We start from the raw sequence: 288358 nt of genomic DNA on the forward strand, positions 1-288358 counted from the left end.
ATGACATGTCTCCTCAGATAGGGACTAAATTGAACCATTTATAACTGTATAAACATGGGGTGGAGGGGGTGAATATAACATATTTTGTTTTCCATAAAATCACACCTCCTATGGGAATTAATGCAGAGAAGGGCATAGGAATAATCTTTAGCACATGTTCTCATTGTCTAGTTTTCTATTTCTAGATATTATAGATAGGGGTTGAAGAGACCAAAGGAGATAAGGTAACACTGATGTGCCTATGGTATAGAGCTTTGATTAATGCTTTCACATACAGGATCTCAATTAATTCTCACCTTTCTTAGGGATGCTGGTTTTTTATTATCCTCATTTTGAGGACAAGTCTGATACTTGGCCTGTGTTATGGTCCCCCAGCTAATGACTAGAGATCCTGGAGTTAAAATCTAGGTTTCCTGGCTCTTGAATACTCACTATGCTTTTCCTTTAATCTCCAAGTTCCCTTCTCAGATTCCAGGCATTCACGTTCCACCTCTGGTAGGAACTGCTGGGCCTGTCTTTTATCCACTCCCTGTCCCACAGCCAGCTGGATGGAAAGGTTTTAGTTTTCAGTTACGCAGTTCTATGTGATCGCAATTAATCTGTAGAAAGAGTGAACACAGGCCCAGGTACTTCTTCGTAAATATAAAGATGTTAAACGTCATTTGAAAGGTTTTTGTGCAAGAATGTGAGAGTGTGAGCTGTTTAAATCTGGACTGTGTGAACTAAGATGAAGCAGAGAAGACAGCTGTCCTGCACACTGCATGATGAGAATATTGGCCAACTGGCCCACGTAATAGTTAACTAAATATGGTAGTTGTAACGTCCTAAATGCATGTTGGGTAATAGCTTTATCAGAGTTCTCTAGAGAAACAGAATCAAAGAGATTTATTTCAAGGGACTGGCTTACATACTTGTAGGGGCTGGCAAGTCTGAAATCTGTAGGGTAGGCCAGCAGGCTGAAAACTCATATAAGACTTGAGGCTGTAGAGGGTTTTGTTTTTTTTTTTTTTGGTTTGTTTTTCTTTTTGTTGAGACAGGGTTTCGTTCTATCACCCTGGCTGAAGTGCAGTGGCACCATCATGGTTCACTGCAGCTTGAATATCCTGGGCTCCAGTAATCCTCCCACCTTAGCCTCCCGAGTAGCTGGGACTACAGGTTCATGCCACCATGCCAGACTAATTTCTGACTGTAGAGATGCGGTCTCACCATGTTGCACAGGCCAGTCTCGAACTCCTGGGCTCAACCAATCCTCCTGCCTTGGCCTCCCAAAGTACTGAGATTACAGGCATGAGCCATCATGCCTGGCTGATGCTACAGTCTTGAAGCAGAATTTCTTTCTTTTCAGGGGTTTGCTCTTAAAGACCTTCAACTACCTGGATGGGGCCCCAATCATATTATCTAGCATCATCTCCTTTACTTAAAGTCAACTGATTGTAGATGTTATCTATGAAATACCTCTGCAGCAACACCTAGCTTAATATTTCATTAAGTAACTGGGTACTAGAACCTCGCCAAGTTGACATAGGAAACTAGCCATCACATCAGCCAATGAGGAAAAGTTGATATTTTGATCAGTTCCTTAAAATTGGCACTAATAATTTTATATACAAAGTTTTGAGAAGTACCTTCTTACAATTTGAAGAGAAAGAAGTAGATTTTTCCACCATCACCACATTCTTGGGAGCTGTCTTACTCTTGGGGTCATCTCGCTCTGTCACTGAAACAAATTTTTTCCCCAAGACACCAAAGACCATCATAAAATGCTTACCTTAGGACACATTTTCTACAGCAATTCACTCAATTCTGAAGAGAATGTTGTTTCTGCCACTTTGCCCTGATTTATACAGCCAGCCAGCCTGAGGGCAGGCTTGAAGATGACAGATTAAGAAAATGTTCCAGGAAAATAGTATCCACTTCCTTTTGAGTAATTTGTTGGGGGTCCTTCATTTTCTTTTTCCCAGTAAAAATACTTCCCACCCAGATTAAATTCAGACTGATAGAAACATGCCACTCCCCTCTGGTTCCCAACCTAAATGAAAACTTACAGAGAAGATTTTCCCTAAAGAGCTTTCACCACTTTTGCCCGAAAAGCTGACCACTGTGTTTCCCGGCTCTTGGCAAACCTATATAAGGTACCTGAGAATGAAAACAGTTCAAGGTGTACTTGGCTTCACTTTGCTGTAGGTAGAGGAAATAATTATATCTTGCAGTTGGAAGTGGGGTAATTTGGCAGAGGATAGAAACATTTACAGATAATTGAAGAACCACCTCACCAACAAAGATGAGAAAGACCCAAACAAATCTTGGCAGGGCTGCCCATTCAGGGAAAGCCATTTGAATTATGTATGTATGAAGATAAAGGCGGAGCCAGGGGGTGGGAGTGGGGGTGGGGGGGTGTTGCCTGTGTGCATTTGCTAAAGAGCTTCTTTGATTACTTGAGACTCCCTGAATTTCCACTCTGAAGGTTAGGGTTTATATGACTCCATCATTAGAAAGAGAAATAATAAAATTAACTTTCATTTACCTGCATTACGCACAATGAAGTATGGTCATAATAAACAACCCAAAACATCAAGAACCAGATAATTATTCAAATTTAGTTTATTAATTAAAAGACTTTCTGCTACATAATTTGTTTAATTGGGGATATTTTTGGCTTGGCAAGAGTCTAGGGCTTACATGTTGCTGGAAGGGGAAGTGAGTTACTCCTTTCCCAATGTATCATTGAATCTTGGAAGCTGCCCGATAGAGCAGGGCAATATGTTTTCTCCACATTTTGTTTAGCATCCATAAATTTACAAGTGGCAGAAATACCTCCTGGGAGGAAAAGGACTAGGACTGCAACTCCTTCTCTCAGGTTCAAGGGGAGAAAAATGAGTTAAGATGGGCTGGGATGACACTGACCAAGACCAGGTGGCATGAAAAGATAATAAAAGCTCAAGAGGAAATCTACTATAAAAGAGGGGGAGTCTGGACCCCTGACAAGTACTATACCAGTGTCCAGATTGTTGATGAAGAGCATTGGTTCTGATAGAGTATGACCAGTGGCGGAACCTCTTCTGATATGGTTGTCCCCACCCAAATCTCATGTTCAGTTGTAATCCCCAACGTTGGAGATGTGGCCTGGTGGGAGGTGATTGGATCATGGAGGAGGTTTCTGGTGGTTTAGCACCATCCCCTTAGTGCTATCTTCATGACAGAGTTCTTATGGGATCTGATTGTTTAAAAGTGTGTGGCACCTTCCCCCTGTCTCTTCCTCCCGCTCTGGCCATACGAAGGGCCAGTTTTCCCTTTGCCTTCCACCATGGTTGATGCCAAGCAGATGCTGCCGTGCTTTCTGTACAGCCTGTGGAACCATGAGCCAATTAAACCTCTTTTATTTATAAATTACCCAGTCTCAGGTATTTCTTAATAGCAGTGCGAGAATGAACTAATACACCTTCCTACTGAGTCAACTTGACATTATGATTGTGCTTTGGTGAAAATGGTATGGTTCTCTGAGTGAAATATTTTATCGCTAAAAAGCTGTACTTTCTGGGAACCTAAACTTTTTGCTTTGGGATGTTCATGACTAATATTTCAGAGAAGTGTTTTTCCTGGTATATTGAAAACCCCTTTGGGTGAATCAGCAGGTGACAAATATGGGAATTGGCAGCGATGGCAAATAAAACAGCCAGATTCAACTTACAGGCAATGGTTGCCTAGTTAGGCCCCGACACAGCGCAGTAAGGCAGGAAGCATATCTGATACAGCTCAGTGAGTTTCATCTAGCCTTGAGGGAGTAAGGTAAAATCCCTGCACTCCTGGGTGTATTATAGTTCTTGGATGAGTTTATCCTTAGAAGTCCTTAGGAATATTTAGGAATAAAAAATGCAGGAGTTATCCATTGCACTATAAGAAATTACCATAAAATTTAGTAGCTTAAACCAATAAACATTTATCTAATATTCTCTATGAGCCAGGAATCCAGGAGTGGCTTAGCTGGGAGGTTCTGGCTCAGCATCTCTCATGAGGTTGCAAGCAAGCTGTTGGCTAGAGCTGCAATCCTCTGCAGACTGGAGGAAGGCGGTCTTCCAAGCACGCTCATGTGGTTGTAGGCAGGCCTCGAGTTCCTCAAAGGTTGTTCACTGGAGATCCTTAGCACTGGTTGTTCCTTAGCACAATGAACTCTCTCAAGTCTTAATCAGTTCAGTTCAGGATGCCATAATAGAATACTGCAGACTAGGTAGTTTGTAAACAACAGAAATTTATTTCTCATGGCTCTGGAGACTGGAAGTCTGAGATGAGGACGTCAGCATCGTCAGGTTCTGGTGAGGGCACACTTCTGGGTTGCAGACTGCTGACTTCTCGTATTCTCACATGCTGAAAGACAGCCAGTTAGCTCTCTGGCCTTTCTTATGAGGGTGCTTTTGGTGCTAATCTCATTTATGAGAGCTGCACCCCCATGACCTAATTACCTCCCAAAGGCCCCACCTCCAAAATCATCACACTGAGATTAGGGTTTCAACATATGAATTTGTGGGGGAATATATTCAGTCTGCTGCACTGGCTGAGTGTCCTCATAGCATGGCAGATGACTTCCTTCGGAATGAATGATCCAAGAGAAAAGTAGTGAGAAAGATCAAGACAGAAGCCATAGTATCTTTTAGAACAATCTCTGGAGTGGCATACCATTAATTCTGCCATATTATTTTGGTTACATAAATCACCCTGGTGCAGTGTGAGAAGGAACTACACGAGGTATGAATAGCAGGAAGTGGAGATCGTTGAGGACCATCTGAGAGGCTGGCCATACAAAGACTGAGTGTCCTAATAATTTATCTGTTGGGAATTAAGGACCAACAGGAAAGTAGAGATTTTTGTCTGTTTGGTTGATAGTACCTTAAAAAAACAAAAAGAAAAAACTGGCACACAGTAGATGTCCAATTAATATTAAATAATGAATTAATTTTAATATTAAAGAAACTGTGGACTTGTCCTGCAGGAACCGTCTGATAAGATCTGGGTGTTGGGTTCCATTTGTCGTCTTTATTATATTTTGCTCAAGATTCAACTGATTTGCATATGGTCACTGACCATAAGAGAATCTTTTCTTTTAGTGAAAAAGAAAATTAAATTGAGAGTATAACATTTGCTAGATAAAAATCCACTTCTTCAGTTCAAATATCACACTTTGTTTTGCCTAGTTCTTTTTTTTTTTTTTTTTTTTAGTTTAGGAGCAGAAGTTTAATGGGCAAAAGAAAGAGAAAGGAGAGCAGCCGTCTTTCTCTCATGAGAGAGAGGGGTGTCTGAAAGGGAAAAGCCCACCTGGTTCCTTAGAATCATCAATAAGTGGATATTCAAGAAGTGGATAATTCTTCAGAAAAGTGGAAAAGTCAGCCGGGTGCGGTGGTTCACACCTGTAATCCCAGCACTTTGGGAGGCTGAGGCGCGCGGATCACGAGGTCAGGAGATCGAGACCATCCTGGCTAATATGGTGGAACCCCGTCTCTACTAAAAATACAAAAAATTAGCTGGGCGTGGTGGCGGGCGCCTGTAGTCCCAGCTACTTGGGAGGCTGAGGCAGGAGAATGGCTTGAACCTGGGAGGCAGGGCTTGCAGTGAGCCGAGATTGCGCCACTGCACTCCAGCCTGGGTGACAGAGCAAGACTCTGTCTCAAAAAAAAAACAAAAAGGAAAGTGGAAAAGTCAAAAACAGTCCATTTCTAGGGCTATTCTGAAGCAAAATAGTAAGTAAACAGGCATAGATCGTTAGTATGACTGGACACTTGACTGAAGTAACAAATGCTTAACTGCTAGACTTGGTCACTTCTTCTGCAATATGATAAAACCTTCAGATTTACTTCGCCTTGACACTGGACTAACGGAACACATCAGATGAAGAACTAAGACTGACTCTTCAGTGGGGACAAGTCATTCAGAATCCATGAAACCAGGATTCTCATTCAATGTTGTATTAGTCAGGGTTCTCCAGTGAAACAGAACCAATAGGATAGATTTATAGAGACATAGGTAGATAGGTAGATAGACAGATAATTGGATAGATAGATACAATGAGATTTATTATGAGGAATTGAATGCATTACGATTATGGTGGTTGAGAAGTCCCGCAATCTGCCATTCACCAACTGGAGACCCAGGAAAGCCAGTGATGTAAATCAGTTTGAGTTAAAAGGCGTAAGAACCAGAGAAGCCAATGTAGTAAATCCCAGTCCAGGGGCAGAAGAAGGTGAAATGAGATGAGCTATCCAAGCTCAAGCAGTGAAGCAGAAAAAAGGAGCAAATTCCTCCTTCCTTGGCCTTTTGTTTGATTCAAGCCTTCAGTGGATTGGGTGATGCTCATCTGCATTGGGAAGGCAATCCACTTACTGAGTCCAACAATTCAAATACTAATGTCATCCAGAAACACCCTCGCAGATACACCCAGAAGTAATGTTTAATCTGGGCATCCTGTGGCCCAATCAAGTTGACATATAGAATTAACCTCATCAATATTAATAATAATAATTGATACTATGACTTAAGCATCTAATTAGAGCCACAGCTTTACATGCTTTTCCTTAATTTTAACATGAAACAGTCATGGGATACCTACCTAGCTCACCTCAATTTCCTTTTCCTGAGAACCATCCTTACCCAGAAATAGGTCCCATAACCATGTTGCTACTACAAGGCTCCATCTCCCTGGCCACAGTTGATTGAATTAGAGAGTGATACTTGACAAAAAGGAGCGAAACAGATTCTATTCCCACTATACTTTGAAATGGGGATGAAAGATTAGTATATCAGTCACTTGAATGGAAGAGTTATGAAGAGCTATAGAGTGGGCATCTTCCTCATGTGCGAGAAAGATGAGAGAGGGACAGAGAGTATCTGTTGGGTGCTTGCTTGTCACATTGTTCAGATCCTATTGAGACTAATCTCCCCTTGGCATCCATTTGATAACTCAGTGTACTTTCCCCAAAATTCTTTTTTGTTGCACAAAGATGGTTCAAAATATATTTGCTTCCTGCTTCCTGTCTCAAATCTGTTTTATATCTGAGAATGTTGAAAAGTTGAGTAACTTGCACAGGGCTACTGGGTTACAAAGAGGCAGCAGAGCTGAGATTAAATCAATATCATATTAACCCTTGAGCCTACCATTTATCTCCTATGCCATTAGAAGAGAGTGTTTCCTTTTCTCAGCTATCTTAGGAGGCTCAGACTCGCGTAAAATTAATTATAGTCATGTGACTTGCTTTGGTGAAAGAAACATACACAGAGGTGACATGATTCATTCTTAGTGGAGATATTGATTGCCACTGCTTAACTCTCCATGCTGTTCCTTTTCCAGCAACCCCGAAAGCACATCACAGTATGGAGGAAACATAAGATCAAAGAAGCATGCAACACTGAGCTATCACGTGGAGAACACCTGTCTGGGAAGCCACCGAAACTGACAGTGGACTTCTCAAGAGAAAGAAATAAACTTTCTTATTTTAGGACACTGAGATTTTGGAGGTGTCTGTGCAGCATAATCTATCTTATCCTACTATATTCAACTAACAACCCCTTATGTTCCAGGACTACTTTTGTCTTTGATTTCATATTAAATTAATTCCAACTTCCTCTTCTTTTACAGCTACAATTTCAGTTATATATGGCTGCATAACAAACCACTCCAAAGCTTAAAACAACAATAAATTATTATTTCTCATAATTCTGTATAACAATAACAAGCAAAGTAAAGTCACCCCTATTTTACAAAGGAGACTGGAGCTCAGAAATCTGGACACCTCAAATAACACACCTAGTAAATGGGAGAAGTGAAACTGGAACTCATATCTTACTACTGCAGGCCCTGTGGTTTTTTTTCTTTTTTTTCTTTTTGTTTTTTACTATTAATGTATCACAGTTACTTTGGCTGACACACCCTGTGTTATCTAACAATGATTTCCATGTTTGATCTTTCCAGGTTTTGAAAATTTCTTGACAAATGAATAAGAAAATAATCCATTGAAAATATTTTTTCTAGAGCGCATATTATTTATTGATTGTTTTAATTTGGAGGGATGTACCTGATTCTCAAAGATCTTGATAATGATCTTATAACAGAGCTATTAGCAATGTTTACTTATTGTAAAGCAATCCCCAACTAAGCCAGGATGGTTGTTGGAAGTACACACCTATGTCAAACCCTGAAAGGGGATTTATTTAGACTTCGTGGTGCCCAAATTTTCTTCTGAGGAATAGAGCTTCTTTACTGTACCCTCATCCCATGACAGAGGATTTCAGCCAAAAACTCCCAGTCCCAAAGTTCCTTAAGGCCTTTATGCTACTATGCAAATATCAGTACTCATTGTACTTGTATCACTGGGGTGGAGTCGAGGTGGGGTGGCTTGCATATAAAAATTATTCTGAGAAAGTGTCAAAAATTACTCTCATTATTGCTTGTAATTCCTGGATGCTTGAGACTAAGTTACACGGAGATTAGGATCAGATCTGGCTCAGAAGTGCTACCTCTGGTGGTGTTGCCATGGTAATCAATGGCCAAGGAACAGAGATCCAGGGAAACTATAGTCTTTGCTGCCATCATGAGCTAGAATCTGCCACCAGACCTTCCCTGGATGAGGTACTTCACTGAGAAATGGCTTCTGCTGTGTCCTGTTGTATGGTTCCATACTCTCGGTCCCCAGCCTCCAAGTGACACTTTTCATTAGGAACCTCAGCTGCCTGGGTCTTTGATCCATTCCCTTCACATTCGTTGTCACTTTTCTGTTTTGGAGAGAAATAAGGAAATGTTTAACTGTACAAACAAAGACCTCTGAACTCCCCCTCTTGTATATAATGCCCATGTAAGAAGCTTCTACTTTAAGCAATCTCAGGCTTCACACCCAACTACCTTCTTCTACAACACAGCTCATGGCATCCTAACTTCGCAGGAGTGAGGCAAATATGAAGAAGTGTCCTGGGGCAAGGAGAACAAGAAAAATAAGTCAGTCTGACTATGGGAGCTTGGTGAAACTGTAATGCGTGATGACCAGGTGGGAAAAATACTTTTCTATACTGGCCTAAAGTTGGAGCAATCAATATTCCCATCTCAGGCCCCTTGCCTCCATCAGAGTGTCACATACCTTGTTTTGTATCCTATAGTACTCATTTAACACATACTGATATTTGGGTTGAGTAAGACCGAAGAAGACAGCAAATCTTCCACCAAGGAATTCACATGCTAAAAGAAAGAACAAGCACTTGCGTAAACTGAATTACTAACTAAAGCTTCGCATCAGTTGAGATGCCCAGAGTTTAAACTACTCTGCAAATGACCTATTACTATACCTAACTTCAAGGCCGACAAAACATTTCAATTGCCTTGGCCTTTCAAAGATTCTAGGATTCAAAGGAAATTTGTCAAATCTTCTATCTTTATATGGGATCATATAAAAACTATTTTTTCCAGATGTATATATCAGGAGAGATTTTCAATATACTTTCACAACAGGTGTAGCATGGGTCCTGAGCAATCAGAACAGGTACTGCTCATTATCCCCATGCATACCAGCTAAACATCCGCTCCAAGTATATTTCAAATTAAACCCAAACTCAATCCAGTGTTACCAAGACCCACATCAGTAATTCTTCCATGCATCCAGACAGACTTCTCAGAAGACGTTTAAGGCCTTCCTTGTCTGCCTTCAGTGGCAAGGTGGCCTGCAGGCTCAGCACTGGGATTGTTAGAGTCAGGGATAAAGACGTAGCATGAATAATGAGTGGTTTCCTAAAGATGTCTCCTAGAAAAGTTTTCCTTTACGATTACAGGATTTCCAACAGGATTTCCAACAGCCTTCTCTTACCACCCCCCCCCCCCCCATTTATAGGACTTTCTGATTCCTCTGACTCATTCTGCCTCTTGGGATATTGCTCATATAGGGCATCAAAATGATGCTATTTTAAAATATGTCTTATCTTTTCATTAATATGCTATCTCTTTGTTCTGTTTATCTGCAGTGTCTAGTACATGTGTAGAAGATAGGGTTTTTTTAATATTAAAATAAATCTTAGGAAGCTTTCCTGTTTACGACCTACTAGAATTTTAAATTGAAAAAGTTAATTACTAGTGTCATCTGGGTTCTAGCTCCATTCAGACAAAATATCTGTGTAGAGAGACCACAGCACTGACTGCTAGCATTTTTATGCCTCCACTACAATCTTGAAGCCCCAGTTAGGAGCGTTTTACCACTGCAGTTCTGTTTGGAACTTACAAGGAAGCTAGGCTCACCATGCATCCTATCCCTGCAATCTTAAATCAAAACCCAACATGCAAATCACTCTGCTTCTCCATACTCTCAATCCCATATTGAGTTTTGCTTCTTTTACCCAGCCTAATCTTCTCTGATTCCCTCCCTCTAAAACATCTTTTCAAACCCTTTTGCCTTAACCTAAGTGTAGAGAGCTCTTGGAAGACAGCATTTTTTTTTTTCTGTTAACATATTATGGTCAGGGTAGGGTTAGTATTCACTGGGATTTTCAATGTAACTTCCAAATCACTAACCCTCTGCGCTTGTGTAAAAGCACTTATTTCTTGAAGGTTCATACTATCTGCCTAAATCACCCCACCTTTACTTTTTACTGTAATCTAAAGACTCTTTGGTCACTTTCATGGTCCTCAAGCTAGCCTTAGCCAGTCACACTTCCATAGCTCTCTTAAAGTGCCTCCTCCATATGTCAGCATGCCCGAGTCTTCCAGGTCAGAGTCCCTATGCACTTCCTACCCTGGCAATTGTGACAACAAATTATAATTGCGAGCATGTTTGCTGGTCTATACGATTCACTGAATATTGAGTCCCTTGAAAGCAGAGACTGTCATTCATCTTTATGTCCCAGAGTCCAGCACAGTGCTGAGCATATAGTAGACACTTACTAATGTTTTTTAAATGAATGAATGAAGATCAGTTTCTAAGAGCTATTAATACAACTTCTATTTTCTCAGACTCTTAGTTTGCCTTCCTATCATATTCACAAGATGTGCAAGTTAGAAGGAAATGAGTAATTAGATGTTGTCAACTATGTCTTAAAAAATTGGTGAAAGTCAAGCAAAATAAGATTTAGTATTTTAGTTGTTATAAATATTCACTTAGCCCATTCATTATGCCCCTAAGAGGGATCAATAAAGTTCATGTTTATAATAAAGCAGTTATGTTTAGGGAAGTTAGAAGTTTAGAACTGTGTCATACAACAATAATTGTTTTTTAACTTGGAAGTTTATTTAGGTGAAGAGTCAACCCAGGGAGGACTGATTATTGCCCTCAAATATGGGAAACTTTGTCCTATGAAAGACGCATCTAGACCAGTTTTGTATGGTTCTAAGAAAGATAAGTAGGAACTTTAGAAGTAGATAACATTTGGGCCGAGATAAGAATTTCCTGATGAGAGTTGGTAAAAGATGAAGGGTCTGCCTGAGGATGCGAGGTTCTGTGCCTTTGGGAATGAAAGCTTAGCCCAGATCTCACTTATTCAGGACGCGATGGAGTGGCTTACACAATTGGAAGTCCCACATAACTCTGAGGGCCTATCGATATATATATATATTTGTTTAGGATAGAAAAAACATAACCTTAGCACTACTTACTAGAAAATGAGGTGCTTGCTATCCGTCCTGCCCAAAATCGCAGGTAGGGTCCCCAAGAAAGTTTAGACTGAAAAAAGGAGAAATTGAGATAGAGTAATTAATAAGAGGAATGGTGACTGCAGATTTGTTTTAATGTAGAGATTTCAAAATGCTCTACATAATATGTTCCATTTTCTCTGTCACAGATGAAGAGACTAAGATGATTAAAACTCTAAGTTGCCTGCACATGGATCTAGAAAGCAAAAAAGGAGACCAAGGACTTAGCTTAAAGCTATTCTTTCTATACACCTTATCTGGCTCAATCTCTTGTTCATTCACCGCCTCCCTCACCATGTTCCCTAATATTGATATACTAAGCTTACAGGGTCAAGTGTTGAATTTGTGCTCTGTTCCTCTTTTTCCTCTTCCTCCTCCTCCTCTGTGCTATATTCTTCCATGATGTCTCCGTCAACAAAATGGATAATCCTTTTAGGAGTAGTCTTTTTGGAAGGTACACTCTTCTCTAGGTCTAACTGCTGGAAACCGTCTATCTCCATAATGAAACAAAACAACTAGAAAATTAAAAACAGGGCACCTTAGGGCAAGTTACCCAGAGCTGAGAGTTATCTAGTTATTTTCAATGGATAGTAAAGACAGAATTCAGAGGTAATCACAGTTGTGACCTCATCAATTCTTCAAATCCAAAAAAGGATTGTTCTGTTCTGTACCAAAATGGAAGAGATTTGATAAGTAGTGAAAATGTGAACTTTCAGTCTTCAAACAAAAGTGTCAACAGGGTTTTCTTACCTTTTGTTAACGTTAAAACCCATAATTGCTGGAAGGAAGGGGTCACTGCCCTGCAGAAGTTTCTTGATTATTTCAATAAATATTGAGAAGCAATGTAGGAAATGGTTAAGAGTACAGACTTCACACAGACAGGAGAAAACATGTGCAAAGTATATATTTGGTAAAGGACTTATTTTCAGAACATGTAAAGAATGATTACAATTCAATAGGTAAAAGGCAAATAACTCAATTAAAATATGGGCAAAATATTTGAGTAGAGATTTAATAAAGATATACAGACGATGAATGTCATTAGTCATTTGGGAAATGCAAATTAAAATCATAATGAGATATCATAACATACCCATTGTAATGGCTAATTTTTTTTTTTGTTTTTTTGAAGCAGACTTTTGTTCTTGTTGCCCAGGCTGGAGTGCAATGGGATGATCTCGGTTCACTGCAACCTCTGCCTCCTGAGTTCAAGCGATTCTCCTGCCTCAGCCTCCTGAGTAGCTGGGATTACAGGCACTCACCACCATGCCTGGATAATTTTTTGTATTTTTAGTAGAGACAGGGTTTCACCATGTTGGTCAGGCGGTCTCAAACTCCTGATGTCAAGTAATCCACCCATCTCGGCCTTCCAAAGTGCTGGGATTACAAGCATGAGCCACCGTGCCTGGCCTAAATTTTTTGGGGGGAGGTGCAGAGACAGAGTCTTGCTCTGTCGCCCAGGCTGGAGTGCAGTGGTGCAATCATGTCTCACTGCAGCGTTGACCTCCCGGGCTTAAGCGATCTTCCTGCCTCAACCTTTTGAGTAGCTGGGACCACAGGTGTGTGCCACCAAGCCTGGCTAATTAAAAAAAATATTTTTTTATAGAGATGGGGTCTCACTATGTTACCCAGGCTGGTCTGGAACTCCGGAACTCAAAAGGTCCTCCCATCTTGGCCTCCCAAAGTGCTGAGATTACAGATGTGAGCCACTACGCCTGGGCTGTTAAAAGTTAAACATAAAATCTTGTAATTTCACATCTAGATATTTATCCAAGAGAAATGAAAACATATATCTCCCTAAAGATTTGTATGGAAATATTCGTAGCAGTTTTATTTGTGAACGCCCCAAACTGGAGTCAACTCAATGTCCATCAATTGATGATGGATAAACAAAATGTGGTCCATATATTTAATGGAATACTCTTCACCAATTAAAAGTAATAAATAATGAATATTTGCAACACTGTAAGTGACTCTCAAATGTATTATGCTAAGCAAAAGAAGCCAGACACTGCATAGTATATAATTCTATGTATGTAGAAATTTAGAAAAGGCAAAATTATAGTAGAAAACAGATCACTGTTTGCTAGGGGAGAGTGGGTAGGGGGTTAAGATTAACTATAAAGTGACAGAGGGAGCTTTTTGGGGTGATGGAAATGTTCTAATAGATATCATGATCATAATGTTGGTTACTTGACTGTATAATGTGTCAAAATGATTCAAATTCTACACTTAAAATTAGTTCATTTTATTATATTTAAGGTATAACTTAATATAGCTGGAAAGCTTTGGAGACAGACTTCCTGGATTTAAAATCCCATTATTTAATATCCCAGTGTCTTGGTTTTCTCATCTATAAAATAATAGTATGAAATGATACAGTGCAACCTTATAAAATTGTTATGAAGAGTAAATGAGTAAAGATAAATAAAGAAGTTAGAACAATTCTTAGCAAATGGTAACTGGTTAATAAAAGCTGGCTATTATTAAGTACCTATAATTTACTTAGCAGTGTATATGTCAGGCAGTATTCCAGTGTTGTAAGCATATGTACACATGTATTGTTGCTTTTTTTTTTTTTTGAAACGAAGTTTCACTCTTGTTGCCCAGGCTGGAGTGCAATGGCACGGTCTTGGCTCACTGCAACCTCTGCCTTCCAGGTTCAAGTGATTCTCCTGCCTCAGCCTCCTGAATAGGTGGGACTACAGGCACCCACCACCACCCCTGGCTAATTTTTTGTATATTTAGTAGAGACGGGGTTTCACCATGTTGGCCAGGCTGATCTCAAACTCCTGACCTCAGGTGATCCACCCTCCTCGGCCTCCTGTATCCCTCGGCTGGGATTACAGGCGTGAGCCACTACGCCTGGTCTCATATTGTTTTAATTAATATTTAAGATATTTTAAGATTATATCAACAAATATGGCTGAACTGATGTAGAATAATTCTTCCTATTCCAAACACGCAGAAATGCTGGATGAAATTAAATGAAAACGTTAAATCAAAAGTACACCAAGGAAGTAGAAAAAAGAGATAGCCCTAGGGATAGAGATGAGAGAGAGAGGGGCAGGGGGTTGAAAGCAAGTCAGCCAGTCTAGATGTCAGAATAAGAGAAAGAACAAAACTGTAAGTATGAGCTGAAGCCAAGATGGTTGTTGAGGTGTTTGGAACCAGATATAGGCCTTGGGGCTGGAGTTTTAATACCCATAGAGAGAGGAAAGTCCAAATCTCAGATCCCATGAGTGTGGAGAGCTGAAATGAAGCCACCTGCATAAAACTAAGATAATAAAATACTATCTTATCTATAAAATATGGACAGGAAAATCTATCCCCTGGCTTGCAAAAGTAGCAAAGTATTTGCTATCTCCTAGCAACAAGGGTAGAAATAGTCACCTAAAAAAATTGGAAACCCCCGCCAGTACCACATGCTGGTGTGTGGCCCAAATTCATAGTCCTCATATGCTGTGAAAACCTAAGATAAACCTGAGTGAACTAAAGGCAGTGTAATCCACTGAACTCTGTCAGATGCCAAGTACAAAGTCATCTTGGAGGAATAATTCAACAAGACACGGTATACTTAATCTCCACTAAAAACAATTCCTGGCTGGGCAAGGTGGCTCACGCCTGTAATCCCAGCACTTTGGGAGGGCAAGGCGGGTGGATCGCATGAGGTAACGAGTTCCAGACCAGCCTGGCCAACATGGTGAAACCCCACCTCCACAAAAAATAAAAAATTAGCCAGGCATGGTGGCAGGAGCCTATAATTCCAGCTAATCGGGAGGCTGAGGCACTAGAATTGCTTGATCCCAGGAGGCGGAGGTTGCAGTGAACCGAGATCATGCCATTGCATTCCATCCTAGGCGATAGAATGCGACTCTGTATCAAAAAACAAAAACAAAATCAAACAAAACCCCCAGCAAATGCCTGCTGAGGATGTGCTTACTGTAAAAACTTACAAACTACATGAGGAAACTAAGCATCTGGAGGAAGGTTCAGCTGATGAGAAAACTGGAAATCCTCACCTGAGAATTAGGAATGATAGGACAACAGGAAGCTTTAAAATTAGTGTGCTTAATATTAGGTTGGTGCAAAAGGAATTCCATTTTTTGCCATTAAAAGTCATGGATAAACCACAATTACTTTTGCACCAACCTAATATATTCAAAAACATAAAAGAGGCAAAATATAAAATCCCAAAAGAAGGTTGACTTGAAAAAGTCAGAAAAACTGCAGAAAAAAATTGCATAAAAAAAATATTGTCACATAGTGGTAAGTTGGATATTGATTAAGCATATGAAAAAATCTGAGAAAAGCTCTCACAATATAGTATAATTTATGTTGGAGTGTGGGGTGAGAGAAAAAGAGATACATATTTAATGTGAAAGAAACGTTAGGTGATAAAAAGAATAGATGAGAAAGTTCAGTACATCTAATAGAAGTTTCAGAAGTGAATTCAGGCTGGGTGCTGTGGCTCACACTTATAATCCCAGCACTTTCGGAGGTTGAGGCAAGAGACTCACTTGAGGCCATGAGTTTGAGACCAGTCTGGGCAACATTGTGAGACCTTGTCTCTACGAGAGAGAGAGAGAGAGAGAGAGAGAGAGAGAGAGACAGAGAGAGAGAGAGAGAGAGAGAGAGAAGACAGAGAGAGAGAGAGAAGGAGAGAGAGGAAGGAAGGAAGGAAGGAAGGAAGGAAGGAAGGAAGGAAGGAAGGAAGGAAGGAAGGAAGGAAGGAAGGGAGGGGAGTGAAGGAGGGAAGAAAGAGAAAGAGTTGAGCAAGGTGGTGCATGCCTGTTGTTCCAGCTGCTTGGGAGACTGAGGTGAGAGATTTGCTTGAGTCTGGGAGTGTGAGGTGAGGTTGTAGTGAGCAGCGATTGTGCCACTGCACTCTAGCCTGGGAGACAGAAGATACCATCTCAAAAAAAAAAAAAAAGAGTTCAATATCCAGCTAAACAGTAAGTGGGAGTAACGTAATAATATATTCAGACCTACAAAAACTGAGCATTAACCATTCTGGCATCTTTATTGAAAGATTAATAATAGGAAATTCTATGTCAAGAAGAAGAAAACTAAACCCAGAGGTAAGAAAAAGTAAGATGTCCCAAGCATGGTGGCTCATGCCTATCATCCCAGCACTTTGGGAGGGCAAGGCTGGGCCAGGAGTTCAATATCATCCTGGCCAACATGCTGAAAACCCGTCTGTACTAAAAAAAACACAAAAATATTAGCCGGACTTGGGAGCATGTGCCTGTAGTCCCAGATAATCAGGAGTCTGAGGTGGGAGGATTGCTTGAACCCAGGAGGCGGAGGTTGCAGTGAGTTGAGATTGCACCACTTCACTCCAGCCTGGGTGACAGAGCAAGACTCTGTCTCAAAAAAAAAAAAAAAAAAAAAGTAAGATGCAATAAATATAAGTAAGAAATTAGTAAACAGGATAACAAACCCAGGTGCGGTGGCTCACGCCTGTAATCCCAGCACTTTGGGAGGCCAAGGTGGGTGGATCACGAGGCCAGGAGATGGAGACCATCCTGGCTAACATGGTGAAACCCCATCTCTACTGAAAATACAGAAAATTAGCCAGGCGTGGTGGCGGGTGCCTGTCCCAGCTACTCGGGAGGCTGAGGCAGGAGAATCGCTTGAACCCAGGAGGCGGAGCTTGCAGTGAGCCGAGATGGTGCCACTGCACGCTAGCCTGGGTGACAGAGTGAGACTCCGTCTCAAAAACAAAACAAAAAACAAAAACCAAAAACGCTATTTTGGTGGGGACAGTATAAAGACAAAACAGTATTAAGTATTAGATAATAACAAAAAATGTGAACTGACTTCTAAGTATTGTTTTGGGATAGGCTGGATAAGATATGTTGTTAAGTATGCATATTAACAGTTGAAAGGTAAATAGACAAATAATGGAATTAGAATGTATAGCTCCAAAGCCAGCAGAAGAAAATAAAAAAGAAAAGAAACACTCTGAAAGAAGGCAAGAAAGAAGAAACAGTAAAGAAAAATCATGATTAAAAGAAACACTAAATAAATTATTAGCATTAATTCCAAGTAAGTCAATAATCATAATAAATGCAAATGGATTGCCAGCCATCCATTAAAATGAAGACTAGCAGATCAAATTTTAAAAATATTTTACGGGCAATGCAAACATGATTGAATACACACACATATATATTCATACATGCATACTCTTATATATATATGTACAAATAAATCACCAAATCTTATTGCTACAATGCTGAGTTTAATGCCTTTGTCAAAGGTCAGAGTTGCAAAAGATCTGCCAAAGGTTACATCTGTCATCCACAGCAAGATGATGTGATATCTGCCCTGTCTGGGGACCTCTGAATGGTACACATGGTTTCCCCTGACTTAGTGATGGTGTATCATAGAAAAGCCGCAGTAAGAAGTAGGAAGAGGTGTTATCATTTAGTTTCTGATGCTGAAGAGCAGCAAAAAATACCCATTTTAATTTGGTATGTAAGATCAACAATATGTTAAGCATAATACTATTGCACAAATAAATACTATCAGTGCCATAAGAAACAAAACACATTCTGCAACAAACAAAAGAAAATAAAACATTTTCAAAAAGTAACTTACATGATTCCTCTGTATTTTTCATTAATTAGTGATGTTGAAAGTAGTACAAATTTTGATGTTATAAATTGTTCAATAGATGATAAAGTTAAGAGTTAAGGGTTCTGTAGGCTGAGGCCATACAGTGCGTTTGGATATGCTGACGTGGAAGTGTTCTCTTGCGTGTCTTACAGGGTGGAACATGTTTGAGTTGTGGGAAGGTCAATATTTACACATCCAATATTAGCTAAGCCCAGTGGTTCTCAAAATTATTTTGTTATGAGAATCATCTGGGGGTCTTTTAAATAATTTCAAAGACAGGCCACACCTCAGACCACTTAAATCACAATCTCTGTGGGTGGAACTCAGGCCCTAGTATTTTTTGAAGCTGTCAGGTCATCCCAATGTTCAGGCAAGTTTGGGGACCAGTGCCCTAAAGAGAGTGAGAAAAGAAAAAACTTTGAAACTGAAACAGAAAGAGACTTGTGATTTAGGGATTCAGTGTATTACAGAAAGCTTAAACATCAGGCTAGTTGTAAGACATCTTGTCTATTTTTTTTCCAAGAGGCTTTCTTGCTTTTGACTTTCTGAACACTTCTTCACCCTGCCCCAAGCTAAAAAACTTAAATAACAAACGTTTAAAAATAAGGCCTAAGAGTCTCATTATAGTCAATTTACTCCTCTTAAGACTGTCCAAATTCATACATTTCCAAACCAAATGAAACACACACACCCTCATCCCCTGTACACCTGGTTTGCCTCTATTAGCTTACAGACTGATGATATCTGTTGGCTCTCTGAAGAAAATACCAGTCTTCGTTCTTCATGATTATGGTGTTGTGCATTAATAGCCATACACATCTTTAAGTTCAGAGGACTCTTTGGGAGGTTGGAGGGGAGTGGAGAGAGACTGTGAATGAGCACAAGAGTGAACACTAGCTAGCTCACAGCTGGTTTACTGAATGTTTTTCTGCCACCTAATGGGCATTTTAGAATATGCTATGCAAAATTCATCTTTGTAATCAGTGCATGTCACACAGAGGGGCCTCAATAGTGAACAGCTTGGAACTCAACTTACTTACAAAAACCTTGGGAGAACTGCTAGCTTCACACCTAGACGTGGATGTTTTGTAAGTGATCTTCTTTGGGCTTCAGTTTAATTTTTTTCTTTTTTTTGAGACACGGTCTTGCTTTTGCCCAGGCTGGAGTGCAGTGGTGCAACCTCAACCTCCCACAGGTATGTGCCACAAGCCCAGCCTTTCTTTTCTTTTCTTTTTTTTTTTGGAGTTTTTGTAGAGATGAAGTCTTCCTATATTGCCCAGGCTGGTCTTGAACTTCTGGACTCAATCCTCCTGACTCAGCCTCCCAAAGTGCTGGGATTACAGGCATGAGCCACCGCACCCGGCTCAGTTTAATTCTTGGGAGCACTTCTACATTTTGTTTCTTAAAAACCCCAAATATAGATTATGAAGGATAGTTCCTAAGTATGTAATGTAATTAACAGGCCATATAATCTCTCTGACCTTTTAAATATTGTATTACTCCAGGGCTCAATGATTGGACTTCTTCTCTTTTCTATCTGCTTTCTTGATGATCTCCTTTGGCCCTATGGTTTTCAATACTATCCACACACAGATGATTCTAACATTTATATTCTCCAGGTCAGTCTTTTTCCCTGAATCTCACAGATCCAACTACCTGCTTGACATCTCTTCTTAGTTATCTAATGGACATCTCAATCCTAATTTGTCTAAATCTTTGCTCACGCTGTCAGTGCAACTCTCCCTCCATTCCCCCAACATGCACATACTCACACATTTACCTCTACTCTTCTAGCAGCCTTCTCATCTCAATAAATGGCAACTTCCAGTTGATTAGGTCAACTACACTAAAGTCATTCTTGGCTCTTCTTTAATCACACCTCACATCAAATCTGCCAGGAAATCCTCTTGGATATTTCTGGAATCATACTTTTCATTACTCCACTGCCACCACCCCGGTCTATCATCTCTCACCCTTGCTATCGTCTCTCACCTAGTTATTGCAGCGGCCTCCTAATTGGCCCCCTCCAGTCTATGCTCGAAAAGGAGCCAGAATTGTTAAATCCTAAGTGAGATCATGTCATTTATTTGCTTAAAACTCTCTAGTGGGTTCCCGTCTCACCTAGAATGAAAGCCAAAGTCCTCACAATGGCCTAAAAGGCTGTATATTTAACCCTTATGAGTTTTCTGATGCCATCTTGTACTACTCTCCCTCCACTGACATCACTCGAACCACACGGGCCTTCTTACTGCAATTCCTTGACCACACAGGTCCGCCTTCTCTCTCTGCAGAGAGCTCTGTGCTGACTGCTCTATTAGTCTTTCTTTCCTTAGACTGTTTCCTTGCTCATTTCCAGTCTTTAACTCAAATGGAGACTATGCTGAGTTCCACTTTCAAGGCAACCTCCCATTGCCTTCACCACCACCTTCTGCATCTTACCTCCTGTTTCATTTTTTCTCCTTAGCACTTACCAACGCTGAACACTTCATATTCCACGTATCTCTGTCTTCGCTCTCCTCCCTGTCCCGCTCCTTGGCAGAAGGGGAGGGTTTTACCTGTTATGTTCACTGCTGTATCTTCTGCCCCTACAATGCCTTACACATAGCTGGAACTCAGTATTTGTTTAACAAATGAATCATACATGTAGTTAATGTTAATGGGTGGGAGGAAGTATATAACAGATTGGAAAAATAAGAGCAGACTTGTAACTGTCTTTCTTTTCTGCTTTAGAAATGACTATCTTCATTTAAGATTTTTCTGATTACATCTATGTACGAATCATTTCATTTTAATTAGCTCCTTCACTGAAACACAGCATTGTAATCTGTATCAAGAAAATAACACACTAGTTCTACATCTTGGCATTTAGTTTCAATAAGCAAATATACTATTTTAAGTATATAACACTTAAACATTTTTCTAGAGTTCTTGGCCATTTTCATTGATCTAGAAAATGTTTTCAAATGGACTATGCTAACATTCAGCTGAGAACTGACGTTGCATCATTACACTGGAGCTAATGAGCGTTGCTTGCCCAGAGCTGCCGGTCCCCCTTCCTGCTTCCACCTTTCCTTCTTCCTGAGGTGGCTGAAGGTCAAACCCCTGGTGACAGGAGAGCCAAAGCCCCACTGTGCACCTCAGGATGCAGTTTCACAGCACAGTATTCACTGACATTTCTCTAGGCCCCTTTGCCTGAGGGAACTGCCCTGCTCCAATCAGTGACTTGCAGTGTGTGTGTCAGGGGCAAGGGCAGAGTGAGGAAAAATGTGAAATAAATCACTGCTGTTCCTTGAGAATTACAGAGCATCACCTGGCAGGATTTTTGTATCCTTATTTTCAGTATTAAACCACACACATGCACCCCACTGCCTGCATGCCTGTCCCTCTGTAGTGTTTCCCAACATTTTTTACATCATGGCACATAGAGAAAATTGTTTGGAATTCTGGAGGCGACCAGCCTGGGAGCTCCAGCCACCTTAAGTGCTGCCCAGCTAGCCACCCAGAAGGCCTCGAGACAAACCACTTGAGAAGCTCTGCATTAGAGAAGCAAATTCAAGTCTGACATCTCAGGGGAGTGCTCTGAAAGTGACTATGTAAGCTTCTACCAACCTCAAGAAAATCACAAGCATTAGATACATTAAATTGCTGATATGATAGCTCTGGCTTTTTGAATATGCACAAATATAGTTTTATGTTTTATAATTTGTCAACTCCCCTTCCAGATTAACTATTTTGATCCCTTTATTACAACACTCCTAAATAAAAATTTAAATTTTAAACAAATTATTCAAATGTCAAATAAAATCTTTAGATACAAACTTATGGTAACCCAAAGTGACATTCCAAGTTTATTTTACACACATTAAGAGATAAGAAAGGCAGTATTTTCTAAAGCATGATTACTCTAATTCTAAAAGAATTCTGCATATGGTTTTATTTCTGCATGCATTTATACAACGCTAAAAGTGCTGCCTCAAGTTTGCAAGGAATAAAGTTTTCTACAGATTATTGTACAATGATAAACTCTTTAGCTTAGCATACCATAGTACAAATACTGCATCATGTTGGATTTTACTAAGCATGAGACATAAACAGGCCAATCAAAATCCTTTGAGGTTAAGAAGTGATAGGTACCAATAAACATAAGTAGAAACTGAACAAGTCAAGGAGTGTTGAATATTTAATGAACCCATGAAGCATAAAACAATTGATGCAAATGTATCTGTCATTTTATTTTTTTTGAGGCAGGGCCTCACTCTGTCGCCCAGGCTGGAGTGCAGTGGCATGACTATGGTTCACTGCACGTACCACCACACTCAGCGAATTTTTTATTTTTTGCAGAGACAGGGTTTCACCACGTTGTCCAGGCTGGTCTCAACTCCTGGGCTCAAGCAATCCTCCTGCCCCAGCCTCCTGAAGTGCTGGCATTATAGGCGTGAGCCACCATGCCTAGTTATCTGTCATTTTAGAACATTACTGTGAAGAATAATTTTGCACTGTTTTAACTGTTACTGGCTTAGTAAGTATAAAAATATTTGTCGAAAATGAAAGATCTCAATGAAATTGTAAGTAAAATTACTTTTATTTTCATAAATAAAAAGATAACCCATTATACACTTTTAGCTGAAGTAACGTTAGTTGTCACTGCCAAGTATGAAATCCATGTAATAGTTAACAAATAGTTACATCTCTCTATAACCTTCATGCAACTTCTAGATATGTGATAATTTCCCAAAATTTCGAACATTTCAAAAAACATTATATATAATGGGATATTTTAGTCACAAAGTGTTACTTTTGCTGAGTCAACAAAATATTTATCTGCTCACGTAAAAGATGCCTACTGATGTAAAGTAATACTAGTATTGCTGTATTTTACAGAAGTACTAAGCATATTACATTTTCCATTTCAGATATGGTAGTATCATTCCCAAAACTGTCAATGTGAAAATTTAGTAAGTAGATTAATAAGCACAAGTACCTAAGAGAAATAGGTCCCACAGCCAGAGAGTAAAGAGCTGGCATCAAGTACTGTTTAAAGTTTTGTCAGTAAGTGGCACACAACAAATAGACAAGTGATTCTGTAATAAAGACAACATAAAATAGAGTGAGATGTAATGAAGTATTTTTTCCATAGATACTGAAATAAAATTAAATGCCTGTTTAGTTATTACTCCACTTATTCCGGAAACTACAGCTTCAAATATTAATATTATGTTGCAAGCAGTATTTAGTATTTCTATATGTTAAGAAAAAAACCTCACTGAATTTATGTACCTTTTTTTAAGGAGTGTAAACTATGATATATGATTTAAGTAATCACTTATTTGAATGCTATATTGATTCAGATTGGCATAATTACTCATTTTTCATAATGAAATGCATATTCCTATTTCAACACTTTATGCAGATTTTATTTATTTCTCACAGGGCTGCTTTGTGGATTCAATAGCTTATCTATGTAAGTGTCCAGCACAGTATCTGGCACACAGTAAGCTTTTAGTGTATGCTACTTGTATTATTTATATTAAGTGAATCAATCTGTCACTTATAATAGAAAAATTATCTAATGACCCAGGAGAATAATCAAAAGATAAACCTACAGATGTGTGACTTCTGTTAAAAGTATTATGCATCCACTATTTCCCAAATTACTAAACTAATTGTTTAAAATGTTACAATCTATTTTTAAGATCATATTGTATCTATATTTGTTCTCTGTTTTTGCTATGGCCTTTGGCCTAAACCAATACAATTCTGACAGGACATTATCAGAAAACCACATAAAAACAATGTACACTGAAATCAGGTAACAAAGGCATCTTACTATAACTTCTTTAATAAAGAAGTAGAGTTACCAGTGTAATTCAGGACAACCTACTCATTTAAGTTTAAAGTTTTTTCTTTACAACATGCAATATTTGACTTCAAAAAACATTTTCCATTCTGTCTTCTCTTATATATAAACATTAAGAGCTATTACAAAGTTCTGTCCTCTAAGTAAAAAACCCACTAGAAAAGATATTTGTAAAAATCATTGCAGGGTTACTGATACTGAACGAAGCACAGGGCTACTGGAACAGGGATAAGTTCTTGGATAAGGTCCCAACATACCTATAAAAACTGATTTTTTAGTAAATTATTGATTCTAACATATGTAAAGGATCTGGTGTGATAATTTTCTCATCTTTAAGTGACTTTTTATCCCCCACCAGAAAAGATAAATGACTGAGGATGTAAGTCTGTGCTCTGATTAACACAATGGAGAAATGGAAAAACTATCTCTGTTAAAAACTGATTCCTGTCATTATTCTGATATCAAGTAAGAGGAAGGAAAATAAATTTTTTTGTGTGTAGACAGAAAAACATATCTGAGGCCAGGTGCAGTGGCTCACGTCTGTAATCCCAGCACTTTGGGAGGCCAAGGTGGGCAGATCAGTTGAGGTCAGGAGTTCGAGACTAGCCTGACAACATGGTGAAATGACATCTCTACTAAAAATACAAAAACTATCTGGGTGTGGTGGTACATGCCTGTAATCCCAGCTACTAGGGAGGCTGAGGCAGGAGAATCACTTGAATCCAGGAGGCGAGGGTTGCAGTGAGCCACGATCGTGCCCCTGCACTCCAGCCTGGGCAACAGAGGGAGACTCCGCCTCAAAAAAACAAAAAAAAAGAAAAAGAAAAACATACCTGAAACCACATGATTTGGGCCTATATTGACCTGAAACTTATTACTATCCAGAGTTTAATAAAAAGACCCAACCCCCAAATATACCCTTTAGAGGCACAATAAAATCTTTCAAATGTTGTCCTGATTAAAAAGGAGAGGCTGAAAACAAAGCAAGAAACATCTCCACTGTATTAAAAATCAAAAACAAGTAAGCTGAAGGCAGATAACCCTCTGAATGTAATAGTTATTCTACAAGCTTCAGAGAAATCATTTTGAGAAATAAGAACGGAAATTCTGTGGTTTATCTTATCTCCTGTTAGAGAAATTCTAAGTGCAAACTGTATTTCAGGAATATTTTAGGAGATGTAGCACCCAGTGTCCTTTTGAGGTTTGATATCTGGTTCTTTCACGGGTTTCACTTCTTCTTCTGGTTTGGGTTTAGTCTAGGGAGAAAAAAACCACAGTTTACTAAGATTGAGAAAACAAACACCAAATCTTTTCCACTTCAGACTTTTAAAAGATGCTATATTAAATTATATAACATGGATACTGACAAAGCTATTTCCAGAAACTATAGACCAATTCATTTTAAGATATAATCAGAAAACAACATTTCAGTAGAGATGAAAACCTAGTTAGGTAGGCAAAAATCAAAATACTGGTACTCCTACTCCATGCTCTTTTCTAAGTGAACTATCTATACATGTAGAACCCTAAAGCTTAGACATAACTTATGACAGTAATAGGCTGTCTCTTAGGGCATTATTTTATAGCTGAACATAATATAGTTATTTTAAGGAATAAATTTTAATATGGAAAGGAAATTATATAAATACAACTCAATCTCAAGAAAAGAGCAATGGCTATAAAATATTTCCTGTTCATTTGTCACAGATCCCTAGTCTTTTGGTAGTTAGACCTCAAAATTTCCACTTAATTTACCATTTGATTTAGAACACCAAGATGTACTTAGATACCAATAAATAAAAGCATTCTTATTTTGCCCCTGGATTCACAGAATACTGAAATTAGGCCAAATCTTCAAACACTCTGCAATTTGCTAAAACAGAGTATTGCCATAGCAATACAAACATGGATGATCTTTTCTCCCACATTCTTCTTAAAGGAGGTACTGACAAGTTGTAAAGAGGCAAGATAATGTGTTGAAAAGAATGTCATTATGTAGAAAATCAGAAGACATTTAAGGCTTAGAGGTCTTATCTCTGAGAGTGTTCTACCACAGATTACACTAAGCACCATAACTAGCTAACTTAACATTTAGACAAAGATATGTATCTATTTAGAGAAAAATATCAAAATGCGAACTCTGAAATTTCCTTTCAACTTCTGTGAATGAGAGAGAGAAAAAAAAATCTCATACACTGTCGTCCTTGGGTCTTTTGGTGAGATCAAATGCAGCCAATGTTTCTGGTGTCCACTGAGCGCTTGTAGGAGGAAATTCGAAAGGTACAGGCTCTACGAGACCATAATTTGCTTTGAGTTCCAGCTGTGGGGCTTCTGTTGGAATTTTTTGAAAGTAACTGCAAAAAGTAATTTAAATAGCAATTCATTCATTTGTTCATTATTTGAGTGCCTAGTATGTTCAAGGTTATGTTTGGGACAATGACAATTTAATGATGGATAAGAGGTTGTTCTGCCTCATGTAGGAAAGCGAAAAAGTCAAGAAATTTTGTCAATTACAATGCAATGCAACTGGAGCTACCATGGATGTAGAGTGCCATGAGAATGCAGACAAGGGGAATTAACCCAGAATTAAGTTCAGTTACTTCCAAAGGAAGTGATTAAAGATGAACTAGGCATGTTTAAGGAAGTGAAAAGCTCAGTATGACTAGATGAAGAATATAAGGGGAAGAGTGTAAGGAGATAAAAGCGGGAATGAGATTGAGTCTACCCACCTACACAGATGATGATCTACAGTTTGAACAGCACTGATTTAATAATGGAAAACCTCTTGAAAAAAAAAACAAGAAAAACTGGAGAGAAAATTTATTTTCCTTCTTTATAGGTAGCTGAAACCAGAGTGAGATGAATATGCAAAGGAAGTTGAGAAGATATATTTAAAACATATGGAGGACGAACGGCAGGGAAACAGAGTTAAGAGAAAATCAGGATACTGTGAGTGTCCTAATGAAGTGAACTCTATGTTAACAACTCATGTTTTAATTTCAAAGTCTGCTTTTATATATTATCATCCTAAGTAGAATAAAAGGCCCTACACAATTGAACTTTATCACCAATTTAAAGAGAAAATTAATGTGAAATGTAAACACTATATATATTTGAGACAGTGCCTCACTCTTGCCCAGGCAGGAGTGACATGACTCAATAATGGCTCAGTGCAGCCTTGACTTCCCAGCCTCAGATGATTCTCCCACCTCATCCTCCTGAGTAGCTTGGATTACAGACGTGTGCCACCATGCCCAGCTAATTTATATTTTCTGTAAAGACAGGTTTTGCCAAGTTGCCCAGGCTGGTCTCAAACTTCTGGGCTCAAGGGATTCACCCACCTTGGCCTCCCAGAGTGCTGGGATTACAGTTGTGAGCCACCACACCTAGCCCATAAGTGCTATTCAGCATAAAACTTTTGGGAATAGAGACTAACAAAAATGGTATTACTAAAATATTAGTATTTTAATTATAAATCAATATCAATAATATTAATATTACCAAAATAATATTAAGCTGTACTCACATAAATCCATTTTCTCTCTGACATTTTTCTAAGGTGTTCTTCACAAGGTTTCCAAGTTTCCGAAAGAATAGATGTCCTGAAGGTTTGACTGTTGGTCCAGGTCCTTTGGTTTCTCCATATTCTTTACACAGTGCTTCTGCCTTTGCATACACTGCATGTGAAAGAGATATAAAGTCTTTTGATTATAATTAACATGGCCCATTTATCCCTATAAGGCTTTAAATTGGAGGTGGTAAGACATTTACTGCTCTTTACCTAACATAACAGCAATACCAATAATAATACTGTAAGTAGAAGGTGTGGATTTTCTACGGTTCTAGGTCTTTGAAACATTTTTTTCTTTTCTCCAATTACGTCACCCATTTCCATTTCCCTTTCATGAACTCAGCCAAAATCTCTTTAAGCACATATTCCCTTTTGTGATAAAGTCATTTGTTTTTTAAAGGGGAGTTAATCTTCTGGCAGGAATACTCACATTTTTCTGCTTCTTGGAGAGACCTGATTGCTTCACCGCACTTATCACTAGCCAATAAGGTCTCACCATGGTAACAGTAAGCCTGATGAAATAAACAAATTTTTATTCATTCTCTCCCTTCAAGATGCTTTCCCCTATTATTGTTTTACGTATCTATCAGATAAATTAGTACCTTCACACACTGAAGTATCAATGCAATCCCTTACATTTCTTTACTTGAGTAAGCTCTTCTCCAACCTTTGTTCATAGAAAAGGTGGAAATATGTCAAGTCTTGAGCCAAAACAGCCTTCTAACCATGTACTGAGCAAAAGTTATCTGACGAAATCTGTATTTAAAATTAGGAAATAGTAGATAAAGGAGGAAACTGTGCTAATGCAGAGGAAGAAGGAGGCATAAGAAATATTATCTACTCAGACCTGAAAAAGGTTTTCGATGATCTCTCATATGATATTCTAATTAATAAAACAATTAAGTTTGGTGGGTATAACAGACTGATACGTAACTTCCAAAATGATGTTTATTGATGGTTCTTCACTAAGCTAGGTGATATATTGTGTGGTATGCCTTCATATTAGAATTAGTAAATATGTTTCTCAATGCATAGAATGAAACAATTGAAAGAATTTCATTAAGTATGCTGAAAGTGGGTTTTGAATCAAACAATAATTCTATTGCTATAATCCACTTCTACAATCCTACATCATCTCTTTCCACCCACTTTAGTTCACAATGGTTGCACTGACTCTCAGTGAACATTTACTGAGAGTTAGCTGTCCATTATTTGTAAAATGCTAATGAAAGACTCTGGTGAGAAGAGAGACCTGGCACTCCAAGGACTGGAGAAACAATAATTTACATTGTTTTTAGCATTATGAATACTTACATAAGCTGTGTAGAAACACATCTTCAAGTGAAGATATTTTCTCCATTTGGCAGAATATGCAGGCTCCAAACTGGATAAAGTATGATCTAAAGTTACATTTTAAAAAGCAAAATATAATTTCATCCTGATTCACTAGAAGACTTTTAGTTCATGTGTTCTGATGATAAAAGCAGAAAGAATGCCATTCAAGTCTAAAACTCAATAATTTAATTTTTTTTTAAAAAAACACCTTTACTTGATTTTCCCAAACCTATACTTTCAGTTACACATGATTGGTTAAATACTATAGCAGCTCTTTGATTTGATGGTTAATATGACTTTAAGTTAAAGATAATGATAAAAACAGATTGTGACCAAGAACTTCCAAGTGAATACTGTTTATACCATTGTATTAGCTAATTTAAAAAACGTATATAATATAGCAAAGCAAATAGTAGACTAGTCACTCAAGTCAGAAATAGGATACTCTCCTCTCCACCCCCATCACTGAATTTTATATAACACACACACATATTCACTCACATATCCTTCTACCAAATATCTCTCAAATCTATTTTTTCCTATTTGCTACTTTGCTGTATTTGCCAAAGCTTTCATCATTTCCTTCACAAACTTGAAGAATTTCTTAAGTGCTAAGTTGTTAGCCTATTACTCCTTCATGAAGCAAGCCTATCTCTAATACTGCAACTATAGGGACCTTCCTTAAATTCAAATCCAATCAAGTCAGCCTTTTAGTATTCTAACAGATCCCAAGTGTCTACAGAATGAAAGGTCAAAGGCTTACAAACCAATGTTTGATTCCCAAGCAAGCATACTTTTTCAAACTTTTCTCCTACCACTCATCTTGTGTTTCAGGTAAGAGCAACTGTCTGAAGTTTCCAGAATGTGCTAAGTTCTTTCTTATGTCTGTACTTACTATAGAATTCTGCACCCAAACTCTAAAGCTTCCTAGGGAACATAAGATTTTTATTTACACTTCACAATAAGACTAAAGCATCTTCTTCTAGAGTCCTTCTCTAGCATGCCCAGTTTGTTAAAGTTCCTAATTCACTGCTGTGGTGTCTTACTTCAGGATTTAATAATGGGGTGACATGTTCTTCTTCCCTAAACTGCAAATCTTTTCTATTTACCTCTCCTTAGCAACAAAAACAGTAACTATCCCATAAATAAAAATACATGCATGTTTCCTAAATAAGTAAATGAAGAGTAATAGGCTTATCACAGTAGCTGTGTTCTATGCCCAATCTCCCACTTTCTAGCAGTTAAATTACAGGTCAGTTAACTCTCTGGATTTCGGATTCTTGTCTAAAGCATAGTAACTATAAGATTGCTATAAAGACCAAAAAAAAAATTTTAAGCCAAAAATGCTGTATAATTTTATTAAACATCACTAGTTTTCCCTTCCATTATAAGTTATGCAGCATACTAAACATGAACAGTTCTATTTTAAATGCGATAAAGTATTACTCCAGTTTTGCAAATAATGACAGAATCTGAGAAACCTTTTGTTTTGTTCCCTATTAATTCAAGATCAAATAAATCTGAAAAGCTAAAGACTAAAAAATGTAACAACAGAATTAGAAGCTTACCAGCTTTTTGATAGAAATTGGCTGTTTCATACGCCAGTGCAGCAATTAGTCCAGGAGCATGTTTTAGTTCAATTGCTCGAGCAATTGTTACTGTAACCAAACACAATAAAGTGAATCTATAATTAAGTTCACTCTATTCATCCTAAATTCAATTATAATAGCAAAAGACAGTCTGACAATCTCTCTGGGATTTTAATACAGTTTGTTAAACGTTTTAACATGCAAAGTTATAGAAAATGCAAACATTAACAAACAAAAAACACTGAGCTTGTTGGTTCTGATGCCATTTCTTTAAATAAATCATCAGTGAATTACTAGCTAATCATAGAGAATCACTACTACAAAACAGCATGACCTAACAGCAAATTCTTTTTTTCAAGACAGGGTCTTGCTGTCACCCAAGTTGGAGCGCAGTGGCTTGATCAAGGCTTACTGCAGCCTCAACCTCTTGGGCTCAAGTGATCCTTCTGCCTCAGTCTTCCAAGTGGCTGAGATTACAGGTACATGCCATGGCACCTGGCTAATTTCTTTTTCTTTTTTTTTGAGATGGACTTTTACTCTTGTTGACCAGACTAGAGTGCAATGGCGTGATCTCGGCTCACCGCAACCTCCATCCCCCAGGTTCAAGTGATTCTCCTGCCTCAGCCTCCCGTGTAGCTGGGACTGCAGGCATACGCCACCATGCCCAGCTAATTTTGTATTTTTTAGTAGAGACAGGGTTTCTCCATGTTGGTCAGGCTGGTCTCGAACTACCAACCTCAGGTGATCCGCCTGCCTAGGCCACCCAAAACACTGAGATTACAGGCGTGAGCCACCACCATGCCCAGCCAACTGGCTAATTTTTTAAACAACTTTTTGTAGAGATGGAGGTCTTGCCATACTGCCCAGGCTGGTCTCAAACTCCTGGGCTCAAGCAATTCTCCTGCCTCGGCCTCCCAAACTGCTGGGATTACAGGCGTGAGCCACCAGCCCAGCCATCTTCAGAGGAACACTAGAGTTTGAAATAAAGAAAAACAAAAGCCTACAAAGTTTCTTAACTGTTTCACGCTGAGTGTCATTATTACTTGCCATTGAAAGGTGAAGACTTTAAGGTAAGCCAAAGAGTGAAAGAGAAAAAAGAATGAGCACAGGAGAGAGAGAAAAGACGAATTAAAGAATTAATGTTGTACTGTCAGAAATAACGTGAAATCAAAATCCTCTTAAAAAGAGCCATTAAACTGTAGGGCCTTTTCCTGCTAACTAAGAGTGAAGGCAAATGGTAAAGGTAAACTTATTCCTCATTCAAAAATTTCTCAAAATCTAAAACCTGATTCCAGTTAATTCTGATTTTTATTTATTAATTAATTTTTTTGAAACAGGGTCTCACACTGTTGCCCAGGGTGAAGTGCAGTGGCATGGTCTTCCCTTACTACAGCTTTGACCTCCCAGGCTCAAGCCATCCTTCCCATCTCAGCCTCATGGGAAGCTGGGACTACATGCATGTGCCACGATGCCCAGCTAATTTTTGTATTTTCTGTAGAGCTGGGGTTTTGCCACATTGCCTAGGCTGGTCTTGAACTCCTGGGCTCAAGTGATCTGCCCACCTTGACCTCCCAAAGTGCTGGGACTACATGCATAAGCCACAGTGCCCAACGTCTGATTTTTAAAGAGGAATTAAATGACAATACAGACTTTCATTTTAAAAAATCTTACAATATTTAGGATACCTTCTTGAGCTTCAGCCTGACATTGAATAACGTATGCTTCTATGAGTCGTGACTCTAAATCTCTTCCTTTTTCTGCAGGTGTAATGAGTTTTGGGGTATGACTTTCCTGAGAACAATGACAAAAAAGACATAAAATAAAGCAGCCAGATTTTACTTTAATCCAGTTGTTAGAGATGAAGAAAATGAAAGTTACAAGACATTCAATTTGGATGCTTAGCAGAAATTCGGGGTATAAACAAAAACTATAAAAACTTAACAACAGTGAGCTTATAAAGAATAAAAGTTCCTGTGTACTAAAACAGCTTTTATAAGAACAAGAAATTCAAGAGCAAAATTTAAGTCATGATAGATTGCTGAGATACCCAAGTCACACTATCATCTTGAAAAACGTTAACGGAAATAGTAACCAAAATTCCTTTTGCGGGATAGCCTGAAATGTTCATTCACATTAATAATTAAAGATATAAAGAGGCTGGGTGCGGTGGCTCATGCCTGTAATCTCAGCACTTTGGGAGGCTGAGGTGGGCAAATCACAAGGTCAGGAGTTTGAGACCAGCCTGGCCAACATGGTGAAATCCTGTCTCTACTAAAAAATACAAAAACTTAGCTAGGCGTGGTGGCGGGCACCTATAATCCCAACTACTCGGGAGGCTGAGGCAAGAGAATTGCTTGAACCAGGAGGCAGAGATTGCACTGAACCAAGATCGCGTCACTGCACTCCAGCCCGGGCAACAGTGTAAGACTCTGTCTCAAAGAGAAAAAAAAAAACCCACTACAATTCTACATCTAACTCAGGATCAGAGTTTTCTAATCACTATAAAAAGCATCTTATTTTAACATGAAAAAACTCAACACTGGCCTCCAGGAGGCCTTCAATAAAGTGATTTAATTAGAATGAACTGGGGGGACATTGCTTAAAAGACACGATATTCTTTCTCCTAATTCTCATCACATCTCCCAGCAATTTAATATAATTAGAGTCCACTGATTGTCCCTCTAATGTTTTTGGTGAGATACAGAGAATACAATCAGAAGTTCAGTTCTGCAGAATCAGGACTAATCCTGGTAACTTCTGTGGAGAGTAATGAGGTAGGTAAGAACCATCAATACTTCTGCTTTCTTTTCTTCTATGTTTTCAAGGACACAGAAAAATAAGCAGAGCACTAAAACTTTAGTTTTCTAATTATAAAAGTCACTGGTGATTTTAAAACAAAAATGGAGATATTTAATATTTAGTAACTGGCTGCACTCATCAGTAACATACTTAACATAAGGTAAACAGAACACATAGTACTTTTTTTAATATAATGAAACAGTTCTTTCCCCATATCCCCCAAAAAGAAAAATTACTCAAGAACTAAAGCATTAAGAACAAATAATGGTTTGTGTTTGTTTGTTTTACCTTTAAATGTTTAAAAATCCCAGCTGCAATCTTTAGGCTTCGATGAACTTCTTTTGCTTCATCTTCTGTTATACTTAAAGATAGGGGTTACATTAGTTAGAGGATGAATTCCATTTCTGGTATTAAAACACAACAACCAATACATTATTATATATCCAAAGTAGTCATTTATGTTTCTCACTGCTAATTTTCTTCCTTTTAAAAAAATCTGATTTTGAGGCCAGGCAGGATGGCTCACGCCTGTAATCCTAGCACTTTGGGATGCTGAGACGGGCAGACTGCTTGAGGCCAGAAGTTTGAGACCATTCTGGCCAACATGGCAAAACCCTGTCTCTACTAAAAATACCAAAATTAGCTGGGTATGGTGGCAGGCACCTATAATCCCAGCTACTTGGGAGGCTGAGGCACGAGAATCACTTGAACCCAGGAGGCGGCAGTTGCAGTGAGCCGAGATCGTGCCACTGCACTCCAGCCTGGTCTGGCGACAGAGCAACACTCCATCCACCCCCCACCAAAAAAAAATTAATTTTGACACCTAGAAAAGGAACAAATGCACATGAAATGTACATTTATAGAAAACTCGTAACAACTGTAAAGGATTTTGAATGCCAAGCCAATCGGTATTCCACAAAAAGGTCTTGAAAACAAGTATATGACATAAAGGTAACATTAAGATGGCAAAGTCTATCAATATGTCTCCAAAAAGAAGACACTACAAACGAAAAACAAGTATACGACATAAAGGTAACATTAAGATGGCAAAAGTCTATCAGTATGTCTCCAAAAAGAAAACACTACAAATGAAAAAAGAGAGACGCTAACTAGAGGTAAAATCTGCAGGCAGGCATGGTGGATCATGCCTGTAATCCCAGTACTTTGGGAAGCCAAGGCAGAAGAATCACCTGAAGCCAGGAGTTTGAGACCAGCCCAGGAAACATAGTGAGACCTAACCTCTACAAAAAAAAACAAAACAAAATAAAATCCGGACAAAGCCTTCTTCTTTTTCCTTACAGACATTTGTACATAAATAAGACAAAATATTACATACTTAACGCATATATATGCTTAAGAAACACACAGATATACAATGGTAGCTATAATCATTACTCTGCTCTTATTTTAATCACCTACTTTACTTTAGAGATAATTTTACAACAGCACATACAATTTGACATCATTTTCAAGTGGTTGCATATTGTTTCCACGTATGGATGAACCATAAATTGACAGTTTCCTATTGCTGTATCAAGTATTGCTATTATAAAAATTGTATCACCTTTTATAATTCTTTAATCCTTCAGAACATCTTTTCACATACTATTAGCCTTCTGTATTTGTTTTCTGTGAATTGCCTGTTCATGTCCTTTGCTTTTCAATTGATTTGACGGTCTTTCCTTTGCTGATTTATAAGAGTATACGTTATAAAAACAATGTATCATATGAATTGCAATGTTTTTGACCAATCTTGACATTTTTTTTTAACTTTGTTTATGGTCCTTTGATGTAGTTAAATAGTCATGCTTTTACTTTATGGTTTCTAGATTTGGGGTCTTAGCAAGACCTTCCATATGACAAGACTATTAAAATTTATTTTACCTCTTAACACTAGGTGCCATAATTCTGACACTCAAAATACTAACATTACAAGGCAATCCTTCACATGTCCAAAGTGGTACTTTTTAAAATAGATTTTTAAAATAATTAAGCACCATATACTTGAAAAATAACACAGATGTACACAATTCTCTCCTTTTAACTTACTTTTCTTTTCCAGCCAGTCTTGAAGCATATTTGGTATACCATAAAGCTACATTAAATCCCATGGAAATTAATTCAAAAACAGCATCCTGCTGGGCACTGGAATTATAAACACGGATCATTAGGTTCTGTCAATTATCAAGACATCACACCATGAAGCCTATTGGACAAACGACTCAAAAGTACAAAGAAGTATATGCTAACTGGTATGTATGAGGAAAATGGCTGTGTTTCATACAGATGGGGAGATAAGACATACAGGTAATTAACTACAAATGCCTAAGTATAATGGTCCAGAAGGTACTATGTACTTAATAATAAGCATGGGAATAGGAGTTCCCAAAGTTTACTGTACATAGAGTAGCTTTTTAAAATACAGATTTCTGGGCCTTATCAGAAAGCCTGAGATGGGGCTTAGAATCTGTATTTTTAACAAGTACTCAGTCAATTCTCAAAGGTGTGGCTCTTATACAACATTTTAGAAAAATCAAATTCAGAAGATTATTTCAGGCTAGAATAATTAAGAAGGTTTAATGGTATATATAAAATCTGAACTGTCCCTGGAAAGATGACTAGAAGGGAAGCAAAAGGACATCCCAGCTAAGGAAACAATGCCATCAAAGCACAAGAGGAGTATAAAAATTTTTCAGATAGAAGTGACCCAATGAGCTTGATTGAAGCAGATGGTATGTAAACAAGAAATGAAGGAAAAGAAGGGCAAAAAGAAAGCTGAAGGCAAACTGTGTAAGATTCTGAATGCTTAGCCAATCAGCATTCCAGAAAAAGGTCCTGAACACAAGTATATTTTATACCTTGTTTGTTTGCTTCAGATTCTAAGTATGAAATAAAGATGGCAAAAGCATATCAAGCAAATAAGATATTCGTAACAATATATATTCACTACTGTTCTTAGAAAAACCTGAAAATTTTTTACACATGATCTCATTTATCTCAACTGATGAAGAAAGCAGAATATTCTTATTTTACACATGTAATACTAAGATACAGAAAAGCTGCCCAAAAAGAAGAAGAAACCAGAATTATCGCTCTAGTTTTTATTTTTTAGTTACTTGTTGCCCCTGTCTTAAGAGAAATGGAGATATGGCAACTTTTTAAATGAAAAAAAAAAAAAGTGTTATATGTGGTAACTAAAATATAATGTCCAAACTATCGTTTAGTATAGATTATAACATCCAAAAATGACAGTTATGAACAAACTTCTCAAAACAGTTTTATCCTCCTGAAAAAAATTTAACACATAGTGTAATAGTTTATTCTTTTCTGCATGGAAACTATCAAATGAATTACATCTGGAGATCTAGTGGACATGTCTAATTTATAACTTTACCTTTAAATAATATAACTGTTTGGCTAATTTATGTGAAGTCTCATAAATAACTCTCTTCCTTTATAATCCTTCATTTATGTCAACATGCCTTGTTTCCAAACACTCCATTTCTATGACACCACATAAAAGTAGTAGTCATAGCATCTATAATGGAAAAAATATTTTTCAGAACAGATAAACTCACAATATGATTTCTACTGAGTAAGTAGCAATCAAGAATAAAGTAATTTAGAAGTCTCACTTGTGCAGAATATTTAGTATTAAAGTCTTCATCACATAATTCTTCACGATCTCATAACACTGCTGAAAAAAGGTTAAATAGTAGTTCACTTTTTTCTTTCTTTCTTTCTCTCTTTTTTTTTGAGATGGATTCTCACTGTGTTGCCCAGGCTGGAGTGCAGTGGCAGTGGCGTCATCTCAGCTCACTGCAACCTTGGCCTCCCGGGTTCAAGCGATTCTCCTGTCTCAACCTCCCAAGTAGCTGGGATTATAGGCACCTTCTACCACGCACAGCTAGTTTTTGTATTTTTTAGTAGATACGGTGTTTTACCACGTTGGCCAGGTTGGTCTCGAACTCCTGAACTCAAGTGATCTGCCTGCCACGGCCTCCCAAAGTGTTGGGATTACAGGCATGAGCCACTGTACTTGACTTTAGCTCACTACTACACGGAAGCAAAATGTGGCATGCTTGGAAAAGCGTCAAATTCATGAAATGCACACATTATAGAATCTGTCAAAATAATGACAGAGGTTTGATTGTTTAAAAAAGTCTTAATTCAAAAAAATTCCTTAATTTTGGATTAAAAACAAATGGGTCACATTAAAAAACAGAAAACAAGGTCTTAGAAAATCTGAGTATCCCAGAATATTATGAATTCTACATAAAATATTCCCAAGGAAGGAAGGAAATGAACATTTAATGAATGTCTTATAAGCCTAGTACTGTTATCAGTCACTTAACAAAAATTTTATTTTGCTTCTCACAAAATACTGTATCTGTAGCCCCAAGATACAGTTGAAGAAGCAGATGTTCATGCAGTAGAAAACCTGGACTTGCATCTAAATATGTACAAACCCAGTGTTCATACTCTTTCCACTGTAATGTATAGCCTGCTCTGGTCTTTCAGCAACCTCCACTCCTTCCTTTCTGTTTTTATAAAATAGTAATTCTAAAGCAAATTGAGATTAAAATATATGGGCATTTAAACAACAAAATGGTGTTGAAAAACAGTAGGTAAGTAAAAAATTAACATCTTTATGATCTATTTCCTGTTATAATTAAACCTATTAGAAGTAGTTTCAAGTGAGTGATAAGCTCTGAAGAGAAGTTTTTAAAAAGAGTAGAAATAGGGAAGAGAGATAAGGAAGAAAACACATACTGTGAATCAAGAGTACAGAGTTGGAGAGAAAGAATGAGACAGAGAAAGACTAATGGAAGATACATGATGTATCCATCAGCAAAAGAAAAGGAAGGGAAAAACTTAAATTCTGCTCAGCTTGAATGTAGGCACATACTGTTTGGGTCCAAATCCTCAAATCATCCTTTGTGTGTTATTAAAGGTCAAGGCTGTTCAACTATAGTTGACATTTGTATTGATTACCTCAAAAATAGATTTGTTTGGGAGAAATAAATTATATTTTTACTTACTATGTACTAGGATTGAGCTCAAATTCTTTTAATTAATTTCCTGGTAAGAGAAAATGCAGATCTGTATTTTTCTTCTCCAAATACAGAGACTATGAGTTAACCACTGGCTACAGAGTTACAAAAACTGGCTCCAATTTAGTACTACCTTAGTGTTGCTTACCTTGGAACCTGTCCTTGTAACGTATCAGTCCACTTGAAATTTTGAATATATCGTAACTTGCTTTCTTGGGTAGATTCATCCAAAGAATTTATGAAACCTACAGAAAGTACAAGATATTTTAGTTTTAGAAGAAATATTGAGTGTTCTGTTTGGAAAAATTTTCAGATTACTTTCCCAGGTGTCTGAATGAAACTTCTTGCCCTTTTCCAAAGAATATAGTCTGGAAGAATAAACTAATCAAATTTGAAAAGTCAAAGAATTAAATGTAAACTTCTAGACAGTTTTTTAAAAAACCTCAAGTTCATATAAATAACTAACCTTGTAAAAGTGAAAAATATGAATCTGCTGCATTCTTCATCATTTCTGGATTACAGCTCAAATCAGTGAACAGTTCAAGGAGTCGTGCCCTGGATGACCTCAAGTCACTTATAAGAGATAGAAAAAGACAGTAAAGTTAGCTGTACTGCAATCAATCTCACATAAAACTGGTTTCCAGGTTTCAGTGTAAAAGCTTTAAAACACACACACACCAGGTTTCAACGTAAAAGCTTTAAAACACACACACGCATGCACATGCCCACCTCCTCTAAGGATTACCAAATACACAGAAATGAATTTAATTAGAACTAAATCTAGAGAAAAAATTTCTAATAACTGCTTTAAAAGTTGTACTAAAATAAACTCAGACCAATTAAAGAGGCAAATACTAAATTCAATTACATGATAAAAACGTGTAGCAAGTTTTCATTAAAAAACAAACAAATGCATGCATTTAAGATGTGGGGAAAGAAGAATGAATAAAAAACTAAGCAGTTCACAATAAGTTTCCTGAAAAATGAAAATTTATCTGTATATCATTTTAATATCTCCTTAAAGTTTCTAAATCTGACATAAAACACAAACATGTGAAAATATACTGCATAAAAATATTTAAAAAATAAAATTACATTATATATAATTACATATTCTTGACGTATAATTCAATATATACATCAAGAATATGCAAAACATGTGGCCATTAGTTGTTTTAAAACTGCTCCCTAATATATATTCTCCTTTACTTCTCTACAGCAATAAATGTTGTAGATCCACTTTTTCCTTCTTGAAATTATTTCTCCTCTGATTCCAATAACACCAAATTTTCCAGGTGCTCCCCTTATCATTTTAAAGTTCCTTTTATATTTTTTTCTGTGTCTCCTTTTCATTCCCAACTCCAGAAATGTTCAGTCTTTGGCTTTCTGGTTTTCTCTCTTTTGAGATCTCATCGATTAGTATAGCTTCAACTATATCAATTCCTAGCTCTCCATCGTTAGCTTTCACTTGGTTCTATTTCAGTTCCAAATCGAATTCAGAAGGCAATTAGCTCAGTGAGGCTTCCGAAATTACAATACATGGATATGACCAAAGACCCTTGAAATATGTGTAAACCATTAAAGAAAGACTAAATTTAAATGGTAAGCATCAAGAGAGTAGAGGCTGTATATCCAGAATTGGGTAGGTGCCTACTAGGATAAAGCACATATTCAAAATTACTAATTGAGTGGAAGAATACTAACTTTTCAAATATTTTCTTTTGAGATTTAGATTAAGATAGCAGTGATGTTTAAAAGAGAGCACAGACTTAATCCTGAATGGTCTAGATGTAGTACTTATTCATTGGTACTAACTCTAAGGAGGCTTATTCCAAGAAGTGTATGTATGTATTGCCAATTACAAACAGCTGACTGAAAATGTGACTGGCCATCTTATGAATTAATCATTGTTTGAGGTATATCTCTAGAAGCTGGAAAGTGATTCAATTCCTGGACTAGGCAGAAATTTGAATCCTTAAAGCCTATTCTGCACTCAAATAGTTTGCTAGCTATTTCCATATTGATGCTTAATCATCACCTACAGCTCAACTTGTAAAGTTCTATTCATCTTAAATTACAGAATTTGAGAAAAATGTACCTCAGATATATTTAATTGAGGCTGTTCATTTTATAGATTAGGAATTAGGCCCAAAGAAGTTAAGGGACTTGCCCAATGGTACAGATAAAACAGCTAAGCTGGGACTTGCCTCCAGGAGTCTAGATCAGAGGTTGACAAACTACAAACTGTAACCAGTTTTTGTATACTCCACAGCTTATTTTTGTTCAGTCCTCAAATTAAGAATGGTTTTTACATTTTTAAAAGGCTTGTAAAAATGAACAAAGAATCATATGCAATAGTGACTGCATGTGGACCACAAGGCCTAAAATAAATACTATGCAGCTTTCAAAAAAAGTATGAGGACCATTGCTTTAGATTAATAAGCCGATTATCCTATCTTTTGTTGTAATCACTTCTTCCCATAAAAGCGGCAAGTCTTCAGATTTTCCTTTATTGGTACCACCAATGTCTTAATCATTTAGGTTCTGTATCTCATATAGACTGAATCCTTTTCAGCCTCCCAAGGCAAATTAGTCAATCAGGTCCATTGACTCCCCCTTCAACACATCTTTTGCATTTATCGCTTTCGTTTCAGCCAAACTGCTCTACTCACTATCACTAGCACAAAGGTTTTCCTGACAGAAATAACCTTCTCCTTTCCCCTCTGACAATCTAAATCAAGAATACCCAAATATTTTTTTGGAAAGCACCAAATAGTAAACATTTCAGGCTTTTCTGGTAATAAGGTATCCATTGGAACTATTAAATTCTGGTGTTGTAGAGAAAAACAGCCAGAGGCAACCATACACAGTATGTCAATAAATGTGGGGCTGGTTGTGTTCCAATAAAAACAAGCAATGATCCAAATCCATAGGACAGTTTGCCAACCCTTGATCTAAGCCATACAATTCATTTAAGGCCTATCACAAGTACTTTTTCCTACGTGAACACTTTGAAGGCATTTCAGGTCATAGGGATCTCTCCCTACTCTGAAGTCAAGAAGTTTAATATGTGGCCAATTTAAAATGTCCCTATACAGCTGGGCATGGTGGCTCACGCCTGTAATCCCAGAACTTTGGGAGGCCGAGGCGGGTGGATCACTTGAGGTCAGGAGTTTGAGATCAGACTGGCCAACATGGTGAAAACCCGTCTCTACTAAAAGTAGAAAAATTAGCAGGGCGTGGTGGCGGGTGCCTCTAATCCCAGCTACTTGGGAGGCTGAGGCAGGAGAATTGCCTGAATTGCTTGAACCTCTGCCAGGAGGCAGATGTTGCAGTGAGCCAAGATTAAGCCATTGCACTCCAGCCTGGATGAAAAGAGTGAAACTCCATCTCAAAAAATAAAAACAAAAATAAAAAATAAAAATTTTCAAACACTACTTTGTGTAGTCTCTTGTACTGTTGTAATACACAGATTAACTGTTTTACTATGATTGCTTTAGCCTCTCTGAGACTCATTTACTGATCTAAAATTAAGGATCCAGGGCTAGAAGACTACCAAAGTTTAAATAATCTATGATTTAACTGTTTACATGTCATTTGTAAATTTATAACGAACTTAAAGTTAGAAACAGTGTGTTACATATTTTTGTATTGCCCATGGAACCAAAAAAAGTACCTTGCATCTAAGAGTGGTTTAATCAATAAACTTACTTGCATATTTTTGAAGCAGAAGGGCCAGTGACTACACCATAGTAATTAAAAGACACAGGAGCTGTGGCTTTTAATGGGTTCCTATGAAACCAATGGGTCATTTTCTCCAGATGTTTTCTACAGACAAAAAAGTAAAAAATGTACAAAAATTAAATATAAAATATTTAATAAACAAGGTAAATAGTATAAAAATTTATTTCAATAGTATAAAAATCTAATTCAAAAATTAGCCTGGCTAATTTTGTATTTTTAGTAGAGACGGGGTTTCACCATATTGGCCAGGCTGGAATGAAACTCTTGACCTCAAGTGATCCACCCGCCTCGGCCTCCCAAAGTGCTGGGATTACAGGCGTGAGCCACCGCGCCCGGCCTCAGGTATGTTTTGTCTATTTATGATGGTCTATGTTCAAATCAGGCCTATAAAAAAAAGCAGAACAGCATTTGAAAATCTGCCCACAATAACTTCAATGTTAACATACCTATATAGGAGCAGTAATGTTTAAACTCTAACATACATAAAAATCACCTGGGGGTGGGTGGTTTTGTCAAATGCAGGCTCTAAGTCATTAGCCTGGGGCAGGACCTGAGATGCTGATGCTGCTGGTCCCCACACACTTCTGAATAGCAAAGTACTAGATTTTGGTTGGACAACTGCAAGTAAAAAGGGCACAGGACCAGATGAATGTAATTTCCAAAACGGGTTCAAATGGTAACCCTGATTATATTGCTAAGGCTACTTGTAATAAGTTTCAAGTTAATTGCTGTATTTCCGACATATCGCTGACAACAGTGGATTGGTTATAACATGTGTTCTACAATAAAATGTACTTTCCAAAAAATATCTAAAGAATATTCTTAAAATAAAAATGTAATACAATACTTGACCAATAAATTCTATTATAAAATGGAAACACTGGGCTGGGTGTGGTGGCTCACGCCTGTAATCTCAGCACTTTGGAAAGCCGAGGTGGCTGGATCGCTTGAGCTCAGGAATTTGGGACCAGCCTGGGCAACTTGTTGAGACCCCGTCTCTACAAAAATCAGCCGGGCATCGTAGCCACGCCTGTGGTTCCAGCTACTGGGGAGACTGAGGGGGGAGGATCCCTTGAGTCCAGGAGATGTAGGCTGCAGTGAGCCCTGATCTCCCCATGGCACTCTAGCCTGGGCGACAGGGCAAGATCTTGTCTCAAAAAAGGAAAAAGAAAAAAAAAACTACCTAAGTGAGATGCCAACTTAAAAAAAAAAATTGAAGTTCCATACCCTCTACTTAATAAATGAGCGGTGGCTCACGCCTGTAATCCCAGCACTTAGGGAGGCCGAGGCAGGAGGATCACACAAGGTCAGGAGATCGAGGCCATCCTGGCTAACACGGTGCAACCCCATCTCTACTAAGAGTACAAAAAAAATTTGCCGGGCATGGTGGCAGGCGCCTGTAGTACCAGCTACTCAGGAGGCTGAGGCAGGAGAATGGTGTGAACCCAGGAGGCGGAGCTTGTAGTGAGCCAAGATCGCGCCACTGCACTGCACTCCAGCCTGGGCGACAGAGACTCCATCTCAAAAAAAAAAAAAAAAAAAAAGCAAAAAAAAAAAAAAGCAGCATGTCTTGTCTAAATGTCCTCGAGTAGGCAGTGCAGCAGATTTTACGGAGAAAGCCAAGGCGAAGACCTAAACATGGCAATTAGCTTCCAGGAAGCAACAAAGAAATTCTGGTAAGGTTCACTTAATTTGAAGGCACTGTACAAGCCTGACAATCGACTTTTCCTATTATTAGAAAATAATGTTGGCTGCACAGTGTACGAAATGCCTACATTAAGTGCTTCCTTTATGCTATTTATTCATGACAAAGCCTGTTTTGAGGAGCACCACATATTTAACGAATAGAGAACGCAGTGTGTACCCAAGGAAAAACTGAGCAGGTTTATTTAGGACTCGAAACATTTAACGAGCTATTTCAGAAAATACCATCATCTACACATCTTCCATATAAATTCCGATAGCCTAATATAGCATCTACGTGCCTACAAATAAACTTAGAGTTAGTATCACACTCAGCACTTAATGCTGCGAAATCTTCCACAAATACTTCTTTTAATGCGGCCTCCTACTTCCTGGATGAAAATGTCTGAAGTTTTGCGTATCTTTACTTCAGGAAAGAAGAGGGTAAGTTTCTGCCCCATCTTCTCCCCTTCTGCGACCCGGCGCTCTTCAGTTTTCGAAAGTTCCTAGGGTGGGATAGAAGAAGGACACACCCACCCGCAGGGACAAGGGTGACTTTAGAGCCACCAATACAACATTCGGATCGAAGCTGTAAGCTAACACACTTCCACAAGAGGACTCCCGTTCCTGACAAGGGATCCCCACTCCAAAGGCCCCGAGTCCCCGGAGTAACCTACCTGAGCGCCGCCCCCGAGCTCTGAGGGCCCACTTCCTGTTTACCACCCAGCCTCTTCCTCCCCTGCCCAGTCCCGTTCGAGGCGGCGGGCGGCGACCGTGCGCACGCGCCAACACTTGAGTTCCCCTTTTTCCAAACAGGCATTTTTGTGGAAAGCCGATACTGTCAACCCGGGAGAGGTGGCCAGACAACGGCCGAACGAACCCCAGTTTAGCTTGTATTATAAGCTCTCCAAAGACCGATGGAGATGCGGGGCAAGGGGATTCAGCGGATCTAGCTGTTAATGCTACTGATTTGTGGGAACCAATATGGATTTTCTTTCTGTCGTTTGTTTCAAGGCATTAGAAGGAGACTTTCGGTCCGCTGTCCAGGGGTCTATGGAGACTAATGTAAAAGGGGGTGACCCTATTGCTTGAGACTCCGGAGAAACAGCGGTGGGTATTACTGAGAAACACCCATCCTCTGACATACTTACCAAATTTCTCAGAGTCGGTACAGCAGTTCTTCTAAGGGAAGAATGGCAATATCGGAGTCCACAAGCGAGGAAAAAGAGGGAGTCGGAGAACCGAGACTACAAAACCAGAGTGACGAAAAGCGAGGCCGGAGCCAAGTCGGAGTCACGTGGCCCGGCGGCCATGACAGCTACCGAGGCGGTAGTGCGCGCAGTTCAAGGGCGGGGATTGCCGCGGCGTCACAGTCCCCTCAAAACGCTCCGTTCATCAGCTCTTTCTAACTTCTCCTCCCTCGGTTTTCCTTTTGAGCTATGGTCTTTATCCCAGACAGGAAGAGAAGCGTTGCCCCTGCCTGCGGAGCGGAGGGAGGATGCCGCAATAGCTATGGCGGCCCTCGGCGGAGTGGGGCGGCCTCAACCTAACGCGGGGCGGGGCCTCGGGGGCGGGGTCTCGGCGGGGCGGTCGCTTTTGGAGCCGCAAAGTTTGGCTGTGGCGGCAAATGGGCTTGGGCGGCTCCTCGGCGGGTGGCGGTGGTGGCTGTAGCGGTTCCTCCTGGCCCTGTTAATGTCGGGGCCAGGCCCAGGGAGGATGGCGCCCTAGAACCCAGCCTTGCTGGGGTAGGGGCGGGAGGGGACGGGGTGGGGACCGGCCATGTCGGAGGTGACCCGGAGTCTGCTGCAGCGCTGGGGCGCCAGTTTTAGGAGAGGCGCCGACTTCGACTCTTGGGGCCAGCTGGTGGAGGCGATAGACGAGTATCAGATGTGAGTGACTAACCGCGGGAGCGGGCCAGACCGGCTCCAGTCGTGCGCCTCTCCCTTGTTTCTGTCGGTGTCTCTCATCACTGTATCTGCCAGCCAAGGCTTCTCAGGGTGGGGCCCCGCAGGCACTGAGGCTGAGATCCCTCGCCACCAGCCCCAGCGAGGCTGCTCTGGGGACAAGGGCTCCGCTCTCTGGGGTGACTCGCCTTCTTCCCCCTCCGCCTCCGCAGGGAGAGTTCCATTCAACAGGTAGCCCTTCTTTCTTGGGGCGCCGGCCCTAGTAGGCTATCTACTTAGTTCCTTTCCACGGTCTCACGGGTCCACCACTTGGCAGTCAGTTTCCTTTCCTCCTCCTCTCCCAGGTTGCCCTTCCTCGATTTCCCTTTGAAATTCTCTGAGGAATACTTGTGTGTTCTCCGCCCACGTTCCAAGAATGAGTGGCCTTGCTCTGTGTGTGTCTTCCTCCTTCCATGTGTAGGAAAGGAGGGAACTGGTTGCGATTGAGGGGAGGGGGTTCCCCAGGAAGCAGCGAGGGCCAGGGATACCTCTTCTGCCAAAAGAAGGGTCTCCTCTCGCGCTCCTTCTCCACCCCTCTTTCTGGTGAGCCGTGTTTTCAGAATTCCACCTCGATTTCGTTTCGGTTTCTGGGACTGTTATTTGGTAGGCTCTGAGTCCCACCCACCCCCTCGCTCGGTTGCCTTGGGTGGAGTCCGCGCAGGATGTGAACAGAAGAGAGCAAAATGTGAATTAATGGACCACGCACTGGAGCACCACTCCCTCCTTGGATCCCTCCTCCTTTTCCTGTATATAATGTATAGCCGCAGGGTACAAGTGAGTACCAGTTTCCTTGAGCAACCTAAGACCAATTTCTTGCCCTTTCTGGTTTCCGCAGAAAACTTCAGGGATGTCTTAAAAAATAAAAGACAAGATTTATATACACATAAAACCTTGCTTAGGTTTTTGCACATTTTTCTGAACTTAAGAACTGCCTGCCAAATGCTATTGTTTGCAAACTCGCCATTAATTATTCTTTGTTTAAAGCAAGTTGTTTGAGATTTCACTGAGTATTAAACCGTGTATGAGTAGAATAACCCGGCCTTCCCCACCACCCCCTCTCCGCCCCTGACACACAATGATTTCTGGAAAGAATAAACGCTTCGTACTTGGAAGATCTAAACTCTTAGCCTGTCCCCACAATAGTTGTTTTTAGCTATTAAGATAATTTAAATCTGTAGGTACTGACTTTGAATTGCCTGTAGTTTCAAAAAGCTCCGACAAAAACCCGTGCCCTGGGCCATTTTGTGATGTGTAACAACTAGTAGCATTTGTTTTGCACTTTCACATGATTTCATTTGCTCTTGCAATAACCCAGTGAGAATATAATTATTCTCATTTTACGAAATGAGGAAAACTGAAGCTCAGGTTAAACAGATTACTCAGGTCACAAGCTGATACCACTGAAATCTGGGATTTAAAGAAGAAAATCCAAATCCTATTTCTACTACAGAGCGCTTAAGATGCACTGAGAGAGTAATTCTGTAAGTGAATTAGACAAATTATAAGATTTTCTTTATTACCGGAGAACATAACCTTCCATACTGCAGCCAATTAGACAGTAAGCACCTATGTATACCCATTCTGTATATTAACTAATATTGCATAGCTTGAAATAGAAAGCCATATCTTACTTGTGATGTGAGATCTAGCAGCTGTTGACACTGGGAGGCTGACTTCACAATGGAAAGTGAAGAATACCATGTCCAATTGAAATTACAAAGGAAAATTGAAAATGCAAGCTGTTTAGTGTGAATTTCTAGGAACATGAAGGTGAGGGTGATAGGCACGTGCAAATCTATTGTTGGACCTCGGTACTAACCACTGAACTTCATGATTCTAGTAGTCCTCAAATTATAAAACCTGCCAGGGTCAAATTTCAATGAAGACATGTAATGATTGGCTTAAATTCTGTAAACATGTAGGCTACATATAAAATGAGGTCAAGAGTTTAAAATTACTTAATATATCCAGAAATGAATGCAAATTATCTTTTTCATTTGAAATACCTGGGAGGAAAGGCTGCAGCAAAAGACATGAATTGAGGGCCACTATAATGATGTAAACAAGAATTGACAGGATTTAGTTATTGACTGGATATCGAGGGTGTAGAAGGAGGAAGAGTCTAGGGTAATTGGGATGTCTAATTGGGTAGGCAGCAGTCTTTTTATAGCCATACAACATACAGGAGCTGCTTTATGGGAGGGATGTAGGGGGAGAGATAGTACATATCTGTATTATCATACTATCTCAGATAGTATGATAGTACATATCTATATTATTACTACAGTAGTAATACTGTAGCTTAAACAATTTCATTACTCAACAAGTAAGGGTTGGGGATACAAAGATGAATAGAATTTGATTTCTGCCCTCAAAGCACTGAGAATCCAATGGAAGATTTTGGAGTAACTGAGTGTTGCAATTATAGAAGTATGAAAAGAATAAGTGCTCCCACATTCCTTGCTATTTCCTGAAACGTAGTTCTGCCTTAGGGCTCTTGTATTTTTTTTTCTGGGACACTTTTTCCCCCATTATCTGTTTGGGTCACTTCGTCACCTCCTTCAGGTCTTTGTTCAAATATCCTCAGTGAGGCTCTCTCTGGCCACACCCTGTTTAAAATTGCAAAGTCTCTTGTCCACCCCCACTGCCTCTATCTCAGTTTCACACCTCCTGTTCTCCATCTTGCTTCATTTTTTTCCATGGTACTTACCACAATCGAAAATATATTTTCTTTTGTTGTTGTTGTTTCTGTTGTTTTTTCTGAGACAGAGTCTCGCTCTGTCACCCAGGCTGGAGTGCAGTGGCGTGATCTCGGCTCACTGCAACCGGTGCCTCCCGGGTTCAAGCAGTTCTCCTGCCTCAGCCTCCTGAGTAGCTGGGATTACAGGTGCACACCACCACGCCCAGCTAGTTTTTGTATTTTTAGTAGAGACGAGGTTTCACCATCTTGGCCAGGCTGGTATTGAACTCCTAACCTTGTGATCCACCCGCCTCGGCCTCCCAGAGTGCTGAGATTACAGGCGTGAGCCACCGTGCCCAGCCACAGTCAAAAGTATATTTTCTGTATTTGTTTTGTTTACTGTCTCTCTCCCCACTGGATTGTAAGCTCTTTGAAGGTAGAGTATGGGCATATGTTGCAGGGTGTTGGGACGCTGTCTATTTTGTTCTCTACTGTATACTTAGTGTCCAGAATAGTAATAGGCTCTCCACATGTCATTATTTGTTTAGATATTTTGTAGTTATTCTATTGAATGGATGAATTTAGGAGTATGCTATGGGAGCATTAAGGAGTCGATGCCAAACTACAATTGGAAGACTTAAATGAATTCTGTCAAGACTAAAATAGTCATCCAAAGTATTAGATGGTCAATTAAAAATAACTGCATTTCACTATTTGGGGATATATGGCCCCTAACTTATGGTAGAGTGGCACAGAAACTGTTGCTCAGAATCAGGCATTTCACAGGATCAATCCTGAGGTATTTATCTAGCACATGGATACTCAGTAAATATCTGCTAACTGGTTGGGTGTGGTGGCTCACGCCTGTCACTTTGGGAAGCTGAGGCGGGCAGATCACTTGAGGTCAGGAGTTCAAGACCAGCCTGGCCAACATGGCGAAACCCCCTCGCTACTAAAAATACAAAAAAAATTAGCCGGGCGTGCTGGTTTGTGCCTATGGTCCCAGCTGCTCAGGAGACTGAGACACAATCATCGCTCGAACCCAGGAGGTGGAGGTTGCAGTGAGCGGAGATCGTGCCACTGCACTCCAGCCTGGGTGACCAAGCGAGACTCTGTCTTAAAAAAACAAAGAAGTATCTGCTAAGTGAATCGATGAGTCTGAAGACTGGATAATGGCCACTTGTCTTTTTTTTTTTTTGAGACAGAGTCTCGCTCTGTCACCTAGGCTGGAGTGCAGTGGTGCAATTTCGGCTAACTGCAACCTCTACCTCCCAGGTTTAAGCAATTCTCCTGCCTCCGCCTCCGGAGTAGCTGGGACTACAGGAGCATGCCACCACACCTGGCTAATTTTTTTTAAATTTTTAGTAGAGGTGAGGTTTCACCATGTTAGCCAGGCTGGTCTCAAACTCCTGATCTCAAGTGATCTGCCTGCCTTGGCCTCCCAAAGTACTGGGATTATAGGCAGGAGCCACTGGGCTCAGCCCTACTTGTCATTTTTGCTGTGTTTTATGTCTCTGCTGCTGAAAGTGTGGTCCACAAATTGGTGATGGTCTACAAACTGTTACTGCTATGCAGTAAGGTAAGGAAAGAAATTGAGAGTAAACATGTGGAAACTTTATAGCAACCTGACATCCTCATGATATTTTTGCAATTGTATTTTACGTAAGTATTAGTCTAGAACAAATTTGGTGGAAAAGTGATCCTTTGCTACAGATGGTTTGAGAAGCACGAATTTCTGTGTCACGGAATGCTGTGGGGTTTCCAGGAGTTACTTATGTATGTGCTTAAGGTATGTTTAAAACTCTCCCTTGAGAATAGTTCTGTTTTACTTGTAGGCACCTTTGTAGGGTGAGATGAGTCTCTAGAGAAGAATATTTTTGACAGATTTATTTCACTTTTCCTAATAGAATGTCAACTTTTATTTGCTCATTTAATATTCAGAACAGTAGATTTCCCTCAGTGGACAAAATCAGGTGTCACTTTGTCTTAAAATGGTATACTCATTTGTGGATATAGAAAATTAATTTTTCATGTCGGCTTGAAAAGTTCTTTTTAAGGCTGGGCGCGGTGGCTCATGCCTGTAATCCCAGCACTTTGGGAGGCCTAGATGGGTAGAATACTTGAGCTCAGGAGTTCAAGACCAGCCTTGGCAACATGGCAAAACCCAGTCTCTACAAAACATACAAAAATTAACCTGATATGGTGGTGCTCACCTGTGGTCCCAGCTACTCAGGAGGCTGAGGTAGGAGGATTGCTTGAGCCCCGGAGACAGAAGTTGCAGTGAGCCAAGATCATGCCACTGTACTCCAGCCTGGGCAAGTTTTTTTTTTTTTTTCCTGTCTCAAAAAAAAGTTATTTTACAAACAACTTTATTGAGGTATAATTTATATACATGAAATTCATCTATTTTGCATGTACAATTTAATGATTTTTTAGTGAAATTTACCAAGATGTGCAACCATCATTACAGATTTTAGAAAATTTCCATCACCCCCACAAGATACCTAGTATTCATTTGCAGTCACTCTATATTCCCACTCTAGCCCCAGACAACCACTAATCTACGTTTTGTCTCTATAGATTTGTCTTTTCCAGACATTTTATGTAATTTGAATCATGCAGTATGTGATTTTTTTTTTGAGGCGCAGTCTTGCTCTGTTACCCTGGCTGGAGTGCAGTGGGGTGATCTAGGCTCACTGTACCCTTTGCCTCCCGGGTTCAAGGGATTCTCCTGCCTCAGCCTCCCCAGTAGCTGGGATTACAGGCACTGGCCACCATGCCCAGCTAATTTTCGTATTTTTAGTAGAGACGGGGGTTTCACCATGTTGGCTAGGCTGGTCTCGAACTCCTGACCTCAAGTGATCCATCTACTTTGGCCTCCCAAAGTGCTGGGATTACAGGCGTGAGCCACTCTGCCCAGCCTTGCATAATTTTTAATAGCACGATTCTGTTTGAATTGAGCATCCTTCCTTTCCCTATTGCCAATTAGCATTTGAACAGGAGTATAGCATTACACCCTTCTGACAGTGATTCTGCTTAGGTTGATGGCCACCACTGCAAATTATGTATAGAATTACTCAAAGAAAGAAACTCATTCCACACTGTAACTTCTCTGAGTTCAGGGATGTATAGTTGATGTTGTTAAAGATACAGAGTATGGATTCCTTGGGAGTACTCCATGCAGGTGGTAGGCCAGTAAGAGTTAGAAAAGAAACCAAGTACAGAAGAAAGACAATGGCTATGTTGTTACTATTTGTACCTTTTCCTGTACAGAATACACAAAAAGTGAGTCTATGAATGACATTTTAGGGAAAATATGAGGCTTCCAGCTTTGGGAGAAAAGAAATAAATGAATGGAAGCAGTTCAACTAAGTAACACAGTGGAGCTATCTTGGAAATATTAAGGGTTTTTTTTGTGGCTAATTCTGCTTTATGTTAAGGAGGATGCAAACCTTTCATAAATTGGATAGAGGCCAGGAAGAATAAGGTACTTTATGCCTTATCTTTAAAGACATGATTGCACAGAACTCCCATCTAGTACATTTTATTTGGAAACATAAACTATCTTCTGCAATTGGCTTGGTAGAGAATCTAGCACTTGCTACCCTTTGTATTCCTGTTCCTATTGCCCACACAGAATAATACATAGTATGTTTGGGAGTTTAATTTTCAAATTCTTTTGCTAGTTTTTTCCCCTATATTTTTTAGAAATTGAGATAAATATCACATCACATGAAACTCACCAGTTTAAAGCATACAATTCCATGGTTTTTAGTGTATTCACGGTGTTGTGCAACCATTTCCACTGTCTAATTCCTGAACATTCCCATCACTCCCAAAAGAAACCCCATACTTGGTATCAGTTACTCTCAGTTCCCTCATCTCCTGGCCACCACTAATCTGCTTTTTGTCTCTGTGGATTGATCTGGTCTGGACATTTCATATAAATGGAATCATATCACGTATAATCTTTTGCATCTGGCTTTTTTCATTTAGCATAATGTTTTTGAAGTTCATCTGTGTTACACGTTAGTAGTACTTCATTCCTCTTTTTGACTGAATAATTTAATTTTCCATTGAATGGATATACCACATTTTGTTTATCCATTCATCAGTTGTTGGACATTTTGGTTATTTTCACTTTTTGGCTGTACATTTGTGTTCAATTTTTTTTGTAAACATATTTTTCAGTTCTCTTGGATATATACCTAGGATTTTGAAATTGCTGAGTCATACAGTAACTCTGTATTTAACTTTCTGAGGAATGGCCAAATTGTTTTCCACAGTGGCTGGTACCATTTTACGTTCCCACCAGCAATATCTGAGGGTTCCAGTTTTTCACATCCTGTCAGTACCTGTTATCTTCTCTCTCTTTCCCCCATAAGGATGCAGTTTCATTTTTTAAAAAAATTGTACTCATTCTAGTGGGTATGAAGTGGTATCTTATTGCAACTTTGATCTGCGTTTTCCTAATGACTAATAATGTTAATCATCTTTTCCTGTGTTTACTGACCATTTTATATCTTCTTTGGAGAGCTGTCTATTCAAATCCTTTGCTCAAAATTGGTCTTTGTATAGTTGAAACCATAGTTTTATAGTTTAGTTTGTAAGGGGATTGACTTTTACAAACTAAACTGTATGGGTTTTTTGCTGTCTCAGAAGTAGCTTTGGGTCCTCATTGTTGAGCTTGGACTAATAATATAGATCCATCCATTAAAAACTCATGCAAAGCCTAGCTGCTATTTTAAAGTGTAATGATAATTGGACAGACAATAATTTCTGTTGCTGATTGGTGGAGAATTTTCTTTATTTTCCATGAAAACATGTTTTCAAAAGTATATATTGATAGTAGGATGGATTATTACCACTTTGTCATTGCTGTAATTTGGATTAGGACTAATTTTACTACCAAATTAATGATAGACTGATAAAGTATCTCTGGTTGGTATTATCACTGGTGCTCTCTGGAAGTGTTTAAGCAGAATCTGGACAACTACTTATTGGCTTATTATAGAATAAAGTCACCTATACTAAAGAAAGTTGGATTAGATGCCCTTTGAGATTCTTTCCAGCTCATTTTTACTGCCTAGAGCTGAAGTTTGTCCCAGTGAAATGGTATGAAAAGTGTTGTATCTTACTTTCATCATCATTGTATAAAGAGTTTGGTTTTTTTTTTTTTTTTTTTTTTGGAAGAGTTTGATTCTCAGTGTAGATTTATATTTTAAAAACAGGACAAGATATAATTGTACTTCACATTGTTAAAAAGCTTTAAATTGTTACACTTTGTTGCAGTAGTTTGCTTTTCTTGCATTCTAAAGAACATGTTTTCTTCTTACAGATTAGCAAGACATCTCCAAAAAGAGGCCCAAGCTCAACACAATAATTCTGAATTCACAGAAGAACAAAAGGTACCATAAAATAATCTGTAGATATATCAGATTCCAAACAAAAAGTGTTTTGTCTTTTGAGTTCATTAAGCAAAACAAAAAACAACAAAACAAAAACAAAAAACTGTTGTACTTAAGTAAAAAGAATGATACTGATTATGCTTTGCCTAACATTAAGTGATTATTTAGAGATACCATAAGACTTATCACTTTAAAGCAATAAAATTGTTGTACTCAGCCATTTAGGCTTTGCTTAACTTTGCTTAACTTTAGTGGAGACCATCCATGCTTTTGCTGAAGAGGGGGAGAACCCAATCCACACTTTGGTGAAGACTGGGGAAACCCAGAAACTGGGGTGTGTCTAGAGTCCTTGGGAAAATAGAAAGATTGTGGGTAGTTGCATTCCACCTCAACACTTATTTGATTCTGAACTTTCATAACTCCTATCTACCTCCTCTCAGAACAAACAGACACACACAAAAAACAAAAGACCAGGACAAACCAAAACACCTCTCCACTGAAAAAAATTAGTTCAAGTCAAGAATTCGGCATAAAAATCCATCTGCAAAATAAATGCATAAGGTTGCAAAATGTTTCAATCGTGCCTTTTCTCCTTGAATTAAATTTTTTGTGTGTCAAGTTGAGTCTCTAAACTGTTAGTTATTATGAAAAATGGGCGACTGAAGCTTTAAAAGAGAAGAAATGGGAGGAAACAACTCCCATTTTCTCTTGGCTCAGAGTATCTAGTGTTAAGTCAATGTTTAATCTTGTAGATAATGAAAAAAAAATTGTCAGTCTATCCCCCATCTCCTAAGAAAAGTGTGAAAACTATTATGACTTAATTTGTTCTTACCTATTCTTTCTGTACAAAGGGAGTGGTAATGATTTTTTGCACACTTTTACAGTAAGCCTAACAACATTCATTTTAGTCTATTCATCTATGTTCATTTGATTCTTATTATATAGGAGTTGGGAAGAAGCCCCTAAAGATTAGGGGCTTACACAAGTTTGTATATTTGCATTTTAAAATATTTTACACATATTTCTTATGCAGGTTTGTATATTTGCATTTTAAAAATATTTAGGATCTACTTTATCTAATGTACTTTTTAATTTGGTATTTAAAAAAAAATTACTATAATTTAAAAGAATTTTTTTTTTCTTTTGGCCGGGTGCAGTTGCTCATGCCTGTAATCCCAGCACTTTGGGAGGCCGAGGTGGGCAGATCACTTGAGGTCAGGAGTTTGAGACCAACCTGGCCAACATGGTGAAACCCCATCTCTACTAAAAATACAAAAATTAGCAAATTGTAGTGGTGCGTGCCTGTAATCCCAGCTACTAGGGAGGCTGAGGCAAGAGAATCACTTGAACCCAGGAGGCAGAGGTTGCAATGAGCCGCGATAGGACCACTGCACTCCAGCCTGAGCGACAGCCAGAGCAAGACTCTTGTCTCGAAAATAAATAAATTAAAAAAAAAAAAGAATATATTTTTTTCTTAGTAGTTCCTAGTATGCACAGTAGATATTAGGAGTCTTAGGATTTTAGCCCTGGAAAATAATGACCACAGCGGAAATGACTGATTAGCTTAAGGAAAGGAGCCTCTGTAAAATCTGAAATTTCTCTAGGAATTGATTAGGAAATGATCAGCTGGCATCACAGAATTGGGAGTTACGGTACCTAAATTTTGATAAACAGAGTATCAGATAGCTACATATATAAATTAATAGCTATCAGAATGTGTTATGAATATGGAAACAGAATGAAAACTCAGGGAATTAAAAAATGTTTAATCTTTAATCACCTGTTTGAGTTACTTCTGTTTCCAACACTGAGGTATAGGATATATGAGCCACATGACCTCAAATATTAAGTGATTTGACCTAAAACACACTAAAAACTATATTTTAAAAAAATACCACTGGGCATGGTGCCACATGTTTGTAATCTTAGCACTTTGGGAGGTTGAGTTGGGAGGATTCTTTGAGCCCAGGAGTTCAAGACCAGCCTGGGCAACATGGTGAAACCCCATCTCTGCTGAAAATACAAAAATTAGGTAGGCGTGGTGGTGTAAGCCTGTAGTTCCAGCTACTTGGGAGACTAAGGTGGGAGGATCACTTGAACTCGGGAGGCGGAGATTGCAGTGAGCTGAGATCATGCTACTGTACTCCCGCCTGGGCAACACAGTGAGACCCTGTCTCAAAAAAAAAAAAAAATCAAGAAATGAGCCTATCATATAATGATTAGATTAATGAGAAAAAATTAACTTTTTCTTAATTTTCTTTAACTTTCTAAGGCTGAAGCTGGTGTTTGATAATGCTATTTAGTCTTAAATTTATAGCTTTTCCTTAGCAGCCACATGACCACTATATTTTTGGCCACAGGAGGCAGCATGACTTAGAGGACAGAGCTGAGACCTGGAATCAGAAGACTGGGAGTCTTGCTCTTGCTGTGGCTGTGGCCTTAATTTTCTTATGTACGAAATGAGGGACTAGAGAACTCTAAATGATCTTTAGAGTATCCCTGAATCTTCTCATGTCCTTTACTTTGAAGTGTTCTGCACCTCCTTCTTTACTAGAGGTCTGATTTCGGAGGCGTTTATTATTTATGATACCTGCCTAGGAGGCATTTGTGGCTGCCAGTTGAGACTACAGAGAGAGCTTGTGCCTGCCTGCCTATTCTGTGGGCTTGGATAAAAACCCCAAATCACTGTATACTACATTGTGACTATAAGGCAACTTGTATGACTTTAAAAGTTTAATTTTCTTTAAAAATGCAAGTAAAACATTCACAGTGGGCCAAAAAAAGTCATACTGACATGTAGGCCTTATTTCAATGTCACATAAGGAAGAAGTTATCAGAGGCTCTAAATTAATAAATAATTAGAAAACGGAGATCTTCCGGGTGTATTCTGGGGAACATTGGTTCTGAAAAATTAATAGATGTTATTGAACAGATAGAGTTCGTGACTTCTTGCGACCTTTAGTATGCACATGTGTATGTTGAATATTTTAAAGAGTTTGGGCATGTAGTATTTTAAAATTTGTTTGCTTTTGGAAGTCTCCCTCTCCCTTCAAAGAACATTTCATTGAGTTTAGTGTTCTGAAACATATTATGGGAAATTTTGATTTAAACTGTTGGATCTGCAAAATTAATTAAATGCCAGACCTAGCATGCAAGCCAAAGGAGAAAAAACTCAATTGTGTTTTCTTCAAAAGAGGAACATGGAGAATGTTCTTTACATTATGCTAAGCAAAATTGTTCTTTCTTGAATTGGAATTTTTATGCTTTTACTATTTTTAGTGTTTTTGTAGCAGTGACAAATCTTAGAATTATGCCAACCATTCAATAGTTTGTACAACTTTGAAAGAAGATTTAAAAAAAAAAAAAAACATACTTTGGCCGGGCAGGGTGGCTCACGCCTATAATTGCAGCACTTTGGGAAGCCGAGTCAGGCGGATCACGAGGTCAGGAGATCGAGGATGGCCTGGCTAACACAGTGAAACCCCGTGTCTACTGAAAATACAAAAAATTAGCCGGACGTGGTGGTGGGTGGTGGCGGGCGCCTGCAGTCGCAGCTACTCGGGAGGCTGAGGCAACAGAATGGCGAGAACCCGGGAGGTGGAGCTTGCAGTGAGCCGAGATCACGCCACTGCACTCCAGTGTGGGCAACAGAGCGAGACTCCCTCTCAAAACAAACAAACAAAAACTATACTTTTAAAGTGCTTTTTTAATGAAACTTGTTACTGTCTAGCGCACAGTAAGCTCTTAAAAATATTTGATGGGCCAGGCATGGTGGTTTACGCCTGTAATCCCAGCACTTTGGGAGGCCGAGGCAGGCAGCTCACCTGAGGTCTGGAGTTTGAGACCAGCCTGACCAACACGGAGAAACCCCGTCTCTACTAAAAATACAAAATTAGCTGGGCGTGGTGAGACATGCTTGTAATCCCAGCTACTTGGGAGACTGAGGCAGGAGAATTGCTTGAATCCGGGAGGCAGAGGTTGCAGTGAGCCGAAATCACACCACTGCACTCATGCCTAGTCAACAAGAGTGAAACTCCATCTCAAAAAAAAAAAAAAAAAAAAATTGATGAATAAATGCTATTCTGTGTCTTAGGTGTTGATATTTATTCACATGTGATTGTTATTTAAGACAAGATTAATTCTGAGTTTTTAGATACATTCTCGTTTTTGAGAGAATAACTTACATTCATTTTCACGATATTTATTTTAAGTCTAACGAGCTCTAAAGCAGAACTACTGATCTCTAAACTTTATTAATTGGTAATAAATAGTATGAAAACTTCATTTTTTTTATTCTTAATATTCTCGGCAATTTCTGGTGCAAAATTCATGACACTTATTTGGTCCTCTTTTATGATTAGTTCACTTAGCTTTTGTTTCAGTTCCTAATAGTGTTGTCGTTATAACAACTGGGTTTAGTAACCAATGAATAGCTGCCAAAAGCTTTCATTCCACCGAATTCCCGACTTTGGTGTAGTAGATTTTCTCAAGTAAGTTTCTGGACAGAATAGAATATCCTGTCTTATGATGCTTAGAAAGCATTTCCCTGTTTTGAGTCAAATTTGGTGGTAATAAGAATTCCAGCACTATATGCTTGTTTTATATTTTATAAGGCTCTCCTTTCCACCCTTACCCTGATCTCTTCCCCCACAGTTCTACCTTCACCACCTCCAGCTCCCAGCTAGACAGTAGATTACTGGCTGTTTGAATCTAAAAAATTAAGTCTAGATTAACTGAGAACATTCTACCTTATGTGTATTTTTTAAACCTATTTTTTCTTACACAGATTGAAGACATTTTAGCAAAATTAACTTAGCTCTTTAATTGTCCATTTCTATTCCATCTTTTCCTTTAACTGATCTTTTGAGCTGTCAATTTTCCTAGCAATCACAATCGCCAATATTTTGAAAATGAAAGCATTTTCCATTTTTATACCATATTGGATATGAGCAGTTAATTTGAGTGCTAATAATTCAAGTTTTAATTGTCAGTACATATACTCTGAGACATGTGAACTTGTGCTTCTTAATCATTTTTCTGAGTCATCTGTTTCTAAGTGAAACAATTACAGTAGCAAGTGCTTGATTTTGATCTCAATACATTCTATATGTTTTAGAAGTTAATGCTATAGCCGAAATGATAGTGTTCTACTCCTTTTTAAATACTGAGGTTGGATGTGGTTCCTTAAAATAGTTATGAATAATGCCTATGGAGGTATTTTGCCATAGTTCAGTAGATTTCTGTATAAAAAACTGTTGCAGCCGGGTGCAGTGGCTCATGCCTGTAATCTCAGCACTTTGGGAGGCCGAGGTGGACAAATCACCTAAGGTCAGGAGTTCGAGACCAGCCTGGCCGACATGGTGAAACCCTGTCTCTAATAAAAGTACAAAAATTAGCTGGGCGCAGTGGTAGGTGCCTGTAATCCCAGCTACTTGGGAGGCTGAGGCAGGAGAATCGCTTGAGCCTGGGAGGCAGAGGTTGCAGAGAGCCGAGACCGTGCCACTGCACTCCAGCCTGGGCAACAGAGCGAGAGTCCATATATTAAAAACAAACAAACAACAACAACAACAAAAAACTGTTGCTTCTGCTTCAAGAAATGTTTAAATTTAAAATAGTTTATTAGTGGACTCATAGTTGTTAAATTTTAACATTTTACCTTAAATGTTAAAAGCATGAAATCACATGGATTTTATAGTAAAGAAAGGAAAAGAAAGTAATGCTTTAAAAGACTTAGTAATTGACATATCTCACTTAATACAGACAGAATTCTTTTTAAAAATCAGTTTTCAAAGAACATAAAAGTATAGCTAAATGGTATTGATATAGAAATATTGCTTTGTTGTATATATTGCTGTATCGCATAGAAGGCAATGCTGGTCTGCCACCATACCACCCTGAATGTGCCCAATCTCATCTGATCTTGGAGGCTAAGCAGGGTTGGTCCTGATTAATACTTGTATGGGAGAAGGCATTGATGCCTAGGGCAAGTTACTTAACCTCCCTGTGCTTCAGTTTTCACACTTTTAAAATGGTTGTATCTAACTCATAGAGTTATAGTGAGGATTAAATGAATTAATGTTTGTAAACCACTTAGGAGAGCCTGTCACTTACTAAGTGCTCAGTAGTTGTTAGCCATCACTATTACTATTATATTTATATTTAGAATTATTTACTAGTTGTGTTAGAATTGAGTGGTGTGTTTGAATAACAATAATTTGAGGATGTTGGATTCTATATAGAAAAGACTATTGCTGGTTTCTATGCAACAGTTTGAGAGTGAATAAATCTATGAATATCATGAAATCTTTTGTAGTTGCCATATATAAATGTAATTTTCAGATGTAATCTTTAAGTTTTCAGAATAAAATTGGACATCTTCTAAACTCTTGTATTGGGATTAAAAAGAATTTTTAGAGATTGTGGAGATGGTTCAATATTGTCACTTGTTCTTTGGCATCGAGTGATATCTTACTCAGTAGTGGTTTATTTTGTGAGTTGTTGTATCAGCCGTTTATTGTACATGCGGTAGTTATGTAGTGCCCACTTGCATAAGTGCTGGGGCCAGGACAGCACTTGTTACTCCTCTTTGCTCCTTATTCACCTTCCAAAGAAAATTGATAAAAGAGAAAACCACCAAGTCCAATTTACTAAACTTTTGCAAGTTATCAATACATTTAGAAAAACATGCTTTTTTCCTTCCCAGAATATTCATTGTGTAGGCATTGCAGACATTGTACATAAATACTTTTATGATCTGGGTTTATTCCTAATAAAAGCTTAAGAAACATCTCTTTTGGAAGGACTTAAAAGCCTTGATGGACATAATTCAGCTGCCTGCCCTGATACATGTTTCTTATATGAATCTCCCTTTAATTTCCACCCTAGTTATTCCTATTTTTGTTCTGATTACTATTTACCTGGACAATTGAAATAACCTGATTGATTTTGCCTTTAGTCTTTGCCCTTTCCTACTTCAATCTATGTATACTTTTATTACAATAGTCTTCTTTTTTTTGAGATGGAGTCTCACTCTGTTACCCAGGCTGGAGTGCAGTGGCGTGATTTCAGCTCACTGCAACCTCCATCTCCCAGGTTCAAGTGATTCTCTTGCCTCAGCCTTCCCAGTAGCTGGGATTACAGGCATTTGCAACCACACCTGGCTAATTTTTTGTATTTTTAGTGGAGACAGTTTCACCGTGTTGGCCAGGCTGGTCTTGAACCCCCGACCTCAAGTAATCTGCCTGCCTCGGAGTCCCAAAGTGCTGGGATTACAGGCGTGCGCCACCACACCTGGTCACAGTAGACTTCTTAAAGGGCAGATCTGAAAGAGTTTAAAAAAAACAAAAAAAAAAACCCTTCTGTGTAATTACTGCTAAAGTAATCACAGATTCTTCAGCTGGTTATTGGAGGTCCACCTCAGGATAACAGCCCCCTTCTCCTACTTTACTTTCCTTCTGCTTTCAGTTTGAGACTTGAGACAATTGAACCATGACAATTTTCTAAACTCTTTAATTTTAGAAATCCTCCTGGTCATTGGGGCTTGATTCCTAATACAGATCTTGTTCTGTTTCTTTAGGTCATATAATGACATATCTTGCTAAAGCTCATACAATCAAATGTCTGCTTTCTTTTATAATGATTTTATATTTGTCTTATCTCTCCTAATACAACATGAGCTTATTAAAGGCAAATGCTATCTATGCCCTATCATTAATATCCATTTTACAGCTCATGTTATATAAAACAGATCCAACTATAAAATTTATCACCGTTTATCACAATATCAGTTTTGCTTAGTGTTGCCTATGTATTTAATTAAACAAGTTGGTGTTGGACTTAAGTCAAAATTAAATTAGTTATACCATTGTGCTAACTTTCAGATATTTTTAAGCCTTTTAAAAAGTGGATTTTAGGCTTTATGGAGAAGAAAAGGTGAAGCTTGGAACAGAAGATACCAGGCAGCCCTTCAAATCATATCTACAGCTGTCATCAAAGCAAACTTGAGTTAGAATTAGTTGTGGCACATTAGGTCAGGGGAGAATATATATACTTACCTTCTCTCCCTCGTCCTTTGCCTCTTATTTCTTTTCTCTAAAGTCTGAAAGATGCCAGAAAGAAATAAAGTTTAACTTATTTAAGAGAATTATAGATCTTTTATTAATAAAAATTAACTTGATGATTTGAACTAACAGTTATGATAATTTTGGTATTTATAGCTTTTTCTATTCCTCTACAGAAAACCATAGGCAAAATTGCAACATGCTTGGAATTGCGAAGTGCAGCTTTACAGGTAAGGAGTTTTTCTCCTCTCTTATACAAGGAAAATAAATTATTCTGCATTATTCTCATAAAACATTAGACATTCATTTCAAAAGCAGTATTGTCTCAGAAGTGTTTTATAACAGCATATATTAAATTCATACTTTTTTAGTTCATGTTTTGTACATTGTAAAATAAAATATATGACTTCAGTTTTTTCTGTTATTTTTGGCCTGAGTGTTCCAAAAATAAACAAAAACCAGTTTGGGACTTTTCATTTTCTACCTTGAAAGCAAGAAATAGATTCCTTTTGAATATTTGGTTATTGCCGCTTAAAAGACAGGGTGCAGTGAAATCTTTGTAGTGAAAAGATGTAATATGCTTATTTTAAATTTAGTCCACACAGTCTCAAGAAGAATTTAAACTGGAGGACCTGAAGAAGCTAGAACCAAGTAAGTTTAAGTTTATATTTTTTTGTGATACTCCTTTGGAAAATTAATCTATTATAGATGTTAACGCTATTTAACAAAGATTCTGATTTGATTTATTTCTGTTAATATCTAGTCCTATGTGATTTTTTTGGGTGCTTTTGTTACTTCTGTAACATTTATAGTAATTATTTTTTGGATTTTATCTTCTCTATAGAATGTATGAGGTTGTACCTCATCTAAATGTGTATTAGCCTTTATTTTGTCTTGCTCACTTTAATAAAACCACAGTTACTTTGGTAAACATTTGCAGCAGCATCTACTGGAGGAAGTAAAGCTTTAGTCATTGATGCTCATTTACACTACATGTCATTGAAAACTACAGTCCAGCTGTTGGAGCTGCTCTGCAAAATATTTTTTTGTTGTCTTCATTTTCCTTTCTCTTTAAAACTCTTTTGAAGTAAATAATTTATTCAAATGTTTTGGTGGTTAGTGTGCTGCCACATAAAGCTTTTTTGCTAATTCGGATGAATGTTCTTTGCAATATGGGCAAATGCACAAGAGTTGAATATAAAACTGAATCTAAGTCAATATTCTCATTTTTCATTGAGACAAGATTGCACATCTTAACATTTTCATGTAAATAGAGTTTATTTATCCATCTAAGTCAAATTTCTAAGCAAGGAATCATAAAATCATAGCATTTTAGAACAGAAAGGAGTTTTAAGAGTCATATAGTTGAGTTCTCTCACTTTATAGTTGAACAAAGCTGAAACGATTTGCTGTTTCACTCCAACCCTTAGTAGCCTCATCTAAGGAAAATTAATGACTGTAACTTGCATTATGTTGAACTAGGTTGGTTGGTTTTGCTAATGTATTCTTCAGAGTTTTAAAAAATCTCTTGAAAATCATGTCCGAAATTCATACTGATTGTGAAAATACATTTAATTTGCTTATAATAATCCTCAGTCACATACTACTTTTTACTCAAACATATCTCTTCATGACCCTGTAAAATTCCCTTCAATAAATTCGTCCTTCAAAGTCCCTCAGATGTCCCGTCTTTCTCTGTTCCTCTAGCTATATTAAACTCAGCTTCCTATCTTTTATAGTAACACTTTTTATATCCATCTTCATTGTTTGTCCTGTATTTGTTTCACTCCTTAAAGAGATTGTGAATAACCTTTGTATTTTTCCCACAGAGCCTGATTCAGTGCTTTGTATGTAGTATGGGCATGGCAAATTTTGTTACATTGAATAGAATTGAATGTCTTCAGGGAAACTTCTCTCATATTAGAAAATAATCTTTCAGATGGGAACAGTTACCCATTTTGTCTACCACAAAAATGAAACAAGTCAGTGGCAAAGACAACACATGTTGATATTTGTGTGTGTGTCCCATTTCTAGAGTGTAAGCTTCAGGAGGGTGGCAGGTCCATGTTCTGTGAGAGCAGTGCAGTTTTTACTAGTAGGGTACGTCCCCGCATCTGCCATTCAGAGGTCCTCAGTGTGTAGAGTCTACTGAATGAGCCAGTGAGTCCCCAGCCCATGATGTAAGGTATTATGCCAAAACAAACATTTCCTTTTCAAAGCATTGATACCTAAGAAAAGAAAATACTGTTTAAATTCTTCTATTATAGTACAAATGGAAGATATTCCTAGTAACTGATACAGTTTTCAACTTTTTCATTGGTGTTTTACACAAATTAAAGGTTGATTTTTCCCCCATTTTATTATTAAAATATTACTGTACATTTTTGTTTCTGATATGAAGGACACATGGTCCTTTTTGTCACCTGTTCGCCTTTCCCATTCTTAGTATCTAATATAATATTATGTTAGTGATTAACTGATATTTATTGAGTTGAAGTTATCTTTTACTCACAATGAGCTATCATGTACAAAGTTTAGAAAGGATGTTCTTATAATTTTTTTTTTAAAATAGTGCTTTTTAGTGAGATCTGAAATGCAAAGATTCTAGTCAGCTGAATAGTGATAGAGAATGAGTTGTACAATAATGTAGGTTTATACTTGTACTTTAAATTTTTCTATGTAATTTCATGATTTTAATTCTCACAACACTCTGAGGAAATGTTCTCTTTGTAGAATTGAGGAAACAGATTCAGAGTGGCTATGTGAATGTTCAAGTCATTGGCATAATTCTTGGGCTAGGATTTGATTTGAAACCTTCTAACTTTCATCTTCTGACACTTCTGCCTTGCTTATCAAACTTCTGCTATACAGTTGCTTCTATTCCTTGAACAAGCCTGACTAGTTTCTGCCTCAGAGCCTTTGTTGTTGCTCCAGGCTGATCCCTGGGAAGCCCTTTCCCTACAGCTGCCTGCAGATGGTACCTCTCATCCTAGGTCATGGCTCAGTGTCTTCTAATAATTTAGTTTTGAAAGGCTTACCCTGACTACCTTAGCTAAAGTTTTCCTTCTTCTCTACTTAATCCATTTGCACACTCATCCTGTTTGTGTCCTTTATAACACTAATCACAGTTACATTATCTTACTTGTTGGCTTATCGCTTTTTCTGATGAGAGTCTGAGATCCATATATGAGGGCAAAGACTCTCTGTCTTGATCACTGTTCTTTTTAGCACCTAAATCAGTGACTGGAACATTATAGGCACTCAATCCATGTTTGTTGAGAAGAAGAAAGAAAGAGAATAAATGAGAATCTAGACACAAGCCTCAGAGTTCTTTCTCACTGGAGGGTTTGGTATAGATTACATATATAAGAATGAATATACTATGGATTATGTATATAAGATTATATATATAAGAAGGTATAGATTATATGTATGAAGAGTATAGATTATATATAAGATTATATGTATATATACAGGTATAGATTATATATATAAAAGAAGAAGATGAAGGAATGTTGGAGGAAGTCATGGAATTGCAACGTGCAGTCTCTGGTTTTCCTCCTTTGGGATGCCAATATGCCACAACCATTTTAGCTCTAAACTGCAGAACTCCAAAATTAAAGATTGAATAAATTGAATACAAAATCATGGAAGCCTTTTAGGTCTTCCAGTTAACGCCGTGAATTCACTTTAATGTAATCACGGGTAGTTACTGGGCACCCATAAGGCCAGAAATGAAGCTGAATTACATACTTATAGTACCCTTCAGAGGTGGCTAGAATTGTAAGATGCCTCTCTTTAAGTATACATGTCGGAAGGTAACCGTTGAAATACAGATTGATCACAGCCAGAACACAGGAGGTGGTCCCATATTGTTTGAAGACTTCTCTTCAGGATAAATCCCTCTTTGTGAATGTGTGTGTATAAATATGGAAGTACATGTGTGTATATACATATGTAAGTACCTATGTGTATATATACGACAGGGATGCAGTCAGGGAAATACAGCCTTAGGTGACTTCGTTGTGTGAGCATCATAGAGTACACTTACACAAACCTAGATGGTAGAGCCTGTTGCTCCTAGGCTACAAACCTCTACAGCCTGTTACTGTACTGAATACTGTAGGCAATTGTAACACAGTGGTAAGTTTTTATGTTTGTAACGTAGTAGAAAAAGGATAGTAAAAATACATATAAAAGATAATAAATGGTATACCTTTATAGCGTACTTACTGTGAGTGGAGCTTGCAGGACTGAAAGTTGCTCTGGGTGAGCAGTGAGTGAGTGATAAGTGAATATGAAGGCCTAGGACATTATCATACACTACTGTAGACTTTATAAACACTGTACAATTAGGCTAAACTAAATTTATTGTAAAAATTGTCCTGTCTTTAATAACAAATTAACTTTAGTTTATTATATATAAACTTTATTAACTTTAACTTTTTAAAACTTTTTGACTCTTTTGTAATACCATTTAGCTTAAATACAAACACTTTGTACAACTGTACAAATATATATTCTATATATATATATATATATATATATATTTTTTTTTTGAGACAGCTTTTGAGACAGTCTGGCTCTGTTGACCAGGCTGGAGTGCAGTGGCATGATCTCCGCTCACTGCCACCTGCATCTCCTGGGTTCAAGCAATTCTCATGCCTCAGCCTCTGGAGTAGCTGGGATTACAGGCGTGTGCCACTAGGCCTGGCTAATTTTTTTGTATTTTTAGTAGAGACAGGGTTTCGCTATGTTGACCAGGCTAGTCTCAAACTCCTGTCTGCCAGTGATCCATCTGCCTCAGCCTCCCAAAGTGCTGGAATTATAGGTGTGAACCAATGCGCTGGCCACAAAAATATTTTTTCTCTATGTCCTTATTTTATAAATGTTTTCTACTTTAATTTTTGTTTGTTTTTACGTTTTAAACTTTTTTTTTTTTAACAACTAAGAAACACACACACATTAGCTTAGGCCTATACAGGGTCAGGATCATCAATATCACTGTCATCCACCTCCACGTCTTGTCCCACTGGAAGGTCTTCTGGGGCAGTAATACACATGGAGCTGTCATCTCCTATGATAACAATGCCTTCTTCTGGATACCTCCTGAAGGACCTGCCTGAGGCTGTTTTATAATTAACTTTTTTTAGGGGGAGGCTGAGGCAGGCGATCACCTGAGGTCAGGAGTTCAAGACCAGTCTGGCCAATGTGGCAAAACTCTGTCTCTATAAAAATACAAAAATTAGTCAGGTGTGGTGGCTCACGCCTGTAATCTTAGCTACTCGGGAAGCCGAGGCAGGAGAATCGCTTGAACCTGGGAGGCGGAAGTTGCAGTGAGCCGAGATCATGCCATTGCACTCTAGCTTGGGCGACGGAGCGAGACTGTCTCAAAAAAAAAAAGAAAGAAAGAAAATTAACCTTTTTTTTAAATAAGTAGAAGAAGTACACTCTAAAATAATGATAAAAATATAGTAAGTACAGTAACTTCTATGTAAACAATATACTATAAAAAGTATAGTATATACTAGGCAGTTGGAATTTTTCAGCTCCATTATAATCTAATGGGACCACTGTCACATATGTGGTCTGTCACTGACTGAAACATTATTATGTGGTGCATGACTGATTATAATAATTTTTAAGCCTCAGAATGCCAGGACTCAGTATAATAAATTTTATCATAAAAGAAATATGAGAATTATAACCTTGCTGCTACAAACTACCAGTTTGATGATATTGAAAGGAAATCTTCTCAGGACTGAGAATAAAATGTACTCATGTATCTCTAACTGGGCGTCTTCTATACAACTTTTTTTTTTTTTCTTTTGTTAAACAGAGTATCATTCTTGCCCAGGCTGCAGTGCAGTGGCATGATCATGGCTCACTGCAGCCTTGACCCCCCCGGGCTCAAGTGATCCTCCTACCTCAGCCTCCTGAGTAGCTGGGACCACAGGCCTGCACTCCCATGCCTGGCTCATTTTTATTTTTATTTTGTAGAGACAGGAGTCTCCCTGTGTTGGTCAGGCTCAAATCTTTTAATTAAAGCACTATAGGGAGGAGGCCTTCTCTTTTTCTGGTACCCCATGTCTCACCTAAGACCTTGTAGATAGGATTCATTTTCCATGAGGGCTCTGAGACTCTGGAACTTACTCTTCTTGGAGATCTGACTTTACTCTGAGGATACTGGTACCTAGAGTACACCATGGATATTTTAATTTTGCTAAGACCTTCAGTAGACAAATGTACTGTGTAGCTCTCAAATGGTGTAAGGCTGGGAATTTAAAAATATATATTAATATGCATAATAAAATTGATTAAAAATTAGTCATTTAAGATATAATTTTTTATTTTGCTTCACGGAAGAATTCATGTTTCTTTATCTTCTTATTCTAGTCCTAAAGAATATTCTTACATATAATAAAGAATTCCCATTTGATGTTCAGCCTGTCCCATTAAGGTAAAAGAAACATTTATATTTGTTTTCTTATTTTATTTTATACCTCTTTTTCAGATATTTCTGGGTTTTCTTAAATATCAACTTTGGTATTATTGATATCATTGACATCAACAGTGATAACAGTATATCAGCATTTTATTTTATTTTGTTTTGTTTTATTTTATTTTTTATTTTATTTTTTTATGGTATTTTATTTTATGTTATTTTATGTTATGTTATGTTATGCTATTTTATGTTATTTTTGAGGTGGAGTCTTGCTTTGTCGGCCAGGCTGGCATGCAATGGTGCTATCTCGGCTTACTGCAACCTCCGCCTCCGGGTTCAAGCAATTCTTCTTCCTCAGCCTCCCAAAGTAACTGGGATTACAGGTGCACGGTGTCATGCCCAGCTAATGTTTTTGTATTTTAGTAGAGACGGGATTTCACCGTGTTGCCCAGGCTGGTCTCGAACTCCTGAGCTCAGGCAATCCACCCACCTCGGCCTCCCAAAGTGCTAGGATTACAAGCATGAGCCACCGCACCCAGCCTATCAGCATTTTTTAATATCAGTATCTTGCCTGGGAAACGAGTATTTGTGAGGCTTCTCTAGTATATTTAGTTTTGCAGTTCGTTGTTTTTTTCTGCCGTTTTTCATGTAGAAGAATTTTGGCACCTGGTGAAGAAGAGAATTTGGAATTTGAAGAAGATGAAGAAGAGGGTGGTGCTGGAGCAGGGTCTCCTGATTCTTTTCCTGCTAGAGTTCCCGGTAGGTATCACTTATTAAAAATAAACATTACTTAACTGCATCCAAAGTCAGGGTGTTTGAAACTTATTTTGGTGTTTGCTAGTGGGGCAATACAACCACTCTAAAGCTCATGCTAATCTTAGGCAAATTTTATTGGCAGTAGCTATTTCATAAGTATGGTGTGAAGTTATCTTACTCTCTGTCAGGGGTCCTCAGGACCATCCCCATGTTCAGTGATTCTCTAGAACAACTCACGAGGCTCACTATATAGTTGTATTCATAGCTAGGAATCATTACAAGAGAATGCAAGAACAAAATCAGCAGACAGAAAAGCCATTCAGGCAAAGTCTGGAGGTAACCAGGTGCAGGCTTTCAAGAATCCCCTTCCTGTAGAGTCATATAAGATGTACTTAATTTCCCATGCAACAAGTTGCGACAACGTATATGAAATGCACAATGTTGTCTACTAGAGAAGCTCTTTAGAGTCAGTGCCCAAAGCTTTTACTGGGGACTGGTTTTGTGGGTACTTTCTGCCTGGCACAGACCAAAATTCCAGACTACAGAGGAAACAAGGTGTTTAGCACAGACCATATTGTTTACACATTTTAGGCACAGTGACCATTCTTACCAGGGAATGGTGGGAACCCTCCCCAAATCCAAGATCCCAGATGCCAGCTGTGGGCTGACCTTGCAAGGAGGTTTTCTAAGAATAACAGTCTTAGGCCTGCTATGTTAATTCTTTTCTGTATACTGTCATAAGTACTTCTTTTGTTTTGTTTTCTTTTGAGACAGAGTCTCGTTCTGTCACCTAAGCCCTGGAGTGCAGTGGCATAGTCTCGGCTCACTGCAAACTCTGCCTCCCAGGTTTCAAGCAATTCTTGTATTTCACCCTCTCAAGTAGCTGGGATTATAGGCACATGCCACCACGCCTGGCTAATTTTTGTATTTTTGGTAGAGACAGGGTTTTGCCATGTTGGCCAGGCTGGTCTTGAACTCCTGACCTCAGGTGATCCACCTGCCTCAACCTCCCATAGTGCTGGGATTACAGGCATGAGCCATTGCATCCAGCCATAAGTACTTCTTTAATTAATCAATTTGTGGTGGTTAAAAGTGGACCCATGGGAGTGGATACTGAACAATTGCCCTTTCTTCCCCATCTTGTTTTAGGGAAGCAAAGAATATATGGCAAACTTCTTTATTTCCGGAAGCTCTCCATGAGTATCTTCCCTCCCTGTAAATAACCTTGGCAAGCAGCCTGGGTAAATTTCTTGCCTCTCCCAATTACTGCTTTACTCTGTTCTGTTCTGTTCTGTTCTGTTCTGTTCTGTTCTTATAAAGTATAGTTTTTATTTCTGATAAACTAGTTTACTTTGGGAAGTATAGCAATCTGCTATAATATTGTGATGCATTTTAGAAGAGATTCTAGAAGCTTTCCATTATAGTTAAATACAATCTGTGTGCTGTTCAGATAGCTTTCATCATAATTAATATTCCAGTATTTTGAATACTTCTTGAGGAGGAGTCATTTGGAGTAGGAACAATATAGGCTCGGACCAACAGATAACTGGGCTTTTGAGTCTGGGCTCTGCTAATCACTAGTTGAGGGACTTTGCACCTGTGTCTTAAACCAATCTGAACTTCTGTTTCTTTATAAAATGGGATAATGATAGTGCCTAACTCATACATAAGGTTATTGTGAAGATTAACAAGATACTAAGTTTAAACCGTTTAGCATGGTATTGTTCATATGCTGAATATTAGTGGCGGCTGTTACTCTTATCATCATCTCTACATGGGGATAACAGTACCTACACTGCAGGGTTATTGGAAACATTGCAGGCACTATCAATCAATGGTAGCTCTTATTGTTAATAATGTTTCTTTGGTACAAGGGCATTATTTCCAATCTACTTTGCTTTATGAAGAGAGAGCTATATTTTTCTTGCTTTTATAGGGTATTTCAAGATTGCCAAGATGATGAGATATTTTGCTGTTTCACTGACTCGATAACTTTTATTGCCTTTTCAAACTACATACTGTAATTGGTGTAGCTTCCAGTTCTATAAATTTCTATCTGATTTGGTTGTTTTCCTGCTTACTGTACTTCTGTAGCAAACAAGAAGCAGATGATGTAAATCATGAAATGGGCAGATTAAGGTCTTTATGGGGTTCAGATTGCCCAGTTGAAAAGGAACTTCTATCATAAATCCATTTGCTATGTAAGATTAAGCCCAAACTGAATTTGTATTCTGATACAGCATTGTGATATTTCGGTTTCAGAGATACAAATGCATTACTGAACCATTCTAGTCCCTGAATTTTTTCCCCCTAAAAGAAAGAGTATGTATAGTTTAATTAGCTATATTTGGTTTGGGATCATATTGTTCAGGGCCTGTCTTATTGAAAAATAGCTTGTAAAATTATATTCATTGAAATAGCAAGATGATACTTTTAATTATAGAGCAAGAAAGAGTTTCTTGTGACCCAAAGGGAACACAAGATTTAAAATCAGTTTTACTGGGATATTTACATATATGAAATTCACTTGGCTGGGCGTGGTGGCTCACGCCTGTAATCCCAACACTTTGGGAGGCCGAGGCAGGTGAATCACCTGAGGTCAGGAGTTCGAGACCAGCCTGGCCAACATGGTGAAACCCCATCTCTACTAAAAATACAAAAATTAGCCAGGCATAGTGGTGGGCACCTGTAATCTCATCTACTTGGGAAGCTGAGGCAGGAGAATTGCTGGAACCTGGGAGGCGGAGGTGCAGTGAGCCAAGGTTGTGCCATTTTACTCCAGCCCAGGCCAACAACAGCGAGACTGTGTCTCAAAAAAAAAAAAAAAAAAAAAAAAGAAAGAAAAAAGAAATTCACTCTTTTTAATATATACCTTTAATGAGTTTTGAACAACTCATATACTAACCACTACCACTGTTAAGCTAATGAGGTGTGAGGGTATGACGTATGGTCTGTAGATACGGTATGACCAAGAATAGTTTTTTTCTGATTTAAAATTTAAAAATGACTTTCTAGGCAGTCTGTCATGAAAAGAAAAAAAAAAGGTTTCAAGCTTACTTACCTTTCTTGATACTAATCTCCTTCCTTCCTTTTTAAAATTTTTTGATTTCATAAGGCAAACATATTTATGTTATATAATTGGCTTAGCCAAAATGAGAGTTAACTTTTCTAAAGATAGTCTTGGTAGATTTCATTTAAATAGAAAGTATAAGCTTATAGCCTATTATTTATAACCTAGAAATTTACTCACACTCTCGAATAGTAAAGCTATAAAATGATAAACCAAAGCAATATAACTTTAAAAATAGCCAAGACACAACTTTTTACAAGACTTTTAAAAGCATTTGCTTACTAAGTAATGTGATCCAAGCTCAAATAGTCCTAGCAGTTTCAGAATTATTATGCATAGGTACTGGTTCTTCATCTCTTACATAGGCTTATGTATGCATAAAACATTATTTTTGACACTCAAAATAAACAATGAAATTTACCTATTTAATGTCAAGCCTGTATTTATTTTCTGCTGTATAACTACTCAATTCTGAGCTGAACTTGAAAGAAGAAAACATGGATTTTATTTTCAGCTGAAATGAAGCAGTTTCTTTTCTTGCTCACACACATATAAGAAAGTCAAAAACTGCAGCAAATGTTCATTGCTTTCCTGTGACTATCAGGGCATTCTTTTTTTAATGGAAATCCAGAACATGTTTAGGGGCCAAGCAGTTAATATCACCTGAAGTGTACGGTTATGTTTACAAACAACTTTAATCAGGTATCGTTTTAATTCAACAGACCTACATATAATATAATTTCAATGATAATGGCCCCTAAAATTTTTTCAAACTTTTAAAATAATTTCAAAATGAACTTATATTTTCAAAGCCTTTCTCTTAAAAGTTTGAGGAACCCATGTTCTTCAACTGCTAATCAATTGCTAGCTAAAATAAATGGTATATGTATTTTAATATTTTACCACAAGTTCTACCTCTAAATGTAACTCAGCAATTCAAACAAATAAATGGTATCACCATGACCATTATCTATGTGCAATGCAAATTGCAAAGATTTTCTATTGCCAGATTTTCAAGACACATTTCATGTGTTACCTGCCATCTACCAAATATTGTAGCCAGTTTGAGCAATATCTTTATCTTAAATTGTGTTAAAAATTATCTCAAAATAATGCAAAGCATTATCAAGTATATCTTTTTTTATTATATTTTGGCAGCACAAAGAAATATATACTCAAAACAAATTTGGATGACAGAGAAAATCAGATATGTACCAGATATGCAAATTTAATTACAAGTATGATAAAAATGGTGAAAACTAGCAATGCGTATATTATCAAAACGTATATATATTATCGTATGTATGTATTATGATATGATAATGTTGAGTTTGCATTTTAGACACCTCAATGAACTCTGTCCTAAAAGTGTAGATAAAAAAATTATGTACTCCTTGTTCATGACATTTAATTTTCAAAGCACCAAGATAACATAAAGACTGACCTTTCATTGAAGTACCAGTGCCTGTGACAAGCATCTATAAAATATTGTATAAAAATCAAACAAACTTAATAAGCAAATTCAAATTACAATGTTTTCAGAAGATACAATCCTTAGTGATTTTCTGAGAAGGCTTTGCCTCTTTAACGTTCTGGTCTAGGTGATGATACACTACTATTTTAGAGCAAAGACCATCATGCCATTTGCCCTTTTGGACCAAAAGAAAAATTTTCCTTTTGCTGTGGTATATGATGTAAACAATAGCAATTTTTTTTAAAAGCAGAAATAATGAGACAAAAAAGGAAATGGCAGCCTTCCTCTTCTCTTTGTGAGAACAGGGTCTTAAAGGATTTCCCTGACTTCAAGTTCCTTCCATGTGACCCCACACTCCTCATCCATTCATAGTCTCATTCTCCGTAATCTCCATTGTCCAGAGTGCCTTTGGCCACACACAGAACTAGTCAATGTGAGAAGATCTTACTCCTTGCAGGGATCTCCATTTTTATCAGCTTCCTCTTGGAACAGAGAAGTTGTAAGTGAGGGGCCTCAAATATCCCTCCACTTTTCTCTGTACCAGCTGTAGGAGGGAGAGTGGTACTGATTGCTGGACACCTTGGTGGTCGGGGATTCACATGGCCAGCCTGGACAGAGGACTTGCTTGCACAGTCCCCATCTCCTCCCCATGGTGGCAGTGGCTATAACACACTCTTCTGAGAGCCTGCCCTGTTGCTAGGTTAGGCACTTGTACAGTTTTCAAAACATTCTTTTTTTTTTGAGACAGAGTCTCGCTATGTCGTCCAGGCTGGAGTGCAGTGGTACAATTTCAGCTCACTGCAACCTCTGCCTCCCAGGTTCAAGCAGTTCTCCTGCCTCAACCTCCCAAGTAGCTTCAATTACAGTCATGCGCCACCACACTGGCTAATTTTTGTATTTTTAGTAGAGACAGAGTTTCACCATGTTGGCCAGGCTGATCTCAAACTCCTGACCTCAGGTAATCCACCCACCTTGGCCTCCCAAAGTGCTGGGATTACAGGTGTAAGCCACCATGCCCAGCCAATTTTCGAAACATTCTTGAGTGAACTGGTCTTTTTTGAACAAACTTAGCCATTTCTGTGATACCTAGAAACTCTTTTCATTTTATTTGTGAGAATTTTGACAGTAGCACCTCAGTGAAGAAAGCCATGAGTTGACAGTGTCAGGGTTTTCTGTTTGACACCACAGTGTACAGCCCAGGGCAGTTCCTCAGAGGTACATGTGAAGACAGGGCGTGAAATCCAGCTTGGCCTTTGCTTGTTTGGGGCCTTCACAGCAAAAAAAATTTTCTTGAGTTCACCATTAGTTATAGACCTTACAAATGCTGTAGCATGTCATTTATTGGTAAAATTTGTAGACTCAGTAGAGAAGCTATTTTTTTATAGTTTATCACAAAACCTCTTCAGGATATGAAAAGTCATCTCTGTGTGCACTTATTGTGCAGTTTGGGAGTAGAGCCTTTTAAATTTCTTATACTATATCTTGTCCTAAAAACATCTTGTAATTTCACATGCAGGCATTATGAGATCCTTGCCCACTGTGTGACTTTTCTTTCTCTGGGCCTTACGTTGTGCTACTAAGTAATTTCCTTTTTGAGCCTTTTTTAACTGAACATTACTTTAAAAAAAAAAAAAAAGCTTTACTCTATTTTAAATGGCCATTAGGATATCAAAATAATCAGTATCTTTACTTATCAGTGGTTGTGACTTGTAGTTGCGATTTTTCAATTTTGTTGGATCCATCGCTGCATTGATAAAGTGTTTTTCACAGATGATGCAACCTGGAAATTATCCATCCAGGTACAACCTTATTAATAAAGTGTTTTTCACAGATGATGCAACCTGGAAATTATCCATCCAGGTACAACCTTATTAATAAGTAGGTCTCATCATTAAATGGACTTTTTTGTGTTCCCCAGTGCACTAGTGCAGTGAAAGGATTCAGAAGTTTGAAATTCATTGTTTTTACTTAGAGAGAATTGTCTCTATGCTTAGGCTTAGAACCTTCCTCTCCTAGCTCATACCTCTTCTTTAGAAGTCACATTGAATTGAAAAATTTCCTCCAGTTTTCTTTGCTACAAGTAGAGCATGTTTGCTCCAGCTCTTGGTGCATAAGGGAAGGTTGGGGCAGATAAAGCTGAAGAGGCTGACATCAGACTGCTGTATAGAGCTCATCAGCTACCAGTGGCTTCCCCTGTCTCCTGAAAAAAAAAAATTAAATGGACCAAATCAAGTGAGTATAATCTTAACTGCTTACTGCCATATGAGGCTCAAAGACCTATAATAAAATTGCTATAGGGGCTGCATAGTCTCTTTCCATCACTGTGAACCTGCATTGCTCAGTACAAAGCCCATTGCAGGAGCTGCAGATGGTAAAGTTTTATAAATGTAGTTAGTTACTTATTCTCATATTACTCTATACAGTTGAGTGCATCCATTTTTGTTTTAGAAATCTGGCTTTTAATACATTGCCTTGATTTTTAATTATGTATGTTTTTATCTTTGACACACAAATATGTTAACTTTAATCTAGCCCTGGAATGGTATGGTATTACCCTAGTATTTTATCTTCTTTCATGCATATTATATAAGGCAGTACATTGATAATATGTTTTCAGGCCATGTGTTTACTAGAGCATAATAACCTCTAAAACTGTAAAATTCATTTATCATTCAACAAAATATTTCTAAAACAAAGATCTCTTTATTACTAGTGCAAACAATACAAAAATGAACAGTTACTCATCCCCGTCTTTCAGGATGCTCACCATGTAAGACAGAGCCAAAAAAAGTACATCATGGTTAGAGGTGGACACAGTATATTATGAGTGAACGAAAAAAGGACTGAAGGAGTTTAGCAAAAGTAATCTAGCCAGAACTGAGACTCGAAGGGAATGTAGGAGTTGACTAGGCAGGGAGAGAGCACATTAGAAACCACTGAGAAATATACCTTTCTATACTATCTATCGTCTTAATTACATAGTTTCAGCTGTTCCTTAGTCAAGATAAAACTGAACCTTCATGATGGAGTGCAATGTTTTATGTTCTACCTTGAATTAGGGAAGAACTGAATAAATTAGGTATCTTTCCGGCTTGGAATCACTGCCTCCATATTACATTGTTAGAAATATATTTAGTAGTTAGATTAAACCTTATTATATTCTCAGGCAGAAAAAAAAGTTTGTTGGTAAGGAAGAAAGAAATGTCAGCCTCGTTATTTCAACTAAAAGATCTAGACAATTACAGGTTATGAAAGTGATTCACCTAAAGGTGGAAGAATTTTTAATGTTTACTTGGGAGAAAATAGTCTATCTTCTCTCTTTTGTCTGTCAGAAAACACTATAATCAAAGTCAAAATGACAAAGGACTAATATCCTTAATATATAAAGAAAATTTTAAATTGTGACAACACCCCCAAAACATTAAAAAATTTGTTAAAATATATGAACAGACAGTACACACCCCCCCTCAAGATATACAAATAGCTCTTAAACATATTAGAAGATACTCAGCTTCACATATGATAAAAGACATGCAAATTAAAACTACTGTTGCTGAGGCAATAGGGAAATGGGCTCATTCATCACTGGTGGGAATAGAAAGTGGTAATAGTCCCTTTAAAGGAAAGTTCAGCAATAGCTCAATAATAACAAAAATATACAAGTTTTCTTAGTTTAGCAGTCCTGTTCCTAGGAATTTTCTCTGAAGATACACTTCCAATAATGTGTAAAAAAATTTTTTTAAAATACTTGCATATACACCAGGTTCTCTATTGAGGTGTTTTTGGTAATAGTAATATATTAGAAACAACCTAACTGCCATACGAAGATTGGCTGAATGAATAGCCAATACATGGACTATTACAGAAAATAATTAGGAAAATCTCCATAAACTATTGCATGATTTTTTTTTTTCAGAATATATTGTTAAATCAGCAAGATGCATATATCAAGGTAATTCACATTAGCAGATTAAGGAGAAGAATCTCATGATCTCAAGAGATGCCAAAAAAGTTTTCAATTACATTCTAATTTCTTTCATGATTTTAAAACTTTCTTAGCAGACCAAGAACAGAACATTTTTAATCTGATAAAAGGTAGCTATAATGACATTTAGTGCCTCAGTCATATTTTGTGATAAAATAGAAAGCTTTCCTTTTCAGATCAGGAACAAAACAAGGGTGCCTACTATTAACTGTTTTCCTCAACAGTGCTTTAGAAGTTCTAGCCAGTGTACTAGTGTAAGAAAAAGAAATAAAATATAAAAATTGGAGGAAACTTGTCCCTTTATTTGCAGATGTTATGAATATGTATTTAGAACATGAAAGAGCACCTATGGATAAGTCGTTATTAATAAGAGAGTAGGGTTCCTGAGTATAAAATCTGTACATAAAAATCAGTTCTTCCTACCAGCAGAGGTATTATTAAAAAATCGATCTTATCTCTTTAAATAAGCAATAAATGCTCAGAAAATGAAATATTATAACATCTATAATAGTATCAGAAAATTATCAAGTATCTTATAATAAACCCAACAAAAGAAGTATAAGACTTTCGTGAAGAAAAGAATAAAATTCCATTGAGAAAATTAAAAGTCTTTAAAAAGCTGAGAGATAACAATTGATGGATTGGAAGAGGCAATTTCTAAAGATGTGATTCTTTCTAAAATTGATCTAAACTTCACTGCAATTTCAACAGGTGGGTTTTTTTTTTTTTCCCTTAATGTTCATAAGGAAAAGAATGGGAAATTAGACTGTAAGATTATTCCATTAAATACACAATTACTAAGTTGTAAATTATTTCCTGTATCAATAGTAACTAGTGGCAAATGCCTGTAGTCCCTGGTACTCGGTAGGCTGAGGTGGGAGGATCACTTGAACCTAGGAGGTTGAGGCTGCAATGAGCTGTGATTGTGCCACTGCCCTCCAGCCTGGGTGAAAAAGTGAGACCCTGTGTCAAATAAAAAGTAATTTAAAAGGATTTGTTGATCAACTCTGGTATTATATTTCTCAAACATTAGGATAATATAAGACATATTTTAAAAGTTTTTTCTTCTACCACTTCATACTGAGATGCGAAGTATATTATATAAATAAGCATATACAAAGTAATGAGTTTATTATTAATTATGTGGTAATTTATAATTGGGCTTCCTGGAGTGACTTGAATTTCTGACAAACTTGAATAATTTCTGCTTTAGTGGTGACTATGAGACATGGAAGTGCAGATTTCTCTTATGTATAATTAAACATTTGAAAAAAAAAATGCCAAGTATTTGGGAGTTTTGGGAACCAAAATAATGCCTGGCTGGTTATTAAGTCAGTTACGAGCAAGGCTGTATCTTCTCTGTGTTTGTTAAAATGCTTATTGTGAAATGACATGAAGCTTTTATTGCTTTTTCCCTGTTGCCAGGTACTTTATTACCAAGGTTGCCATCAGAACCAGGAATGACGTTACTCACTATCAGAATTGAGAAAATTGGTTTGAAAGATGCTGGGCAGTGCATTGATCCCTATATTACAGTTAGTGTAAAGGGTAAGTAACTCTGTTTACTTTTTTTCCCTCAGGTGAATTTTATAATGTTGCTTCTTATTTGGGACAGCTTTTTTTTGGTGGTGGGGCAAGGAGTCTTCTGCATGTGACAACTCATTTTAGTTCATTCTATTATATAATGAGGCAAAGTCCCTGAAAGAGACTTCACTGAACACTTTTGAGAGATTTACTTATTTTCTTATTTATAACTTACACTGTTTTGCTTTTAAGTTTTTCTTTGTGTATATCTTTTTATTCTTAAAATCCCACCTGGGGTGCTGGCTACACATCTTTATCAGCAGATACATCATTTAGGATACAGGTTAACAGAATATCCCTCACCTTCCAAAGGTGTGTAGGTTTGTTTGCAAAGCCCAGTGTTCTGTTTCCCTCCTGCGTTAGGCCCTCTCCTTCCTGTCCAAGAGAGAGGTCTACATTGGAGAGTCCTCCAAAGGTGGATGAGAATCAGGCCTTAAGTGAATGATCAGTGAGGACAGGGAGGAGGACAGATCCATAGCATGCCTGCTCTGAACGTAATCCTGTGGAGCATTCAACAAGTGAAGTATTTCTTATCCTTAACTATGTTACTGTGGTTAGGAAGCATAATTATTCTTAGGATTTGGTTTTTTTCTCCTATCCAGTGTGGTGGTTAACCTTTTCAGTCTTTCAGAGGGAAACCACATTTGTTGAATTCTTTTGTTGTTGCCAAACATTGTATATAGTACTTTCTTTATAAAGTACTTAACAGTCTTTTAAAAATAATTATTGGGCAATTGAGAATGAAGTTGTCATACTCCTATCCAGAAACAACTGCACAGCTAATCCAAGTGGTTTACTTTAATCTGTGATTTGAGGCAAGTCAAAGAAACAGATAGGGACTGAAATCAAATGAAGAGAACTTTTGTCAGTCATAGAAATAAATTCAGATTCAAAAGTTCATTAGTGCCAATTAAAATAAAAAGGAATTTGGCCATAGAGAGGGATTATTTGGAGACCATGATCCACAGCACTAATGCTGTGAAACTTTTAACTTCTGATGTTATCAGTTATCAAATATATGGCCTACTGGAAAGTATATATACTCTACATTATAGTTTGATCGGTCATTTACAGAACTGTGTAACTCATTCAGGAATGTACACTGTAAAACACAAAGATATTTAATGATATTGTAGTAGCTGTTAAGTTACCTTTGCATACATGTTGAACTAAAACATATTTTTGTAAATATCTTTAAGAACTGAAACAATCAATGAACTATATTGTTTTAAGTTCTCTAAGACAAATCTGTTGAGTAATACGTAAACACTTGAGTAGTCATTAAATGAGTCCATGTTGAATTTGATTAAACTGGAAGATTCCTGGATCCAGGAAATTAAAACCATACACAATAATTTAGTGTTCCGTCTAGTGGGTATAAAACAGGTTGTTAAAACAAATATAATGAGAATTTAGATAATATTTGTAAAAATTATTCATTGATGGAAGGGTTTCATTGGCAATTTTCATGTCCATTTTTGGTCCTTAGATTTGAATACAGCAGGGGGATTCTGATAATGTTAGATTTAAAGGCTTTTCCAAACCATACACTTGATCAAGTTTGGAAATTAGGGGTAAGGTCCCATTGAGGCATATTATTTACATTCTAAGTTTTTATTGCAGACAAAAATATAGTGGCCTATTTCCTAAGGAAAACAAAAAGTTCTTTTCACTTCTTCCCTATAAAGATGAAATTTTGTGTTCTACAAGCTTTCTTTTGTACCTGATTGAGATAGGTTTCCTCCTTCCCACCGCGAAGTCTCCCATCCCCTCACTCCGCCCCTCCACATGCCTCTGTGATCACCTGCAACTCTTCAGATACCTGCTCACACCAAATGGGAATTTCTATTAGTCCAAGAATTTCCTCTCACCTTTCTGCAAGCATCCTTATGAAATATACCCCCTGTAGTTGGCAGGGTTTTTTTTGTTTATTTGTTTTTTGTTATTTTGACACGGAGTTTCACTCTTATTGCCCAGGCTGGAGTGCAGTGGCGCAATCTTGGCTCACTGCCACCTCTGCCTCCCGGATTCAAGAGATTCTCCTGCCTCAGCCTCCCAAGTAGCTGGGATTACAGGTGCGCACCACCACGCCTGGCTAATTTTTTGTATTTTTAGTAGAGACGGGGTTTCACCATGTTGGTCAGGCTAGTCTTGAACTCCTGACCTCAAGTGATCCACCCACCTCGGCCTCCCAAAGTTCTAGGATTACAGGCGTGAGCCCCCATGCCCTACCTAGTTTGCAGTTTTTTGTTTTTTGGTTTTGTTTTTGAGATGTCACCCAGGCTGGAGTGCAGTGATGCAATCTTGGCTCACTGCAAACTCCGCCTCCTGGGTTCATGCCATTATCTTGCCTCAGCCTCCCGAGTAGCTGGGACTACAGGCGCCTCCTATCATGCCCGACTAATTTTTTTGTAATTTTAGTAGAGATGGGGTTTCACCGTGTTAGCCAGGTGAAACTGTGTTAGCCAGATCTCGATCTCCTGACCTCATGATCCGCCTGCCTCGGCCTCCCAAAAGTGCTAGGATTACAGGCGTGAGCAACCGTGCCCAGCCTGCAGTTTTTAAGTCTGTATACTTGAATGTTCCTAAAGAGAAACTTCTTTTCTCTTTAGATCTGAATGGCATAGACTTAACTCCTGTGCAAGATACCCCTGTGGCATCAAGAAAAGAAGATACATATGTTCATTTTAATGTGGACATTGAGCTCCAGAAGCATGTTGAAAAATTAACCAAAGGTTTGTAATCCTAAATAATAATTGGCTTCTTATGGACAGAATTCTCATCTTATTTGTGTTTGTACATGTGAGGGACCTAGCATAGTTAGTATCTGGCAGAAGTAAATGTAACATAGTGTTTATTGATTTGAATAAATACACGTATTTTTAAAATTTAGAAATTAGGAATTGTGTTATCTACTTGTCTGATAACACTGTTATATAGTAAAACAATCTTTGATAATACAATTTTATTGTCTTTACCAACAAAACAAAGTTTTTCACACACTGAAGGGCTGGGAGACGCAGGAGCACCCTAAGGCTCCCTGATGATTAAGTTTAATGATTAAGTTTTAATCTTAAAATTAAGAACCAGGGTTTTCTTCCAGGATTTCTAGTTTGGTAGCACGATAACTTGCAGTTAATTGTTAGGAAATAGGAAAGGACAAAAGCAAATTTTTGAAACAGTGAGGTTACATTGCCAAGTACAGTTCTTAGTATTAAATACCCATGCTTTTTGCCCAGTGAAAATTTCGGTGTTCTCCAAAAAGGTGACTTCAGAATCCCTTTATCACCTGAGGGTTCAATTGCAGTTTCTGAAATGTTCAAGCTCTATAGGATATTCAAGTGCCTTTTGAAGTGATTGCCTCGGCATCTGAAATATTCGATATTTCACTTCTCAAGTCTGATGCTGCTGCCTCCTCTGTTCTTCTACTAAAAGACCTTTCAGTGCTTCTGTTAGAACAGTGGTTCTCAGAGTATGATTCCTGGAACAGCAGCAGCACCTGTAACCTTGTTAGGTGGCAACCCCGGACATCCTGAATCCGAAACCATGGGGACGGGCCTAGCAGTCTGTTTTAGGAAGCCCTCTAGGTGATTCTGACATACACCAAAGCTCCAGAGTCGCTGTGTTAGAAGACTGTGTATGTAGGAGGTGCTTAATAAATAGTGTTGAAGAAATTTCAGTTACAAAGTATGTCTTCTGAACAAAACTGTTGATTTGTTTCATTTCTTTAACTCTGTTGCCTTAAGAAATGTTTGTGATGTGGAGGGGAGAAGGTGGAGTGTTTCATGGGTTAACTTTTCTATTTTATTACACTGTGTTCTTTCTTTTTTTTTTTTTTTTTTTTTTTTTTTGAGACAGAGTCTGACTCTGCCGCCCAGGCTGGAGTGCAGTGGCCAGATCTCAGCTCACTGCAAGCTCCGCCTCCCGGGTTCACACCATTCTCCTGCCTCAGCCTTCCGAGTAGCTGGGACTACAGGCGCCCGCCACCTCGCCCGGCTAGTTTTTTGTATTTTTTAGTAGAGACGAGGTTTCACCGGGTTAGCCAGGATGGTCTCGATCTCCTGACCTTGTGATCCGCCCGTCTCGGCCTCCCAAAGTGCTGGGATTACAGGCTTGAGCCACTGCGCCCGGCCCACTGTGTTCTTTCTTAATGACTCGACTCACCAGATAATAAAAGTAGAACTAGATTAAAAATTTGACTCTATTCGTTTTCGCCAGCTTCAAACTTACTGTTTACTGTTACTGTAGTTTTAACTGATATTAGTGTTAATGACCATACTTTCATGTTTACAAACATTTTAACTTAATCTTCCCAGGATATTCTTGTTTTATGTTTTGTTCTTTCTTATAAAAAGCATGATGAGGGATGCAGGAAATATATTATTTACAGGTGATACAGATTAATAATTTAACTTCCTCAGAATGATGGTAACATATTTGAACTTTGGCATTGTTTTGAAATGTGACTTTATCATTCACATTTATTCAAACCTCAAGACACAATCATGAGGAGGAGATGGGTTTCCTAGCTGAAAAGACTCTGGTATCTTAAAAATCTTTGAGGTTTTCTAATGACAAAATGCCTCTGAGTGTTGTGGGAGGGAGAAGAGAAGCCACCGTTTGTGGAAATGGCAAGGTCACACACCTAGGGAAGAGATGTTACCAGTAACCTAACTATTGCAATCCTTTCGAGCATGTTGGGAGTGGATGGCTGACTATGCCCATCTCTCTCTCACCCACATCCCATTGTTTCCTGAACGACTGGTTTTTCTTTCCTCCCTTGCCATGTGATGTGGTCCATTTGGACCCAAGTGCCAATGCTGTACACACATTTCTGAACACTGCTGAACTTCTAGTGACTTGTGAGTTTTGTCATCAGTGACAGTATTAAATGTATGTTGTCTTTGAAAGCCAAGCTCCTGGACTGCTCTGGTTAAGGCAGTATTTAGAAGTAACCAGTGAAGAGTGAGACACTGACTTCCTTCCTTCACTTTTCATGTCTTCTTTAGAAATTCATTTTTCTTGGCCACATTGATGAAGCAACTTATTTCTCCATTTTTAGCTTTTTTCTGCAGGATTGGGGGAAGAGTTTATCTGTTGGACTTTGGGGACATAGGACTGTCTAAATTGCTTATTTTTTTCTTTTTTTGAAACAGAGTCTTGCTTTGTCACACAGGCTGGGGCACAGTGGCATGATCATGGCTCACTGCAGCCTCAGTCTCCCTGGGCTCTGGCAGTCCTCCCTCCTCAGCCTCCCGAGTAGCTGGGACTACAGGCACCTGCCACCAAGCCCGGCTATTTAAAAAATTTTTTTGTAGAGGTGGGGTCTTACCATGTTGCCCAGGCTGGTCTCAAACTCCTGGGCTCAAGTGATCTGCCCACCTCTGCCTCCCAAAATGCTGGGATTACAGGCATGAGCCACTGCACCTGGCCAGAACTGTCTAAATTTCTCATCATCACTTGCTCATTGGAGGAGAGTGGCAGAATAGATAGATTTGCTCTTTGAACCTTTTGTCTTCTACAGCACTGCCTTGACACAAACATGCAGTTCCAGGAAAAACACAACAGTGCTTTGAATACTGCAAAAGGTATTAGGGAAAGAGATAACATTTTACAGCTCAGCCAACATGTGATTTATGTTGTTTGAATTCCAAAATACCCCCAAGACTGAATTTTTGAGTTTTTGTTTCGGGGTAAGGGAAATAATTCAAGCTTAAATTTTTTTAGGAACTCTTTTAAATGCATTTTCTACCTAATGAGTTTCTATGTGTATTGAAGTATCTTCTTTGTTCTTCTGTGGCATTTCGTATTTTATAGCAGCTTATGATTCTACCTGTGTACATAACTGTTATACATTCTTGAAGCAGTGTAGCTCAAGAAGTTTTGCTATAGTTTGTAGAATTGGATGATAAGGAGAAATGTCACTCTTCTAAGATACAGACGAGTTTGGGGTGACAACCATAGTAAGTTACTGTCAAATCATTGAGACTGGCACAAGTTGTTTTGTCAAATTATGCCCGCTGTAGCTGTTCATATGCTTCTGGTGATCAAAGAAAATGAATTGACACACAAGAAATGTGCTATCTGTGGTTTATGTGGCTTGTTTTAATTCCTTAGGTGCAGCTATCTTCTTTGAATTCAAACACTACAAGCCTAAAAAAAGGTTTACCAGCACCAAGTGTTTTGCTTTCATGGAGATGGATGAAATTAAACCTGGGCCAATTGTAATAGAACTGTAAGTGGTGTGCATATAGAGTTAGTACTAATTTGATGGTGACTAGTATATATTTCTTCTAAATCCCCCATATCCAGTATTTAACCTTGGAAGAGTTCAGTTATCAAAGTGTTTTAAACAATCATCCTTCTGTTGTGATTACAGATACAAGAAACCCACTGACTTTAAAAGAAAGAAATTACAATTATTGACCAAGAAACCACTTTATCTTCATCTACATCAAACTTTGCACAAGGAATGATCCTGACATGATGAACCTGGAACTTCTGTGAATTTTACCACTCAGTAGAAACCATCATAGCTCTGTGTAGCGTATTCACCCTTCAACAGGCAGGAAGCAAGCCGTACCCAGACCAGTAGGCCAGAGGGAGTCCAGTGCAAAGCTGTACCACAGAATTCAAAGTCCAGCACATCACTGACATATAGGACTCCTTTGGATACAGGTTTATTGCAGATTTTGAAACATGTTTTTACTTTTCTATTAATTGTGCAATTAATAGTCTATTTTCTAATTTACCACTACTCCTACCCTGCTTCCTGGAACAATACTGTTGTGGGTAGGATGTGCTCATCTTCAGACTTAATACAGCAATAAGAATGTGCTAGAGTTTACACATCTGTTCACTTTTGCTCCAGTATGCTCTTTTGACTTAACTTCAAGCTTTGGGTTGATGTGGGTAGGGTAGTGTCAAACTGCTTTAAGAGGAATTGGACCAGTTCTGCGGCCTAAGAAGGTCTGTCTGGATGTTTATAGGCAGCTCCTCTGAAGTGGCCTAAATTCACCCTGATCTGATAGTTTTCCTGCTTAGAAAGTGTGCCTTGGCCAGATCAGTATCCCATATGGGAGTGTTCCCTAGGTTGTAGCTGTGATTGTTTCCAGATGACCAGATTGTTTTTCTGAAAATGAGCATATTTTTAGTCATGTTGATTAGCTGTTCTTCTACATCACGTTGTTACTCTTTCTGATGATGATTCTAGGGTTAACATTGGAACCATCTCAAAGTAATTACAGATTTTTAGATGGGTTTACAATGTCTTCTAAACATGTAATCTAAAAATAATTGAGTCAGATGCTAACGAGATACTGCAGGCATAACTGCTGTTTTTCTGACAACTGATTGTGAAACCTTAAAACCCGCATACCTCTTCTTATAGTGAGGAGTATGCAAAATCTGGAAAGATATTCTATTTTTTTTATATAGGTAGATAGGATTGCCATTTATTTCCTATTTAGATATACTGACATTCATCCATATGAAAATATGCAGGTCATTAGCTTACTATGATTTGACTATTTACTTTTGACTTAATGGGGCATAAATAAAACTTTCATAGTACACATGAGGTGGATATTTGATACACAGAACATTTGTGGTGGGCTTTCTGTGGGTTAGATGTAAAGCCCACATATTTTAATATTCACTATTTTAAATGAGCAATGCATGAGGGGAATGCAGTGTCAGTACCTGGCCTATTTTTAAACTAGTGTAATCACCCTAGTCATACCATTCAGTATGTTTGCTTTTTAAAATAAGTAACCACAATTAAGTTGTTTTAGCCCTTGCACTTCAAGAGATCTAGTCTTTACTTTCAGTTGTCTGTTATGTCCATTCTGTTTACTAGACGGATGTTAATAAAAACTGTGTGAGCCTGAACGAATTCTCGGCCAAATTTAGTCTTGTCTCTCATCTTGATTGGATTAATTCCAAATTCTAAAATGAGTCAGTCCACAATAGCTCTAAGGGATGAAGAATTTGCCTTACTTTATTGTTCACTCAGTTCCTAAGACTGTGAGTTGTCAAATCCCTAGACTGTAAGCTCTTCAAGGAGCAAGAAGCGCATTTTCTCCGTGTCATGTAATTTTTCTAAGGTGCTTGGCAGCACTCTGTACCCTGTGGAGTACTCAGTACCTTTTGTTTGATGTTGCTGACAAGACCTAAAAAACAATCCCTTAAAAAAAACGATTAAAATGTAGCAAAACCGATGTATTATTTTTTCTCTTTTCTCATAAACCGTAAGATATGTATATCAAAGTGATAATTTATATGAAGCATCTGCTATCCTTCACATAAGTATGGTTTATATGAACTACAAATACCTTTCATCAACATTAAAGAAGCTTAAATTGAACACTGTGTGATTAGCTTAACTTTAATTCGGACTTGAATATAATGAGAAAATGAGTGATTGTCTTGCAGTTGACACAGAATATACTACATCCCACAAATTACTTACTTTCCAATGAAAAAAATCAGCCATTGACGATGTCACTACAACCATAGCAGAAATGCCTTCAGGCTGAATATTGCTGCTTCATAAATAAGACAATTTTAGCAACTAAATCCAGACACAATTAGTTGGAGATGACTTCCGAAATAGATGAAACTTTGGAGATGGAAAAGTGATTTGACATACTCCCTATGCCATCTGCGTTTTGGCGCCCTGCTTTGGGGTTTGCTGCAGAAATGGTGCAATCAGATGGATGTGAGAGGAAGCAGTTATGGACTGGCTCACAACTTCTCAGAGAAGCTACACTGGAATCTCCACAGCTTGCCAGTTTCTCAATTATGTCAGATACAGAATCATCACCAAAAAAGGCTTTAGAGGGGAAAAATACTCTAATTTTGAATTTTAAAAATAGATTTAATTTACCTTTTCTACTTACCTTCCTAGATGGCATAATCTACACTTAAATGACATTTAAAATTAGAAATTATATTAATTTCAGCATTGTTTTGTGTCCTAAAGAGACTGACAGGTAAATTCAAAAATTGTATTTGTGACTTAATCTTATTTTACATGGCTAAAAGTGGCCTATGCTCTTCTGTGGAGTTTTCCTCTTAATTTCTTCTATTCTTGATATTAAATGGGAGGACATATAGATTGAATTCTCTTTTCCTGAAGAATTTATATATTCCTTATGAACTTTGACAGAGTTGCCTTCTTTCAAAGTCCTTATCTTTTTAAACTATCTATCTTCAGTTGTTTAGTATAAAGAGAAAATTGTTCCACATTGAAGCTTTTACTCCTTTTTACAAGATATTCTTAATCAATTAAACATCACAACAGTGACAAGACATACACTAGGTTTCAGAAATATTACATCATAGGACTTCAATGAATGGAAGAATGTAACCTAGCAGCAAACAAAAGTATCAGCCTTTTATGATTTTAGTTTTAGTCTAGATCTTAAACTCCTTAAAAGGAGTGCTATTATTACTGTAATTAAAATGTCTGAAGTTAGTTCTTAGAAATGCTGTAGAGTATTTAAAGAAACATTGTTTTAAAGGCACAGTGTAGTAATGGATAAGACTTTAAGTATGCTGCAATTCCAGATGGTTAGTTACTGATTTTTAAACAAAAGCACCAATGTTTAAATATTAATTTTGGAATAACACCTGTCGCCCCCCCTCTTCCTCCCTTAAAAAAAACTGATTTCAACCCTTGATTGCTGACCTAGGGCATGTTGTAAGCCTCATAGTCCTAAATCATTCTTTCTCATGGCATTATACTCTTCCAATCTTTTTATTATATTCCTCAAAAATCAGTGGCAAGGAATGGGAAAGACGAGACTGTACATTTAAAAATTTTTAAAGATTTCTGTACTTTTATGGCCATGACACATCATTTTCATTTTTCTGTTGTGTACCTTTTTTCTACAGGAATGGTAAAAGCAATAGAACATCAGGTCAAACAACTTGCTACTAATGTAAACTCACTCTCAGAAAACCATTCTAAATAGACAATGAGGATCGTAAAGAAAGCATGTGAATGCTATACAAGTGGGACATAAACTTCTTTGAAATGAAAAGACATCACTTGTAGAGTTCACAGGTGACGGGGTAGCAGCCGGAAGTGTGCCACCAGCCACCATCTTCAGTTCTGGGAGCCTGAGTGTACATGTTCCCCAAATCGCACAAGCCTCATTAACAGTCCAATGAATCAACAGACACTTGGGAAATATTAATAACAAATTTTTATGAGCTGTTACTACAAAGAACTTCAGCAAGAGGGGAGATGAAGTTTAGTGATCTTTTAGTAAACATTTTTAGCGTAACAGTCTTTGTGACCAGATAGTTTTAAAAAAAAAAAAAAGCTTATAAACACCATTGCTCCGTATTCAGCTGGTGTACACTAAAAATAGGATAATGGAAATACATGTTCTTAAAGCATTTCCACAGGAAATGTTCATATTTTTCATGACATTCTAAATCATTTAGCAATTGCATATGCTACATTAGCTAAAACACAGGTATTCTTTATTGCACATTTCAAAGTTGTAAGGACGCTCTAGCTTAAAAGGTGTCTCATTTAGGGAAGAAATGACATTTCTGAATTGTTTGGCTCAAAAATGCACACTGCCAAGGCAGCGTAGTTCTAACAACAAACCTTTTAAAATCAACTTTTGGATTTTGAAGCCAATGAAATCTTTTACTGTAATGAATAATGCACAGTACACTTTCTCTCCAACGAAACGTCAGAGGTCATAGTTATGGGCTCTGTTTTAAAGCCTGTGAACAGTCCTGGCTAGTGCTCTGAGAGGCAGGAGGAGGATCATCTCTAGAGCCTGATGGCGGTAAGTCTCTTGCAGCAGGTGGTGGTGGGTAATCCTGGGGACCATGGGTTGGGGGTGGTAATCGGGCACCAGGAATAAAGTACTCTCTTGGGCCAAGTGGACCTAAAGGTCTAAATGGTGTGTGTCCAGGTAAAAATTCCCGAGGGTGGAGAGGCAGGTCCCGTTTTCCTGGTGGAACGCCTGGTGCAAATTCTCTTAAGCCTAGTGGTGGACGCATACCAGGGCCTGGAAAACAAAAATTATTTCTAGTAAATTCCTAGGAACATATCTAAATTAAGATAATGCCAGGTATGTTAATACGGTCTGTCATCCTTTCTTTTTTTTTGGAGGCAGAGTTTTGCCTGTCACCTGGACTGGAGTGTAGTGGAGTGACCATGGCTCACTGCAGCCTCAATCTCCTGGACACAATCGATCCTCCCACCTCAGACTCCCGAGTAGCTGGGACTACAGATGGATGCCACCACTCCCAGCTAATTTTTGTATTTTTTGTAGAGATGGCGGTTTCACCATGTTGCCCACGCTGGTCTCAAACTCCTAGACTCAAGGGATCCACCCGCCTCAGCCTCATCTAATGAATGGTGGGATTCATAAAGTGCTGGGATTACAAGCGTGAGCCACTGTGCCTGGCCTATCATCTTTATCTTAAAAAGAGATAGATTTGCACTCCACCATACCAAGAAGACAGACTAAATATGGCTTCATTACAATAAAAATTTTGATAAATTCCATTAACTACTGTGTATCAGTTACAAATTTATGCAGTACACTTTGGGAGGCCGAGGCGGGCATATCACGACGTCAGGAGATCGAGACCATCCTGGCTAACACGGTGAAACCCCGTCTCTACTAAAAATACAAAAAATTAGCCGGGTGTGGTGGCGGGCGCCTGTAGTCGCAGCTACTTGGGAGGCTGAGGCAGGAGAATGGCGGAGCTTGCAGTGAGCAGAGATCGTGCCACCACACTCCAGCCTGGGCAACAAGCGAGACTCCATCTCAAAAAAAAAAAAAAAAAAAATTATGCAGTAGCTCAAGATGGAGCTAATAATGCCTTAAAAATTAAGGTGCTTGCCCTGCTGAAAAAGGCCTTCCAGCTGCATCTAATTAAATTCAGCAGCATTCATTAGATAGCTGTTAAATTCTACCTTCTCTTTCATATCTCCTTCCTTTGTATTCCCAAGGTGAGAACTGAGGGTTTGCATCTTTCCCTAATATCCTGTGACCTACTGCTTATGCTTCCATTATGGGTGATTAGAAGCTTTATGTTGTAGAGTGTGTATATTTGTGACCTACAAGACATCTTAATTAGGGGATATATTTTATCTACCTTGCTATCCATTGCAGAGCCTAGTACACAGCCACAAATGTTCAATAAACGTGCTTAATATTTCTGGCTTTTTATGAATAGCCCCTTTCCTTGTTCTATTACAGACAATTATTGCCCATCTAATCACAGGAGATTATGCAGCACCCTTTGTGTCCTAAGAAACTTGGGGAAAAGTTAACAATGTACTCAATCAGCTTCATCACTGCATTGCAAAGCCCTGCAATTACAGTTGTATTAGCAAGGGATAGAGGGAGATGAATGTGCTTTACAAGTCAATCACTACTGTTCAGATCATCTTACCAAAGGGTGGAGGAAGTGGCCGAGGCCCGAAAGGTCCGCAGAGCTGAGGTGGTGGTCCATATCGAATGGGTGGTGGTATAGGGCCTCCTATAGGGGTGCTCATGAGAGGGACTCCTGAGAAAGGAGGGGGCCCTTTTGGAGCCATATTAACCTGCAGAGTAGGAGCAATTGAAGTTTTGAAATACTCTGGTATGACAGACAAAAGCACCAACACCAGTAAAAACTAAAACCCAATGAAGCAGATATCAGGCATTTGTCCGAAGAGCAGAATTAGTGCAAAAAACTCTACCCCTCTCATTTGTTACCACTGATAGCTTAGAAAGGTTAAAAGTACGCCGCAGGAGTGAACACTTGCTATAATCATATTATTGCTTACATCTGCAAATGGAAGGGAACGCACAGGTTATAAATGGAGGTCATTCCTGACTAATATAGAAGTTATGCCATTCATACGTCTATTTCTAAGGCAGTCACTCCCTCTGCACATCCCTCCCATCAGAGTAATTTCCATATTATGGATGCAGAGAATGAATGGGAATGAAAAATCCATTCTCTACCATGTAATAGTGATTATTCAGAGTACCTTCTGTAGGCCTTACATATATTAACTCGAATTATCACATCTCTAAATCTCTAATAGGACCATCTTGTTCTAAATATGCAGGAACACAGGCACAGAGAGTATTAGATTTGCTGACGGTCACACCGCATGTAAGAGGCTGGCTGGAATTCAATGCCAGGTTTGACTCCAAGGCCACGTTCTTTCCACCTCTGCTTCTCCTGTCTCACAAAACAGCCTCTACACTCTTTGAAGTCTCCTACTTCAAAGGGGTCTTGGGTCTTATCCAAGCTGCCCTTGGATAAAAACATTTCTCAAGAGATGTGTATTCCTGGAGTCCTCTGCTGGAACTTGGAAGTATTTTCCAAGAGAAACAATGTTATGTATACAAATTACACAGGCACAGCTCTATCTACCTTCATTCACTAGTAATACTGTCTACTATGAGATACTGATTAATCATTTCCTATGGGAAAGTGGGTTGGAAACTCTCAATCATTAAACTTATTTTAATTTCAATGTAGAGAATCACGGTGAGGTATGATCAGAGGACTTACTAGCCATAACAGCTACACAAGTTACAAGAGAATATACTTATGTGAACACTGTTTAAGGACACTGCTGGGAACTGGCTCAATGGGTAATTATAGACTTTCACTATTCAGTATTTCACTTCCAGCAAACATTCTTCTGTTATCGATCTGTAATTTCAGATCATTCAAAATAGGGTTTGCCTAGTATACAATTGGAGGTATTCTTAAATACCACACTTCCAAATGAAGACATAGTAATGAATTACACAATTTACAATGAATTTACTTTGCCTAATAGCATTAAACACTGAAACACACAAGAGTGGGGACTTTTCACTTTTGTTTAAGTTAATTACAGTTACAGCAGATGCTCTACACAGGTTAAATGTCTAACCAAACAGGAGAGAGGAGAAAAGGCCAATGAATCCATCAGATTTCAGCAACACTCCCAAGTCAAGGATAAAAGTAAGATCAATATTGCCATGCAACTTATAGCCCAGTTCAGTCCACACTTCTAAGTACTTACTGCTACTGGACGCTCAGCCAAAGATGTAATGCTGGGAACTGAGGGGACTTCAGGCTCTTGCAGAACAGTTTGCTTTTTTAAAAAATAAATGAGATAGTACAGGTAGAACACACAAATAGGAGATGAGGCAAAGACAGAGTTGTAGGAAAAGCTAAATGTCCTGAAATAACTAACTATTCAAAATGGGTGCATTTACCTTGCCTTCATCGATTACCCTGTTAGGGGAAGAGCCTCTTGAGCTGCTGTTCATCATGGCAGCTGTACCAGATCCTGGATCTGTTAAAGACCAGAGAACTGATTTAGACTTACCCTGACTTGTGTACTCTGTAAGGAGGATTTAAAAAAAAAAAAAATTCCTCTGCCCACTTCCTGCATGGTTTTAGACTCTTTGAACACTCTTGCTCCCTTACCAGAAGGAGAGGGTTTCCCAGATGCCTCAGCTGACCATCGAGGATGAGGTAGAGGCCCGTCCACTGATCCTTGAGAAAGAAATAACAGAGCCCTTATATGTATTTTTTGGAAGAAATAATCAATTGTGGACAGGTCAGGGTTCAAGTCTATCTGGAAAGCAATATTAAAAATGGGTCTCCCAATCCTTATGAAGGGAAATCACTTACAATTTATGCACGGACTTAAAGAATTAAAATAAAAACTGCCTTGCACTGAAAGAACAATAAATCCTGCACATTAATGGCTCTGGTTCTACACTTCAAGCTACAGACTTCCATGTATTGTATTCTACATGGTGATTTTTGTTCAGTGTATATGTAATCTGACTTCTGTATCTTACCGAGTATTATAGACATATTTAGGATTCAAAATAGACTTAACAGCGTTTCATACTATAGTAATGAGAAGTGGAAACATGTATGCCGCATAAAGTTATTAAGGCTACTTTATAATACAGTTGACTCTTGAACAATGCAGGGGTTAAGTGTGCTGATCCTCTGCGCAGTCAAAAATCCACGTGTAACTTTTGACTCCCTAAAACCTACCTACTAATAAATAGCCTACTATTGACCAGAAGCCTTACCAATAACATAAACAGTTAATACATATTCTGTATATATATTGTATACTGTATTCTTACTTTAATAAAGCAAGCTCAAGAAAATGTTATTGAAATCATAAGAGGAAATGTATTTATAGCACTGTATTGTATTTGTACTGTACATGTAGATGGTCTGTTTACAAGTTGAATCATCTGACTGAAATGACTGATAACTGCTACTGCACACTCCAATCTATGGTATATATCAAAGCAATTCAACTTTCTCTAGTAGTGTCATGACTCTGCTTCTGGAGAATACTTCCAGCATCACTAGTGGCATTTTATATGGGTCCCATGGTGTTATTCAAGTTTATGGTATTGCACTAAACGTGAAAAATACACAAGAACCATGAGAGATTATGTTTACTGTGATACACAATTTACTGGAAAGATGAACTGCCCACATGGAGATTAACATCACATGGTGTTTTAAGCAGATACTCACAACACTTGAGCTCACTGTAGTAGCAACAGGAGGTGGTTATGAAATTATTACAGTAGTACAGTATGTACTACAGCTAATCTTATGCATTTATGATTTAAAACTGCATCTTTACATATGTTTATTTTTTCCCAATTGTGAATGGTATCAGGTACATCTGTGCTTGTGCAAGTTTTGATAAATTTTAACTTTTAAAAATAGATCTTTGTATATTTTACAATAGTATATGATAAAATAGACTAGTATTTACATACATTTTATGCATTCACGACATACATAAATTTTTCTTAAATTTTTTTATATTTCTAGGCTATGTGGTTCATCTGCAAGTTCTTTCAAATTATTGCAAAGCTCCAAAAAATTTCCCAAGATATTTTTTGAAAAAAATCTGCATAGAAGTGGACCTGCACAGATCAAACTTGTGTTGTTCAAGTGTCAGCTGTATTTGGGAGAGGAATCCCACAGAACTTTAAATGAAAGATAAAAGCTTATACTTCAGAGTAAAAAAATAAGAAACAAAACAATAAAGGAAAATAATAAATGCCTTCTGTTCTAAAGCAAAATATTTCAGTTGAATACTTGCAGTTGAATCCGCCAAGACAAAGTAAGAAATTTTCTTTTCTATACTGGACAGACCCGAATTCTAAAGTGTTTGCATTAGAATTCTCAAATAAAAGGGAAAAAAACCACCCAAAAGAGTATTGCAAGGAAACACGTGAATGCTCACCAAATTCACTTCTAGGCATATCTCTTCGACTGAGCGTAGCAGAGAGAGGTCTCACGGGTGGCTCCACTGTCAATGGAGGGGAGCATTCTCCACCACTCACAGGGGATGGGCCAAAAGAGCCATTCTGGCTCAGAGGACCTAAAGATGACAGCGTCGTGTTAACATTTTAAGACAGACTTTTTTCCTTTACTCAGTTCTTGGGATTATTCCTAGGGTACCATACCATTGCACACAGAAACAAAAAGTCACGTATGTACATTTTACATCAAAAAACAGATTGCTGCCCTTTACAAGGTGCTCCCTTACCTCTCCGTGGAGGGTTTTGTGTATTTGGTCTTCCTGGCATTGGTTTTACAATCACAGGTTCTTCTTGCAGCATTGCCATCTTTTGTGTTAATTCTAATAATCTTGAATATAGAGAAAGAATATTTAAGACAGACTTAAATATGAAACAGAAACCAATTCCTTAAGACATCACACACTGAAAATACAGGCATCAAAATCACATACTTGTGTCTCAAGTTGGCAGCTTCCCTTTTCTCTTCAGCTATAGCTCTTTCTGCAGCACGAGCTTTGAGCTATTGAAGAAAAATATCCAAATTCAGCTGTGGGAGACTAGGCACAAAATAAGGTAAAGAAAAAACAAATCTTACCCAGTTTTCATGAGCTTTCTTCTCATGGGTAGCGATCTGAAAAAGATAATACATCACAAAATATGCTTACAGATTCATTATAATAGCCTGTAGTAGTTATCAAAGAATTCCGGGCACTATATAGTAGGGCACTAGAATTATTACCTGGTTTTTAAATGACCGCTCTGTCTTCTGTAATTCATCCTCCATTTCTTCAATTCTCCGCCTAAGAATTACACTTGGTTTTATCATTTAAAGCACAACCAAATAAAAACCCAAACCATCTGACTATGTTAACCTTTACCCTAACAACTGTACCCTAATACAGCTTATCCAGAAATATAAAGCATATTTTACATGGTTGGTTATAACAAAAGTACAATATGATGAAAACTAATGATACATAATTTCCTTTAACAGCTGGAGATTCTGAGTTGATAAATTAAAATTTCTTTAACTGTTCCTAAATATGTTCTCAAATAATCCTATTATTAATATCTTCCACTATAAACCTTTTTTCATCCTTTAATTATATTATAAAAAAATTTCCCAAAGTTAGGACTACTGGGTCTATCAAATGGCAAAATCACTTTAATGGCTTTTGACACATACAACAAACTGCCCCCACGCCCCCCGACCCCCAGAACTGTTTGCATGAATCAAGTTCCCTTACAGTTTTGCCAACACTGGCTATTTGTTAATATTTTTCCATTTGTTAACTTAAAATATAGTTTTTCTTTTTTGTGAACTGATGTATTCATGTCCTCTAACCATTTATTTGTGCTTTGGTGCTAATAAAAAAAGCCAACACTAGTTTCATTAGCCACTGATACCCTCTTTAGAAGGTGAACTTACTTGTAAGTTTTTACTTCCTCTGCAGCTGAAACTGCCTTTTCATCTGCAGCTGACAGCCTGTGCTCTCTTTCTTGTCGTTCATACTCTTCTTGACTCAGTTTCCTAAGATAAAACTGGTTGTCAGTGGAAGTGTTTCTCTTTTCCTCCTGGCATTCTGTCTGAATACTCTAATAAAATCTCACTTCCTATCCTATTCTTAAAAATGCATAGATTATACAAAGTCATAGGAAGGAACTCAAACTGTTCTTCAGGATAAAAATCAAAGTATGGCCTGTTGATACATCACCTGCATTTTCTAATGTCTCATAATTCTCTCCTCATTAGTAAATAATACAAATGTAAAAAGCACTATGTGTCCCATGGGAAAGACTGTTGTGTTGAAATGATGAATGCGCACTTTTCTTCAATGTAGAAAGCCAGGACTGATCAACCTAACACAGTTAAGCTTATTAGGATAATGCAGGAGATAATTACTTCTCTTATTTCTAGCCATGGAAAGACCACTAATTAATTTTCTTATGGGCTCTTTCTCAATCCAAGAATGGTACCACGATAAAGACAGCCAATGAAAGAGCTTTTTAGAACATGTCCTTAACTGTACAATTAACCCCAGAACATTTTCACACTACAGACATGGAGCTTTCCTACCTATTTCAATGGAATCATGATTAAGCAGAGAGACAAATCTGAGTATCGGCAATGTCTGTTGAACAGAAAAAGAATCCAAACTGTCCCGTAATCAGGGTGCCATGTACTGGAAACTGGTTTTAACCTGACAACCTTCAAGCTCAAGAGGTCAGCCAACTATAACACAGATTGTAAAGGCAGCAACGTTTAATGGTTTAAAAGTGCTACCTGTAGTTACCCTTGTATTTCTTTACTTATAGTTCTGATGCAAAAGGTACTTGAAAATTTTCTACAAATTGGAAACAAAAATAGAGAAGCTATAGTAAAATAGTAAAAAGGGTTATTAACACTAAAGAGAAAGAAGTTTATGTACTCTTTTACAACTGCTCATTCAATACTTCAGCAAATATTTCATGAGTGGCTATAATATACTAGTTACCTTGTAAGAGGCTAAGATAAAGGCATGGGTATGGTAAGTACCACCTCTGCACTAAAGGGGCTCACAGTTGAATGTGTAAAAGGTGCACATAAGAACAGAACAATCCCTCTCTGACTCTGGCTTAGGAAGGGATGTGGAAAAAACAAGTCTTGAAGAAAGATTCAAGAGAATTTTGTTTCCAATAATGGATGAGTTAGTCTGCAAACACTGAAAATAAGAACATATGGACAAAAATATAAAGAATGTGCTTTAAGGCATCAGAAAGCTAATAAGGCAGTGAAGGAAATCCAGTAGGAAAAAACACAGAATTATAAGTAAGCCTGGCATCTTAAGCCATTTTCCCCCAGGTTCATCCGTGCATTGAAGACAATGCAGACATATAAGAAGGTTGAAAAGAACTTTCAACAGATCCCGGGGTTCAGAGAAACAAGAAGTGGAGTTCAGGACTGCCAATGAGAAGGACCCCTAGTAAAAGCCCTAGGCTTTGGGTTGAGACCAGAAAAGAGCTGCACACTTGGAGTACTGAACGGGCAATAAATACAATGTCCTTTAAAGGGATTAAGCCGTTTTTGAATGATTTTAATTGCTAACTGGAATAAAGTAATGACCACCCACTAAAGGTAATCTCATATATTTTCTGTAGGACGATAACATCATCTTAGACCTCAAATTTCCCCGACAGTTCACCACTCCATCAAAACCAACCAGGCATTCCACAAGACAAGACAATGTGATCACAATCTAAAAGACCAGAGAAACACACTCATAAGGGATCCACATGATAGGATTACCACATAGATTTTAAAACAATTGTGCCTTACATATTGAAGGAAGTACAAGTCAAGATTACACATTTCAGCAGAGGATTAGAAACTATAAAAGTGAAAAATAGTGAAACCAAAAAGAACTCAATGATTTTAGCAGATTAGACAACTGAGGTGAGATTTTAGCACATTGGAAGATAGGTCAGAAGAAAGCAACCAGAATGAAGCAAATTCAGAATGTAGGAGGCACTGGGTGAGGGGTAGGAGTGGGAGATCCTAGTATGTTTAATTGGATTATCAGGACAAGTGAGAATGAGATAGAATTGATATGTGAAAAAAGAGTCCCCAAATTCAAGAGATGTTTACAACCTCAAGCAGTATAAATGCAAAAGAAAAAGCAGGGGGGTAGCGGTGGAGGGGTGATGACAAAATCCTACATGTAGCCACCTCCCAGGAAAACTGCTGAAAAACCAAAAAGAAAAATGACTAAAGGCAGCTAGGGCAGGCATAATACATTTGAAAAAAGAGAAAAGAGAAAATAAGAATGATAATAGATTCCTCAAAGAAATTTTAAAACCAGAAGATAATTGGTTATCTTTAAAGCGCGAAAATTAAACAACTATCAAAATTCCATAACCAGCAGAAAGATCCTTTTAAAACAGAGTCAAAATAAAGACACTTCCACACAAAAGTAAACTCACTGAACCTGCATTAAAGTATATTCTTCAAGTAGAATGAACGTGATCCCAAATGGAAGACTGAAGATGTAGGAAAATGAAGGATGACAGGAACTATAAATAGGTGTGTAAATTGAGTATCAGCAGGTTAGCGCTGTAAAAGACAAAACATTTTGTGGAGTTTGAGCTACACAGACCATTAAAATACATGACCACAATAGCATCTAAATCAGGAGGAAGTTAAAGCCCAGAAAGAGGTAACTCCTCTATTAAGAAAGAGGTAACTATACTATGTCAGACTTTTTAATAAGTCCAGGATACATGCTGTGGCCTTTAACAAGAGGACAAGTAGAACAACTTGTAACCACCAAGCTTAAATAGAGAAGAGCAGAATCATTTAAAATACTCTAACAATTCAAAAAAATGAAAAAAGGAACACAGAACAGGCCATCAAATAGAGAGCAGATACCAATATGTAGATTTAAACTCAAACACATATTTAGGAATTATATTTAAGAAGCAAATGAGTACTCGGTCTCTATGGCTACTTATTTATTTATGCTACAACTCACTCCAAAAAAGACTTTTAGGAGCATAAACATTTGAGTAGGTAGGAGACTGCCAGGCAGAAACAATAAAGGACATTTTTACTACAGAGAAAACAACATACATAAAGACAAAGAGGTTTAGAGTGGCATGGAGGAACGGTTCAGAGTCTGCAGTTCAAGAAGCATCAGAAGAAACTACAGGAAATGCACCTGGAGAGGCAGCTCAGGACTAGCTGAGGGGAAAGTGGCCTCTACCTGTTAAGGAGTCTGGAATTCACCCTGAAGGGAATGGAGCATCCTTGATAGATTTTAAGCACATAATGACATGGACAGACTTGTATTTTAAAAAGTTTACTCTAGCAACTATATAGACAATCGGAACTGGGAAGAAGCTGTATAAGAAAGACTGGAGATGGGGGGCCGAGCGCAGTGGCTCACACCTGTAATCCTAGCACTTTGGGAGGCTAAAGCGGGCGGATCACGAGGTCAGGAGATCGAGATCATCCTGGCTAACATGGGTGAAACCCCATGTCTACTAAAAATACAAAAAAAATTAGCTGGGCGTGGTGATGGGCGCCTGTAGTCCCAGCTACTTGGAAGGCTGAGGCAAGAGAATGGCATGAATCTGGGAGACGGAGCTTGCAGTGAGCCGAGACTGTGCCACTGCACTCCAGCCTGGGTGACAGAGTGAGACTCCGTCAGAAAGAAAACAAGGAAAGGACAGGACAGGACAGGACAGGACAGGAAAGGAAAGGAAAGACTGGAGATACGTGATTAGCTAGGGACTGGCATAAAAGATGACAAGGGCCTGAACTAACACAGTGACTTTAGGGGTAGACAGCAGAGTACAAACCAGACAAGGAGACTGAATGAATGTTGGGGAAGTTGAGTAAAATACTGCCACATCAATGGGTTAACTGTATAATGAAGAAAAACAGTTGCCATTTAAGTAATTCACATTACTATTGGAGGCAGAGAAGTGTTTGTTTTTAAAAAGTAATGAAATGGGGAATGTCACTCTGAAGCAGAACAGGCATTTAGAGCTGGCCTGAACAAAACCTGGAAAATCTAAACTGGCTGCTTGGTGAGCAAAGAATTAGAGAAAACATTAATGGCATAGTTTCAATATTTAATGGCATACAGCACCAGCAGTCTAAGCATTTTAAAAAGTTAAATTTGCTTAGCAAGAGAGGCCTTCTCACACACTGCCATATATACCAAAGAATAAAAGATAAGAGCAAACACAAATAGCAACTGCCACAGATAACCTATTTTTAGAGAATTCAGATGTTTTTGTGGAGAAAAAACTTGAACTATAAAAATACAGCTTTCAAAAGGTGCCTCGCTCAAAATTTGAGACATGTATTTCAGAGGATTAATATCTAAATATACACGCCAAATAGTTTTATATTCAAAACTCCTAATATCTTTGCCACAATTATATTGAGTTTGAATATTTGACTCTGTGAAGTCCAAAACTAAATGTACCTGCAATAAGTAAATTTTCCTTTTTTGAAGTTTTTATTCTAGTAAAACACATGTCATACAAAATCACTCAGACTTTTTAAAGGAAATTACATAATTGACCACAAAGAAAGGAAAGTGAAACAAGTGGTGGAGCCACAGACAAGGCATGGCTAGATCTTCCAAAGAGAAGCACTCCACAGCAGCACCTGTGGGCACGAGCACACTGCTCCCCCTTCAGGGAGCTACAGGCAACAGTTTCTGACTACTGGTTAGAAAGGAAAGAAAAATGCAGCTTATGAGAAACAAAGCAGAAAGAAAGAAAGACAAATTTATACTAATTACAGATGTAAAAAAGTATAAATAATCCTAAAAAATGATAACAGTATCTGTATTAGTACACATTTATTTAGTCACATGACAATACAGTTCACAGGAAATGATGACAGTCTTACTTTTGCAAAGCCATCTCCTTCTGCTGATAGAGTTCATTCAGAATCTCCACTTTCTGCCTCAGGGTTTTGCATTCATCTTCCAGTCCAGCTTTGGCAGCTTGTAGTGAGTTGCAGTCATCTTCCAATTTCTTTATCTGGTCTGTAAAGGATAAAACATGGGAGTTTTATGTGTGTGCACAAGAACTTGAGAACTTGGTTGGGGGCTGGTGCTGAGAGAAATGAGACGAATGAAAGCAGGAAGCTGCTCTTTATCTTTCTAATGCAATTTTGTATCTTTCCAAGATATAGCAATTTCTTCTCAAGAAGCAACCTACCTTCCAGGTTACATTTAGTGGACACGGAGGCTCTTAGCTTAAGTTGTAAAAGTTTTAGATCCTCTTCAACTACCGATATTGCAGTCTGTGTCTAAAAATTGCAGAAGAGAGAAGTATTCATAAAAGTGAGGCATAGCAAAAGCATTCACAGGTAATTATGGGACTCTAAAAAGGATTATACCCGAGAGACGTCCATCATCTGCTTAATCTGATTTTTCATCTTCTCATTCTGGTCACCTAAAAAACAAAAGGATTTCTTTCATTGCTTTTTCTTCCTTTGCTTTTTAAATCCATATTTTCTTGATTTACCCAAAACCAAACCATTGTCATGTTCAAACATTTAAAGAACAAACAAAAACAGAACAGGGTTAGACTGACTTTTAAGAGAACTGCAAACTTAAGACTGAAAAAGTGAATTCCCATTTGTACATAAACATGTTATACATGCCATTCTTGAGCAAGAAGAAACATGTGAGATAAAAGCTCTTTCTTCTCTCTCATATCTACCTCCATCTGGGCTTAGTGTCTTATTCAGAAACATTCCCTCCTATTCTCCTCCAGAATCTGCTACCAGGTGTGGTTTAAACACCCACTACACAAGCAATATCCAACTTGAGAGAGGGCATCTAGAAACACTGTCCTCATCAGTAAACACTGCTACCCTATAGCCTCCACTCTCATGGCCTTAGTTTATGGATCCAACTACCTCGGCACTCTCAAAACCAGTTGTGGTTTTCTTTCATGGCCTTAGTCAGTTTATGCCTCCAACCACCTCAGTACTCTTAAAACAGTTGTGGGCCTTAAAACCACACAGCTACTGAGATGACAAGTTTTAACATGTTATCTTCATGAAACTGAGAAATAAGTTTCTACTACTGTATGTGTTCAATACTTAGAGGTGTAAGACATGACCAGTGCAGCTCCCATGCACCCTTCTAGTCTCAATGTAAAAACAAAGTCAGTGTTCACTGCATGTTTATTGCTACACCACACCCTAGCAATCCACCTCTGCGCAATGCAAGCAGACATACATTCAAATCCAATGATACGTGTTTACAACTCGAAAGCTTAAGAGGAAATTCAGCCAGGTGAAAAGTAGCACTGGTGCACTTAAAGACAGGAAGGCAAAACGGGTCCATCCTCCTTGGGACTGATCTTACCTCCCACTTCTCCATTTGCTAATTCATCTGAATCATTTCCATCTTTATTTTGACCCTCAGATTCAGATTCACACTCTAACCGATTCAACTGTGTAATGCAATTAGTCAAAGCCTAGAAAAGAAGTAAAAGGGCATTAAGAGTCTTTCCATTTAATTCTACAGATTTCATGATAATTCACAAGAATTAAGCTTGTATTCATGAGAACGTACTTACATTAATATTATCATCCTTGTGAGTAAGAGCTACTTCCAAATCTTTCTGAGACTTCTCAAATGATTTGATTTGCTCACTGAGCTCAGCATGTAATTTACTCCAGTCTTCGATTTCCTGCTGCAACTGAAAAGTTAAAACACAAGATTCCCACAGGTTAGGGCTTTTGTACTGGAGACATTAGGACCAAGTGAATGAGACAGGGAAATAAGGAGCCATGCCGCTCCTTGGCCTATCACTATGTGCTAAGACCTTAGTTAAGCGGGAGGAGAGAGTGGTCCCAACCCTCAGAGCTACAGTGAGAACATCAGAGCTGTCAAGGAAACTGGATCTCGTTTATTGCATCCTTCAGAAAATGGTAGCCAATTCAAATAATTCACTTCCAGAAGGAACAGAAGGGTTCATCCTGCTATCTCCCAAGTCCAGACTCCTGCTCATGTAACCTTCCCTTGGCTAGTGAAGCAGTAACTACTCAAAGGAGGGTTATAAAATATCTAACTCTTAGGTCTAAAAAGCCAATCTATTACCCACTGGAGGCTACTCAAGTTAACAGCAATTGGTGTTTGCCAAAACAAGACTACACACTCTGATAGCCAAAATAAATTGTACAGAACAGAAAATCCAGAACAGATAGAGAATGTATACCTACACTCAATTTTGGAAGCATACTTTAAACTTTGCATATCTAAGAACAGAATCCTGCACATATATTACCTTAAAATAGATCTGAGAAAAGGCATTCATGAGGTATGATACTGGGTTCTCTATTTTACATGACCTAGGACACGCACTTTCCTTTACCTGCTCTTTTTTCTTCTTAAGCCTAGCATTTTCTTCTTGAACCCGATGGCATTCAGACTTCACCTTCTCTTCACTAAGCTTAGCTTCATTAAGTGCAATCTGAACCTAATGCAAAACACTCCTATTAGTGAATTAATTCCAAAGAAAATCAAAAAAAGTTACTTTCCCAGCCCAACATCATGTAGTTTTCATTTTTTGCACATTTTAGCACACATCAAACTTTTGCTCTGCAATCAAACTATAATATAGTATTAATATCCTGCAGGAATTATAGTCAGCTTTACCTCTGAAAATTCTGAGGCATTCATTGAAATAGCATCCTTTAACTTCTCTATAGATTTCTTGTTTTCTGATATCTGCCATGTAAAAACAGAACACAAAATGTATATTAGGATTTCAGTAGAAACACTGGGATATGTACTGAAAAGAAGAAACATCAACAAAGTATGTCCTAGAGCCATCCCCTATGTTTCAGGTAAAAGCAGGTGTTTCAGTTTTGCCCTAGGGAAAAATCAAGAACTTAAAGAGGTAAGGGAAAATAATCGAAGGCATAAATATTTCATGGCATACACAACCTTCCTGGTTAGAATAAAATGTGGTAGATGACCAGACTAAAAGGTGAAATAAGAGAAACTGAAAAAACTTTTAAGTAAACCAGTTCAAATCAATGCGACTTTTTTTTCTTGTAGCAAGAGAAAAAAAATCCCCAAGGTACTTTAAAAATGCTCTTGCCTAAATTAAAAATGGTAGGACTGGAGTGAAAATAGACAGATCACCCATACAGAAGAATTCTAGATAATTTATGAAGATTCTGGCTCCTCAAGGGGACACAGCATAACCCTTTTTCACTGTGGGCTGTGTTAGTAACTTCCTTCCAAAGGGTACAAATAATGCAAAAAGTTAAAAAAAAAAAAAAAGTAATTTTACAGTGAAGAAATGTGGTAATACTACCTCAGTGAGGTCATCAAGATTAATAGGGTGTGGGATTTATGGGTACACTCTCTACTATCTTTGCAACTTTTAGGTCATTCTAAAAGTATTCTATTAATAAAGTAAAATGTTTACAGCAAAAAAAAAAAAAAACTTTGCAAAACAAAACAAAATAAAACACAAGGACTGTTGTTTCCTAGTTGTTCCACATGTTTCAGAGGGCAGAGCCAAGCAATATGACAATTACCTAGGGTTGAAAACCAAAATACTTCCTAGGCCCATAAGAATAACTTCTTGTGTAAGTATTTAAAATTCCACAAAAATGGACAGAAGTAGGTTCAACTTCCCTGACTCGCACTCTTACTTCACGTAACAGCAAGGAAAATAAAGAGTTCAACTCAATCTACAAAAGAGTTCAAAACCCAAACTGTTAGTAACACTTAGCAGCAAAACTCTTACCAAGTCCTGATTCTTGACATTCTGTTCTCTCTCTGACTCTAACATAACACGAAGATTTTTAGCTGCGTCACCCAGAATTTCATTATTTTTTTCAAGTGTCTTGATTTTATCCTACAAAAAAGATATTAAGGTTAGTTATAGTCATTACTTATACTTTTGTTTTAAAATGTAATCCTCAAAATAATTTTTTACCTTAAATTTAATTGCTTCATCAGAGAGAATCATATTTTGTTTCCTGGTTTCCTGAACATGTTTCTTTGATTCCTTGATCTACATAAAATAAAGCATTCAGAATCCAGAAATACAAAGTATAGTGCTACCAGAACTCAATTTCAAGTGACTGACCTCTTACAGAGGAGAACAGTACTTTACACATATGACTGCTTAAGATCTGGATGGTTTATAGGAATTAATGGCATAATAAATATTATTTTAAAATACCATAGTAACTGAACTATAAGATAGGTGAAAATAATTCAAGCTGGGACCATGGAAAAAAAAACCAAAAGAATAACTATACCTTCTGTTCATAATTTGACAATTTTTGTACAAGTTCTGTATTTTCTTTCATGATAATCTTCAACTTCTCAGAAATTTGCTGTTCCGTGACTGAAAAAAGAAAAAAATAATGAAGTTATTATGATCACTAAATGAAACTGAATTACCCAATGGATCAGCAGCAAAGACATGTTATCTGGCACTATCAGGAAAAAGAACTTCTTAGCATAACTATTATAGTTTTAAAAAGTGATATGGTTTGGGTCTGTGTCTCCACCAAATCTCATGTCAAATTATAGCCCCCAGTGTCCCCAGTGTTCAGGTGGGGCCTGGTGGAAGGTGATTGGATCACGGGGTAGATTTCTCACAAGTGGTTTATCACCATCCCTGTGGTGCTATTCTATGATGGTGACTGAGTTCTTGTGGAATCTGGTTGTTTAAAAGTATGCGGCAACTCCCCGCTAACTCTCTCTCACTCCTGCTCCCACCAAGTAAGACGGCCTGCTCTCGCTTTGCCTTCTGCTATGAGTAAAAGCTCCCTGAGGCCTCCTCAGAAGCAGATGCCGCTATACTTCCTATAGCCTGCAGAAACATGAGCTAATTAAACTTCTTATAAATTACCCAGTTTCAGGTATTTCTTTTTTTGAGACAGGGTCTTGCTCTGTTGCCCAGGCTGGAGTTCAGTGGTACAATCTCAGCTCACTGCAAACTCCACCTCCCAAGCTCAAGCAATTCTCCTGCCACAGCATCTTGAGTAGCTGGGACTACAGGTGTGTGTCACCACACCCAGCTAACTTTTGTATTTTTTCTAAATAGAGACGGAGTTTCCCCATGTTGCCCAGGCTGGTCTCGAACTCCTGAGCTCAAGCAATCCTCCTGCTTTGGCCTCCCAAAGTGTTGGGATTACAGGCGTGAACCACCACACCTGGCCTTGGGTATTTCTTTATAGCAGTGTGAAAACAGATTAATACAAAAAGCAATCTGCTAACAAGAATAAGGATGTAAAAATACTGTTATAATTAAAGAAAAATATAATAAGAACCTTTATTTCAATGAGAGTCTAATTTATTTCCAAGATAGGAAATACAGTAAAATGTTATAGCTCAGTATTCCTCCCTGCATGAAGCATCTTTCTTCTCAGAAAATGGCATCACTTCAAATATGTCATTTGCAAAGAGAAACAGAAAACGCAGTCATGCTGATTTACATTTCTAGTCCTCAAATTATCTACTTAAATAAATATTTAATGTACTGACTAAATCATTAGCAAAGAAACACTGGTCACATGGAATAAATTGGTACTACATCAACATTTAAGGTCAGTCTGCCTCAAATTAATTATCTTCTCCCTACTCCCGTAATTTGTTCCTCTTCATCTCCTATCTCAGTTGGTAGCATCACCATTTCCTCTATCATCCAACCTGGCAACCTAGGAATAGTCAAGTTTTCAGAAGCTATAAGTCAGTCAGATATCAGAAGTCACTAAAACTACTTATATATAAAACCCATATCAAACAACAATACAGAGGGAATAGTACAAAATAAGCCAAAAGATTTACCTTGATATACTCTACTCTTCACCTAGAAAAGAAAAATAAAATTAAATTTGATGTCAAACATTTTATTAACAGATGTACATAGTTTCCAATACAACTGTCAGAATTGTAACCAAATGAGAATTTAATAATAGTTTGGTTTAGCATGAATCCACAAGATGAAAAAAATTTAAAAAGGTTAAAAAGCATTTCAAACATTACCAGTAGTGATATGCTGTAGTCTGACAGATACAGCACTAAGGTAAATACCTTACTCTGCAGCTAAAGAGACGTTTATATATCTAAATGAGCACCAGTTTTATGAAATGAGCACTTAGCTTGAATAACAGAAATGGCTAATATTTTTGTAATAAATATATTAACATTTTATTTATTCATTTTATTTATTTGACAACTCCAAATAGCCAGAATGATATCTAAAAACAATGACTACTCAAAAACACTCTGAGGAAACAAAATTAAAGGTATGATCTTCGTACTAAGACACACACCTCTTTTGCTCACCAGAAAACATCTCAGAAATCCTATTCAAAATTGACTAGTAGCTGAATTTAAAAATAATTCTATTAATACTAAACTAGATCATTCGATTTTCCTAGACCACTAAAAACAGTGCTCATAAACCTGACAGGGAAGGGAAGACTGCTAGAGGAAAATGCATAAGCAACAAGAGAAATGACAACTATCATCTTCCTGAAAGGGCAAAACCCAAATCATCCCCTAAAGACAGCACTAAATTATAGGACAAAAAAATATAAGCAGTAACTAATTTTTTAAAAAGAATATTACCAAATTTCTTTGCAACCCAGAATATATTTTCCCTTTCAAATATTATGTTGATGAGATGCTAACACCAGTCCACAAATCATCCATAATCTCAGCAAATACACTGTTTACATAATATACTGTATTACTGTATACAGTAATTAATATACTGCATACATAATAATTACAGTATTTAAATCTCACTTATAATACCATTGTTATAGGAATATGCATTCAGAAAATTCCAACACGGAAAGAAATTACTATCCCTCTAATGTCACGGCCTTGCTAATGAGAGTTAACTTCCTCTGCTCCATTTTACCCAAACTAACAGGCAAGTAGAGACCAAGGTTCCAAAAGTCAAGTGCTGAGGAACGACAGTTAGGACACAGAGCCTATACAACTTTCTAAAAAATGAAAATGGCGTCAGAATTTTTTTTATTAACAAATAGGAGAAACGAGAGGGAAATGTAAAATGTTTTCACCTTTTCCCCTTCCATTTACCCTTTGATTCTCCCTTTTTATCTGAGAAAAAGCACCACGAGGTTAGAGAAGGCCTCACAGGAGAAAAGACCCTTCTTTTTAAGTAATTTTACAATCAATTGTGAAAGCAGAGAAAATTTATTAATGATGATATATGTGATATAATTATGAAATCAGAAAAAGACTACTCAGTTTTAGAAGATTGGCACACAATAATTTTGGCCATTTTAACTGTGAAGTTTCAATAGGAAGCTTTTCATCTGCAAAGTTCATTTACACAAAATAATCTTCTCCCAATTATGTTAAATAACTATGAAGCCGAATGCTACATAGTATAATCATAAGTATGTACAAGTATGAGTATACACACTTATACATACATATGTTTAAGTCTGAAAGACAAATTCTGCACAGCAGATAAAAAAATTAATGGTGTGTCTTTACACAGGATATAATTTGTATTTACAAATAAAAAGATATTTTCTGAGTAAAACAGTACATGATCAAATCAGAAAATCTGGGAAATACACATTTTTAAAAAACTGAAAACTTACCTCATCTCCTAGATATAAGAATTTTTATCATTTTGTTGTGTTTCCTTGCAGCATTTATTTTCTGTGTGTATGCTGCTGTAATATACAGTTTATACCTTAAAGTCTTGGTTTCTACTTTTCTTCTACTTCATGTTAAATTGTGAGTATTTGTTGTGCCCCTATGTCTTTGAATTATATCAAGCAGCCTAATATCCCATTATATGAACATACAATAATTTAACAACTTTCCCACTGTGAATCACAGTAGGTTGTGTTCAAATTTTCACTCTAATAAATACTGTTCTGCTGAATGCTCTTATGTAAGATATTTAAAACTTTTTTTTTGAGACAAGAGTCTCATTTTGCCACCTAGGCTAGAGTGCAGTGGCATGATCTGCCTCCCCGTTTCAAGCGATTCTCCTGCCTCAGCCTCCTGAGTAGCTGGGATTACAGGCTCTCGCCATCACCCCTGGCTAATTTTTGTATTTTTAGTAGAGAAGGGGTTTCATCTTGTTGGCCAGGCTGGTCTCGAACTCCTGGCCTTATGTGATCCACCTGCTTCTGCCTCCCAAAGTGCTGGTATTACAGGTGTGAGCCACCACACCTGGCCATGTAAGATATTTAACGCATGATCGGTTATTTCTTTCTTTTTTTTTTTTTTTTTGAGATGGAGGAGTCTCACTCTGTCACCCAGGCTCGAGTGCAGCGACGCATTTCGGCTCACTGCAGCCTCCGCCTCCCAGGTTCAAGCGATTCTCTGCCTCAGCATCCCGAGTAGCTGGGATTACAGGCATGTGCCACAACACCTCACTAATTTTTGTATTTTTAGTAGAGATGGGGTTTCATTATGTTGGCTCGGCTGGTCTCAAACTCCTGGCCTCAAGTGATCCGCCTGCCTCGGACTCCCAAAGTGCTGAGATTACAGGCGTTAAACTACTGTGTCTGGCCGACTGGTTATTTCTTTAGGATTGATTACTAGACATGTTATTAATACAATATAAAAGGATATAACCATTTTTAAGGCTTATGATAGACATCATGAAACTATTTTTCAGGATGGCTCTAAGAATTCCTAGTTCTAACAGTGTACATATGTCCTACCTAATTCTTTCTTTTTTTCCTTTGTGAGTTGAAATAAAGACCCACCTAATTCTTAATATTTAGATTTTGATATAAGGGACATATAAACTGAAGTTTTCCCATTGAGATTATACGTGTTGTCTTATCCACTTAAGAATCTACCAACACAAAAATTATACTAAATTATTGTACAAGATTAGCTTGAATTAAAAGCATTAATATCTGTTCACATTAGAAACTGAAAAAGAAATAAAAGGGCTGTGATTATAAAACCATACTTGAATTTATGAGTTAAAGCATGCATTAATTTACTCACAACAAGGACAGTTCTCCAGAAGAAAACGGCAAACGAAACAATTCCCAAGAAGGCAGTGATAAGTACAGGTTTCCATGGCAATCCATAAAAATCAGGCCCAGGCTGAACATCATCAGGCAATGTAGCAACTAGCTGAAATGGGCATGTTAGAAATAATGAGAAACCTTAAAGAAGCTTACCATAAAGCAGTCACAAAGATTCATTCACAGAAATTCTAAACCAACTCTATCAGATACCTATCCCCTCAAAAATCTTCAGTAGCTCTCACTGCTTCAAGAAAAATAGGATACTGGGAGTCTCACACTTATTGTTTGGCTTGTTGTGTTCTGAAGTACTATGAGTCTGAATGTCTTTAGGTTGGGCATATATTTCTAGTTTACAATAGGCCCTGATACAATATGTTATCTAAAACATGGCTGGAATCTCTCTGCATCACACTTTTCTCTCGAACAGGTTTTTTATTGCTGAAAAAACCACATAAGATATAAAACCTTATATATATAAGTAACCGACTTTCTATGGCTGCAAATAAAACCAATATGATGATAATGAATACCACAAATAATGTGTTATTCTTCTAAGATTTAAAATCTTAAATCGACTCTTACATAAACAAAGAACAAATGCTAAGTTTGGATAGCCCCTGATAACTGATCTAGATAAACCGCTTTGAATTTAGTGCCTTAATACTAAATGTTTCCTTGAAAACAGTGCATTAAACACCTGTCTGATCTATGCTGTTTTCACAGCCCTCTACAAGTACACTATCATACTGGTCCCATCCCCCAACAGAGCCGGGGGTTATGCGGAAAAGACCTGTAAGCCCTCTGTGTTTTGATCGTGACTTCACACCAGAACATAAAGTGCTGTAACTTCGTAAGTACGCAAAAAAAAAAAAAATAAAAAATAAAATAAAATAAAAAAAAGGGGACGAAATTTTCTCAAACACACTCCCATCTGCCTCCCTAAACAGCATAGAAACGTCTTGCTTTCCTCGGATCTGACACACTCCATTTCTCCTCTGCACAATCAATGCACCCACTCTGCTCAGAACTCTTCCACCCGCCTGTGACAGCTTGAGTCCCTCCCTGGGAATGGGGACTGTCACCTCCAGCAGCTTGGCTATGAAGGCTGCGTAGAGCACCGACAGGGGTCCCAGAAGTTCCGGGTCCCCCGGGGTAGCGGTGATAGAAGGCACAGTGGCAGGTACTGAGTCCATTGTGTAGAACAGCTGAATGCAAGCGACAATTCCCAGGGGAATGGCACTGGGTCCCCTGTTTTTCAGAGCTTCCTCCTGCGGAAAGGCCCCAGTTCAGGGGGCGGACTCTGGGATTGAACTTCGCCTTCCACCGCTGCCGGCACTTTCGCTTTATGCCGCCTATAAAGCACGTCATCAGCCACGGCCCCTGGCGCATGTCAAGGCACCAAAAGAGTTGGCCCGCGAGGGCGGGACCAGAGCAGACGGAACCAACTGTCGAGGTGGCGGGGGAGAAGAGCGAATGGGGAGCGGAAGACTTCAAGTAAAGGGAGGCGGAAGTGACTGGCGCTTCCGCCAGGAACCTGCGACTTACAGAGCCCCGGAGTAAGGAGGCAGGGATCTACGTAGAGGAGGATTGTGGGCAGCAGCTGGGGAAAAGGAGAAAGGCAGGCCTCTCGTGCTGGCCCGGAGCTGACCCTTCCTGTCACAGCGTGGAAGGACCACCGCTCAGATGGGGCGCCGCTGCCGTGCACGGCCTTTCTTCCCTGCCTACTCAGTCCTCTGCTTAGCGTTCCGCCTGCTGACCTCCATTGCACTCGCTGTCTCACATTCTTGCCGACACTCTTATTAAAAAGCCTTACCCAGGAGTCATGTCATCGTGTCACCCCCATGCACAGGGGTTCAGTTATGGGTCCCACTTTTTTTTTTTAGATGGTGGCTGCGGGAAAGGGGAGGGAGTCTCCCTATGTTGCCCAGGCTGGACTCAAACTCCGGGACTCAAGCCATCTGAGAAGCTGGGACTACAAGTGGCCGACCACATCTTAAGGTTGGGGTTACATGACTTGTGGAAAAGGACAAGGATAATGAATAGTATGGAAATCACGTTCCAGAAGTTGAAGAAACCGGGGACATTTAATCTGTGGGGGGAAAAATGGTATCTGTAGATAAAAATACCATTTTTAGACCTTTAAAGGTTTATCTTCGAGTTGAATATAAAGTCAACTCAGAGGAACAATCAAGCAAGAACAAGCAGGAAAACCCTAAGAAAGAAGATATATGAAGGGTGTGGTACAAGAGGAGGGCAAGATCTGTAGTAACAGTATGGTACTGGCCCAAGAATGCAGACCCACCACGGGGCAGAATAAAAAAATCCAGAAATAGACCCCACTGCACTGGAAATTTGGGATACAGCAAGTCCGCCGGTTAACAGACTTTTTAATAAGTGGTATTACATATCTAGATAATATGGAAAATAAAACTGGATCTTTTTCTCTCATTGTTCATAAATTCCAAGTTAATCAGAAACCTGAATGTAAAAAATGAAAACAAATGGTTGAAAAAATTGAGTGACTGTCTCTGTGTATTATGTGAGTGGGCAAGACCTTCCTAATTATGTATCAAAATCCTAAAGCAACAAAGAAAATGATTTGTAAATTTGATTACTGAAAAACAAAAAAAAACGCCCAACCCCATCCACAAAAATTGCAAAATAATCCAAGTTTGGCAATGGTAACCTAAGAAAAAATATTTGTAACAAATTATGAAGGATTAATATTCCTAAAATATAAAGTGCTTTACAAATAAGAAGATAGCCACCAGCAAACCTATAGAAAAATGGGCTGAGGTAATGAACAGATCCCAGGAAAAGAAATGCAAATAATTTAAAAACATATGGAAACATGCTCTGCCTCACTCATAATACAAGAAATACAAATTGAACCTACAATGAAATATGATTTCTCACTTATCTTGGCAAGATCCAAACATTTGACAACACACTCTATAGGTGAGAGAATGTGGAGGAAGCAGGCACTCTCATTCTATGCTGATCTCTATATAAAATCATACAACCCCTATGATTTGGCAACATCTCCAGAAATAACTTGTATATTTATCTACTGACTCAACAATCCCACTTCTAAAAATCTATCTCAAAGATACTGGGGATATAACAACAAATGCTGAAAAATATATGCACAAAACTGTATTATTCCAGCATTACTTATAACAAAAGACTAGAAACAACCAAAATGGCCATGAATGAAAGACATATTGAATACAACAAAGTATACTGTGAAGCTATAAAAGAAAGTAATTTTATATACTGCTAGGGCACACTGTCAGAATACATTTTTTTAAAGGTAGAGAAAAGTAGACTACTACTTTTATCTAAGAAAGTCAGGATTTTTTTCTTTATAGCTTTGAGGGAAATATGACATTCAATACGTTATATGTTTTTAAAGTACACAGTTTGATCAGTTTTGCATATGAATATGCCTGTGAAACCATCATCACAACCAACATAGTGAACCTCCCAAAGTCTCCTTATTCCCTTGGTAATCTCCTGCCCCTTTTCACCCCTCCCTGCCCCTGAAACAGAATTTCTGTCATAATAGATTAGTTTGCATTTCCTAAAGTTTTATATGTATGTAATAATGCACGGTTATATTTTCTCTGGCTTTTCTCAGCATAATATGAAATTCACCTACATTGCTGCATATATCCATAATGGTTCATTTGTTTTTATTGCTGAGTAGCATTTCATTGTATGGGTGTGCCATAATCTGTTTATCTGTCATCTATGGATGGATATTTGATTTTTTCCAGTTTTAGGCTTTTATAAATAAAACTTCCAAGACTATCATGGAGATGAATCTGCCACAGCTAGAAATGCTCAAGAACCAGCTGGACCAGGAAGTGGAGTTCTTGTCCACGTCCTTTGCCCAGCTCAAAGTGGTACAGACCAAGTATGCAGAAGCCAAGGACTGTCTGAACATGCTGAGTAAGAGCAACAAGGGAAGAGAATTATTCATCCCACTGATGAGTTCGATGTATGTCCCTGAGTAGCTGCATGATGTGGAACATGTGCTCATCGATGTAGGAACTGGGTACTATGTAGAAAAGATAGCTGAGGATGCCAAGGACTTCTTCAAGAGGAAGACAGACTTCCTAACCAAGCAGATGGAGAAAATCCACCAGCTCTCCAGGAGCACGCCATGAAACCGGCTGTCATCGAAATGATGAGCCAGACGATTCAGCAGCCCAGAGCCCTGGGGGCACCTCAGGCTACTGCTAAGACCTGAGAGTTTGTTGCAGAAATGGGGCAGAGGGATACCCCTTGGGCGTGGCTTCCTGGTGCCAGGGAGGGGAAAGGTCTTATGTTTAATGCCAATAAATGTGCCAGCTGGGCAGAAAAAATAAACTGTCAAAAACATTGATCTACAAGTCTTTCTATGCATGTATAATTTATTTTCACTTGGGTAAATGTGTCTCAGGTAAATGTTTAGGAGAAGAATGGCTGGATCACATGCCCAGTGTAGGTATACCTTCTTAAGAAACTGACAAACTGTTTTCCAAGATAGCTGTACCACTTCACATCCCCACCAGCAGTGTATGATACTTCCATTTCCTCCACATTTCTCTAACACATGATATAATCAGTTTTTTAAATTTTAGCCATTATAATAAGTGTGTAGTGGTAACTCATTCTGTTTTAAATTGGCATTTCCCTGATAATTATGCTGAACATTTTTTAATGTGCTTACTTGCAATTGGTATATCTTCCTTGGTAAAGTGCAATTTTACTGCATTACATTTTTTTTAGATGAATGTTGAAGTTCTTTATGTATTCTGAATACAAATATTTTATCAGATAGATGCTTTGCAGTGACTCTTTCCCAGTCTGTAGTTTGTATAACAGTGTTTTTTAAAGAGATGTTTTTATTTTGATTAAATCCAAATTATCAAATTTCTCCTTTATGAATCATACTTTTGATGTCAACTGTAAGAAATCTTTGCCTAATCCAAGTTCAACAAAATTTTTCTCTTAATTTTTCCTAGAAGTTTTATAGTTTTAGGGTTTACATTTAAGTCTGTGATCCACTTTGAGTTAATTTATGTACATGATGTGAGGTATGGATCAATTTTTTGTATATAAATATCTAATAATTTGGGTACCATTTGTTGAAAAGACTTTCCTTTTTCCATTTAATTGTCTTTCCACCTTTGTCAGAAGTCCATTGTCATATATGTATAAATCTATTTCTGGATTTTCTATTTTGTTCCAATGGTCTATTCATCTGCTGTCTTAATTACTAGAGCTTTATAATAAGTCTTGAAATTACATGATGCTTGGGCTATTTGAGGTCCTCTGCATTTTCCATATGAATTGTAGAATCAGCTTGTCATTTAAAAAACATCCTTCTGAGATTTTAATTGGGGTTATGTTAATGCAAGTGATCAAATTGGGGAGCTTAACAATATAGTCTTCTGACTCATAAACGAGGTCTATCTCTCCATGTATTTAGGTCTTCTTTAATTTCTATCAGCAATATTTTATAGTTTTCAATGCATATGTCTTACACACTTTTTGCCACATTTATCTGTAAGTACTCCATATTTTTGATACTATTGTACATGGAATTTAACTTCAATTTCCAATTGTTCATTGCTAGTACATATAAATACAATTGCTTTTAGATGTAAATCTTTATCTAGCAACCTTACTAAACTTAGTACTTATCTAGCAGGTTTTTTCTACATCCCACCAGATTTTATGCATGTTGTCTGCAAAAAAAGACAATTTTACTTCTTTCCCAATCTGGACGCATTTTATTTCTTTTTCTTGCCTTAGTGCACTGGCTATTGCCTTACAACACTGAACAGATGTAATGAGAGTAGACATTCTTGTTTCACTTCTGGATCTTGGGGGGAAGACATTCCATCATTCACTATTAAGTATGATGTTCATTTTAAATCTTTCATAAAAGTGATTTAAGTTCCCTTCCATTCCTAGTTTGTTGATAAATTTATTGTTTTTTAAATTATACAGTAATCAATTTTAGATTTTTTTCAAAGTGGTTTTCTGTGTTTACTGAACTGAACATATGGATTGTCTTTTTAAAGTTTGTCATTATGGTTAATTACACTGATTTTCAAATGTTAAAGAAACTTTGTATTCTCGGTATAAATCCTATTTGGTCATAGAGTATTTTCTTTTTTATATATTGTTGGATTTGATTTGCTAAAATTTTTGTTTAGAGTTTTTGTACCACTGTTGATTAGAGATACTAGTCTGTGGTTTTCTTTCTTACTTGTCTTTGTCTTTGCCTTGTTTTGATATCCTGGTAACATTAGCTTCATACAATGAGCTGAGAGGTATTTTCTGCTCTTCAGTTTAATAGATGAGTTTGTGTAGAACTTGTATTATTTCTTCCTTGTAAGTTTTAACAGAATTCAGCAGTGAAGCCATCTGGGTGTGGGGTTTTCTTTCTGGAAAGGTTTTTAGCTATAAATCCAATTTATTTAATAGTCATAAGGTTATCTGTTTCTTCCCGAATGAGCTTTTGCAGTCTGTGTCTTAGACAGAATTTCTTCATCTAAATTGTCAAATTAGTTGACGTAAGTTGCTCATAATATTCCCTTATTATAATTCTAACATTTGAAGAATCTGTGGTGATGTCTTTCTGATTGCTGCTATTGGTAATCTGTATTCCCTGTCTTCTTTCCCTGTTCACTTTGGCTATAGGTTAATCAATTTTATTAATCTCAAAGAACCAGGTTTTGGTTACATTGATTTTCTCTCTTTTCCTTTTGTTTTCTATTTCATTAAATTATGCTCTTATCTTCATTATTTCTTTTCTTCTGCTTACTTGAGGATTAGTTTGCTCTTCTTTCTCTAGTCTCTTACAGTGGAAAATGAAGTCACTTATTTGAGACCTTTCTTTTTTCTAATATAGGTAGTGCTATACATTTCCCACTAGTGCTTTGGCGACATCGTACACACTTGATATATTTGTTTTCATTTTATTTTCTTTATTCTTTTTTCTTTTCTTGAGACAAGGTCTCATTCTGTCACTTAGGCTGGAGTGCAGTGGTGCAATCCCTGCTCACTGCAGCCTCGATATCCTGGGCTCAAGCAACCCTCCCACTTCAGCCTCCTGAGTAGCTGGGACTACAGACATGTGCCACCATGCCCAGCTTTTGTGTGTATGTGTGTGTGCATGTTTTGTAGAAACAGGATTTCACCATGTTGTTCAAGCTGGTCTCGAAGTTCTGGGCACAAGTGATCCTCCTGCCTCAGCCTTCCAAAGTGCTAGGATGCCACTGCGCCTGGCCTGTTTTCATTTTCACTCATCTCAAAATACTAATTTCTCCTTTTCCTTTTAAACTCATAAGATGATAAGAAAAAAGTGTGTCACCTAGTTTCCAAATATTTGGGGATTTTCCAGATATTTCCATTATTGATTTCTAACTCAATTATATTGTGAAGAGAACACACTTTGTACTACCTGAATCATTTTATATTCATTAGACTTGTTTTATGGCTGATAATATAGTTCATTTTGGTAAATGCTTCATGTGCACTAAAAAGTATATGTATTCTGCTCTTCTTGGGTGGAATGTTCTATAAACATCAATAAGGTCAAGTTGGTTAATGATGACGTTCATAACTTCTAGATCCTTATTATCGACTTCCTATTCCATCAGTTATTGAAAAGGGGTACTGAAATCTCCAATTATAATTGTAAATTTATCTATTTTTCGTTGTCATTCTATCCATTTTTGCTTCATGTGCTTTGAAGATACATTATTAGGAGCACATTCATTTAGGATTTTTATATCCTCTTAATTAATGGACCATTTTATCATAAGAAATGGATTTTCTTTATCCCTAGTCATGACTTTGCTCTGGAATCTTCTTTGGTTTAATATAGCCACTCCAGCTTCCATTTGACTAGTGTTAGCATGGGATATCTTTTCTCAATCTTTCTAGTTTTAACTTTTTTTCTATCTTTTTATATAAAGTTTATAGACATCTAGTTGGGTCTTGCTTCTTTACCCAATCTGACAAACTTTTCCTTTTAATTGGGGTATTTAGGCAAGTTCCACCTACTGTGATTACTGATATAGTTAAAAGTTTAGCATCCTCTTTTTTTTCAATTTGTCCCACCTGTTCTTTGTTCCCATCTTCTTTCTCTTATTCTGCCTCCTATATCAGTCTTTTCAATTATTCCGATTTATCTCATTTATTGGCCTATTAGCTATAACTCTGTTATATTAGTGGTTGCTTTATAGGGTTTATAGTATACATTCTCAACTTATCACAGTCTATCTTCAAATGACACTACACTATTTCATTTATATAATAATAACTTTATGATAGTTACTACCATTTCTCCCTCTTCTGACCTTTACACTATATCATCATACATTTAACTTTTACATATTTTCTAAACCCCATATTATACTGATATTTGTCTTTAAAGTCAATTAACTTTTAAAGATATTTAAATAATAAGAAAATGGTTTTATATATTTATCCACAAGGTTATCATCTGGCATTCTTCACTCCTTTGTGTAGTGCCATATTGTCATTTTCCATCAGTCTAAAGGACTTCCTTTAACCTTTCTTATGGTGCAAGTGTGTTGGTGAATTCTTTCAGCTCTTATATGTTGTTGTCAGAAAAGGTCTTCATTTCATCACCTTTGGTTTTGAAAGATACTTTGCCGGGTTTGATGTTGCAGGTCAACAGTATTGCTCTTCAAGTATATTAAAGCTATTACTCCATTGTATGCTCTCATGCCTTATTATTGACAAGAAGTCTGATGTCATCCGTGACATAGTTCCTCTCTCTCTGTGTAAAATGTCTTTCTGCTCTGTTTTGAGCAATCTGATTATGACAGACCTTGGAGCAGTTTTCTTCATGCTTCTTGTGCTATGGGTTTCACTTAGCTTCTTGGGTCTGTGGCTTTACAGTTTTCATAAATTTTGGAAAAATTTCAGTCATTATTTCTTCAAATATTTTTCCAAATGCCTTTTCTCCCCTCTTATACAGAAATTCCAGTTATACATCTATTAGGCTGCTTGACAGTGTCCCACAGGTCACTGATGTTGTGTTCACATTTCTCAGGGTCTTTTTCCCCCTTTGTGTTTCATCGAGGATAGCTTCTATTGCTGTATCTTCGAGTTCACTAATCTTTTCGTCTACAGTGGCTACTCTGGCACGAATCCCTTCTGGTGCATTTATCGTCTCAGGCACTGTGTAGTTTTTCATTTCCAGAAATTTGATTTGGGTCTTTTTAAAAAACAACTCTTTCATGTCTCTCCTTACTTTTTTAACATCCAAAATACAGGAATAGTCACTGTTTTAATACCCTTGCCTAAATCTAATATCTCTGGCAGTTCTTAGTTGGCTTTGATGGTTTGATTTTTCTCCTCATCCTGGGTCATATTTTCTTGCTTCTTTGCATGCCTGATAATCTTTGATTGTATGTCATGCTTACGAACACATATCCTTGAGCTTTGCTCTAAGATGCAATTCAATTACTTGGAAACAGTTTGGTTTTGAGTCTTAAAATTTGTCAGGCAAGACATTAGTATCATTTAGTCAGAGGCAAGATCCTTCTAAGAACTCTGGATCTCCCTACTATTATTAGGTTTTCCAGGCACTATTTCTAGCCCTGTGTCAAAAACCATTCCTTCTGATCACTTAGATGATTTCTGTGACTTTGAGTAGTTCTGTTACACACATGCTTACGAACTCCTAACCTCCCAAAGTGCTGGGATATCAGGCATGAGCCACCACGCCCAGCCCATAGTATCCATCTTTCTGGTACCTTTTCCTGCATATTTCAGATGTCTCCGTCTCCCTGAACTTTGATCTTTGCCTCCTCTGCAAGATGGGTGTACTCCGCTTGTGTTCCCCATCCCTGCACTGAGGTCAAGAAAGTACTGCCAGGTAGAAAGCTGGGAGGTTGTAGAGCTCACCTATTTGTTTCCTTTCTCTCAGGGGTCACAATTTTGTGCTGCCTGTTGTTCTTTATATGAAAAACAGTTTTTAAAATATATTTTGTCTAGTTTGTTTATTGCTTTCAGTGGGAGGGTGAGTCTCATCCCAGTTACGCTGTCTATGGAGTTCTTTCTGTTGTTGTTGTTGTTACTGCAGTGCATTCATTGAAGAAACAGTTTTGTTTGGTTCCTAAGGTATATGATGGTCTAGATTTTGCTGACTACATCCCCCTGGTATATTTTAACATGTTTCTCTGGTTCTTTATATTTCCTGGGAATTGGTAGTTGGATCAGTAGTCAAATTCAAATTCAATTTTGTTTGTCAAGAATACCTAATAGGAGATGTTGTGTACTTCTATCAGGAGGCATTTAACATCTGGGTGTCCCTCTTTTTTTTAAATTCTCTTATATTGTTCCTTCATTTAAAGGCTGGGGTATTTCTACAAAGAGAAAATTATGATCAAGTATTCTTTACACTGAGATTTGGCTTGTATAGTTAAGGCAGGGTAAATATTTGATTCTTTTTCTTTATTTAAACAATTTTCAAAATAATGAGTTAGACAACTCATTATTCTTGGCATTATCAAGTGATGTCCAAAGGGTTCGAGACCAGCCTGGCCAAAATAGTGAAACCCCATCTCTACTGAAAAATACAAAAATTAGCCAGGCGCAGTGATGGGCACCTGTAATCCCAGCTACTCGGGAGGCTGAGGCAGGACAATCACTTGAACCCAGGAGGTGGAGGATGCAATGAACCGAGAAGGCACCACTGCACTCTAGCCTGGGCAACAGAGCAAGGCTCTGTCTCAAAGAAAAAAAAAAGATGGACACTATGAACAAAAAGAGTTCCAGAAATATGCAAGGAGGTCTCCCCTTCAGCCTCAGCCCGAATTCTAAACAGTATCTGTGTAGGGTAAGACTCCTTAAGGATGGGCAAAGAATAACTAAAGGAAAAAAGAACAACTGTAAGCTAAACAATTCCCAGAGTTGTCACAGGGCTGCGAGACATTTGAATTCCAGCTAGTCAGAGTGAACTGACACACAAAAAGTATGGCCAATAAGCAGTGAAAAAGTGCTCAGTATCGTTAATCATCAGGAATGACAATTAAAACCGCAAAGACATACCCACTACGATAGCTAAAATTTAAGACTCATAATACCAAGTGTTAGGGGAGGTGTGGTCAAATGGAAGTTTCATTAATTGCTGATGGAAGTATAAAATGGGACAGTCACTTTTGGGAATTATTGGGCGATGGTCCCATGGATTCTCTGCTTTTGTATATTTGAAATTTTCCAGGATAAAATGCTAAAATAAATTAAAATATAACTTCAAATATTTAAACGATTACTATGTAAAAAGGGAATTAGATTCTATAGAGGAAATCATGGAGGAAAATTTGGAGTCAGTATAAGAATGAACTAGGCAACAAAGGAATGTATAGTCTTGCAAGGTAGGCGGCTCACACTAGGAACTGGTGATGCACAGGTCCTAAAAAGGCAGGATTAGAGTACAGGGAATTGCTATGACTACTGAGAAGTTTTTTTAAGCCTTTCAAAAGTCAGAATTACACTTTATACCTCTTGGAATCTTTTATTCCTAGCACAATTTCTGGTACATATTTAGCCATCAAAATGCTCTTTTGACAATCCCTCTCAAGTCGGCATCTTATAACACTGTGCCTTTATATCTTGCCATTCATGTCTGTCATTCCCTGTTATCCCCTAATCACAGATTGTATCCTACACCACTCCTATATGCCCCAACCCAGGCCTAGAAGAGGGCTCTGTGTGTATCTAGAAATATGATTAATAAAGAATTCCTTCTACAACTGGGGCTGTTAAATTTTTCAAGTGATAATTTCATTCTGAAAACCAAATTCTGAATTCTGAGACTGTCTTAATCCCTGACAGTCCAACTGTACAAATTATTCCAACTGTACAAATTAAAATACACACCTTTACCCAGGTGACTATCACCAGCACAAAAATGAATAATACTGAAAAACGGTTTGGATTTCCTACTTGTTTTCCATCCTGGTGGTCTTTCCCCTGAAAACCCCAGGTATTCAATGTCTTTCTATGCCCTTTGACCATCCAAATGAGAATTAGGTGAGGGATGAGATCTTACACAATGCCAGATGCTACACCAGATATTTTACATTACCATGTCATTTAATTCTTACCAACAATTGGAGTAGGTATTATCTAAATTTTTCAGATGAGAAAGTTGAGGTTCAAAGTTTAGTAATTTTCCCTAAACTTCTAATCGATAGCTTTGGGATTTGAAATAAAATCATCTTGGCTTGAAACCCATAGATTTTAACAGAAAAACAACAAAAATGCTCTTTCCTATTCGAGTCTTGAAATAACAGGACCTAAAGGAAATGGCTTTGGTGAGGAGCATACTTTCTCTGTAGCCCTAAGGGCAACCTGAGCTCCAACTTCGAGAGCTTGCTTGTTCCTCTAATTTAACAAGAAAAAAATGTCAAATTCTACCAAGTACCACAAGGGGGAGCTAAGTCCTAAAAAGCCTAGATAAGCTTCTAGACATTAAATGTCTCATTTGGAGCATGGCTCCCTTTAGAATAAATATTCTGAATAAATATTCTGCCGTAAGTGACTCTTGCTAAGAAGCAGACCTGACAATCCCTTTCCTGCTTAAAATCTTCCAAGGATCTCTGCCAACAATGGTCTGACCATTCACCATGGCACACAATTTCCTTATTTCCTTTCTGACTTTCCCTGCGTCCCTCCAACAGATTTTCCCCCTCTTAACTCCATACTTTTTTATTTTTATTTTTTCTGAGACAGGGTCTTGCTCCGTTGCCTAGGCTGGAGGGCAGTGGCACGATCTCAGCTAACTGCAACCTCTGCCTCCGGGGCTCAAGTGATTCTCCTGCCTCAGCCTCCCAAGTAGTTGGGATCACAGGTGTGCCCCAACCTGCCCAGCTAATCTTAATTCCACGCTTTAACACCACCAACTGGCGGGGAATAGTGGCTCATGCCTGTAATCCCAGCACTTTGGGAGGCCAAGGTGGGCTCCCATGGGCTCAGGAATTCGAGACCAGCCTGGGCAACATGGCAAAACCCCACCTCTACAAAAAATAGCCAGGCATGGTTGTGCGCACTTGTGATCCCAGCTACTCATGGGGCTGAGGCAGGAGGATCACTGAGCCCAGGAGGCAGAGGCTGCAGTGAACTGAGATTGCGCCAATGCACTCTTGCCTGGGCTACAGAGCAAGACCCTGTCTTAATTTTTTAAAAAAACAACAACAAAAGAAAACACCAACTACCCATGCTTCCCTGACTTCCCCAAATAACCTTTTCTTCATGCCTCCATTTCTCTGAATGTTTTCTGCCTGACTGCATGCTGCCCGCCCCACCCCCGCCCATCTCCCTCCCCTAGCCCTTCTATTTGACAACTCCAAGTCAAGCTCCCATCTATCTTTCAACTCTGCTTAAAGCATGTCTCAGCAAACTTCTGGCCTTTCCTACCACTCTCCCTCCACAATGAACCAATTTATGCCATCGATTGTTCTACCATCAGGTAAATACTTCTCTTCCTGCTCATTATCATATTACATTTCAAGTGAATGTCTTTCTCTCCTGGCTAAATTGAAAGGTTCCTGAAAGGAAGAACCGTGTTTGACAGGTGTGCCTGTGCCCAGCTCCAGCATACAGCAAAGCCTCCGCATGTGCTGAACTAAGAGCGCATTAAAGCCACACACCTGTGGCTCATTTCAAGATCTCTCCTCAAAGGATCAAGAGTCATGTTCATAAAGACAATTTAAGTTCTTCACCTCATGCTCAAAATCAACTTAAAAACTGTAATAATCAACATTTTAGTTTAAAAAAAAAACTATGTGTCAAACTTACCAACTTAGTTAAATAAAATATGAATGAATACATTAGAAGGATTGCATTTTCCAAAGCTGTGACACTTGCTGGCTCTTCGGCAGCTGTCTCTAGTTGCTTGTTTGCATCAATAGCATCCACAGGAGTGTCTTCTCCTGTAATTGGCCCTGGAATTGGGAGGAAAATAGATATTTTGTGCTTCAGAATAAGAATGGTTTCTATTTTAAAAAAATACTGATTGAATATCCACTAAATATTAGGTACTGTGCCTGGAAAGTAAACATTCTCATCTCTCACTGGATGTTTACTGTGCACTGTGGTGAAATACTCTTCGTGTCAGTCAGTCTATCCTGGACTATTACACACTACAGTGTTCTGTACTGTCTCCTATGAGCTTATGCTATAAACATACTTGGACCCCTTCACTGTATTTTAAGAAGTTTTATTTACCAAGTCCAGATAGCAAATCAAAAAAAGAACTGCATTGCACTGTATTTTATTTGGAAAGAGAGGGGTAAAGCAGAGGAAAAACTGAATTTGTGAGTTTTAGAGCAGTGGTTCTCCAACCGTAATTTGCATCAGGTCAGTCTTTCCTGGAAGGCTTGTTAAACACAGACTGCTGGTCCCACCCCCAGAGTTTCTGATGCTGCTGGTCTGGTTGAAAACTACTGTTTTAGAGCATAAGGCCTTTTAAGAATAATATTTTAGATTGAAATAATTTACACAAGATAGTGGCAGCCAAACACTGGTTTGTAGGTTAGTTACAGCCTCTGGTGTCTCTCCTATTTTTGATCTCCATCTGTCTTGACGCCTGCTTTTCTCTCAATTAGCTCTGGGATCCTTTTTTCATTTGAGTTTAACAAGTCTCTAGCTCCTACCTTTGACAACGAATCTCCTAGAAGGCCTTCTTTATGATGTCTCCACTTTGTAGAAAAAAATTAGCAAGCTTTACCTGGATCCAAGTCTTTCTCAGTATTTGGCTTTGGTGACACTTCCGAGGCATGAGTGTCCCCGATCACACGCCAGTCCAAGTCTTTCTCAGCATTTGGCTTCGGTGACACTTCCGAGGCATGAGTGTCCCGGATCACATGCTGGTCCAAATCTTTCTCAGCATTTGGCTTCGTTGAAACTTCCGAGGCATGAGCGTCCCCAATCACACGCCAGTCCAAGTCTTTCTCAGTATTTGGCTTTGGTGACAATTCCGAGGCATGAGTGTCCCGGATCACATGCTGGTCCAAGTCTTTCTCAGCATTTGGCTTCGTTGAAACTTCCGAGGCATGAGTGTCCCCAATCACATGCTGGCCCAAATGGGTGGGCTCTTCAGAAACCTGCACATTAAATTCTGCTGTGTTCTCTTGTGAGAAATTATCTTCATGCAGTGGTTGCATCTCTATAGGTGAGAAGAACACACTGGGTTAGCACAACTTGATGACATTACCTGTTAGGGTAATCCCACTGACCATACCAGCTCCAGGGCACCTCAACATTGCCCTCCATGCATGGGCATCCCATGGAGCATAACTGGGCAGAGAAATAAGAGTTTCACTTTATTCCATTTAAAGGATGACTAATCTACATAATAAAATCTACAGAGGAGTATTTCATAAATATATTTATGGTAGGGACTTCAGTAACATCTTTCCTTGGCAAATCAACCTATGCCCACACAAATAAATTTGCAAAAGAGAATTCTACTCAAGAGCAGAAATGTGAAACATCTATTCTGCAGAGAAGTAACATGAACTCTTGCATACACAAGCATGCCTTTCTCACAGAACTAGTACAGACAGGGACATTCCATGCCAGGGCAGCTTGCTGAAATGTCCTTCGAATACTTTCAAAGTACCTCTAAGAGTCAAAGAAAGTGAAGCCATCTCCTTTCCAATGTGATCCACAGCAAAGGTGAATTTCCTTGTAGCCTGATATTTTACCCTGAAAATTCATCTGAATATTGCCTTCTTATCCAAAATACATGTTTTAATTAAATGCAAAAAAGTTCTCCTCCCCCAACTCTCAGGAAAAATTAGCACTCTGGAGTAGTACATTTTCCTGTGGCTTCCTGTCCCCTTGATACTCTCAATTCAGATACATCTGTCTGAAAAGCCGGGATACACCAGGTGCGGTAGCTCACACCTGTAATCCCAGTACTTTGGGAGGCCAAAGTAGGAGGGTCACTCGAGGCCAAGAGTTCAAGATCGGCCTAGGTAATATATCAAGACCCTGTCTCTACAATAAATAAAAAATTAGTTGGGCACAGTGATGTATGACTACTACAGGCTGAAATGAGAGGTTTGCTTGGGCCTAGGAGTTGGAGGCTGCAATGAGCTATGATCATGCCATTGCACTCCAGCCTGGGTGACAGGGTGAGATCCTGTCTTAAGAAAAAAAGAAAAAAAAAAAAAAAGAGGAAGGAAGGAAGGAAGGAAGGGAGGAAGGGTGGGTAAAGGAAAAGAAAAGAAAGAGAAAAGCTCAGATGCAGAGAACAGAACAAGGAACTAGGAATCAGAATGCTTATGTCAGGATATTGGCTCAGGGTTAATTCAACTGAATGGCTTCCACGCATCAAGCACTGCATTAGAAGGCATCCCTGTCCCAACCTTGATTAATCTGAATGCAAGAACCTTACGGCCCCGGAAAGTTTAACTGGAGTAAGCGCTCCCAAGAAACAGGAAGGACAAGCCATCCACAAAAGACAAAATTGGGGAGAACATAGGAATTTAGCCAAGGCATTGATCTAAAAGTTATACCAGTCAATCCATGGTTAGAGAGCAGTTATTTTACAATTGAAAAATTGTGTTCAATAAAACCCTTTCATAATTTTACATGACATTTGTATTTTGTACATTACTTTCTGGTTTATATCTTTCTCTTTAGGTTTTTACAAAGTTTCCTTTTGAAAATGCTAACCAGTCTCAACTATTCTAAGGGAAACAGCAAGAAATCCTTCTCCATGCTCCAGCCTAAAAGAAAGAAGGCAGGAAGGAACATGCGGACCTCCCTGTGTTGTCCCTCTCCTTTAGGCACACTAGAAACCGAACAGAGCTTCACAAGATAGGAGGCACCACAGCGACCCACCCGCCTGCTTCTCCAGCCCAATTCTGCAAGACCATAGGCACCTCACCTTCCATTGCTCCACCCAAGCCTTCTTCTAGAGGTGGTGCCATCACCAGTGTGGCTGTCTCCTCTGCTGTGGAGTGCTTGTACCTGACAAAATAGATGAGGTCTTGAATGTCATCAAGCACTGCAGCCTCTTCAAATATGACCTGCATTCCCAGATCTTTATGTTCGTTCACATAAGCATCAAGCCTTTCTTCTGCTATGCTCAGAATTTGTGACTCAAAAGCACGGAAGACCTTATCTAGGACTTTTTCCATATTATAGGGCAGGCTCTCCTGCTGTGCTGACTTCAGTTTTGATGACATTTCTTGTAGCAAGGCTTCCAGCTCATGGACATTAAGGTACTTCTGGAACCGCTGCAAAGACTCTTGCTCTTTAAAGAAGCTGCTTATGATAAGCAAGTCCTCCCTCTTGTCACTATACTCTCGCTCTACACTTGTATGTGGAGTCCAGAGGAACGAGTCATCTTCAGGGTCTGCAGCAGCAGAACTCTGGCTTTCTGTGCCCACGTATTTCTCTGTGTTCTCATGGTCCTCTTTTGAGAGTTCTCCCTCAAGCTTCCCTGCAAGCCCTGAGGTCTTCAGATGTTCCTCAGGGTTGTTGTTCTTCAGATAATCAGAATCTTTATTCTGAAACATTTCACCTAATTCTGGAGTCTGAGTTTTTATGCTGTCAGAAAAGTCACTTCCTTCAGATTGCCTCTGTGCTTTCTCATCTGCCAGAGGGCGTTCTTTTTCCACCACTGTATTTGGTTCCCTGCCTCCTGTGTTGACCCCTTTGGCAGCAGTCTCACTTTTTTTGTCACTATCTAAAATCATGCTAGTTTCTTGCTTGCTTTCTTCAGTTTCTGGATCTGGATGAATGGTCCCTAAAACCGCTCTGTCAGGGACTTGCAGATTAACATCAAACTGCCTGCCCTGATTCCCAGGGTTTTCTTCTTTAGACCATTTTGCACTTACAGCGTTTTCATCCTCTAGTAGTTCTTCAGAGGGATAATCGTCCTCTTCTGCTTCAGAAAGGAAAGCTGGTCCTCCTGTGCTGTCAGTTTGGTCTGTCTGTCCTACTCTCTGTGTGCCCTGCATTGCCTTGTGATGAAAAAACTCTTCATCCAAGGAGTCCTCTTCGGCTTCTCCCTCAGACAGCCTTATCTTCTCACTCATTTGCTTATTGACTGTGGCAGCCACATCTCTTTCTTGTTGCCAGAAAAGATTTCCTCCCAGAATGGGAACCTCATCTTTCAGTTCTCTGGGCAAATCAATCTCATCTGGAGAGGAGAATCTAGGTTGATTTTGAGTTTTAAGAACTAATTCCTCTTTCAATTCCTCACGTTGATGCTCCAGTGAAAGCGTGTACGGTTTGGCCCCATTAACCAAAGCGTCTCCCTCCACACTGTCTCCGGATGCGTTAGGGTGGTTATCTCCCATGAGTGGTGCATTACCCAAGGATTCCTGTTGAATCTTTTTGTCATTCATTTGATTCCCTGCAGCTTTCTGTGCAGATTCACTCTCTGAGCCACCTTCCAAAATCTGCTCTCCAGGCTTTTCTTCACGGAGCATTCCTTTTGAGATATGAATAGCTGCTCCTTTTAGGTCATTTGCTTTATCATCATAAGCCGATTTTAATGTGTCTTTACCCTTTTCAGCAGCTGGCATAGAGTTGAGGTTATTGCTGTGAGCAGAACTGTGCACAGTCATGCCTTCTTGCTTTTCATCCTCTAATTCTGTCTCATCTTGCACCAGGCCCCTCTTGGATTCCTGAACTCCCCTCCCTTTTCCTTTAATGTGATGTTCTGTGTTTACTTCCGGGTCTTTGTCATTATTTGTTTTAGGAACATCTACAATCAAAAGACCATCATCTACATTGTCAGGGTCACTATAATCTGTTGCTGACTGTGGTTTCCCCAGTTTGCTCTCTGGGACTAATGCATCATCATCATCTTTTTCTTCCTCTGAACTAGAGCTCTCTAAATCCATCGTACCTCTATTTTCTTCACCTCCTGTGACAATAGAGAAGATAGTGTCCCCCCAGGTTGTTAGTATATTTTTATCATCATTTTTGATGCCAGGGGGCACAGTTAGCTCAATCTTATCCTCTTCATTTGAATTCTGCTCTTTATCTGTTGGATATTTCTCAACTCCAGACTTTGCTGGAGTTTTCACATCTTCCCCATCTGTAAAGGTAAGTAATGGCAACTCATCAAAGTCTTCTTGGTTCTCCTCATCTTCCTTTCCAACTGCATAATACTCAGCATCCAATTCCTCATCAAAATCATCTTCTAATGAAGTAACAAGTCTGGTTGTCTCATCATCAGATACAAGTGCATCAGCTGTTGAGCCAAATTTGGTTTTCAAGTCTAGAGTCATTTCTTTTTTCAAAAGTTTATAGGCATCAATCTTATCCTGTTCATTTGAGACCTGAGAACTATTGCTGGTTTTGTTGTTTTCACTTTCTGGCACTTTTAGTTTATCTTGCAGCATTTCTTCAAAAGATTCAAATGAAGGCTGCTCTCCCTGAGCATGATCTGCTTGGCTGTTTGCGTGGGAGTGGTGCTTTTGAGTTGTAAACTGTTCCTGAAGATCCTCAGTGTTTTCTGAGAATACACTATCACTTTCCTCTGAGTTGGCTTCTACTGGTTCAGGTTCAGGTTCCCTTTCCGTAGATAATTCAGAGTTTTTTTCCATATCCTGTGAAGTTTTTTCTACAGCTTTCTCGGAATCTCCAGCTGCAGAATTGTACAGTTCCAAAAACCCTAAAAGTTCTTCTACATTATAATTATCAAAATCATCTCTTCCTGCATCAAAACAAACAAAATCCGTCTCCTGTAAGAAAAAGAAAAACATTAGTGTGTCAACAGCCAAGTGTCACCAGAGCAAACTCTTATCCATGTTAATGATTGAGATAATCCCAAATTCATGTTTGGCTCTAGAGGAGCTTTTGCATCAACACTAGGCACTGACTATTCTTGGGCAGTGGGTGGATAGGATACTGGAACCCACTTTCCCATCTGAGTAATACTCCTGGCTTCCCTTCATTCTCTCTTCCCCAGGGGAAGAACGATTCATGTGGCTGGTGAGTTTGCTCAGTCCCATTCCTGTTTTCTGTTTGGGACCTGCTGGAGAGAAAACACATATTCTGCTCCTCCATGCTGTCCATTTGACAGAGACAGTCCCGCCTGGGGAGACCCCTAGTTGGGTAGCTCTGTCTGTGACTGGATAAGTCCATCTTAGTTTAGACTGCCATGTTAGAAAGCCCATTAGTTCTGCACACTCCAAACAGCTTTATCAGTAAATAACGGGGTCATTTTGATCTCCTATTTGCCCAATTTCTGGGTCTCTCAATTTGTTTTGAGCACAGGTGGGGAAAAGTGAGGTGTCATTTATTGGGTTCCCCAACTCCCAACATCTATGCCTGGTGATCTGGGAATTCACTTCATAATAACGCATCCAGGAGGAGCTGAAAGACCGGCAGCTTCTCTACATTGTGCCCTCTATGTCATACTTCTGCTCCCCCAGTCAGAAACAGGCAGAATCACCTGGCTGTCAGGTTCTCAGTCTACATGGATTTGGGACTCATATTTTCCTTGGACTGGGAAAGATAAATCAGCTTCAGAAGGAACTTACTGAGATACAGATGCATGTGATATAAAAATGTAAGAGAACAAAGAATGGTGTAAAGGAAGCTTCCCATTTTACTACTGCCACAAGAACAACTTGAAAACAAGGTTCACTAAGGTAGGTACCTGACTCCAAATAAGCATTCTAGGCAGTCACTAAGATCTGCTTTCAGGAATATTGAGTAAATCTATATTTTTCCTTTCCTCTACCAGTAAGCAAATTGACATACAAGGAGCCATAAAATGATGAAAAAGTTAAAAAAACAACAAAGATACTTTTCTTCCCCTAACTAAACATTCACAATCTTCTGGGGAGACCTGTCCAGTATACCAGAGATGAATGATTTCCCCCTTTCCATCATGCACACTTCTGAGCCAATTTTTTAAATATTTAAATATTAAATATATTTAAATCCTTTTAGTCATAAAGCCATTGTGCACTATAGATAAATGCTCTATAGAATGTGTAGTCAGCGCCTTACAGATACGAGACTGGACCTTACCTGAAACTCTCTGGTTCCCTTTTCTAAATCTATAACTATAATCCCTTAAATCACTAAGGAGTCAATAATAAGAAAACCTTTGTAAGTTTGCATTTCTGGCTCAGTATAAAATAAGAGCTTAATTAATTTAACCTGATTTCTGTATCCTTAAAATGTCTAACAGCTATCCAGTAATATCCAGTAGTTTTCAAATTTCTCCTTTTGCTTGTGAAATGAAATTATTTGCCGTCTAACATTAATAAGTAAATACAAAACTACAGAACTCTTAATTTTTCACATATGAAGCAGGAAAGAAAAGCCTTGTATAAGAGTACACGGCCTTGGCCAGGAGTGGTGGCTCACGCCTGTAATCCCAGCACTTTGGGAGGCTGAGGTGGGCGGATCATGAGGTCAGGAGATCAAGACCATTCTGGCTAACAATGAAACCCCATCTCTACTAAAAATACAAAAAATTAGCCGGGTGTGGTGGCAGGCGCCTGCAGTCCCAGCTAGATGGGAGGCAGAGGCAGGAGAAAGGCGTGAACCCAGGAGGCGGAGCCTGCAGTGAGCCGAGATCGCACCACTGCATTCCAGTCTGGGCGACAGAGCGAGACTCCAACTCAAACAAACAAACAAAAAAAGAGTACACAGCCTTATGTAAGAATATCTAAACAACATCTATTTCAATATATTAGATAACTATCAGATTATGATAAAATCTCATTGAAATTATTTTGAACTTTTTCTTCTTTTCTAGGTAGTCACTTATAAGCCAACTTACAACTGAGGACAAGACAGAAATCCACAACTTACATCTGCTGGAACTCGTAGCTCTTCTTTGGTATATTCATGGACTACCTGGATTAAATCTTTCGGAAAATATCCAAAAATACGCCCAACCTATACAAAAGAATGGGCAAAAGGGACAAATATCAATCAAATTCTGTGTGAGAAATATAAATGAGAGACTTCTTAGTAGTGTAGAAAATATACAAATATATAGGTAAGTAGATATAACTAAGAGAGGTAGGTAGTTGCTGTTATAATTACACTGAGATTATTACTACTCTGATAATTTAAGTACAGAAAACTGTTAAGCGAACATTTCTAAAACTCTGGAAGTTTTCTTAATATATTCGGCTTAATTATAAACATAGTACATGTAAAGTTAGTGTTTAGAAGTAGATAAAAGAGCTATGTAAGGGAATATTATTGTATATTTTTATATTATTAAAACTATGCATAGTAAAGCTGGTTATAAACACAATTCCAAATAACCTCTAGCAAAAATGTACCTACCCATTTCATAGTATTGCTCACAACCCAGAACTTATAAGTCTTTCTTAAACAATAAACAACAGCCATGTAATAAGTAAAAAGAATGCAGAATTTCTGAAATATATGACCACTACAACAAAAGGCAAATACGGCTGACCTTAAACAACACAGGTGTTAGGGGCACAGTCAAAAATCTGCATAGAACTTTTTTTGACTCCATAAAAACTGAACTACTAATAGCCTACTATTGACCAGAAGCCTTACCAATAACATACAGTCAATTAACACATATTTTATATGTTATATGTATATGTTCTCTTCTTACAATAGAGTAAGCTAGAGAAAAGAAAATATTATTAAGACCAGGCATGGTGGATCATGCCTGTAATCACATTGGGCAGAGGCAGGTGATCGCTTGAGTTCAGGAATTGGAGACCAGCCTGGTGACACAGTGAGACCTCGTCTCTACAAAAATTTCTTTTAAAAAATTAGCAGAGCATGGTGGCATGCACCTGTAGTCCCAGCTACTGGGGAGGCTGAGGTGGGAGGATGACTTGAGCCCAGGAGGTTGAGGCTACAGTGACCCATGATGGCGCCACTGCACTCGAGCCTGGGTGATAAAGTGAGACCCTGTCTCAAAAAAAGAAAAGAAAAGAAATGTTATTAAGAAAATCAAAAGGAAGAGAAAATATATTTACTATTCATCATTAAGTAGAAGTGGATAATCATAAAGGTCTTCATCCTCATCATCTTCATATTGGGTAGGCTGAGGCAGAGGAAGAAGGGGAGGGGTCGGTCTTGCTGTCTCAGCAGTGGTAGAGGCAGAGGAGGTAGAAGAGGAGGCAGGAGACACAGGCACACTTGATGTACCTTTGTGGAAACACAATGTAATTTCTGTCTGGATTCTTTTGCTTCTTCATTTCTCTAAAAATGTTTCTGTATGGTACCAACCCTTCTACTGTTTGCTTTATTTTCAGTACCCCTATCAGAGAATGGTCCATGTTATAAAAGAAGTTAACAGCTGTCTTTAACAACTAAAACCCTTCTATCAGATTGTCTGGTGTTGACTTGTTTTGTGGCCTTTATGTCTTCTTCCTCATTTTCTGGCACTGGTTTGGAAGCACCTATTTCCATCAAGTTGTCTCCTGTTAATTCCTCTGGTGTGGTGTCTATTAGCTCTTGAATTTCCTCAAGATCCATATCTTGAAACCCTTCACCCTCACCTTTTTAGCCATATCTACAATCTGTTTCATATTTCCTTGACTGGCTCTATCATAATCCTGTGAAATCAAGCACAACGTCTGGATACAGTTTTAGGGCTTGACAGCTTTTATGGCCTTTTCTATAATGATGATGGTATCTTCAATGATATAATCCTACCAGAACTTCATGATGTCCTCTCTATTGGCATTCTCTTCCAAGGCGTTGGTGATCCTTTCCATAAAGTATGGTATGTAATGAGACTTAAAGTTCCTCATGACCCCCTAATCTAGAGGCTGAACTAGAGATGCTGTGTTTAGGGCAAGTAGACCATTTCAACTCCTTTGGTGTTGAACTCACAAGGTTGTGGGTGGCCAGGGGCATTTGTCCAATATGAAAAGAACTTTAAAAAGCAGTTCCTTATTGGCAAGGTACTTCCTAACTTCAGGGACAAAGCATTGATGGAACCAATCCAGAAAAAGGGTTCTCATTATCCAGACCTTCTTATTGTACATCCAAAAGACTGGCAGTTGGTATTCAACTTTCTCTTCAAGACAGATAAAAGCAGAAGGCAGTCCTCATCATAAACCCAACTGCATTTGCACAAAGCAATGGAGTTGGCTAATCCCTTCTTGTCTCAAATCCTGGTGCACATTTGTTTTTCTTATTTACAAACGTCCTTTGTGGCACTTTTCCCCCCCAGAATAGGGCACTTCTGTCAACATTAAAAACCTGTTCAGGCAGATAGCCTCTCTCCTAAATGATTTTCTTAATGGCACCTAGAAACTCTTCTGCTCCCTCTTGGTTGGCAGAAGCTGCTTCTGCTGTTGTCTTGACTTTCTTTAAGCCAAACCTCTTTCTCAAATTATCAAACTATCCTTTGCTGGCATTAAATTCTTCAGTGTTAGACCCTTCACTTTTCTTTTATTTTGAGTTGTTATATAATGACTTTGCTTTGTCTTGATTCACATTAGAGTCTATAGGAATGTCTTTCTAACAGCAAGCCTGTACCCACATAAAAGCTGTATTTTTAATAGTACATAAAATGGTATTTTGCAAAAAGTGTAAGATTTTCATAACTGCTGGCATAGCTGCAATAATAGCTTCATGGATTTCCTTTTTTTTATAATGGTCCTTAAGCTAGATTTGTTAATCTTGCAACCACAGCTGCAAACCTCAATCTACAGCACATATCAAGCAATCAACTTTTTCTTGTAATGTCATTACTCTTCTCTGCTACTTGACAGCACTTCCAACATCACTAGTGACACCTTGTATGGGTCCCAGAGTGTTATTCATGGTTTATAGTATTGCACTAAGCACAAAAAACACATGAAAACCACAAGAGATCACTTTTTACGCGCTATATAATTGACTGGAGAGATGAACTGCTCACGTGGAAATGACATGGAAATGACGTGGAAATCACGTGGAAGTGACAGCGTTGCATGGCATTTTAAGTGGATACTCATAATACTTAAGCTCACTAGAACAGCAAAAGGAGGTGGCTATGCAATATATAGTACAGTATGTAGTACAATTAATTTATGCAATTACAATTTAATATTTTATCTTTACATGCTTACATTTCTCTCGACTGCGAAAGGCGCCATTAAGATCTGCGTTTGTGTGTGTATGTTTCGATAAACTGTAACTTTTTATACAGATTTGTGTATGTCTTATGGCAGTAAAGAATAAAATACACTATGATCTACATGTAGCTTACATACTAATAACATATCTAACTTTTTCTTAATTTTTTTAGTAATTTCTATGCTATGCAGTCTGAGAGTTAACAAATTATTGCAAATCTCCACAAAATTTTACAATATACTTATTGAAAGAAATCTGCATTATAAGTGGACCCACAGAGTTGAAACCTGTGTTGCCCAAGGATCAACTGTATTTGCGGATATGATGTGTTATACTGCCATTTTCCAAAAGGATATTACAGGTAACTGGAGACAAAACAAAATTACAATGTAATACACACTAATCTGCACACCAAGCTTTTGTTTCATGCAAACCAAAATCTCTATAGAACATAATTCCATTCATTTTCAGCACTAGTAAAATGTGCCCTCTTGAGAAACACACAGTCTTTTACTAGCTACTGTCTGAAAGGAAGAGGTATATCTTCCAATCATTAAAGGAGGAGGTGGCATGTAAATCAAATGCATGAAAAGAAAAAAAGACGATTATATCACTAATTCACAAAACATCTCCATTCATGAGTGCTCTTGTTCTATCTGAAAACTATCTGAAAGTCAGTAGTAGTAGTAAAATACCGCCATGGAGATTAGATAAAGGCAATTAAACTCTGTGTTATTGGCAGATCAAGTCTAAAATGCTAAGAAACCAAAAAAGACTGCAGAATGAAAACTAAGAAACAGAAATGAGAATCATTTTGAAAGCTGAAGACAGAGTTTTTAAATTCCTAAGAATAAGGTTCACCAAATTAGAGGGAAGACTATTTTATTAAGGGAGAACCTGGAAAAAGGAAACAAATCAGAGGTAGAGGTATACAGAGAAAGGGAAATACTATACATTTACCTTCCTTAATCTTTGTCAATTGGGACCACAGGTGGCATCTCATTTCTTATGATTTGACCAAAAAAAAAAAAAAATCATAGGTCCACATGACCAGAAGCAATCTTTATGTCTAATTTTGCTTTCACACATCATTTCTGCCAAGGTACTGTTGATTTCTTTTGGGCAGGGGGTGGGGGGGAAAGTAGAGTATTACCTTAAGAGAACAAATTCTGCATAAGATAATATCAGGACAAATACAAATAAATGCCAATGCCCTGTAAGGAAATACTGAAAAGGAAGACAGATAAGGCATGAGCCTTTCCATTAAAGAGTCTTCGATTTTATGTGAGCTAAGACAGTATACAAATTGACTGCCATACAAAGCAGTAAAGCAAATGCCACATGAACAGTGCAAACAAAGTGCCACCTAAACAATCACCAGGCAGCAAAGATCCCTTCTGGCTGGGTGCCGAAGGCAGCGTTCCTTAAGAAGGCAGGATGAGAGGTGCGACCCAGAAAGGCTGACAGGACATCCAGAGGTGAATACGTGAATGAGCAAAACTGCAGTGGGAGGAAAATGTTAAGTCAAGTTCATTCATCCAAATGCTCATAGATGAGGAGAGAAAAAAAAAACTTAACTGTTCTATGAAAACCGCAGCCTAGATACATGGAAAAACATTTCCAAGAGTAAAGAATATCAACAAATCTCATTAGGGAGACTTGAAAGAAACAGAATAGATTTGTCTTCGTATGGAGGGAGCCACTTGGGATGCTCTCTAAATAGGAGAGCTGAACCTGACCAGTGGTTGTTTCCCAAGATTACTCCTGAGGAACCTGGAATGCCAACAAAATCAGTCTATTTTTCCCAAGAGGATTTCTTATTTTCTCTTTGTTTGTTGTTTTATTGAGAGTGAAAACTTTCATAGTTGGGATGGGTATTTCTCTAAGTGGGGACAATCCTAAAGATATCGAGGACCCTTACTACTTAAAGTAAAAACACAGTCCACACATCACTCTTTCTAAAAAGGAAAGGACAATAACTCATAAGACAGGCCTCTCAATTAGGTCACTCCCAGTGAATATCCTCGTTAAAAACACTAAAGCATTGATTGCCATGTCTGGTATCAGGGCACCCATAAAATCAGCTGGGAACAGAGCCCCCGGGGTAACCTCCAGACACAAGTGTCTGAAAAGCAGGACAAGGATGACCCCAAAGCTGCAAACAAAAAACAAACAAGAAAGCACATGGGAAACACAACATTTTGCTTTTTTACAGACTTATAATAGCACAGATGATTAGGGAACTGTTCCCAAGACTGCCACTTTTTCATAAATAAAAATATAAACAAAGAAATATACATAAAATCAACTTTAAACTTACATGCCTGAAACACTCTCTCAAACACAGTTTACATAGGAAGTCTAATTCCTAATTCCTATGAATCTTTCCTTTTTGAAGCAATGAAGTAAAGAATTTTTCAGCTCTTACCATTTCAATCCCTAATATGTATGGAGTATCCTAGAGGTTGACGCTGAGGGGAACTTGCCAGAATCAGCTCTATTTCAGAAGACTCTGCTGAGCCCCTACTCTGTGTAGACCCAAGGTCTGCTGGGTACACAGGGCCATCTTTTTTCACAGTCAGGCAGAGAGGACAGGTTAACTCCATCGAGCGTCCCAAGAAAATTCAGTCATTTAAATCTACAGTGCTAAAGAAGCCAGTAAAAATTAAGCAAATAAAGTATGTCAAAATTTTACTCACACTTCCAGCCCAAACTTCAGGCCATGTCCTTGCCAGTTTATAGTAAACATATACAGGATCACCTTTTTTAAAATTCACAAAACGACAATCCGGGCCTGTGAAATCTTCTAGAGCCTCACCGCGGTACATTAACACTGTATATAAAGAGAGAGAGAGAAAAAAAAAATAGCCAGATATCAGGATTCAGTGTTCACAGTGCATATTGATTTATCAGGAAATATAAGAATCCCACTATAAACAACAACCAAGTTTTTCCAGTACTCTCTGGAATTTCTTTCATATGCTCAAAGAAAGTATCTCAAATCCTTAGAGCTTTACTGCTATAAATCATATCTTCTACAAGCAGACAGGGGAAAGGAAAACCTTCTCTATTTTTCTCTATGGATAATATTGAGAAACAAAAAGCAATGTGTCAACTGCCACACATGGCTTTTCTCACCCAAGTGAAACTCTCGATTCCCTCTCTAACCTTCTAGTCCTCAATCTTTTCTGTTTCATATTCATAAAAAGCTTCCTTTTGCAAATGGGTAAATTCAAGCCCAGATGATGACTAGCTTAAGCATGACTACATGAAGGGTAATAGGGAGCTAGAGTACCCAGGAACCCCCAAGAGGTCAATTAACTTGAACTAACCACTAAAAGTCTCTATCTTCAAGTGGCTATAACCGCTACTATGTAGCAGTAAACACTGTCAATTTCATTTGCAGCCAAGTTGTTCCCTCAGTACAGTGTCTGGATAAATTGATGGGAAAGGATATCTATCACACCCTACTGTAGATTCAATTACATCACAAGGGAATCTTTCCTGAAAGTAAATAATATTGACTGTATCTAACATTAAGTTTCAAAACAAAGGAAAAAATACCCTTATGTATATTTTTCTATAAATAAAATCAAAAGTCGACATCCCATTTGGCTGGGACTAAGCAAAACTGTAAGAATAGGTCAGTAATTCAATCACGCTTGATCTAGAAACTGGTAGAAGCAGTACTTTTATTTTTGTTGACCACATACACAGTTTCCCATGTAAGACGAAATGGACAATAAATACGCTGAAATAGCAGAGACAAAGAAGGATGAATGGAAATAAGATTTTTTTCCAAAAGCCAATTTGCTATAAAATACATTAAAAACCTGCCTTTAAATGGCTGTACATGCATATAGATTTGGAAGGGGTTACTTGTTTTTTGAAGCTAAACTCTGATTATTTTCCAACATGTCAGCTTTGTAGCTCAGATATAATTGAGTGTGAGGCCAGGTTTAACGTGATGGACAATTTAAGGTTGGGAATAAGATCAGAAATGAAAATGGCAATGTTTTTCTTGCTCCCCCTCATAACAGATCATAGAGGATTTATAATAATACATCAGAGGCCAAAAAACTGCACCTTGTGGAACAGCTATTTGAAAAGCACACAAGGGCACCACACACACTCACATTACTAAACACTTTATACAACACAACACACATGCATCTAGATCTTGCTCCTGTTGATGCCTATTGTATTTGGTTTACTCTGTTTGAACACATACCATTTCTCAAGTTATGTTACAACCGTGAGCTCTTCTAATCACGCCTTAGTACTGAAGAAGCACCAGTGATGTGATGATTCTCCAGGTACCTGTTTTGAGGGACCCAGGCAGGGCAACGCTTGCAAGCAAAGAATACCAACTATCTTGCCATTGCCAACGGCAAATGGGTAACAGTGTGGTTTTGACCCAAGAAAACTAAAGGGAAAAATCATGGCAGTTGTACCACTTTTGTAGTGTTTATTTACATCAACCATAGGGTTATCTCTAGGAATGGCTTCACACTCATTAGAGACCACTTTTCTTGATTAGTGTTGTAGAGATACAAACAGTTCATATTATGAAATTTGGTTTTCATAACATCAATTTGAATATAAATAGCTAAACCGTAGGGTTCTTGGCCTTCTTAAAATGAATACTTTTCTATAGGCATTGCTTAACAATGTATGAAAAACGGTTTCTGCAGCGGCTATCAGTAAGTTACAAGGTTGAGCCTGCCTGGGAGGCCCTAAAATGATCCTGGTCCGGCGAACACAGAGGGAAGGGGTTTCAACACACAAGTGGCTAAGGCTAAACCAAGCTTGGCTTATGAGACCCTTGGAGTATTTACTGTCATTCCTGTAATAACCCTCTTCATCCGAGCCTGAAGATCTGTGCCCTCTCCACCGCCCACCTCCAATCCCAGACTGGAGAGCAATTCCGCTTCCTGCGCACAGAAGAGGAGGCTGCCGGTCCCAGGTGGCCGGTGCAGATCCTCGGTCTCTTCGCAGAGCGAAAGATTTTGGTCTTCCTGCAGCCCTGCCCGGCAGTCTGCAAGGAGGCTTCCAAGCATAGAAACGACAGGATTGATCAAAGTCGGGGCAGAGACCTCGGAATACAATGAGTGCTTGGACTCCGGACTCGTCCCAAACCTAAACTCCCAATTTCTGTTCAAAAGGCGGTACAAGCCCAAATCCCAATAAAGCAGAAGGGCAAAGGAGCAGCGCCAGAGAGCCTTTCCTGAGAAACCCCACCATCAACCTGCCACTGGGAAAACGCCCACCGGCATCTGAGCCCTTAGCGCATCTGCCCGGGTATTGCACCCACCGAGGTCCCCGCAGCGCGGGCAGGATAGCTTTGGCTGCGGCGTGGGGAGCCCAGACGCGCGGCGCGCAACCACATCTACCCTCCCAGCCCGGGCGGATGGCGGGGGGTGGGAAGGGGACGCTGTGAGCCACTCCTGGGGAAGCCGGGGACCACCGCAAGCAACCCCCAGCCCCAGCAGAGGAAAATAAAACGCTGGCAACAAGTGGGAGGTGCAGCCCCCCATGGTCAGGCCCGCAGGGCTGGGCGCTAACAGAGCGGGAGAAGGCAGACACAGGGACCCGGAGCGCGCCCATCCCCGCGTTCCGCCCGTCCCGCCTGCGACCCCCAGGACGGCCCGCTGGGCTGCGGAACTCCGGCCCCCGCACAGCGAGGCGGCGCCGCCGCGGAGACCCCGGGGCCGGCCGCCCACCGGCGCACTCACTGCTGCATTCGTCGTCCGCGCAGAGTTTGTGCTCCGAGAAGCGCTTGCCAGTGCTGGGGTCCAGCTGGCCCGGTACCCGCCAGGGCAGCCCGAGCACGAGCAGCCAGACGAGCAGCCCAGGCGCCGCAGCCATGTTGTGGTCACTTCGGGGAGCCGGTGACGCGGAGGAGGAGGCCGGGGCGGGGGCGGGGGCGGGGACGGGGGCGGGGACGGGGGCGGGGATGGGGACGGGGGCGGGGACTGGGCGGGGGCGGGACAGGGGCGGGGACCGGGACAGGGACGAGGGCAGGGACGGGGCGGAGCGCCGGGGGCGAGTGGGAAGACAGGCGCGGAGGGGCGGCGCCCGGGAAGGTCTGAGCAGTTTTCGACTGACACGTCAGCAGAGGCTCTAGGAGGGATGCGGGAGACCTCCAGGAGGAGGACTGGCAGCCGCCTCGTCCTCTCCTCGAAGCTTTCTCCTCTGGTCGCTGCCTTGGCAACCAGGACTCTAAGTGTTCTCCCTCGTCCAATCACCTGCCTTTGCCCCAGTCCCTCGCAGAACCTCCGCGTGACTCCATTCGTTGTTCGCCCCTCCCTGCGCGCTAGGGTCCCTCAACCCTGCGCCATCTCAACAGGTCCCTTCTGGCCCTTTCTTGCAGCTTCTGGTTTGTGGCCTGTCCCGAACCAGCGCCCCTCCACTTCACCCCGCTACCCCCACTTTTGGTATGGTACCTCCTTTTCTGAACTACCAAATCTCACCCGCGATTTGCCACTATTAGTCTCTGGTTTCAGGCTCCCTCCCCTTCAGCCTCCCAGGGCTTCCTTAGGGGCACCATCCCGTGATGCTCTTTACGAAAGCGGGAGGTGAATGGAATAGGGGGCTGAGGATGTAAATCAGAGCCTGTGGCCTGTTTGGTCTTTAATAGAAATGGGTAATATTCCTTGGGCTGAGATCTTGAGATTCCTAGATCTATATCCATAGGGAAAAAGTAAACTAATTCAATAACAGTGTGATGAGCTTCCATTTTGTACTTATTTCATGCCTGACATTGTATAAAACACCCAGGGTGGTGTGGGAGAGGACCTTGTCTAAACAAGTCCACGACTTAGTGAAAACCAACTGACATGAAAATAACTAAACAATAAATGTCAGAGTAGGGAAAATTAGTTAATAGCAGCTAATATTTATTGAGTACTTTATGCCCAGTTGTTATTCTAGGGTCTTTCTACACATGAATTAAGATTAATTTAATCTTCACAACAATATCACCTTAGAGTAGTAGGTCCTATTATGATCCCCATTTCAGAGATGACTACCATAAGGCATTCAAACACCTAGTGAGTGATGGAGCTAAGATTCAAACCCAGGTGGTATGCTCCTTTTTAATCACAACTCTGTAAAGCCTCCATCAAGCAACAAGCAATTTTTGTACTTTCTTTCTGAGTAGGAAAACAAAATCTTATTTAAATCATATTATAACTGGATTATTTATATGTGCAATTAAAAAAGCGGGGATGGCATGAGCAGATCAGCCCAGAGAAGAGTGGCTATAATGCTCTCTAGCCCTGGTTGAAGAACTTGGCATTTTTCTGTGACCAGGAGCTTCTCATTGCAGTCTCTAAGGTTATTCATCAACCTTGAACAACAAACCCAGCAGCTGGTTTCCCAAACAAATCGTATTATTTAAAAGCAAGAAGAAAGAATATGGCTTGTCTGTGCAATCCATTATATTGAATAAGGAAAAAACAGTAAACAGATGCTCACTAATTTTTGTCTGTAGGAGCCGTGAGAGATCCTATTGGGCCAATGTAATTCCAATGCAGTCCTGAGAAAATATACATTTGGTAAGGTCATGAACAAGCACTCTCTATCCAAGTAGTAGTTCTGTTCATTCTTCATTTCTTTTCTACTGTGTATTTATTAGTTTTAATATCTTAGATGTGTCTAATAGGCATCTCTAACAATATGTTGAAAACCAAACTCTTTATTTTTTTCTCTCAAACTCTGCTCCTGTCAGTCTTCCCTATTTGAGATAGGAATAGGAGTGACAAGTTAATTCCTATCTTCCAGGTGCTTAAGCCAAAAACATACAAACCATCCTTGACCTCTTTTCTCTCACACCCAAGTCCAATCCATCAGACAATCCCATGTCTTTTTTAATAGCTTCATTGAAGTGTAATTAACCTACAATAAATTGCACATGTTTAAAGGGTACAATTTGATAATTTTTGACATATGTCTACACCCATGAGACCATTACCACAATGAAGTTAATTAACATATTCATCACCTCTGAAAGTGTTCTCATGATCCTTTATAATCCCTCCCTCCCTTCTTCCATCTGTCTTCAGACAACCTTCTGTCACTGTAGATTGGTTTGCATTTTCTAGAATTTGATATAAATGGAATAATACAGTATACATTCTTTGTCTGATTCTTTCACTCAGCATAAATATTTGAAATATTAAGAATCTGACCACTTCTCCCCATCTCCAGTGGCAGCAGTGCAGGCCAGGCCACCCATCTCTCACCCGAATAACTGCAATAGCCTTGTCATTTTCTTGCTTCTGCTCTTACCCTTCCAAAGTCAGTCTCAATAGTAGCTAAAGCAATAGTTTTATGATATAAATGTGGTAATGTCTCTCCCCTGCTCATAACCTTCCTGTGGCTTCCCATTTCCAAGTAAAATGCAATTACTTTTTTATGGAATATACTGTCTTATTTAATTTTACTCCTCTCCCCTTTTACCCTCATTTCCTGACACTCCTCCCTTGCTCTGTTGGTTCCACCCAAATACACCAAGCCTAATCCTGCATTCATGTATCTGCACTTGCAATGTTCCTTCAGTCTGGAATAATTCCTCAAATAGTCTGCCTGGCTAACTAGTTTCCTCAATCGTGTCTCTGTAACAGTGCCATATCTTACAAGTGAGGCCTTCCCTGATACCCCTACATAAAACAGAACTCCTTCTCATGACTAGCTGGCTCATCACCCTGCTTTATTTTTCTTTAGAGCGTTTACCACCTGCCTTATGTTTATCTACTTTACTGCCACCCAACCTCCAATATAAGCTCCATGAAAGCAGGGGATTTGTCTGTTTTGTTCACTGCTGTAATATCAGTGCCTAGAACAATGTCTGGAATATATAAGGTACTCAACAAATGGTTTGTTGAATAAACCCATGGATCTTCACATATTATAAATATATTACGCTATTAACCTAAATAAAGCCTCCATAAAATGAATAGTACCAAGAGGGAATATACCATGAAAACAAGGCATTTGGTGTCTTCCCCTCAGTGGCATCCTTAACACCAAAGACAGAACCTGAAAAGTATTTACTGTTGAATGAGGGTGTATTTGTTGCAGAGGGAGTGGATGAAATACCACGTATTTTTTCCCTATATACTACCAGAATATTAAAGCAGATTTAAAGCATGATTTTATCTTATTTCTCCTTAGATTAGAATTAATAACAATTCGTTGATGAAAAAAACAAAATTCCAAAATGATCTAATTGAATATTATTACTTTACAAAGTGAATAATATTTAATTTGACTAATATTTACTACGCTTTTACATGAAAGGTCAGAGTGCTCTGTTACTGAAGAACTAGCTACTTAAGTGTGTAGATTTTATAGGGTTTTGATTTATCTACATTTTTGAAAAAATTACTTTCTTAAAAAGATATTGACAAGCCGGTGGATAATTAGAAGACAGTTCTCAACTGACCACAATGAAGGTAAGGGTGGTGGTTCTTCCTCCTAGAGTTTATAAAATTAGGGGAAGAATCAGCATTCATTTTCACTCATAGCATTTGAATACGTGGTATTGATGTTTAACATAAACTCTAATCTTGCGTGTATTATTTGGTAACACTTCAAATGGAATTTTCAAATGGGTCAAGACTGAGTAAGAGTTAAAAATAGATTTGTCTAGTTTTGGGTGGAAGATACATAGAAACATAAGATTGGAGGGTTTCTGACCTCAGGGAATTTGCAGTCTAAATGAGAAAACAAGAGATATCTGAAACAAATAGGAGACATCACAATAACATATATCATTGTAAACTTGCCATGGTGCCTAGCCATGAACATCCGGAAGGTCTAACACTGAAGTTACCAGTAAGAACCTAGTCTATTGCCAATGATGAAATCACTCAATGTTTAGAGAATGGAGTAAAACATTTATTGAGGACTATAGCTTCCATCCAAGATGGAGTAACAGGGACAGGATTTACCCTTTCACATTAAACATCTAAAAGCCTGGACAAAACGTATGAAATATTTTCAGACATTGGACAATAAGCAATACAGAACAGTAATCCCTAAGATAAACTTGAAAGATGAGATGAGTGCTATGATTGTCCTTGCTTACTGCCTGGAGATTTCCAGGACACAGCCAGGGAAGGGAAACTTAAATAGGAAATCTTCTCGAGTTAAAGAGACAGATTTGAGAGTTTAAGGAAGCCAATGTAGCTAGAGTTCACAGGGCAGAGTCCAAGAGAGGAAAAAAAAAAAAGCTACACGGAGAAGAGAGAATTGTACAGAGAGAGCGCCAGAGATCTACAGAGGATTTCCTTCAAGTCTTCAGCTGAGTAACAATAAGCATATATGTGTGAGGAACTAGCTGATGCCAGGAAAAGAACACCAGGGAGGAATGGAAAAGACAATTGTTAGAGTGCAAAACAGTTTGTATTATCACCAGCCAGAGTAGAAAATCTGTAATAAACAGGGCATCAAGTAAAGTATTCAGTAAAAGGGAAAAATTAGCCCAAGATTAGAGGCTACTCTGGTCCTGCCTAGCAAAACTTAAAAGCAAGCCTTGAAAAGATCAAAATGCTTCCAAGTAAATTAACTGCATTCCAGAATAAAGCTCTGGCATATTTAAAAGAATACAAAAATATCTAACATTCAACAAGGTAAATTCATGATGTCTGGAATGCAGTGAAAAATTACAAGGTATGCAAAGAAGTAAGAAAATGCAACCCATAATGAAGAGAAATCGATCAATAGAAATTATTTTAAAAGACACTAATGATAGAATTATTACACAAGTATTTAAACACAGTTATAGTCCATATGTTCAAAATGCTATAGGAAAACATACGTATGTAAAAGAGAAGCAAGATATAAAAGCAATTGAATTCAAACTTAGGTGAAAAAAACCAATGCCTGAGATAAAAAATACACTGGATAGGATTAACAGAAGATTGTATACTACAGAAGACAATATTAGTGAGCTTGAAGATGTCGCAATATAAACTCCTCACAATGAAACCCATAGGTATGAGCTGACAGATGTACAAAGCAAAAAAAGAAAAACAAAAACTTTTAAAAAGAAAAAAAATAAAACAATGAAACATGAAGAATAAAGAGACGGAAAGAAATGAATAGACTGTCAGTGTGCACAACTTCAACTAGTCCAATATATGTGTAATTGGGGTCTCTGAAGGAGATGAAGAGACAGAAAACATTTTTGAATAAATAATGAGTGAAGGTATTCCAAATTTAATGAAAACTCACAGATTCAAGAAGCCCAACAAACCGCAAGCACAGGAAACATTAAAAAAACAAAAGAAACAAAAAAACCAATGCCCATCAAATTGGCTAAAACCAGCGGTAAGGAAAAAAACTTTAAAAAGATCTACAGAAAATATACATAATATATAGAAAGGAGCAAAGATAAAAATGACAGTATACTTCTTTTCAGAACCATGTCAGTTAGAATGCAATAGATCTTTTTTAAGTTAAAATAGAACATTTTTAAGTGCGACATTCTGGAATTATATACCAAAGATGAGGTAAAGTCTTTTCAATGAATGATGCTAAGACAACTGAATATCCATGTGCAAAAGAATTAAGTTGAACCCTACCTCATACCACATATAAAAATTAACTCAAAATGGATCACAGACCTAAATGTAATAGCTAAAACCATAAGACTCTTAGAAGAAAACCTAGGGGTAAATCCTGGAATAGGCAATGGTTTCTCATCTATGACACCAAAAGCACAAGGAACAAAATAAAAGAACAGATAAATTAGACTTGATCAAATATAAAACTTCTACGCTTCAAAGGTTACCATCAAGAAAATGAAAAGACATTATATCAAAACAAAATTTAAAAAAAGAAAAATGAAAAGACAGTCACAAAGAACAGAAGAAAATATTTCAAAGTAATATATCTGATAAAGGACTTGTACCTAGAATACACAAGCAACTCTTACAACTCAATAACAAAAAGATAAATAAATAGCCCAATTTGAAAATGGGCAAAGGGGCCAGGTGTGGTGGCTCACACCTGTAATCCTAGCACTTTGGGAGGCCGAGGCAGGTGGATTGCCTGAGCTCAGGAGTTCTAGACCAGCCTGGGCAACACGGTGAAACCCTGTCTCTACTAAAATACAAAAAATTTAGCTGGGCGTGGCAGCGTGCACCTGTAATCCCAGCTACTTGAGAGGTTGAGGCAGGAGAATCACTTGAACCTGGGAGGAGGAGGTTGCAGTAAGCCGAGATTGCACCACTGCCCTCCAGCCTGGGTGACACAGCTAGACTCCATCTTAAAATAAAACAAAACACAACCAAAATGGGCAAAGGATTGGAATAGACATTTCTCCAAAGAAAATACTCAAGGCCCTTATGCAAATGAAAAGATAGATACTCAACATCATTAGCTAGTAGAGAAGTGTAAATCAAAACCACAATGAGACACTATTTCATAACTACTAGGTTGGCTATAAGATAAAAGAGAGTAACAGATGTTGGCAAGAATGTGGAGAAATGGAAACACATATACATTGCTGGTAGGAATATCAAGTGGTACAGGCACTTTGGAAAATAGCAGTTCCTCAAGAAGATAAACATAGAATTACCATATTACCCAATAAATCTACCCCTAGTTATATAACCAAGAGTACTGAAAACTTATATCCACACAAAACCTTGTCCACCAATGCTCATAACAGCATTATTCATGAAAGTAAAAAATGAAAACAACCCACACGTTCATTCAACTGATGAATTAATGATAGGTATAAAATATGGTAGGTATATCAATACAATAAGGAACGAAATAATGATACATACTACAACATAAGCGACCTTTGAATGCATTTTTCTAAATGAAAGAACTTAGCCACAAAAAGCCACATACTGTGTGGTTCCATTTAGATGACATTTTCAGAATAGAAAAATCTGTAGACACAGAAAGTAGGGCTGGAAGAGATGGGAACTCAAGGACTGACAGGTGAAGTGTACAGCATTTCTCTTTGGGGTGATGGAAATGTTCTAAGATTGATTGTGGTGAAGGCTGCATATCTCTGACTATACTAACAACCACAGAACTGTACACTTCAAGTGGGTGGATTGTATGGTATGCGAGTTATAGGTCAATAAAGCTGTACCCCTCCAAAAGACTCTCATGTCAAAAATTTCTAAATATGCAAAATAAAGCAAGACAAAATATGGTAAAATACATTTTCACATGCACAAATGCTGAAAGAATTCATCACTACAAGATCTACAATACAAGAAATGTTGAAGCCCTTTAGGCAGAAAAAAAATACCAGATGGAAATCTGAATATACAAAAAAGAATAAAAGAATGCCAGAAATGTATATATGTAGGCAAATATAAAATATTTTTCTACTTAAAATATATAAAACATGTTTCTTATTTTAAAAATCTCTTTAAAAGATAATTACCTGTTTAAAGCAAACTAATAACAGTATATCACAAAATATACAATATATGTACATTAAAATGAATGACAACAAAAGTATAAAAGCAGGAGAGAAGAAATAGAAATAAAGGTCTTAACCTATAGATGAAGTGATAAAATATTCCATGAAGGTATAGTATAATAAATTAAAGATATATATTATAAACCCTGAAACAACAACCAAAAAAGCACAGTTATAGCTAGTAAGTTCACAAAGGAGATAACATGTGGTTAATTAAGAAGTAGATGACAAGAGTAAAAGGAAAAAAAACAGATGGGACAGACAGAAAGCAAATAACAAGACCCTAGATTTTATCAATCATACCAATAATCACATTACATGTAAATGATCAAAGGCGGGATTGTTAGACACAATTCAAAAGCAATACCCTACTAGGTGCTGTCTGCAAGAAAACACACTTGAAACATAATGACACAAATACATTAAATGTAAAAAAAGATAAACCATGCTAACATTAATCGAAATAGGCTAGAGAAGCCATATTAATATCAGACAAAATAGATTTAAGAGCAAAGAATATTACCAGAGATAGTCATTTCATAATGTTAAAGAAGATAACTCATTAAGATGATACAACAATTTTAAATGTATATACACTTAATAATAGAGCTTTAAAATACATGAAGCAAAAACTGATAAAAACCTAATAGGAGAACTGCACAAATAGTTGGAGATTTCAACACCCCTCTCTCAATAATTGATCAAACAAGAACCCAGATAATCAGTAAGAATGTAGAAGCCTTAACACCATCAATTAACTTGGCCTAATTGATATTTGTAGAGCACCCCACTCGTCGACAACAGAATACATATTCTTTTTAAGTTTTTGTGGAATATTTACAACAATGTCATGGGCCGCAGAACAATATGTTTTTAAAAATTCAAATTATGCAAAATATGTTCTCTGACTACATGGAATTAGAAATCAATAACAAAAAGATATCTGGAGGATCTCCCAAGTTTTAGAAACTAAATAGTATGGTTTGGCTCTGTGTCCCCACCCAAATCTCATCTTGTAGCTCGCATAATTCCCACATGTTGTGGGAGGGACCCGGTGAGAGATTATTGAATCATGGGGGTTGGTCTTTCCCATGCTGTTCTTATGAGAGTGAATAGGTCTCACGAAATCTAATGGTTTTTAAAATGGGAGTCTCCCTGTACAAGCTCTCTTTTTGTCTGTTGCCATCCATGTAAGATGTGACTTGCTGCTCCTTGCCTTTTGCCATGATTGTGAGGCCACCCTAGCCATGTGGAACTGTGAGTCCAATAAACCTCTTTCTTTTGTAAATTGCCCAGTCTCAAATATGTCTTTATCAGCAGCATGAAAACAAACTAATACAGTAAATTGGTACCAGTAGAGTGGGGCGTTGCTGAAAAGATACCCAAAAATGTGGAAGCAACTTTGGAACTGGGTAACAAGCAGAGGTTGGAACAATTTGGAAGGCTCAGAAGAAGACAGGAAAATGTGGGAAAATTTGGAACTTCCTTGAGACTTGTTGAATGACTTTGATAAAAATGCTGATGGTGATATGAACAATAAGGTCCAGGCAGGGGTGGTCTCAGAGGGAGATGAGGAACTTGTTGGGAACTGGAGCAAAGGTGACTCTTGTTATGTTTTAGCAAAGAGACTGGCAGCATTTTGCCCCTGCCCCAGAGATTTGTGGAACTTTGAACTTGAGAGAGATGATTTAGGATATCTTGCAGAAGAAATTTCTAAAAGAAAGCATTCAAGAGGTGACTTGGGTGCTGTTAAAGGCATTCAGCTTCAAAAGGGAAATGGAGCATAAAAGTTGGAAAATTTGGCTGGGCACAGTGGCTCATGCCTGTAATCCCAGCACTTTGGGAGGCTGAGGTGGGTGGTTTACAAGGTCAAGAGATCAAGATCATCCTGGCCAACATGGTGAAATCCCATCTCTACTAGAAATATAAAAATTAGCTGGGTGTGGTGGTGTGCACCTGTAGTCCCAGCTACTTGGGAGGCTGAGGCAGGAGAATCACTTGAACTTGGGAGGCAGAGGTTGCAGTGAGCCGAGATCGCACCACTGCACTCCAGCCTGGTGACTCTGTCTCAAAAAAAAAAAAAAAAAAAATTTGGAAAATTTGTAGCCTGACAATGTGATAGAAAAAAAAATCCCATTTTTGGGGAGAAATTCAAGCTGGCTGCAGAAATTTGCATAAGTAACAAGGAGCCAAGACAATGGGGAAAATGTCTCCAGGGCATGTCAGAGACCTCTGTGGCAGCCCCTCCCATCACAGGCCTGGAGGTTTAGGAGGAAAAAGCGGTTTTGTGTGCTGGGCCCAGGGTTCCTCTGCTTTGTGCAGTCTAGGGACTTCGTGCCCTGTATCCCACCTGCTTCAGCTGTGGCTGAAAGGGGCCAATGTAGAGCTTGGGCCATGGATTTAGATGGTGCAAGCCTCAAGCATTGGCAGCTTCCATGTGATGTTGAGCCTCTGAGTGCACAGAAGTCAAGAATTGAGGTTTAGGAACCTCCACCTAGATTTCAGAAGATACAAGGAAAGGCCTGGATGCTCAGGCAAAAGTGTGCTGCAGGGGCGGAGTCCTCATGGAGAACCTCTGTTAGGGTGCTGCAGAAGGGAAATTTGGAATGGGAGCCCCCATGCAGAGTCCCTACTGGGGCAATGCCTAGTGGAGCTGTGATAAAAGAGCCACTATCCTCCAGACCCCAGAATGGTAGATCCACTGATAGCTTGCACCGTGCACCTGGAAAAGCTGCAGATACTCACTGCCAGCCTGTGAAGGCAGCTGGAAGGGAGGCTGTACTCTGCAAAGCCACAGGGTTGGAGCTGCCCAAGACTATGGGAACCCACCTATTCCATCAGCATGACCTGGGTGTGAGACCTGGGGTCAAAGGAGATCGTTTTGGAGCTTTAAGATTTGACTACCCCACTGGATTAAGGACTTTGTTTTAGCCCCTTTGTTTTGGCCAATTCCTCCCATTTGGAACGGCTCTATTTATGCTGTGCCTTTACCACCCTTGTATCTAGGAAGTAACTAACTTGCTTTTGATTTTACAGGTTCATAGGTGGAAGGGACTTGCCTTGTCTCAGATAAGACTTTGGACTGTGGACTATTTTTTTTGAGACAGAGTCTCACTCTGTTGCCCAGGCTGGAGTGCAGTGGCACGATCTTAGCTCACTGCAACCTCCACCTCCCAGGCTCAAGTGATTCTCCTGCCTCAGCCTCCTAAGTAGCTGGGATTACAGGCATGTGCTACCACACCCAGCTAATTTTTGTATTTTTAGTAGAGATGGGGTTTCGCCATATCAGCCAGTCTTGTCTCAAACTCCTGACCTCAGGTGATCTGCCCACCTCGGCCTCCCAAAGTGCTGGGATTACAGGTGTGAGCCACCATGCCTGGCTGACTGTGGACTTTTGAGTTAATGTTGGAATGAGTTGAGACTTTGGGGAACTTTTGGGGAGGCATGATTGGCTTTGAAATGTGAAGATATCAGATTTGGCAGAGGCCAGGGGTGAAATAATATGGTTTGGCTCTGTGTCTCCACCCTAATCTCATCTTGTAGCTTCCATAATTCCTGCATGTTTTGGGAGGGACCCAGTGAGAGATGATTGAATCACAGGGGCAGGACTTTCCTGTGCTGTTCTCATGATAGTGAATGGGTTTCATGAGATCTGATGGTTTTTAAAACAGGAGTCTCCCTGTACAAACTCTCTTTTTGCCTGCTGCCATTCATGTAAGATGTGACTTGCTCCTCCTTGCCTTCCACCGTGATTGTGAGGCCTCCCCAGCCATGTGGAACAGTGAGTCCAATAAACCCCTTTCTTTTGTATATTGCCCAGTCTCAGGTATCTATTTATCAGCAGCATAAAAACAGACTAATACGCTAAATAACAAACTTTTAAATAATGCATGAGGCAAAGAGGAAATCCCATGAGAAATAAGAAAGTGTTTCACAGTGATTGAAAATGAAAAAGAAAACATATAAAAAGCCACTAAAATCCTGCTTAGAAATAAAATTATCACCCTAATTTGCCTCTATTAGAAAAACCAGAAAGGTCTCAAATTAATATCCTCAGCTTCTACCTTTAAAAACTAGAAAAGGAAGAGCAAATTAAAAACCTAGTGAGCAGGGAAAAGGAAATAATAAAGATAAGATTTATGTAAAACAAAAAGAAAGTAGAGAAAATCAATGAAACTAAAAGTTGATTCTTTAGGAATATCAATAAAATTCATAAACTTCTAGTCAGACTGATCCAGGGGTTAAAAAGAGAGAAGATACTAAATACCAATAATAGAAATGAGAGAGAGAACATCACTACAAATTCTAGACATTAGAAGAAGAAATAAGTTAGACAACTTAGATAAAATATTTAGCCTCTGAAAGACACAGACTACCAAAGTTCATTCAGTTAAAAACAAGGTAACCTGAAAAGCCCTGTATTTATTATAGAAATTAATTGGTGGCTAGAAAAAAACAACCTTCCAGGCAAGGCACAGTGGCTCATGCCTGTAATCCCAGCAGTTTGGGAGGCAGAGGTGGGTGGATCACCCAAGGTCAAGAGTTTGAGACCAGCCCAGCCAACATGGTTAAACCCCGTCTCTACTAAAAACACAAAAATTAGCCGGGTGCCGTGGCACACACCTGTAGTCCCAGCTACTTGGAAGGCTGAGGCAGGAGAATAGCTTGAACCCGGGAGACAGAAGTTGCAGTGAGCTGAGATCGTACCACTGCACTCTAAACTGCGTGACAGAGCAAGACTCCATAAAAAAAAAAAAAAAAGAAAAGAAAAGAAAAGAAAAGAAAAAGGAAAAGGAAAAGAAAAACTTTCCAACAAAGAAAACTCCAGATCCAGATAAATTCAATGGTGATTTCTACTACACATTTAAGGCAGAAATAATACCAACTGTACACAAACTCTTCCAAAAAATTCAAGAGAATGAAATATGTCTGTATTAATTCTTTAACGCCAGTACTACTCTGATATCCAAACCGGAAAACAACCTTATAATAATGACATTACAGAAGATTGTCATCTTCTGAACACAGATGCAGTAATCCTTAACAAAATTTTAGCAAGTTGAACCTGTCAGTATATAATGATGGTAATGCATCACCACCAAGCAGGTTTTATCACAGCAATGCAAGGTTATCATTCAAAAGCCAATTGATGTAATTTATCATATTAATAGATTAAACAATAAAATCTATATGATCATCCCAATAGATGCCACAAAACATTTGACAAATTCCTTCCTTCCTTTTTTTTTTTTTTAAACAAAGTGTTCATGTTTGTCTCCCAGGCTAGGGTGCAATGGTGTGATCTCGGCTGAGTGCAACCTCTGCCTCCTAACTTCAAGCAGTTCTCCTGCCTTGGCCTCCTGAGTAGTTGGGGTCACAGGCATGTGCCACTATGCCCAGCTAAATTTTGTATTTTTAGTAGAGATGGGGTTTCACCATGTTGGCCAGGCTGGTCTCGAACTCCTGACCTCAGGTGATCTGCCTGCCTCAGTCTCCCAAAGTGCTGGGATTACAGGTGTGAGCCATAGCACCCGGCCCCCACATTTATTCCTAATAAAAACTTGGCTAAATGCCGTGGCTCACACTTATAATCCTGGCACCTTGGGAGGCTGAGGCAGGTGGAACGCTTGAGGTCAGGAGTTTGAGACCAGCCTGGCCAACGTGGCAAAACCCCGTCTCTACTAAAATAATAAAAATTAGCTAAGCATGGTGGAGCATACCTGTAGTCCCAGCAGCTTATAAGGCTGAGGCACGAGAATTGCTTGAACCTGGAGGCAGAAGTTGCAGTTAGCTGTGATCATGTCACTGCACTCCAGCCTGGGCCACAGAACAAAACTGTGTCTTAAAACAAAGACAAAAGCAAAAACAAAAACAAAAACAAAAAACTCTCAGCACACTGAGAATAGAAGGAAACTTTTCCAAATTGATAAAGGGCTTTTACAAAAAATCTACTGCTGGTGTCAGTCATGTTGGTGATTGATAGAAAACTTTCCCTCAAAGAAGGAAAAAGTCACAGAGGTCTGCTTTTACCACTTCTACTTAACAATGTAATAGAGGTTCTAGCCAGTGAAATAAGGCAAGAAAAACATAAAATGCTTACAAATTGGAAAGAAAGAAGTAAAATTTGCAGACAAAATGATTGGCACTATAGAATATCCTAAAGAATCTAAAATAAAGCCACTAAATTAAAAAGTGAGTTTAGTAAAGTTGCAGAATAAAAGATCAATATGATCTGACAACAGATGTGAAAAAACTGAGCACTGAAGAATACAAATCATTGCTGATAAAAAGTAAAGAATAATTAAATGGAAAGCTATGCCATCTTCACAGATTGGAAGACTTAAATGTGTAATGATGTCCATTTTCCCCTAATTACTTGATGGACTTAATACAAGCCCAATGAAAATTCAGAAGGCTTCTTTGTAGAAAGTGACCAGCTAATTTTAAGATTTATATGGAAATCATATAATAAGGACAGGGAATAGCCAAAATATCTTTGAAAAGAACAACAAAGTTGGAGGAGTTACATTGCCTTTACCAAGATTTATTATTAAGTTGTATTAATTACAACAATGTGGTATTGGTGTAAACACAGACATACAGGTCAATGGAACAGAACTGAGGGTCTAAAAATTGACACACACATATATAGACAACTGATTTTCAACAAACATGGCAAGATAATTCAACTGGAGAAAGGTAATCTTTCTAATAAATGGTGCTGAAACAACTGCATAGCCATAACCAAAAAATAAATAAATAACTTCAATCCTTGCCACATACCATATACAAAATTAACTCAAAATAGATCATAGACCTAAATGTCAGAACTAAAGCTATAAAACTTCTAGAATAAAACATATTTTTAAATACACACACAACCACGATCTCTAAAAGAAGTAAATTAATCTATTGGGCTTAATAAAACTAAACACTTTTGGCTGGGCATGGTGGCTCATACCTGTAATCTCACTCTTTGGGAGGCCAAGATAGGAGGATCGTTTGAGCCCAGGAGTTTGAGATCAGTCCTGGAAACACAGAGGGACCCCACCCCCCAACTCTTCCCTCCAAATTTAAAAAGTTAGCTAGGCATGGTGGCACATACCTGTGCTCCCAGCTACTCAGGAGGCTGAGGTAGGAGGATCACTAGGGCCTGGGAGGTTGAGGCTGCAGTGAGCCATGGTTGTGCCACTGCACTCCAGCCTGGGAAACAGAAGGAGACCCTGTCTGAAACAACAACAAAAAACTTTTGCTCTCTCTACATTCACTGTTATGAAAATAGAAAGCTAAGCCATAGACTAGGAGAAAGTATTTGCAAAACATGTACTCAAAAAAAGAATTGTATTTAGAGCATATAAATAATTTTTACAACTTATCAATAAGAAAACAATCCAGGCAGGGTGTGGTGGCTCATGCCTGTAATCCCAGTGCTTTGGGAGGCCAAGGTGGATGGATCACGAGGTCAGGAGATCGAGACCATCCTGGCTAACATGATGACACCCCGTCTCTACTAAAAAATACAAAAAATTAGCCAGGCGTGGTGGAGGGTGCCTGTAGTCCTAGCTACTCGGTAGGCTGAGGCAGGAGAATGGCATGAACCCGGGAGACGGAGCTTGCAGTGAGCTGAGATCATGCCACTGCACTCCAGCCCAGGCAACAGAGCGAGACTCCATCTCAAGAAAAGGAAAAGAAAGAAAAGAAAACAATTCAATTGGGGAAAATAGGCAAAAGATCTGAACAGACATTTCTTCAAAGTAGACATGCATATGGCAAATATATACATGAAAAGATACTCAACGTCATTAGCCATTAGTGAAATGCAAATCAAAGCCACAATATTATTATTACACATCCACTAGAATGGCTAAAATTGGAAAGGCTGATCATAACAAAGATTGACAAGATAAGGGCAATTGATATTTCATAACATTGCCAGCTAGAATTTAAATGGTACAATCAGTTTGGCATTTTCTTTAAAAGTGAAACCACATCTATTATATGAACCCAGTCTTTCCACCCCTGGGTATTTACTCCAGAGAAATAACAGTATATGTCCACACTAAGACTTGTACACACAAATGTTCATAGTAGCTCCATTTGTAATAGTTAAGAGCCCCAGATGCACATCATCAAGTAAATAGATAATAAATTTTAGAATACTACTGGACAATAATAAGGAACTATCAATACTAGCAACAGGGAGGTTGAGTGAAATAAACCAGATAAAAACAAGACATACTATGTAATTCCATTTACGTAAAATACTAGAAAATTCAAACTAATTTATAATGACAGAACACAGATCAGTTGCTGCCTGGTGAAGGGGCAAGGAGGCAAGATAAGGAAGAGATGGACACAAAGAAATTTGGGTGTCCTCCCCCTCATGAATGTGGTGATGGCTTCAGGTGTATATGCATGTGTCAAAACTCATAAAACTGTACAATTAAAATACTTAAATATCCTTTATACTGAAGTAGAGTTGTCAAAAAAACTTATGTAGAGAAAATCTGTAAGTTAGACAGAAAGAGATAAAATTCAATTATCCTTAAAGGTAACTCAAGAGTTACAAACCAAGTAAAGCCTGGTAAAGGTCTTAGTAAAAATAAAAACACTATGATTGGTCACAATACAGTGAGTCAGAAAAATGATAACAAACATATATTTCTTTATTCTATCAGGTCAGCCTGCAAAATCTCATTTCCTGCTGGGCGTCATGATGTCTCTTTCCTTTCTTCCCTCTTCTGCAAGTTCTCACTTTTTGTGTGTGTTTGGCCAGTGTCTAGAAGATGGGTCCACCTTTATGCCTGTGCCCAAGGAGCCCTAAATTTGGCTCCATCCCCGAGGGTGGAGGATGACTCTGAATCCTCATCCATATTCTTCAGAGTGGGAACTCCTAAAAGATAAACAAGCCTCTCTTGCTGATACCAGTTACTTCTCTCAGTAAGAATAAGGGGGTGGGGCATACAAAGAACCCTGTCCTGCCACACAATAAGTGCTCAAATGTGTTTTACTACAAATTCTAAGCACTAATGAGTTAAAAGAAGGAGGAAAGTAAGTGATGGTGGTGGAATTTGAACTGAGCCTTAGTGAAGACATAGAATTTAGATTCTAAACAGAGAGGATAGGGCAAATGAAGAAAACAAGATAGGAAAAGACACAGCAGTAGCAGAAAGCAATTTGTTTAAAGGACAGTACAGAGACCTAAACTTACTAGAGTGAAAGAATTCTATTAGATAAGTGGGGGACAGGCTGGGTGCGGTGACTCAAGCCTGGAATCCCAACACTTTGTGAGGCCGAGGCGGGTGGATCACTTGATATCAGGAGTTTGAGACCAGCCTGGCCAACATGGTGAAACCTAGTCTCCACCAAAAATACAAAAAATTAACCCAGGTGGTGGCTAAGGCAGGAGAATCGCTTGAACCCAGGAGACAGAGGTTACAATGAGCTGAGATCACGCCACTGCATTCCAGCCTGGGTGACAGAGTGAGGCTCCATCAAAAAAAAAAAAAAAAAAAAAAAAAAAAAGAAAAGAAAGAAAAAACAAAAGTTTGGGCAGCTAGGATGGGTCAGATTATTGAGAGCCCTTGAAAATCAGCATGAGAATTTAGATTTAATAGAATAAAATACAGAAAGCTATCAGATTTTAAGTAAAGGGAGCATATAACTGCAGGGGAATTTATGCAAGTATCTTGTTCTGAAAGCCAGTAAGAACAGAAGTTTGTGTTGGGCATGGTTAGTAGGGAAAAATCTCTCCCAACAAATAAAAAGTCATGTCAAAGGCTATGATCTATTGGGAATGAGTCATCCATAATATAAGGTCTATCAGCATGTACTATTTGTCTAGTCCTGGCAAATATTATTCCAATTTCTATTGTACAAAGAAAGAAACTCAAACATCTCAAATTGCTACTAAAATACAGACATATATGCAAGTTCCTGTTTCCGGTTCCACCTAATTTACCTTGGCACCATTTCCACAGAAGTCAAATATTTGGTGCTTTGAAACAAATGTAGAACAGATTGCAGGGTGTGGCCTGTACAACTCAATTTCCACAGTTTGGCTTTTCCATGTAATTTTCAGATATAAATTACTTCCCTACCAGGGCAACAGTGGAGGCAGGGAATAGAGTCAAAAGCATTGGCTAGGAATCAGAAGTCTAATTGTGTGACTATAGGCAAGCCATTAGCTTTTCTGAGTCTCAGATCTCTCTTCTAGAAAATTGGGGCTAAAGTCAAAACTTTATAGTGTTTCTTTGAGAAGGCAATCAGATACTACATAAAAAGATTGTCTACTTATGTTATATAAATAATTAAACAGCAAAATTGCAAGCTGTTACAGTCAAGAGATGTTTGATGATGCAACAAGAATTGTTTGATGGCAAACCAATGACTTCTACACAAAGGAGACATTTTTAGATAGTACCTTCGCTGGAAACTGTTTTCTTCTCACTAAAAGTCAGCAAGACTGGAACAACCTCCCAAGCTGTGGTTGGAAGATTGAAAGCGCCTTCTAGAGGAGACACTGAGAACTGAGAAGGAGAAAATAGATTTCTGAGAATACTATGCAATCACAGCTGATTTGTTATAGATCATACATTCAGACAAACCTTCTGAATCTTCAGTGTTTTTTATTGATACATGTAGTATAAAATTAGAAACAGGAACATAAGTACTATTATGAAAACTATACTCAAGTGTGGATACTGATCAACTGACACAGAAAAAATAAGAGTATGCTGTAATTGGTATGGAAGGAAGTTCACTGCTATCTAAATACATGTGGAACGTGAAATGGTATGGAATACATAAGAGGATCAGTGAATGACATTCAACCAGAATGATTACATATAGCATCTAAACATGACCTACTTTTGTTTATTTCTCACTGATTCCCTAGAACAATGCTGTCCAATAGAAATGTGTTAGCTACATATGCAATTTGAATTTTCTAGAAGTCACATTTTAAAAAGTTAAACAAAATAGGTGATCTTAATTTTAATAATATGTTCTATTTAACCAAATCTATGCAAATTATCATTTCAACTCATTATCAATATAAAAATTATTAATGAGATATTTTACAGTCTTTATTTCACATAGAGTCTTTGAAATCTGAAGTGTATTTTACATTTACTGCACATTCCAATGCAGACTAGGCACATTTAAAGACAGCCACAGCTCTAGAAAGTAGGGATTGGAAATTAACACCAGATTCACACTATATATTTGTAGATTATTTTCTATATACCATTTTTAAAGAAAAGCAAAGCTTCAACTTGCATTTAGTATTTACAATATTTCTGGCCAAGCTCTCTTGGAACTTCTGCAGAAGAGAGAAAGAATAATGATGGCTATCTGAAAGACCTTAGTTTTTTGTTTGCAATCAGAGGTTGAGATATTTTTTGGGACATCTGAGAATTTTATCACCATTTCAAATGAATGTGAAGTCTTCAATTAAAAAGTATAAGCCAGAAGCCATCATTAAGCTCCTATACTAGTCATGCTTTTATCGCTTCTCATAATTATCTTAAATACATTTACTATTCATGACACACAAAATAATTAAACATTGCATTTAAATGGATAAGAAAATAATATGACTTCAGGAAGGCCCTTATCCCTTTAGACAGAGCTATAGGAAAACACAGTTGCAGTTAGGTAAAGGACCAGAGCAGATTATCTGTGCAAATGTGTAACATCCATGCCCTGGTCATGAACTTTTAGTAGCATCCCTAGTCATGGTAGCAAAATAAAAATTGCTCCCACGCATTTCCAAACTCCCCTTAGTGGGAATGATACCACCCTCCCAGTTTGAGATGCACTGCTTGAGACTTTTGTTAAAATTTGATCAGTTAACAAGGCACCTGTGGTTGTAAACATTCTGTTTTCTGTAGTTTCTCTTACCAGTAAAAAGGAGAAGATTATAACATCAATATAAAAACAAAAACAATAAAACCCACATAAACTCAAAAGTCCATATTCAAGTGACTTTGCTTCACATTTTTTTTTTTCATTTAAAGCTAACATCACCTTAAAGGATGTCTCACACTTCTGAATTTATATTTCCTGACCTCCAAAAGGGATCCTATCTATTATTAAAAAGTCAAAACATAACAGATGCTGGTGAGGTCGCAGAGAAAAGGGAATACTTATACAATGGTAGGGTGGATAAGAAAATGGAATACCATGGAAGACCATGGAATACTACGTAGCCATAAGAAAGAATGAGATCATGTTCTTTGCAGCAACATGGATAGAGCTGGAGGCCATTATCCTAAGCTAATTAATACAGAAACAAAAAACCAATTACTGTATGTTCTTACCCATAAATGGCAGCTAAACATTGAGTACACATGGACACAAAGAAAGAACACCAGGGGCTACTTGAGGGTGGAGGGTGCAAGGAGAATGAGGACTGAAAAATTGCCTATCAGGTACTATGCTTATTTATTAGTTGGGTGTTGAAATAATCTGTGCACCAAACCCCTGAGACATACAATTTACCTGTATAACAAACCTGCACATGTACCCACTGAAACAGAAAGTTAAAAAAACGAACACAAAAGGGGTCTTATATTGTTCTACTTCCACATTCTCACATTTGTTCCCTCTTCTGCACTATCTTACCTCAAATTTACATCTTAATGAGTTCTATTGTTTGTGTGTGTGTGCGTGTTAATAGTTGAACCATTGATACAATTTGACCTATTTGGAATGGGTGTGAAGGACTTTTTCTTTATTTTAATTAAAGCACATGTTTCTCAATTAGGACCTAGGGAATATAGGTTGAGACTTAGTACATAGTCGTTAGAATGACAACTGAAATTGAAATTAAATAAATATGTATCGGTTCATGATGGTTGACCTCATTTACCCCATTATAATCAGTGCCCTCCACTACAGAACAGCAAACTCACTCCTAGCATTGACATCTACTAGTTGTATGTTCGAGATTGCAGAAGAAGCAATATAGAGTTAATGACTGTCATAATGACTGAGATGCATGATGACATCAGTAATTTTTTAGTAGATCTCTTTTTGGACACAAAAATCACCACCAATATGACTATGTGTCTTTAAAACTATATTTACGTATATACATATATATACATATTTAGGTATATAGCACAACCAAACCTCTATTGGGAGTATAAACCTTTTTTTTTTTTTTTTTTTTTTTTTTTCAGACGGAGTCTTGCTCTGTCCCCCAGGCTGGAGTGCAGTGGCGCGATCTCGGCTCACTGCAAGCTCCGCCTCCCGGGTTCACGCCATTCTCCTGCCTCAGCCTCCTGAGTAGCTGGGACTACAGGCGCCCGCCACTGCGCCCGGCTAATTTTCTGTATTTTTAGTAGAGAGGGGGTTTCACTGTGGTCTCGATTTCCTGACCTTGTGATCCGCCCGCCTCGGCCTCCCAAAGTGCTGGGATTACAGGCCTGAGCCACCGCGCCCGGCATGAGTATAAACCTTTATAGGTACTCCAGAGCAATGGTTAGCAAACTATGGCCCACGAGCTAAATCCAGCCTCACATCTGCTTTTGTAAATAAAGTTTTAATAGAACACAGACATGCTAATTCATTAATATATTGTCTATGGCTGTTTTAATGCTATATAGCAGCAGAGTCAAGTGGTTATGACAAAGACTGTATGACATGCAAAATCTAAAATACTCTGTCTCTACAGAAAATGTTTGCTGACTCCTGATATAGATTGTAAATGAAAGGTCAGCAGAATACATGTGCATTTTTTCTTTCTTTTTTTATTGCTAGAATCGGTTGTATGATATGGGATCAAGGAGCTGCTAATTGTGGGACCAACGTCTCCTCCCTACAGAGCTAGAAATCTTGGCACTGTGTCATGTCAAAGATGAAAAACAACAAATGAAGTTCATTTTGATGAGGTTTAAGAAATGTATTTTCTAGCGCATTTTGAGGTGTATCTAATCTTTGGGTTGTAGAAAATGACAACGTGCTTCAAAACAGTTGAAAAGAACGTTTTAATCTGTTATGTTCATTAGTATTTTATAATAATTTCAGAACTATCATCTAATAAAGTATCATAAAAGACTATATTGAATTGCAGTAAAAAGTTTTGAGTCCATCTGTTAACATTTATTTGTCTAGTTATTGTGGATTTCATGCTTATAAAACTATTTGTAAAACATATGATCATTTAAGTCATATTGCCTCATAAATTTTGGCCAGCTTATTTTTCGTAGACCCATGTTGGGGTTTACTCCTTCAGCTGATTTTGGTTTTCATGGACATTAAAAGAGATGCTACAGAGTTTCTCTATAATTTGCCGTTTAATGAGTGTCTTCATCACGAATGATGGAAAAGTGTATAATGAAGTTAGTACGTTCGCTTCGAACCATGACTAAGTACCTGGTACTGGACTTGCCTTCCTGTCACAAACGAGTAAGAAACTAGAAAAACTACTTAAAGCAACTGTTTTCAGGCAATGATAAACAGGCAGCATGTGACTGATCCATGAGCGCAAAACACGCAGGTGAACTCCATAATCAGGAAGGAGACACTTAAGTAAAGTGGTGGCCTTGCTGAGTTGAGGAGGAAATTATCAGAGTTCAAGGTTGTTGGAATGGCTGAAATTTTGTAGGCTAGAATATCTGAGCGCGCTCTCTCTCTCTCTCTCTCTCTGTGTGTGTGTGTGTGTGTGTGTGTGTGTGAGAGAGAGAGAGAGAGAGAAAGAGAGAGAGAGAGAGGAAGAGACAGAGAGAGGAGAGCCAGAGAGACAGAGAAGGGGGGGGGGGGAGAGAGAGAGAGAGAGAGACAGAGAAGGGGGCAATACTGAAAGCTTGTATGGAAATTCACTGAGGATACAGATGTGCCAGGCGAGACCTTGCAAGACTTAGCAGAGTTTGCCTGCTGTAGGGGAAAGGCTGAAGAGTGATACTAAGGGTGAGGCAGTGCTGGAAGACATTAGATTTCCAACCTAGCAGTGGAGTAACTTCACTAATACCTTGAGCACTTAATTGAGAATCCAGAACCAAGCCTTAGGAGAAAGACCCACACAAAAGAGTAAGGGGAATATGCTAGGACTAAATTTAAAACCAAATAAGACTTATACAGAAAATGAATAATACCAAATTTCACATGACCCAAAGAATCCACCACTAATTAAGCTGCATGCCACACAAAACATAATATCATTTAAATAAGCCAACATAATCCAGATTCCCTATAAATATCACTACAAATGTCCAGTATACAATTAATTTTTATCAGATATCCACAGAGATAGAAAGATGTGAACCATAAGAGAAAAGGCAGTCTATTAAAAAAAAAGTCTGTGAGATGATCCAGATGTTGGGATTAGCAGAAAAAAAATTTAACCTAGCTTTTGTACTTTCAAGGACTTAAAGGAATAGAGTCATAATAAATGGGATATCAGCATATAAATGAAAACTTTTTTTAAAAAAGACATATTTCAAGAACTAAGAAGTACAGAATTTGAATTTAAAAATTCACAATATGGGCTTATTAGTAGACTGGACACTGCAAAAACAACAAAAAAGTTAACTTGATGATAGATCAATAAAAGTATTCAGTCTAAAGCTCAGGAAAAAAATGAACTGAGTCTTAGTACATATCAATATGGAGTGGTCTTACATACATATAATTGGAGTCCCAGAAAGGGAGCAGAAGCATAATTGCACAGAAAAAATATTTAAGACAATAATGGCTGAAAATATCCCAAGTTATCATAAAGCAAATGGACAAATCTAGGAAACTCAGTGAATACCAAATAGGCTAATTACAGAGAAAATCACACCTAGACACATTATGGTCAAACTGCAAATAACCAAGTATTGGGAAAGAAAAGTTTTACAGGCAGTCTGAGAAACATAATACATTATGCATGGACAAAAATAATAAAGTGATAGCTGACTTCTCATCAAAAACAAGAGGTTAAAATCATCAGAGGGCTTAAAGTGCTGATGATGTATAAAAACTGCCAATCCAGAATCCTATATCTAGAAGAAAATCCTTCAAAACCGAAGACAGAATCGATATTTTCAGACAAATAAAAACAGAAAATTCAACACCGATAGACCTCCACTGTAAGCAATGCTAAAAAAATTCTTTAGGATGAAAGATGACATACCAGATGGAAACTGAAATCTGTAATGTTTTAGTTATCCTTTTGATATAATAGATTTAGTAATTTAAAATAATAATCATTTATTATTTCTCCCTATTCTATAGCTTTGCTTACCTGGATGATTCTCCTGCTCTGGATATTATTGGCTGGGGTCACTCAGGTGGCTGCACTCAGCTGGGTGTTTAGCCAGGGCTGGAACTTCCAAACTAGCTTCATTCACATGTCCGGTAGTTCAGCTGTGTGGCTGAAACGGTTGGGATGGTTGGCTGAAATGTTTTCATTCTTTAGTAATCTACTCTAAACTTATTTATTTGTTGGCCAGATTTCTAGAGGATAAAAGTAAAGGTGTGTATGGCTTCTTAGGGGCTAGGCCTAGAATTGGTATGACATCACTTTCACCATGTTTTGTTCATCAAAGCAAGTTAAAAAACCAGCCCAGATTCAAGGGGTGGGAACATAGATTCTGTTTCTTTTTCTCTTTTCTTTCTTTTTTTTTTTTTTTTTTTGAGACAGAGTCTCGCTCTGTCACCCACGCTGGAGTGTAATGGTGTGATCTCGGCTCACTGCAACCTCTGCTTCTCAAGTTCAAGCGATTCTCCTGCCTCAGTCTCCCAAGAAGCTGGGATTACAGGTATGTGCCACCACGCCCAGCTAATTGTGTGTGTGTGTGAGAGTGTGTGTGTGTGTGTATTTTTAGTAGAGACAGGGTTTCACCATGTTGTCCAGGCTGGTCTCGAATTCCTGACCTTGTGATCCACCTGCCTTGACCTCCCAAAGTGCTGGGATTACAGACATGAACCACCATGCCCGGCTGATTCTATTTCTTAAAGGTAGAAGCAACATGCACATACAAGAATGTGAATACTTTTTGACAGCTATTTTTAAAGATAATTCACCACAAACAGGAAGAAATGAAAAGAACTGGAAATAGTAAAATGTAGGTAAATACATAAAAGGTAATATATATTTTTCTTCTCTTAATTTCTTTGAAATACATATGACTAAGGCAAAAATAACAATGTGCATAGATGTTATATATATGACAACAAAGCACAAAGGACTTGGGGAGGTGGTAAGTAGAACTTTACTACTGCAAGGCTGTTTTATTTTACATGAAGTATCATAATTTTAACTCTAAGGCTGTGATAAGTTAAGAATGTATATGATAATTCTCAGAAACACTGTAAAGCAATAATGCAAAAAGATATAATTAAAGCCAACAGAGGGATTAAGATGAAATACAAAAACATTAATTAACCCAAAAGAAAGCAGAAAGTGGAGAACAAAGGAATACAAAACTAATGGGACAAATAAAAAACAAATAGCAAAATGATAGACTTAAACTCAACTATCTGTTGTCTGTAACAGAAGCACATTAAATTAAAAAACACAGGTTGAAAGTAAAAGGATGGATAAAGATATAACAGTAAACAGTAAGCCAGGAAGGCTGTAGTGGCTATACTAATATTGGATGAATTAGACTTCAAGATAAGGAGTATTATCAGCGATAAAGACATTTCATAATGATAAAATGGTCAATTCATCAAGAAGACACAAGAACCACAAATGTTTATATGCCCAATAACAGAGATTCAAAAATGCAAAAGAAAAGCTGAAAAAAATAAAGTGGCAAATTCACAACCACAGTTTGAGTTTTACACTCCTATCTCAATAATTAATAGTAACACTACACACAAAACAATCAATACAATATAGAAGATCCGAAGAAAACTATTAACCACCTTAATCACATTGACGTTGATGGACACAATGCTCAGTAACTACAGAATACTTATTCTTGTCTACTGCTCATAGAACATTTACCAAGATAGACTATATTATGGGCACAGTAAGTCTCAAAAAACTTTAAAGTATCAAAATTTCAGAGTTTGTTTTCTAACCATGGCAGAAATAAACTGGTAATCTCCAACAAGAGTAGTCATAAAAAAGAGAGAAGATGCAAATGATCAACATCTGTGTTTCATTTATCTATTCCTATGTAAGAAATCAGTGCAAACTTCAGTGACTTAAAATAACAACCGTTTTATTGCTCATAATTTTGTGAGTATAGGGCTGAGAACAGCTCACCTCTGCTCCGTGTGTTGTCAACTGGTCTCGCTCATGTAGTTGCATTTGGCAAGTGCCTGATTTAGGTTACACAGAGTGAGATGAATTTCTTCACATGTCCAAAACCAAGGTGCTGACTGTTGGTTCCATGTGGTCTCTCTTTCCCTGTGGTCTTTCACACTCCAAGGGCTCTTTCTTCACCTGGCCACTCTCTCCAGCAGGATAGGCTGGTCTTCTTTTTGTAGCTACTCAGAGCACTGAAACATGAAAAAAAAAAAAAAGAAGAAAAAACTGTGTCTTTGAGGATGCAGTCCCTGGGGTGGAATTCTAGCCCGTGTATTTTAGTTTTCTCTATATTATTTTCTGAGATATTTTTGTTTGTATGCTTTCATACCACATTCCTTTTTTATTCCTGTTAGCTGTGATATAGGATAGTCTATTTATGATGAAGTCTCTTCAACTGTTTGGCTGTGTGAAGTTTGTCCTTTAACAGATTGTACAGGAAGCGTTCATGGAAATAATATTCCTTAACTGACAGTTTGCAACTTTAAAAACAACATAATTCATCACCATATTAAGTTGCTCTTTAGTACAAAGCAATTGTTAAGAACATCTTTTTCTTAGGACATGTTTTCTTACAGATTGAAATCTAGAAAAGTCTTTTGCATGCTTTATGTTTTCATATTTGTCACGTCTTTTTTTTTTTTTTTTTTTTTTTTAGACGTGGTCTTGCTATGTTGTCCAGGATGGCATCGAGCTTTTGAACTTTTGAGCTCAGCGAGCTTCCTGCCTCAGCCTCCGGAGTAGCTAGGACTACAGGTGCTTGCCACCGCAACTTCCCTCCTTCCTTCTTGTTTATGCTATTGGATGTGATCTAGTTGATTTTTAAAAATCTCTTCTCTCCAACACATTTTCCGTCAGAATTGTCGCCTGGGTAAGAAAAAGGGTAGGTAGGACACATTAAGTTATTCCCATTGTTTCCTACTGCTCCTTAGAGGTGTCTGAGAACTTCAAGGAAAATCAGAAAGTTCTTCCTCACTTTCGGGAGAACATAAACTTTTAGCCATGTAAAATAATTTCTGGGCTGGTTTTGGTGAATTTATACCTCAAGCCAATGGGAGAAAAGTAGCCAGACTAAGCCTCTAGTCAAGAAAGTAATGATTATGTATGTTATTTTGTGTGTGCTCTCCTGAACTATGCATAATTTATGTTAGCCCTGCCTGTAGAGTTAGAGCACAAGCTTGAGTGAGGACTCAAGAACTAATGACAGAAAGAGCAGCAGAAAGAACTTTTCTTGCAAGTCCTTAACTACTGCATATTGTTTATGAAGACAACATAGAATCAACTATTTGTAGCATTTTAAGGAATCCATGTACAATTTTTTTTTTTTTTAAGACAGGGTCTCATTCTGTCGCCCAGGCTGGAGTGCTGTAGCGTGATCACAGTTCACTGCAGCCTCCTCCTCCCCGGGGTCAGGTGATCCTCCCACCTCATCCTCTCGAGTAGCTGGGACTAGAGGCATGCACTACCACCCCAGCTTATTTTTAAAAATTTTTTTTGTAGGGACGGGGTTTCATCATGTTGCCAGGCTGGTTTCGAACTCCTGAACTCAAAACGATCCGCCTGCCTTGGCCTCCCAAAGTGCTGGGATTACAGGCATGAACCACCGTGCCCAGCCTCAAACTCTTACTAGACCCTTTAATTTCCCCTCCGATACTCTGATTCTACCCAAATTGTTCACCTTCACAGAGGAAACTCAGTGATTCGTGGGGGAGCTTATTATTTGTGCATCCTCATTTGTGGACAAAATTCTTTCTTGCTGTGACTTGAAAGCAGCCTCCCTTTAGCTTTCACTTATTAGTCCTAGTTCTATTCTCTGCTGCTAAGAAAAAAGGTCTGATTCTTCTTTCACGGATCAGCCCTCCAAATATTGGAGAAGCACACTGCGTTTCCTTAACCGTCTTACTTTTGACCCATATTTCATTTATTTGTCTCAACGTCCCTCATGCAAGTTGAACCAGATGGGTCCGCAGAACAATTTTTGCTGAGAAGGCAAAAGAAATTCTCGCCCAAATTGTGGAGAAGGGAGTCGAACCAATTAAACCCAAAGCTAAAACTGTAATAGAAAAGAACCTTCAAGCTCGCAATGAACAGGATATGCATGCATTTGTCTCGTCACAGCCACTAGCCACGCCTCCACTCGTGCAGTGCGCCTGCGAGCCGAGCAGAAACCAATGGCCCATCATAGTGAATTTCTCGGGTAAAATGACATTCTGCGCTTTTGAATGCTCCCTTCGCCCAGCCGCCGACCCCTCGCCCCAATTTCCATTTTAAATGAAAGTCTCTCACTTTCTAGCTGAGACAGACAAAAATAAAGCTCGGGCAAAACTAATCGGAGAGAGGCAGTTCACTGTCACTTCCTGGGTCACTTCCAGAAGTCACTTCCGGGGTCGAGGCGAGGCCAACAATACGCCTGCTACCGCAGGAGTTACGAGCTGGGCCGCGCGCAGCCTGAATGCCTAAACCAGGTTTTGCGCATGCTCATATAAAGCTCTCCTAACCCGTCTTCCGGTGGGAATTTCTTCACGTGGTCCGGAGTCGGAGACTGAGTTTAGCTTTACTGAGGAGCTCTAATTTTAAGCGGGTAAGTGCCGCAGATATCGTCCGTGGTTCCTGCGTTTAAATGGGACGGGAAGGGGTGTGTCAGGATTCATCCATGTTCTCCTGATATTTCTTCCTAATACCTGAAACCTTTGGAGTCTGAGAACGAGAGAAGGGGCTAGAGAAGCTTTGGTTGCCGTGGCAACTGCGGGACACCAATTTGGATTTTTGAGGATTTGGAAAGGGAGGATTTGTGTAACTACTCCTCAAAATACATGATGAGTCAGATTCAAATTCATTTGTTACTTATAATTCATACTCGTAGCCACAGAATTTGATTTTAGAAGGTTTTCTCTGGGTGTAATGCAGAGAAGCAAAATCTGAGCCAGGGTAATTATTTAGAAAGCTAATGCAGTAATTAGGCACTGTTTGAAGGGGTCTTGAACTAGGGTAGTGCTGTAGGATTACAGAGAAGAGGGGAAATTGGGGAAATTTGGGAGGCAGTATCAGGGGCACTAATACTCGATTTCATATGGGGAATGAGGAAGGGGCCCTGAGCATCTTTAGGAGTAAGTCCAAACTCAGCTTGGCTTATGATTATTTTTTTAGATTCGTTTCTCACCTTCCGCAGCCCCCTCCACACACACCCCGACTTCTAGTCATGCTAAGTAGTTTAGTGTTCTATTTCCTGGAATAACGTCCTCACCTTTTTTGTGATGTTAGGCAGGTTCTATCATTTCACTAAGCCCCTCAGTTTTTTCAGTCTTAACGTGGAAGAAAGTAATAGTACCCACCTCAGGATTGCTGTGGGGATTAAATTAGATAATTTATACTTCTGGTGCGTAGTAAGGGCCTAATAAATATTAGCTGCTAGTACTATTCTTATTATACTTCTCGTTTTGTTATTATACGTTTTGCTGTTTCTTCGTCTAGACCTGAGATTTTTTTAAATTAGAGGGGCAGTATCTTACTTATCTTTATATGGACTTGAAACATTAGTAGTTCGGTCTTTTTAATGTCTCATTCGTTTTGGCTGTTGCTGACATAGTTAAATTCATTTTTTTAAAAGAGCTGACAGGTATCATGCATTTTGCTGATCAAATTGTATTTATTAGATAAAAAGATAGCTCTTTTTCTGTACAACTCAGAAGACTGTGGATTAAGATGTACAGAAAGTAACTGATATCTCAGTTTGTAATAGGTATGAGTGATTTCAGTGAAGAATTAAAAGGGCCTGTGACAGATGATGAAGTGGAAACATCTGTGCTTACTGGGGCAGGAATGCATTTTCCTTGGCTTCAAACATACGTAGAAACTGTGGGTAAGTAAAACAGTAACATTGAGCCCTTTTAACTTAAAATGTAAGGAGATGGTAAGATTCAATATGGATACAAAATCAATAACCAGGCTGGTTTAATTTTCAAGAGGAATATGTGGAGTGTTTTTAGGCTGTAAGCCAAAAAAAAGTGTTTTTTCTTTTAGAACTCTTTGACTTTGGATTAACAGTAGTCTGTATTATGCTAGATACACATTTTTTCCAGTAATACTTACTGAGAACTTTTATTTCTGGCATTGATTAAATATTGGGGAGTCATAGATGAAGAAGATATGGTCTCTGCCATTGAGGAAAACATGCCCAGGAAGTGTTCAAGAAGTTGCTGTTGAATTGCATTGAAATTATTTCAAATAGAATTGATCACATAATAGATTTTTTTAAATTTATTTATTTTTTTTTTGGAGACAGAGTCTTGCTCTGTTGCCCACACTGGAGTGCAGTGGCTAGATCTCGGCTCACTGCAACCTCTGCCTCCCGGGTTCAAGTGATTCTACTCAACCTCCCAAGTAGCTGAGATTACAGGTACCCGCCACCACGCCTGGCTAGTTTTTGTATTTTTAGTAGAGACAGGATTTCACCATGTTGGCCAGGCTGGTCTTGAACTCTTGACCTCAAGTGACCTGCCCTCCTCAGCCTCCCAAAGTGGTGGGATTACAGATGTGAGTCACTGCACCCGGCCTAGATAAAAGAGCATTTTCCCTCATTTTTATCTAATGTAAATGCAAGCATGTTTTTCTATGGGATCAAATTTCCCCCATTTTTATCTAATATAAATGCAAGTATGTTTTTCTATGGGATAAATTCCCTATAAGAATTTATTTAATATAAGTATAAATAAAAGAAGCTATTATTTGCATGCTGGCGTATTGAGTGGTTTACATTTGGGATTACATTTGAACCAGCATTTTACTTACTGCCCTTAAATATGTATTTTTTTGCCCAGACTTTTCTCCCCTTGACAGAGATTCCTTGGCTCCTAAAATTTCACTTCCATTTTTTCTTTCGATCTAAGTATCATCTCATTTAATGATCTCAGTAAATTCTCAATAAATTTTTGTGCTAGGCAGTTTAAGTAGGAGGAAACTGAATCTCAAAGACATTAAATTCGTAAGTGGTGGTATCAGAAGTAAAATCCAGGTTTGTCTGATCTCAAAGCCTACACTTTTAACCACTGAGATATATTTTTTAAAATGAGACAATATATGTAAAGTACCTAGCATAGTATCTCATGCATAGTGAGTGTTGAAAAATAATAGTGCCTTTCCTCTCCTTATTTTAGTTTTGCTAGATTAATGCACGTGGCTTAAGGCAGATTTGAATGAATGATACTTCAGAGATAGTGCTACTTCATCCCTGGTAGGGAACTAATTTAAATTTCCTATAGTTATATCATACCTGGGTATGTTTCTGTTTCCAGTGTTCTATAGAAAGTCCGAGTCAGTCTGCAAGCAGATAGGTTTAAGACCAAAATTTACATGCTTAGAAATATTTTATATGTCGTGGATAGCCTGTTAAACCCAAAATACTTTTGGTCTGCAATGAGAAAATACTTGGAAGTAATATTGACATTGTGCTGGTAATTAACCATAATAGGAAAACAAAATTGCCTAACAATTGCTGTATTTCTTTTTTATGCTGGTAGATATCTTTTGGATTTTGAAGGGCATGCCCAGAAAGCCCCTTAGAACAAAAACTTCGAAGACAGGGCCAGTCTGGATTGAAGCTGTATGATGAGTACCTGCAGTAGTGCTTGGCACACAGTGGTGCCCAAAAAATATTTGTTGACAGACTGATAAGTTTCCAGATTCTTTGAGTAGCATATTAGAAGTTAGGTTGATGACACTAGTTCTTTATTGTACATCTCTATTCCATGTAAAAATGTGTTTTCCTTGACAATTTTTTTTTTTCTTAAAGTTATCAGGATCAAGTAAGACTATCTTTTGCTCATTAAAGAATGAAATGAGAGGAGAACTTTTCCTGAGGTAACTAGGCTAGGTTGGAAGACCAAAGTATTTTCCAAGCATTTAGGTATAGTTATCTAAAGTCGATTTGTAGTCTCAGTTGTGAAAGTTTGAGCGATAGAAGGGAGCTTAGCCTGAGAACAGTTCTCTCCTTTAGGTAAATAAAAGATGTTTTAAGGATGAGGTGTTTTGTCAGTTTCCTAGGCTGGCTGGCTGGTATTGCCACCGACGCTGAGCAGCTTTGGTGTGGGGATCTTATAAAATGCAGCTTCTGATTCAGAGAGCTGGGCATAGTACTCTGTAGTTGTAATGAGATTCCAGGTGATACTTCTGCTGCATGTTCCAGGACCGCATTGAGTAACACGTGCAGGTCCCCAGGTGATTTGTATGTACGTTCAAAAGTCTGAGAACACTAGCGCAGTAGTCTTCAAACTTTTCACTTTTGTATCCCCTACTTTTTTCTGAAAAATTGAGTACTACCTTGCACAGTTTTAAGGAATCATCTGAAAATATTTTATTGTATGTTTAATATTTTCAAGAGATGTAATTTCCAGCACGTTGGTATTTTTAAATGAATACATATTACTTTATATGTGATGGAGTACAGATAGCATAGGAGTGACATACAGTTTTAATACCTTGCATTATCCATTTAAAAATTAAGAAAAAGTTTTTAATAGATGGAATTTTATGTTCCTTTTTGTTGTACTTCTTGCAATAAAAGTTATGTATCAACATTTACACTTTTTTGTGTTTATATACTATAAGTTTTAAGAATTAAAACTTTTCTAGGTTGAGACGTTGCTATCATTAATAGTTGTACATAGCTGATCAATATAACATGTACTAAAAGTGTTGCTGGCCAGGTGTGGTGGCTCATGCTCATAATCCCAGCACTTTGGGAGGCCAAAAGGAAAGATCACTTGAACCCAGGAGGTCAAGGCTATGGTGAGCTATGATTGTGCTAGTGCGGTCCAGCCTGGGTGACAGAGCAAGACTCTCTCTTTTTCTTTCTTTCTTTTTTTTTTTTTTTAATAAAGTTATCTAAAACTTTTTCCCAATTTTTTTTATATATTTGTGGGTGACTTTTATGTATTTCTAGGATGAGAAAAGATTTAGCATTGATTATGCTATTTTTTTTTAACTGACGTAAATTCTGAGAAACTTTAGTCACATAAGTAAGAAGATGGCAGTGAATGGAGTTTAATTATAGCCATGCATCAGGTCCTTGAATTTCTTCTAAATTATTCATGAAAAATTACATGATTTATTGTAAAAAATTATGTTGTTCTGCAGTTTTGATAAGCAAAGAATTGGGAATTGCCTGACTTGCCAAAGATGTTAGAGTTATTTACTTTTTCAACACCTGTGTTTTCACCTTCAGATAATATGTAATGATTTTGATTGTGAAACTTTGACTATGTAGGCACAGCTGTCTAGGAGATTAACTTGTGGAAAGGGTATGTAAGGAAATCAAAGATCTGCAAGTTAATTGTTTTAAAAGTATCTTTGCAAAGTACCTGTTGGTCTTTGTATACTTACTGGGGTACAATTACCCAGCTGGACTAGAGGGGTCTCGTAGTTCTGTGGGAAGAGAAGAAGAGGTAGCAATGTAACTAGTCATTCATATAATAGCCCTGTATCTAAGCCCAAATGTTCTTAACATTGGGATTGCCAATACTTTAGAGATATAAATGTTTATTTTTGCAACTGTTTTAATCTCATTTGTATTTAATATCATTGAGTTACTAGGAATTTGGTCCTTAAAAAATGAAAGCCCACTTGGAGTTTGCAGAACATGGGTAGGTAATAAAGACCATGTTTGCCTAGAATGACCTGGCATTTTACCCATTCTAAATACCTGGGACTGTGCTTTTGGGGGCCTGTTTGAGAGATTCTCCCCAAATTATTTAGCACAAGGATTAAAGGATGATTGAATCAGATTTAAAGGCTCTGGTGACTCTAGTAGCCCCAAAACATCAAATTAGATATTTTTTTTATCTGCTAAAAATAATTAATATAATGTAGAAGGGTTTGTTTCAAGTGAAGCTGGCTTTGATACTGGAAATGGGCTGGGTCAAGTAATGCCTACTGTTTACTTGTTAAAACTTCTCATCAGAAGTAAGTTTTTTGAATAGTTGAACTGGAGCCATTGTGGATAAAAACTCTTTTCTTTTTCATTTTTATAGCCATTGGAGGGAAAAGGAAGAAGGATTTTGCTCAGACAACAAGTGCTTGTTTAAGTTTTATCCAAGAAGCTCTGCTGAAGCACCAATGGCAGCAAGCTGCAGAATACATGTACAGTTATTTTCAGACCTTGGAAGATTCAGATAGCTACAAAAGGCAGGCTGCACCTGAGGTAAACAAAGTTTGAGTTTGCTGGAAGAAATGATAGATTCCCAGGAGTTTCTGCCTCCAGCTTCACCTTCACCTATAGTACCTTTTACAGAATCTCAGTGATTTTGCTAAAAGCTACTAAAACTACTTTTGGGTGGAGAGTTTGTATTGGGACCTTATTTACACACTTCTTTTTACCTGTTATTTTAAAGGAGAATAAAATATTCATTCCAGTAATTCTTCCTTTTCCCCCCTCTTTATGGATGTTTCCCATCATCATGTAAAAATTTTGTTACTCTTTTTTTTTTTTTTTTTTTTGAGACAGGGTCTTGCTCTGTTGCCAGGCAGGAGTGAAGTAGCACAATCTCGGCTCACTGCAATCTCCACCTCCTGGGTTCAAGTGATTCCCCTGCCTCAGCCTCCTGGGTAGCTGGGACTACAGGCGCGCACCACCACGCCCGGCTAATTTTTTGTATTTTAGTAGAGACGGGGTTTCACCATGTTGGCCAGGATGGTCTCAATCTCTTGACCTCATGATCCGCCGGCCTTGGCCTCCCAAAGTGCTGGGATTACAGGTGTGAGCCACCATGCCCAGCGTATTCTGTCTTAAAATCGTCTCTTGACGCAAACTTCCCCCATTGACTATGCTTCCTAGTTTTACTCTCTTTCAGCAAAACTTCTTGAAAGAGTTGTTCTCTTTTTCCAACCAGAGTGATCTTTTTTTAGTTTTATCAAGACATTGTTAATACACCATCATCCATTTAAATTGTACAGTTCAATGTATTTTCATATGTTTACAGAGTTGTGCAGCCAACCATTACCACACTCTAAATTTAGAACCTTTTTTTCTCCCATGAAACCAAAACACTGTACCCACTTGCAGTCTTTCCCCATCTCTCCTCACAGCTGCCAGACACTGGCAGCCACTAATCTTTACTTTCTTTTTCTTTTTTTGTTTTCTTTTGAGACAGATTCTTGCTCTGTTGCCCAGGCTGGAGTACAGTGGCATGATCTTTGCTCCAGCTCCTGGGTTCAAGTGATTCTTGTACCACAGCCTCTTGGTTGGCTGGGATTACAGGCATGCACCACCACACCTAGCTAATTTTTTGTATTTTTAGTGAAGATGCGGTTTCAACTCCTGGCCTCAAGTGATCTGTCCGCCTTGGCATCCCTAAGGTGCTGGTATTACAAGCGTGAGCCACTATGCCCAGCCTAATCTATTTTCTATTCTGGACATTTCATATAAGTGGTTCCGTACAGTACGTGGCCTTTTGTAAATGGTTTCTTTGACTTGGCATAATGTTTTCATGGTTTATCCATGTTGTAGCATGTATAAGTACTTCATTACTTTTATTGCCAAATAATTTGTCATATGGAAATACCATGTTTTATTTGTCCATTTATCAGCTGTTAGACACTTAGGTTGTTTTTGCTTTTTGATTATTGGAAATAATGCTTCTGTGAACATTTGTGTGCAGGTTTTTGTGTGGACATTTGTTTTAATTTCTCCTGGGTCTACACCTGGGAGTGGAATTGCTGGTCATATGGTAACACTATGTTTAGCCTCTTGAGGAGCTGCCAGACTGTTTTCCAAAGTGGCCATACCATTTATATTCTCACCAGTAATATCTGAGGCTTCTAATTTTTCCAATCCTTGCCAATATTTTGTTATTGCCCTGTCTTACTGATAATCGTCATCCTTGTGGTTGTGAAGTGGCATCATCCTGACTATGATTTGCATTTCTCTAATGACTTATGATTCAGAGTGAGCTTTTTAAAACATGTCATATCATGTCACTCCTCTGCTGAAAACACTGTAATGGCTTTCCATTTCATTCAGTAGAAGCCAAAGTCATAATTGCCTGTAAATTCCTATATGATGTGCTTACTCCCTTTCCTTGTTTGACCTCTCTGACTTCATCTCCTGAAACAGGTGGAGCATTCCGAATTCAAAAATGTGAAAACCAGAATGCTACAAAATTCAAAGCTTTTTGAGTACTGACATGAGATAGTGACACCGTTGCTTTCTGATGGTTCCATGTATACAAATTTTGTTTTGCACACAAAATTTCAAGAATATTGTATAAAATTACCTTCAGGCTGTATGTATAGGTGTATATGAAACATAAGTGAATTTCATGTTTAGCCTTTGGTCCTATCCCCAGTCTCATTATGTATATACAAATATTTAAAAAGCTGAAAAAATTTCAAATCTGAAACATTTCTGGTCCCAACGATTTCAGATAAGGGATACTCAGCCTGTATTCTTTTGCTTGTTTTTTCTTTTCCATCCTCATTGGTCTCCTTGTTCTTACTTGAATGGGCCAGGCATATTCCTGACTGATTGCCTTTGCCTTAACCAGTTCTTGGAAAGCTCTTTCTTCAGCTATCACTATAGGTACTTTCCTTCAAGGCCCCTTTTCAATGAGGCCTACCTTGACTATTTAAAATTGCAATTGCCTTACTCCATCTGCAACCTGCACTTTCTGAATGGCACTCCTGATCTCCTTATCCTGCTCCATTCTTTTCCCCTAACACTTGATAATTTAATTATATTTCTTGGTTATTGTTTGTCTCTCTGCATAGAATGTAAATTTCACAGGGCAGGATTAAAACAGTGCCTGGCATGTACTACTAAATTTCTTCAGTAAAAGACAGTTTACCCACAAATAACTTGACATGAGTGTCTCATAGGTTTTACTGACATAGTCACCATTGCATCAATTAGTTATCTTCTAAAGCAAAAAAAAAGAAAGCTGAAAAAAAAGTTTAACCATTCATTGAAAATTTAATTTGTGGACTTAAGTTACATATACCTGTGAAACACTGGACATGTTACAGCCTCTTCTGGTCCAGATTTTGTTTTGTAAAAATGAAGGAATTGGATGAGTGGTTTTTGAGCACTTCTTTGGCTCTATTTGGATCACCGAAGGCTTTCATTGAAAGTATAAATTCCTCTACTCCACACCCCTGTCTTACTGAGTCAGAATATCTTTTTTTTTTTTTTTTTTTTAGATGGAGTCTCACTCACTCTGTCTCCCAGACTGGAGTGCAGTGGCACGATCTTGGCTCACTGCAAGCTCCACCTCCCGGGTTCACGCCATTCTCCTGCCTCAGCCTCTTGAGTAGCCGGAACTACAGGCGCCTGCCACCATGCCTGGCTAATTTTTTGTATTTTTAGTAGAGATGGGGTTTCACCGTGTTAGCCAGGATGGTCTCCATCTCCTGACCTTGTGATCCGCCTGCCTCAGCCTCCCAAAATGCTGGGATTACAGGTGTGAGCCTGTAATAGAATATCTCTTTTTAACAGGTGTCCCATGTAATTTTGTGTACACTGGGTGTAAGAATAGCTATAATAATCTCGAAGTTTTCTTTTTTTGTTTTTGTTTCCTGCTTTTTTTTCCCCCCTGCATTTACCCATCCCTGGTGGTAGGTGATCGAAGATCCAGGTTTTCTTTTAAGTTCCCAGATACTACAGTGTGATATTCTACAGATGAAATCTTGATATCTCTGAGTTGGGAAGATGAGGATCATTATACCAAATGATAATATGTGTGTCATATATAATTATACCAGTGATAGTATGTGTATCCACATATAACCAATGTGTATGTTCATAGAAATAATTGATTTATGGTTCAGTTTAATTTACTTTGAAGTTGGTATTATTGTTGTACTTTAAATTGAGGTTAGAGAAATAGAGATTTGCTCTCATGAAAAAAGAGCTCCAAGTTCTGCCCCCAAAGTTTTGGTGGTCTGAGGATAAAATTTTTTTTATTAAATTTGTCCATAGCTAATGAAAATTCTTAAATTGGCCTTCTAAATATAGAAGAAATGTCGTCCATAGTTGTAGAATTTGATGGGCTCTCAGGAAATAGGTAGTTTGTTGCCCTCATTTTGCAGATGATGAAGATGAGGCTGAGAACAACGAAGAAGCCAGTATTATTAGAACCCAAATTTTCCGACTTTAATATTCTTCCTTCCATGCCAATTAAACATTTTATATGAAATATGTATCTTAACTGCCTTTCTTTAAACTACTGAATTAGTAATGATACTATTATACTATCTGGTATTTTAATAGAAATCTAGAAGGTTGAAACTATCACATAAGGAAGTAGTATTAATTTTACATGGCAAAGTGGAGTAAAATGTTGACGGTAGTGGTCTCTAGGAAAAGGAATCATAGGTTATTAATGTTGTAATCAGGAAAACAATATGTTAGACAGAAACTGAATAAGGCAAAAGTTTTACATTTTGGCAGTATTTCTGCTTTGACAGATTATTTGGAAGCTTGGAAGTGAAATTCTATTTTATCATCCCAAAAGCAACATGGAGACTTTCAATACTTTTGCTGACCGGATGAAAAATATTGGCGTCATGAATTATTTAAAGGTGAGAATATGGGCTTTGTGAATTTACCCTTGCGGTATTCTTTTTTTCTTTTTTTATTGCTTGTGTCAGTGATAAGGTAGTTAACCTAAAAAATGTGGGACAAGGATAAGGCATCTGGATAAATAAGAGAAACTGAAAGAAAAGAGCATTATGAGAACCATTTACTTCTTGATTTTCAGTTACCTCCCGTGTTCTCTGACTGAAAATTCCTTTTTTTGTGTATTTCTTCTGGCTGCCAAAATCAGTTATTCAGAGATTGCAGTGGTATGAGGATGGGCCAAATTCTGAAATGTTTGCTGAAGTCATTTGAGCTTAGAGTTGGTGTTTAGAAAAAGGAAAGAGCTAAACACGTTGGGAATTTAAATACGTGAAAATATTTTAGTACTCCTAATGTTTAGGTGGAATCTTGACCTCCAGATTCATATATTCTTTTGTAAAAGTCTTATTAAAAAAGATTGAGATATTTTCAAAATATTGTATTTCCCTCTCTGTGTTTTTGTCTCAAAGGGCACTTTTTCAATACAAGTTTGTAAATGCTTTGCTTTAAAAAAATGTTTTGAGTGTCTACTTTATGTGCCAGGTGCTCTTATGGTTTTGTTCTCTGGTAGACCAGGTATACTGTGAGTGGAAATTAAATGGAGGCAGTTTACAGTTCTACTTAAGAAAAGCTTTCTAACTAAACAATTGGAAATGGGAATGGCCTACCCTGATGTGTGCTGTGCATCTGTTTTTTCAGGTCTAAACTGGATAGCCATTTGATTGCGGGGGGAGTGTGAAGTTTAAACTGTTGGTTAGGTCCCTTTTGGCTCCTAGAATCTACTCAGTTGAAGTAAAGAAACTGAAAGGGAACCTCATTTCTCAATAAGAGTCTGAGAGTAATAATTAGGATAGATAATAAAACTTTTTTTGTTGTTAATAATTTTAAAAACACTTATTGCCGCTTACCAGGTACTGTTCTAGACATGATTCTTATAGTAGAGGAAGATCATGTAAATGGCATTAAGTGTTATGGCTACCATAGTAGAAATGTAACATATAGTGAGAAGATAAAGGAGAAAATGGCCAGTTCTCTGGAACTAGAGAGGGTTAGGATTTAATGGGTAGGGGAATCAGGAAAAGAATGAAAGTGATACTTGAGATAAGTTTGAAAAAGCTGTTGGTTGTTCACTAGGCAGATTAGGGGAAAGCAGCCCTTTGTGGCAGGGGTTATAAAGAGTTCAGAAGCCCTACATCCAATAGTTGAGTTACTCTAAAAATCATTTGGGTAGAAGTCGGAGGAAGTAGGCTGGGCACTGTGTGCTGCACGCTAGGAACTTGGATTTTAATTCTGTAGTCAGTGGGAGCCATTGAAGGAGTTTATGCAAATAACTAACAAGATGAGATTTCTTTGGTAGCCACTTGAAAGATGAATTGTAGGGAGGCAGGAATGGAGAGGCCAGTTGACAAATTATTGCAGTACTTTGGCTCTACCCATATGATTAATTGTAGTTCTAATTATTCTCCTCTTTAATGTCTTCCCTTCTTGTAATACTCATTCTTTGTATAATTATTCTTCCTGCTTCTCCTGTATCAGGGATACACTTTCCTTTCCATCTGAACTGAAGTCATTCTTCAACATCCCTTATTAACATATTTTCTCTAAGTTTATATAGCATGTATAAAATAGTAATATTTATTGAATGTCTGCTATGAGCCAAACTATTAGGTGGTTTGCAAGTATTATCTCATTTAATCTTGAAAACACCCTTCTGAAGGGGCAATAATGTTCCTGTAAAACAAATGAGATTCACGAAGGGTGAATAATTTACCCAGGTTTATTTAGTTTTTAAGTGCTGTATTAACCAAGACACTCCATCTTCAAAGCCTCTTTTTTCCTCAGTATATCACACTGTCTTTTGTTTGTAAGTTTACATAATTTAGCTCATATTTGCAGAGTGTTAATTGTTTCCTATGTCTTACTTCTTTGCCAGATTGTCCCCAACATCAAAATTTTCAATGTCAGGTTATTTGTATTCTACCAAGGTCTTAGCCCAGCATGTATTATATATTTACTGAGCTTTTTGACTAATGGTTATCAAATGGCTTAAATGGCGGTGTGCCCTTATTATTTTTGCAGATCTCCTTACAACATGCATTATACCTTCTGCATCATGGAATGCTTAAAGATGCTAAGAGAAATCTGAGTGAGGCAGAGACATGGAGACATGGTGAAAACACGTCTTCCCGGGGAATATTAATCAACCTTATTCAGGCCTATAAAGGGCTTTTACAGTATTACACCTGGTCTAAAAAGAAGATGGAATTGTCAAAGCTTGGTGAGTAAATACAGGTAAACTTTTTCTTGTGATGAGACTGAGGGGCAGAGGGATCTTAAGGAGTAATCTAGTAATTTCCTTATTGACTTCATCCAGATATTACGGTGAACAGACTTTTTATGGATTTAAAATTCTTGATCCTTTATAACACTTCTGATATATAAAAGGCTTCAGTCACAAATTAGATGGTTCATAATTAAGTTCATGATTATTTTAGATTCGTTGCTGTTTTGAATGTGGTTTAGACAAGGATAAACACAGCCAGACATTAGAGCAGTGAAGACAGGTTTGATTCAGTAACTACTGACAGGAGGAAGAGCTAAGCTCCATTCCAATTTCTATGGAGGTGACTTGGGGTTGTAAGGGGTGGGGGTGGGGAGGCTAAAAAGCAGAAGGCAGAACCACCAGTAAATTTTTCTGGAGTTTTCCCAGGCACGCATTTCAAGAGGGGCTGGCTGGGGTAATCCTGGGGATGTGGCCTTGAGCTGTTAGAAACTATGTTACTGTCGGCCGGGCACGGTGGCTCAAGCCTGTAATCCCAGCACTTTGGGAGGCCGAGACGGGCGGATCACGAGGTCAGGAGATCGAGACCATGCTGGCTAACACGGTGAAACCCCGTCTCTACTAAAAAATACAAAAAATTAGCCGGGCGTGGTGGCAGGCGCCTGTAGTCCCAGCTACTCGGTAGGCTGAGGCAGGAGAATGGTGGGAACCCGGGAGGCGGAGCTTGCAGTCAGCTGAGATCTGGCCACTGCACTCCAGCTTGGGCAGCAGAGCGAGACTCTGTCTCAAAAAAAAAAAAAAAAAAGAAACTACGTTACTGTCTGTTCAAGTTTTTATTGGCCAAGTTTGAGGCCTAGTTCAGAAGAGAGCTTAGAGGAGCCTGGCTGGAGTTTGGTCAAGAAGAAAGTCTTTGCCAATTTCTAAGAAAGGCTATAGGTTTTCTTTAGCAGTCATTATTACATATAATAAACATTTCTTCCTGTGTGCCTAGAATGGAGTTTAATTTATTTTGTAATGTTATTATGTTATTTCTCAGAATAATATGTTTAAAGAATACGTCAAAATGGTCATTTCAGTTTTGTATAAAGGTTATAATGGACAATTTCTTGATTTATTGACTATACCAGAAGTTGACCATTCAGTTCTCAAACTGATTCCCCTTCTCTTAACCTTCAGTGCCGTTATCATCTTCATTTATGCCCAGATTTGCATTCATTGGAGGTGTATGATTCTTTGCAAATTGCTTCCTTGCATAGTTTCTCCATAGTCTCTCTAGGATTAACCCCTTCTGTTTTCATTCTCCTCCATGTCTTAGTCCTAAGTAAGTAATACTGCTTAGTCCTAAATACTAGGACTAAGTAAGCAGTATTTCCTTATGTGATAAGTGGTATCTCCTTGGTCTCTGAGCAGGTAGTTTCACTAACTTCGACTCCCTTCCCTCTTCTTTCAAGATACTCTGAAATGCTGTCTTCATCACAATAATCTTGTGAGGTCTTTGTAGAGTCTCCTCATCTAGAATGCTCTCTACTCTTCAAGACTCATTGGATTGCTGTTCCAACCCCTCATTCTTACACCTTAAACTTAATATATCAGCTGCATGTTCAGCTTGAATCATTTGGCTATTCATCTCTTGCTTTCTAATTGTGCTAAGTTTTTTCAGGTGTGTTTTATTAGTGTAGATGTCTTCCCATTTAGACTAGTCAGTCTTTGATGTCATATTCCTCTATTTCTTTTGTTAGTCTTGTCATATTTTCTGGTGTAATACTTCTTTTTCAAAAGAGCTTACTCATTGATTAGGTTAGTTTTAAAGTCAATATTTACTTTTCTTCTTACACATGGTTAGGTAAAACCCAAGCAAATATTTGATGATTAAAGCTGTTGGAACATCCCATTTGTAATGTTACTTCTGTGGATAGATGATTCAGTACCTTTCCATAGCTGACAGTTATGTAGCAACGATAGATGATGATGGGATAATACGTAGAGGTCTTAGATGATCATTCACCTCAAATGTCTATTTAACGAGAAAAAAAGTTAGGACTAGTTCTTCATAACGAAACTCGTAGGCACTTACCATGTGAACTTGTATTTGGAGTCAGCTTGGGACTTTCTTGCTGATATGTGTGGCTCTGTCTTGGTTGGGGTTGATGCACTTAGTGACTAGGAACCTTCTTCTATAATAAATTCAAACACGATTTATACACAGGGATCTGCCCCTTTCTCTTTGAGACAGAGTCTTTCTGTCACCCAGGCTGGAGTGCAGTGGTGTGATCACAGCTCATTGCAGCCTCGACCTCCTGGGCTCAAGTGATCCTCCCACTTCAGCCTCCCAAGGACCTGGAACTACAGGTGTGCACCATCATGCCTGACTAATTTTTTTTTTGTAAAGATGGGGTCTTACTGTGTTGGCCAGGCTGATCTTGAGCCCCTGGGCTCAAGCATCCTCCTACCTCGGCCTTCCAAACTGCTGGGATTACAGGCGTGAACCATCCTGCCCAGCCCTTTTTTAAAAAAATTTTTTTCCATATCACGTCTTACCTACTTTCCTATCACCTCATTTCTAAGTTCATATTGCTATGTATTTAATCGATCTACTGGGAAAAAGATACCAGTGCCTCTGTTTGGTTTGCAGTATCTTGTGCTTCTAATAGCTATTTTTGAAAGACTTGAGTAACTTTCCTTGTAAATCTTTAAGATTGAGAAATAGATACAGAAAAACATATAAAACAAATGTGAGATATAATGAATGAATTTAAAATGAACATTCACATCACCACCACCCAGATTAAGGAACACAAAATACTGTCACCCTAACCTGAAAGTTCTCCCTGTGTGCCTTCCTGACCACATTTCCTCCCATTCTCTCTCAAGAAAATCCCTGTCCTGACTTACGGTAATCACTCCCTTGTTTTTTTAATACTCTTTCCACTCATGTATACATTTGTAAACAATGTGGTTTAGCTTTGCCTATATCTGAATGCTGTATTTGGAGTCATACTGTATATGTTCTTTTAGGCCTTGCATATTTTGTTCAAAATCAGTTTTAAGATAATACATATTATTGGATATAGCTCTAATTTTTTCATTTTTATGGTTATAAAATATTTTATTTTATGATAGTCACACTATTCCTTCTATTACTGATGGCCATTTAGGTTATTATTTTGGGCTATTATAATTCTGCTTTGAAATTAACCCCTATTAATTTCTGTATACCGGTGCACATAAGTATGCATTTCTAGGAGTAGAATTGTCATAGAATATGTTTTGTGCATCTTTAACTTTAGTACATAATATACTAAACTCTTTCCAAAGAGGTTACCAATTTGTACTTTACTGACAATCTGATTAGAGTTTTCTTTTGTTTGTATTCTCCTCAGCATTTGCTATTGTCAGAGTTTTCATATCAGCCAGTTTGTTGAGTATAATGATCTCCCATGGTTTTTTTTCTCTATAGCCTTATTGAGAATTAAGATATAATTCACATACCACACAGATTCACCCACTTAAAATATACAACTCAGTGGTTTTTAGTATATTCATAGAGTTGTAACCATCACTACAATTTTAGAATATTTTCATGACCCTAAAAAGAAACCCTGTACTCTCCATTTCTCCCCACCCCTCCAGTCCTAGGCAACCACTAATCTGCTTTCTGCCTCTAGAGATTTGCTTATTCTGGACATTTCATACAAATGGAATCATACAGTATGTGGTCTTCTTTTACTTAGCATAATATGTTTTTGGTTTTTTTTCCCTAACAGAAAATTTTGACAAAGCATGTTTTTAATGTTATAGCATGTAATGGTACTTCATTTCTATTATTGAATAGAATTCCATTGTGGATACCACATCTTAGGTTCATTCATCAGTTGATGAGCAATTAGATTGTTTCTACTTTTGGCTATTTCGAATAACATTGCTGTGAACATTTATGTACAAGTTTTTGTATGGACGTGTGTTTTTATTTCTTTTGGGTATATACCTAAGAGGGAAATTGCTGGGTCATGTAACTCTTAAGTTTATCCTTTCTAAGAACCACTGGACTATTTTCCAAAGCAACTGCACTGTTTTACATCCCCAGTAGCAGTGTATGAGGGTGCAAATTTCTCCACATCCTCACCAACACTTGTCATTATCTGTCTTTTCCGTTATAGTCATCCTGGTGGGTGTGAAGTGGCATCTTGTAGTTTTTATTTGCATTTTCCTGGGGATTAATGACTTTGAGCATCTTTTCATGTGCTTATGGGCCATTTGTATATCATTTTTGGAGAAATTTTTTTCAGATCTTTTGCTCATATTTTTATTGAGTTACCTGCTTTTAGATTATTGAGTTGTTGTAAGAGTTCTTTAGTTGTTCTAGACAGAATTCTCTTCTCAGATACATCAGATTCATGACTTGGAAATATTTTCACCTTTTCTGTGGGTTTTCACTATCTTTTTATTTTATTTTACTATTATTATTTTTTGAGACAGAGTCTCACTCTGTCACCCAGGCTGGAGTGCAGTGGTGCAATCTCAGCTCACTGCAACCTCTGGCTCCCAGGTTCAAGTGATTCTCCTGCCTCAAGCTTCCCGAGTAGGTGGGATTACAGGTGCCTGCCACCACGCCTGGCTAATTTTTGTATTTTTAGTAGAGATGGGGTTTCACCATGTTGGCCAGGCTGGTTTCGAACCTCTAACCTCAAGTGATCTGCCTACCTCGGCCTCCCAAAGTGTTGGAATTACAGGATTGAGCCACTGTGCCTGGCCTTCTTTTCACTATCTTGATGGTGTCCTTTGAAGCATAAAAGTATTTCATTTGATGAGGTTTAATTTAACTGTTTTTTCTTTTGTTGCTTGTAGTTTTGGTGTCACATCTAAGAAGCTATTGCCTACTCTAAGGTCACAAAGATTTTTACTACTTCTGAGAGTTTTAAAGTTTTAGTTCTTACATTTTGGCCTTTGATTTATTTTGAGTTAATTTTTATGAAGTGGGTAGGGGCCCAACTTCATTATTTTGTATGTGGATATCCAGTTGTTGTAGCATTTATTGAAAAGTCTATTATTTTCCCACTGAATTGTCTTGGCACCCTTATTGAAAATTAGTTAGCAGCTGGGAGCAGTGGCCATGCCTGTAATCCTAGCACTTTGGGAGGCCAAGATGGGTAGATCGCATGAGCCCTCAGGAGTTTGAAATCAGCCTGGGCAACATGGTGAAACTGCATTTCTACAAAAAATACAAAAATAGCTGAGTGTGGTGGCATGTGCCTGTAGTCCTGGCTACTTGGGTGACTGAGGTGAGAGGTTTACTGGAGCCCAGGAGGTAGAGTGAGACTGCAGTGAGCTGAAATCATGCCACTGCAGTCCAGCCTGGGAGACAGTGAGGCCCTGTGTTAAACATACACAAAAGAAAATTAGTTACCTATAAATGTGGAAGTTTATTTCTGGACTCTGAATCTTCCATTGATCTACATATGTCTCTCCTTGTACCCATATCATACAGTCTTGATTACTACAGCTTTGTAGTAAATTTTTTTTTTTTTTTTCTGAGACCGAGTCTTATTATGTCACCCACGCTGGAGTGCAGTGGCATGATCTCAGCTCACTGCAATCTCTGTCTTCCAGATTCAAGCGATTCTTGTGCCTCAGCCTCCCAAGTAGATGGGACTACAGGCTTGCGCCACTATGCCCAGCTAATTTTTTTGTATTTTTAGTAGAGACAGGGTTTCACCATGTTGGTCAGGCTGGTCTCGAACTCCTGACCTCAGGTGATCCACCCACATCGGCCTCCCAAAGTGCTGGGATTATAGCCATGAGCCACCATGTCTGGCCGTAATCATAGAGTACATTCCCCAACTCTGTCTTTTTTGTTCTTCTTTGGTTCCTTGCATTTTCATATGAATTGTAGAATCAGCCTCTCAACTTATGCAAAAAGGCCAACTGAGTTTTTGGTAAGAATTACATGTATCTGTAGATCAATTTGACAATAGTAAGTCTTTCAACTGAACATAGAGTGTCTTTTCATTCATTTAGGTCTTTAAAACTTTTTTTCAACAGTATCACTTTTCAGAGTAAAATTTTGCATCTCTTTTGTAAAATGTATACCCATTTTGTTACTTTTGATGCTTTTGCAAATGGCATTGTTTTCCTAATTTTATCTTCTGGTTGTTCATTGGAAGTGTGTAGACACAGTTGATTATTGTGTATCGATCTTGTACTCTGCAACCTTTGTGAACTCATTTATTAGTTCAGTAAATTTTTAGTGGATTCTTAGGATTTTTCTGTGTACAAGATCATGTCATCCACAAATAGAGTTTTACTTCTTCCTTTCCAATCTTGGATATCTTTTTGTTATGTTCTTGCTTAATTGTCCTGGCTGGAACCACCAATATAATGAACAAAAGTAGTGAGAAAATACTTACTGTCTTATTCCTGATTTTAGGGGGAAAGCATGCAATCTTTTATCATTCAGTTCAGTGTTAGCTATGAGTTTTTCATAGATGCCCTTTATCAGATTGAGGAAGTTCCTTCTATTCCTACATTGTTGAATGTTTTTATCATGAAGGGTTATTGTGTTTTTTTCAGATGCTTTTTCTGCATCTATTGTGATTATCATGTGGTTTTGGTCCTGTATTCTTTTGATTTGGTTTAGATCAATAGATCTCTATTTTATTATTTGCATTAATTGATTTTCAGATGTTAAGCCAACCTTGCATTCCTAGTATAGATCCCACTTGGACATGACGTATAATGCTTTTTATATGTTGCTGGACTCAGTTTGCTAATATTTTGTTAAATATTTTTGCAACTATATTCATAAGAGACACTGATCTGTAGTTTTATTGTGTTGTCTTTGGTTTTGGTATCATGGTAATACTGGCTTAGAAAAAGTTAGGAAGTATTCTTTTCTGTCCTTTTTTGGGAGAATTTTTGAAGAATTAGTATTTTCCTTTAAATATTTGTTGAAATTTACCGTTGTAGCTATCAGGAACTGAGTTTTTCTCGTGGGTAGCTTTTTAAATTACTACTTTAATAGAAGTCCTCAATATTTAATGAATGTTAAGAAACCTTTTATCTTTGGGCAGATAAGGATGATTATGCTTACAACGCAGTAGCCCAGGATGTGTTCAACCACAGCTGGAAGACATCTGCAAATATTTCTGCATTGATTAAAATTCCTGGAGTTTGGGACCCTTTTGTGAAGAGTTATGTAGAAGTAAGTAGAATTTTCATAAAATGTATTGGTTTTATTTTGTCAAAAGCCTTCACAAAGACTCCATGCCTAATCTTTATTGATCAGAAAGAAACTAATGGAAAAAATTATTTAAAAGGAAACAAAAATATTATGTCTCGTTTTTGGTCTGAATTTGTTTATTTTCACCAGTGTATAACCCATCATGGCCAAGTATCTATAAAATAAATAGCAGTATAGTTGTAAATGTTAATTCAATCTTATTCTTGTTGAATTTAAAAGAAACACAGTAAGATATTTTATGATTTGGTGGGATATAGAAGGAAAGAGGACAAAAATCTGAAAAAGTGGGTCATAATATATGAGATAAAGAATGATGACTTTTTGGAAGTTTGTAAGAATGTCCTGTCATCCCAGAGTCGTCGTAAAAGGACTGAGGGCCTTGGTGCTAGGCACTAGGAATAATAAATAATTTGCTTTGTGAAAGTTATTGAGTGGCGAATTGATAATTGTGTTGTCAGAAGATAATCTCCAAAATCATAACCTGGAAATTCCTGTGTAAGGATGGGAACAGAAGGAAAGCAACTACAATTCTTGTGCACTCCTTTTGTGGCTGCAGTGATGTGGGCACTGAGGTTAGTTGCATCACATTTTCAAGCATTAGTGTTCCCTGCTTTGAGGACTCTTATTTTTTATAGGAAGAGAATTTATGTTGAGGTGGCTGCATTTTTTATTAGTAGTAACAAAATATAGGGAAAAAATGGGAACCCTGTCAGTTTTGTGATTTTTAAAAAATACCCATCAGTAAACTTATGCTGTATATTATCTTTCGTACAGCTGTCTTACAGAATTCAGCTAAGGTATTATGATTTATTTTATATAGATGCTGGAATTCTATGGGGATCGAGATGGAGCCCAAGAGGTACTCACTAATTATGCATATGATGAAAAGTTTCCATCAAATCCAAATGCCCATATCTACTTATACAACTTTCTAAAGAGACAGAAGGCACCAAGATCAAAAATGATAAGTGTGCTTAAGGTATAGAATTTTTATCTCAATGTTTGAACCGGGTTGGGAATCTACATTAAAACATTCTTAGGCCATTGCTTTCTAACTTTTATAGCATCCACAGAAAATGACAATAATGTACAGTACACTGAGATAAACAGAAAGTTGGCTCCAGCTGCCATCTCCATGTATGCATCATTCACACTATCCCCTGCTGCCTGGGTGAGACTGAGGAGAGAGGATCAGAAGTCTTGTTCAAACCTGGTTGGAATACTCTGCACTGATATTTTTTGAAAATCAACTTTATTGAAATTTAATTTTCAGCGAGTAAACACACTTATTTTAAGTATATGCTTAGATGCATTACATTCATGAACCACCATTCTAATCAAGATAAGAGAACATTTCTGTCACCCCGGAATGCCTCTCATTTCCCTTTGCCCCATACCCATGGCCCCAGACAATCACTCATCTGCTTATTATCACTATAGATTAATTTTTATCTCTTCTAGAATTTCATATAAATGGACTCTTATGTAGTCATTTTAATATGGCTTCTCTTGCTCAGCATAACATATTTGAGATGCATCTATGTTATTGTGTATATTAGTAATTTGTTATTATTGCTGAATAGTATTTCATTTTTATACATTCACTTCTTGATGGACGTTTGAGTAATTTTTTACTTTTTGGCTATTGTGAATGATGCTGCTGAGACAAGATTGTGTATACACATATATTTTCATGTTTCTTGGGTAGCTACCTGAGAGAGGAGTTGCTGCCTAAGACTAGTAAGGAAAGTATGTGCCTAACTTCTTAAGAAACTGCCCAACTGTTTTCTGAAGTGACTGTACCATTGACATTCACACATCAATATGAAAATTCAGTTTCTTCACATCTGTGCCAACACTTGGTATTGGAGGTCTTTTGAATAATGGCCTCTTGTGGGTGTATATAGTGGTGTCTCACGTGGCATTAAATTGTATTTCCCTAATGACTGATGATGTCGAGCATCTTTTAATATGTCTATTGGCCATTCCTATATCTTCTTTTGTCAAGTGTTCAACTACTTAGTCTATTTTTGGGGGGATCAATTGTCTTCTTGCTGATTTGGAAATTTTTATATAATCTGGATATAAGTCCTTTGTGAAGAATATTAATTTTGAATATTTTCTCTCTGTGCCTTGCCTTTTGATTTCCTTAATAGTGTCTGTCAAAGAGTAGAAACTTCTAATTTTGATGTTCAGTTTATACATTTTTTTTCTTTTATGGTTAGTGCTTTTTGTCTAAGAAATCTTTGCCTATCTCAAGATAATGAAGACTCTCTTTTTCTAGATGTGTTATATAGTTTTATGTTTAGGTCATGGTAGATTTTTAGCTATTGTTTTGTGGATAGTGTGCGGCAAAGATCAAGGTTTATTTTTTCCCATATGGTTGTTCCAGCATTATATTGAAGACTCTCCTTTCTCCATTTAGTACATTTGGAACTTTGTTGAAAACCGGTAGGCTGTATATGAAGTCTGTTGTGTTCTAGTGATGTATATTTCCACATCGATATATGAAAATTCAGCTTCTTCACATCCTTGCCAGTAGTTGGTATTGTAGGTCTTTTAAATTTGAGTTATTGCCATTCTAGTGGGTGTGTAGAAATATCTCATATGGCCTTAACATGATTACTGTAGCTCTGTAGCAAGTCTTGGAATCATAACATGAAAGTCATACAAATTTGTTCTTTTTCAAAATTGCTTTTGGCTTTTCTAGGTTCTTTAACTTTCCATGTATATTGTATAATCAATTTATCTGTTGCTACAAAAAGGTCTTGCTGAGATTTTGAATCTGTAGATCAGTTTGAGAGAATTGACATCTCAACAGTATTGAGGTTTCCAAAGTGTAAACATGGCATGTCTCTCCATTTATTTAGGTTTTTAATATCTCTAAACTGTTTTGTAGTTTTTAGTGTATGTATTTTGTTAAATTTGTCGCTAAGTGTTTCATGGGGTGGTTGTACATAATATTGCTTAACATTTTAAATTGTGGGAAAATATATACAAAAATAAATGTTACCATTTTGATCATTTTTAAAGCACATAATTTAGTGGCATTAAGTACATTCATTCAGTTTTGTGCAACCACCATCACCGTCTATTTCGAGAATGTTTTCATTATCCCAAGTAGAAACTATTCATTAAGCAGTAACTCATTGCCCACTCTTCCCAGCCCCTGAAAACCTCTATGTTAATTTCCATCTTTGTGAATTTGATTATTTTAGGTACCTCATATAAGTGGAATCATATAACATTTGTCCTTTTGTGTCTTGCTAATTTCACTTAGCATAATGTTTTCAAGGTTCATGTTGTAGCATATATCAGAATGGCCATTTTTATTTAAGGTTGAATAATATTCCATTTTATATACCCACAACATTTTGCTTATCTATTCATTTTTTGGTAGACATTTGGGTTGTGTTTGTTGTTTGGCTATTATAAATAATACTGCTCTAAAGATTAGTGTACAGGTATTTGTTTGAGTCCCTGCTTTCACTTCTTTTGGGTGTATACTTAGGAGTGAAATTGCTGGATTATATGGTAATTCTTTAACTTTTTGGGGAATTGTCAAACTGTTTTCCAGAGGAGCTACACATTTTACATTCCCACCAGCAATTCCACATCCTGGCTAACAGCTTCTATTCTCCATCCCCTTTTTTGATCATTGATATCCTAGGACAGGGATCCCCAACCCCTGGGTCATGGACCATTATGACCAGTATCTGTGGCCTGTTAGGAACCAGGCCACACAGTAGAAGGTGAGTGGCAGGCAAGTGAGCATTACCTGAGGTCTGCCTCCTGTCAGATCAGCGGTGACATTAGATTCTCATAGGAGCCCGAACCGTATTGTGAACTGCACATGCGAGGGATCTAGGTTGTATGCTCCTTATGAGAATTTAATGCCTGATGATCTGTCACTGTCTCCCATCACCCCCAGATAGGATCATCCAGTTGCAGGAAAGCGAGGGCTCCCACTGATTCTACATTATGGTGAGTTGTATAATTATTTCATTATATATTATAATGTAATAACATAAAGTGCACAGTAAATGTAAAGTGCATAAATAATGCAATCCTGAAACCATCCTCGACCCTCACCCTGGTCCGTGGGAAAATTGTCTTCCACGAAACCAGTACCTGGTGCCAAAAAGGTTGGGGACCACTATCCTAGTGGGTGTGAAATGGTCTCTGTGTCTGATTGTGGTTTTGGTTTGCATTTCCCTAATGTCTAGTGATGTGTATCTTTTCATGTGCTTATTGGCCATTTGTTTATCATCTTTGGCAAATGTCTGTTCAAGTCCTCTGCCCTTTTATCAATTGGGTTGTTTGGTTTTTGTTGTTAAAGTATAGGAATTATTTGTATATTTTGTGTTCAGTTTTTAATAATGGCATTTTAGGGATGAAAGACAAAGGTCCTTTTCAACCTAAAGAAATGACAGAGAAAAGTTCTTATCTCTGTTTTCTTTTAAAAGGCCGATTATCTTTATACTTTTCATGATCAAAATTGACATTATCAAACCTTCAGATGTGAAAACTATGTTTTATAAATTTTTCAACAGGCTTTGTTTTACTAAATAATCCTTTGCTGCTGCTGTTGTTTGAAACAGGGTCTCACTCTGTTGCCCAAGCTGGAGTGCAGTGGCATGAACACGTGAGGCTCACTGTAGCCTCCACCTCCCCGGCTCAAGTGATTCTGCCACCTCAGCCTCTCGAGTAGCTGGGACTACAGGCCCATGCCACCATGCCTGGCTAATTTTTTGTATATCTGGAGAGACGGGCTTTTGCTATGTTGCCCAGGCTGGACTAAACAATACCTTTGAAGTTGCTATTTTTATTTTACTCTGTTAAGATAGCTTTTGGCTCATTTATATTAAAAAATATTAAGGATTGTGTTTAAAACAAAAGCAAGACTGTGCTCATTCAGGTTATCAATCACTAATGGTGTTTTTGAAAAGATTTTTTAAAATGCTACAGAAAATAACTGTTGAATACTTATCTCATTTATATTCAAGACAAGATAGATTTAGAAAAATTCTGTTTTTCCTTTTGAAAAATACAGTATTTGGAATTAAGATCTCAATACATGGGTTTAATAGCAGATTGAACATAGCAAAAGAGAGGATTAATGAACTGCACAGAAAATACCAGGCTAAACCATGGAGAACAAAAAGGATGAAAGGTGCAGAAACGAGCATACAAGTGAATTGGTGAAAAGATCTGACATACTTGTCATTGGAGTCCGAGGTGGAGTACCTCTGAATAGAACAGGGCAAAAGCAAGCAAACTAATTTTTTAAAAACCCTAACATTTGAAGGGCTCATGACTAAGAATTTTTCAAAACTAATGGAGGATTTCTAGCGTTCTGGTGATGTGCTATTATTTGATCTGGGTGCTGGTTACCTGAGTGTTTAACTTTGTGAAAACTGACTGGATGCCATGATTTGTATACACTTCTGCTACATGTTATATTTCAATTAAAAAAAAAAAAAAAAAAGTGAGTTGAGCCATAAACAGAATTCTATAAAATCATGAGACAAATGTGTCTTTCATAGGAACCGAGTTTCAATAATATTCTCTGATATTGGTGTATTGATCTTGATTGATCTTTTTAAAAACGATTAACAGAAATTAACAAAATTTACTTTTAATTTTGTTGGAAATTATTTCAATGTAAGGTCAAAGTACTTTAGTAAGCAGAATGAATTCATTTCTAGAATTAAATGTATTAAAATGAAAAATACAGTATTATTTTAAATTCCATTTTTTGAATATTCATAAAAATAGTTCTTCCTGTTTTTTAAAAGAGAAATTTTTTCATTGTGTGAAAGTTTGTTAAAATATTTACTCATATACCCTTAGTAAACTGTTCCTGAGCACAATCTGTGAAATTAACTCCCAGCCTTTTTAGTTTTTTTGCTTTGTATAAATATTCTGTGATCTCTTCTGTTTAGTAAACAAGTATATTTTCTCTGTGATAATTGATTTTTTTCTTTTTTTCCTTCAGTCCTGGCTTCTGAAATAAATTGTTTTAAGTTGTTGAGCATGGTAAACAATATAGATGTATATAAGGAGCAAATAAAAAGTCCCTGCCTATTTCCCTCGATTCTCCTGACTGTCTTGTTGGCAGGGACTTTAAAAAACAAAAACAAAAACAAAAAAAACCAGCTTTACAGAGAATACTTTTCTATACTTAGATTGAAACTAGATAAAAAGCAAGGTAGTTTAAAAATACTTAATAAATTTATGGAGAGCATATTAGATAGTAAAAACTTTATTTTGAAAGTAAGCTGAAATCTGAGAAATGCTTTTACAAGTATGTAAAAATTACAAGACTGTTCTTTCTTTCAGATTTTGTATCAGATTGTACCATCTCATAAATTGATGTTGGAATTCCATACATTACTTAGAAAATCAGGTAATAAATAAATTTTGTTTTTTACCTTGTGTAGACAAGCTATAGACTAGGGACCAGCAAACTATGGCCCATCAGCTAAATCCACCCCTTGCCTGATTTTATAAGTCAAGTTCTGTTGATGTCCATCTGTTTATGTATTGCCTGTGGCTACTTTTGCACTATAGTGACAGAACTATGTAGTTGTAACAGAGACTGTATGCCTTACAAAGCTTAAAATATTTACTATCTGGGCCGTTATAGAAAAAGTTTGCCTACTCCTGTCGTACAATGTGAAGGCAGTAGTTTGCAAAAGAGAAATGGCTCGATTTTATATAATTCACTCCATTTTAATCCCTACTAGATTTCAGCACACCACAGAAAAGAGCATACTCTTTCATAGAAGGAAATAAGTTGGCTAAGCCCAAACTGGTCCTAGGACTGCCTAGGTTCCTCTCTGAATATAAAAGAACATGTATAAAATGCCCAAACAGGGCAGGTACTTTAAGTAATGTTCTCAGTAGAGGAGTGTAACCCACATTGAGATCAGACTCACCACCATTACCTCATTAGCAGGAATTTTTATTGAGTTTTTCAGATTCATTGCAAGAGTAAAAGCATAATGAATTTTTAAAAGCTGTTAACCAGAAGGCTTATGATTCAGTATTTTATCAACAACATATATATAAAGTATATATACAGTTGATAAAATATATACATGTATATTTTAGCTTTGTACACTTCAATACCTTATGTAAACTTGAATTGTTACAACCATTGCAGAAAAAGAAGAACACCGTAAACTGGGATTGGAGGTATTATTTGGAGTCTTAGATTTTGCCGGATGCACTAAGAATATAACTGCTTGGAAATACTTGGCAAAATATCTGAAAAAGACCTTAATGGGGTAAGAAACATACAGTATTTATTACTAGGTCATCATAAATAATATTTCCCAATATTTTAGCTAATATCTGTCAATTTTTAAAGATCTTTACTTATGTTTTTGGATTTTTTTGAACTGTGTCTTTAGCTGTTTTCTGAGTACATTTTCTTCTGAAGCAAAGAAATACAGAGTCATAAGGGGAACATACAAAAATCTATCAATTTTTTTTATGCCATCAAAATAAATCCTGTGCTTAGCACTGCTGCTTGCTAAGGACTACGTATGTGTTTTCCAGTTGGAAATAAAGACTAGCAGGGATCACTCTTTGCTAGAGACTCGTGATTTGTGTGTCATTAACTTGCAAGATCACATGGGAAGCAGCTTTCCTCCTACCTGTGTTTGATCATTTTTTCAGTGAGTATTTTTAGGACCTCACAAGATCATCATACACTATTCATTCAATAAGTACTCATTAAATGCATTATGACCTGGGTATCTAAAAGTGTACCTCTGATCATAATACTATTAGTGTCACATTTTGAGTAAAGGAAAATGAATTTCCTGTTATTTTTACTTAGTGTGTGAGAAGAAGAGATATCACAAAATTGTTTCATATATTTGTTATATCCAGTTTAGTTGTTAGGCAATTCAGTATCAGTTGGAACTTGTTTCAGGCTTCACATCTGACTTGTCTTGATGGGACAGTGCTGTTTATAAAATGGTTTTGGTGTCATATGTTGACGTACTCACTGTAAACCATTTTCTAAATCTCAAGCACTGAATAAACATATTTTCGAACTGCTGTTTGTTCTACCATAGGGGGCACATGGGTGCCAATAAGCATTTGCTCAATTAAATTACAGCGATCTAATGTGCAACACAGACTGTCGTTGATATTGTATTGCATATAGGAAATTTACTATGAGTAGAGTTCAGGTGTTCCCACCACACCAAAAAGTTTATATATATAAAACATGTTGTATACCTTAAATATATGCAATGAATAAATTATTCACTGACACATAGAATTGCCTGCACTTAACAGTTTAACCTATTTGTTCATGTATTTGTATAATAAAGGCATCTTAATTTGGATAGTCATTCATGGCAGCATATAATTTTAAGTAAGCTTTTACTTAAGTAATAGTAATAGATAATGTTGATTGAATATTTACTATGTACCAGACACTATGCAAAGAGCTTTATATAAGACCTGCTGTACCCTACTACTGGAATAGTTTAATCTTAATAACAGTCCTATGAGATCCATACCACTAATGTCCTCAAGGGCACTGAAGCTCAGAGAGGTTCAGCAACTTGCCCAAGATCACATATATAGTAAATGGAAGAGCTGATATTTGAATCCAGGAGTCTGGCTTTGAGTCTTAGCACAGACTCGAAGACACTGTGCTAAACTGTCTGTTTAGTGAAATGGAAAATGGGATGTGGAGATAGACGAGAACAAAAAAGGATTTGCTTTCCTGTTGTTGCCAATCATGTGTTATGCCTTGGCCATATTCAGAATTTAGCTTGGAAACGTCTTCCTTGTCGTCTTTCTGTAGACTCTAAGTCTAAATTCTGGTAATATAGATTTGTTCACATCATTGACCCTCTCTTTTGACATTTTTCTTTTCCAGAAACCACCTTGCGTGGGTTCAAGATGAGTGGAACTCCAGGAAAAACTGGTGGCCAAACTTTCATTTCAGCTACTTTTGGGCAAAAAGTGATTGGAAGGAAGATACAGCTTTGGCCTGTGAGAAAGCTTTTGTGGCTGGATTACTGTTAGGAAAAGGTACATGTTTTTGTTTTCGTTTTATCTAGACATAGCTTTTGGCTGATTTTGGAATAATTCATTTAGAGCTTACCTAATGTGGTACCTAAAAATACTAGGTGCTTAAGACGTAACTGCTTAATGGAAGAGTGAATCCTGAGTTGGGACCAGGTCATGTGCTTAGATTAGAAGCAGTGATTTCATATCATTGATTGTGAATGGTTTTCGTCTCCTGACTTGAGTGTTGTTAGAGGGCATTAAGATACATGATACAGACTTTTCACAAGAATTGACCATTTGGCCTTGTTTTATAGAAAGTTTACTGATATTTTCAAGTATCAAAATACTCTTTATTGACCTCACTGTTCTTTAATAGCTTCACATTATACCAGTATTTACTTGTCTATTTCTGTAAGCATGAAACATTTCCTCCACTTAAGAAAAAGAGTACCTTCTACTAGCATATGAAAAAAATTATCTTCAAAGAAAAGGAATATTGATTTTTTCTTCAAAGAAAAGAAATATTTTGGGTGGTAAAACTCTTACCTGCTTTCTACAACTGAAATATTGAAAAGGTGGCCAGTACCGAAATGAAACTATCACAGAGTATTGTCCAGAAACGACGAAAATAAATCTTACAGTGACCACTAGTAAGCAGTCCATTGCTAGGGAGCTTAAGGTGTCCTGAAGAGATTCTCCAATTCGTTTTTGAATATAGTTTCTGTTATTTTGGAATTAGTAGTCTCAGTGAATGTAATAAAATGTTGATTAAGAAGAAAATAAAAATTCTCTAATACACTGATGACAAGGAACAGAAAGGTGATTTGGATTGTCATTTTTCTACTACTTTATGAGTAGAGAGGCATCTAGCACAATTATCAGCAGGTCTCTTTGAGCAGAGTAGAAGGATCTGGGTTACGGGAGGTGGAGGTTGCAGTGAGCCAAGAACGTGCCACTGCACTCCAGCCTGGGCGACAGAGCAAGACTTCTTCAAAAAAAAAAAAAAGAAAGTAAAGATCTGAGTTAATTTTCCAATTCTCTCACTCACTTGCTATGTAACTTAGGTCAAGCAATTAACTTTTAGGAGCCTTTTCTGTGAAGTGGGCATTGTAACACCCGTCTTATTGTTGTAAGTATCATGTGAACATCGCATCAAAGTTCTTCGTAATTTCTAAAGTGCTCTACAAATATGAGGCATCAGTTACTCCCGCAAGTGCCACATCTCCTCTCAGGCTGTTAGTGTAGGGTTAAATCAGTCTATTCATTAGTTAAGCTGGGCTTTCTTCTTGCTCTGGTTACCAACCTTACTTTATAGGATTCAAATTCTAGGCATGATCTGCCTTTGCTTTGTGCTTAGAGTGGGGTGTGATGGCTCTCTTTCTTTCCATGTCTCGCTAAAAGCAAGCCAGGCCCATTTCTCCTTGGAGGGGACTTTCCTTGTTGGCATTGAAGCTATTTGGTTGCCCTGTGACTTCAGCTCTCATGGACTTGAGAGTTCATATTTGTAGTTTTTAAAGCTTTTTCTCTATGTTAGGGTGGGAATGAAGTTCTTTCCAGCTTTCTATATAGGTACAGGCAAAAATTTGTGTGCAAAATATTTTGTTTTTTACTAAGGTAGTATGATATGTTTAGAAACACAAATTATTTTGGTAATACTACAGACACCACTGCTTCCCAGCTAGTAAAACGTTACTAGCTGGGTGTGGTGGCTTGTAGTGCGCCTGTAATCCTAGCTACTTGGGAGGCTGAGGTGGGAGGATTGGTTGAACCCAGGAGTTTGAGACCAGTTTGTGTCACATAGTGAGACCCCCTCTCGGGAAAAACAACAAAACAAAAATGTTAGCAATTCTGGCATGCTAGTTTCAGGAATAATAAAAATGGTTACTATAGATACGGTATATATCCTTGCATTTTCTCAGGTAAAATGGATGCATACAAGCTGAAACTGTAATGAAATTAATTTTTCTTATGTGATTTATGGTCTTATTCATTTACCAACTCTAAAAATCCTCAATATCCAGTTTACGTTTTTCTTACGGAAATATGATTCATTTGTCTGAAATATTTGACAAATGCTTGACAGTCCTTTGTGTTGTAAGACTATGAAGAGCAGGTGGAACTTCTAATGAGCACGACGCCCCTCTGTCAGAGCTACGTGGTCTCCACCTTGCTGCTCGCTACATGGCTAGAATGAATAGATAATATTTGACCATTTCTAACCTATGATTTGTTTATTCTAATCCTTCACACCAAGATTTTCTACAGAGAACTTTCTTAGTGTTATGAATGTAACTTTGACTGATTTACAAGCTAACATTGAGAAGGAAGCTGTACAAATGTGCTTTTGCAGAAGGCTCATTTAATATGTGACTGTATATAATATACCTATCACCATCACTAGGGTCTAGGAGGAAGGGTAGAAAACAAGCTAAAGTCTATGCTTTAATTATGATGGATTACAAACATCTTTGTGTATGGGAAGAAATATATTTCATTGGGCACAGTTGAGAATATACTTTCGCCGTATTGGTAATGCAAATACATTTTGTATATAGGAAGAAATATATTTCATTGGGCACAGCTGAGAATATGCTTAGGACATATTGATAATATAAATAAATCTATTTTCATAGTCATTAGTGTGCTAAACTTAAAGCAAAAATTTAAAAATGTAGAAATATATTTGAAAAATGTGAAAATGTGATGAGTATTAAAACTTTTTATTTTGCTTTACTTTTTAGGTTGTAGATATTTTCGGTATATTTTAAAGCAAGATCACCAAATCTTAGGGAAGAAAATTAAGCGGATGAAGAGATCTGTGAAAAAATACAGTATTGTAAATCCAAGACTCTCATACTGAATTTTAGTTATTTCACAGTAGTAGCTACACAGTAAGTAGCTCAGTAGATAGTTATTGAATGTGTTTATGTAGTTATGTGTTATGTATTAAGAAGCTTATATTACTACAAAAAACTTATTTTTATATATTTTTATATTTTTGTATTATTTATAGCTAGAGAAACAGTATTACTGCCTTTGCTCTTTGTAACTTTGTCTGTTTTCTTTTTTGTAATGTTAAATGTTACATTTGTTAAAGAATAATTCTTCAAATGACAAAATATTAGAGAATATAGTTCTACAGCAGTTATTGTTTGCAAATTCTTTGCCTCTGGCTATTGTGTAATAAATGATAACTTGTGGTGCTGTGATGTGAATTTATATTCTTTTATCTTCTACTTAATCAATTTTAGGTATACCACCATGAAGAAATATATTGGTGATGAGTTCTGTTGAGGAATTTTGAAAAGAGAGAAGGATTTAGAAAACACTCTTTCTCGGCCAGGTGCGGTGGCTCACGCCTGTAATCCCAGCACTTTGGGAGGCCTAGTTGGGTGGATCATGAGGTCAGGAGTTTGAGAACAGCCTGGCTAACACAGTGAAACCCTGTGTCCACTAAAAATACAAAAATTAGCTGGGCGTGGTGGCAGGCACTTGTAATCCCAGCTACTCAGGAGGCTGAGGCAGGAGAATCGACTGGGCGGAGGTTGCAATGAGCCAAGATCACGCCACTGCACTCCTGCCTGGGCAACAGAACTAAACTCTGTCTCAAAAAAAAAAAAAGAAAAGAAACTCTTCTCTTTCAGTATAAAGACATGACAGTTTGGGGCAAAATAACCTCCTGCTAGAGAGAGACCTTTTGCTCTAGAGGACTAATTTGGGTTGTAGCAGTAGGGAGGGCTCGCTCTTTTCAGTTGGCGTTGGCCTCACCTCAAAAGGCTCTCGGCTTTTTGGTGCCTGGCACAGCAGTCTAAGATCATGAGGTCAAGAGATTGAGACCATCCTGGCCAACATGGTGAAACCCTTTCTCTACTAAAAATACCCCCAAAAAAATTAGTCTTGGTGGTGTGCACCTGTAGTCCTAGCTATTCAGGAGGCTGAGGCAGGAGAATTGCTTGAACCTGGGAGGTGGAGGCTGCAGTGAGCTGAGATAGTGTCACTGCACTCCAGCCTGGCAACAGAGCGAGACTCCGTCTTGGAGAAAAAGAACTCATGCATCCCCTCTCCTTTTTCTCTTGGAAACTAGGATGCAGCGGTATGTAGCTGGACAGTGGAGGAAACTTGCCAGTGGAATAGTATCCCTGAGTCACACAGTAAACCCACTGGGAAAACCTAGCCAGAAGCCAACAGCAAGTTTCCTGGTTTATGGGCTGAGCTTTATAATATGTTGGGATAATTGGTAGAATAAGTGATTCTTCAGAAATGTCGGCTTTTACATTTACTGCTGGGATAACTAGTAGTTGAATTCCATGAAAACTCACTAACTTCAGAGCAAGTCTAATAGTTAGATGGCGAGACACACGTTTCCCATTGGCTTATATTCCTACTAATTCTAAACCATCTGCAAGAAGATTAGGGGACAAATTGTGCTTTGTGAATAGTTTATATTTCAATATTACTTAGTAAGAAAGGTCTATCAATAAAGAAGTACTTAGAAAGTACATGTAAAATGAGTAGGCATTCCACAGAGCCAAAATAAACCAAGTTTAACTTTTAACATAAATAGGGTAGCTTTACTGCTGCGAGTCCATGATTCGGTTGTGTAGGAGTTCTGTATAAGACAAATACTCTAGCAGTGAAATTCCCAAAGTATGTGGAAAACATCTGAAAGCATAGGCCAAGATCTGCTTCCTGAAACTTTTCGTCAAAAGCAATGAAATAGGATTATGATTTCTTTTGATCTCTAAGAAAATGGAGGTAAGAATAAAGAAATGAGTAGATATGTTCTTGGTTTCCATACAAAGCTGTCTCAACATTTTTACATCAAATGTTCTTATCTAATTGTTAGTGCAATTCACCTGTGAAACTTTTTTTAGGTCCACTGATGTTTAAGCTGCTTCCATGAATAACAGTAATAGCTAAAATTCATCAAGTACTTTGGGCTTTACCTTTCATTGTAAAACCACCACAGTCCTATGAATTATCCGTATTTTACCAATAAAGAAAATGAGGTCATTGGAGATGAAGTAACTTGCCAAGGTCACAGCTCATAGGTGTTGGCACCAGGATGCTAACCTAATCATTGTGGTTCCAAAGATCACACACTCACATAGTATCTGTATGGCCTCCCAGTGCAGTCGGTGTTGACTACATGCCGAGCACTGAGCCAGATGGAGTGAGACAAAGCAGCAAAGGTAAGAATGCAGGTCTGCTCATTTCTGCCTGCCAGCGTCATTTCACAAAGCCCCTGACGCTGTGACGACATGCAACTCTCTGGAAAGATGCCTTGAAGACAAAACAGCATAAAGCACAGGGCACCCCCATGTCTCTTGCCTGAGTCACTACATTCCTTAAGTGACCCCAGTCCTTGCCTTTTCCTACACATGAGATAAAGTCTGATAGGATTAGTGATTATGCTTCTGTAATCCATAACCAGATGTACTCTTACACCTAAACCTTGATGAGATTCTGCTTGAATGTAACTTTTGAGCAAGTTTGATGTGATTTTGATCTACATGAACCCTACCACCTGTATATAAGCAGTGAGCTGAAATACTGTGCTGGAACAGTCTGACAGGACTGCTTGCTTATATGGTTGCTACTTACAACAATTCATCACTACTACTTTAAGACACTTTAGCAGTAACTAAATACAGATAATTTAAAGTCTTGTTTTCTCCTTGAAACCTCTGAATGTATAGATTTAGGATGTACAACCTGATGTTTTGATATGCATTCTGAAATGATCACTACAGTCAAGCTAATTAATATCTTCATTATCTCTACATAATTACCATTGTGTATGTATGTGTGATGAGAAGATTTAAGATCTTCTTAACAAATTACAAGTATGTAATACAGTACTGAGCTGTCATCACCGTGCTGTACGTTGGATCTCCAGAAATCATCTTGTATCACTGAAACTTTGTACCATTTGACCAATATCACTCCATTTCCCCCTTCCCTCAGCCCCTGGCAACCATCTTACCCTCTGCTTCTATGGATTTGACTCAGATTTCACATACAAGTGAGATGATCATGCAGTATTTCTCTTTCTGTGGTCTTGCCTGTTTTAATTTTGCTCAGCATAATGTCCTTCATGTTCCGAATGGCAGGATTTCTTCCTTTGATAAGGCTGAGCAATATTTAATTGTATTTTTATAAACCCTATCTTTATTCATCTGCCAAAGGACATTGAGTAATGCTGCAATGAACATAGGAGTGCAGATATCTCTTTACAATCTTGATTTCAATTCCTTTGGGTATATACCCAGAATTTTCTATTTTCAATTTTTTGGGGGAACCTCCATATTGTTTTCCATAATTTACATCCCTGCCAGCAGCATACAAGCGCTTCCTCTTTTCATCCTCACTAGCGCTTATCTTTGACCTTTGATACTATTCATTCTACCAGATGTGAGGCTGTATCTCCTGGTTTGATTAGCATTTCTGTCGTGACTGGAGATGTTGAGCACTTACTCATATACCTGTTAGCTATTCGAATGTCTTTTGAGAAGTGTCTATGTAGGTCCTTTGCCCATTTTTAAAATTGAATTATATTTTTGTTACTGAGTTATATGAGTTCTTTCTGTATTTTGGATTATTCGCCCCTAGCTGATTAATTATATGGAATGTGAATTACATCTCTGTAAAGCTGTCAACACCCCATTCCCTTCCTACCTCCCCTCATAGAAAGAAATAAAAATGTTCTATGGAGTCAGAAAGGTCTGGGTTCAAATTCCAGCGTGGCTGAAGCCCCCCAGCTAGCTGGGCCTTACCGTTATTCTGTAAAATGGGATGGTCTGGAAAGGTTGATATAAAGTGCTGAACATGATTCTTGGCAAATGTTTTTTCTCAATAAATAGAAACATTGTTTTATGTTAACATTTTTGAAAAAGGAAAAGCAACAAAAATTAAGAAAAAAACAGAGAGGTGTGGCCTTTTGGACCCAGTTATTTACCTGTATTTACAGCACAAGGGCTTTTTCTGCTGGATTGAATTAGAATCTTTGTATTTTAAATATTCCAAAAGGAAACAAGCAAGACCTTTGATGGATGGTCTACAAATAATATGACTAACATCTGAATAAGTCAATCCAAGATTCATGCTTCTAAACCAATCTGCCACCAAGTAAGAGTCGACTCAGTCCCACAAAAAATGCGGAGCCGACTTCTATGTTGTTTTCATAGTTATGAAGGTAGCCTTTAGCTCGTGAGTAGAGGCAGCTCTTTGTTTCTGCCCATCAGTCCCATAGTGCCAGTTATTTAATTACAACTCCCCTCATGCCTATACCAAGAACTCCCAGATAATCTTATCAATGGAACTGAATCATCAGTCAATACACTCTTCAGTAGGCTGCATCCGAGACAAATTTTTCCAAATGAAGGACAAATAAAAGTGATAACTGTACTTTCATTCTTTTTGGGTACATCATGATGGAATGAAAAATATCTGGGCTGTAATTCAGAACTCCTGAATTGTGTTGCCATCTGTATTCATCTAAAGTGGGGCCCTAAAATATTTCGCTTAACCCCTCTTGGACTTCATTCATTCATATGCTCGCTGGTAATGTGATATCTACCTTGCTGACTTAATTGTCTTGAGAGAATTGAAGATCAAATGAAATGCAGTGTGAGAAAATACTTTCTAAACTGTAATGCTTCGTACAAATGAGTTGTTATACTTTCTCTAATCTCAGGTACAACCTGTTCATCTTTAGACTGTGAGAGAGGGAGTCTGAAGGCAGATAGTTACATCAGTAAACTATGTGAGAAGCTACTGAGCTAGAACATTTCTTTTTATATTTTTTTCTGTTATGTTCCATGACCTGATTTAGGATAAACACCTGACTCTCAACATCACTTTTTAAAAGACACTTGCATTGGGCGTGGTGGCTCACGCCTGTAATCCCAGCACTTTGGGAGGCTGAGGGGAGTGGATCTCTTGAGCCCAGGAATTCAAGATCAGCCTGGGCAACATGGTGAAACCACCATCACTACAAAAAAAAAAAAAAAAAAGTAAAAATTAGCTGAGTGTGGTGGCACACACCTACAGTTCTAGCTACTGGCACCACTGCACTCCAGCCTGGGTGACACTGAGACCCTGTCTTGGGGGGGTGGGAAAGTTAAAAGGCACATGCTATATGAAACTGTGTGCGTGTGTGTGAATGTGTGTATTACTGCTATGGACTGAATTGTGTCCCCTAAAAAAGAATGGTTGAAGTCCTACCCCCCAGTACCTCAGAATGTGACCTCATTTGGAGATAGTTTTTACAGAGAGAATCATGTTAAAATGAAGTCATTATGGTGGGCACTAATCCAATATGACTGGTGTCCTTATCAAAAGGGGAAATTTGGACATAAATGCGCACAGGGAGAAGGAGCACCATGTGAATGTGAAGACAGAGCTCGGGGTGATGCGTCCACAATCCGGGAATGCAAGATCGCTGGCAGACCCCACCAAGTTAGGGATCAGGCATGGAGCAGTGTCCCTTGCGGCCTTCAGAAGGAACCAACCCTGACAACATCTTAATCTCAGACTTCTGGGCTCCAGAGCTGTGAGACAATAAATTTCTGTTGTTTAAGCCACCAAGTTTGTGGCTGTGTTACAGCAGCCCTAGCTAATGTTTTAAAAGATTATGTTTGCTTCAAAAGTGGAAACTGAAGTGATTTCAGATACTCTGGTCCTAGCTTATAGTTTCAGAGTTATTTCATAAGCTCACCTAACGTTCAGTGAAAATGTGTTTTCTGTTCTTTTCCATCCGTAACATATCTAAAAGCTCTACTCAACTTTCATTATGATATTCCTAATCCCCTGCAGCCAAATATCATCTCTCCATCCTTGGGATCTCTAATGGCAGTTTATTCCTCCCTTATTACCTTAATCTTATATCTGCTTGTATTATTTGGATACTTTAATCCCTTTTTCTCAGAGCATAAACTCCTTGAAAAAGTTTGTTTTATATGTCAGTTTTCTGTTAAACATTTCTCTTCCAGCGTAATATTTCGCACAAAATAGTATGTATTTACTGAATTGACACCAAGACATCTTTGTAAAATTATTGCATGATTATTATATAATTACATACATATATATATATATATATATATATAGAGAGAGAGAGAGAGAGAGAGAGAGAGACGGAGTCTTCTCTGTCACCCAGGCTGGAGTGCAATGGTGCAATCTCTGCTCACTGCAACCTCCGCCTCCTGGGTTCAAGCGATTCTCCTGCCTCAGCCTCCTGAATGTCTGGGATTACAGGCGCATGCCACCATGTCCAGCAATTTTTTTTTTTTTTTTTTTTTTTTTAGTAGGGACGGGGTTTCACCATGTTGGACAGGCTGATCTCAAACTCCTGAGCCTGTGATCTGCCCACTTCGGCCTCCCAAAGTGCTGGGATTACAGGCGTGAGCCACCACGCCTGGCTATAATTACATATACGATTATATATAAAACGTAGTATCACCTGAAATGTTATGTATTTTAATAATCAGAAACTCATACTGTCACTGTCTGATCAGATTATGCCCACCAATCTTTCTCGGCTAATCTTGCAATGACTCTGCTCAAAACAATAAGATCTCCATATTTTTCACAGCAAAGGGAAAACAGAGACATAAATGTCATGGGAAGATCAGAAAATACTCTCAGGTGCTACATGAATGAGATAATACACTCATCCTTACATATCCCAGGGTTAGATGGTTCTGAGAAGGTAATGGGGGTTAATTCACTGGCTGAAATTAGTCCAGTGTTACTCCTCCTGCTTAAGCCTCCAGAACCATGACATTCTGTGACATTTGAGCAAATAACCCAGAAGAAATAGCACAGTCAACAGTGACTCATGGATGACATTTATTTTATTTTATTTTTTATTTATTTTAAGACAGGGTCTCAGTCACCCAGGCTGAAGTGCAGTGGTGCAATCATGTCTCATTGCAGCCTTGAACTGCTGGGCTCAAGCAGTCCTCCTACCTCAGCCTCCTGAGTAGCTGGGACCACAGCCATGCACCATCACATCTGGCTAATTTTTAATTTTTGTTTTTGTTTTTCTTTTGTAGAGACAGAGTCTCACTATGTTGCCCAGGCTGGTTTCAAACTTCTGGGCTCAAGCCGTCCACCCACCCACCTCAGCTTCCCAAAGTGTTGGGATTATAGGTGTGATCTATGTTTTAAAAAGCACCACTCAACTAGGTATACTTTCGTTTTTTTTTTAGGCAGAGTTCCACTCTGTCACTCAGGCTGGAGTGCAGTGGTATGATCTCGGCTTACTGCAGCCTCTGCCTCCCAAGTTCAAGTGATTCTCCTGCCTTGGCCTCCTGAGTAGCTGGGATTACAGGCGTGTACCACCATACCCAACTGATTTTTTTTTTTTTGTATTTTTAGTAGAGACAGGGTTTTGCTATGTTGGCCAGGCTGGTCTTGAACTCCTGGCCTCAAGTGATCCACCCACCTCAGCCTCCCAAAGTGTTGGAATTACAGGCATGAGCCACAGCACCCGACCAACTAGGTGTAATATTGAACAGTACAAATAGGAAAGCAGGACTATGCTGATGATCATTCTGACTACTCCCTCCTATATCTGTCTATCTATCTATGTATCTATCTATGTATCTATCTATATATGTATCTATGTTTCTTTCTTTTCTTTTCTTTCTCCCTTCCCTTCCCTTCCCTTCCCTTCCCTTCCCTTCCCTTCCCTTCCCTCCCCTCCCCTCCCCTTCCCTCCCCTCCCCTCCCCTCCCCTTCCCCTCCCCTCCCCTCCCCTTCCCCTCCCCTCCCCTCCCCTTCCCCTCCCCTCCCCTTCCCCTCCCCTCCCCTCCCCTTCCCCTCCCTTCCCCTCCCCTCCCCTCCCCTCCCCTCCCTTCCCTTCCCTTCCCTTCCCTTCCCTTCCCCTCCCTTCCCCTCCCTTCCCCTCCCCTCCCCTCCCCTCCCCTCCCCTCCCCTCCCCTTCCCTTCCCTTCCCTTCCCTCTCTCCATCCATCCATCTGCCTGCCTACCTATCTACAGGATCTCCCGCTGTCACTCAGGCTGGAGTACAGTGGTGTGATCACAGCTCACCACAGCCTTGAACTCCTGTGCTCAAGCAATTCTCCCACCTTAGCCTCCCAAGTAACTAGGACTACAGGTACATGCCACCACGCCCTGCTAATTAAAAAAAATTTTTTATAGCAACAGGGTCTCACTATGTTGCCCAATCTGGTCTCAAACTTTTGGGCTCAAGTGATTCTCCTGGCCTCCCAGGAGGCCTCCCAAAGTCCTGGGATTATAGGCATTAACCACACCTGGCCAATTTTGTTTGTATTTTAAATGCAATTTGGGGCTTTCATAATCCAGAACATTGTGAATATAGACTTGGCTAGACTGAGATTCACTGTCCCTTCTTGATGATACCCTGGCCAATGCTGTTTCTGGCGATCAGTTGGGCAGCCAGGTAGGGCGCCCTCTGTAGCAGCACATCTGGAACAAGAAGAAACTTGGACTTCATCTGCATTTCAAATGGAAGCTTTTGCCAGTAAGGAAATTCAAGGTGGACCAGAACCATGGAAAACGCTGAAAGGAGAGTTAGCTTAAGTGCCAAATGTCCCCATGGACTTACGCTTTGGTTCATGCCTGTTTGGGTTTGGGGCTGTGTAAGTTTGGGACTCATGTTCTGCATTTATTCATTCAACAAATATGTATCAAAACCTGTTATGTGCAAGGGATGTGAACAAAGGAAAACACATTTTTATTTTATTTTATATTTATTTTATTATTATTTTTTGCGATGGAGTTTCACGCTTGTTGCCCAGGCTAGAGTGCAATGGCATGGTCTCGGCTCACTGCAACCTCTACCTTCTGGGTTCAAGCGATTCTCCTGCCTCAGCCTCCCAAGTCGCTGGGATTACAGGCACCCGCCACCACACCTGGCTACTAATTTCTTTTTCTTTTTTCTTTTTTTTTTTTTTTTTTTTGAGACAGAGTCTTGCTCTGTCACCCAGGCTGGAGTGCAGTGGCATAATCTTGGCTCACTGCAACCTTCACCTGCTGGGTTCAAGCAATTCTCCTGCCTCAGCCTCCTGAGTAGCTGGGACTACGGGCATACGCCACCATGCCCGACTAATTTTTTCTATTTTTAGTAGAAATGGGGTTTCACTATGCTGGCCAGGCTGGTCTTGAACTCCTGACCTCGTGATCCACCTGCCTTGGCCTCCCAAAATGCTGGGATTACAGATGTGAGCTACTGCGCCCGGCCGCTAATTCTTGTACTTTTAGGAAAGATGGAATTTCACCATGTTGGCCAGACTGGTCTTCAACTCCAGACCTCAGGTGATTCACCTGCCTCGGCCTCCCGAAGTGCTGGGATTTCAGGTGTGAGCCACCGTGCCCGGCCATGAAACACATTTTTAAAATACTAATGTGGGAACATATGGTAAGTGAGGAGGAGTGTCCGTACAGCAGGTATAGATTTGGCAAAGGAAGGCACCCAGTTGTCCCGTGCTTCCTGAGGAAATTGTCCCAAATAGTCCTTGTTGACTCCTTGTTTTCACTGTACTACCCTCCCTCTTTTACGGTCTGAATGTGTCCCTCCCTACCTCAGATTCATATATTGGAATGTAATCGCCAATGTGATAGTATTAAGAAGTGGTGCCTTTGGTCTGTGATTAGATCACGAGGGCAGAGGCCTCATGGAAAAGATTAGGGTCCTTATAAAAGGCCTTGAAGGAGTGGATTTGAACCATTCTATCCCTTCCACCGTGGGAGCAACAAGTAACCATCAATGAGGAACAGGGCCCTCATCAGACACTGAACCTGTTGGAATGTCTTATTTTTTTTATTTTTAGAGATGGTCTTGCTCTGTTGCCCAGGCTGGAGTGCAGTGGCATGATCATAGCTGACTGCAGCCTCAAACTCCTGGGCTCAAGCAATCCTCCTGACTCAACTTCCCAAGTAGCTGGAACTACAGGTGTGCACCACCATGCCTGGTTAATTTTCTTTTTGCATTTGTAGAGATGGGGTCTCACAATGTTGCCCAGTCTGGTCTCAACCTCCTGGGCTGGAGTAATCCTCCTGCCTCAGGCTCCCAAAGTGCTGGGATTATAGGCATGAACCACCGTGGCCAGTCCCTACTGCCTTGTTGATCTTGGACATCCCTGCCTCCAGAAATGTGACAATACATTTCTATTATTTATAAATTACAGTCTGTGGTGTTTTGTTACAGCAGCATGGACTAAGATTCCCCTTCTTTTCCTTCACTGTGTCCTCTTTCCTCTCCTTGGTCCTTACTGTGGATGCAAGATTCATGAAATGCCCTCTTTCTACCATTCCAAATATACACCTTGCCAGATCCCAGGAGTTATGCAGCACACCCCGCCTCCTGCCATGGCCCCTCCATATGCCCCACCCCCTTGGGGCCCTTCAGCACTGTAGGAACCATTGAAGCTTTCCTTCTACAGAGCGTGAAGTCTGGGATGATGTAATATATGGTGTTCTCATGCTGACTCTGGGCCACTCAGCCTGTGAAGAAACAGTAAAAAAGTGTGAATTTCCGGGCATCCCCACAGACAGCAGGAATTTTTCCCAGTTTTAAGGAATCGAGCACCTCTGCCACTGACGCCATTGCACTTTTGGCTAAGCAAAGGTGTGCCCCCATAACACTAGCAGCACTAGAGTGGGGCTTCATGTTTAGATGGGCTGGGGGAAGGGGGAAGGGACACCTCCCACTACTTTCAAAGGGAGCCCGCAGGAGGGACACTGCTCAGAAACCACCTTAGCAGGGAGAGGCGGGGAAGAGGAGGAAGGAGGAGAAAACGGGGTGGAGTGGGGAGAGGAAGAGAGGGAGGACCTTGGGCAGGGCAGGGAAGCCAACCTGAGCAAACACAGCAGCCCGAGTGTTCCCAAGGCCACAATGCTGAGAATGTCCACTCCTAATCTGTGTGGTGGTCTGCATTGCTGGGCCCCCTGGCTTTCTTCTGGCATTCTCTGCCTCTGCCTCATATTCTTATTGGGCCAGGTGGGCTTGCTGCAGGGACACCCCCAGTGCCTGGATTATGGGCCCCCTTTCCAGCCCCTTCTGCACCTTGAGTTTTGCTCTGACTATGAGTCCTTTGGCTGCTGTGACCAGCACAAAGACCGCCGCATCGCTGCCCGGTACTGGGACATCATGGAATATTTTGATCTGAAGAGGCATGAGCTGTGTGGAGATTACATTAAAGACATCCTTTGCCAGGTAGTGAAAAGTGCCTTCCAGCCCCAGGGGTTTGGGTGCTGGGTTGCATGGTGTGGGTCCTGAGCGGAGGGTGCTTTGGGAGCCCAGCCCTTTAGAAGTTCAAGTGCCGGGTGCCTCATCTTTGAGCTGCCATCTTTGGATGCGCACACTGACATGAGCGTGTTCTGAATTTGGTCTCCATGGGTTCCCCAAACCTCTCCCTCTGGGATTCTGCTGGCCCTGATTCTTCTCCAGGCTCCAGGAGGATGAGAGCAATACTCTTCCCGGAGCTCTCAGAGCAGCCATTATTTGCCACGGGCCCTCTGCGGTGCATGGCAAATAACTATTTGCATCCTCTGTGGTGCTCAGAGAGTTAGGCACTTATACTCATGGCATTTACCGAGTGCATTAAGGGAGGGAGTGGTGGCATCTGTTGGGGTCCAGTCCTTTCTCATCTGGCTGATTTGTGCCAGGGCATCTCTGGTGTCACGATGGTGGCAGCAGGAGTTGGGGACTCTCCCCAGAGTTCTGTCTGCCCAGCACTCCAGAGCTGGAAGAGAGAGATGCAAGCTGCTGAGTAACAGTGACTCACAGTTTCTGCTTCTCCTGGTTGCCCAACAGCCAAAATCCACATCCCTGGGAGGCATCGTTTTGGTTGAGCTCAGCCTGAAAACAAGACGGGTGTAGCCTGCACACACAGACTTTGTAGGAAGAGGATGTTTGGGGGTTAATGGAGAGAGGTCAGCATTTGGAAAGCTGATGAAAGAGGTTGCCTGGGGAGGACCCCTCTAATGATGTTGGGGAGGACAGACAAGAAGTCCAGGCAGCCTTTTGAACTGAGACCCCTTGGGCTTGTCAGCACCATGACTTGGCTATCCACGGGTGTCTCTTCATGACCACTGTTCCTGAACTTGCTGACCACCGTAACTGCCACACAGATGTGGAGTGGTTAAGTGAGCTTCCCAGAGTCCAGGAGAGAATTACAGCTGAGTCTAGCCCAGAAAGTCAGCCACCTGGGTGGCACCGCCTGGGGCTACACTCTTGGAAACACTCCTCAGCTGTTTCCTGGAGAATTAACTCTAGGATACCCATTAGGGTAGAAGCTGAGCTTTTACAAGCAGCACTGAGAATGTTTATTTCTGAGATCTCCCCTAGTAAAAATGTATACCCCTGACCCTTCCCTCTTGCATAACGTTTCAGAAAGTCAAAGTCAGCAGTTCTGTTGTTTCAGAGATTTGAGGAATAAGAACAATTTCAGCCAAACAATCCTACACATGTTTATTCGTTCCCATTTGTAAGGTCCTCTTTCTTCCCCAACACATGTAGTGTGTACCCAGCAATGATTCTGCAGGCAGTTGTTATGATCCTCATTTTACTGATGAGGGCTCAAGAGTTTAGATGACTTACCCAAGGCAAAACAATCCTGGGGCACAGAGCTAGATGCTCAGGCTCCAAGTTTTGTGCCCTTTCAGTCACACCATGCTAAAGTATAGTAAGAGCAGCACTGGCTTGTTTACTTAATGGTTTTCTGAGGTCCCCAAACTATATGCTCCATTGGAAGGAGACTTTGTGCGTTTCGCTCCCTGCTGCATCCCAGTCAATGCAGAGAACAGTGCCTGGCACGTAAGAGAGACTCAACAGGAGGGTCACATAGGGATCTTTTTTTTTTTTTTTTTTTTTTTTGAGACAGAGTCTTACTCAGTCACCCAGGATGGAGTGCAGTGGCATGGTCTTGGCTGACTACAACCTCTGCCTCTCGGGTCCAAGCAATTCTGCCTCAGTCTCCTGAGTACCTGGGACTCCTGGTGTGTGACACCATGCCTGGCCATTTTTTTTTTTTTTTCTTATTTTTAGTAGTGACAGGGTTTCACCATGTTGGCCAGGCTGGTCTTGAACTCCTGACCTCAGGTGATCTGCCCACCTCATCCTCTCAAAGTGCTGGGATTACAGGCGTGAGCCACTGTGCCTGGCCAGAGACCTTATGGCCTTTAATTGTCTTCCTTTAAAGTAGGGAAGTATCTGTTTAGTTACTGTGCTAATTGAGTAGAAGCAACTTTGCAAACTCTAAATGGCTGCATGAGAGTGTGCCATAGTAGTGGTTCTCTTTCCACAGCCCCCTTCTATTCTCTAGTATTGGATCCTTAATTCAGTCTCCCCTCTCTCTTTTTCCCACTCTCCGAGAGTGGACAGAATGAGTAAGGGGACACTTAAGAGTGGGTCGGTCATGTTGCTTCTTGACAGCTGCTGTAATAAGTGTCTTAAATGGAAACAGACACCCTGAGGGGAGCCTGTGAATCTCTGGGCTCCTTCTTCCCCTCTGCCCAATGACCGAAAGCTGGCTCTGCAATCTACAATGAGAGGAAATAAGACAGAACAGGGAACTCACATATACATGAAAAACGCTGCTGGTCCTTTTGTGAAGCGATGGGAGCACAGAGGTGAATGAGATGGTTCTGCGCAGACTGGCTGGCTCAGGAGAGTCATTAGTGATCAGAAGGGGGCTTCTGGGCCAATAGGTGAACTCTGCTGGAACGCACGGCTCCAAACGACACCCTTTGAATTGGACTTTCTTACCTTTCTAATCTCAGTTGCGTCTGCCTTTCATCACTACTGGGAGTCACTCATCTGCTCACAATATTCTATTTTCCTTCTAAAAAGTGTTATAGTCTAGGGAGGTCTGAGTAGCAGCTACTCCTTTGGGCAAATAGTCCTCATATGTTTGTGTAAGGAGCAGACATATTGTCCCATAGCCACAATTCAAATGTGTATAGGTTCCAGCATGGTACTTTGCACATATTAAACACTGAAATATTTTAAATAAATAATTGAAGAAATTGCTAGACACCTAATCTCCGAGAGTGATACATCCAATGTCCATTCTGATAATTTTATTTTTCATTGTAAAATATTCCAAAAATATGGAAAAGCACAGAAAAATTAAATTAACACTGTATCTCCAACAACCATATTTGAACAAATATGAAATTTTTGCCAAATTGTTTCATATTTGTGTAAAGAAATAAAATCTTAGTAGATACAGCATCCATAAGAAAATGAGGCTGGGCTGACACGGTGGCTCATGCCTGTAAATGCCAGCACTTTGTGAGATTGAGGAGGCAGGAGAATCACTCGAGCCCAGGAGTTTGAGATCAGCCTAGGCAACATGGTGAGGCCGTCTCTATGAAAAATAAAATAAAATGAAAATTAAAAAAACAAAAAGAAAGAGATCTAGAAATTAGTAATTTTTTTGGAAAAAATATTCATGCATAATTTAATAAAACTTTAAATGTCAAAAACTAGCTGAAATGTTAGAGATAGCATAGTGAATATGAGAGATTTTCCCTGCTTTCTGCCTTCCAGGAGCATTAACTGGGTAGAAAATCACAGAGAAGAGTTTTAGCAGCAGTTGGTAACAAAAACTCCAGAATCCTGACTTTTTTCCCCAAGGACCATTTTTTCTTTTCTGCTTGCTCAAAACGTGAGCTTGCTCAAAGCGCCGGTATGGCAGGTCTGATGCTGAACCTGAGCTCCGCGTTCTTTTCTAGGAGTGCTCGCCCTACGCGGCCCACCTCTATGACGCCGAGAACCCCCAGACGCCCCTCCGGAATCTCCCCGGCCTCTGCTCTGATTACTGCTCTGCCTTCCATTCTAACTGCCACTCCGCCATCTCCCTGCTGACCAATGACCGAGGCCTCCAGGAGTCTCACGGAATGGACGGTGTCCGCTTCTGCCACCTCCTGGATCTTCCTGACAAGGACTATTGTTTCCCCAACGTCCTGAGGAACGACTATCTCAACCGCAACCTGGGCGCGGTGGCCCAGGATCCTCGGGGCTGCCTGCAGCTCTGCCTGAGCGAGGTGGCCAACGGCCTGAGGAACCCCGTCTCCATGGTCCATGCCGGGGACGGCACCCATCGCGTCTTTGTTGCCGAGCAGGTAGGAGTGGTGTGGGTCTATCTCCCTGATGGGAGTCGTCTGGAGCAACCCTTCCTGGACCTCAAGAACATCGTGTTGACCACCCCATGGATCGGGGATGAGAGAGGCTTCTTGGGGTTGGCTTTTCACCCCAAATTCCGCCACAATCGCAAGTTCTATATTTATTATTCGTGCCTGGACAAGAAGAAGGTAGAAAAGATCCGGATTAGTCAGATGAAGGTTTCTCGGGCTGATCCTAACAAAGCTGACCTGAAATCAGAGAGGTGAGAGGTACTCATGAGAGCCTGCTGCTGTACTGTGTTCCGAAATAATGCCCACCAGGTCTGTGGGATAATAGAGGGGAATTTTACTGATTTTACAGAACTACTGCAACTGTTGAGAAAGGAGTCACTGTGGATTGAGGACGGCCCAAGTTAGATTCTTGAGTTAAGGCTGTTTAATGGGATGTAGCCATCACCTTACAGTTACCCTAAATAAAGACATACTTGTCTGTCTTTACAAAGGGTAAGCAAGGACCAACAGTCATAAGGGTCTGAGAAAGAATTATAGATAATATCAACATGTGAAACATAATAGTAGCCTCTGATTATTATGTGGCCATTACATCCCAGGCCCTTTACTTTGAATGTGGGATTTCTCATTCTAACTGGAAGCTGTGGCACAAGACCATCAAGCTACGGCTGCACGGCCAAGTGAGGACTCAGTTTTAACTGACCCTAAGCTCTTTCCACCCTACCACTCTGCGTTTTTTTTTTTCCCCTTCTTCTCCTTTCTCCCTTGCCTCTTTTCCCATGGTAGACAGGTTGGAAGATTGCAAAGAGCATAAGGAACTCATAGATTAACCCCTCTTAAGTTGCTCGAAAGAAAGGATGGAGCATTCTGGTAGGGCAGAGAGTAAGGGCAAGCCCTAGAAAAGGACGGTTGTTACCCTGGCTGGGTCCACAGCTCATTAAATCATGGTATGAAAGAAAAATGAGGCCGGACATGGTGGCTCATGCCTGTAATCCCAACACTTTGGGAAGTTGAGGCAGGCAGATCATTTGAGGTCAGGAGTTCAAGACCAGCCTGGCCAACATGGAAAAACCCTGTCTCTACCAAAAATTAGCCAGGCATGGTGGCACATGCCTGTAGTCCCAGCTACTCAGGAGGCCGAGGCAGGAGAATTGCATGAACCTGGGAGGCAGAGGTTGCAGTGAGCCAAGATCACACCACTGCATGCCAACCTGGGTGACAGAGCAAGACTCCAGCTCAAAAAAAAAAAAAAAAAAAAAAAAGGCAGATGTGGTGGTAATCCCAGAGTCGGGAGGCTCTCAGCTGAGGCAGAATTGCTTGAATCCGGAGGTGGAGGTTGCAGTGAGCTGAGATTGCACCACTGCACTCCAGCTTGGATGCAGAGTGAGACTCTGTCTAAAAAAAAAAAAAAAAAAAAAAAAAGAGAGAGAGAGAAAAGAAAAATGAGCCATGAAAGAGTTATACCAGGAAAAAAGGGTCATCTCAGAGCCCCAAATCTACCTGCTTTGTGATCCTCAAAAACTCAGAAGCAGGTCTTGGCTGACTTGGCAAATCTTGGTGGCTTGGACTAGTCATTTCTGGGTATCTCAAGAGGATGTAACTTCAGCTTGTGTCAAATCCTAATGCATGGTTTCTTTTTTCTCTTCCAGGGTCATCTTGGAGATCGAAGAACCAGCCTCAAACCATAATGGCGGACAACTTCTTTTTGGCCTAGATGGCTATATGTACATATTCACTGGGGACGGGGGACAGGCTGGAGATCCCTTTGGCCTGTTTGGAAATGCTCAGAACAAGTAAGCTGGATGGAGGCTGGGACCCTGTCCCTTCAGAGTGAGCCCCTGGTACGGTGTTTTTGCAGGGATGGCATCAAACTCAAATCACATGCTGCAAGATGTAGTCCACTCCATTGAGGCAATGGGAGGAACGTTTGGTTTTCATTTCCATAAATTTCAGACATAGTATATTTTGGTAGTTAATATCATTGATGCTCAATATAACTGTCAGAATGTTATGTAAAGGAGAATTCGGGATTTTAAAAATATATATATTACCACGTCATTATTCACCACACTAATCATCTAATTCAATTCAACTCAATATTATTATTGAACACCATGTTCCAGGTGCTGTGCTAGGCCTTGGAGACACATGAGAAGTTAACTACTGAGAGCCAATGTGTATTGGGTGCTTGCAGCTTGTCAGGCACTGGTCTAAGTACATTTGAGAAGGTAATTTTAACAACCTTCAAGGGCAAGAATTTATATCTAATATCTATTTTGTTAATTGATATATCACCAACACTTAGGACAGTGCCTGGCACAAGGGAGCCTTTCCATAATTACACAGGGAATGAATGAATCATATGAAGTATACATATAATAGTATCCATTTTACAGACAAGCAAATGGAGGCACAGAGGTAATACAATGAGTAAGTGGAAAAAATAGAATCCCAACCCACACGATGTGGCGCCAGAGCCCAGTGATGCTGTGTTGCCTAGATAAAGGTCATGTGGTCCTTCTGCCCTTTGCACCCAGTAAGCACTTGGCTTCTATTGTTCCTAGTAATAGAAATATTGAGGTTAATAATAATACAAAGCTAACATTTGTCAAATACCTACTGTGATTCAATAATTGCATTAAACGCTATGTACACAATAACTCATTTAACCCTTATATCAAAACCACACTGCAAGGTAAATAATATTTATCTAGCAATATATTTGAAATAGAGATGGGGTCTCACTGTTTTGCCTAGGCTGTTCTTGAACTCATGGCCTCAAGCTATCCGCCCACCTCAGCCTCCCAAAATGTGAGATTACAGGCATGAGCCACTGCACCTGGCCAATATATTAAAAATAATAGCAGCCTCTGATTATCATGTGTCCATTAGATTCCAGACCCTTTACTTGAGTGTGAAATTTCTCATCGTCATAGGAAGCAGTGGCACAAGGCCATCAGTTACTCTCCTCTGACTTTCAAATGAGGAAAGTCAGTCCCAGAGACCATAGTCATTGGCAGAGCCTCTCAAAAGCTTCTGTTCTGTTCTTTTAACTGACCAGGTTGTTAAATAAAGAATAAACAATGTAACTAGCTCCTTTTAAAAATTTGTCATATTAGACCAAATCAGAGAGTAGCTGTCCTCATCATTAAAATAAGAATTGAAGCTGCAACTTGCTCAGGGTCAGATGGGCCAAGATCACATCAAACTTTTGCCTCGTAGTTCTTTTCGAGCCAAACATGGGGCAGTCTTAAATATCTTGTATAGATTTAAAAGAAAATCTTCAAGCTCATTCTTGCTGGTACAAAAAAAAAAAAAAAGGAAAATAAGAAGTCACATCTTCCCATGTGATCCTTAGCAGTCTCTTGGCATCAACTATGGGTCGGCCCTTGTGGATTGTCTCTTCCAGTCCTGTGGCTTTCCTTGCTTACCTGATTCTGTTTCCTGGCCTTCTTTCTTTCAGAAGTTCCCTGCTGGGAAAAGTTTTAAGGATCGATGTGAACAGGGCAGGCTCAGATGGCAAGCGGTACCGAGTCCCCTCGGACAATCCGTTTGTTTCTGAGCCAGGGGCCCACCCTGCCATCTATGCCTATGGGATTAGGAACATGTGGCGCTGTGCTGTGGACCGAGGGGACCCCATCACGCGCCACGGTCGAGGCCGGATATTCTGTGGGGACGTGGGCCAGAACAGGTTTGAAGAGGTTGACCTCATTGTGAAAGGCGGCAATTACGGCTGGAGAGCAAAGGAAGGGTTTGCATGTTATGACAAAAAACTTTGTCACAATGCCTCTTTGGGTAAGTAAGAAGCTCTCTCGGTGATTTCTTGGATGAGTGGAGCGGGCTGGAGGTGGAGATGGGGAATAAAACCTGAATGTCCTGCCCTGCAGGTCATTTAAATCACGCCTTGTTCGTGTCCTGTGGTGTAGTGCTTCTCCAATCCGTCCTCCAGCCACTCACTGGCACCAGAGACATCTCGGCAGTGGCTATTTGAAAAGACTGAATTCCTAGACTCTGCCTCAGACCTAATGAATTTGAATTTTGGGTAGATTGGAGAAATAAGATTGACGTAGGAATCTGTATTTTCATAAGTTACCCACATTAATTTTAGGCATATTATTTTGAGAACCACTGGCAGAGCAAAATTGGTGTATGTTTTTATTTATGTCCCAACTGGTACAGGCCACTGAAATGATATTCTGCATACAGTCAAGTAAGAGGACACTTTCTTTTCTTTTTTTTAGACAGAGACTTGCTCTGTCACCAGGTTGGAGTGCAGTGGCACGATCTCGGCTCACTGCAACCTCCGACTCCCTGGTTCAAGCGATTCTCCTGCCTCAATCTCCTGGGATTACAGGCATGTGCCACCACTCCCAGCTAATTTTTATATTTTTAGTAGAGATGGGGTTTCACCATGTTGGCCAGGATGGTCTCGATCCCCTGACCTTGTGATCCACCTGTCTCAGCCTCCCAAAGTGCCGGGATTACAGGTGCGAGCCACCATGCCCAGCCCAGGACACTTTCTAAACACCAATAATCAAGGTGTGATTTAGAAACTCCACCTGGCTCAAAATTCTAGTGTTCTGACTCTATTACTACTTCTTAGTCTTTTCTTGTCCTCTGAGTTATAAAGCAGTCTTACAGACTGTGACAATATTTTCCATATCCTTAAACCAGGGTATCTGCCATATCAACCTACAGGGAAAACTTAGCCATGTAGATTTCCAGGTCACTGCCTCATAGATGGAGGGAATTTTTGGCTTCCTCTCTGCCTAAGGATAGCAGTTAAGTAGGAAGCTTGCAAATATTGTGAATGGCCTATTGAGAACAATAAACATGATTTACTTGCTTGCCTGTCCTACTGAAGACCAAGAGGTAAAGTGTTCTTCACTGAATTAGGCAACTGCATTAAAAAGTCCCCTTCTTCCTCCTTGAAGCTTTCAATTTTAGGCCACGACTCTCACTCTCTTTCCTCTCCCCTGGACAGATGATGTTCTGCCAATCTATGCTTATGGCCACGCAGTGGGGAAGTCAGTCACGGGAGGTTATGTCTATCGTGGTTGTGAATCCCCAAATCTCAATGGCCTATATATCTTTGGAGACTTCATGAGTGGGTAAGGAAGGACTGATGTCCCTTCTCTCTCTTTTTATTTGAACACTTTTACTGAGGTATAACTTACATATGGTGAAATATAATCATGTAGGAGCACAGTTGTATGATGTTTTACAAATGTATGCACTCATATTTCCAGCAACCATATCAAGAGGCAGAACACTTCCATCACCCTAGGAGGCTCCTTCTTTTCTATTGCCTCTCTCTCTCTCTCTCTCTCTCTCTCTCTCTGTTTCTCTCTCATACCAGGGGCTCACTTTAAAGGGACAGGGGCCCAGCTTCCATCCAGCTTACTTGCTCTGAGCATTTCCAAACATGCCAAAGGGATCTCCAGCCTGTCTCCCGTCCCCAGTGAATATGTACATGTAGCCATCCAGGCCTAAAATAAATTGTCTCTCTCTCTGTCACACACACACCTACACACACCCCGCAGCCAGAGATAAGCACTCCCACCACAGCTTAGTTTTGTTTCTGGAACTTCGTATATAAATGGAATCATTATAGTATGGACTCTTCTTTCTGTGCTTGGCTTCTTTAACTTGGCAATGTCTGTGGGATTCATCAATGTTGTTTCCATGTATCAGTAATTTGTCTTTTTTATTGCTTTGTAAAATTCAATTGTATGAATACACCACAATTTATTCATCTATTCTCTGTGTTGCTGATGGACATTTTGGCTATTCCCAGTTATGAAATATTGTGAATAACATGGCTACTATATTTTATAGTTTTCAGTGTAGAGATCTTGCATATTTACTTATCTCTTAGTGTTTGATGTTATAGTAAATGTTATTTTGTTAAATTCCAGTTTCTGATTGTTAATTGTTAGTATGTAGAATTTTTTTTATATTGAGCTTGCATCTGGCAACCTTGCTGAACTCCTTGTTCATTCTGATTGCTTTTTTATAGATTCTACCGGATATTCTATGTGGAAGGTTATTTTATTAGAAGGTCTGTGAATATAGACACTTTTGCTTTCTTTCTTTTCTTTCGTTTTCTTTTCTTTTTTTTTTTTTTTTTGAGATGGAGTCCAGACTGGAGTGCAGTGGCGCGATCTCAGCTCACTGCAAGTTCCATCTCCTGGGTTCACACCATTCTCCTGCCTCAGCCTCCCGACTAGCTAGGACTACAGGCGCCCGCCACCACGCCTGGCGAATTTTTTGTATTTACTTTCTTTTTTTTTGAATTGGAAGCCTGCTCTTATTTTTTTAACTGGCTTACTGCTCTAGCTTAATCTCAGTGCGGTGTTGAGTAGAAGTGGGGGAAAGCATTCATTTTCACCATCATATTGGTGTGATGTTACTGTGTGACATCACACCAATATGATGTCAGCTGTAGGTGATTTCTACACACCCTTTATCAAGCTGGGGACATTTTCTTTTATTTCTAGTCCTTTGAGAATTTGTATTAGATATAGATGTTGGGTTTTGTCAAAGGCTTCTTTTCATCTTTTGATGAATCATGTGGGCTTTTAAAATTTTTAGTTTCTTAATATGGTGAATTTCGTCAATTGATTTAAAAATTGTTAGAGCAGTCTTGCATTCTGAGAAAAATACCACTTGGTCATAATGCATTATCTTTTTTTTTCTGAAACAAGGTTTTGCTCTGTTACGTAGACTGGACTGCAATGGCACGATCATAGCTCACTACAGCCTCAAACTCCTGGGCTCAAGTGATCCTCCCACCTCAGCCTCCCAAGTAGCTGGTGGCACCCAGCTAATTAAAAAAAATTTTTTTTTGTAGTAGAGATGGAGTCTTACTATGTTGCCTAGGCTGGTCTTGAACTCCTGGCTTCAAGCTATTCTCCCACCTTGGCCTCCCAAAGTGCTAGGATTACAGGCATGACCTGCTGCCCCTGGTCCCATCCTTTATATATATATAGATTTGATTTGCTGGCACGTTGTTTGAAATTTTAAAATCTATGTGCATGAAGGAATAGTGAACTGTAGTTTTTCTTTCTTGTAATATATTTGTCAGACTTTGGAATCAGGGTAAACACGCTTTATAGAATAAGTATTCCTGTTCAATTATCTGGAAGAGTTTGTGTAAAATAGGTATTATTTTTCCTTATGTGTTCTTCATTCCAAGAAAAACTATCTGGGCCTGAAGTTTTCTATGTGAAAAGACTTTTAATAACAAATTTAATTTCTTTATTAGATTTAATTATTCAGTTTATCTATTTCTTTCTGAGTGAGCTTTGGTAGTCTGTGCCTTTCAAGGAATTTGTCCAGTTTGTCTACGTTGTCAAATGTATTGGCATTCATTTGTTCATAATATTCCTTTATTATTCTTTAAATATCTATAGAAACTATGGTGATGTCACTTGTCTTGTTCTAGGTACAGCTGGTAGTTGTGTCTTCTCTCTTTTTTTTTAAATCAGTCTGGTTAGAGGTTTATCCATTTTATTGATCTTCTATAAGAACCAGCTTTTGTGTTCATTGATTTTTTTTCCTATTACTTTTGTGTTTTTTTCTATTTCGTTGATTTCTTCTCTTTTTTCTTCCTTCTGCTTGATTTGGGTTTAATTTGCTCTTCTATTTCTAGTTTCTCAAGATGGAAGTTGAGGTTATTGATCTGAGACCTTTCATCTTTACTAATATATGTGTTTAGTGCTATAAATTTTCCCCCAAGTACTACTTTAGCAGCATCCTGTAAATGTTGATATATTGTGTTTTCATTGTTATTCAGCTAAAAATATTTTCTAATTTACCTTTTCATTTCTTTGTCCCATGAGTTATTTCAAAGTGAGATATTTAGTTTTCAACTACCTGAAGATTTTCCAGAGATCTTTCTGCTATTGATTTCTATTTTAGATTTACTGTGGTCCCAGAACATATTGTATATGACTTGGGGAACTATCTTGGATTTTCTGGGTGGGTCCTAAATGAAATTACAAGCGTGTTTAGAAGAGGTAGGTAGGGGGAAATTTGAAGATGTGAGAGATAGAAAGTGATGTGACAATGAAGGCAGAGGGAGAAAAGGTGACGTGATGTGGGGCCATGAGTCAAGGCATAGGGACAGCTTTCAAAAGCTGGAAAGAGTGAGGAAATCGATTCTCCTGCAGCGCGTCTGGAGGGAGCACAGTCCTGCCAACACCTTGATCTTGGCTCAGTGAAGACCGTTTCAGAGTTCTGGCATCCAATTCTATAAAAGAATAAGTGTATGTTGTTTTAAGTCACAAAGTTGTGGTAATTTGTAGTCGTGGTAATTTGTTACAGTGGCAATAAGAATATTATCATTCCTAATGCTCTCAATTCCTTTGGGTAGATGCATGTTTCTATCTGATATCATTTTTCTTCTGTCTGAAGAACTTCCTTTAACATTTCTTGTTGATGGGGTCTATAGTGATGAATTCTTTTCACTTTTGAGTCTTTATTTTGCCTTCATTTTTGAAAGATGTTTTCTCTGGGTATAGAAGTCTGTGTCAGCATGTTTTTTTCTTTGATTCTTTAGAGGTTGCCCCACTATTTTCTGGCTTGCATCATTTCCAATGAGAAATCTGCTGCCAGACTTCTCTTTGTTCCTTCATATGTAATATTTCATTTTTTTCCCTATGACTGCTTTTTAAGATTTTCCCTTTATCATCAGTTTTGTGCAATTTCATTAAGATATGCCTTAGTTTGGTTTTCTTCATATTTCTTGTGCTTAGAGTTTGTAGCAGTTATTGGATCTGTGAATTTATAGTTTTCACGAAATGTGGAACATTTTTGGCCATTTTATCTTCAAATATGTTTCCCTCTGTCTCCCACTCCTTCTCTCCTTTTTTTTTCTCTTTTCAATTTTTTTTTTTTTTTTTTATTAACAAGCTACATAACCAAGAACAAAAACACAACAACCTTAAAGCTGAAACAGCATTAAGTCAAACTGCTGCTGCAGTTCACAGATGTACCTGGGGTATGTGCTCCCTCATTGCGAGGCAGGATGTAGGCACATGACTGTACATTCAGGCATATATGTGACCAAGAAGAATGAGAGAAATGGAAAACACTGGAGAACAGAAAGTATCAAGGACTTTTCATCAGGCAATCCCAAAGTGCTCTGCTCTCTTCCTCTTCTTTGCCTCTGTATCCTCTGTGGTTCCAGTTCCAGCTGAACTTGTAACAATCCCAAATCGCTCCTTCCTCTTTTTCAGTTTCTCATCATCTTCAGACTTTCTGGAGATTGAAGAGACATTCAAACCAAATCTTTGAGCACTTTCCTTCGGCTTATCCAAGTTAACTATAGGTTTGTTATCAGATGACAGACCTTTTGTTGGAACTGAAGAAATCCCAAACCTAGCTGCCCGACCAGCTTTCTTACTCTCCAAGCACACAGGTACATTGAATCATTCAGCTCTCTTCTGCATTCTCTCAGTCTGTGGTATTTCAGATGTAATCTTCACCGCTTTCTTCTCTGCTGCCACATCAACAGTTTTTTTTAGGGGGTTCTTCCTCTTTGACAGGGAGCTCAATGGGCTTTGTTTCTTATTCCTCTGTTTCATCTCCCAGAACATCTTCATTTGCCTCCTCTTCAGCGTGTTCTTCAAGATATGCCTGGAGTCTGTGGATAAGATCTTGCTTTGTTCCCTTGGTCTCCAAACCATGAGCAAGATATTCTTGCCTTAGTTCAGCAAGCTTCAGCTTATGGATCTCCACCGTCTTGGTTGCTCTCTTGTTACCCCTCCCTTCTCTCCTTTTATTCAGAGGCTCTAATTACATGTATATTGGGCTGCTTAAAGTTGTTCCACAGTTCACCGATGATATATTTATGTCAAAAATTTTTCTCTGTGTTTCATGTAGGGTAGTTTCTATTGCTATGTCTTTAGTTCATGAATCTTTTCTTTTGTAATGTCTAGCCAGCCATTCATCCCATTGAGAGTGTGTGTGTGTGTGTGTGTGTGTGTGTAATCTCAACATATTTTTCACCTCTAGAAACTTGATTTGGGTCTGCTTTGTATCTCTCATATCTCTATATAACTTTTTAAACATATGGAATATAGTAAGAATCATTGTTTGAATGTTCTTGTCTGCTAATTTTAACATCTTCGTCAGTTCTGTGTCAGTTTCGATGGACAGATTTTACTTTTTATTATGGGTTCTATTCACCACCTTCTTTACTTGCCTCGTAATTTTTGATTGGATGCCAGAAATTATTAATTTAACTTAGTAGTGCTGGATATTCTTGTATTCCAATAAATGATTTTGAATTTTGGTTGGAGACATAGTTATTTGGAAGTAGTGTGATTCTTTCAGGTCTTGCTACTAATTATTTACTAAACAGAACCAAGGTAGTGCTTTTTCTAGAGCTTTCTGTTCCTCACTACTGAGCTCTATTCCTCACTACTTATGCTATTCCTGATCCCAAGTAAATGCTAAGTACTTTTTCTTCTAAATCTTTCCTTTGTTTTTAAATATTTTCTCACATGTACCTGCTGTTGAGTATGCTGACGATTACTTCAGGGGAACCTTTTGCAGCTCTCTGGCATTCGTTCTCTGTGCAATTTTCTTCTCTCCAGTATCTATCCTGCAATCTCTTACTGCATTGGTCTTCCTGGACTCTCAGCAATGTCTTTTCAGCTCAAGGAGCCTGCTAGGCTTTGCCTGTATTTTCCCTTTCTGTGCTGGACACTCTCAAGGTAGTATGCTGGAACAATCATAGGGTTTACCTTGTTTGTTTCCTATATCTCAGAGAACATACTCCTATATTGCCTGATCTTCAGTATCTTTGAAGTCATTATTATTCTATCTTGTGCAGGTTTTGGAATGTTTAAGATGGGAGAGTAAATCTAGTCCCTGTTAGAAAAGGTGTTCTATTTTTATGCTGCAATTCTTAGTTACAGAGATGGAGTAAAATGAATAATTGGTCAGGTCCTTTATCATCACTTACTAGATCTTTGGGATTTCATTGTTCTTTATGTTTTTCTCCCTACAACCTCCATTCACTACTGCCCCCATACGCACATCATTTGGTTAACGTGCAGTGATTCTTTCTTTATTTATTTACTTTTGAGACGGAGTCAGGTTGGAGTGCAGTGGTGCAGTCTCAGCTCACTGCAACCTCTGCCTCCTGGGTTTAAGCGATTCTCATGCCTCAGCCTCCCAAGCAGCTGGGACTACAGGTGCGTGCCACCATGCCTGGCCAATTTTTGTATTTTCAGTAGAGACAGGGCTTTGCCATGTTGGTCAGGCTGGTCAGGTGATCTGCCTGCCTCAGTCTCCCAAAGTGTTGGGATTACAAGCATAAGCCACTGCACCCAGTCATAGGCAGTGATTCTTAACTGAGGTGTACTTATAAAAATCCCTTGGGTTTGGGATCTCTGTTTCCATAAAACTTTCCAGGTGATTCTGACGAGCACCCTGGGTTTAACCAACTTCCTTTCCCTTTTCTTCTAAAAAGCTGTTTTTAGTTCAGATAGATGATAGAGGGATAAGAAGCATCTTTCTGCTACTATATAAGCATACAGCAATAATAATAACAGTAGTTTTTTTTTAACCCTTACAATGTGCCACACACATTGGTGAGATCTTTATGTATATTATTTTATTTAACCTTCAAAATTCTCCCCTATGGTAAATTATGTTATCACTCCCCATTTTACAGATGAGGAATCTGAAGCTTAGAGATATTGGGCAACTATCCAAAGGTCACACAACTAATAAAAATAAGATCAGTCTTTTGTAGTGGTGCAGCCTACACAGTGCAGTGAATCAAACTCTTTTTTTTTTTTTTTTTTTTTTGACACAAAATCTCGCTCTGTCACCCAGGCTGGAGTGTGCAGTGGCATGATCTTGGCTCACTGCAACCTCCACGTCCTGGGTTCAAGCCATTCTTGTGCCTCAACCTCCCGAGTAGCTGGGACTATAGGCGTGCACCACCCTGTCAGGCTAATTTTTGTATTTTTAGTAGAGATGGGGGTTTCACCATGTTGGCCAGGCTGGTCTTGAACTCCTGACCTCAAGTGGTCTGCCTGCCTTGGCCTCCCAAAGTACTGGGATTACAGGTGTGGGCCATTGGGCCTGGCCCAAACTCCTTTTATAATAGAACATGAACTTCCACATCTAGGGCAAGTGGGTGATTGAAATATCTCTGAAGAAGCTTTTTGGTTGCTTGGAGGGAAGCTAGTTATTGATCTCTCAATGGGAGACTCAGTCCTAGTACTCAAGGGTCCCTGATTCTAGGAGAAAAAGTATTCTGCAGAGTGGATATATGGATTCCTAAAACATAAGGTTTTAATTTTCATCTAGTCGACTTATGGCTTTGCAGGAAGATAGAAAAACCAAGAAATGGAAGAAGCGGGATCTTTGCCTGGGCAGCACTACGTCCTGTGCCTTCCCAGGGCTGATCAGCACCCATAGCAAGTTCATCATTTCCTTTGCTGAAGATGAAGCAGGTAACATATGTACAGAGTTGTTTGATTTCTACTTCCTGGAACTTGGATAATCACAGGCATCAACTAAACATTTATTTTAAATAGTAATTATCACGTCTACTATGATCACTATCACTTAGTCATCTTTTATAATGTACTGGATACTATTCTAAGCACGTCATGTTTTTCACCTTATTTTGTAATCATAACACCCCCATGATAAAATTACTTTTGATTTTTTCTCCTTTTTTTTTGAGACAGAGTCTTGCTCTGTCACCCAGGAGGGAGAGCAGTGGTGCCATCTCTGCTTACTGCAACCTCCGCTTCCAGAGTTCAAGCAATTCTCCTGCCTCAGCCTCCCAAGCAGCTGGGACTACAGGCATCTGCCACCACGCCCAGCTAATGTTTGTATTTTTAGTAGAGATGGGGTTTTGCTGTGTTGGCCAGGCTGGTCTCAAATTCCTGACCTTGGGTGATCTGCCTGCCTCAGCCTCCCAAAGTGCCGAGATTACAGGCGTAAGCCACGGTGCCTGGCCCCGTGATGTAATTATAATGCTCATTTCACCAATGAAGAAACAGACTGAATATGCCAGACTACTCCTTCCAGGTTGAACCACACAACTCACTGTGAGGGGGAGATCTATGCTGAACCGCAGTTCTAGGAATGTGGAAAGGGCCAACAGTGGACCAGACTAAATGGGCAGTGGGTGTTTATGCTGCCGGCGCTGTCTGGGAAACGGACCTCTAGTGATCATCTCACTGGTTGGGCCAGGCTCTTTCCTGACCTTGCCAAGAGTTTGTGAGCAAAGGAGGATTTTATTTATTTATTTATTTAGAAATCTGAGAAAAAGGTAGACATCTAGGTAGGAGGTCCCTCAATAGACAGACTAGGCACGTGTTAAGGGCTTCAGTGAAGCATGATGTGCACATGTACATGAGAGAGAGACCCAGAGAGACTCAGTTCTAATACGTTTCCAAACATTTTATCATCAGAAAACCGATTTTTAACTTCAGCTTTACATAAGTTATGTTTCACTCGGAAAGATAAAGTTTCCAAATTTTAAATATTTTTGTTTTGTTTTATTTGAGGACAGTGAACTTTCCAGTATTTGGCACTAGATATCATCATGTTTAGAGGCAGAGATAATAAGGCGATCTCTCAAGGTCCCTTCCACATCTAGATTCTCTATAGGTGGAAAAAAATAATAATTAAACAACAGAAAACAAAACCAATCAAAAAGAAAAAAAGAAAAAAAAAAGATTCTCTGTAGGTATAAACCAGAGTCTCAAAGGATTCTGAAATATTTGATTTCTTTCCCCTCTGGGCTGTGAGGTGGCTGCCTGGGACCTTCACTTGAGTAGGATATAAGGAGACCCAGTCATCTCCCAGACCCTTTCCTCTCAGTTAGCTGATGAACGGATAGTTTGAGATGAATGTTTTATAGGAGCAGAGGAAACTTCAAGAATTTTGGGAAGTTCAAATATTTTAACAGAAAAAAGTCTATGTGAGTTTCAAATTGGAAGTCCAAACATATGAAAAAGGAGAGAAACCACAAGCTGGCAGGATGATGGCCAGTGGAAAGAGAGTGATGTGAAAGCTACAGGCAGTGGTGGGGCCTCTCCTTTGCCGGACACCGCCGTGGGTGAAACCCCCCAGAGGCTGGACCCCCAGAGTCTGCCCAGGGATCCTGGGCTGCCATCTTCTGTGGCTGTTCTTGGCTTTGGTGACTTGGTTTGTTGTGCTTGTAGATGTCTCACAGTAGAAAACAGTTTAAAAAAAAAAAAAAAAAGCCAAAAAACCCAGTCATGGTACATCTGGCAAACAAAACAGAGTCCTTGGCTGAATTTTATGGGGTAGACTTGCCAGAGTGTTCCCAAGCCTTTGCCCAAGGGCGGCCCTCAGGCTAATGAGGCTGTTCCTGAGGCAGGTTATTATTATTTTTTTCCCCAGAGTTGCTTGCTCTTGTGTTTTTGCATAAACTGATTCATATTTTCTGCTCTTGGCATATTCTTTTCCTCTGAGAGGCATTTTTAGATCTGAGCATTATTTCATTATTTTATTACCAGTCCACTGGCTTTAGGTAAGTCACCTTTTACTTGGAACTCGAGCTCTGCCTCACCTATGGCTACAGTTCACGTCCTGGGTCACGTCCTACGGTTCACGTCCTGAGAGTTGATAGCTGGTATGAATTACTGCTGAGCTGTAATGGTGCAGAGCTGCCCATTGCTGAGGATTCATTGATGGGATTTCTGAAAGTCAGTCACTGAAGCACATTCCCAAGAGGGCTGGTCAAATGAATTATGTTTGCAGTAAATTTGTATAGCATGCATTTTTGTTTTACATGGCATATTATAGTTTTTTGTTGTTGTTGTTTTTCTCCCCTAAGACATATATTAAAACTATCAGTTGGATACTACAGATGAAATTCACCTCTAGCATTGTTTTAACCTAAAAATAAAATGGGAAGTCTACGGAATGTGGAAGACATATAATTTACACAAACAGCAGTCCTGCATAGGCAGGGTTTTCAATTTTCTTTTTAGACTAGGAAGGCCTTTGCATGGTCTTGAGGGGCCCCTGCTTATGTACTCGTGGACCTTTCTTAGACACCACATTTATCGAATGGTAGAATCACTCCGGATGGTGCCTGGGGTTCCCATTCCGACGGAGCAAACTGACTCTGAAGGAGGGTGTGTCCTAATTCATCAGATCTCTTACATGGGGAAGATGATAAATTTAGTTTGTCAGTACACAAATCATAGTCTGTTAGGCAGCTGCTACCCTGTGTAGTGGCTATGCAAAGACCAAGAGGCTCACACTTAGCACAAGACAAACACTGGTCTCTGTTCTCCACAAAAAGCAGTTGTTTAGAGCTGTTGTGTGGTGGCTCATGCCTGTAATCCTACTGCTTTGGGAGGCTGAGCTGGGAGGATTCCTTGAGTGCAGGAGGTTGAGACCAGCCTGAGCAACATAGGAAGACCCCATCTCTACAAAAAGTTTAAAAAGTGAGCCTGATGTGGTGTCATGCACCTGTAGTCCCAGCTACTCAAGTGACTGAGGTAGAAGGTTTGCTTGAGCCCAGGAGGTGGAGGCTACAGTGAGCCATGATTGTGCCACTACACTCCAGTCAGCAACAGAGCAAGACCTTGTCTTAAAAAAAAAAAAAAATCAGTTGCTTACATAACCCAGAGCTGTATAAAGCCTTAGGTTTTTCAGAATTGCAACTTAATAGACATTTTCTTTCATAAAATTGAGAAAGAATTGTGTAAGGCACATAACAGCAAGTGAATTTAATTCAGTGTAATGGCACAAACATTGGGTCAGAGAGATGAGAAAGTAATAACTACGATTATCGAACACCTTTTTTCTTTTTGAGACAGAGTCTCGCTCTGTTGCCTACTGCACTGGGAGTGTAGTGATGTGGTCTTGGCTCACTGCAACCTGTGCCTCCCAGATTCAAGTGATTCTCATGTCTCAGCCTCCTGCATAGCTGGGATTACAGACGTGCGCCACCACGCTTGGATAATTTTTGTATTTTTAGTAGAGGGGGGTTTTGCATGTTGGCCAGGCTTGTCTCAAACTCCTGACCTCAGGTGATCCACCTGCCTCAGCCTCCCAAAGTGCTGGGATTACAGGCGTGAGCTACCGCGCCAGCCTGGTTATCTAACGCTTTCTAATTGAATACCTAACAATCACTTGAGGCATTGTGATCCCCATTTTACAAATGAATAAATATCTTGAGGGCTGTGCAGGTGAAGACGTCTCCCAAGATAGTATGGAGAGGAACTAGTGTTATCAGAAATCAAACCAGACTTCTGGGACTCCCCAATGGGGCTTATGACCCCACAGCATAATGTCCCTCACAAATAACTAGAAAGCAAGGAGGAATGAGGTAGTTACTGTGAGAAAAGAACATTTCCCAGAGCTCCAACTGGCAGAAATGGGAAGGAGCGGGGCTCTTTCTAAGAGTGTATTAGTCCGTTTTCACACTGCTGATAAAGACATACTTGAGACTGGGTAATTTACAAAGAAAAAGAAGCTTAGTGGACTCACAGTTCCGCATGGCTGGGAAGGCTTCACAATCATGGTGGAAGGTGAAAGGCACATCTTACATGGTGGCAGAAGAGAGCAAATGAGAGCCAAGAGAAAGGGATTTCCTCTTATAAAACCATATAAAACCATCAGAACTCATGAGGCTTATTCACTACCAGGAGAACAGTATAGGGGAAGCTGCCCCCATTATTCAATTATCTCCCATTGGGTCCCTCCCACAACACGTGGGAATTATGGGAGCTATAAGTCACGATGAGATTGAGTGGGGACACAGCCAAACCACATCAGAGAGATACAGGAGAGAGTGGGTAGAGGTGATTTTTGTGGGACATGGAAAAGACCAAGAGAAGAGGTGGAGAGTGGGGAGGGTCACCAGGAAATAAGGAACTCAAGGACGGAATGAAAGAGGAAAATGGGAGTAAGGCTGAAGGGAAACAAAATGACTAAAGAAGGGACAAAATAAAGTGATTGACAGATGGTCCTCAGCCTGCAGACTGTGTGTATCCAAGTGTTCACAGAGGAAAGAGGTAAGGAAGGAAATGGAGATTCACTGAGGTGAAGTTTCTGAGAGCAAGGAGGTGATAAGGGAGAAAGCTGTTTGGTTTGATAAACAAACATACACATGAAATTACCTCTGCTAGGCCATACACTCAGCTAGTCTTTGGGGGTTCGAAGATGGACTTTCTCCTCAAGGAGCTCACAGCCCAGCGAAGCAGACGTCAGTTAGGTTTCTGGGATTCCATTCTTGGGGCTCACTGCATTTTAGGGCCATAACCTCTTTTTGACCGTTTTCTGTGCATCCAGTTCTGTGTCTCAGTGCTGCCTGATGTCCCGTTATTGCCTGTCTATTTTTGTTGCCTTAGGGGAGCTGTATTTCCTGGCGACCTCTTACCCAAGTGCCTATGCACCACATGGATCTATTTACAAGTTTGTTGACCCCTCAAGGTAAGATTTGATGTCATTTTCTTCTCAAACGCATTTTTCTCATTTCTTATCTCCATGGCAGGCCATAAAAACAATCCTCACTGTCCCTCAAATTACCAAAAATTATTGATGAAGCAAACTCATGTTCTAGATGAAAAGCAGTTTGGACAAATAATGGCATAGGACAATGAGTCTATAGAAATTATGAAATACTTGGGAAACGGTCTCTTTGCAGTTGGACATGAAGACCTTGAGTCTTTCTAGGGTTTTCTGACCTAGTCTAGGTCTGTGGCTTTTTTTTTTTTTTTTTTTTTTTTTGAGATGGAGTTTCACTCTTATTGCTCAGGCTGGAGTGTAATGGTGCGACCTTGTCTCACCGCAACCTCCGCCTCTCAGGTTCAAGTGATTTTCCTGCTTCAGCCTCCTAAGTAGCTGAGATTACAGGCATGCACCACCATAGCTAGCTAATTTTGTATTTTTAGTAGAGATGGGGTTTCTCCACGTTGGTCAGGCTGGTCTCGAACTCCCGACCTCAGGTGATTCACCTGCGTTGGTCTTCCAAAGTGCTGGGATTACAGGCGTAAGCCACCATGATAGGCTATTTTTTTTTTTAAAAAATATGCTTCTAGAAGTGTCTGTCTGAGGTCATCTAACAACAGACATACACCTCTAAGCACCTGAGTAAGTACTGCTCCCCTGTCCCCTGGGCTTGGTGCAGATCTCCAGGTCTTTGGCAAATACATTTAACTGCCAAGTTCCTTAGTAGCTCCAACTGACCTTTTCTGGAGTTTAGTGTTTATTCACTTGCTGGGCTCTATGCTGTTTCCTTCTGCTTCTTTGCTTATCTCTCTCAGAGGCTGACCAACCTCCACCAGCACAGGCAAAAGCCACAATACCACTTCCCGCTTGAGAGGTTGTTGGGTCTGGGTCAGGTTATCTGCCCCGGGGAGGGCGATGCAGTGTATCCATCCTGAGGAGTCTGGGCAGTGCACTAGATTTTTTTTTTTTTTTTTTAATAGAGTCTCACTCTGTTTCCCAGGCTGGACTGCAGTGACACGATCTTGGCTCACTGCAACCTCTGCCTCCTGGGTTCAAGCTATTCATGTGCCTCAGCCTCCCAAGTCACTGGGATTACAGGCATGCACCACCACACCCGGCTAATTTTTGTATTTTCAGTAGAGATGGGATTTTGCCATGTTGCCCAGGCTGATCTGAAACTACTGGACTCAAGCGATCCACCTGCCTCGACCTCCCGAAGTGCTGGATTTACAGGTGTGTGCCACCACGCACCCTGCCCCGTTGCTCTAGATTTATCTGGAAATTCTTGCCAAAGCAAGAAAATCTCCCCCTGAATTAGCTTACAGATAGACCTACAGAAGAAAATTTTCCCCTGAGGCTTATGTTACCCACATCTGGATTGGCATACAGTAGACATGAGGCAAATAGGTCCAGCCACTGGTTAGGGCTTTGGGGCCAGCTCTAGCTCAGCTTCTGTTTGGCCACAGGGCTCTCAGTTTGTGTATTCTTGGAAGTTCCTGGAAGAGTCTTGAGGCTGTGCCCGGGGTGATGTGCGGATGGTGGAGGGTGGATAGCCAAGGGGTGAATTTAATACTGGGCTGTTTCCACTGCTGAGTCTGCTTCTGTGCACATATCCTGGGCTTAGGAGCTGGAGCAGACTCAGGGTCTTTAAAGTGCTTCTGATGGTTGATGATGCCTTGGTGGGGAGTTCTCTTTCCATTAATAGGCTTCCTATGTGAATCCATTTTTCTTTCCTTTGGCAGTTTTCTGATTTAGCTGGCAGATAATTTAACTCCCCACTTTCACAAGAGCAGCTGTGAGAAGCCATACGGAAAGCGCCCATAAAGCATTTTCACACTGAAGACATCCTTACTCGTTCACCTTTTTTTTTTAAAAAACTGACATTTATGGAGTTATTCCTGTGTGCCAGGCACTGTGCTAAGTGCCATGCATGCGGGCTATCATTTAATGCTGACAGAACTCCAACCAGGCAGGTTAACATCCTCACTCTATGGATAAAGAAACTGAAGTCTAGTTAAGTTAAATTACTTGCCCCAGGTACAGCTAGTAAGAGGAGCCTGGAATAGGAACTCAGTTCTCTTTGTCGACAGGTCATTTCAGCGCTACTCCCTCCGTTCAGTTATAACTATATTGAATCACATAGACTTTTTAAAGCTTCTATAAGTGGACCAGATTCTGCTCTGATTACTTATTCAGCTTGTCTTTGCACTAAATGCGTCACTCCCAGCATTTTGAGGGCACCTGACTAATTTATGTATCCATTTCTCCCTCCCATTGTTTTCCTCCTACCCTTCCTTTAGGGGTAGCTAAATACAGTGGTTGAGAACACGGACTTGAGCCTGGGCTTGGAATCTTGGCTTTGCCACTGACTAACTGTGTGGCCTTGGGCCTATTTCTTAGCCTGTGTGAGCCTCAGTTTCCCCTCTGTAAAATGAGTATAGTAATAGTACTTACTTCACAGCATTGTTAGGAAGACTCAGTGAGTTAATATTTGCAAAGTATTTAGAATAGTGCCTAAGCACTACATAAGTGTTTGTTAAATAAATACAATTACCTTTTCTTTCCCCTTCACCTGGACTTGGGAGGATGGCAGTGAGAGATAGAGTTGGAGCAAGGCAGAGAAGGCAATGGGGACAGGCTGGGAAGTTCCAGCTCTGCTCTCTACAGTGGAAGTACTCTCTGTCCTCAAAGTCCCTTTTATTTTAGAAGATGCACCCGGGGACAAGCAGTTTAAGAATATGTGTGTTACTAGGCAGAGAAGCAGGCATTGCTTAAGGGCTGTGCCTTGAGTTCTTGAAGACATTTTCTTTAAAGGGAGTCACCAGCACCACCATCAGAAGCAGCAGCAGAATCATCCTCATCATCAGCCTCATCCATGAACTCTTGTTATGTGCTGGGCACTGTTCCTAGGAAGATGGGGAATATTAGGTTTTGCATTTTATAGATGTGGAGACTGAGACTTAGCAAGGTTTATTTGCCCCTGATTACAAGGATGTGAACCCGTTTTGACTGCCACCATGCCCATACTCCTAACTCCCTTTCTGCACTGTCTCTCAAGGGCCTGAGGTGCCCTGTTCTGTCTGTGCCCTTTTACCTCTCCTTCTGAGCTCATAGCATATTTCGTATTACATCTACCCCATCCCCATGGATAAGTAAAGGCTGACCCCAATTGTTGCAAATATACACCCTCTGGTGACCTTGATTTTCTGGTTGCATCTGCAGAGTCTTGTGTCCTCATGCTTTCTGTTTGTGTTTTTAGGCGGGCACCCCCAGGCAAGTGCAAATACAAGCCAGTGCCGGTGAGAACCAAGAGTAAGCGGATCCCATTCAAACCACTCGCCAGTGAGTCCATCTTTGAGTCTTAGGCTCAGGCCCTGGTGTGGAGGCTAAGGCAGTGCCCTCAGCAAGCAGGCCATAATTCCCACGGTGGAGTCTTAGTTACCCCCTGAGGGAAATTAAGTCTATACATCTCCTCTGCATAACAGAGGAGTTACGAGTGTGAGGATACCCGCTTGCACTGTGACTGGTTTCCTCTATTCATTCATTTATTCATTCATTCATTCATTCACTCATTCATTCATTTGTTGATTCATTCATTTAATCGTTCATATATTCATTCATTTGGCATCATTCATTTCATACTTTGTGGCAGGAACTATGCTTATCCCTAGAGATACAACAATGAACACTTAAAGCCTATGACGTGTAGGAATTCAGAGTTACATAGGAGTGGGGATGGGAAGTGCAGGCAAATAAAGAAATAAATGTAGCAGTAATGTTCTGGTATAGAAGGATGTTCAGGGCACTGAGAGGGCCCCTAGAATGAGGAATGTTTCCTTGGGGCAGGGTGGGGAGTCAGGAAAGACTTACAGGGGAAGGATACTATCTTAAGGAAACAGAACCATGCATCACTGGAGTGACCCTTCTAAAAAGCTCATATATTTAGATCAAGGCCAGTTAGGGAATTAAAAAGTATTAATAAAAAGAATTTATATTAAAGAACTCTAATGCAGTTATAGGTTTCTCTTATAGCTACTTTCTGGGACTTATATTTTTCACTAAATAAATGCTGATTTCTCAGAGACAGTCTTGGACTTGCTAAAGGAGCAATCAGAGAAAGCTGCTAGAAAATCTGCAACCTTAGCTTCCGGCACAGCCCAGGGTTTGTCTCAGAAAGGCTCCTCCAAGAAGCTGGCTTCTCCTACAAGCAGCAAGAATACCCTGCGAGGGCCTGGTACAAAGAAGAAAGCCAAAGTGGGGCCCCAAGTCCCCCAGGGCAAGAGGAGGAAGAGCCTGAAAAGCCACAGTGGCAGGATGAGGCCATCAGCAGAGCAGAGGCGAGCTGGCAGAAGTCTCCCGTGAGCTATTGGTCAAGGTGGCTGGCAGGGTGACGTGAGAGAGGAGAGCCACCTCATCAAATGAAAGTCACTGCTGAATAAAGACCTTAGAAGTCTGGGAAGCCAGGATAGAGGTGGGGCAGCGTGGTTTTCCTCTCCCTGGGAAATCTTGCTATCTGGTGAATAAATAAATGCACCTTCTCTGTATGCAGTGCTTCTGTAGGAGACCATATCCCGGATTGCTGGTGCACCTGGGTTATGGTGAGCACTAGTCCATGAGCCTGCTTGGAATCACACTGGATGTCTCCATTTTGTTTTGTAAATGCCTACAATCGGAGGTAATAAATCAACATTTGTTCAAACTGACACATATCCTTTGATATCCTGGATATTTGTTTGACATTAGGAAATCTAGCATGCTGTACTACACTTGCATAAGAACCATACTTCACCCTCCTGCTTCACCCCAGGTCTAAGAGGAAGCCTGTGACAAGCTTACAAGGAAAGACCCTTTAAATGTGGTATCTCCTTTCCCCAGCCCAAAGCTCATGAAGTGAACAACAGCAGGTTCAGTTCTGTACCTCCAGCACTTACTACAGTAATGGCCTGACAGGTTCTTCCTGTGTAGTGCACAGACAAAACCAATTCACTGAAACTACAATATTGCAGTAGAAAAACAGTTTAACACAGAGGCTGCCAACCAGAAGGACTGGAGTTATTACTCAAATAAGTCTCACAGAGAACTCAGAGACTGGAGTTTTTATGGATAGTTTGGTGGGGGGAGGGGCTAGGGAATGTGTGCTGCTGATTGGTTGAGAATGAAATCATAGGGGTGTGAGGAACCGTCCTTGTGCACTGAGTCTGCCTCTGGATGGGGGCCACATGAAATGTTGAGTGATGAATCACAAATCTGGATAGATTAGTTGGTTTCCAGGGTGCAACCATCTGAAAGACATCTCAAAAGACCAATCTTAGGTGCTACAATAGTGATGTTATCTATAGGAGCAACTGGAGAAGTCATAAATCTTGTGACCTCTGACCACATGACTCCTGAGCAGTAAGGGATTATAGAAACGATGCTTACATTTTAGCAGAATTCAGGCCCTTCCCATAATCTAGTGGCCTTCCATCAGTTTTACAAAGGCAGCTTCAGTCCCTGAGCAAGGAGGGAGTTAGTTTTAGGGAGGGAGGGACTATTATAATTCTTGCTTCAAAGTTAAACAATAAACTAAATTCCTCCCATGGTTAACTTGGCCTCAGTCAGGAATGAGTGAGGACAGCCAGTCCATGAGGCTAGAGGCAAGAGGGGGTCAACCATGCCAGGCTTCTCTCACTGTTATAATCTTTGCAAAGGAAGTTTCACTATTTGGCTTTATTGTGCACATAGCATAATAAACTTAACTACATTTTATTTGAATACCTACTATGTGCCAAGCTTATACCTTATCTTGAAACCTCAAAGCCTTGCTCTTCTCTGTTGCCATAAAACCTCCATTGAAGATGAGAAAAGTGAAGCTTTGTGAGGTTAAGTGACTGTATCACAGTGGTGTAAGGGAACAGGGAACAGTTCAGTTGGACTAGAACCAATTCCCCCTTGCAGTCTGCTGTGCACCTGCCTTCATGGAGGCCCTCAATGAAGGATTGTGACTTTTGAACTATGTATCTGAGGATTGAAGAACTAACAGAGGAAATGGTCCCTATATTCATCAAGTTCTTCATATTATGCAAAACATCCAGAAGAGTGTAGACAATTTGGTTTTAAGAGAACAAAAGCATAAAATACCAGGGTTGTTAACTTTTAAGGTCATATGATCACTATTTTAGATAGGATTGGACATATTCTGGATAGATTTTTTTTTTTAAAAGACTTCTATAGAAGCAGTTTCCATCTTTTTACTTTAGGTAACCTTACCTAACAGGAATCCATCAAACCTCTCTGATTCTTTTTCTCTTGTTCTGTCTTTATGGAAGCTGCTAAACACCTGTCATCGTTTTCTGCAGATCATTTTTTTTGATCGTCTTCAAGTCTTCTTCCTTCGCCTTTTTCATAATTTTAGTTTTCCTTGCCTACCTTTGTAGCGCTTATGTATACTCTCTAGGATCGAAATGAACTTCAGAGTCTAACCAACTTGATATTTCACACTTTTAGCCTCTTCTCAGATGAAGACAGCAACTTAAAGGTGGAGGGGATTAACCCAGGGTTGTTTTGTTGGAAGAGCTGAAAACCCCAGGCCAGTTCAAGGAGATTGGATCTAACCTCTGGACTAAATGTTTGAGCCCACTCTGCTTTCTTTGCTCATATGGTCTTTCTTCAAATACATGGGGCAAAAATACAGTCTGGACTGGAAGTGTTTGAGCTGGGGGAAAACCCTCAAAATTCATGTATCAACTTAAAGGATCGCACACACCAAATCCAAAGCATTTGGAACATGGTTTCGCATTGGAGGGTATTGCATGGGTCTAGATCGGGAAACTGAATGGGGCCTCTGAAATGTTGGAAAGCTGGGGGAGAGGCAGAGTGTTTTTCTCTAGCAAGTGGCTTTATTTTCTGGAAGGATGCCTGGTGATGCCGGTGAGCCTTCCTGGGAGGGTCTAGGACTGTTAGAAAACAATCTCTAGGGCATTGAAAAGCCAGAATGTATTCCTCTTCCTTACAGCCTAAGGTGTTGAAAAGTTCGGAGAGTTGAAAAATACACATGTGCAGGTACTTGCTCTCTCTAGAGATCAGCTTGTGTCAGGGGAAGGGAGAGGAATGATGACGACTGGCAATGACTGGAGGGAGATGGGATTAGAGAACTTCAAAAACTTCTCTTTCTTACTACTTTGTTACTTGATGACCAAGTAACTCAGAGTAAGTAGTCCTGGGACTAAGGTATTCAAGGATCCCAAATGGCTTTGCCAAAAGGCATTCAGTGTGTTAGTAAAGGGCTAATACTTTTGCGATAATATGGGTATTTTTCTTGCATCAGTGGGTCCCATGTCCTCAAGGCACTGTGAACACTTCACCCCCACAGCAGTGCTAGCAGTAGATATCCTGACCACAGAAGGCCAAAATAATTAACAAAGTATGAGGGTGTTGAGTGTGTTTTCCTAGATCTAAAATATTGCAAGCCAAAACAGAAAGTCTTACAGTTGCATCACTCCCAAAGCGAACTCAGTTTAAGAAACATATTCCTTGTAGTGGTTCACACCTGTAATCTCTGCACTGTGGGAGGCCGTGGCGGGTGCATCACTTGAAGCCAGGTGTTCGAGACCAGCCTGGCCAGTATGGCAAAATCCCATGTCTACTAAAAATGCAAAAAATTAGCTGGGCGTGGTGGTGGGCACCTGTAATCCCAGCTATTTGGGAAGCTGAGGCAAGAGAATCACTTGAACCTGGGAGGTGGAGGTTGCAGTGAGCTGAAATCAAGCCACTGCACTCAACCCTGGGCGACAGAGGGAGACTCCCTTTCAAAAAAACAAAAACAAAAACAAAAACACCACCACCAACAACAACAAAGAAAAAGAAAAAAAAGGAGATAAATTCCCTGGCTTTAAAGAGCTTGTTGGGGAGATATTTAATTTCATCTCAACGAACGCTGTGCTTACTGCTTGTCAGGCACAGTACTGACTCCGGGGAGACCCAGAGATGAAAGAGACTTTCTCTGGCTATTACAGTTTACTTAGTGGGAGCCAGATTAAGAATTAACTTAAACGCAAGGTCAGAGGACTCTGGGTCCCTAACCTGCACCATCTAACAGAAAGATAAACGAGAGCTGCAGACTCTGGGTCCCTAACCTGCACCGTCTAACAGAAAGATAAATGAGAGCTGCAGATGGGAGCCACAAATGTAACCTAAAATTTTCTAGTAGACCAATTAAAAAAAATACAGTTAATTGTAATTATACAATTTTTAATAATTATTTTAATTACAGTATATTTTATATAATCCAATATATTTCAACATGGAATCAATTCAAAAATTACTAGTGAGATGGCTTACATCCTGTTTCGGTTCCAAGTCTTTTAAATTCCATGTGTATTTTACTCTTTCAGGACATCGCCATTTGGACTAGCCACATTTCAAGCACCCAGCGGCCACACGCGGCTTGTGGCGTCTTTACACACAGTCCTTTATCAAGCTCTGGCCCTTAGATCTGGGAAGAGAAATCCTGGGTTGGAAAAATTCATGTGGTCAGAAAAAAGGCTGTTGGCACTTTCCTCTGGTGACTCTGTAGTCACGCGGCATTGAGGAATTCAGGGAAAACACGGAGTCAGAAAGGCTGCAAACACTGGCTTCCCAAGCAACCCGGGACTATTTTTGGGAGTCGCCTCGGAAGGGGGCAGGACCTTGGAGCCAGACCGGGCTGTCGGGCCTGGGCTGCCACGTGTCAGCCAGGGGGCCACGCTGGCCGCGCTCTCGGCCCTGGCAGGGCGTGGAGAAGCGCAGCCGCCGGCCTCCCGGGAGGCGATGGGGAGCGGTGCCACAGCGCCGCCCGCTGGCCACGCACCGTAACGGCAGGCGCGGCGCCGCCACGACCCGTCCTGTTAGCCAGCAGCCGAGTTCACTGCCAAGGCCGCCGCCTCCACTTGGTTTTCATTGAGGGAATGGTGCCTGTGTGCAGGGCGTTAGCCTCAAGCCTCCATTTCCGGTACTCCGGCCTGCAGGTCCGGGTAATACTGGAGCTGCCGGGCCAGTTTCCCCCTCCTCCTACCCTTGCCTGCTTCTTGTTGGGGGTCCAGGATTTTCTCCTCCGGGTCACTTCTAATGCACATTAAGGATGCTCATCATTTGCATTTCAGGAGAACTAATGTTTAACTCTGCTAGGCGTAACGTTTTCGGAAATCACGTTTTCCATTTTGGACTCTATTCTGTATTTAAATACTATGGACTAAAATAAAAGCAAGCCGACAGTAGGCCCCAGCGAGGATCGAACTCGCGACCCCTGGTTTACAAGACCAGTGCTCTAACCACTGAGCTATGGAGCCCACGTGAAACGTTGCTTCTAGGAATTCAGAGATCTTACCAACAGCATTGGTTTACCTGGCGGTCTGTGAGAATTTGACCCCATGCATCTACTATCAATGGTAGTTATAAAGGCTATGAAATGATAGAGAAAAGTGCTTACAACATGATGACAAATGTAAAACATTGAAGCCTCGAATCATATGTTTGTGATTACAATACACTAAATCATACCTAACTTACGTATACAGACAAGGGCTGGGAGGGAAAGTGCAAAAATGAAATGGTGTTCTGGTCATATTTTCAGTGGGGTGTTTCCTCTCAATAAATCTTTCAATCTTGCTTCCTTGATAAATTGTATCAAGTTTGGTACTTTCAGGGAAGTGGGAAGTTATGGGGGGGTCTTTGTTCTCATAAACTAAGTTACTGATTTGGGATGAATTAATTGCTTCAACACATATTTACTGAGTACTCAAATAATGCTAGATGAGGCAGAATGAACAAGCAAAGCTCTGCCTCTGCTTTGTTTTTCCTTCCTTCCTTCCTTCCTTCCTTCCTTCCTTCCTTCCTTCCTTCCTTCCTTCCTTCCTTTATTTCTTCTTTCTTTTTTCTATTTCTTTTCTTTTTTTGAGACAGAATCTCGCACTGTCGCCTGGGCTGGAGTGCAATGGTGTGATCTCAGCTCACTGCAACCTCCGTCTCCCGGGTTCAAGCCATTCTCATGCCTCAGCCTCCCAAGTAGCTGGGACTACAGGTGTGCACTACCACGCCCAGCTAATTTTTGTGGTTTTAGTAGAGACAGGGTTTCATCATTTTGGCTAGGATGGTCTGGATCTCTTGACCTCATGATCCGCCCACCTCGGCCTCCCAAAGTGCTGGAATTACAGGCGTGAGCCACCGCACCCAGGCCCTGCTCTATTTTTAATGGTCAGGATCACTATGCTTCATTCCCTTTTGGTTAATGAACCATTTACTAAAGGAATGAAGTCATGGCCACAACATGATCCGTCAGTGCGTGAAAAAGAGAATGAAGATCATGCTCCCCAAGTGGGCTGCAGGCATCTCTCCCTCATCTCCAAGTGTCTGCTTACATCCACTCTCTCAATGAGAGTTGTCCTGAAACCCTATTTACAGCTGCACCATCCTCCTTATTCTGCTCTTTTTACTCCATACTACTTAACTTTCTTTTGTAGTAGATAATGTGCTTATTGTTTTTTATTCTTCATCTATCTCTCCCTGATAGAATGTCAGCTCTTTGAGGGCCGGGGCTTTGATCTGTTTTATTCACTGTTGCCTTTTCAACACCTAGAATAGTGTCTGGTTCATAGTAGATGCTCAACAAATGTTGAGATGAATGACATCTCTGATGATGTTCATTTAGTAAATTAAGAGAAAAGAGAAATCAGGAAAGTGCTTTAGGAGCTGTCTTCTCATCATTTTGCCTTATTTTCACTTGCACTGCCTCTCCATCTGTGTTGGAATTTTGCACCACCCTTAGATTCTGCAGCTTATCTGGTTTTCTCCTTCTCCTGCTTCCCCAGTCCATTGCTCTGAGATTTACTGCCTAATGCATGGCTCTTGTCCCTCCTCAGCTCCCGGAACCTCCAGTGCCTTCTCACTGTACTCTGGGTAAAGGTCAAACTCCTCAGTCAATTGCATCTTTCATAAACAAATTTTCCCTCCCTCTCAAGCTACCTGCAGGCACCATTATCTCTAATTTCACATGTTCCTTCCACCTGAAACGTGTAAGCCTGATTTTAATGTCTTATGTTGCCTTGGCAAGAGCCTTAGAGAGCTGGCTTATTTTCCACCTCAGAGGCGATTTTGAGGAGTGCATTAGTTTGCTAGGGCTGCTGGAACAAAATACCTCACACTAGGTGACTTAAACAACAGAACTGTATTATCTTCTAGCTCTGGAGGCTAGAAGTATGAAATCAAGGTGTTGATAGGGTTGGTTTTTTCTGAGGGCAGTGAAGGAAGGATCTCCTTGGCTTGTAGATGGCCGTTTTCTCCTTGTGTCTCCTCACATCATCTTCCCTCTATGTATAGCTCTGTACCCAAATTTCTCCTTTTTATAAGGACACCAATCATATTGGGTTAGGGCCTGCCCCACTGACCTCACTTTAACTTGATTACCTATGAAAAGACTCTTTCCAAATAAAGTCACATCCTTAGGTACTGGGGGTTAGGATTCCAACAAATGAATTTTGAATTTCCCTTCTTCCATTCCCTTGACCTGGCACGGCACCATCCCTGGCCCCTCCTCCCAGTACTGATGCGCGTGATCTCCCAGCAGCAGGAGGTAGCATGTGATAGACAAATGGAACCTCTCCTCTTTTCAATTCCAATTTCTGTACTGTGAGAAAAAGGACACAAAGTTAAATGGTAAGATGAAATAAAGATAAAGAAAGTAGACATCCTATAAAGACTGTAAAATGGAGGTGACAATTTTGCCCTGTCTGTTTCAGAGCATTTTGAGGGTTTCAACACAATAGTGAACTTGAAAGTGCTAGGAAACTGTGAAATGCCAGAAACGAACATAGAAGGGAATGTTCTTCAAAGGTTGAGCATTTACTTCTGGTCTATGGTCGACTCTGAGCAGAAAAACACGTGGAGAGATTCCAGCTTCTGGCACTGCCAGGAGGGAAGGCATCCCAGGGTCCAGTTTTGTTGGGAGAGAAAGGAGATGAAAACTAGCAAGTCCCAGCCATGTCCCTCAGCTGTTTTTTGTGTTAAAGGGACTTCTTTTTGCTTTAAGAAGATAGTTTCTTTGCTTTCTCACCTCCTTCACCCTCATTCTCTCCTTTGTCCCCTGCCTATATCCTCTCCCCTTCCCCATTGAATCCCTGGTATCCCTGAGGTGGTGGGAAACAGGAGACAGCCCAGGACAGCTCTCCCACCCACTTGGTGTAGAGACTGTCTGGCTCTCTTCTGAATCATTGTCCCATGCGCATCCTCTCCTCCTGGGAGCAGACCTTCTACTGTCCTGTCCACAGTCAGACTCAAGGTCGGAGAGTATGAGGATGTCAGAGCCAGAAGGAATCTTTGAGCTTATCTAGTGCCAGAAAAAAGCTGCGACTTCATGAGAAGAAGGAACTTGCACTCCATCATGCGTGAAATGATGTGCTGGGAACATTTCTAACCTTTTCTACTAGTTATTTTGAAATATAAAATACATTATTGATAATTATAGTCATCCTACTGTGCCATCGAACACTAGAACTTATTCCTTCTATCTAACTGTATGTTTGTACCCATTGACCAACTATATTAGTCTGTTCTCATGCTGCTATAAAGAACTGCCCGAGACTGAGTAATTTACAAATGGAGGAGGTTTAATTGACTCACAGTTCCACAGAGCTAGGAAGGCCCCAGGAATTTACAATCATGGCAGAAGGGGAAGCAAACAAGCAAACACGTCCTTCTTCACATGGCAGCAGGAAGGAGGAATGCCAAGCAAAAGGGGGAGAAGCCCCTTATAAAACTATCAGATCTCATGAGAACTCACTCACTATCACAAGAATAGCACGAGGATAACCACCTCCATGATTCAATAACCTCCCACGAGGTCCCTCCCCCAACACATAGGGATTACAATTTGGATTACAAGTCAAGATGAGATTTGGGTGGGGACAGAGAACCAGAGTGTATCACCAACCTCTCTTCACCCCCTCCTTCCCAGCCTCTGAAAATTACCTAACTTTTGAAGCTCCTGTTCACCTGAGAAGTGGGGCGAGGAGAGTACACACTTTCAGGGTGTAATGTGCTGCTGGGTGCAAAGAGTTCAGCACGGGTCCGGCCTCACCTCCCTTCATGGACTGTCCACCTGGACCTTTGTGACCGGGTTCACTTTCCTGCCTGCCCTTCGGTTATGGTAGAGGAGCTTTATCTGTCCCCAAAGACAGCCTTCTTTTTTTTTTTTTTTTTAATGAGACAGAGTCTCACTCTTGTTGCCCAGGCTTGAATGCAGTGGCGTGATCTCAGCTCGCTGCAACCTCTGCCTCCTGGGTTCAAGCAATTCTCCTGCCTAAGCCTCCTGAGTAGCTGGGATTACAGGCGCCTGCCACCATGCCCGGCTAATTTTTGTACTTTTAGTAAAGACGAGGTTTCGCCATGTTGGTCAGGCTGGTCTCAAACTTTTGACCTCAGGTGATCTGCTCGCCTCGGCCTTCCAGAGTGCTGGTATTACAGGAATGAGCCACTGAGCCTGGCCCAGCCCTCTCTTCCCTCTAAGGACCCCAGCAGGACCCACTATGCCCTTTATCCCTTTATTCAACCTCTTATGCTCAACTGGATCCTTTCCATCTGCTTCTGTGTCTCTCTCGTGGAAAATAAAATAAAATAAAAACCACCTTTCAACTCCAGTGAGTTGTCCCCACACATTTAATCTGACCCTTACCTTTCAACATTCCACTTGCCCCATCTGTCTTCTGGCCCTATGGCTCCACCAAAATGACCCTCATTGGCACTAGGTAAGCTCTGTGTGGGTGAAGGCTTGGTGTCTTGGCAGCACGTAGTGCTGATGACTGCTTTTCCTCCTAAAACTCTCTCTTCCACTGCTTTCCTGACTCTTATGCATCCCAATGGCCTACCTACCTCCCAGGAACCCACTTCTCAGCTTTGCAGACTCACCTTCTATGACAGCAGAGGGTGAGCACACACGGCCCTGGGGGCCAGCCTGCTCGTGTCTCAGTTCTGGCTCTGCTCCTGCCAATTTGGGGATTAAGTGGTCAGCCAATCCAGATGTGGCCTCTGCTCTTGCCAAGCATAAAGACTAGTAGGAAAACAGACATTATTCAGATAATGGGTGGACTGTGGGGACCAGTGCTAAGGAAGAGGAACAGGCAGTACAGTCAACTCAGATTCCTCATTTACAAAATGGGAATGATGATGATAATATAATACCATCTCATGTGGGGACTTGTGAAGAATAAATGAAATGAAGCATGTAAACACTTTAAGCAGAGCTTAGCATCTGGAGTATAGTAAGTGGTGTAAATTACTTTTATTGTTAGTTGTATCTTAGAGTGCTGCATGAAGCTCTCCTGTTGTAGAAATAGGGTTGACAGGAGGCATAGAAAAGGGTGAAGAACATGGGGCTCATAAGGCCAAAGCTTCTTTCAGGCACCTGCTAAGTGAGACATTATCACTCTTCTTTGGGAGCTGAAATAGAAGCCAGTGAGTCATGTTCATAAAGGGGAGATTCTCTCACCTCCGGAAAAACCACAGATTAGAATTAACCTTATTAAAGTCAGACAGGGCAAGCATTCAATGAGGCTAAGGAGAAGATAGTCTTTCACTGGACACAACTGTCTTCTGTCATGTTCCCTGCTCTTTGCAGCCTTTGGTAGGAGTTTCCAACCCAAATGTACCACAGGAGAGTGGGATGGGGTTTCAATACCTCTTGGTGGTAGAATGAGATGCTGGGAATGATCAGTTCAGGGACTGCAGGACAGTTGAGACAGTCAGAAAGTTCCAGGAAATTAATCAAGGCTTTTGGGACAGCCTTATGAGACAGAGAAACTAGCCACCCCCCAGAATGGATCCCAGTAAAGGAGAAAAGTGGCTTCTGATCCTAGGAGAGTTGGGACCTAAGTTAGAAAAACAGAACTAAGGGTCTCACTGTTCATCAACCTCATGGGTATCCATTCTGGCTATCTATTAGAGTCACCTGAGGGTTTTAAAAATATCATTGCCTGGGACCCAGAGATTCTAGTTTAAATGATTTGGGGTTGGGCTTAAGCATTCCATTTGAAAACTATCAGGCTGTTTTCACATTGCTATAAAACAACACCTGAGACTAGCTTATCTATAAAGAAAAGAGGTTTTGTTGGCTCACAGATCTGCAGGCTGTACAGGAAACATGATTTTGGCATCTGCTTAGCTTCTGGGGAGGCCTCAGGAAATTTATAATTATGGTGGAAAGCAAAGCGGGTGCAGATATGTCTTACATGGCAGGAACAGGAGCAACAGAGAAAGGGGAGGTGCTACACACTTTTAAACAACCAGATCTCATGAGATCTCACTCTCTGTCTTGAGGACAGCACCAAGGGGGAAATCTGACCCCATGATCTAATCACCTCCTACCAGGTCCCACCTCCAACATTGGAGATTACAATTCAACATGAGATTTGGGTGGGGACACAGATCTAAACCATATAATTCCACCCCTGGCACTCCTCCCAATCTTATTTCCTTCTCACATTTCAAAATACAATCATGCCTCCCTAACAGTCCCCCAAAGTCTTAACTCATTCTAATATTAACTCAAAATTCCAAAGTTCAAAATCTCATCTGAGACAAGGCAAGTTCCTTCCACCTATGAGCCTGAAAAATAAAAAAGAAGTTACTAACTTCTAAGATACAATGAGAATACTAGCATTGGGTAAACATTCCCATTTCAAAAGGGATAAATCTGCCAAAAGGAAGGAACTACAGGCCCCATGCAAGTCCAAAACCCAGCAGGGCAGTCGTTAAATCTTAAAGCTCCAAAATAATCTCTTTTGACTCCATGTCTCACGTGCAGGTTACAATGGTGTGAGAAGTGCTCTCCCCAGGCCTTGGGCAGCTCTGGCCCTGTGACTCTGCAGGGTTCAGCCCCCATGGTTGCTCTCACAGGCTAGCATTGAGTGTGGCTTTTCCAGGTACATGGTGCAAGCTGTTGGTGGCTCTAACATTCTGGGGTCTGGAGGACAGCGACTCTCTTTGTGCAGCTCCGCTAAGCAGGGCCCCAGTGGGGACTCTTTGTGGAGGCTCCAAGTCAACATTTCTCCTTCATACTGCCCTAGCAGAGGTTCTCCATGAGGCTTCTGCCCCTGCGGCAGGCTTCTGTCTGGACATCCAGGCTTTTCCATATATCCTCTGAAATCTAGGTGGAGGCTCCCAGGCCTCAATCCTTGTACTCTATGCACCTGCAGGCTTAATATCACATGGAAATTGCCAAGGCTTATGACTTGCACCCTCTGAAGCAGTGGCCTGAGCTATATGCCTTTGAGCCATGGCTGAAGTTGGAGTGGCTGGGAGGTGGAGAGCAGTGTCCTAAGGCTGCATAGGGCAGCAGAGTCCCCAGGCCTAGCCCACAAAAACATTCTTTCCTCCCAGGTCTCTGGGCCTATGATGGGAGGGGCTGCTGCAAAGGTCTCTGAAATGCCTTTGAGGCTTTTTCTCCATTGTCTTGGCTATTAGCACTTGGATCCTTTATATGTATGCAAATTTCTGCAGCCTGCTTAAATTCCTCTCCTGAAAATGGGCTTTTCTTTTCTACTATGCAGCCAAGCTGCAAATTTTCCAAACTTGTATGCTCTGTTTCCCATTTAAATATCAGTTGCAACTTCAGGTCATTTCTTTGCTCATACATATGAGCTTAGGCTGTTAGAAACAGCCAGGTCACATCTTGAACACTTTGCTGCTTAGAAATTTTTTCTGCCAGATATCCTAAATTACCACTCTCAAGTTCAAAGTCCCACAGATCTCTAGAGCAGGGGCATAATGCAGCTAAGCTGTTTGATAAGGCATTTCAAAAGTTACCTTTACTCATTCCCAATAAGTTCCTCATTACCATCTGAGACATCTTCAGGCTGGACTTCATTGTCCACATCACTATCAGCATTTTAATCACAACCATTAAACAACTCTCAAGGATGTTCCAAACCTTCCCTCAACTTCCTGTCTTTTAGCCCTCCACATTCTTACAACCTCTGCCCATTTCCCAGTTTCAAAGTTGCTTTCACATTTTTGGGTATCTTTATAGCAATATTCTACTCCTGGTACCAATTTTCTGTATTAGGCTATTCTCACATTGCCATAAACAAACACATGAGATTGGGTAATTTATAAAGAAAAGAGGTTTAATTGGCTCATGATTCTATAGACTGCACAGGAAGCACAATGCTGGCATCTGCTTGGCTTCTGGGAAGGCCTCAGGAAGCTTACAATTATGGCGGAAGGCAAAGGGGGAGCAGATATGTCTTCACGGTAGGAGCCAGAGCAAGAGAGAAAGAGAAGGGAGGTGCCACATACTTTTAAACAACCAGATCTCATGAGAACTCAGTATCTTGAGGACAGTACCAAGGGGGAAATCTGCCCCCATGATCCAATCACCTCACACCAGGCCCCACCTCCAACATCGGGGATTACATGAGATTTGGGTGGGGACACAGATCCAAACCATATCAAAAAGCTACCCAAGTGATTTTAATGTGCAGCCAGAGTTGAGTACCATTGCTCTGACAAATTTTTTATCTTATAATTGAACAAGAAGAGACTTCAAGAGCTTAAGTAACTGACCCCAAATAAAGGCCATACAGTCAATTACTGGCCAAGGCTCTGACCTGCTCTATTACCCTATTGGAAAACCTCCGCAGCAGTCACACTTTGGGTCAATTCCTTATGGAGGATAGCTACAGTCTTTATGTCTTTAAATCTAAGTCTAGATATATTATTTGAGTAGTACTAGCATACTCTGTCAGACCTTTTGAGAATGAGGACTGTTCCCGAACTATCTGTGCTATGTGGCCTTGGGATCTGGAGGTGGTGACAGGCTCTGATTTTAGAGTCAGGAAAGTCTGGTTTCAAATGGTAGCTCAGCCACTGACAGCTCTGCACCCTTGGCCAAGTTACTTGGCATCTCTGAACTTCAGTTTCTTTGTAATGTGAATGCTTTGTCAACACAGACTGGTTTCTTGGTTGTGAAGACTAAATAAGATAAGGCCATAAAGTCTCAGCACATAATTAGTGCCTTTTAGGAAGCCAGTGACTTATCCATTAGCTGCTGGTGCAATTTTACCTTTTAAATGATAGCAGTACTAGTAATTATTACTGTTGTTGTTCTTCTTATATTCCATGTATTTGCCTTCCAGTTAGGTGGTTCTTAAGCAGAGGTGATTTTGAACCCCCAGGAAACGTTTGGCAATGTCTATAGGTATTTTGATTGTTATAACAGGGGTGGAAGTTTGGGGACAGTGGTGGGGTGCCAGTGACACCAGTGGGTAGAGGTCAAGGATGCCACTAAATGCTCAGAATGCACAGGCAGCCTCCCAACAACAAAGACCTATCTAACCCAATGGTGCGAAGGTCAAGAGACTCTGCTGCTGTAGACATCCGTGAGGAATTGGGAGCTTGAGGGCCCAGAGCCATTGGGTGGTGACAGGATGATAATTCTCAATTTTTGCTGTCATGTGGCAAGGGGGCAATGTGTTTAGGGGGTTGCAAACAGCCCCATCTCTACTCTCAATCACCACAGAGGAAGGACTTTCCAACTCTTTACATATGAGTTGCTGTGGTAACCTGTAAATAATTACCCTGGGGTTTATACTCCTTAGAAGTGCTGTGAGGATAATCTTGCACCTAAAGTGTAGAAACACTGGTATGAAGGGCTAAAAAAGACAAGAGGATTGTATCAGATTCCACAGGAGTGCTGTCTTTCTCCATGCTTGTGTTTTGGGCACCTGGGGGTTGCATTAGCCTCCTCTCTCATTAGCTCATCATTTGTAAATGACAGCCGCCAAAGTCGGGAAGTATGAAACAGTTGTCAAGTGGAGAATTTGCTCAGCTTTCTTGCTGGAGCCTTGTGTCTTAACTTATTTATGTTAAAAAATAAAAGGAGCACAATTCTGCTGGGCAAGCTCTGCTATGTGAGAAGGGAAGAATGCATGTAGACCTTCTTGCTGAGAGCTCAAAACATTTTCGTGTCTGTCGAGATCACCGTAGCTGTTGAACGTGGCTGCTGTTGAGCAAGTGGTCAGTAGGTGGCGCTACGTCATCGCTGAGAGGATGCTCCTGCCCTAGACCTGAATTACTGTCAGTCTTGGAGCGCGCACACCCCAGAGTGAAAAATATAGTAACAGGAAAGATTTAGTTCTTAAAATAAGTCAGCAGCTCAGCGAAGCAAATACTACCTCGGCAGGTACATTTTCTTTCTTGAACTGATGGAAAAGGGCATTTACTGCCTGCAGGCTTCTGGCTACAGAAAGCAAACAATCAAAATATTCAATTAAATGAAACCACGCAGCAGGCCTGGCCCCAGAAAAGAATGAGAACCAGCTGGGCTCAGCCCTGTGTCTGGGATCCGGTACCGATGTTCCTCTGTACTGACACGTCCAGAGCAAATGTCGAGTCACGAGTCACCCAAGCACGGTTTTCTCTGTCCAGTGAAGGCTTTGGGTCCTGAGATGTGCAGTTGTAACGTGCAGCATGGAGACCATTTTAGTGATCCAGCTAGATCTTCTTAATTATGGGAAACTTGGCCGTACATGTAGGTGAGGACACCACCTTTCCCACCTAGGTGAGAAGGTAGGAGAGTGGAGATCCCTTGAGGCGCTGGAACAGGAGTGTTGTCATGGTGATGGGGGGCCAGTCACAGGGCTCACCAGTCCCTTTGGTGGAGTCTCTGCCTCAATTTTAAGGGGATTTGGAATCACTGGGTCAGATGCAAGTTCACCATCATGTTGCCACTTTTTTCCACAATCTATAGCCCCCGCTGTGAAAGCTCCAGTGGGTCATGCTTTAGAAAGGGGAGGGAGGTAAAGAGTGGGTGGGGGGCTTTGAATTCAATAGTCCTATATCCCAGCTCTGCCACCGGTGAGCTCTGTGACCTTGCAAATGCCATTTTGCTTAAGCCTCAAAGCTGTCCTCTGTAAAATATGCACAGAATGGGCAGGAGGGTTGCCAATGAGCCGCTTGAAATGAGTTCACAACTCTTGGAAGCAGAAAAAGCTTACAAATAAAGTGTCCAGACAGCCACACGTGATCTTAGAAGAACTGTTGAACCCAGACAGAGGCCTCGAAAATGGAGATGAGCAAATGCCAGTCCCACCATGCAAATCCCTTTCTCATTTTTGCTTGTGGCTGCCCAGACTTCGTCCCTACCCATGCTTAATACATTCTTACAATTTATTCTGCTGCCCTTCAGCTTGACTTGTAATAATGTAATGATGGCTATCAGGGTTGGAACAGCAAGCACAATACCAGCACTTTAGGAAGATTAGTCTCCTCTATTTAATGCTCATGATTACCTGCAAGGTAAGTATTATCGCACCGGGTACAGATGAGGAAATGAAGGCAAATCTCTGCGCAATGTCCTGGGTGGGTGGGCCAGAAAGTCAGGAGCCTGACTCGGGTTTATCTGAGAAAACAGGTGGGCAGTAAACTCAACTGCTCCACATGAGATGCAGAAGTTCTGCCATTTTTTTCTCAGATTATAAAGTGTCAGAGGCTGCTCTGGAAAAAAAAGGTGCAATCATTAATGGTGCTTCAAAGGACATACAGGCCCATGCACACATCCTTCTGTGTAGGTACAGAGCATTATTTTTATCCTGAGTTGCATACATTTATCATGTTATTAATAGCATGGACTCAACTGGGTGTCCCACAGAGTGATTCTTCTAATGACCGGTTAGGAAATTTGCCAACAAGTAAAGGGGAGCTGAGCCTACTTTCTGGTCTGGGCCTGAGTGACCCCCCATCTTCCTCCATTTGGTTGAGAACAGGCTAGAGGTCAGACCACAGCCACTGGGATACTGAACCAGAGCTTTCTGGACCAGCGCCTCTTTAGGGTTGAATACTCACCTTCCTGCAGTACAAAGCCGTGGGCAGTCTCTAGTGCCCTTCTGAGGTCAGGCTGTTGGTGTGGAAATAGTTCTTGAAATGCCTCTGATTTCTAGCTTGCTAGCATCTCATTGTCTCCCTTAGAGTTTTAGTCTCCCTTAGAGTCCTCACACCTTGTCAAAACGGATGCTTCCTGGAACAGGATCTCTGAGCTGTGGAATGGAAAGTGCCTTTGTCATCTTTGCCTGTCTCCTAACAGGTTTGTCCCTTGTCATTCTAGGTCAGTTTCAGGTAGGGTGGCAGGAGAAGGGAATTTGTTGAGGGCCCACCGTGCTTCAGGTACTTATTAGGTGCCTTATATAATTATCTCACTTAATACTCAAAACCACCCAGTCAGGTGGGTGTAATTAGCTCTGACTTAGAGATGTTTTCAAGGAAGACCTTGTTTCTAACCATGCAACTTGCAAATGTTGCACTTGGGCTTTAAAGCTCAGATCTGAGCTCTTTCTAGTACATCTTTCTCTTGAAATGTGTGCCTTAACACATTTATTTAATCATCTTTTTTTGCAAAAAGGACTGTGCTAGGCAATCTAGAGTGAGGCATGGTTCTTGCCCTGAGGGAACTCCAGCACAGTTGTGGGAGGAAGATTCACATAGATTAATGAATAATGTGAAGAAATGTCACACATGTCCAATGAGAAGAGATGATGTGTGCTACAGGACTTCAGCTGAGGAACAGATGCCTGCGTGGTCAGAGGAGGCTCATGGAAAAGGTAGGAAATGAATTCGTATTTGAAACATGAATAAGATTTGGGTGGGGGCAGAGATGGGACACATTACACTTGCAGCGAACCCACCTGGTGTGTTCTGAGAATAGAGCAGCTTCATGATGGGAATAGGGGTGGAAGAGCAATCCATTTGGGGTGGGAGCCTTAATGCCAGGTTCTGGAATTTGGACTTGGTCCTGAAGGCAATGGGGGAGCTACCAGCATTTTCTGAATGGGGTGGCGAGGAGGAATGACTTGAGAAAAATAGAACTTTTAGAAATACTAACGAGGAAACAAAGGGTGGAAAGGATTGGCGAAAAGAGAGACTCGGGAGGAGGGAAGAAGGGAGAAGACTTAGGAAGCTGACCATTTACCCATCATGTAAGTGCCAAGTAATATGCTAAGAAACTTTGTGTCACCTATAATCTCTTATCCTCAGTCAGTCCCTATGCAACATCTATTATTATCCCAGGTTCATAAGATGTTCATGTGTCATTACCATCCAACAAACCTGTTTTCTCTTCTTCCTGGGAATAGAGCTAGACCAAATATTCCAGGCTCTTTAGGTGTGGCCCTGGGTATCCCTTCCAGGCCTGGCTTACACAGTCTCTCCTCCTCTTGCCCTGTCTGCTGGATGTTGATGAACAAGGTGACCATTGTGGCTAGCTACTGGGGGCTTGTCTTTCCCTGCTTCATTCTCTGGATTCCAACAGAGACCCCTGCCTTAGCAGGGAAGGGACAGGAGGCAGCAGAGACCAGCGTCCGGACATCAGTGATTGTAGCTTCAAGGAGAGCATTGGAGTCTCTCATGGGCTGATCCATGGACTGCGTGTGCCACCTTATGTGTACTCAGGGTATTTGGAGAGGGGAATTGTGGAAAGAAACTGGCCATCCTGCTCCTCTAGGCAGATAGGGGCTAAGTGTGGTTATGGTTTGAAAATTAAAACAAACATGTTTTATCCTTTCTTTTAATTGAGATGAAGTCTCACTCTGTCGCCTGGACCGGAGTGTAGTGGCGGGATCTCGGCTCACTGCAGTCTCTGCCTCCCAGGTTCAAGTGATTCTCCAAGATGTGATAATTTAGTTACCAAATGATGGCAGTGAGAATGAAAATCAAGTGACAAAAGATGATCAATACTATGGGGTGAATAAATACCACATTTGGTGATTGATTCAAGATTTAAGATATCACAAATATAGCTTAGAGATAAGTGATTAGGGATCTAAGGGAGGAGTTCACGAGAACTCTCTCTGCCCGTCTTAAGCCAAACTCCCGACGTGTGCTTTGGTTCCTAAACCCTCCCTCCGATCAAGTGGTTTGCTTCTGTGATTACTTTTTTCCCCTGACGTCTTCACATTTTCCTTCTCCCCTGGCTCACACTTATCAGCATATAAATATGCTGGAATCTCCTAACATAAAACGCCTCATACGAGACTTAGTTTTAACTCCTCCTCCATCTCTCTGCTCCTGTTTCTCTTAAAGCTCCTGGGAAGGGCTGTGTGCTCTTGCTGTCTCTGCTTCGTCCCTCACGTCCCATTCTCTCACAGGTTCCCTCCCATGCACCACTGAAACTACCCTTGTCTCCTCTCTTTCGAGCTCCAGGTTGCCAAAGCCAATGGTCGATGCTCAGTCTTCACCCTACTGGGGCCCTGGGCTTGGCCAACTCTTCTTGAGATGTTTCTTTGCTTTGCTTCTGGGAAAGTGCGCTCCTGATTTTCTTCTAACTTTCAGGCAGCAACAGCTCCTTCTGTCTCCAGGCTGCCTTTTTGTTTTCCTCTGTTTTTTTTTTTTTTTTTTTTTTTTTTTTTTTTTTTTTTTTAAGATGGTGTCTGTCTCTGTTGCCCAGGCTGGAGTGCAATGGCATGATCTTGGCTCAATGTAACCTCCGCCTCTGGGTTCAAGTGATTCCCCTGTCTCAGCCTCCCAAGTAACTGGAATTACAGGTGTGTGCCACTAATTCTGGCTAATTTTTGTATTTTTAGTAGAGACGGGATTTCAGCATGTTGGCCAGGCTGGTCTTGAACTACTGACTTCAGGTGATCCGCCTGCCTCAGCCTCTCAAAGTGTGTTGGGATTAGAGGCGTGAGCCACTGCACCCGGCCCAGGCTGCCTTTTCATTCTCCTCCAAGTCTCCAAATGTCGACACACCCTGGGACAGGTCCTCTGCTTCTTTTCTTCCTACAGGTTCGCTTACCGAATGAGCTTATCTTGACCCAGAGCGTTCAATACCTGTGTGAAGCATTAGAAACTCCTAAAACTGTAAGAAAAAGAAAAGAAAATGGAGCCCTCCCCACCATGCTCTCCTAAGCCTGCTATATTTTTGTCCACAGTGCTTATCACCACCTGACATGGTATTTTATGTTTACTCTTGGCTTATTTTGTGAGTTCCCCCATCCAGGAGGACAGCGGCTCTGTCCCGCTCACTGCTGCAGCCCCCGCCCCTGGTCAATGCCCACACAGGGTAGGCACACAGTCTGTTCTTGCAGGATATGTGACAGGACAGAGCCTGGCTCCTGATGAGGAATGTGAGTCAAGGGAGAAGCTGGTTTGGGAAAATGGGGACTGATCCCGTGTTGGGCCTGCTGAGCTGCAGGCCACCCAGGTGGAGGTGTTCCACATGTCGCTGGACATTCCAGGCTGCAGCCTTGGGGAGGCCTGAGTTGCAGATGTTTGTTCTCATCAAGGTGCTGCTGGGCTGGGCGTGGTGGCTCACGCCTGTAATCCCAGCAGGCATGAGAGGCCAAGGTGGGTGGATCACTTGAGGTCAGGAGTTGGAGACCAGGCTGGCCAACATGGTGAAATGCCATCTCTACTGAAAATATAAAAATTAGCTGGGTGTGGTGGCACGTGCCTGTAATCCCAGCTATTCGGGAGGCTGAGGCAGGAGAATCACTTGAACCTGGGAGGCGGAAGTTGCAGTGAGCTGAGATTTTGCTACTGCACTCCAGCCTGGGCTACAGAGTGAAGCTCCATCTCAAAAAAAAAAAAAAAAAAAAAAAGAAAAAAGAAAAAAAAAAAAAAAAGAAAAAAGAAAAGTTGCTGCTGAAATCAAAGCGTGGGTGAGCTCCTAGGACCCAGGAGATCAGCAACGGGGGCCTAAAGTTGGGGAAATGAGGTGCAGGTTGGGGCTGAGGAACAATGGGGAGCACAGAGATGTTATTTTGTCTGGGAAAGAAGGCAAGAGGTTCAAAAAATATGGGCTGGCTAGCAGTTTGAAACATTGTAGAAAATCAAATAAAATGTGCTGAATTTGGTAATTAGGTCATTGGAGAATGCAGCTGAGTGGAGCAGAACTGATGATATTTCAGGAGCTTCAAATATTGGAGTATTGCAGGCTATTGTGACAGGGGTTTGATATGGGAAGGAGAGTAAGGTATAGGATGGCAGTTTAAGGGGGCAGCAGCGTGTGTAATAGGAAAGGTGTTTTGTCCCTTAACGTTGGGAGGCCTGGGTACAGGTGACACCCTGCTCATCAGAGCTTCTGAAGACCTAGGGTATACAGATGAGCAAAACTAACAAGTTCATATAACAGATTATTTACATCAACAAATAATGTTTATACACTGGCGTAAAGAAATCAACAAATTTATATACCACAGCATTCAAACAATGTTCTGCTGGGTGCAGTGGGTCACACCTGTAGTTGCAATCCTTTGGGAGGAGAGGAAGGAATATTACTTGAGCTCAGGAGTTTGAGACCAGTGTGGGCAACATAGTGAGACCTTCATCTCTGCGAAAAGTAAAATAAAATAAAAAATTAGCTGGGCATGGTGGCACACACCTGTGGTCCCAGCTACTCAGGAGGCTGAGGCAGGAGGATCTCTTGAGCACAGGAAGGCTGCAGTGAACCATGATCATGCCACTGCACTCCAGCCTGGGTGACAAAGCAAGATACTGTCTCAACAAAACAAAATGAAACAAAACAGCCAACCAAAATACCCCTCCAAAACAGTGTTCTGCAACTAACAAATTAGCTCTATGATTGATCATAATCTAAGTTCTTAACAAATTGATGACATATATGAATCTTAGCCACACCCAAGAGCTGAGTTTTCTCCTAGAGATGTTAGGAGCTCAGGGATGAAGCTGTTTCAGATTATAACTTCATTACCAATTTGACCCAAAAGGCTCTTTTCAGAGATGGGGTCCACCCAGAAGGAATTTTCTCACTTGATCGAGAGTAAGGTGTTAAGGCCAAACACTCTCACTTAGAGATAAATTGATTAGTGAAATCGATGTGTGGGTTTTGATTCATTCATACTGGGCCTTACTCATTAAGCTAATATGTACCTCATCTATTGAATTCCTACTGTTTGCCATACCCATTGCAAGACATTGTGGATGATCCCAAGAGGAGTAAAAATGGTGATCTCTGTCCACAGGAAGACACGAAAATGCCTAACATTTTTGTAAGCCCTATGCTTTGCAAATCCTTTCTTATATGAGATCTGAGAGATGAGTTTTATTACTATCTTAGTTTTTGTCTGGGCACAGCAGCTTTTGCCTGTAATCCCGTTGCTTTGGGAGGTTGAGGTGGGAGGATTGCTTGAGTTCGAAGCAATCCTCCTAGGATTGCTCCTAGGAACTCCTAGGAGTTCGAAGCTGCAGTGAGTCATGATTGCACCACTGTACTCCAGCTGGGGCAACAGAACAAGACCCTGCCTGTCTTTCCAAAAAATCAAGAAAAAATCTAAAGAAAAAAATTATCCTCGCTTTTATAGTTGAGGTTAAGTAAACTGCTCAAGTTTGTACAGGAGTAGAGATTGGCCTAATAAGTGGAGTGGGGGAAAAGGCTTGAGGGAGAAAGCAAGATTGGGGAAGTCAGAACAAGGGGAGGGTAGCCTGAGCCCAGGAAAGAAGGCCTTTGGAAGGGAGAGTGGTTGGTCTTCTCCGATGTGGTGGAAGGAAAAAGGATGGGGGCAAAGTGGAGGAAATGGGGACATTCATTCTGTGGTCCCCAAATCATGGTGAAATGTGAGATGAGATGGTAGGCTTTGTGAGAGAGTGAGAGTTTTAGGGAGGGTAAGACAGGTTTGACCCCAGCACTGTGGGCAGTGGGAAGGCCTCAGCAGAACCATAGGGAGTCTGGTGACAGTTAGGTGTTTGGATTCCCCGGAAGCTCAGTGACCCTGGAGCAGGGATAGGGAGGCAGCATTCAGGACTGCAAATGGGCACTGGGTTCTTCCCTTTTTCTTGATTATTAGATCCTATGGTGAAGACATTGGGTTTTCCCATGTAAAAAAATGACGTGTTGGTTTGTGCAGTGCATAAACTAAGTACAAAATACTTTTTGTAGGGGATTCAATTTACGGTCTCCTAGCTACTTTTAAAAGCAGGCTCTGATGATGAGCCCAGAGAGCCGCTTTTTCCTGCTTTTCATCCTAAGTTTTCCTTTATTCATTCCACACTATTTAATGACTTCACACTCAATGTGAGAGATGATGCTGTGTGAAACATAAAAATGAATCAGACATTGGTTCTGTCCTCAGGAAGCTTTAAACTATGACTTGTACTTAAAAGTAGTAAGTGCTAAAAGAGAGGAAAAAATGAAGTGAGGAGAAGGGGATGGTCACGTCCGTGGGGGATAACTGGAAAAGCTTCATGGAGAAGTGGGCCTTGAAAGAGTCTGGGTTTGGCCAATGCAGAGGGAAGTGTAGTCCAGCTGCACTCAGTAGGTGTTTTTTGAATGAATGAATAAAAACTGAATATGATGTCACCTAGTAAGGTGATCAGAAAGGAGGACCAAGTCCAAATAAGGATAACAACAAACTTGTAACCCATATCATGCCCCAGACACTGTTCAAACACACTTTTATATATTGTTAACTTGATCCTCATGACAGCCCTATGACACAGGGGCCATGATTTCCAAGTTTATGGATGAGGAAACCGGCCCAGAGAGGATAAGTAACTTGCCCAAACATTCACAGTTTGTGAGTGGTGAGCAGATTCGACTCTTGGCCATGTTACTGGAAGACTGAGGTCAAGAAGTAAGCATCCTTCTTGTACTTTTGTCTGCTATCATCAGCCTGATCCACAGACCTGAATGCAGAAGCCCTCACCTCCATTTTGGTCTCATTATTGTATGCATCCTCTCTCTGGTTAATGCCTCCCACGCCTATGCTCACTCTCTTTCCGAGGCTGGTGATGGCATTGGGAGGCTGCAGGTGGCACCAGGGACCTCATGGGCAGAATCCCAGGGGAGCACAGGCTATTTCTGGGCAGCTCACTGCAGATTCAGGCGGTGAGTGGTAATTACAAATAACTGCAGCAACGGGTCTTAGTTTAACCTTGCTCATTTGCAGAGTTCTGCGTTTTTGATTTTGTAGATTTTGCAGCATGGTATTAATGCCAAAATAATTTGGATAAATATAAGCCCCGCAAACTCCTTGGCCTATGGTCAAGTTTTCCCTTCTCCGTGTCTAGTTTTTTATATGCACTGATGAATAGGCCAATCTGTGTGCCGGTATTAATAAGATTCACCACAGCGATGAAATTGCTTCATCATGCCTCTGCAGCTCAGAACTTGGGGATGGGGTGTTGAATCGACAGGAACAACACTGACGTGTGTCAAAGGACTTGTGTCTGGAAAAAGAAAGGGAACCTAAGAGGGTCCCATGTATTTGCTGTATATTATAACAGCTTATGTTGAACCTATGTCAAGGCACAAGGATCTTCTGACATCTAAGACCTGGTAACATCACTCCATTTGGCTTTATGATTGGGCTTTAACAGTGACCACCAACATGAAGATCCACCATACGCCAGGAACAGGGCATGATATTGGAGAGCTACCAATGCCTGAGGCTTGAACCCTGCCTTGGGGGAACCCAGCTTCGCAGAAAAGATAGTTACATAAATGCATGATTCATGCTGCCATGTGCATGGACTATCCCAGAGGTGGGTATAGGGTGCCCAGGAACACAGATGATGGGGCATGAGGAGGTAGGGAAGGCTGAGATGGCTACAGAGAGGAGCTGACCACTGAAGGATGGTGATATAGTTTGGATATTTGTCCCCTCCAAATCTCATGTTGAAATGTGATCTCCAGTGTTGGAGGTGGGGCATAGTGGGAGGTGTTGGGTCATGGAGGTGGCTCTCTCATGAATTGCTTAGTGCCATCTCTATGGTGATGAGTGAGGTTTTGCTCTATTAGTTCATGCCAGAGCTGTTTGTTAAAAGGAGTCTGGCACCTCCTCCTGTCTGTCTTATTCTTTCTCTTGCCTTGTGACACACCTGCTTCCCCTTCACCTTCTGCCATGACTGTAAGCATCCTGAGGCCCTCACCAGAAGCAAATGTTGGCACTGTGCTTCTTGTACTGTCTGCAGAAACGTGAGTCCAAATAAACATCTTTTCTTTATAAATTGCTCAGCCTCAGATATTCCTTTGCAATGCAAAATGGGCTAACACAGATGGGTAAATGTGATTGATCTCGTGTTAGTGGATTTACTATTTAGTTTGAAGGGTCTGCTTGGGATAGAATGATGTTCTACATGAAGTGATTGGGTGAAAGACAGACTCATACACAGATTTATCACAACTTTTGTAGTCTGAATGCCACAGTTTCCTCATAACTCTTGCCACTTTCCCCCACCCCAACCTCCGAGGACCAAGAGTCAGGTGATCCTAGTGGTTTGATTCCCACTTCTGTGGTGCAGAGAGCTGGACGCAGGCATGAGTGACCCAAGGAAGGTGAGGCCCTTGTTTCCAGAGTCTTGTCTAGAGCTTGGTTTCCACCTCCCTGGAATGGCTATGAGGAAGTTGGTGAGGGAGTCGCCTAGAGATTACCTAGCTACCTCCATCTTGGTCTCTCAACTCTAGTAGGATTGGCACTGCTCTAGGCCCTGGGATATTGCTAAGAGTAGAGGAATGCAGCTAGAGAGAGCTGGGAAGGGGAAACAAAGACGTGCAGAGGAGGATTTTGATGCCGAGCCTTGGTAACATTAACCCTTATTTTCAAAGCTCCTTTTTCCCCACTCATTTACCTCCCCAGGTCGACACATGTCTGCCATGCATCTGACTTAGCAGCAGGATTAAGTGTGCCCCTGGATTCAGGGCACAGAGGTGAAGGTGAGCCGTCTGACATTCTCATCTGCACGCAGGGATAAACTGTGCTTGAATCTAATCCACAAACGAACGTGTAAAGCTATTAGGCAGGCCTCGAGGCAGGATTTTACTGGACAAAAGTGTCTATAGTGGCTATTCATACCTGATAGATAGTTTTGGAAAGACTCAGTGTGCATATTAATTCCCTTCCTCTACAAAATGAAACCTACTTGCCAGCAGTCTTGGCTTGTTTCACAACAGGCCAGAATCCACACTGATGAATAGAAGTGATGGTTGTAGAATTCAATTTTGGGCTAAACTACATGCTTGGGGAGGCTGTACCCTCCTCTGATGGTAGTTTGCTCTCTGGCTTAACTGCTCTGGGCTCTGGTACTTTGTTCCTTTCTTTGCCAATTGGTGATGGAAATCTTTAGCCTGCTTTTTTTTTTTTTTTTTTTCAAACAAGGGCATGCAAAGTTAATAAGATGGCTGAAAATTTCTCTGCAACTACAAATTGGTCCAGGAATCTCTATTTGGTGTAAATTCATATGTGAAGCATAAAATCAGACAGAAACCTAAAAAACTCTTGGCCATTTATCCTTTTACTTTTATTTTTGGCTTCAATGCCTGTCAGAGAAGCAAGTGCCGAGGAATATGGGCAGGGATATGAGCAGCAAAGGCTCCAGCAGTGTGCAGTACCTGAGGGTCCATGTCTAGGAAAATGCGAGGCTTGGGATAAGCAGTCCTTTTATACAGTAGTTTTGGGAAAGAAAATTGATTTTGGATTCTCTTTTTTTGGTGATGGTTTTCCTAAAGGGAAATAATGGCCATTTACAGACTCCAGAAGAAGAGATCATTTGAGTAGCCGTGGCATCTAATTGCTCTTTTCTCTTTATTTTAAAGCATATTTTCTAAATGGCAAATCACAGAACATTACTCCTGAGTGACGTTCCATGATAAGAATTTTGTGGTCATAGTGGCCTGGGAAGCCTGAAAAGTGTAGTACGTCTTAGAGATTTACAGCTCACGGTAGCAGGTTAAAGACTCTGAGAAGTCCTGCAGAGAAGAAATGGGTTTACATTTGTTTAACCAAGTACTTCCCAAACTTATTTGACATGAACTTCTTTTAATGCTTGTTACACTTACACTTTAGAACCTGAGTTAAAGGGAAGTTAGGAGTAGCATTGACTGAGCTGCTTCCATTTCAGGAACTCTGCCGGATGCCTCATAGACATTATCTTCTTCCTTATATCAGCTTTCTGAGCTATGTATTGTCATTCCCATTTTAAAGATTAAGAGACTGAGGTTTAGCAAGATCATGGAGCTTGTTCAAGTTATCCAGCTAGCAAGTGGTGGAGCTGAGATCTGAACCTTGGTAAAGGTGTGACTCCAAATCGTATTCCCTTTTCACCATGCCAGATTTCATAATGCCTCTCCCATTTTTAACCAAGGAGGCAGGAAGGGGTGGGTGGGAAACACACTAAGGGACTTAATATGAGGGCCAGTCAGGTGCGAATTTTTTTTCTTCCCTGTGGATGCAATCAAGATCAACCAGCTTGTAGGAATCTCTCTGCCAAGAGACATGCTTGAAAGGTAGCCAGGCCCCATAAATGATTGTGATGAAGAGCCAGCTGCCCTTGGGCCTGGAGCACGGTGATGTTTAGATGGAATAACAGAGGCCCATTGCCTTTATTGTGATCCTTCCACTTTGAGTAATTCTTTCATCAAGTTGTCCCCCTTCTCATCTGTTGAAGCTCTGGTGGGTTATGAAATGTATCCCACAGAAGACCCTGAATAGATAAAGCAACCCTGAGCCAAAACAGCAAAGCTGGAGGCATCCATATGAAAGAACAGTTTGCCACAGAAACCAGCAGGATGAAAATGTCTGGTGAAGCATCTGATGCCCTGTGGCTGCCCCTGGTTTGTGGTCACCCACCCTCAGGCACCCCACATGAGAGCTGCCTCTGCCTAAAGGCCCTCAGGGGTTGGTGGCTGGTCTAGGGCTCATGGAGCTGGCTACAGGGCTGGGGTCCTCAGGCTTGTGGCCTGAGAGAATGAGGACACTGCCGCTCACAAGGAGTCAGGATAGGAGGCCCTGCTATAGTGTAGGGAGCTCTCCATTCTTCTGACTCTCTCCCAGACTGTTGTTGACCTTCCTGGTGTTATGAAGGGGCTTTGCCACCAAACTTGGCTTCACCTCACAGTTTAAAAGGTTTACTTCATGTGGCCTGCCATAGAAGCCTATCTTAAATGAGAGGTTTCACAGAGAACAGTCAGGAGGTGATAAGCATCCTTTGTGGCTTCCCTCTGTGCTCTGAAAAGGAAGGCAGGACCACACACGTCTGGCTGAATGATGCTGGTCTTGGGAGAGATTTGAAGAATTCAGTAGCAAGACCGTGGCCTTGGTCAATGCATGCAATTCACCTAAGATGCTTGTTGTGCTGGCTGGGACTCAGAGACCAATAAAATGAAGATGAACAAAATAAAATACTCCTGTTCTCAAGGAGATTAGCCTTCTGGGAGGACACATGTGAGCATGTAATTGCCAAACAGTGTAGCAAATGTTTTATGAGAGGGACTTTCAAAGTGGGGAGGCAGAGGGTGGTCAGTGAGACCAGAGAGTGAGGGTCTGAGATGGTGTCATAGCAGATCTTGGAAGTGGGAACTTCTTGTTGGACAAAAGGGCAGGGAGGAAGAGAAGGGCATTCCAGGCAGAGGTAATGTTGCGTGCAAAAGCAATTATGAGATTTCCATGGCTAGTGAGAATTGGAGAGGAGCTTCCCTAGATGGAAAACACTAGCTACTGGATGCAGGCTGGCAGTGGGGACTGGAAAGGAGAAAGGAAGACCACAGGCCATGGATCCAAGGGGTAGGGGAGAGTATCTCAGCACATCCAAATACTTTTACTATAGGAGATATCACCCGGGGTCACTCTACAGAGAACCAGGTTATCTTCGGGAGAGTATCCTGGGCTAGGTTTTGTGTATAGGGTAGGAGATTTAAAATTTCATTCTCAATCTCTTTTCCTGGAATGACAGTTGGGAGGGGTTGATGGGGTCTCTGCTCAGCCTTTCACAAAGCCAGGCACTGGTGCATGCAGCTGAACATTAACCTGACTGCTCACCATCCCAACCAGGCAGCTTGGATGGGGTGGCAGGATCTTTACTTCTTCCTGAACCTTTGGGGCAGACAAGTGAGCCCTTTTCTCAGCTGTGGTTGAGTGGCCTTTCTGCTGGGTCTGAATACCAGCTCTATCCCAGCTTCAGGTTGCAGACTGTGGTGGAGAATGTCCCCATTGTGTGCGGGAAAGGCATTCTGTGGAGCTGTCAGGGCCTGAATATATACAGCGACCCACGCTGCAATATGTCGAGTTGCTATCAAAAAGAAAACAAGGGAGATCTCCAGGTCTGCCAAGATGTCACACCTCATAGATTTAAAGCTGGACAAAATGACTTGCTGACCTCCATACTACTCACTGGGGGCACATCCGTCTTCCCGTTATATAATCCTCTAGTGTCTCATTGACATTCCAGCTGGGTGAAGCTTTGCTGATAAATACTGTGCCTAAGCCCGTGGGTCACATGAGAAGCTCTGCCTGCCGTACGAGGCCTCTGCATCTCCGGAGCAGAATGCATGAGAATTCTGTTTGCTTTTTTCTATTTGTCTTAATCACTCCCAGTGATTTCCATCAGGGTTTCTGAGGAATAATAACAGTAGAAAAATGTAATAGAAGAGAACCAGGGAATGGCGATGACAAGTATCAGCTCTGTGGCCTAATGGATTCCTCCTCATGCTTTGAATAGAGGACATTCATCAAGTCCTCCGAGAAGGGAGGGACTTTTGAACCAGTTGGGGTGAGCAGGTGTTTCTGATGGGTGGAACTGGGGCTGAGATAGATTGAGAATGACTAGGTGAGTAGAGCAAATGAGTATATGGGTCTGTGAGTAAAGGGTGGGAGAGAGAAAAGGTCCTGAGTACAACATGGCCGTGCAGAAAGGAGGCTGGAAAAGAGGGAAATATACATTACAGGTGAGGTCCAGGCTCTTCATCTCACCCCAGGTGCTTCCAGAGAGCAGGTGTAGAGAAGGAGGTATGTTTTCCTTTAGGGCTGCTTTTCCAAGCCTCTAGAAGAAGTCAGGCTATGGTGTAGGAGGATGGCCACGAACCTTTAGAAACATCTGCCTGGGCACTTGACCCAAATCAGCAGTGTTCTGTGAACGAAGCTTTTTTTCTCCTTCCCTCTCCCTCCTCTTCCACCTGTCCCCACTCTTTCTGGCACTCCTGTATAACTCCAGGTTTGAGAGAAAAATCTGCACTTGTTCCCACCCCTAAACATGAGGTTTCGTTATTTCAAAACTGAGCTTCTGATGTGAGCAACTTAAGGTTTCTGGTGATGGGCTGGTGAGTGCGTACTTCTCTGCTCTGGGTAGGAGAGGTGGTGAGAATGGGTTAGAAGCTCTCTTTTCTGTCCTGTCTCTTCCAAGCTGTCAATCTCTAGTTTTGAAGGGCTGGAGGAGTCCAGGAGCTGAGGAGCAGCCACAGTCATTGCTGGAAGGGGGTGGTGTGAATGTCATTGACTGTTGGGAGAGGGCAGGTGTGTCACATGCAACATGGAGTCAGACTTTCTCCCACTCCCTGTGAGGTGGGTGAGAAATTGTGATGTGAAAGTAGAATCCTGGGTTACTCAGGGCTCTGGGTTGTCTGTAATCTGTCCTTGCTTGGGATCATCATGGTGGTGGCCACCTGGCTGTCTGAAAGGCAGGCAGGGGCCCAGGTGCCCCCAGCAACTTGCTTCCAATAATGGTTTGGCCAAGGAAAGCTGTTCTGCAGCCCCTGATTAGAATAATTCACTGCTCTCTGTGCATGATTAAATCAAGAGCCCAGGTTGTTTATCCAGAGGGGTGATCGATCACCCAAATTCTCCACTTCCTTTCACCTTCTGCTTTTTCAAACACACACTCAAATTAACAAACTTGGAAAACCAACAAAAGACAAAAAAGGAGACAGCCTGGATGCAAATCATAAGCACATAAAATGGTTTTCTTCCACAGGACCCTTCTATATTAACTGCCAATGCCCCTCCACCCCCATCCTCTTTCCACATTAAGGTAATTATGTTGAGAGCTGGAATTTTCACTGTAGGAAGCTGGAGTCCCACTTTTGAGATGGTTTTGTGAGAAGGTTGGGAAAAGGTGACATGGCCTAGGCTAGGGGAATGTTAACTTGGGGGCAGCAAAGATAGAATTGGTTCCTTTGCTTCCCACTGCGAATGGGGGGATGAGGGAGGGGAGGAAAACACAGTTAATAACCAAGTGTGTGGCCGGAGAGAGGAGAGGTTGCAGTCCCTCAGTCAAAATGAGGCCTTTGAGCAAATGGGCGTCCCTGCCCTTGACCTTGGCCTTTCCGTTCTGTTCATTTCTACCATTCTGCCCTTTAAAAGTGCAATTGATAAATGGGATGTTCTAAATTTTTTAGTGCTGGGCAAGTCCTGGTGGCCTTGTTCTTGTTACAGCTTTGGACGCAGGCATACAGGATTTGTGCAAGGGAGCTATATTATTTAACATAACAACTGAAAAATATTTCAGAAACATTTTATATTAATAGCAAATCCTTTAAATATATCTTAACTCCCTGGAAAGTCCTATGTTAGCGTTATAAAACTTCCAGGAATCACATATCTCCATCCATCCCTAAGCAGTCTGTTCAAATGGTTTTGATGCATGTAAATCCGATCTCTCCCCTGTGACATGGTATTGTTGGGGCAGGAGGAAATAATGTTTGTTTATTCCTGCCATGGCTGGGTGCTTCATAGCTTCATATTTCTTATCTTACTTAGTCTGCCCAATCTGTGCCCTACCCCCATTCAGGTCGGTTTTATCCCTACTGTGCAGGTGTGGAAAATGAGGTTCAGCATGTGGGCGACCTGCCCTGTTTAATCAGGGTTAAGGGACAGGAGTTAAGAAGGTTCAGTGCTGGGATCTGAGCCCAGACCAGCTTTACTTGGAAGGTTTTGTTCTTTACACCACCCCATGCCATCTTCCTATGGCTTTAGTTCTTGTTTTAAAGGTCACAAACACAAAACAGTTCATCTTTTCAGGTCAGGTGTGCCAAAGTTCCAGGCTTGGCATTGGACTCTTGGCCTCTGCAGATGCCTTCGAGGTGAGTCTGTGATTTGGGTATATGACCCCCTGCCTCTCACAGCTGCGGGCTAAGTTGGGTTGAGAGGGCAGGTGGCACAGAAGGTGGATAATTGATTTTTTTATGACTATTCATTTGAGGTTACTTCTCCATCTGCTCTCCTGCAATTTCAAAATGGCCAATGAGTACTGAACATGAGCAAGCTTGTCTCTTTCCTTCTAGGTCACTCCTCGACCACTGGAGGATCAGGGCTGAGCATGAACAGAGAGGGCTGGGCCAATGGTTTGGGCTTGGGGCTTTTCCAGATTGCATATTTTTAATTGTATTGAGCTCTTTGGAGCAATGTGATGAATTGATTCCTAGGTGGCCATCTGCACAGAAATGCAGGGCTGCTTGCGGAAGGACTAGGAGGTGGTGATGCCTGAGTTTTGCAGCTGAGCCATTGGGTAGCTCTCAGAAGGGAAGGGCTCATAGGGTCACTGATAATAGTCCATGATGGAGAGAAAGAACCATAAAGTGCAGAGGGCTCATTAGTTTTGATGGATCTGGCTCAAATAATATAACATTTTAGTCTCTTGTGTAAAATTCAGGCTAAGTACCAAATAGAAATGTCTTATTGGACCCATTGTAGTTGCCTCTTGAGGGAGGGAAAATCTGGTGACCCTTTCACTATGGTTCAGGGGTTCAAAAGTGAATAAGTTTATGTTAAACTCATGTCTGTGCCATAGAAAAGGCTGTGTATCTGGTATTCTATCAACAATAACTGAATATTGTGTGACACTTTCCCCTATCTATAAAATCTGACAGTTTTATTTTTATGTGTGTGTGTGTGTGTATGTGTGTGTGTGTGTATATATATATATATATTAGAGATAGTCTCTTGCTGTGTTTCAAGGCTGGTCTTGAACTCCTGGGCTCAAGCGATCCTCCCACCTTGGCCTCCCAAAGTGCTGAGATTATGGGCATGAGCCACCATGCCCAGCAGAAATGTGATAATTGCTATTTCTAATAATGACTCCTCAAGACAGAAATGTCTTAAATGGGCCTCTGTATCATCGCAGAGAGACAAATTATGTTCATTAAAGTTTCAATGTAAAATGCATTTCATATGGTATCAATTCTTTGAAAATTGTTACTCTTTGTGTTGTATATTTAGAAATACTCTAAATGTTGAGATAATTAGTACGATTTTGGCCACAATGAATAATATATAGCTTATTTTATGTATTCTTTCAACATTAATTCATTTATTATTTATAGTTAACTCATTCTTTCTTTACATAGTGCCTGGCATGTAGTATACAATCAATAACATTTAGATATTATTATTATTATTATTTGTTTGGAGACGGAGTCTCACTCACTCTATTGCCCAGGCTGGAGTGCAGTGTCAGGATTTCGGCTCACTGCAACCTCTGCCTCATGGGCTCAAGTGATTCTCCTGCCTCAGCCTCCCGAGTAGCTGGGATTACAGACATGAGCCACCACACCAGGCTGATTTTTTGTATTTTTAGTAGAGACAGGGTTTCACCATGTTGGCCAGGCTGGTCTCGAACCCCTGACCTCAGGTGATCCACCCGCTTCAGCCTCCCAAAGTGCTGAGATTACAGGTGTGAACCACCGGTCCGGGCCTAGATTTTATTGTTTTAACAAGAGCATGAATTGAGCAAGAGTCTAGGCACTATGACAGGCGCAGGAGTGCTGAGTAGGACTCAGCTAGTGCTGGGGTAGAACTTAGGTCTAGTGTGAGCTACAGGCAAGAAAACTATGCAATGGATGCCTCAGTAGAGGCCACAGAGGAGGAGCACCTTTCCTGGACTTGAGGGGCTCAGGGAGTCTGAAGGATAAGTAGGTATCATCCAGGCAAATGGGAGGGGTGACTGAGGGAGTGTCATCTGCCTGAAGGTGAGAAAGAGAGTATTATATTCCGAAAGGGTGGTGGCTCCCCTAGAGAGAGAACACTGACCTCTGTTTCTAAATGGCCCTGTTGTAGCCCCAGCCTTTCCTTTGGAGGAACTCTGTCTACCCCACTGACTGGGTAGATTTTGCTGCTTTTCCCCCCTTTCCCACCCCTTCCCTCTGGAGAAATTGGGCAATATCTGGAGACATTTTTGGTTGTTGCTAGTGGAGGGGTTGGGGGACTCTTGGAGTCTAGTGGGTATTGGTCAGGGCTGCTGCTAAACTTGACAGTGCACGAGACAGCCGCACATCCCCTGGCCCGACTACAAGGAATTATTCAGTCCGAAATGTCAATAGTATTGCTGCTAAGAAACCCTGGTGTGCACTCAGTCTCTACACTAATTTTGGCCTGCATATCCTTTGATGAGCACTCTTAGTAGGAAGTAAGAGGTGCACAGCCTGGGCTGGTTGGTGGGTGGATCAAGAGCCTTTTCTCAGGTCCTTCTGCTGGGTGTTGAAGAAGGGATTTTCTCCCCTCAGTTCACGTTCCTCTCGCCGCTAATACAGAGCAGTTGGTTGACAATTAAAATGGATGGAGGCTGGGTGGGGTGGCTCACACCTGTAATCCCAGGACTTTGGGAGGCTGAGGTGGGAGGATCACTTGAGGCCAGGAGTGTGAAATCAACCTGGGTAACATAAGAAGACTTTGGTTTTACTAAAAAAAAAAGAAAAAAAAAAAAGTCATGTGTGGTGGTGCACAGCTGTATTCCCAGCCACTTGGGAGGCTGAGGTGGGAGGATTGCTTGAGCCTTGGAGATAGAGGCTTCAGTGAGCCATGATTGTACCACTACACTCCAGCTTGGGCAACCAAGTGATACCCTGTTTCAATAAAATAAAATAAAATAAAGTAAATAAACTGGATCGAGATAGAAGCTGCTGCCTTCCAATGGCATTTTAACCAAGAATCATCCTGAAGAGTTTGTGTATAATAGAGATAATAGCATCATATAGGGCGATTGTACAAAGTAAAGGACATAAGATATGTGAAGTGTTTAGAATGGGACCTCCGTAAGTGCTGCTGGTTTTTATTGTCTTTATTTAGAGTGATGGCTTCTTTGATGTGTCAATTTGGCTAGGCTACAGTTCTCGGTTATTCAATCAAATGGTAATCTAGGTCTTACTCTGAAGGTATTTTGCAGATATAACTAGTGCTCTTACTGGGTGATTTTAAGTAGGGGAGATTACCCAGGATAAGCTGGGCGGGCCTGACTGAATTGCGGGAAAGGTCTTAAAAACAGGGCTGAGTCTTCCCAGGTAAAAGAAGGAATTCTGCTTATGGAGGACAACTTTGGCCTGTGCCCGTGACCTTGGCCTGAGATCTTCCTTTCTGGCTACCTGCTGTAGGAATATCAGACTTGCTTAGCCAGCCTCAACAACTATGTAAGCAATTTCTTGTAATAAATCTCCTAATATATGTATCTCCTAATGGTTCTGTTTCTCTAGTTGAATCTTAACTGAGATAATTAGAATCCATAGTATTTTATGTCTTCTTGGTAGGAGGTGTTTCAAGGTCCTTGAAACATGTTTAAAAACAGTTTCTGCTCAAACCTCTGTTCCCTCCCTCTTGGAGGAAAGAGATGATTGTCACAGGACCCTCGGGCTAAAATGCAATCTCTTGTAGTCAGTCTTTCAGGATTTGAGGCCCAGAAGGTAGACTGCATGTGGAATTGGTCTGGCTGGTTAAGTGGACAGGACCCCTATCTTCTGGAAACTCCCATCTGAAAATATGTTTCAGGGACAACTTACTTATTTTGGATGCATGGTTCTGCTTTCTAATGAGGGTGGACCCCAGGTTGAAGCATTTACTGTATTTATAGGGCTGGGTGATGAGGGGGCAGATGCAAGTTACAGTGAATCTTTTCTAACACACAGAGGTGAAGAGAAGCAGAGTAAGGGCTGGGGAGAAGGAGCCCATGGGGGAAAAGTGGGTGGCTGTGCAAGGAGAATTTCATGGGAAAGAATAGAAAAGTATGCAAGGGATTTTAAAGAAAGTTTTGCTATGGTATGAGAATGTAAACCTTCTTTCCCATCTTCCTATATAATCTTCACTAAAGTATTTTTTGTTAGTAAATTGTGAAGTCTGATCAATTTCTGGGTGTATTAAAGTGTTGAGCCCTGCTGCAAGGTGAGTGTATGGTATGATAGAGGCTTCCTATGGGACCCAGTCACCTATGGCCTAGAAAGCTATTGAAGATGCACATTACATAGTTTTGGTACATCAGTTAAAAACGCTTATTTATGATAAAGTAACTCATTCATGGATTCCTCATATATTTATTGCACTGTCCTTGGCTCTGTGCTAGTTACTGGGTATGTGTCTGAGAGTAAGACTGCCATGAGAATTACGGTTTGGCTTGGGAAACAGGATAAAAATAAATAATAGAAAATTATAATATAATGTGGTGTGATGAAAAGGCAAGTTAGAGGAAGCTATGGGGGCCATGAGAGCATATAACCTGGACCTGAAGGGTCATGGAGATTTCTGGATAAACTGACATTTATTTTGAACCAGAGGATGAGTATGAGGTAAGAAGCTAATGAGCTACAGATATGTGGTTAATGCCCTTAGTCTAGCAAGCAACTTATTGAATGGATGCTATGTTCCTAGGGGCTTGTTATCACTCTTTTATTTAGACATTTCTCTTGTTGGAAGTTTCATGTGGACCTTGTATGTTGACATGAAGTTGGGGCTTTATGTGAGGCTAAGGCCTTTAATGTCATTTCTAGTGGAAAAATCATTCACGCTGAAAACCTTTGCTATGCACCCCACACTGTAATTAATATGTTGATTCCTGACCCCCAAGGTAATGATATTAGGAATGATATTAAGGGGGGGACCTTTGGGAGATGATTATGTCATGAGGGCAAAGTCCTCATGAATAGGATTAGTGCTCTTTTAAGAGTGCTGAGGGAGCTGGTTTGCCTCTACCACCATCTGAGGACACAGCAAGAACACAGGTTTTTGAACCAGGAAGCAGGAGGCCCTCCACTGACACCACATTTGCTAGCACCTTGATCTTGGACTTCCCAGCCCCTAGAGCTGTGAGAAATAATTTTCTGTTGTTTATAAGCCACCTAATTTATGCTGTTTTAAAATAGCCACCCACATGGATGAAGACAAAATCCCAAGTAGGAAGAGTAAGAGAAATCTAGCTTTGTAGCCATTCTGTACATACAGGTTAAGCGTGGTACATTAGAAGTTACAAAACTTGTGGAGGACTTGAATGGCACCAGCATTGACCTGAGGTCAAACCAAACAATAACAGAATTTAGAGACAATCCTTAAAACCTGAGAGACATTTTAAGAAAAAACACAAGGAAAACCTTCACAGAGTTTATTTTTTGGAACTTTTATTCTCTAAAATGTATCACACACTGAAATTATAGAAAAGTTCAAGACTTTGGACAAATAAATGTCTGATGGACTCATAATAGGCTATTAAGGAAATCTAGGGCAATTTAGAATAAATCACATTATTATTAAGTTTTGACATCACGGAATGTTTAAAATGCCTCAATGAAACTATCAGAGGGAGACACTGGCAGAGATGGATTAGGAGACCCAAAATTACGATGCCCTTTCCCTTAGTGGGTATCCTAAATGACATGTGTTTTTGTTTGTACAAACACTCTCTTGAACTCTTCTTTTTACCTTCCTGAAGAAAGGCGTGTAGCATCAGAGAGTTGTGAGTAACCGCACACAGCAAATAGCAGGTTTGTTACCTGTCTCACTGCCCATTTCTCCTGCCATATTTACCAATACATTCTCTGTCTTTTTTTTAGACCTTGATTCCATACAACTACCTTAAAAACATCATCAGTGCCTGCTGGTTTATTCCTTTCAGAGCTCTGAACTCGAATCTTGAGTTCATCATCATGGGAGTTTCTTTCACAGATGTTAGTATGGGAGTCAGCTGGTGAAACAATAGCTCACCATTTGATATGGCCTTTAGATGAATCTATCTGTCCATGGAAGTCTTGTATGTTGATTATGTCAGGACATGGAACACAATTCTTCAGGAAAAAACTATGGAAAAGGGCTCTGGCTGAGTGGTGAAATGACCACGTTATGTCGTCTCATTTTTTGGGGAACTGCTTTCCTAACCTACAGGGACTAGAGAAACAGTTGTTCAGCCAACTCTTCTTTCCAGTTAGTTTCCCTGAATCATCTAGGTGATCACTGGTGTGTTTTAAGGTATATTTTGGTCAAAAGTTTCAAGATTGTTGGCACAGTGTTTTATGTCCCTTTGTCCTGTGCAAAGATTATGTCATAATTTGGCGAACTGCAGGAACAGGCAGCAATATTACCAGGGAATGGTGGTGAAGATGATCTTGAGGCTCTCCCCTGAGACCTGCTTGAACTCTTTTCTCCCACCTGCTCCTGGCTGCTCTCTGCCTTAGGTGGGTTTGGCCTAGCATCTTCATCTACCTTCAGGAGAACTGCATCCAAATCCTACTGTCTACTACCCATCCCTCAGAGTAGTTTGTAGCCTTGGTCTGCCTAGGAGTCTGCCTTATTACTTCTGTCCTGTTATTAATGGGCTTTTAAAATTCTGATGCTTTTATTTAAAATGGAGAGAAGAACTTGAGTAAGGAAAGCATGCAGCTGAGATACCAGATAAGGTGAAGTAGGAGTCTTCAGATGGGGCAGGGTGGGAGGTGACTTCTCATTCCTTAATATTTTATTCTAAGATTCAAATGACAACTTCTTATTTTTCTACATAATTTCTAAATTTGTTGTCATTATGTGTATTGAGTAAAAGATAAAATGTCTTTAATTTCTCTTCCTCCAGAAAGCTTGTGCTTACCTGCCTGTTAGAGCAACTGAATCTCTCTTCTTTAATAAATTTTGGAAACTTTTGGCAACTTATTCAGTAGGTTAAAGGAAAATTACAATCTTGTTTTTTTTTTTTTTTTTTTTTTTTTTTTTGAGATGAAGTCTTGCTCTGTTACCGAGGCTGGAGTGCAGTGGTGTGATCTTGGCTTGCTGCAAGCTCTGCCTCCCGGATTCACAGCATTCTCCTGCCTCAGCCTCCCAAGTAGCTGGGACTATAGGCACCTGCCACCATGCCCAGCTAATTTTTTTTTTTTTTTTGTATTTTTAGTAGAGACGGGGTTTCACCTTGTTAGCCAGGATGGTCTCGATCTCTTGACCTCGTGATCTGCCTGCCTTGGCCTCCCAAAGTGCTGGGATTACAGATGTGAGCCACCGCGCCCGGATACAATCTTGTTTTTTGAGACGGGGTCTCACTCTTTCACCCAGGCTGGAGTGCGGCGATGTGATCATGGATCACTGCAGCCTTGACCTCCTGGGCTCAGACAAGCCTCTCACCTCAGTCTCCAGAGTAGCTGGTCCCACAGGTGCATGCCATCATGCCCTACTAATTTTTAAAAATTATTTTTAGATATAGATATAGGGTCTTGCTATGTTCCTAGGCTGGTCTCGAACTCCTGGACTCAGGTGATCCTCTCATCTCAGCCTCCCAGAGTGCTGGCATTATAGGCAAGAGCCACTGTACCCAGCTGAAAATTACAAAACTAATACAGGCCATTGTAATATGTGAAACAATACAAGGATATATATTTTAAAAAGCTAGTAATATTCTGTCTAGTACCCAGTCCCCTCAAATCCTATTGTCATGAACAACTAGTGTTAAGGCCTGATGTGTATATACTTCGCCATCGTTCTTCATGCTCATAATAGGCCCATACAAGCATATATGACAACATGCCTAGGTTTCCTCCTCAAACATGAGCTCTTACTATATAATATCCTCCGCTTTCCATTTTTCCCCCTAAAAATGTACCATGGGCATCCCTCTGGATGAGTGGATGTCTCTAACCCTGTTGTGTCCAATGCAGTAGCCACTAGCTGCATATGGCTACTGAGCATTTGAAATATAGCCAATCCTGATTTCTAGGTTTAGTGTGAAAATAAAAAAGAATGTACAATACCTCACTTATAATTTTTATGTTGATTATAGGTTAAAAGAATACTTTGAATATATTGAATTAAATGCAATATTATTGTGAAACTAGATTTTACCTATTTCCTTTTATTTTTAAAACATGTGGCTACTAGAAGATTTAAAGTTACTTGTTTCATGTTTGTGTTGGACAACACTGCTCTAACCCATTCTTTATAATGGTGCATTATACTCCTCATAACTTCGTGTAAATATTAGTAAGTTGGTGATTTATTTCTATAGCAAAAGTATTTTGTTTGAACCTCTTTCCATGGAGAATTCTTTATCTGAGTATCATGGTCTAGAAAAGTGGTAATTTGTTTTTGAAGACCACACTAAAGCTGTCACAGCTAATGTAAAAGATACATTCCTAATTGAATTTTTTTTTTTTTTTTTTTTTTTTTTTTTTTAAAGACAGGTCTTGCTCTGTTGCCCAGGATGGAGTGCAGTGGTGATCTTGGCTCACTGTAATCTCTGTGATATGGTTTGGCTCTGTGTCCCCACTCAAATCTCACCTTGAATTGTAATCTCCATAATCCCTATGTGTCAAGGGTGGGACCAGGTGGAGGTAATTGAATCATGGGGGTGGTTTCCCTCAAGCTGTTCTAGTGATAATGAGCGAGTCTCATGAAAACTGATGGTTTTATAAGCATCTGGCATTTCCCCTGCTTGCACTCACTCTATCCTGCCGCCCTGTGAAGAAGGTGCCTGCTTGTCCTTTGCCTTCTGCCATGACTGTTAAGTTTCCTGAGGCTTTCCCAGCAATGTGGAACTGTGAGTCAATTAAATCTCTTTCCTTTATACCTTACCCAGTCTTGTAATGAGATTGAACTAATTCACTCTGCCTCCCTGGTTCAACGATTCTCATGCCTCAGCCTCCCAGCTAACTGGGGTTACAGGTGTATGCCACCATGCCCAGCTAATTTTTGTATATTTTGTGGAGATGGAGTCTTGCCATATTGCCCAGGCTGATCTTGAACTCCTGAGCTCAAGTGATACCATATACCATATATGATAGCATATATAGTATTTGGTTCTCCATTTCTGAGTTACTTCACTTAGAATAATGGTCTCCAGCTCCCTCCAAGTTGCCGCAAAAGACGTTATTTTGTTCTCTTTTATGATTGAGTAGTATTTCATGGTATATATATACCACATTTTCTTTATTCACTCATTGGTTGAGGAGCACTTAGGTTGGTTCCCTATATTTGCAATTGTGAACTGTGCTGTGATAAACATATGCATGTAGGTGTCTTTTTTGTATAAAGTTTCCTTTCCTTTGGGTAGACACCCAGTAGCGGGATTGCTGGATTGGATGGTAGATCTACTTTTACTTGTTTAAGGAATCTCCATACTGTTTTCCATAGAGGATGTACTAATTCACATTCCCACCAGCAGTGTTTAAGTGTTCCCTTTTCACCATATCTATGCCAACATTTATTGTATTTTGACGTTTAAAAATGGCCATTCTGGCAGGGGTAAGGTGGTATCTCATTGTGGTTTTACTTTACATTTCCCTGATTATTAGTGATGTTGAGGATGTTTTTCATATGTTTGTTGGCCATTTGTATATCTCTTTTTGTGAAATGTCTATTCATGTCATTTGCCCATTTTTTTGGATGGGATTATTTGTGTTTTCTTGCTGATTTGTTTGAGCTCCTTGTAGATTACGGATATTCGTCCTTTGTCAGATGAATAGCCTGCAAATATTTTCTCCCATTCTGTGGGTTGTCCGTTTACTCTGATTGTTTCTTTTGCTGTGCAGGAACTTTTTTAGTTTAATTAGGTCCTATTTATTTATTTTTGTTGCATTTGCTTTTAGGGCCTTAGTCATAAATTCTTTGCCTAGACCAATGTCCAGAAGAATTTTTCTTAGGTTTTCTTCTATAAATTTTTACTGTTTCAGGTCTTAGATTTAAGACTTTGATCCATCTCGAGGTGATTTTTAAAATATGGTAGAGATAGAGAGCCAGTTTTATTCTTCTACATGTGGCTATCCAGTTTCTCCAGCACCATTAATTGAATAGGGTATCCTTTCCCCAATTGATGTTTTTTTATGATTTGTTGAAGATCAGTTGGTTGTAATCACTCAGCTTTATTTCTGCATTTTCTATTCTGTTCCATTGGTCTGTGTATCTAATTTTATACCAGGACCATGCTGGTTTGGTTGCTATAACCTTGTAGTTTAAAGTCAGATAATGTGATGCCTCTAGATTTGTTCTTTTTGCCTACTATTATTTTAGCTATTTGTGCTCCTTTTTGGTTTCATATGAATTTTAGGATTTTTTTTTCTAATTATGAGACAAATGATGTTGGTATTTTGATAGAAATTGCATTGAATTTGTGGATTGCTTTGGGCAGTATGGTGGTTTTCACAATGTTGATTCTTTTAATCCATGAGAATGGGATGTATTTCCATGCGTTTGTGTCATCTATGATTTATAGAATTTGGCTGTGAATCCATCTGGCTCTGGGAATTTTTTTGTTATAGTTGTTGGCAAGTTTTTAAATTACTGATTCATTCTCACCTACTTGTTATTGGTCTGTTCAATATTTCTGTTTCTTCATAACTCAAGCTTGGAGGGTTGTATGTTTTAGGAATTTATTCATTTCCTCTAGATTTTCTTTACTTTTCTTCCTTTCTTTTTTATTTTTTTTTTAGACAGAGTCTTGCTCTGTCACCCAGGTGGGAGTGCGGTGGCATGATCTTGGCTCATTGCAACCTCCACCCCCTTAGTTCAAGTGATTCTCATGCCTTGGCCTCCCGAGTAGCTGGGATTACAGGCATGTGCCCCTACGCCCAGCTGATTTTTTTGTGTTTTTAGTAGAGACAGGGTTTCGTTATGTTGGCCAGGCTCATTTTTAACTCCTGGTCTCACTGATATGCCTGTCTCAACCTCCCAAAGTGCTGGGATTACATATGTGAGCCACTGTGCCCAGCCTCCTCTAGATTTTCTAGTTTGTGAGTATGGAGGTGTTCATAGTAGTCTTGAACAATCTTTTGTATTTCTGTGGTGTTTGTTGTAATGTCTCTATTTTCATTTCTTTTTTTTTTTTTTTTTTTTAAATTTATTTATTATTATTAAACTTCAAGTTGTAGGGTACATGTGCACAACGTGCAGGTTTGCTACATATGTATACTTGTGCCATGTTGGTGTGCTGCACCCATCAACTCGTCATTTACATCAGGTATAACTCCCAATGCAATCCCTCCCCCCTCCCCCCTCCCCATGATAGACCCCAGTGTGTGATGTTCCCCTTCCCGAGTCCAAGTGATCTCATTGTTCAGTTCCCACCTACGAGTGAGAACATGCGGTGTTTGGTTTTCTGTTCTTGTGATAGTTTGCTAAGAATGATGGTTTCCAGCTGCATCCATGTCCCTACAAAGGACACAAACTCATCCTTTTTTATGGCTGCATAGTATTCCATGGTGTATATGTGCCACATTTTCTTAATCCAATCTATCACTGATGGACATTTGGGTTGATTCCAAGTCTTTGCTATTGTGAATAGTGCTGCAATAAACATACGTGTGCATGTGTCCTTATAGCAGCATAATTTATAATCCTTTGGGTATATACCCAGTAATGGGATGGCTGGGTCATATGGTACATCTAGTTCTAGATCCTTGAGGAATCGCCATACTGTTTTCCATAATGGTTGAACTAGTTTACAATCCCACCAACAGTGTAAAAGTGTTCCTATTTCTCCACATCCTCTCCAGCACCTGTTGTTTCCTGACTTTTTAATGATCGCCATTCTAACTGGTGTGAGATGGTATCTCATTGTGGTTTTGATTTGCATTTCTCTGATGGCCAGTGATGATGAGCATTTTTTCATGTGTCTGTTGGCTGTATGAATGTCTTCTTTTGAGAAATGTCTGTTCATATCCTTTGCCCACTTTTGGATGGGGTTGTTTGTTTTTTTCTTGTAAATTTGTTTGAGTTCTTTGTAGGTTCTGGATATTAGCCCTTTGTCAGATGAGTAGATTGCAAAAATTTTCTCCCATTCTGTAGGTTGCCTACTCACTCTGATGGTAGTTTCTTTTGCTGTGCAGAAGCTCTTTAGTTTGATGAGATCCCATTTGTCAATTTTGGCTTTTGCTGCCGTTGCTTTTGGTGTTTTAGACATGAAGTCTTTGCCCATGCCTATGTCCTGAATGGTACTACCTAGGTTTTCCTCTAGGATTTTTATGGTATTAGGTCTAACATTTAAGTCTCTAATCCATCTTGAATTAATTTTCGTATAAGGAGTAAGGAAAGGATCCAGTTTCAGCTTTCTACTTATGGCTAACCAATTTTCCCAGCACCATTTATTAAATAGGGAATCCTTTCCCCATTTCTTGTTTCTCTCAGGTTTGTCAAAGATCAGATGGCTGTAGATGTGTGGTATTATTTCTGAGGACTCTGTTCTGTTCCATTGGTCTATATCTCTGTTTTGGTACCAGTACCATGCTGTTTTGGTTACTGTAGCCTTGTAGTATAGTTTGAAGTCAGGTAGCGTGATGCCTCCAGCTTTGTTCTTTTGACTTAGGATTGTCTTGGAGATGCGGGCTCTTTTTTGGTTCCATATGAACTTTAAAGCAGTTTTTTCCAATTCTGTGAAGAAGCTCATTGGTAGCTTGATGGGGATGGCATTGAATCTATAAATTACCTTGGGCAGTATGGCCATTTTCACGATATTGATTCTTCCTATCCATGAGCATGGTATGTTCTTCCATTTGTTTGTGTCCTCTTTGATTTCACTGAGCAGTGGTTTGTAGTTCTCCTTGAAGAGGTCCTTTACATCCCTTGTAAGTTGGATTCCTAGGTATTTTATTCTCTTTGAAGCAATTGTGAATGGAAGTTCATTCCTGATTTGGCTCTCTGTTTGACTGTCACTGGTGTATAAGAATGCTTGTGATTTTTGCACATTAATTTTGTATCCTGAGACTTTGCTGAAGTTGCTGATCAGCTTAAGGAGATTTTGGGCTGAGACAATGGGGTTTTCTAAATATACAATCATGTCGTCTGCAAACAGGGACAATTTGACTTCTTCTTTTCCTAACTGAATCCCCTTGATTTCTTTCTCTTGCCTGATTGCCCTAGCCAGAACTTCCAACACTATGTTGAATAGGAGTGGTGAGAGAGGGCATCCCTGTCTTGTGCCAGTTTTCAAAGGGAATTTTTCCAGTTTTTGCCCATTCAGTATGATATTGGCTGTGGGTTTGTCATAAATAGCTCTTATGATTTTGAGGTACGTTCCATCAATACCGAATTTATTGAGCGTTTTTAGCATGAAGGGCTGTTGAATTTTGTCAAAAGCCTTTTCTGCATCTATTGAGATAATCATGTGGTTCTTGTCTTTGGTTCTGTTTATATGCTGGATTATGTTTATTGATTTGCGAATGTTGAACCAGCCTTGCATCCCAGGGATGAAGCCCACTTGATCATGGTGGATAAGCTTTTTGATGTGCTGCTGAATCCGGTTTGCCAGTATTTTATTGAGGATTTTTGCATCGATGTTCATCAGGGATATTGGTCTAAAATTCTCTTTTTTTGTTGTGTCTCTGCCAGGCTTTGGTATCAGGATGATGTTGGCCTCATAAAATGAGTTAGGGAGGATTCCCTCTTTTTCTATTGATTGGAATAGTTTCAGAAGGAATGGTACCAGCTCCTCCTTGTACCTCTGGTAGAATTCAGCTGTGAATCCATCTGGTCCTGGACTTTTTTTGGTTGGTAGGCTATTAATTATTGCCTCAATTTCAGAGCCTACTATTGGTCTATTCAGGGATTCAACTTCTTCCTGGTTTAGTCTTGGAAGAGTGTAAGTGTCCAGGAAATTATCCATTTCTTCTAGATTTTCCAGTTTATTTGCGTAGAGGTGTTTATAGTATTCTCTGATGGTAGTTTGTATTTCTGTGGGGTCGGTGGTGATATCCCCTTTATCATTTTTAATTGCGTCGATTTGATTCTTCTCTCTTTTCTTCTTTATTAGTCTTGCTAGTGGTCTGTCAATTTTGTTGATCTTTTCAAAAAACCAACTCCTGGATTCATTGATTTTTTGGAGGGTTTTTTGTGTCTCTATCTCCTTCAGTTCTGCTCTGATCTTAGTTATTTCTTGCCTTCTGCTAGCTTTCGAATGTGTTTGCTCTTGCTTCTCTAGTTCTTTTAATTGCGATGTTAGAGTGTCAATTTTAGATCTTTCCTGCTTTCTCTTGTGGGCATTTAGTGCTATAAATTTCCCTCTACACACTGCTTTAAATGTGTCCCAGAGATTCTGGTATGTTGTATCTTTGTTCTCATTGGTTTCAAAGAACATCTTTATTTCTGCCTTCATTTCGTTATGTACCCAGTAGTCATTCAGGAGCAGGTTGTTCAGTTTCCATGTAGTTGAGCGGTTTTGATTGAGTTTCTTAGTTCTGAGTTCTAATTTGATTGCACTGTGGTCTGAGAGACAGTTTGTTATAATTTCTGTTCTTGTACATTTGCTGAGGAGTGCTTTACTTCCAATTACGTGGTCAATTTTGGAGTAAGTACGATGTGGTGCTGAGAAGAATGTATATTCTGTTGATTTGGGGTGGAGAGTTCTATAGATGTCTATTAGGTCTGCTTGCTGCAGAGATGAGTTCAATTCCTGGATATCCTTGTTAACTTTCTGTCTCGTTGATCTGTCTAATGTTGACAGTGGAGTGTTGAAGTCTCCCATTATTATTGTATGGGAGTCTAAGTCTCTTTGTAAGTCTCTAAGGACTTGCTTTATGAATCTGGGTGCTCCTGTATTGGGTGCATATATATTTAGGATAGTTAGCTCTTCCTGTTGAATTGATCCCTTTACCATTATGTAATGGCCTTCTTTGTCTCTTTTGATCTTTGATGGTTTAAAGTCTGTTTTATCAGAGACTAGTATTGCAACCCCTGCTTTTTTGTGTTCTCCATTTGCTTGGTAAATCTTCCTCCATCCCTTTATTTTGAGCCTATGTATGTCTCTGCGTGTGAGATGGGTCTCCTGAATACAGCAGACTGATGGATCTTGACTCTTTATCCAGTTTGCCAGTCTGTGTCTTTTAATTGGAGCATTTAGTCCATTTACATTTAAGGTTAAGATTGTTATGTGTGAACTTGATCCTGCCATTATGATATTAACTGGTTATTTTGCTCGTTGGTTGATGCAGTTTCTTCCTAGCCTTGATGGTCTTTACATTTTGGCATGTTTTTGCAATGGCTGGTACCAGTTGTTCCTTTCCATGTTTAGTGCTTCCTTCAGGGTCTCTTGTAAGGCAGGCCTAGTGGTGACAAAATCTCTAAGCATTTGCTTATCTGTAAAGGATTTTATTTCTCCTTCACTTATGAAACTAAGTTTGGCTGGATATAAAATTCTGGGTTTAAAATTCTTTTCTTTAAGAATGTTGAATATTGGCCCCCACTCTCTTCTGGCTTGAAGAGTTTCTGCCGAGAGATCTGCTGTTAGTCTGATGGGCTTCCCTTTGTGAGTAACCCGACCTTTCTCTCTGGCTGCCCTTAAGATTTTTTCCTTCATTTCAACTTTGGTGAATCTGGCAATTATGTGTCTTGGAGTTGCTCTTCTCGAGGAGTATCTTTGTGGCGTTCTCTGTATTTCCTGGATTTGAATGTTGGCCTGCCCTACTAGGTTGGGGAAGTTCTCCTGGATGATATCCTGAAGAGTGTTTTCCAACTTGGTTCCATTTTCCCCCTCACTTTCAGGCACCCCAATCAGACGTAGATTTGGTCTTTTTACATAATCCCATACTTCTTGCAGGCTTTGTTCATTTCTTTTTCTTCTTTTTTCTTTTGGTTTCTCTTCTCGCTTCATTTCATTCATTTGATCCTCCATCGCTGACATTCTTTCTTCCAGTTGATCGAGACGGTTACTGAAGCTTGTGCATTTGTCACGTATTTCTCGTGCCATGGTTTTCGTCTCTTTCATTTCGTTTGTGAGCTTCTCTGCATTAATTACTCTAGCCATCAATTCTTCCACTTTTTTTTCAAGATTTTTAGTTTCTTTGCGCTGGGTACGTAATTCCTCCTTTAGCTCTGAGAAATTTGATGGACTGAAGCCTTCTTCTCTCATCTCGTCGAAGTCATTCTCCGTCCAGCTTTGATCCGTTGCTGGCGATGAGCTGCGCTCCTTTGCCGGGGGAGATGCACTCTTATTTTTTGAATTTCCAGCTTTTCTGCCCTGCTTTTTCCCCATCTTTGTGGTTTTATCTGCCTCTGGTCTTTGATGATGGTGATGTACTGATGGGGTTTTGGTGTAGGTGTCCTTCCTGTTTGATAGCTTTCCTTCTAACAGTCAGGATCCTCAGCTGTAGGTTGTAGCTGTAGGAGATTGCTTGAGGTCCACTCCAGACCCTGTTTGCCTGGGTATCAGCAGCAGAGGTTGAGCAGGGAGTCTGTCCCTTCTCAGATCTCAACCTCCGTGTTGGGAGATCCACTGCTCTCTTCAAAGCTGTCAGACAGAGTCGTTTGCGTCTGCAGAGCTGCTGCGTTTGTTATTATTTACTGTGCCCTGTCCCCAGAGGTGGAGTCTACAGAGACAGGCAGGTTTCCTTGAGCTGCTGTGAGCTCCACCCAGTTCGAGCTTCCCAGCAGCTTTGTTTACCTACTTAAGCCTCAGCAATGGCGGGCGCCCCTCCCCCAGCCTCGCTGCTGCCTTGCCGGTAGATCACAGACTGCTGTGCTAGCAATGAGGGAGGCTCCGTGGGTGTGGGACACTCCCGGCCAGGTGTGGGATATGATCTCCTGGTGTGCCTGTCTGCTTAAAGCGCAGTATTGGGGTGGGAGTTACCCGATTTTCCAGGTGTTGTGTGTCTCAGTTCCCCTGGCTAGGAAAAGGGATTCCCTTCCCCCTTGCGCTTTCCAGGTGAGGCAATGCCTCGCCCTGCTTCAGCTCTCGCTGGTCGGGCTGCAGCAGCTGACCAGCACCGATCGTCTGGCACTCCCCAGTGAGATGAACCCAGTACCTCAGTTGAAAATGCAGAAATCGCCGGTCTTCTGTGTCGCTCGCACCGGGAGTTGGAGACTGGAGCTGTTCCTATTCGGCCATCTTGCTCCGCCCCCTCTATTTTCATTTCTAATTGAACTTATTTAAAACTTGTCTCCTCTTGGTTCATTTATCTAATGATCTATCAATTTTGTTTATCTTTTCAAAAAACCAACTTTTTGTTTCATTGATCTTTCGTTTTGTTGGTTTTTTTTGAGATGGAGTCTGGCTCTGTCACCCAGGCTGGAGTGCAGTGGCATAATCTTGGCTCACTGCAATCTCTACCTTCTGGGTTCAAGTGATTCTCCTGCTTCATCTTCCCAAGTATCTGAGATTACAGGTATGCGCCACCATGGCCGGCTAAGTTTTTTCCTTTTAGTAGAGATGAGGTTTCACTACGTTGACCAGGCTGGTCTTAAACTCCTGACCTCAGGTGATCCACCCACGTTGGTCTCCCAAAGTGATGGGATTACAGGAATGAGCCACTGCATCCAGCTGCTTCTTTTTTTCTCTTTGTTTTGCTTTCAATCTCACTTAGCTCTGCTCTGATCCTTGTTATTTCTTTTCTTCTGCTAGTTTTGGGTTTGGTTTGTTCTTATTTCTCTAGTTCCTTGAGGTGTGACATTAGGTTGTCAATTTGTGATCTCTCAGACTTTTTGGTGTAGGCAGTTAGTGCTATAAACCTTACTCTTAGCATGCTTTTGCTGTATCAGAGAGGTTGTGATAACTTGTGTCAGTATTGTCATTCATTTCAAAAAACTTTTACATTTCTGTCTGGATTTCATTGTTGACCCAAAAATCATTCAGGAGCAGATTGTTTAATTTCTATATATTTGTATAGTTTTGAGGTTCTTTTAGGAGTTAATTTCTAGTTTTTATTCCACTGTGGTCTGAGAAGATACTAGGTATGAGTTCTATTT

General features: G+C 39.7%; 6 protein-coding genes, 1 long non-coding RNA gene, 1 other non-coding gene and 2 pseudogenes across 21 annotated transcripts; 4 read left to right on the top strand and 6 right to left on the bottom strand.

The window, feature by feature from the left end:
* Window positions 1–7667: 7667 nt before the first annotated feature.
* FAM177B (family with sequence similarity 177 member B) lies at window positions 7668–22712 on the bottom strand. 3 transcript variants are annotated; one of them, XM_073011504.1, is made up of 6 exons: window positions 20740–22712; window positions 20049–20159; window positions 11971–12159; window positions 11609–11675; window positions 9114–9211; window positions 7668–8754 (listed from the first exon to the last, which is right to left on the bottom strand). In XM_073011504.1, the coding sequence occupies exons 3-6, from the start codon at window positions 12142–12144 to the stop codon at window positions 8617–8619; spliced, it is 477 nt and encodes a 158-aa protein (XP_072867605.1). In that variant the 5' UTR covers window positions 12145–12159; window positions 20049–20159; window positions 20740–22712; the 3' UTR covers window positions 7668–8616. The 3 variants fall into 3 exon arrangements, with proteins under 3 accessions (XP_072867605.1, XP_037841471.2, XP_007986559.2); XM_037985543.2 differs by having other exon boundaries at window positions 7867–8754; window positions 20049–20185; XM_007988368.3 differs by lacking the exons at window positions 20049–20159; window positions 20740–22712 and adding an exon at window positions 18251–18399 and having other exon boundaries at window positions 7867–8754.
* Window positions 22713–22831: 119 nt separating this feature from the next.
* On the bottom strand, window positions 22832–45433 carry BROX (BRO1 domain and CAAX motif containing). Of its 4 annotated transcripts, none has more exons than XM_007988371.3 (13): window positions 45052–45433; window positions 42185–42301; window positions 38940–39046; window positions 38622–38718; window positions 35469–35564; window positions 33708–33780; window positions 32306–32411; window positions 30600–30689; window positions 29011–29096; window positions 28127–28208; window positions 27652–27802; window positions 26320–26479; window positions 22832–25381 (listed from the first exon to the last, which is right to left on the bottom strand). In XM_007988371.3, exons 2-13 carry the CDS (start codon window positions 42283–42285, stop codon window positions 25295–25297), a joined length of 1236 nt encoding a protein of 411 aa, XP_007986562.1. In that variant the 5' UTR covers window positions 42286–42301; window positions 45052–45433; the 3' UTR covers window positions 22832–25294. The 4 variants fall into 4 exon arrangements, with proteins under 4 accessions (XP_007986562.1, XP_007986561.2, XP_037841469.1 ...); XM_007988370.3 differs by lacking the exon at window positions 45052–45433 and adding an exon at window positions 44578–44673; XM_037985541.2 differs by lacking the exon at window positions 45052–45433 and adding an exon at window positions 42711–43696.
* Window positions 45434–45499: 66 nt separating this feature from the next.
* On the top strand, window positions 45500–87670 carry AIDA (axin interactor, dorsalization associated). Its single transcript, XM_007988369.2, has 10 exons — window positions 45500–45789; window positions 53862–53931; window positions 62168–62221; window positions 62588–62642; window positions 68388–68451; window positions 69089–69195; window positions 79147–79269; window positions 81918–82040; window positions 85423–85540; window positions 85685–87670. Exons 1-10 carry the CDS (start codon window positions 45680–45682, stop codon window positions 85779–85781), a joined length of 921 nt encoding a protein of 306 aa, XP_007986560.1. The 5' UTR covers window positions 45500–45679; the 3' UTR covers window positions 85782–87670.
* Window positions 87671–89498: 1828 nt separating this feature from the next.
* On the bottom strand, window positions 89499–142160 carry MIA3 (MIA SH3 domain ER export factor 3). 4 transcript variants are annotated; one of them, XM_007988372.3, is made up of 29 exons: window positions 142008–142160; window positions 138972–139105; window positions 133015–133101; window positions 128111–130925; window positions 125942–126379; window positions 125011–125156; window positions 111146–111277; window positions 107972–107993; window positions 106435–106523; window positions 106107–106184; window positions 105915–106025; window positions 104810–104881; window positions 104526–104630; window positions 103728–103850; window positions 103514–103625; window positions 102535–102590; window positions 102354–102444; window positions 102040–102178; window positions 97066–97167; window positions 96376–96436; window positions 96232–96267; window positions 96089–96156; window positions 95885–95985; window positions 95579–95716; window positions 93769–93837; window positions 93555–93634; window positions 93359–93430; window positions 91741–91891; window positions 89499–90341 (listed from the first exon to the last, which is right to left on the bottom strand). In XM_007988372.3, exons 1-29 carry the CDS (start codon window positions 142138–142140, stop codon window positions 90031–90033), a joined length of 6072 nt encoding a protein of 2023 aa, XP_007986563.3. In that variant the 5' UTR covers window positions 142141–142160; the 3' UTR covers window positions 89499–90030. The 4 variants fall into 4 exon arrangements, with proteins under 4 accessions (XP_007986563.3, XP_007986564.3, XP_037841467.2 ...); XM_007988373.3 differs by lacking the exon at window positions 93359–93430; XM_037985539.2 differs by lacking the exons at window positions 125011–125156; window positions 125942–126379; window positions 128111–130925; ... (1 more) ...; window positions 138972–139105; window positions 142008–142160 and adding an exon at window positions 112254–112525.
* Window positions 112658–115555, top strand: LOC119619587 (prefoldin subunit 5 pseudogene; annotated as a pseudogene).
* A 16222-nt stretch (window positions 142161–158382) lies between the features above and the next one.
* LOC119619588 (uncharacterized) lies at window positions 158383–170398 on the bottom strand. The gene is made up of 5 exons (XR_005236064.2): window positions 170268–170398; window positions 167940–168175; window positions 165966–166095; window positions 160155–160260; window positions 158383–158624 (listed from the first exon to the last, which is right to left on the bottom strand). It is a non-coding gene; the product is annotated as an uncharacterized lncRNA (long non-coding RNA).
* TAF1A (TATA-box binding protein associated factor, RNA polymerase I subunit A) lies at window positions 170358–202364 on the top strand. Of its 6 annotated transcripts, none has more exons than XM_007988374.3 (11): window positions 170358–170562; window positions 171721–171840; window positions 176006–176175; window positions 180435–180548; window positions 182665–182863; window positions 189934–190064; window positions 190924–191082; window positions 196446–196512; window positions 197272–197395; window positions 199012–199166; window positions 201887–202364. In XM_007988374.3, the coding sequence occupies exons 2-11, from the start codon at window positions 171723–171725 to the stop codon at window positions 202003–202005; spliced, it is 1356 nt and encodes a 451-aa protein (XP_007986565.1). In that variant the 5' UTR covers window positions 170358–170562; window positions 171721–171722; the 3' UTR covers window positions 202006–202364. The 6 variants fall into 6 exon arrangements, with proteins under 6 accessions (XP_007986565.1, XP_007986569.1, XP_007986567.1 ...); XM_007988375.3 differs by having other exon boundaries at window positions 170409–170562; window positions 171711–171840; XM_007988378.3 differs by lacking the exon at window positions 176006–176175.
* A 10600-nt stretch (window positions 202365–212964) lies between these two features.
* HHIPL2 (HHIP like 2) lies at window positions 212965–239451 on the top strand. Its single transcript, XM_007988381.3, has 9 exons — window positions 212965–213351; window positions 216876–217528; window positions 218927–219070; window positions 220741–221072; window positions 222262–222388; window positions 229611–229756; window positions 234653–234734; window positions 238012–238094; window positions 238834–239451. Exons 1-9 carry the CDS (start codon window positions 213031–213033, stop codon window positions 239112–239114), a joined length of 2169 nt encoding a protein of 722 aa, XP_007986572.3. The 5' UTR covers window positions 212965–213030; the 3' UTR covers window positions 239115–239451.
* On the bottom strand, window positions 226287–228100 carry LOC119619697 (SAP domain-containing ribonucleoprotein pseudogene; annotated as a pseudogene).
* A 4533-nt stretch (window positions 239452–243984) lies between the features above and the next one.
* TRNAT-UGU (transfer RNA threonine (anticodon UGU)) lies at window positions 243985–244057 on the bottom strand. The gene has a single exon. It is a non-coding gene; the product is annotated as a tRNA-Thr (tRNA).
* Between the last annotated feature and the right edge of the window lie 44301 nt (window positions 244058–288358).

Source organism: Chlorocebus sabaeus, chromosome 25 (genome assembly GCF_047675955.1).
Source record: "Chlorocebus sabaeus isolate Y175 chromosome 25, mChlSab1.0.hap1, whole genome shotgun sequence".
NCBI lineage: Eukaryota > Metazoa > Chordata > Mammalia > Primates > Cercopithecidae > Chlorocebus > Chlorocebus sabaeus.

Excerpts from the sequence above, each read along its gene's own strand:
- MIA3 (XM_007988372.3), bottom strand. The coding sequence starts at position 142,140 with ATGGCTGCGGCGCCTGGGCTGCTCGTCTGGCTGCTCGTGCTCGGGCTG. Across the intron at positions 126,380-128,110 it reads CTTGGGTGGAGCAATGGAAG|AGATGCAACCACTGCATGAA; the intron begins GTGAGGTGCCTA and ends TCTCACCTATAG. Across the intron at positions 111,278-125,010 it reads TATTTTATTTAACTAAGTTG|CTAGTTGCTACATTGCCTGA; the intron begins GTAAGTTTGACA and ends TGCCCATTTCAG.
- TAF1A (XM_007988374.3), top strand. The coding sequence starts at position 171,723 with ATGAGTGATTTCAGTGAAGAATTAAAAGGGCCTGTGACAGATGATGAA. Across the intron at positions 176,176-180,434 it reads AAAGGCAGGCTGCACCTGAG|ATTATTTGGAAGCTTGGAAG; the intron begins GTAAACAAAGTT and ends CTGCTTTGACAG. Across the intron at positions 180,549-182,664 it reads GCGTCATGAATTATTTAAAG|ATCTCCTTACAACATGCATT; the intron begins GTGAGAATATGG and ends TTATTTTTGCAG.
- FAM177B (XM_073011504.1), bottom strand. The coding sequence starts at position 12,144 with ATGGAGATAGACGGTTTCCAGCAGTTAGACCTAGAGAAGAGTGTACCT. Across the intron at positions 9,212-11,608 it reads AGCAAGCACCTCATTTTCTA|CATGTGAATTCCTTGGTGGA; the intron begins GTAAGTAGTGCT and ends TCTTTCTTTTAG. Across the intron at positions 8,755-9,113 it reads ACTATAGGATACAAAACAAG|AAAAGTGACAACGAATGTGA; the intron begins GTATGTGACACT and ends TCTCCAAAACAG.
- AIDA (XM_007988369.2), top strand. The coding sequence starts at position 45,680 with ATGTCGGAGGTGACCCGGAGTCTGCTGCAGCGCTGGGGCGCCAGTTTT. Across the intron at positions 68,452-69,088 it reads GTTCAGCCTGTCCCATTAAG|AAGAATTTTGGCACCTGGTG; the intron begins GTAAAAGAAACA and ends TTTTTCATGTAG. Across the intron at positions 79,270-81,917 it reads TATTACAGTTAGTGTAAAGG|ATCTGAATGGCATAGACTTA; the intron begins GTAAGTAACTCT and ends TTTTCTCTTTAG.
- HHIPL2 (XM_007988381.3), top strand. The coding sequence starts at position 213,031 with ATGCTGAGAATGTCCACTCCTAATCTGTGTGGTGGTCTGCATTGCTGG. Across the intron at positions 217,529-218,926 it reads GCTGACCTGAAATCAGAGAG|GGTCATCTTGGAGATCGAAG; the intron begins GTGAGAGGTACT and ends TTTCTCTTCCAG. Across the intron at positions 234,735-238,011 it reads AAGTTTGTTGACCCCTCAAG|GCGGGCACCCCCAGGCAAGT; the intron begins GTAAGATTTGAT and ends TTGTGTTTTTAG.
- BROX (XM_007988371.3), bottom strand. The coding sequence starts at position 42,285 with ATGACCCATTGGTTTCATAGGAACCCATTAAAAGCCACAGCTCCTGTG. Across the intron at positions 27,803-28,126 it reads TCTCCAAGAAGCAGAAAAAT|TGTATGCAAAGGCAGAAGCA; the intron begins GTGAGTATTCCT and ends TTTCACATGCAG. Across the intron at positions 25,382-26,319 it reads AAAGACCCAAGGACGACAGT|ACTAAACCCAAACCAGAAGA; the intron begins GTATGAGATTTT and ends TTTTCTCCCTAG.